This window comes from Corythoichthys intestinalis, chromosome 17 (assembly GCF_030265065.1).
Source record: "Corythoichthys intestinalis isolate RoL2023-P3 chromosome 17, ASM3026506v1, whole genome shotgun sequence".
Taxonomy (NCBI): Eukaryota; Metazoa; Chordata; class Actinopteri; order Syngnathiformes; family Syngnathidae; genus Corythoichthys; species Corythoichthys intestinalis.
The window spans coordinates 28,996,069-29,248,159 of record NC_080411.1 but is presented as its reverse complement, the minus strand read 5'-3'; the positions used below and the strand labels follow the sequence as shown (position 1 = coordinate 29,248,159).

Here is a 252,091-nt window from a genome sequence, read left to right as displayed (position 1 = left end):
AACGGTTGATTCTAGAGCTGAAACGAATACTCGAGCAACTCGAGTAACTCGAGTTTAAAAACTGATCCGAGTAATTTTATTCACCTCGAGGAATCGTTTAATTTTGCCAACTCTAAGCATCACGTTTTGCCCGGACTACTTTTAATGCGGGACAACGCGCTGATGTCACGTGCGTTGAGGAAGAAGCAATAAAGAAAACCTCCTCTGCAGCCGACAGCCGCTACAAATTACGCCGTCGTTGCTAAAAACTAGCCCGCATGATGCGGTGGTAGCAGGTAGCATTTGATGCGTCTCATAGATATCACATGTATGTTGAACTAGATGCGAAATGACAGAGTCAGCGGTGTTAGTAAACAGCCGCCATCTTAAAGCAGTACACTTCTCAGCGCTAATAAATAAGATTAACGTTACTGACACTCGCTCACGTACGTAACGCTAGCCCTGCGGAGGGCCAGGTTTCTATTAAGACCACTGTCGATGCGTGGCTAACGTGTCTTACATACAGGCTTTATTTAATCTGAAAAATAGCGCTGTAGAGTGTCGAGGGTGTAAAATGAAAATATGATAAAGCCAACTGTCAATTTTAGCTCAGTAGTCATTGCTGGATAAAACACCAAGTAGCACCGGCCCCTAATGTGCTCCAATACAGCAGATATCATACTGTAACGTTGACAAAGAGTCACCCGCTTCGTTAGATTGCAATTATTTCTTTTTTGGGAACTTGTGGAACGACAGCAACAACAGGAAGGCATGTCTCTCGCTCTCCCACACCTCCCTCACCCCCGCACGTCATGCGGTGCATTCAGGACGGCATGCAAATATCCCCGCCATGTTATAACCTGATATGTTACATTTATTTTGAACACTGCAAAAACTCAAAATCCTATCAGGACTTACAGTTTAGACTAACTTAAAAATTAACTCGAACTTAAGATTGGCTTGACACAAATGGAAATTCAATTGAAACACGTGGGAAAAACACTTAAATGATATGTGTGTGTTATCAAGCGTAATGGCATTTTTAGGTAATATATATATATATTTTTATAAGATCTAAAAGTTTTTGGAGTGAAAGCAGTGAATTTTATCTTTACTAAAATATTGGATAGCTGCAGCCCTCTTTGATTCACAACATTTGAGGACTTCCAAACATAGCAAAGGTTACTATCTAGTTATCGCAATATCCACAATTCCCGTGTCTAGTTAAGTTTAGCGTAAAGAATTGGGCTAGGGTAAATTGTCCCAAAAACCCTTTGAACTTCACATAGTGTGACCTATGTTTAAAAAAAAACAAAAAAAAAAAACATGAAAAGTAACACCAGTTACTTTGCCAAGTAAAAAATTACTCTTACATTCAGGTAAATGAATTACTAACTCAACTACTTTTTGGGAGAAGTAATTTGTAATTGGAATTAATCACTTTTTAAAAGTAAGATTATCAACACTGTCAGGAATGCGGGCAGGCAGGGGTGTGTGGGCCCAAGCGCAGGAAAAGTGAAGCGAGGCAAAAAAAGGCGGTGCAAAAATGATTTAATTAAGGCCGACAGGAAAAACAAAGTACAAACCAAAACTGAGGTGATCCCAAAAAACACAGTAGCAAACAAAATTCAGGTTACTAACAAAAGGCTGGGTATCAAAAACTTACTGAGGCAGAGAAACACGAGGGCTGTGACATAGGAACGGCCAAGAATTGACACTGGCATGAACGAAGATATTGATGTTGACAGAGACTCTGACATTGACAATGACGCAACAACGAGTGAAAAGAAACTGGTTGCTTATATACACACATGCAGACAAGGGGTAACGAGACAACGAGGAACAGCTGGGTAATACAGGAGGCTGCACTAGGAGCAGGCACAACAGGTGAAATCAATGGGTAATCACAGGGACAAGTCACACTAGGAAAAAAACCAACACAAAACCTAACAGACTGGTGGCCGGTGGACCAATGTTTTGCAGCCTTCTAAATGACGCCAAAGTTAGGTCTTTGATTAAATTTTTTATTTTTTATTTTTATTTTAAAAAAAATATATATATTAAATTTCTTTAATACAAGCTAGCATAGCTCAGGCTCATCATTAATGAAAAAGAAAGAAATGACCATAACTAGAATTAAAAAAACATTTTCATTACCCAAAACCAATCAAAACTACAATTACCATTAAAAAAAAAACAAAAACCACAAGATCTGAAACTATGTTGTGTGTTCACAAACCTAATTCCTTCGTTTCCAATTTTATCCCCCAGATATTTACACATGCCAAAATGTCAAAATTCAAAATGACTGAGTACATTTTTAAAAATTATTTTTTTTTTCTAGGTTTTTTATCCTGCACCTGAAAAATAACCAACCATGAAAAACTAAAACTAATATTAAAACTAGGGTTGTTCCAATCATGTTTTTTTGCTCCCGATCCGATCCTGATCGTTTTAGTTTGAGTATCTGCCGATCCCGATATTTCCCGATCCGATTGCTTTTTTTTTGCTCCCGATTCAATTCCAATCATTCACGATAATTTTTCCCGATCATATACATTTTGGCAATGCATTAAGAAAAAAATGAATAAAACTCGGACGAATATATACATTCAACATACAGTACATAAGTACTGTATTTGTTTATTATGACAATAAATCCTCAAGATGGCATTAACATTATTAACATTCTTTCTGTGAGAGGGATCTACGGATAGAAAGACTTGTAATTCTTAAAGGATAAATGTGACTTTGTATATTGTGACTAAATATTGCCATCTAGTGTATTTGTTGAGCTTTCAGTAAATGATACTGTAGCCATTTAACTGTTCTGCCCAAATGCATGATGGGAAGTGGAACCGTGACTGTGCGTACTGGTACCAATTGATATATCTTCTCTGCGTTGGGAAATAACATAGGGTGTTAAAAAAAAAAAAAAAAAAATTACTACCTTTCTTCCCCACATTGCTTCCCACGGTATTTCTAATCGTAGGGAGAGGGATTGTAAGGCTTTAACCAATTAAAAAAAGGCTCCAAAGGCTGCCAAAATTCACTCTACTATTTTACGCTGCCTTTTAGCTCTATATATAGGTAAAATGGCGCCATTACAGATTGAACGTGACAATGCGTGAGTGGGTCGTGCAGCGCATGCGTTAATTGCGTTAAATATTCTAACGTGATAAATTTTTTTTAAAAATTATTACCGCCCTTAATGGGATAAATTTGATAACCCTACCTTAAGCCTAAACTATAGACTCTGGATGAGGGTAACATATTATGTCTGTATCGTTAAATACAATTATAAAAATGATTTAATCAAAAAATATACTGTATATATATTAAAAAAAGGCATGTCCGATATTTTTTTGCCGATTCCGATACTTTGAAAATGACGTGATCGGACCCGATTGATCGGTTAAAACTAATATGTAAAAACTAAACTAAAGCTAATAATTTCAAGTCAAATCAAAACTACTAAAAACAAGCAAAACTCACCCTCCAGAAATTAATTATAACCAATTGAATTATATCAAAACAATTCAAAACTAAACATGTAACACTGTAATGGAAAATTTAAAACTATTACAACCTTAGGCCAGACTCACCCAGACTCCAGTGTCCTCTGGACACTATAATCTATAATCACATCTATAATTTGCTTACCCTGCTATACAACATAGCTTTGCCTGATGAAATACCCCACTTAGCTTAATGCTAACAAACAATGCAACGCTACTGATATCATCATGATGGACATATTTTCTATAGAGCGTTTAATTTTTTAATTTTTTATTTTTTTTTTAAATGTGTTTATTTTTGCCTGAATCTATCAGGAAAGCACTAACATATCAGCAAAATCTCAACATTATCCCCCCCCCACACACATCCTGCCTCTCCAGTCATCACTTGCACTGCCTCCGGGTGGGGGTTGGTGAGATGCTATAGGAGCAGGTGGTCGCCCTTATTTAGGCACAGTCTCAGTCACGTGAATAGAAAATGGCGGAAACCGCTGCTCGCCTGCAAGCCCAGCATCTCTCGAGGAGGAGGAGGAGGAAGAGGAGGGGCGGGAGACTGGGAACAGGAAGTAGGCGACAGGAGCTTCTTCTTCTTCCCGGTAGCGGTGAGTAAAAGAAAATGAGGGATTAAAAACAGGGATGTAGTAGAGATGGAAGGGATGCTCAAATCTAGAATTATGTCCCTCCACTTGCCACAGCTAGGATTTGATTGCTTGTGTCCTTACAAAGATGTAGATTATTTCCAATGATGTTTCATGATGATTATATTGATGTGCATGTCTGTGATCATGCAGTCCTTTCACTGGAGGCAAGGATTGCTGTGATGTAATAAGCGACGCTCAAATTGTTACATGGTATCTTGTTATAATGCGAATTTCCTTTTTGTTGTGATACCACGTGGTTGTGCCCTGGTGTGTGTGTGTGATTATGGATTGTTATTTTTGTAGGTCCTCCTGGAGACGGACCTGGCATCACAAAATAAAATGAACTCTGAGGGCAGTGATAGTAGACCTGGTAAGTGCGTGGAAACAAAAAATTTGGTATTTACAAATTCATCTTTGTTTTTCTCTGTCTGTCAACCCTATCCCAGATTCTTCCTAAAGGTTTAAATAGTTTCATAACAATACGAAATCGATTTTATGGCCTTTGATCAATTTAAAGGGATCCACGGATAAAAAGAATTGTAGTTCTTCGAAGATAAACTTTGTTATGAGCTAAAATACTTGGACATTGAAACCCCTCTTGATGTTTTCGTTTTTATACAATTTGTAAAATTAGCTTAACTAGTAGGTCGCCATTGTTGTTGATGTTGCAGGGCGGTGACGTCACATGGTTACACTGCAGGGCTTCCAGAGTATGACTCTAGCGACATAAACATGTCATTTCTTCAACCCTTTCAATTTGAACCCGAGAGGACAGCACTGTCGATATTTCACAAAACGAGCAGCAGAAGCAAAATAAACAGGAAAGACGGGATGAGACTAAACGAGAGTAGGAAAAAAATCGGTGTTTTGCCAAAATGAGCTACACCAGCGAAACGTTTACAAGACGCGACTTTGCCACCCAAAGTACTACCGTGCGCTTTCAGCTTGTTTTGTCTAGATCAGACATGTTCAAAGTCCTGCCCAGGGGCCAAATGCGGCCCGTGGTCAAATTTCATTCGGCCCCCAGCCTCTGTCATAAAATCAATAACATCTGGCCCGCACGCAGACTTAATAAATTGGTCAGCAGTACTGCAACCAGCATATGAAGTAGCTTACACACGAAATGCTGCTCCTCATTTACCCTCTAAAAGGCAGCAGCACTTTAACCCTTTACTGCCAAATGTATCACATTTGATACACCTAAAATTTCATGATTTTCAGACTAATTTAGAATTTTGAAATTTCTTTTTGGAAAAAAAAAAGATGGATGCAAGCCAACACATGCATCTGCAGGTTCCATAAGAAAAAAAAACATGATTTAACATGGGTTATAGATATTAAAACGCTTATTACACATATTCATTTTGACTTTTCTTTTCACTAATTTGAAAAAAAGGTTTCATTAGGACCTTATTTTTCATATTTTGGGATTCTCTGATAATTGCTTCATGTTGCAGGTATTTAAGGGCTAAGCAACATTACTCCGTGTGACCCTCTACTTCCAATTTTCTAAAATGGCGGCAATCAACAAAAAAAGTTGACTGTGACGGCCGACGCTTCAAGGATAGGTGGAAATTGGACTATTTCTTCTCTAAAATACGCAACAACTGTGTCTTGCCTCATTTGCAAAGAGACAGTCGCTGTTTTTAAAGATTTCAATGTGAGGCGATACTAACAAACAAGATACGCTGACATGTACGACAAGATTACAGGGAAGATACGCAGCGAGAAATTGAAGCAACTTGAAGCTAGTTTAATTTCACAGCAGCAGTATTTCGCAAGAGCCCGAGAGTCGAAAGAGAACGCCGCAAAGGCTATTTGCGAGATTGTTGAAATTATTCATTAAAAAAAAAATAAAGCAAATGTGACACACTGAATGGCTTGCCAAATTTTGCTTAAATATATTGTTCTACGTAAAGGACGTCAGCCAAGGTCGGCCCCCCACATTTTTACCACACCAAATCTGGCCCCCTTTGCAAAAAGTTTGGACACCCCTGGTCTAGATGCATACAGACAGAACATAATAAAGATGCCTTAAGAAAACACTTAAATGTAGTAAAATCAAATCAGGGTGGTTTAAATATGCTACGTGACTAATGTGGTCAACAGATCAACAATCTGCTTTAAAGCTACCACAACAATACACAATGTTTAAAAGTATGAGAGGGAAACATGCAAAAAAATATTTCGAGGCAATGAAAAGGTAATAAAAGACTAAATAAAAACACAAATAGTAAGTACAGGCCGCTTTTAACCGATAAGCGCATGTGTTTAACGTTTCGCCGCATAGAAGGAACTGAGTAACCTGGTAGTATTCGTCGAGTGACAGTGACAATCAATGTCATGAAGGAGATAGTACCTTTTCTCGTAGCCACCATCTAACTTTTTGCATTACTCTGACACACTTAATATAATCAATCAGGAAATAGTATCGTTTCTCATATGTACTGTTTGACTGTATTACTTTAACACACCCAATAATACACTATAAATAGCACTTATACCACAATGTAAGGAAAACAAGCAGAATATAGGGCATAAGAGATAAACAACGCCTTCTTATCACGGAAGCCCAGCACGTGCGTCTTTCAACTGACTGAGCAAGATTGACGCACCAACTCCCGCAATCAGTTCTTCCGGACAGTCCAGAACAAATGGCGGGACGCTCTTCCTAACTCAAGGAGCACCAGAGAACGCTCGATATCCAACTGATAACACGATTGAAAAGCCTCCACGAGCCTCTTTGATGCTGAAGTGGCAAAATCCACAAACCCTCATTGCCCGAATCAGTAAATCCCGAATCCACCTGTCCAATCCACAAACAGACAATAATCCCAAACACACCATTCTTCCTACCCATGGCCCGCCCCGCGAGAGCCTTCAAAAGACTGAATGTTTAACTAAGCGTTGTCATTTTTTTCTCGCGAACCTCTTGTTGACTTCTGATATGGTGACCTTAGAACGCCTGAGTCGGAGTCTGTTTTGCCTTTCCGTTTGATCGCTGCCGACCCGAATAAATTGTCAACTTGTTTTCGGTGAGCCCTCTTTAAACCTTTCAAAATGGAGTCAGCACAAAGGGTTAAGACTAAGGTGAACGAGCGGAGTTTGGCCTTCTGGCCGGATTGCCGGGTTCCCGCCGGCTCGTTGGATCTACGCCAGCGCGGGTCCTATGGTTCGGCTGATGCGATTCCGGCGGTCTGGCTAGAGGGTCAGATTCCTTCAATCATCACACCGAGCGTCCATTGCAGGTATGACAACATGGCGCCCTCCGTAGGTCAAAACATGTACTAAATATTATAGATTTTTAAATTAATGACAATGTTTTATGTGTTTCTAATGATATATTTTAGTAAAAGAGAACAATTGTGGCTTATTAGAACCTATAAGTATTTAAGTCCGACGTTCCCTTTAATACAATATTATGTACAGATTTAACACAATCAGTTTCATTTCACATGAAGAAATAAAGACAAAAACACAATTTAGGTGTTTTTGAAAATTTTGTTGGTGAACATTTGAATGAAAACCATTCTTTTTAACAAAATTGCATATAAAGCTGACGATGTTCAACAATGTTTTGGTGGATTTTGATTTGATCATGCTTGACCAAATAATACAACAATTAAAGTTGCACCGATACCGATACCAGTATCGGCAGGGGGTGCCGATCCGGCCCGAATTGGTGGTATCGGTATCGACGAGTACCAAAATTTAGGGCGCCGATACCATCTACTGGCGTCACTTGAGCTCTCGTTGAGTCACTCTTCCCCACGTGAGCTAACTTCCCAAATCCCGATGCATGACATCTGTATGTTTTTGTCTCGAATTTACCAAACAAAAATATCATCTTCGTCTTCAATATTCAGGATGTTCACTACAATGCATATCCGCGATGTTACGCTGCTTTTCTAACATGGCATTCACAAACGATTAGCATGCGTATGCTAATGCCCGCTGTTCGACCACCGATGGGATCAGAAAGTTTAAGACCGTGAGAGACTAAGCAAACTCATGGTTTCATGATGAACAATGAGTGGCAAATTAAGAGCGCCGTACTTCAAACTCGTCCTGTTTATGAAAGTCGATTCTCATATGCTGGTGCTGTGCAGTAATGAGCAGAAGTGACTTCTGTGGGCAGAAAACACTCAAGCGGCGAAGCGCACACACTAGATATCATCGGATAGCAACATAGATGTACTATGTTAGATCCCATGCTAACTCTTGCGCGCACACACTAGATATCATCAAATAGCAACCTAGATGTGCTACATTAGATCCCATGCCATTAGCTGCGTGAGCCCAGAGCGACGCCATATTGTCCATTGATGAATTAGAAACCGCTATGACTGAATGGAAGTTAAGCAGGCCAAATCAATCCATACCAGTGACTATAGATAATGCTGCAAATACTGTTAATTCAGCACATGTTACAGATGGACTCGGACCACAAATAGGATGTTATGCTTATATGGTAAATATAGCTGCTAAGAGAGCTGCAGCAATCAACAGTGTGCCCCACTTTACAAACAGTAAGATTGTTCTCAGCACTTATATACAAAATTTCTTCAGATCAGTAAGAAGTGGGCACATAAATATTATGCACTAAAATGCTTGTTTATATGATGGCACTGTTATTTTGGCTTGTTACCAAAAAAAATAAATAAATAATAACAGTTGTATTTTCTGTTTCAGAGCATTAAATGTATTGAATTGTATCGAAAAGCATACCGAACCGTGACTTAACTGTATCGTTGCATCCCTTATACATATATATATTAAGGCTGGGACTTTAACGCATTAATTTCGATTAATTAATTATAAAGCTTTTAACGCGTTAAAAATTTTAACGCAATTAATTGTTTCAGTTCCATTTGTCCGCATGCGGAACCTTCCTACTCATGTGTTTCTGGTACGCCGGTAAATCTGGCGCACACAAACAAACGCTAACAGCAGCAGTGATGGGAGGTGACATTTTATTTGGACAGTTAGGGGCCAGTTTTTTCCGGGAGCTGAGTCCTGGGAGATTGAACGAAAAGTCATAACAATTGGTACGGATTGTTAAGAAACTTAATGTTGAAGTGTTGCACTTTGTTATTTTCTTGCAGTTGAATTATCAGTGTTTACATTTCACTATCTGAAAGAAAATATTTGGCAATATTTTATGCCTCATAGTTTTATCTTGTAACTAATGAAAAGTAGCTAGTTACTGTTTTTTAACTGTTTACATATCTAAAGAAAAATGTTTTCAAAGAACACAAATAATCCGGGTGCCTGAAACACTTGAAACCTGAATAGCTGATTAGCACTTTGACCAATTGTTTACTGATGACATTACATATTAACAGTAATAAATTTGTTGTTAAGCTCAAAAAGGCTTTTTTATTGAGAACATGATTTGTTTTGTCAATATATGGTTTTCAATTAGAATGCGATTAATTTCGATTAATTAATTACAGACCCTGTAATTAACTCGATTAAAATTTTTAATCGCGTCCCACCACTAATATATATATATATATATATATATATATAGAGTATATATATACAGTATATATATATATATATATATATATATATATATATATATATATATATATATATATATTGCAAACAGTGGTATCGGAATGGTATCGGTATCGGCCGATACTGCACAGCCAGGTATCTGTATCGGTATCGGGCCCAAAAAATGGTATCGGTGCAACACTAATAACAATCCATGTCGATGTATCGTTACACCTCTTATTCTTTAATGATCAAATATTTTGTCCTCACCTTGTGCCTAAATTACTGTGTGGTCAATGTAAAAACAGTTCAGTGGTAAAACTTGCTGAATATAGCTCCGTCAGATGAAATTCAACGTGAGCATCATCAAATCTGACGCGTCATCGCTTCTACCTCTGAAGCTAAATTATCTCTGTCATCTTTTCTCTCTTTTGTAACACCGCAGTTTGTAGATCTACAGTGATAAATATTTTTGTTTAAGTGTGAGCTGCTAATCGTCAAGTTTTACTGTGCTCTGCCATTTTTCTTTTTCTTCCTGCCTTACTCTTCTTGAGATTCAGCCTCATCTCATCCAAAAGAGCAACCCTCTACTGGGCACTTTCTCTCGTTCCAGTAGTTTCTCACATCAATAAACATAGCAGAGCTGCCCCAAGACGCACCCCAATTATCTATGGAGAAAAAAAACGCAGTTGACGACAAAAGTGGTCAATTACTAAAACAAACACATAAACATAAATCTAGACCTATATTTTTACCCTTTCATTTTTTATTACTATCTGATTTGGAATTGCCAAATTTGTCCCTCATGCCAAATAATAGACTACTATTATTGTTTCAGTGCCGCCTTCCTCCTTGCCCCTCCAAGGGGGCAGCACCCAGCGAAAGAAGCTGTCAGCCCCCCGCATCAGCCTCTCCCTGGACCAGAGCGAGGATGACTTGGGTGAGACGCCTGACGATCTTGACATCAACGTGGATGACCTTGACACGCCAGAAGAGGGAGATTACCTGGACTACACGGACCATGAGATGGACTGGGATGGTAAGAAAGACAAAATGTCAGCTGTCGTAAAATGTCAAATTTGATAACTTTGGCTACCTAGGCTGTCTTTGCTCTCTACTTACCATGCATGCCACCACACAAATTCTAATAATAATAAGAATTCTCCATTCCAATAGTTCGAATAATGGCTTAAATGCATAAGCGGTTTTTAAGGGGGGGGGGCGGCACCCCCCATGGTGGCCGAAAGTGTCATTGCACAAAATTGACTTTCCTATATATTAGGGCTGTCAACATTATTGCGTTAACAGGCGGTAATTAATTTTTTAGATTAATCATGCTAAAATATTTGACGCATTTAACGCACATGCCCCGCTCAAACAGATTAAAATGACAGCACAGTGTCATGTCCACTTGTTACTTGTGTTTTTTGGTGTTTTGTCGCCCTCTGCTGGCGCTTGGGTGCGACTGATATCATGGGTTTCAGCACCATGAGTATTGTGTAATTATTGACATCAACAATGGCGAGCTACTAGTTTATTTTTTGATTGAAAATTTTACAAATTTTATTAAAACGAAAACATTAAGAGGGGTTTTAATATAAAATTTCAATAACTAACATTTATCTTTTAAGAACTACAAGTCTTTCTATCCATGGATCGCTTTAACAGAATTTTAATAATGTTAATGCCATCTTGTTGATTTATTGTTATAATAAACAAATACAGTACTTATGTAGAATATGTTGACTGTATATATCCGTCTTGTGTCTTATATTTCCATTCCAACAATAATTTACAGAAAAATATGGCATATTTTTATAGATGGTTTGAATTGCGATTAATTAATTTTTAAGCTGTGATTAACTCGGTTAAAAATTGTAATCATTTGACAGCCCTACTATGTATATATATATATATATAAGTTGTAAAGCAATAAAACTGCAACAGAACTGAATTAAATGAACAAAAAAATATATTTTTATAATGGGTCAAAATTATTTTTCGAACAGATCATGTGACTAGCACCTTAGACGGTCATTTACTTTGCATATAATTTTTTTAAAAAAATTAGGGGAGGGCAATTTTATTTTTCAAATGATTTTTTTCTTTGATTTAAATTTTTTTTGTTTTTGTTTGATTGAAGCAGCTTTTTTGGGGATTAAATGATTTAGACACAAATGTCCTACCCATAACATGGCCCAAACACAAAAAGGATTTCTTTAATCAAAGAAAACTTTTAAAATGAAAATTAAGTGTTTAAAATGCAAATTTTTCAATCTCAAATATTTTTTTTCGCATTCAAAAACGTTTTCTCTGATTGAAATTTGTCTTTTTTTGATTGAAGTGATTTTTCTTTTTTAAAATATATATTTTTTGAAGCAGCTTATTTTTTGATTGAATAATAAAGACAAAAACGTCCTAGCCAAAACCAACGTTACTTCAATCAAAAAGTTGCTTCAATAAAAAAAATCTTGACTCCACCCCCCCCCCCAAAAAAAAAAAAGAAAGAAAAGTAGCTTTCACATGCATTTTTTGGAGTTTCAAATATAATTTTGTATTCAAACACATTTTTTTTTTTTATTGAAGCGACTTTTTTTTAAAAAATTGAAAATATATATTTTGATCGAAGCAACGTTTTTTGATTTAATAATAAAGACACAAATCTACCTCCACGTGGTTCCGCCCAGGGGATACAATTTTTAACTGGGGTAACTACATTGGCACGACACTGCCGGGCGTACCATATTCAATGGATGACGATCTTGGCGAAAATTATTGCCTCAGCAGCCTGATTTAGAATTCCCCTATAAAATGATGGAAAACAAAAAACGCTAATTGTCAACTCATTATTATAAATATTCTTGTAAGTTTTATTGCTGACACTGCGTTTCGGGGTCATCAACATGTTGTGCCCCCACTGCCCTAAAAGTCAAACTCCACCTATGCTTAAATGCAAAGGTCTTCACAAATATCATTGGATTGTCTTTCCATGATTTGTTTCAAGATCCCAAAGCAGAGAGACGAGGTCAGACAAGTGAGTCGTACGAAGCCGTTCCGACATATTGTGCCGAGGACGAGCGTCAGGATGTCAAGTTGTGGCGAACGGTGGTCATCGGTGAGCAGGAACATCGCATCAACATGAAGATTATTGAACCATATATGCGAGTCATCTCCCACGGAGGTAAGCTGTTCATAATTATAATGCGAAACAGATTGAAACTTAAATAGAAAATCACATATTATGAGTGTTTGTTTGTTTATAAGTTTGCTATGGTTTCCTCCGAGGAAGGAACAAATGACTTTTTCTACACTTTTATGACGTCGACTCTTCTTTTTTTCTTTTAAAAACTCAATTTAGGGTATTATGGGAACGGCGTAAACGCTATCATCGTGTTTGCTGCTTGTTTCCTGCCAGACAGCGACAGAGAAGACTATCATGACATCATGGAGAACCTTTTCCTGTGAGTGTGCTACTAGCTAATTCCATGCTAGTGTTGTACTACAGTACTACTTCCACCAGCTCCACAGCCAAAACCACTACTGTACATACTGTAATAATAATACTGTGTTTATAATAACTAAGGAAGTGTCAGGCAATTTGAAAATTCCAAACGCTTTGAAAAAGAAAGAAACGGAATGCTAAAGGCTGCAACATGAATGCAAAATTACCAGAACAGAAGTTGTAGACTTACAATGGAAGCAGACTTGCAACTGACATAAGCCCCTTTCACAAACAGCTTAACACCGTTCAACGGGCTGGCCTTGTACGTGAAAGCAATTTCCCGGGTTGACTGACATGGAGGTTACATGGACATTTAACGGGTCACGTCTTAGTATAATGTCCGGGACTTTCCCGGGAAGCAGTGTGCGTGAAAGCGAGCCTTAAATTCCCAGGTCACAGCACGATGGTTGATGACGTAAATATCATGGTGGCCCGATCGTCACTTCCTCTTTTTTCTTAGTAAGACGAAAAACGGAAAACAAACATCGCAATTATAGACATAGCAAGCTAGAAGTAGCTAAATTTAACTGAAAACATAACGAAATTAAATTACTATTGGATCGTAGGGTCCATCGTCCATCTTTGGAAATGTGTGGTTTATCTCGTTGCCGATGTTAAGGTCCACAACTGCAGAAACAATGTTGTACCTCAAAGCAGAAAACAGAAGGATGTCTCCAACGGTTTATTAAATACAAACAAAACTACACGCGATTGCAGAAAAGGGGGAATAACACAATGAGTCTGTGACAGTAGATTGACGGGGATAAATAATACTAACCTAAGCGGTAGGCAGAGAGCTGATAAAACAACAAAACAAATAAACTCGAATACCAGCACAATGTAGGGGAATTCAAAACAATGGCGGCAGACAAGCAAGCTAGCAAATGCACGAAATTCGAGAATACAAGGTGTCGAAAGGCGCCCAGCAAGTTAATATCTCAGCAGCCTTCTCTTGGATCGCCTAGGTTTAAATACAGTCTTGATGAGCTTGAATTGGTTGCAGTTACGACATTGGGAACGCTCCCACAACTGGCTCTGTAACAAAAACTGATTTGACCAACGTTGTGATTGCCGATGCCGAACAAAAATGAGGTAATGTCCGGGTTATATAAAATTGCGCCAGCAGCAATCCCTGCACAGAGTGGGGCAACACAGGACAAGTCTGTGAAAGTGTCCAACCCGCGTCATTCCCGGGATATCTCTACACGCGTGAAAGTAATGACGCGAGTAAATCGCCCGTCACCTTACATGGGAATTTACCATTTGTGAAAGGGGCTAGACTGACATATGATCAGCATACACAGTTAGCTCTGACTGGTTCAAATGCAAATTTTCTGGAGCAACAAAAAAAGAAAAACGAACAAGCTTGTTGAATTAATGCGATAAAAAAGGGCAATGCAACGAAAAATTGATCAGATCTTTAAGAGAAAGGAAAGCGTTGAAGAGGCTTATTTTGTTTGTTTTGATAGGGAGGTTCAGGACATCTTCCATGTTAATGTGTGCTTTGGAATTACTTTTGTTAATTATGTTAGACTACTCTTTTATTTCCTTATACAGTAAATTGAAAACAGTAAATGTTTGCATATTCTTGCAAATAATATTCCATTTCACTGTGCATAATGCGAGTCATTTGTACTTTTTTAAAATGTAAAATGTTTTATTTAAAAAAAAAAAAAAAAAAAAAAATATATATATATATATATATGAAACAACAACAAAAATTCTGGCTCCGTGGCGACCTTTATATCAGGACCCCCCCCCCCCCCCCCCCCCCAATTTTTAAAAACCTTTTATTTGTTTAATTATTTTTTTTATTATTTATTTATTTATTCATTTTTGTGCTCAATGTATTTATTCAGATTTAGCATCAGAATGAGATAAATGTAAAACATGTTTTTTCCCCCTTGCTCCCCAAAGTATAATAATAATTAAAAAAAAAAAGTATATTTTAATACATGGTGTTTAAGCACTTCAAATGTAACAATTATGATAAATTTTAAACATGTTACTGTCGCACCGAATTATTTTTAAACAAGAATAAAGCAGAAAAATGCCTGGCTTTATTAAATGTTTCATTGCGTGAGTCCACTCAAATCCGCTCAAGCTGCTCACCTACACACAATGAGTTGCCACAGCAACTGTTTAACAAGTTAAACGATGATTGACGGTTTGAAGCTCGCTTCTCTGGCAACATTAAACATCAACGTCTGTCAATAATTGTTAACGTTAATAAGCAACTCCAGTGCACTCACTGCCTGACCAACAAAGAGCGGGGAGAGGGAGGGAGGGAGGTAGATAGGAGGGAGCTACGCGATCGGCTCGGGACAGCTCCTCTTTTTTTTTTTTTTTTAAATTGAATTGAAAAAAAAAATTGTGATGAACTGAGGGTGCAAAGTTTGAAGCTCGTAGTAGCGAGGGAGTACTTTAGTTCACTTTGTGGCCATCTGTACTTTAGGCTTATCAAAAGTATTCATCCAGAAGAGATTGTTGTATGGCATCATTAGCCGCTAAAGCAGGGGTAGCCCACTCCGGTCCTCGAGGGCCCTTATCCAGCTTGTTTTCCATGTCTCCCTCCTCCAACACACCTGACTCAAATAATCAGGATCATTATCAGGCTCCTGCAGAGCTTACTGATGAGCTGATCATTTGATTCAGGTGTTTTAAAGGAGGGAGACGTGGAAAACAAGCTGGATAGGGGCCCTCGAGGACTGGAGTTGGCTACCCCTGCGCTAAAGTTTACTTAAAGGACAGGTCAGGTTAGACACACAGCCCCATCATCTAAAATCAAGTAAATCTACCCTCCAGTTTTTCCAAACAGCAGAGAAATGTGCATTCTGCACACATACCCACCCCCATGCCCCATTCAGCATCACTTAAAAGCGGAGGACAGTTAGCCTGACAGGAAGAAATCACAAAATAAATGAATAAAACAGGGAAATAAATGAATAGAGCAAAGTCGCTAATGTCCACGAGCACTGGTTTGGAACTGGAGTGTAGCTTCATAAGTGTTTTTACACTCACTCACTCACTCACTCACTCACTCACTCACTCACTCACTCACTCACTCACTCACTCACTCACTCACTCACTCACTCACTCACTCACTCACTCACTCACTCACTCACTCACTCACTCACTCACTCACTCACTCACTCACATGGACTATTCAGGGTCTGTGTTGAATTTTTTGGAGAAGTCAGAACTAATATAGTCATGATAAATGATAAATAATATGATGATGAGTACAATGGTGTGTTGGTGTTTGTGTGTGGATTTGTGTTGCAGGTACGTGATTAGCACTTTGGAGCTTATGGTAGCAGAGGACTACATGATTGTGTACTTAAACGGGGCCACGCCTCACAGAAGAATGCCGGGCCTGGTTTGGCTAAAGAAGTGCTACCAGATGATTGACAGAAGGTGATCTTAACGAGTCTTTTGAGAGTCAGGCACAAAGAGAACAATAACAAGGCATCCCGACACGTGCTTGTTTGCCACTCAGGCTCAGGAAGAACTTGAAGGCCTTCATCATTCTGCATCCATCTTGGTTTATTAGGACCATCCTGGCAATCACCAAGCCGTTCATCAGGTAGCTAGGGTTGGTGTTGTTTTTTTGTGGCATTAAACTTGAGAAATTTCTTTCATGTTGTCTCTCCATTTTGACGCAGCTTTGTTTTGATGCCGTTTTTCTGCTGTGACATTTAGAAATGTCTCTGATTTTGTTGATTAGTTTATCCAGGCATCATCAGGTGTCAGTAAATATTTATTTTGTTTGTTGGATGCATGATATTTCATAGTCATGTCATTTTTCAACATTTCATATATTGCATTTTTGATAAACAATGTCTATATTACATGAATCATTTTGTTCATTTGAGGTTTTGAACTTAGTGTCATCTGTGATGTTGCCATTTTGTTTGTTGGAGTCATTGAAGTCTAGAGGCATCTTTGTTGCTATCATTTTCTATGTTCTCTATCAGCATGCACCCGAAATGTTGACATCTGTAATAACGACACTCTATTCCAGCACCAAGTTCAGCAGCAAGATCAAGTACGTGAGCAGCTTGGATGAGCTGCAGGAGCTCATCCCCATGGAGGGCGTTCACATCCCAGAGTGCATCATTAGGTGAGACCTTCACAACCACACACGCCAACGCACCCCCACATATACACCATAGACGTTATCTTACATTTATCCTCTCAAATTTCAGACTGGACCAAGAACTCAAGGAAGCAGGAGAGAATTCCAAGTGAGTAACAAACAACCATTCCAGCCATAGCAAATATAATGACTACCACTACAACTATTACGACAACTACCACTGCCAACACAACTATATGGTGCCTTGAGATACGAATAACCCAATGACATGGGTGTAAGTGGGCCAGAATGGTCCGGAACACCGTTCCAGTATAAGATTCGGGGCCGGAACAGGTGGAATGGTGCTTTGATCCCGAAAACCTGATGGCAACTGTCAAAACCCTATGTTTAAAAAAAACTTGCTAGGCTGCCACCAGTGTTGTTAGTAACGGCGTTACAATATAACGGCGTTACTAACGCCGTTATTTTTTTCAGTAGTGGGTAATCTAATTAATTACTTTTCTCATCTTGGCAACGCCGTTACCGTTACTGAGGACGGAAAGGCATGTGTTACTATGCGTTACTATATTGGTCGAAAAGTCTGAGGGAGACGGACTCACCGAGACGACAGAGCAGAGCAGGAGTTGGGAGGAGGCAAGAAAGTTGTGACGCCGAGCAAACGCGATGCTAGGTAGCTCCAATAATACATGTTGTAGCCGATAGCCTATAAACTACGCCCGCATGTTATGGTAGATATGGTAGACATGGTAGATATCACAAGTACTGTGTATAGATATAACTAGATGCAAAATGACAGACATGGCACTAAATGCGTTAGTAGACAGCCGCCATCTTGAAGCAGTAGACTTTTTAGGACGGCTCTGTTGTAGAGAACCTTCCTAGCGAACCTAAGTAACTTTTTATATAAAATATTTCTAAATCGGCAAAATCTTGACTTGAATCTATCTTTAAATTATGAAACAGTTTTAAAACTTTCATATGTCGAAAGTAGAGAGAAGGGAACTAAATGCAATAATGGGAGCAATTCTAACAACTTTTAACAGTTGATTCAGGGTAAATAGTAAATTAGGGTAAAGAATTGGGCTTAGGCCAATTGTACCAAAAAACTTCACATAGTGTGGCCAATGTTTTTTTTTTTTTTTTTTTTTTTTTTGTTTTTTTTGAGGGAAAAAAAAAAAAGTAATTATCACCAATTATTTTGCCAAGTAACTAATTACTCTTACATTCAGGTAATTGAGTTACTAACGCAATTACTTTTTGGGAGAAGTAATTTGTAACTATAATTAATTACTTTTTTTCAGTAAGATTAACAACACTGGCTGCCACACACGCATCTCATCTCCAAGAAGAAAACAATCTACCAACGTCAGATTTACATACACAATTGTTAAGAACGAGCATAATAAAGTGGTTGTGTTGCGTCATCCGTTTCCACCGATATTTATTATTTAATTATTTTACGGATAGCACGGGGCTTTCCCCAGCTTCTGCAGTTATCTGAATCTGACAGGTGACGTCGATGTGCGCATACGCGCAGTCTCAGATATCCGTTCAATTGGCTGACATACTGACATGTAATCAGCATGGATAGTTAGCTCTGATTGGTTCAAATGCACACGTTTTCTGGAACAGCAAAGAAAAAAAAAAAAAAAAAGAGAGAAAAAGATCAAGCTTGTTGAATTGATGTGATGCTATTTGATAGCGGCAGTATAAGACTGTCATAAAACCAAATCAACGGCCATGAAGCTTTGAACCAATGACTACGAAACTTCATTCTTTCAAGAAGCATCATTTGGCCATCACTGCTCCTTTGGGGGAGACAGTCAACCTCTGCTGCCACCTGCTGTCAACACTGTTGTTGTCCAACATGCCTCCTAGCACGCATTGCAGCGCTACAGACAAAAAAAACAACTCAAATTCATGTTCTGTGCTTGTTATATCTTTAGTTACTGTTCCAGTTGTTTCGTTATTTACTAGTTATTAGTATTTGGTAACACTTTATTTGACAGTGGTGAGACTCATAAGACCATTATAATTATGACATGAGACTCCCATAGCTTTAATTAATGCTTATGACACTTGTCATTTTGTGTCATTCGGCAAATTATCTCACTTTTGAATGGATGTAAAAGATCCGAGCTGGACATAGATGGAGCTAGAGACATAATTTGTCATAAGAATTCATTAATGCCCGTGATAGTGTCATGTCATAATTATGACGTCTTATGACGTCGCTGTCAAATGAAATTTTACCTCTTAACCCAAATAAATCAATAACTAAGGCGCACTGCACGAGAAGACTCAGGATTCAAATTGACAGAAAAAAGTAGAGACTTATTGTCCGAAAATTACGGTAATCTGGTGGGGGTGTTCAGAACATCTTCCTTGTCAATGTGCACATTGAACTTATTTTTGTCCATTTATTTTAGGCTAATTATAATTATAATTTTAAAAAAATCAATGTTTGCTTGATCTTCAAAATATATTCAATTTCACTGTGCATAATATAAGTATAATATGCAGATATATTTTTGAATGTATGTTACATATATCTTTATTATTTAAAAAAAAAAAATTACATTAGGTTCAGTTTTAATGTATACAGTGTATCACAAAAGAGTGTACACACCTCACATTTCTGCAGATCTTTAAGTATATCTTTTCATGGGACAACACTGACAAAATGACATTTTGACACAATGAAAAGTAGTCTGTGTGTAGCTTAAATAATACAATTGATTTATTTTCCCCTCAAAATATAACCATTTATATAAACTCCTGGCAACAAAAGAGAGTACATTGCGTGGGAACTACGTACATCCCTAAACGTCCAAATTGAGTACTGCTTGTCATTTTACCTCCAAAATGTCATGTGACTCATTACAGGAGTGCTGTCAGCATTGCTGCAGAGATTGAAGAGGTGGGGGGTCAGCCTGTTAGTTACGCTGTACTCTACATCAAATTGGTGTGCATGGCTGTCACCCCAGGAGGAAGCCTCTTCTGAAAACGGTACACAAGAAAGCCCGCAAACAGTTTGCTAAAGACATGTCAACAAAGCACACGGATTATTGGAACCATGTTCTATGGTCTGATGAGACGAAGATTAATTTGTTTGGTTCCGATGGTCTCAAGCATGTGTGGCGGAGACCAGGTGAGGAGTACAAGGATAAGTGGGTCATGCCTAAAGTCAAGCATGGTGGTGGGAATGACCCCCCCACACCTCTTCAATCTCAGCAGCAATGCTGACAGCACTCTTGTAACGAGTCACATGACATTTTGGAGGGAAAATGACAAGCAGTACTCAATATGGACATTTAGGGATGTACTTAGTTCCCGTGCATTGTACTCACTTTTGATGCCAGGGGTTTAGATATTAATGGTTGTATTTTGAGGGGAAAACAAATTAACTCTATTATATAAGATGCACACAGATTACTTTTCATTGTGTCAAAGTGTCATTTTGTCAGTGTTGTCCAATGAAAAGATATACTTACATATCTGCAGAACTGCGAGGGGTGTACTCACTTTTGTGATACACTGTCGTACATCCAATGTTCTTAAGTTGTTAAAATTGAAGTTTTGTATTTAGATGTGAGGAAATGAGGGAAAATAAAAACGAGGAGATGGAGTTTGGGGTTACTAATGTTTTTTGTTAACTTTTATTTTGCAAATCATTGAAAAAAAAATTTGAATGAAAATGAGTGTTTTTGTTTGGATTGTTATAGGAATAATTGTGCCAAAAGAAGTTTTATCTGCATTTTAGTGAGGTTTTACCCCCCCCCCAAAAAAAGTCATGTCAGGGAATTTTGTCAAGAAATTCTAGCTACTTTTACCCCTGCCCAACGATGAGTATTTTGAGATACAAGCTGTTGTTTGGCTGATTTATGCTTTGACTTAAAAATGCAAGTTTGACATACTGTAATTTTCGGACTATATAGCGCATCTGACTTTAAATTTCACATGAAAACTGCATTTTTTCATAGATAAGCCGCATTGGACTATAAACCTGTCCTCATTGTATTATGAGGTATTTACACCAAAAGATAATACCCCGGGAACACTTTATTTGACAGCGGCATCATAAGACTCTCAAAAGACCACCATGAAGCTTTGAGAAGCTATTGGCTGCAAAGTTTCATTGCTTCAATAAGCTGAATTTGGCCATCAATGCTCCCTTGGGGGAGACAGTCAACCTCTACTGCCACCTGCTGTCAACCCTGTTGTCGTCCAACATGCCTCCAAGCATGCATTGCAGTGCTACCGATGTAAATAACAATCAAAATTCATGTTCTGTGATAATTATTTCCTTAGTTACTCTTCCAGTTGTTTCATTAATTGCTAGCTCTGGTATTTGGTAACACTGTATTTGACATCGGCGCTATAAAACTGTCAAAGGACCATCATAATTATGACATGACACTGCCATGAGCAGTAATGAATGCTTATGACATATCATTTTCTGTCATCTGGCAAATTATCTCACTTTTGAACAGATGTAAAAGATCCGAGCTGGACATAAATCGAGTTAGTGACATAATTTGCCGGATGATACTTGATGACATCTGTCATTAGCATTCATTAATGCCCATGATGGTGTCATGTCACAATTACAATGGTCTTATTGCAGTCTTAAGATGCTGCTGTCAAATAAAATGTTACCTATAAACCAAATAAATCAACAAATAAGCCGCACTGGACTATTAGCCGCAAGAGTCATAATGAGAAAAATGAGGGGGAAAAGTACGCCTTATAGTCCGAAAATTACGATAATTGTATTGAACTCAACAGGCTGTTTGGCAAATAGTAAACATTTCTTTAAAAAAGAGACTTCGAGTTATTTAATACCACTTCCAGTTAAGGTTTACTGCCAAAATAAACATAAACCAAAGAGACTTTTGTGTATGCAAAACAATCAACATCAAAATCAAACTTGCTTGCTTAATGCTAACAAATCAAAATAAAAAATAAAAACGATGATGTGCTAATGAATTTTTTTTTTTTTTTTTTTTCCGGCCTTTAAGCAATGGCTACTTGAACAGAAATGATAGCGGAATGCATACAGACAAATAATACTACAATACTCACATGCTTTTATTACTCTGCAAAACTATCAGCTCAGCTTTTTGAATCACTGAAAGAATTTCTATATGGCTCCCAGTGGCCAAGGCAGGCACAGCAGGAGGAGCAGCACACTCAATTGAATCACAGCATTAAATCATAATGCGAAGACTATTTAATTTAATATATTTGGTTTAATAATGCTATTAATTTCTGCTCACTGTACGTACAAAATCATAGAGTGTGGTCTTCCTTCTGTAGAAACTTTTTTTTGGGGGGTTGGGGGCTGGAACGGATAAATAACATCAGCATTCACATTAATGGGGAATGATGATTTACGATGGAATTTTGAGTTACAAGTGTGGCCGTTGAACAAATTCGACTTGTATCCCAAGGCACGACTATACGAGGACTGCTTCTTCAACAGCAGCTATTATAATTAATCAAAGAACTACTACAACCTCAATGACTACATTTGGAAATCCAATTACCTTGAATTACCTTACTAGTATACGGAGTTGTCCATATACAAAGTACTAGTATGCTCAGTCATGCTACTAGTGGCCCTTTTTTCTAATGATTTAATAAAATCTTACTTGTTAGAATCTAATGATTTACTCGTGCTATTAGTAGTATATTGATGCAGATGACCATTTTCCGTGCTCTAGTCACATGTACAGTGGTATGAAAAAGTATCTGAACCTTTTGGAATTTCTCACATTTCTCCATAAAATTCCCATCAAATGTGATCTGATCTTTGTCAAAATCACACAGATGAACAAACAGTGTCTGCTTTAACTAAAACCACCCAAACATTTATAGGTTTTCATATTTTAATGAGGATAGTATGCAAACAATGACAGAAGGGGGGGGGGGGGGATGAGTAAATGAACCATCACATTTAATATTTGTGTGGCCCCCCATTTGGCAGCAATAACTTCAACCAGACGCTTCCTGTAGCTGCAGATGAGTCTGGCTCCTCGATCAGGCTACTCTTGGCCCATTCTTCTCTACAAAACTGCTGTAGTTCAGTCAGATTCCTGGGATGTCTGGCATGAATCACTGTCTTTAGGTAATGCCACAGCATCTCAATGGGGTTTAAGTCTGGACTTTGACTTGGGCACTCTTGAATGTGTATTTTGTTCTTCTGAAACCATTCTGAAGTTGATTTACTTCTGTGTTTTGGATTTTTGTCTTGTTGCAGCATCCACCCTTTTTTTAGTTTCGACTGTCTGACAGACAGCCTCAGGTTATCCTGCAAAATATCCTGATAAAGTTTTGAATTAATTCTTCCATTAATGATTGCAAGTTGTCCAGGCCCTGGGGCAGAAAACAGCCCCAAATCCTGATGTTTCCCCCACCATGCTTCACGGTGGGGGTGAGGTGTTGATGTTGGTGAGCTGTTCCATTTTTCCTCCACACATGACAATGTGTGTTGCTCCCAAACAATTCAACTTGGGTTTCATCAGCCCACAAAATATTTTGCCAAAACGTCTATGGAGTGTTCGAGTGCCTTTTTGAGAACATTAAATGGGCAACAATGTTTTTTTTTTTTTTTTTTTTTTTAGACAGCAGTGGCTTCCTCCCATGAACACCAGTCTTGGCCATAGTTTTACATATAGTTGATGTGTGCACAGAGATATTGGACTGTCCCACTGATTTCTGTAAGTCTTTAGCAGACACGCTAGGATTCTTTTCTTTTAACTCTCTGAGTATTCTGCGCGGAACTCTGGGCGTCATCTTTGGTAGACGGACACTCCTTGGGAGAGAAGCAAAAGTGCGAAACTCTACATTTTTAGACAACTCCTCTGACTGTCGATAGATGAACATCCAGACTTTTAATGATGGTTTTGTATCCTTCCCCAGTTTTATACAAATCAACAATCCTTGATCGCTTCTCATCAAGACATTTCTTACCAGGTGTATGTTTTCATAGTGGGCAGGACAGCTTTAAACAACTCATCAGTGATTTGACACACACCTGACTTAAAATGTTTGGTAAAAAATGGTTTCAATTTCTCTTTAAGTCTCCTTAGGCAGAGGGTTCATTTAATGATCCCCCCCCCCAACTGTCATTGTTTGCATGCTATCCTTATTAAAATATGAAAACCTATAAATGTTTGGGTGGTTTTCGTTAAAGCAGACACTGTTTTTTCATCTGTGTGATTTTGACAAAGATCAGATCACATTTGATGATTTTATGCAGAAATGTGAGAAATTCCAAAATGTTCATATACTTTTTCATACCTCTGTAGTTAACTAGACAATAAGAGCAAAAGCATTAGTAGTAGGCCAAAGACAATTATTCAACCAGTGGGATGAATTGACTTACTAGTGCGGACAAACAGCGTACTTAGTACTTAGTAGTGAAAAACTTGTGGTGTGCGGCACTGCGAAAGAGTGAATGCGCTGTGGTTAGCGACTGATGTACGACAGAGCTAACAAAGCAAACGATGCGTCTCTGAGCCTCCGTGTAAGATTTATGCTCTCAAATAAAAACGCGAGTCTGATGAATCATGCCGTAGAAAATCCCAGCCATTGTAAATCACGAGTCACAAAAAGAACGACTCCATTACGGTATGTGTCTTTCATTTCAGAGTGAATAGTTTTCTGCTGGGAACAGAGCCAACACGGTCAGTGTGTGTATTTGTGAGCGAGAGAGCGAGTCGGAGAGAATGTGTGTTGGATGTCATTTGGTGGCTAAAATACTGTGTCTTTGTGTGTTTATGTGTAGGTAAGCGAGCGGTACGTGTTAAAGTGAGAAAGTGTGTGTGAGAGACATTTGTCTGTGAGTGAGCAGGTGAGATGAGCGTGTATATGAGGTAGATAGTGAATGTTATATGTGTGTGTCAAAATAAGAGCTAGTGTATGTGTAGGGTTGGATACCGAAACCTGGTATCAATCTGGTACCGGTTCCGAAGCAATAAAAATGAACATTTTGGTGCCTGAGAGTGGCCTGAGGCCATATCTGCTCACACAGCTCTTCCAGGGCTCAAATGTCATTTGAGTGCACATAATATGGCTCCATCCACCAACACACTGACATAAACATTGTACATTTTAGTTTAGTTTTGATATATGGCGGAAAACACAGACAAGACTGCTCTTGCACTCCTCTGAAACTGAAACGGCTGTATTTTAAGCCAAAACAACTGTTGTTTTTGACAGAACAATATGTCTATATGCTGCCATAGCAGATTCACGGCGTATTAAAGAGCATATGACACCAGAAAAAAAGTCTTAAATGGCATTATTATGTGAATTAGAATCATATTTTGAGACGATTCGACTATATACAACAATTTAGCAAAGCGCAGATGACGAGAAATTAGTCTTTTAATCTGCCGGTTAGCCACGCCTACAATTATAGGGCTTTAGCGTCCCCAACAGGTGGATGACGTCAGCGGTAGACTAGGCTCATCGGTTTTACTATTCAGCCCATTGAGGGGGAATTGTTCAGAACGAGGAAAACGCGACGAAGAGAGCTGCAAAATGTCATTGTTTCAGTCTCTCTACTCCCAATATTTTTACAGGACATTCTTTTTATCCAAGTATTTTTCCCCAATAGCTATATAAATGGCTTGAGAAGGACCAGTCAGCCCGTCGAGGGGGAACTATTCACAATGAGGAAAACGAGACGAAGAGAGCGGCAAAATGTCATTGTTTCTGTCTCTTTACTTCAATATTTTTACAGGATATTCTTTTTACCCAAGTACTTTCCCCAATTGCTAAATAAATGGCATGGTCATGACAAATAACAATCTTGTGCTAAATGGAATATAAAATAATAAAAATCCATTTATTCAAGACGACATGGCAAAATTACTCCATAATGGTCAAAACAGTCGACTTCACCTTTACTGTCACACCTCCCGAACGATATTTTATGACACCTAAATCGGACATATGTAATTTCCCTTCCCCGGCTTCGGAGAATGTAAACAGACCAGAAGGAGTGACAGCTAGCCGACATGCTAACCTGAACCGAGGGATGTTTCAAAGTCTTCGAAGTGGAAAATCACACATAACTAGCCTGGATTATTTGACATGACGACCCGGTTGTCGAGTTTCTTTGCGGATCGGCAAACCGCCCGGCGGAGAGCAATTTACAGTTCGTTCCCTGGAGGAGGGTGGCTGGAATTGTTGTGCAGCTAACGTGCTAACAGCTAACTGCTAATGAGCATGAGGATAGCTTTTTACATGCCTATCAATGATCAAACGTAAGTAGTCCTTTATTTAAAGGAATTTTATAGTGTTTACTTTGTAATCACTGTATTCGTATTTGACATAATACAAAACAAGATGTTTACTCAATTCCTTGTAAGTCCAATGGTCCCACAGTAAATATCCACGGTGAATGGGAACCTTTTGAAACTCAAAAAAGGCGCATACGCCTCTCCCGCATACAGAATGATTTTTCTGCAGCCGTTTGGCTGGCGTGATGCAAAAAATAAAAGTATTAATCCGCAAAATCAGCTGAATCCTTCATCCTCATACACAACAGTACACTGTACTGGACTGTCTCAGGAAATTAGAATACACAATATTCTCATTTTTTGAGACAGTCCTGTGTATATATACAGGACTGTCTCAGGAAATTTATTCTAATATTCTAATTTCCTGAGTCAGGAAATTAGAATATTGTGTATTCTAATTTCCTGAGACAGTCCTGTATATATACACAGGACTGTCTCAAAAAATTAGAATATTGTGTATTCTAATTTTCTGAGACAGTCCAGTATAGTGAAGAGAACGTCTTCTACCGTACACGTCACAGCGCCCTCCTCCTCAATGCAAGACCGAAGCCGGAAGTCACTCATTTTCATGGCGCGGGATTCAAAAAACTAAATAAATATAGCGATCGCTTCCACACACATCCAAGCGGTCCATATCATTCAGGGGCATAAAATACCGTGTGTATTATGAAATAAACATGCTTTTTCGTGTCACAGGCACTTTAAGCCCCCGAACTATTTTTAATTTGTCCATTTTACCCTGAAAACCCCAGTTTACAGACGTCCCGCAACCGCTTTTGTTTTAACCCAGTCATAAAACTAAAGTAATTCATTATATTTATCATTCAAAATGTCTGTCATTTTTAGCTTAGAATCATTAATTGGTGTCTAATATTTCGTTTGAAAAAAAAAAAACGACTTTAAAAAAAATCACTTGCATATTTTAAACTTTTAGATAAATGACATCACAATGAAAAAAAATGGTGTCTGTAAAAAAGTCACAGATATCTACCTCATAACTATCGCTTAATTGTATATATTTTTTTGTTACTGTCGCATTATCTCCGATATGTTAGATGATAAATAATTGATCCAAACAAAGAAAAATTGGGAAAAAAAACGTTTTAAGGGGTAAATATATGAAAAAGAAAATCTCGACCACTCCTGGATGTCTGCATCACGACCCTTGTTATTTTGCCATGTTTCACCCATAAAATCCTAGCCTGGTACACCAGACTCAACGCTGTTCCAGCTATTGAGTCTGGCCACCATTCCCACGGAAACAATTTCCAGGGCGGAGCAAGCCACAGCAAACAGACAGCGGAGTGGACCAATCAGCGACGGGCAGACGTGACGTTAGTAAAATGGCGACCGCAGGACGATGGACTTGCGCGCGGAAGTAAACATACGAAGAGAGCGGAGTTTATTCGACATGGCTAGCGCGAGACAGACTGTTGTCAATGACTCGTGTCGATGTGTTTTTGGTCATTTAAAACTGATTTTACCGTGGATTGGAACATATTCTCGGCTCTGCCGTTCACCATCTGTGCTGCTGAAGAGACGACTTTCGACGCGCAAGAGTGACGTTGCTCGTGAAGAACACGTCACGCAAATAAACGAATCTGATTTGTCGATTGATTTTGTATCTGCTCGAAAAGGCCGTTAATGGGATGGTTCCCAGACTATTTCTCTCAGTGTTTGAAAAATACAGGGAGAATAGTCTGGCAGAGCCAGGCTAATAAAATCCCCCAAAAATTCAGCTGTGGGCATTCACAACTGTGTCTTGACACTCAGTGATACGTACCACATGGAGTTTTTGGATCAAAACAAGGTAAGTACACGACAATATCTCGTTAAAGTCATGGCGTCTGTAATTCTGCTCTCGTGTGCTCTCGCCTCCAGATAGAGTTTTGCTGTTTAAAAAACATTAAAAAAAAAAAAAAGCCCTCCTGTTCAAAATTTTTCTTCCCCCAGAAAATAGAGATTTTAAGCTTTCCATGATGTATCACACATGCATATCGGACAATTTTGAAATTTGGCCAAATTTTGGTTCTCAGAGCGGAACTTCAAGTCAAATGAGTGTTTTCCGCCATATGAATACTGTACAGTATGTGTTTTTAATATAGACCAATGGTTTATGATTGTTTCAGACATTTATTTCTGAACTTTGATGAATAAGAAGTCATTTAACATTCAAAATCAGAAAACAACTTCAAGATTTAGTTCATATTAAATTCAGGCCATATAACCCAGTTTTAGAGTGAAAAGCAGAAGTATTTGCACAGCTTGTGATTTTGCAAGTTCACACACTTAGAAAATAGGTAGAGGTCTAAAATTTCAATCATATATGCATTTCCACTCATAGAGACACAATCTAAAAAAATCCAGAATTCACATTGTATGGATTTTTAAATAATTTATTTGTAATTTACTAAGGTTCTTAAGTATTTGTACCCTGAGAAAATCAGTCCTAATATTTAGTGTTGAAGCATTTGTTTAGAATTATAGAGGTCAGACGCTTTATGTAGTTCTTCACCAGGTTTTCACATATGGAAACAGGGATTTTGGCCCATTCCTCCACACAAATCTTCTCCAGATCTGTCAAGTTTATGGGCTGTCATTGAGAAACATCAAGTTTCAGCTCAATCCAAAGATTTTCGATTGAATTGAGGTCTGAAGACTGGCTAGGCCACTCCAGAACCTTGATATGCTTTTTACGTAGCCACTCATCGGTCAGCTTGGCTGGGTGCTTCGGATCATTGTCATGTTGGAAGATCCAGCCACAACTCATCTTTAAGTCTCTGACTGAGGGAAGGATGTTGTGGCTCAAAATCTGACGATACATCTCACCATTCATCCTCTGCTTTCTACAATAGTCGTCCTGTCTCCTTTGCTGAAAAGCAGCCCCAAAGCATGAGGTTTCCCTCCACCATACTTCACAGTGGGGATGGTGTTCTTGAGATTGTACTCACTCGTTTTTCCTCCACACACGATGAGTAAAGTTTGCACCAAAAAGTTCTACTTTGGTGTCATCTGACCACATGACTTTCTCCCATGACTCCTCTGCATGATTCAGATGGTCCCTGGCAAACTTAAGACGAGCCTTCACATGGACCAGCTTCAACAGGGGACCTTCTGAGCAATGCATGATTTTAAACCGTTGCACCGTAGTGTTCTATTGACAGTAGCCTTTGAAACTGTGCATTAAGTCCCATTTAAGTCATTGACCAGCTCCTGCCATGTAGTTCTAGGCTGAGCCCTCACTTTTCTCATCATGAGTGATGCCCCATGAGGAGAGATTTTACATAGAGCCCCAGTCTGAGGTAGTTTATCAGTCATGTTTAGCCTGTTCCATTTTCTAACAATTGCTGCAACTGCTGATTTACTCTCACCACACTGCTTTGCAATTGTCCCATAGCCTTTTCCAGCTTTGTGGAGCTCAACATTTTTTTTTCTGGTGTCTTTCGTAAGCTTTCAGGTCTTGCCCATGGTCAGAGGCGTCGCGTCCCATTAGGCAAACCAGGCGATTTCCTAAGGCCCCTAGCCAGCAGGGGCCCCCAGAAGGCCAACAGATTTAGCACGCGCAGCTTTACTGCACTATCGCTGCGACAAGTATAGGGAGTATTTCTATTCCATGGTATCATTTGGCAGATTATCTATCAATTCTGTTATCAATCCCAATCAGCACTAACCATATCACGTAGATTTTACATGTTTAAGAAAGTCTAATCAGCTATCAATGCCACATGATTATGAAAAGAGTGACTCACCAAGTATTCTCTGGAAAGGCCTTGCCGAGTTGTGTTGAGTTGATTTTCACAGGCCACCTCATTATTCATGTGACTACTTAAAGAAATGGCGATTTTTTTCAAAAAAGTCTATTAACGGGTCTATTGTATTCCTCGTCGAATACTCTATAAGAAAAACATAACATATATGCATCTAAAACAATCCTAAACGATTTTATTAGCAATTTTAATAGTCCTTCTAGCAAGGTTCCTTGGGTATGCGTACGTTCCCATAACAACCAGTCCTGTTATTGTCCTTCGTCACAAGCCCTGCTATTCTGGGAGCGAGAATAGGCGTAAGGTGCGCATTTCGAGCAGAGGACGGCCACCAGTTAAAATGTGTGCGTCAATGAACGAAAGTCCAACTGTCCCCCTTACTTGCACACGCTCAAAGGGCCCCATGTTGCTTGTTGCCTGGGGCCCCCAGGGACCCTTGCTACGCCTCTGCCCATGGTACCAGTTGGATTATGACTGACTGAGGGGTGCATAAGTGATAATAATGAGCTCATACGGGTGGTGGATGGGTGGTTACTCATGGGGTAAAGGTGGACTTTTTTAAGGTAGACTGACAACTCTTTGAGTGTCATAATTATTGCTGATTCTCAGGGGTACAAATACTTATGAACCCCAGTAAATTACAACTAGATTATTAAAAAAAAAAATTTTTTTTTTAAATCATACAATGTGATTTCTGGATTTTTTTTTAGATTATGTCTCTATGAGTGGAAATGCATCTCTGATTGAAATTTCAGACCTCTACCTATTTTTTAAGTGAGTGAACTTGCAAAATCACAAGTGGTGCAAATACTTCTGATGCTCACTGTAGTTTCCTAATAGTTTGTGTGCGTGTGTGGGAGAGTATGTTTCAGTTGGAATTTGTGCACGTGTGCATTCTTTTATGTAACACTTGTTTGTCTTGTCTTCCCTGCAGAGCAAATGAAGAGGGTGCCAGCATTCCTTAAACTTGAAAGACATCCTCCTTTTTTGTATGTATGTTTAAGTGTGTGCATGTGTGCGTGTGTGTGTTGTATGTTGGGTGGGTGGGGGGGCTATTATAAGTCAACATAACTTTGGTTAACAGGACCAGTATATAGCAGGGAGTCACGCACAGCAGCACACTGGCGTGTACGTGTCGTGATGTTGTACAGTCCTGCTAGCAACAGAAAGTGAAGCAATAATAATGTTCACACATAAATCAGTATTTCACATTAAGATGTGGGCTTTCAAAGTAAAAGTATCAGGTGTGCTTCACAATTGTCAGAAATCATCACAAGTCACAATGTGGCAAACACAATGTGAATACACATTGTGATATATTGGACACTTTATTAGGTATGAAAGTGCAACCTAATCATCGAGTTAAGATACATATTATGAAAAAAATGTTTATTGTGGTGGTTTGCAGAAAATATATTTGAGAATTATTAGAGTATATCATCTGAAACATTTCTAATATGTTGTCAAAGTTGTAGTTCATAATTTTTTAAAATTTAAATTGTATTTATTCTGTAATTTTTTTATTTTAAAAACGTGACTAAATATTACATGTTTAAATAATGTTTTAAATATTAGGCACTTTATAATATTTTATTAAAATAAAAGTACTTCATGTAGTTGATTATTTTTCAGATTTTTCACATAATAAGAATGATAAATTCTAACTAGAAAATTTTTCATATAACTTTAGTCAACAAGACATCTAAAACAGGACTATCTAGTTAATTCTAAAAATACTACAATATTGCAAACTAATTAACTATATATTGTAAACGTTTTACATATTTGTACAAGAAAAGCCCAGAGGTTTTTTAAATGTTATTCTAAATATTATTAATAATATTAGTAACTTCCTAAAATACTAACATCTGAAATGTCTTTGTTACATTTCTTCAATATGCAGTATATCACCTCTAAAACTTCTCTCATTCCTCATCTGAAGTAATTCTAACATTTTCATGACACTGTTCTAAAATGGAAAAAAAAGGATACTGTCCAGTATTGTATAATATAATAATAATAATAAAAAAAAAATAAAAAAATAAAAAAACTGTCATTTTTTATATGTAGTTTCACTATTATGTTTGGCTTGATCAGCTATTCAAAAAGGTCCAACATATTAGAAACAACTGTCATTTGTAACAATAATAAGTGAGTAATGAATTAATCATTCAGGTATACCTAATGAAGTGTCTCTACTGTTATAGATGAATTAGCTTCACTGTAAGTCCTAATAATAATTATCTTGTCCTTCTAATGATGAGTTATTAGGAGGAAAAGGAATAATCTTCTTGAAGATGAATAAACAAGGATGTCTTAGAAGCACAATGTCTTGGTATACAGTACGCGTGAGTTTGTGTGCCTTTTGTGCGTAGCAGTGCATGTAGCCTCAATGTCACACAAGCACACTGCTAGTTCAATAAACCATAGACTTGTCTCTCAGAGTTTGCGTCTGATTCATTGTCAACAAACACATCCCTGTTGTTTAACGTTACTTTCTTTCTCAAAATAATTCAAAAGGAATACAATCTTTTCAATATTTGTTTTTTAGATTTTAGAGAAGATGCAACTTTAATGACCCCACTTCATGTGTTAAAGCTCATTTGAGTATAGAATGGGATTCAACTCCATTTTGCCATTTTAAACATTTAGTTTTATGGTTGCTTCCAAATGTTTAATGCAATACTTGTCTAAAGGCCAAATTATACCAGACACGTGAACGGAACGGTTCCGACAAGCTCCGTGTTGACTGTGTGCTCCGCTGTACGTCAATAATAGGAGAAAACATATCTGCTGCGTACAACTACGGTCCGGCAGCTCCGGTCCATCGTGAGCTCTAGCATGATCGCGCACGATAATGTGGCCGTAAAAACTACGACAAACACAGGGAGTCTGTACTCAAAAGAGAAGCAGAGAGAAAGGTGGACTTGATTTGACTGAACACTTTTTCCCGATTTTTTTCCGTTTACCATGGGTTTGTGACAACCCGACCACGTCAACAACCTGCTCTTTACTATTTAATTACTATTTTAAATCACATAAATTGCATAAAAACTCACCATCCATCCTAATAGCTTCTGCTATGGTGTACCATGCAGCTTCCTTTTTAAAGCTGTCCTGATAAAAAGGATCTGCTGTATCATAAATCACTTTGTGACTTTCCACCTCCATAATGAAGCGTTTCATCCAAGGGCGTAGGTTTGCATAGGGACAGTGGGGACACAACCCTACCAACTTTTTAGGATGCTCAAATTGTCCCCACCAACTTTTAAGCAACCGTATTTGCATTATATAATGACCTGTTATATAGGTAATTTAGATTGTCTTCCCATATGTTGTAAGGATAGACTTGACCCAACCGTAATTAAGTGAATTATTTTCATGATTTTCAGACTATTGACTTTTACCCCTGTGCCAGTTCATTTTTTCCTGCAAACGCACGTTTGATTGGCTAATGACTTGTCACTACTCCCCCCAATCCCCACGCATGCACACACACACACACACACACACGCACTCACCGCCCCGACAGAAATACATGTCGACAACATGCCGCCTCCTCCTCCCCCTTCGAAAAGGAGGGACATTATTTTTGGTCCAATAGCAGCAGCAGCCACTGTAAGTAATGTAAAAAGACGTCAATGTTGTGGAGGTGGGGAACACACCACTAATTTTGCGACTGAAAGTCCAACCTGCATCAGACTTAGCAAATTCACACCGTTTAATGTTACGCTAAGTGCAAAATTCGAGTACGAAGCTGCTTAGAGAGAAGTGTCCTCCTGTATGTGTATTCTACTGTTAACGTTAATTAAACTGTGACAAAAATGCAGTGAACCGAGGTTTGCCCCCTTCTCCCCAATGTTCATTTTTATTTTATTTATGTGGTCTGAAAGAAGCCCAAAGGGGCTTTCATTTTTTTGCTGAGTTTGGCTGTCCTTGTGAATAAATGTGGTAGTGTTTTACCTGAAGGAAGGCTCCATTTTTATTTCTTTTTGTCATTCCGTGACCAAGAATTTTTTTCAGTTATATCTAATTTCTTTATTTAGACAATGTTAAGTCCTAAGACAAATGTTTATTTTTTGCAGTCCTGGATAGTTAAGAGATAACAAGTTTGTATTTATTGTGTATGTTGATTTATGTTCAAATTTTGCAAATTAAATTTGCTAATAAAATCCAGACATTTATTCTGGAAATTTTCAAAATGTGTCTTTCGTAGTTTTTGAAAACAAAGGTTTGAATCGAACAGTGCATCATCTGAACCAATAAATACGAAAGTTAATATGTCACATGCAGTTTATGCTGTTATTTCGTCCCTACCAATGTTGAGACCAAACCTACACCCTTGGTTTCATAGTCCATGTTCGCTGGTGTTTAAACCCTGAATAAGCCTGTTGACTCTAGGCCTGACTCCGCCCATTCTGATGGATGAGTGTCCGGCAAAAATATAAAAAATAGCCCAAACCATCCGGCGGGCTCCGACACGTTAGAGATGGTCCGCAGTCAATTCATGGGGCCGGTATAATTTGAACAATATGATCAATTGAAATGGATTGGCACCGCACACGGGTTCAGTATAACTTGGCCTTAAGTAAAAACCTTCACAATTCACAATTCAAGAAAGATCCTTCATTAATTCATTTTCTGAGTTGTTTATCCTTATGAGGGTCGCGGGCATGCTGGAGCATACAGACATATAATTTAAAAAAAGAATAGAAAAATGTACGCAGTGCATACATTGAGTCCCGTCCCTGTATCTCATTTTCAAATCTAGGAAAGTAGTCATCTAAAAAGGAATGTCTTTTTTCTACCTATATCTGCACTTTACTTCAAAAGTCTTACTATTGGAATCAATTGACAATGATTTCTTCTGAGTTCATACACTCAACTAAAAACTGGATTTAGCCCATTCTTGTTCTTTGTAAGTATTGGAACTAGGGCTGTCAAAATTATAGTGTTAACGGGCGGTAATTTTTTTTAATGAATCACGTTAAAATATTTGACGCAATTAACGCACATGCCCCGCTCAAACAGATTAAAATGACAGTACAGTGTAATCTCCGCTTGTTACTTGTTTTTTGGTGTTTGGCGCCCTCTGCTGGCGCTTGGGTCCAATTGATTTTATTGGTTAGTACCATGAGTGAGCATGGTGTAATTATTGACATCAACAATGGTGAGTTACTTATTTTTTAATTGAAAATTTTACAAATTTTAATAAAACGAAAATATTAAGAGGGGTTTTAATACAAAATTTCTATAACTTGTACTAACATTTATCTTTTAAGAACTACAAGTCTTTCTATCCATGGATTGCTTTAACAGAATGTTAATGTTAATGCCATCTTGTGGATTTATTGTTATAATGAACAAATACAGTACTTATGTACAGTATGTTGAATGTATATATCAGTCTTGTGTCTTATCTTTCCATTCCCACAATAATTTACAGAAAAATATGGCATATTTTATAGATGGTTTGAATTGTGAGTAATTACGATTAATTTTTAAGCTGTGATTAACTCGATTAAAAATTTTAATCGTTTGACAGCCCTACTTTAAAGGCTAAAGCAACATTGCATATTCTCTTTTGAAAAGATAAGAGAGCAAATATTACCGTATGTTTTAAAACAAGCAAGCCTGGAGACCGGAGAGGACACCAGTGAGTGTGTGAGTGTTTGGGGGGGGGGGGTGGGGGGGGGGGGGGGGTTTATGTCGCATGAGTTACACAACTAAACACTGCTTTAATGTAGGCATATTTTATAGATGGTTTGAATTGCAATTAATTACAATTTTTAAGCTGTAATTAACTCGATTAAAAATTTTAATCGTTTGACAACTCTAATTTGGAACCAATTTAATTTACAGTACTCAGGAGAAATAAATGCTTTTTTTCTTTTTTTCCCAATCCACATCAATACTTACTTAAGGTCAAACATCTAATCAGCTCACTCTTGTTCTACAGTCATGTGAAAAATAGAGGACACCCCATTAAATATTCAGTTCTTTATTAAGAAATGTCCAAATACCAATATCTGATCTTGTTTTTCTTTATCACTGGAAAAGTTAGTGATTTAATTGCAGGTAAACAACAAAATTAACATTGCTTTACTCATTTAAAATGAACATTCCAGGAAAATAACGTCATACCAACTGTGAAGCATGGAGGTGGAATTGTCATGGTTTGGGGATGCTTTGCTACAGCAGGACCTGGCCAGCTTACCATCATAGAATCCACCATGAATTCTATCGTGTATCAGAAGGTGCTTGAGGAACATGTGAGATAATCTGTGAAAAAATTAAAGCTGAAGCGAGACTGGACCATGCAGCATGACAATGACCCAAAACATACCAGTAAATCCACCAAGGACTGGCTGAAAAGAAACGAGAGTCCTGGAATGGCCAGATCTTAATCCCATTGGGTTACTTGAAACAAGCTGTACATGCAAATATCTCACTGTTGAAAACATTATGCGTTGAGGAGTGGGGCACACTTTCTTCAGACCGATGTCAAAGACTGGTAGATGGCTACAAAAAGCGTGTCACTGAAGTTATTTCAGCCAAAGGGGGTACCACTAGCTATTAGGTGGTAGGGTGTCCTAACTTTTCCCTCAGAATATGCATTTTTGTTGATATATTTGGTTTCATGAGTAAAACAAGGTTAATTATAAAAAATAAGTTAGTCCATTCCAGGTCTGTATGTCAAAATGAAAAACTAAATTGACTCAGGCCATTTTCAACTTAAAACAGCTCAGTGTTATTTATGCAGCAATTCAAGAATATAGCCACAGCTGCAGCAGGTGCTGTATACAAAGACTTGAGTGGGCCTTGGAGTTTGCCCACCTATGTTTTTAGTGACAAATTTTAGTCTTGATAAAAGAATAAATGAAGACAGTTGCACTACACTGTATTGTAATATAGCAAAGAAAACTTCTGATATTCCTGATTATTTAAGTGTAGGTACACTGTCTGCCAAAGGTATTGGCACCCTTGCAATTCTTTCAGATAATGCTCAATTTCTCTCAGAAAATGATTGCAATTAAATATGCATTGGTAGTAATATCTTCATTTATTTTGCTTGCCATGAAAAAACACAAGAGAATGGAAAACAATAAATCATGATCATTTTACGCAAAACTCCAAAAGTGGGCTGGACAAAAGTATTGGCACCCTTTGAAAAATCATGTGATGCTTCTCTAATTTGTGCAATTAACAGCACTGTTCCTTACTTGTGGCAATAACTAAATCACACATGCAACCAGTTAACATGGATTAACACTGACTCAACCCCTGTCCTTGTGTGTAACACATTGAGCATGGAGAAAAGAAAGAAGACCAAAGAACTGTCTAAGGACTTGAGAAGTACAATTGTGAGGAAGCATGGGCAATCTCAAGTCCATCTCTTAAGACCTGAATGTTCCTGTGTCTACCGTGCGCAGTGTCATCAGTAAGTGTAAAGCCCATGGCACTGTGGCTAACCTCCCTTGATGTGGACGGAAAAGAAAAATTGATAAGATATTTCAACAAAAGATTGTGCCGATGGTGGATAAAGAGCCTTGACTAACATCCCAAAAAGTTCAAGCTGTGGTCCAAGGGTACAACAGTGTCAACCCATACTATCCGTCTGTGTCTGAGGCCATGTCCACACGTAGCAGGGTATTTGGCAAAAAGAAGATATTTTTCTACAGTTTGACCTATCATCCACACGCGCACGCAGATTTAAACCAGGGTTCTTAAAACGATGGGGAAGTTGAAGATTTGCGAATTCTGCGTTTGTGGCTCCATCATGTGGACACTGATAACCGAAGATTTATGTCACTGGCTGCGACAAATTTTGTCCTCACGTCACACTTGAGATCAATTTTACATTTGGAGTATATCAAATAGGTGCTGTTTTGCTTCCATTTTTTTTTTTTTTTTTTTTACAAACTCTTGCTGTGCTTCTTATTAAGGGGGTATTTTGGACAATTATTTTATCGTTTTGAAAGTACTTAGAAATGAATGAAAGCAGTTGGCTGTGGAAGTTTTTTTTCCCTACATAAACGTGCTGGTGTGGACGCAATTAATTTTCCCCGACGTATTAGGGCAGAATCCTCGTTTTTAAAAAAAACCCTGCTACGTGTGGACATGGCCTGAATAAAAAGGGACTCAATGGTAGGATACCCAGGAAGACCCCACTTCTGACCCAGAGACATAAAAGAGCCAGGCTGGAGATTGCCAAAACTAACCTGAGAAAGCCAAAAACGTTTTGGAAGAATGTTCTCTGGTCAGATGAGACAAAAGTAGAGCTTTTTTGGGGAAAAGGCATCGACACAGAGTTTACAGGGGAAAAAAACGAGGCCTTCAAAGAAAAGAACACAGTCCCCACTGGCGAGCGTGGCGGAGGTTCCCTGATGTTTTGGGGTTGCTTTGCTACCTCTGGCACTGGACTGCTTGACCGTGTGCATGGCATTATGAAGTCTGAAGACTACCAACAAATTTTACAGAATAATGTAGGGCCCAGTGTGAGAAAGCTAGGTCTCCCTCAGATGTCATGGGTCTTCTAGTAGGACAATGACCCAAAACACACTTCAAAAAGCACTAGAAAATGGTTTGAGAGAAAGCACTGGAGACTTCTAAAGTGGCCAGCAATGAGTCCAGACCTGAATCCCAGAGAACACCTGTGGAGAGATCTGAAAATAGCAGTTTGGAGAAGGCACTCTTCAAATCTCAAAGACTGGAAGAAAGAATGGTCTAAAATTCCAGCAGAGCATTGTAAGAAACTCACTGATGGACACCGGAAGCGGTTGTTCGCAGTTATTTTGTCTAAAGGTTGTGCTACCAGGTATTAGGCTGAGGGTGCCAATACCTTTGTCTGGCCCATTTTTGGAGTTTTGGGTAAAATGATACTGATCTATTTTTTTTTTAAATTCTCCTTGTGTTTTTTAAATGCAAACAAAATAAATGAAGATATTACTACCAAAACATTTGTAATTGCAATCATTTTCTGGGAGAAATTGAGCATTATCTGACGATTGCAAGGGTGCCAATACTTTTGGGCAGCAGTTGTCTATAGGTTTCATCGATATGTATAGCTTTCATCGTCGTATTCCAAATCGTCATCATCTTCCCCCGGTGGTCCGTAGCGGAACTTCCTGTACACGGTCCCGTCTTGACTCATGTACACAATGTCCTCTTCCTCATCCTCATCTTCATGGTCTTTTCCATCGGAGCCACGTTTGCCGAAGTCCACCATCTGCGTGCCTTTGTAGCATGATGAGGAGGAGCTGTAGCCTCGGGAACTGGATGCAGCACCTGAATCCAGCTTCTCGTAGCCACGCGAAGTCCCGTCCGAAGACGTCCTCTTAGAGCGAGAGTGTTGGATGAGGAAGATGGCGGCGATGAGTCCGGCTACGAGAAGGACACAGGCAATGATGAAGACCACCAGGTTGCCCTTTGCCTCCTCCTCATCGTGCCCCTCCTCATTCCTGAACGCCAGGTTGGTGCTGAGGATGCACTCCCCTGGAAGAGAAAAAAATAAGCTGAAATAGTGGAAAAAACCACTATATTTCCTCTTAATTCATTAAGTTTCATTAAATTGAATAACTATATGAGTTCCAGAATTGTGAGACATTTTACATCCCACCCTTCAAACTTTCAATAAAATCCACATTGCTGTCTTGTAACTGTAGGACCATTTGTTTTAATAGACATAATATTTCAAGCAGTAATTATTATTCATTGAAGCCGTGTCCGAGAACTCTGTTACCCTAACCTTTTTATCATGGTTGACGAAGAATAACGCAGTGAATCATGATAGGCTGGATTTGGCATAATCAAAAATGGTTGAGAACATTTATGTCTGTTTTACACATAAAAAAAGCCTTGATTAGGTGTCTCACTCTACCTAATGCAACCCTGTTATGCATATGATCCGAATTAAGAATAATACAATTTTTGAAATGATTAGTTTTACTTATTTACATCAGATTGTTGATACTCTTGATCAGCAGTAACCGCAAGATAAACTCAAATTAGTACATATTCGAAACTCTTAACTGCAACCCTCTTACCGAGATTATGCCTTACACTGATATGAAAAAGTATCTGAACCTTTTAGAATTTCTCACATTTCTGCATAAAACCATCAAATGTGATCTGATCTTTTTCAAAATCCCACAGATGAAAAAACAGTGTCAGCTTCAACTAAAACAACCAAACAATTATAGATTTTCATATTTTAATGAGGATATTATGCAAACAATGACAGAACGGGGAAAATAAGTAAGTGACCCTTTGCCTAAGGAGACTCAAAGAGCATTTGAAACGAATTTGTACCAAACAACCAAGTGCCCGATTACTGATGAGTGGTTTAAAGCTGCCCTGCCTACTATAAAACACAAACCTGGTAAGATTTGCCTTGATGAGAAGCATTATCTGATGTGCATCATGGCACAGTCGAAAGAGTTGTCAGAAGACCTGCGATCAAGAATTGTTGATTTGTATGAAGCTGGGAAGTATACAAAATTATCTCTGAGGTCTGGATGTTCATCAATCGACAGTCAGAGAAGTTGTCTACAAATGGAGAGAGTTTGGCACTGTTGCTTCTCTACAAAGATGACACCAAGAGTTCAGCGCAGAATACTCACAGAGGTAAAAAAGCACCCTAGAGTGTCTGCTAAAGTCTTACAGAAATCACTGGCACAGTCCAATATCTCTGCACACATCAACTATATGTAAAACTATGGCTAAGAATGATGTTCATGGGAGGACTCTACGGAGGAAGCCACTGCTGTCTAAAAAAATATTGTTGCTTGTTTAATGTTTGCTAAAAGGCACTTCGACACTCCACAAAAGTTTTGGCAAAATATTTTGTGGACTGATGAAACCAAAGTGGAATTATTTGGGAGTAACACACAACGTCATGTGTGGAGGAAAAATGGAACAGCTCACCAACATCAACACCTCATCCCCACCGTGAAACATGCTTGAGGGAGCATCATGATTTAGGTCTATTTTGCTGCCTCAGGGCCTGAACAACTTGCAATCATTAATGGAAGAATGAATTCAAAAGTTTATCAGGATGTTTTGCAGGAAAACCTGAGGCTGTCTGTCAGACAGTTGAAGCTATAAAGAGGATGTATGCTGCAACAAGACAATGATCCAAAACACAGACGTAAATCAACTTGAGAATGGTTTCGGAAAAACAAAATGCACGTTCTGGAATGGCCAAGTCAAAGTACAGACTTGAACCCCATTGAGATGCTGTAGCATGATCTAAAGACAGCGATTCATGCCAGAGATCCCAGGAATATGACTGAACTACAGCAGTTTTGGAGACAGGTTTAGTCCTGATTGATGTGCCAGACTGATCGGCAGCTACAGGAAGCATCTGGTTGAAGTCATTGTTGCCAAATGGGGGGCCACAAAATATTAAATGTGATGGTTCACTTACTTATTCGTCCCCCTGCTGTCATTTTTTGCATGCTATCCTTATTAAAATACGAAAACCTATAAACGTGTGGTTGGTTTTAGTTAAAGCAGACACTGTTTTTTCATCTGTGCGATTTTGATAAAGATCAGATCACATTTGATGGTGATTTGATGCAGAAATGTGAGAAATTCCAAAAGGTTGAGATATTTTTTCATACCCCTGTTTAGTGTAAATATATGTAATCAAAAAATTACAATTGATCTGCAAGCTTGCCAGTGGTGATTCATGGATTTTTCAGAAACAGGGGCCAAAAAGGGGCCAAGTGTCGCTGCTATCTTTTTTTCAGTGTTTTTTTTTTTTTTTTGTTCAACAAGGCAATATGCAGATTATCCTGCATGTGCCAGTAACAGCAGCTTTGCTTGACTTTGTCATCAATGAACCAGTAAAGTTTATAATAATTTGGATTTAATCATACTGTGTGCAAGAAGGATACAATACATCAGGGGTGCTCATTGATTTTTGCTCCAAGATCTACGTTTCAAGGAGAAAACTTTTCGCGACCTACTTTAATTACAGAGGTGGTCGGGGGGGTTGCATAACCGCATGTGTTGGTCACACAACATAATTAACTATGTACCTAATTACCGTATTGGCCCGAATATAAGACCGTTTTTTTTGCATTGAAATAAGACTGAAAAAGTGGGGATCGTCTTATATTCGTGGTCTAGATGTTATACCCATTCACGACGCAAGATGGCGCCAGATATCATTGAAGCGATGTTCTGTCATGACAGATCTCAGCTACTCTCAATTTTAACCATTTTGCAATATTTTATTGCAATGTATTTCCTTATTCAGATTTGTTTGAAGAGTACAGTTACAGTTAGACTTCACTTTGATGGTTAATGCAGTTTTTGCAAATTTGTTGTTTTATCACAATAGATTGGTTTATTTACATTTCAAAAACCAGAAGCCAATCATTTACGAATGTTATTGCACTTTAATTTACATATTTAAATGTTCAGATATTATGATTTGAATGAGGCAAAATAACATGCTTTTTCTCTCAAATATATTGTTATAATCATTTGTTTCAGATTTACTGTAATTTTCTGTATGAAAATTAATTTGGTGTTCAAAAAGTCTTTTTTCAAACTTGAGTCTTGAAAAAGAGAGAGTCGTCTTATAATCAGGGCTGTCTTATATTCGGGCCAATACGGTATTTAAAAAAAAAAAAAAATCACGATCTACCAACACTCGTGTTGCGATCGACTGGTAGATCACAATCGATGTAATGAGCACCCCTGCAATTCATGAACAATAGTTTTAATCACTTTTTTGAAAAGCCATTTTATACACAAAAAGCAGCATTAATATTTAACATACTCTAGAAAAAACGTTGTTTCATTCTCTCTCACTTCATAAAAGAAGGATTCGCCGATTTCCATGCTTTGTGCTAAACTGGGAACAGGAGCACTTCAGGGGCCATTTAAATCAGAGTTGGGGACAGTGCCCCTGTGGCCCCACCCCTAAAACCGCCATTGAAGCTTACCTAGTCAAGCCTTTGATAGTTTATTGTCTATTAGTGATGAATATGTAGCAGAAAATCCAAAAAGTGAAGGCTTATTTTTCAGGAATTTTGAAGATGTAAAAGACTGAGTTTGACGATACCTGTTGTTTCAGTACAGTTACAGCAATCGTGGGTGTGGGATGCCGCCGAGTGGCAGCAAAGGAGGCAGCGCCCCCCGGCTTCAAGAATGGCGTTTGGGGGGCAGGCGCTGCAATTGGTTGATCCGGGACCCTCGCAGCGCAGGCAGGAAGGGTGGCAGTCCTCGCAGCTGTGACTGGAACCCTAATAGACATTATTATATTGGTTTATGTCTTTACTCAGAGACAGCACATCTCCTGTATAATACAGAACAGTGCATTCCTCGATGGACAGAGATGTTGTTCCAAGGCAAATGAAATGGCTGATACAACTAACCTTGATTAGCGGGTATTTGGCGGTGTCACATGCAGACAAGCACATGCTGCCTGACAGGAGGTAACCCGGCCCACATGAGTCACAGGAGTGAGAGGTCTTTCCTGCAAAATGCCATCCAATTGTATAACTTGCAGATAGGCGACTGTATGAACGCTAACAGCTCATTTATAATCAATGAGGCCTTTAAATTGAAAGTAGCTTGGACTCGCTTTATTTTCTGCTTACACCTGTCCAATGTTGTTTTTGGTAGCCCTTTTAATTTTCGTCTTAGTCTTTTGGACGATAATACTTATTAGTCTTAGTAATATTTTAGTCATCTCAAAATGTGTCTAGTTTTTGTTGATGCAAACTGAAAAACTCATTTCATCTAGTTTTAGTCGATGTTTATTAAAAAAGTTTTTGTCTGTAAAATTATATAATTTTACTCCAAAAATAAACTTTTTTGATTGACGGATGAGCACATATTGTAGTGTCTACAAGGACAACGCCAATTGATAATACACACTCAGCAGGAGCACAGTACGTTATTTTGAATGAACTATATCCGCCTGGACACCACGAACTGTATGTAAAAAAAAAGTTGTCCGCGAGTTTAAGCGGATACTCGCAGTTAGCATTAACCTAATAAGAACGTGAAGGCTATGCTAATGCTACGAGTTACATTTAGTGTGTGACGATCACTCAGCACAGACCTTAAATGCTAAAGCAACATTGCATATTCTCTCTGGCTAAGATAAAACAAATCTTACAGTGTGTGCAAGTCTGCATGGAGACGACACACTGGAGAATCGGGGAGGGCGGGAGCGCAGCACGTCACATGAGTGACACAACCAGACACTGCTACATGCAGGCTAACTACACAATAAAATGTCACACATTGTGAACAAGTGACAGAAACTATTACCCCTTTTTGTCTCATTCTCGTCAGACGAAAAATGGCTTTCATATCAATACAGTTTTAGTATACCAAAAGGTTTTAGCTTGTTATCGTCTCGTCATTGTCAAAAAAAAAAAAAAAATCGTTGACGAAATATTTTCATTATCTTTATCGTTGGCGAAAACAACACGCCACTTGTCTGAGACGTTGTGGTCAAAAGGTCATTAATTCACTTCTAATGAGAAGTCATTCCATCACTTGCCTACAGACCCTGATGAATGACTACAACCAGTTAATTATTTTCTACTGTGAGCTTTATACTTTAAATGATAACAGAGTGGTGTCTTGTTACACAAGTTAAATTTGCTCTATGATAACGCTCATAATGTAAATCACTCGTAAGCCAAATTATTTTTAGCCATTGAAATGTAATGCACATGCTAAGAATTTGCTCTACTCTTAGCCATAAACCCCTAAAATTATGTGTTTCTAATAAAATCGGGCTGCAATAACCAATTTAAAAAAAAACAAAAAACAATTGTTAAAAGTGTTTGTATTGGGAGTGTATCAAATACTTGTTCCCCCCACTGTATGTATATATATATATATATATATATATATATATATATATATATATATATATATATATATATATATATATATATATATATATATATACATATATATATTTGAATACAGAACTGGACATGAAGTGAATTATTTTTTTTATATATGTCTGCATTTGTAATAGCAAATTTAAATCCAGCTATACTTGACACATAAAATTCAGTAATCTAATGATTACAGTTTCTTTTCAAGCTACTGTCACTGTCCTAAGAAAACAAGTAAATGTGCTACGACAGGCTGAAGGCAGCCCTCTACTGGCTAACTTGGAACCTACAGGACAATCTGCAAAGGACACAATTTTGTCGCGATACAAAAAAAATAAAAATTGGGCTCCGAAATTTATAAACGATCGTCTTATGAATGTCGGAGGAGTAGGCCTTCAAAGTTAGTGTTAGAATAGGAATGACAACAACAACCTGAGTGGTGACTTAATAGGCCTTCAGCCTGTAAAAGTCAGAGGAAAATGGATCAATATGTGCTTGTTTTTACATCAATGTTTCGTCTTCTCCCCAGTTTTTGTTCATGTTGACATGTCATGACATGTCAGGCATGCCAGAGCCATTTTCATTCTATTAGTATATGATGACGTGATAGACAAGTGTAATGTCAACCATTGGTTATTTGACATCAGCATTTAATATATTTTGAAAATTATTGGAAATGTATTACTTTACCAGCTCAGTTATTGGTGCGTATCTGATTTGAGTGCATTAAAAATCCGAATAAAAAAGTACGTAATTTATCGCTTATTGAAAAAATCATTAGTTGCATCCTTCTCTAATATTAATTACACCTCATAAAATTAAAAGCGAGAAAAGGGCAAAAAGTCAATGTAGCACTCGTATCAAGGCACCACTTAATTGTCCATTTCTATGATGTTATCAATACCATCATATCATGCTGCTGACCTGAGCACGTTGCGCAGTTGCCATGGCAACGCTCGCAGGTGGCATGCATGCCGTGGTCATCTTGATGCCGGTAGAATCCCTGAGGGCAGTTGTGGAGGCAGCGGCCTTCCTGCGGCATCAGGACCAGTTCCATCGTGCAGCTCAGGCAGGCCCCGTCCCCTGTACACTCGCCACAATTTGGGTTGCATGGCTCGCATGCTCCAGAATCCTGGTTTCCATAGTGACTTCCAGGAGGAAGGTGCAGAGGTCAGTGTATGGATATAATGTTTCATTCAACAACAAAGCGTGAAGGCATCATCTGCACAGCTGGCGTACAATTCATCGGAATAAACTGGCCAAGATTTAATTGCAATTTAACGCCACATTAATTTAATTTTCTGCACTGCCATCCGCCAATTAAACCTTAGCAACAATTAGCATTTTACAACAGCATGTGGTGAATCTCCCACGTAATTAGCGCTTCACTTCACTCACGCCACAGCTTTAAAGTAATGATGCGACACAAAAAGTGAGTCTCCATTACCGTGCTGGGAATTTCTACAATTCTTGAAAAGTGCTTGAAAATGGAATAAAAGCATTAACTAATGCATCTACGTCACATTCGTTTGAAAAAGTGTTACATAATCGGATAACATCATCACCAATATCATGCCGCAATATCAGATAATGACATCATATAGGAACTTTAGATAATGTATCTGTGGAAGCGATCGATATATTTATTCGCCTTTTTGAAACCCGCGCCATGAAAATGAGTGACTTCCGGCCAGAGTCTAGGATTGAGGAAGAACGCGGCTGTGATGTCAATGAGATCATCCTCACTATACAGCCATACTATTGTTAGCAGAGGGACTGCAGAATTCGGTTAGTTTTGCCAATTAATTTGTTTATTTTTCGCGTCACGCCAGCCCAATGTGCTGCAGGCTTTTGTTGCTACACCAGGGAGAGTAGTGTGAGCCTTTTGAGGTTTCCAAAAGATCCTGTTCACCGCGAAAAATGGGCAAAACAAACTCGATAATCAAGGGACCATTGGACGGATGAGGAAGTAAGATAAGTGTTTTATATTTTGCCAAATATCTGGATCATGGCACATGCTTTAATAAAAGGGTGGCATGCATTTTGTGGGTGACAATGCTTCAGTGCTTGCCTTCGTCGACTGGCGACCATGGCGTGTGTCAAGCCTGATCTCGGCCGATTTGTGCGCCAAAAACTAGCCATTTTTAGTGTTCTTTCCCCTGCTCCGTCATCGACGACGTGAGAGCAAGGCTCCATGCTAACCTGAACCGAGCGGCTCTTCCAAGTCTCTTCCTCGCCTTTCCAACATGAAAAATCACACAAAACTACTCCGACACATTTCACACATGGCCGTGGGAGTGATTGCCTTCACCGATCGGCCAGCCTCCTGTGACGAGCAAGTTTCAGCGAACTATGACTAAGACAGCTCGACATTCCTCTGCTTTTCAGCGGACTATGACTATGGCAGCTAGTCATACTCCTTCTTTCATATCCATATCCATTTAGCAGAAGGCTGTTATTTATCTTGACAATACAATTTATATAGCAATCGAGGAAAAAAAATTTAGATACAAAGAATATCCCGTACAAATATTGGAGATATAAAAACTGATGACTGATTTTTTGTTGCCCATGCAGTCTGTTCTAGTCATCAGCCTCGTGTATGTTGTCTCTGCCGCCTTTTTCTCTTTCTGAATCTGAATCCTCCTCCAAATACGACTCAAACATATTCGGCTGTATATCACATACTTCTGCTGGATTGACAATATTGTTTGAAAAATTCACATTTGAACCAGAATCACTGAAAAACGCTTCCTCCTCTATTGGGCTCAATGCTAAATCCGCTGAAACCGCTCATTCTCTGGTGTCATCAGATGGAGGCGCCAGAGTGCTATAATGACAGGAGAAGTTAAACGTCAGTTTTAAAGATTTTTTTGTCATCTGTGTTTTCGCAAATTGTTGTATATAGCTGACTTGTCTCAAAATATGATTTTAATTCCAATAATAATGATACTTTTTTTTTTTTTTTTTTTAATTAATTTTATTGTCATCATCATCCGTATCATTGACAATCATTGACAATTACAAAATGTGATATGATTTGCCCGAAGGAACCGAAGAAGAAGACAAAGGCGGACGGGAAGAAGCATATGCTTATCAGTTTCCCGTCCCCCATACAACTAAAGACGCACATTCAGACATGGTACATACATCAGATGGCCACAAAACTGTACAATAAACAATCTGGGTTTAGTAACTCAGTGTCCAGTCGAGCAGCTCGATTAATTTCAGGGCGTACAAGGTTATGGCTTTGTCATGTCACTGACATTTTTGCATCTGTTTGCTGTGGGAACATTTTGTTGTGGCTATGTGTGTGGCAAAAGTGAGTGTTATCACAGCTGGTGTGAGTAGCGACTCAAATTTCGGCATTTCGGTGTGTCAAGTTGTCATTCAAAAAAAATCTTCCACCCTTTCAGGTGGCGGCGCTGATTAAGCAGGGCAGTCTTGGTCTTGTGGTCTGCCAGCTTCATGAGCACCGTCGCCGGTCCTCTCCCCCCAGATGGGAGCAGAAAGCAGCGACGGATGTCCAGCGGTTCCATGTTTATTCCATACTCTTTCAGCTTAGCAATTGCCAGTTGCGCCACTGTGTCACCTGGGCTAGGCGTCAGTTGTAATCCAGAAATGATGAGCTCATTTGCGCGTCGGCACTGGTCGAGATCGTCAGCCAGGATTTCCAGCCTCTTGATGCGAACATCTCTCTCCTCGACCGCCTGCTTGAGTTCCTTGTTTTCAGCGCGAATTAACTGGAGCTCTCTGACGATTTCTTGATTCTGGTTTTGAATCAAGCCAGTCAAGGAGACCTCCAACTTCTGTATGGAGGATTTTATTTCATCCAAGTCTCCAGGTTTCAAATTCTTTGTAGTCACTGTGGGAGTCGAGCTTGCTGGCCCTGAGTGCTTATCGGTTAAGATAAGAGAGTGCTTCAGGAGCTCAGAGAGCGCGTCTGTACACGGTGAAGTTCAGCCACGGAATGTCATGTCATATACTACAATACTTTTTGTCATGTCGTATGCACCTTAAAAGCCTGTTTAAAAAGGTGAGTTTTCAGCAATTTTTTAAATAAATGAAGGTCTGAACAGATGCGGATAGGTTTAGGGAGTGAGTTCCAAAGGGAGGGGACAGAAACGGAGAAGGCTCTGTCCCCCCCAAGTTCGGTGCACTATTTGTGGGGGCAGTGTGAGTATGTTTCCGTTAGATGAGCGGAGGTGACGGAAGGGGGTGTGGGGACAGAGAAGATCTGTGAGGAAAGGAGGGGCCAAATTATTGAGTGCTATGTACTGTATGTGAGAAGGATGATTTTAAACTGTATCCTGTGCGTAATGGGAAGGCAGTGCAGTTTAGTGCAGTTTGTGGAGAACGGGGAGGTTATGTGATTCCTATAGGGGTTACGGGTAAGGAGTTTTGGATATATTGTAGTTTATTGAGGAGTTTGGATGGAGAACCGAAAAGAATGCTGTTACAATTATCAAGTCTGGAGGTGATGAACACATGATTAAGGGTTTCTGTTGCAGAGAAGGTGAGGGAGGGGCAAAGATGAGTTATTTTCTTAAGATGGAAGAAGCCAGTTCTGGTGATGTAGTTGATGTGGTCGAATCTTAGTTTATTGTCGAAAAATATTCCTAGGTAGCGGGAGTCTGTTGAGAGTTGTTGTGGTGAAGGAAAATCGACTGTCATTGATGTGAGCTGCAGAGTCAATGATGATTATGCCCGATTTGTCGCTGTTAAGCTGAAGATAGTTTGCTTGTATCCAGGATTTAATTAGACAGTTGGGAAGTGTAAATTCGGTACTGTGTGAGATGGTTTTTGTGGAGATGTAAATTTGGATGTCATCTGCGTAGCAGTGAAATTGCAGTCCATTTTTATGGATGATCTGACCAAGGGGGAGGATGTAAAGAATGAAGAGGCGGGGGCCAAGTACTAATCCTTGGGGAACACCTTGTTATAGGGGAACAGTTGGGGATGTGCACTTGTTAATGCTGATGAATTGTTGTCGGTTGGTGAGAAAGGGGCAGAACTAGGAAAGTGCAGTGCCAGTGATGTGTAGAGATTCAAGTCAGATTGACGTCAGGTGTTAAAGGTTTGAATTAACGTGTGTTTTGAGGTTACCTGTGTTGACATGTCTCCACACACTCCCGTCCTTGGCGAAATAGCTGGTCCTTACAGGTCAGACATTCATAGCTGTGTTTCCCGCCACAGGACCGACAGGTCGGGTGGCACGCTTCGCATTTCTGTCGCAATTCGTCGGCGTAGAAGGCTAATGGGCATTCGTCCACGCAGCTGCCATCTGGTTAGGGGGAGGAGCTCCACTGTTGTTTGTCTTATTTAAAAGAGCTCAGGAAAACATTTTCCGAAATGGCATACTACACTGAAATGCATGATCAGGGGTGCACATAAGTGGTCCGCATGCGCGCATGCGTACTGGACATAGACAAACGCGCTGGCCCTCAACGGCTTCCATACGCTTTTGCGTACCGATGGCTGACCACTGTATTTGCGGCGGACACGAGAAAATAACTTCTCAAAATGTCGAAGAGGCAGGCCACATAGAGTAATTACTTCCGTGTTCCCCCACCCCCGTCAAAACACAGACAGACGACAGAGACGTCACCGGAGCTACCGAAAAAAAGGACTTTTGCTGAAAAGTGGCTACAGGAAGTACCATGGCTAGTAGCAAATGATGCTCGCACGGAAATGCTGTACAAAATGTGCCGTGAGAATCCCAATGTTGCCGATAAGAGCAGCGCATTTTATGTAGGGTCAAAGAATTTCAGCCATCCAAACTTTGAAAAGCACGAAAAAAACAGAGCGTATGTGGCAATTAAGCAAACTATCGATGTCAAACAGGACCCCACTCGCCCTATGGACAAGTGGCGGAATAGGACGGAATACAGGTAATGAACAGCGACATGCACTGACAAACATGTTTTTGCTCACATTTTACATAGCTAAACATGCACGTTCAATGAGGTCTTATGAGGAGGACATCCCACTTTTAAAAAGGCTTGGAGTTAATGTGGGAGCCGCATAATGCCCTTTATTTTGAATTGGTGCTTTTTATTTCTTTACATTTCACATCAAAGTAATGGCAATTTTGTTGTGCCAGTTGATGTTAATCAAGCATTAATTGTTAATATAATTAATTAAAGTTAATTGGTTCTAAGTAAAGCTTGTCATAAATTTATCGCATCAGGTGGGTCGGCTCTCAAACTCAATGAGGACCAAGTCACATCTCCAGGTCCTCCTCTGAGAACTTGGGCAAAAAAATTATGTGCACCCCTGTGCATGATGTATTTAACTGACTACCTTTGTATAATATATGATTTAATTTAAAGAAAGTGGAGAATGATAAACATTCAATTACAGATTTAAACCAGACGAAACCCTGTTTAATGTTGTCTATTTGTGCTGTGAAACATCTGCTAAGTCTCTATAAATAGGGATTGAATTGCTAGCATGACCTTAAAAGACAAAACTCACTGAGAAGAAGATATCTCTGCTTGCAGGCCAAGCAGTGGTTTTTCCCTGGGCCATAGCAGCGGCGGCAGTTCTTGTGACACGGCCGACATTTCCCCCACTCGTCAAAGTACTCATGCTGCGAGCACTCGTCGTCTGATGGAAGACAGCGACCATGACCCTTCTGCCAGTGGCTCTCCAGTCTGAAGCCCTCCTTGCAGCCTGAGCAGGAATCGGCCTGGGGCCCCATGCAGGTTAGGCAAGAGACGTCACACTCTTAAACAAAAAGCAAAACAATATTGGTATTCAGTAACAGAATAAAATAGACTCAGTAACAGAAATACTAAACTTTTCAAGTATTCAACAATCAATTGCCCTGTCAAATCCTAATCTGACCTACCTTCCTCCTTGCTATCCTCTTGGTTACTTGGTGTATGCCCTCCCCACTTGGTGTCCCTTTAATATGCTATTTACAGCTATGGAGTATACGTATACAATATATATTCAGTCATGTTTTAACAATTTACCTCTGTTCACTGTTTCTCTCTGTCCCCTTAAACCAGTACTTCTCAAATAGCAATGCCGGGGGTAGCGCATGTGACCTTGGGGAACATACTTTTTTGCCGTACTAGAATAAAGTGTAATTGTACATCCACTCAGTGGGTTGCAGTGGTGCTCTCATTTTAAGGTGTGCACAGTATTTTTGAACCAAACACGAGCACACAGAAAAGAGCTCCAAAGATACAAAGAGTTAAGACGAGGAAACATGTTGTGTGTAGCGTTGACTTTTGGCTTTGACTTTTAATACTGTGGGGGACAAGGAAAGACAAGTCTGTTTACTGTGTCTAAAAACGTTGGCAGCGCACAGCAGGAAGCCAAATAAATTAAAACGTCACTTAGAGACATTAGACACAATTCACATTGATAAGCCGCTTGACTTGTTTTCAGCAAAAACGTGCCAAATATTCATCCGGAATTGTCTGTGCTACTTCAGTAGACCGGCGAGCACTGTTAGCCTCATATAAGGTAGCATACCAAGTTGCACAGTGCAAAATACTGATACTGTCTACAGCAAAATAAAAACTGTCCCTCTTTCCATTGACAGTGTCATTTTTGTTCTATTAATTTTTGTTTTTTGGGTCAAATTGTTTGGCATGTTGCCCTCATGAGTTGCAAATCCAATTTAAGATAGAAATCATGGGTGTTGAAGGGAATAGTATCTTTTCCCATATTTACTGTTTGACTGTTTGTATTACTCTAACACACCCAATATAAAATAATAAGCATTTAAAATATCGTTAAAGAAAACAAGTAGAATACTGTATATCTGAAGTAAGAGTGGAGTTTGAGTGACTGGAATCTGCAGCGCCAAGACAACGGGCAGATGTGGGCGATAACAACTACAGGATGTCTGCTGACTACGGAAGCCCAACGCACGTGTCATGCAGCTGGCTAAGCGAGATTGACACTGACGGCGCGAGACAAAACGGGGATGTCCAAGGCACCTACAAGCCCACGTCTGGACCACCAAATCCCACCATCAGCTCTTTTGGTAACCAACAAAGGACAGTCCAGAATAATGAAAGGACATTCTCTCCTCACTCAAGGAACATCTGATAACGGAGGAACCCGCGACTAAAAAGTTGACACTCGGCACTAACGTGGCGCTGTGGCTGGCAAAATCCTGAACTCTCGTTCCCCTAACAACAGTATCGCCCGAACTCTCCTTCCCAATCTGCAACAGACAATAATCCAAATCAACGCCCGAAACACACCCTTCTTCCGGACCACTGCCCGCTTCACCACAGCCTTTAAAAGACAATGTTTAACTAATCATTGTCATTTTTCTCAAGAATCTTTTGTTGACCTGTGAAATGGTGACCCTGGATCCAGCCATCCTCTTCGTCTTGGTCTGTTTGCTGTTTTTGCCTTGCTGTCTGATTGGTGTCGACTTGGAATAAATTGTCAACTTGTGTTTCGAAGCCTTTTTCCAGCTTTCAAAATGAAGTCAGTATTTGGAATTAAAACTAAGGGCGAACACACGGAGTTTGGACCTTTGGCCAGGTTGTTGGTTTTGCACCAGCCCGGGTCATTCGAATTGCACTGGTGCAGTTCCGGCGGTTTGGCTGGCTTGATTCCGGCAATCTGGCTAAAAGGTCACATTCCAACAGTGTGAAGTAAAAAGTTTAAAAGTTCAAAAGGCAAACTTATATTCTGCCAGTGTTAAAGTAATTCTGTATAACAATTAAAAAATGTATCAGACAGAATCAAGTCTTTATGTTTCTACAAAAAAGGTATTGTAAAATCATGGAGGAAGTCAGTGATTGCACTGGTGCCACATGCAATGACAAAACAAACAAATTCAGTCTTTTTTTTTTAGAGGCCTTGGGGGGGTAACAAAACCAGCCAAGTATCTATCTGGAGGCGGTGTGACAGCTGCCTAACTTCTGAGGAGTGCCACTGCTATTTCAGTCTGTGCTAAAATCATTCAGTGCGCTCAGAGGGAGAACTTAATGTTGACTAAAAAATGAGATGCAAGTCAACTGAGGAAAGTGATGTGTTCGTGTGTATGTGAGAGACAGAGGGAGGGAGGCGCATGTAAAAAAGATGGAATTTGTGAGTGAAAGTGAGTGCGAGAGAGAATATAAGTGAGTGTGCCGTTGGGTTGCAAGAGTGTGTGTGAGAGAGGAAAATTTGAGATTTACAAAGTGTAGGATTTATCATGTACCAATGTACGAGAGTATATTGCCAACATATTGCATCACACTCATGCATCACAAAGCTTTCATCACAAAGATTGTGTACTCTTTAATATGTCACAAAGAACAACTGAGAACAGTATATAAGGCACGAACACATAGCATTCAGCGTCAGGTCATCAGTGTTCCAGCATACGCTAGCATGTCAACTGTCAATTACCGCGTGACCTGATTGTTTTCTTTGCCTGTCAACATCAATAAAATCCTGTGTCTGAGATACGCAACTGGTTCCTCCGTCCCCTTCGTGACAGGGTTGAGAATGTGCGTGAGAGTGTATGTCATGTGAGAGATAGTCAGAATCTATGAGGGTTATGCATATTGGGACACAGCCTTGTGTGTTAGTAAGATAAAAGGTGTGTGAGAGAGTGAGATTGGTGGTGTGTGAGAGAGTCTGTGTGTGTGTGTGTGTGTGATGGACTGGATTACCTTGACATTCTCCTGTCCTGTCGTCCATGAAGGACCTAGCGGGACACTCAGTCAGGCATTCTCCATTGCGTAGTGCGGCCCGGGGGTTTACACATGCATCGCAGTCGTCACCTCTGGGACCGTCGCACAAACTGCAGGAAGGGTGGCAGGCCAGACACTCCTGTCGCTCATTATCGCCAAAGAAGCGGTCAGGGCAGTCGAGTACGCACGTGCCATCATGTAAGAAGTGATACTCCTCACAGGCTATGAAGAAGAAAACATTTTGTGGAATAAAATAAGCAATGAGAAGAGGGGGGCAGTATATGCTTCTTAATCATGTACACAAAAGACATTTTGAATATTCCTGAAACGTGTTGCATTTATTTAAATCTAGTTAATCAAATGAATGTTTTAATTAAAAAAATCATTTCATTTACCTATTAAGTACAGAACCTTGAAATATGAGTTGAATAAATTTTCAGATCATGCCTTGAATGAACACTTTTCAAATATCTTTTCATGGCATTTTCCTTTGTTTCAATACAAATGAAAATGCCATGAATCCCACCTCCCCCAAAAAATCAACAAAACAACAGCTTTTGTATTGTGTACTTTTATGAGGAAAAATAGCATTCTATAATGGTTTACTTTATTAAAAACGGACAATTCTTGTTAAAAATAAAAAGTCTATTTCATCACAGGATTCTGTATGTCTGTATGTGGGGTAAAACTCTGGAACAGTCTGGATTTAAAATTTAAGCAGTGCCAAAGTATTCAGAGATTCAAATTGTTTTATAAACATCAGGTCTGGTCACAATACACAGGAAGTGGTCCTTAAATGTTTTTGGGTATATACTGTATATATAATTATTACATATGCTGTAGTTACTTATACATAATAGAGATGTCCCGATCCGATATTTGGATTGGATCGGGCGCCGATATGGGCAAAAAAATGCGCATCGGTATCGGATCGGAACACGGGAAAAATTCCGATCCAGTTTTTTTTTTTTCAAAGTCCGGTCCGGGTTTTCCAGGTTCCACCGATTTACATAATCCATTCCAGTTTTTGCTTCGGTTTCCCTAAAATCCGTTCCGCATTTTACGGCACACCTTCAACACACTACATTTACATTACCGTCTCCCAATTTACCGAGAGACTTTATCGGTAAAAATGCCAGCTGTGTGGGATCATTTCACCTTAAAGGACGACAAAGACGAAGAGGCAGAGAGTAACATATGCCACAATAAAGTCAAGCGTAGAGGTAAAGCTGTAAGAAGTTTTATTGCAACCAACCTAATCAAGCATTTAGGGAAATACCACCACAAACAATATGAGGAGTATGTTAAGAAAACCGAAGACAAAAAGAAAGGTCCTACGCAACTAACACTGGCAGAAACTTTTGCTATGCGTGACAAACTGGCACTCGACAGTCCCAAAGCCCAGGGAATAACGAGTCATTGCCGAAGAATTCATTCTGGATGACGAGCCATTATCTCACGTGAGTAAAGACGCACCATTACCACGCGATTTGGACGCTGAATATTCGAGAACGATTCACAAACATCCAAATTCTGATTATTGAAATATGTCAAGTAAAGCGGAACTAATACACAGCGCGGTCTTCAGGACGCAATGCACAAAGTAAACATAACTTGTCTTAGACCCGGGTAATGCCAATGCTCAACTCACAGCTTTAGCTCAACTCATGCCGATGGATAAAAAACACAAGAATACCTGACTTCTGCTGACAGCCGCAACAAACTACGTCAACGTTGTTTTACTGGAGATAATAGATATATGTAAATAGAACCAGATGCTACACGACAGACTCGACTGCGTTAGCAACATTGAAGTATGGAAAACTAAACGGCCGCCATCTTAAAGCAGGAGACTTCCCTAGTAGGCTGTTGTGAACCTTCCAAGCGGACCTAATTAACTTTTTATCTAAAATACTCCTAAATCGGCAAAATCTTGACTTGAATCGATCTTCAAAACAGTTTTAAAACTTTCACATGTCGAAAGTAGACAGAAGGGAAATTATGGAATAACGGGAGCAATTTTAACAACTTTAACAGTTGATTCGCAAAATTAAATGAATAGAATGTAGTTTAAAGGTGCTGATACAGAATGGGGACTTGAGTATTTTATTTACTGTTTTAAAATGTTAACTTGATACTGAAATAGTCGTTTATTTAAACCTGAGAGGCTTTTTATACACTTTTTGTAACTAATGCACGAAACCTTAAAAGCATCTAATAGCTTGGGGGATTTGGGGGATTTTCCACTGAGGTTGTTGATGTGTTTTGCTTTTTTAAGACAGTTTATAATATTATTTGCACGTTTTACTGACTGACTATGCCATTTCTGTTTGTTATTTATAATGTTTTGTGTTTGTCACTGAATAAACAGGTCAGTTTCTTGTTACCAACCGTTGTGTGTTATTCAAACTCACATAATTCAGCTGGCTAGTTGTTATCAAGGGTACTAAAACCTTTTTCAACATGAGCCTGACAACTAAGTAAGGAGGCTAAATAACTTTAAACTTTAACACATGCTCAGATAGGTCGGTATCGGTATTGGATCGGAAGTGCAAAACAATATCGGTATCGGATCTGAAGTGCAAAAACCTGGATCGGGACATCCCTAATACATATTACTACCGATATATTTTGTTATCACTGCAACTATTATTGTTATTATCTGTGTAATCATTATGATTAGTAGAGTTGTCGTTTAAGTGTTTTGTTGTCATCATTGACGTCATCACTGTTATCATGGCTGTTGTTGCCATCGTTGTCATTACTGATGTGGCCATACCTGTCATTTTCATTGTTGATGTTGTCACTATTGCTCTAATCAAATAGACAGTCCAGATTTGATTGTTATGAACAAATCTTTGAGTAAAATAGAATGCAGGTGCCGATGGTGATAGTTAAATGGTTATACATATCTATATAAGTTAACTAGTATGCAAGCTTGTTATATTGCTACACATACAATTAAACTTGGAGTATAGGGCTGGCAAGTTGGAGCTCTGACGCTGGAGGTTAACCCCTTGGCTCAGGTACCCAAATCTTGTCTTTTAATGCACAGCTAGGACACGTAGCAATGAGTGGTCCTGTTGCCTGGGGGTTGTTTCCCTATGGCAGCAGCTCCACAAATAACATTGGATGATGAATAATACACATTTCAATAATTATCACCACTGGCACCAGTAAAGCTGTTATTACATACATTTTGATTTTGAATGTACAATCTATATGGGGACGGCGGTAATGACGACAATGATGGCGGTGGTAGTGATGGTGGTGGTGATAGTGCAACGATGATGACGATGTTGGGAAGTGACTGTATTTACACTGAATTTCTGGGGAGTAAATTGGGGGTGGGACCCAAAAAAAGCTCGGCTTCTTCCCACTCCTTTTCGAGCTACGTATGTATGTATTTGTTATTAATTTTTGTAAAAATCAACATTACTGGTACTATTGTTATTTGTTTTTCCCTATTCTTGCTGTTTTTGTTATTACTGCTCGAAATCAATCAATCAATCAATCAATCAATCAATCAATCAATCAATCAATCAATCGATCGATCAATCAATTGATCAATCAATCAATCAATCAATCAATCAATCACACTGACTTAACTGAATCTTCTTCTGTGTGGGCAAAATGGGGGCAGTCATAAGAGGTACTGCCTGAATGAAGCAGACTCATTTTGATTCCTGCCCTACTCATTGGGTTCATTCAAATGTCTAAACTCCTCTCTCTGTTAACCAGAACGGCAATAATCATCGTTCTACACAAACGATAAAGAATACATGACTGAGTACATATTATGGAAAAATCCATCACTAATAGTATATTCTCATTTACCAACCTGGCTCACGTGTCCCTATAATATTAAAAACAGACTTTGATGTCAAACGTTTGCACTACCTGTGCACTCTCCAATAGGACTGCATTCGTCACAGGCCGAAGGGCAGCGTATGCATTCCCGGATGTGAACCGTATGTGCCGCAGGACACTGCTCCACACACTGGTGATTTAACAGCAGGAGAGGTTCCTCACAGCTCAAGCAGTAGGAGGCGTTCTTCTCACAAGACGCGCAGTTAGACGCACAGTCCCGACACACCTGACCGATGGGATAGCCTCTGTTGAGATCAGCAGAAAAAAAAATTAACAAAAGAACTTTGAGAACTTTTTACCCAAATTGACAAGGTTAAGTGACACAATGTCTCTTCTTAACAGTTGCTGACACCGCCATACTGGATGGACCTTGTGTCTGAACTCCTTATCCAGAGTTGCATTGCATTTTTAACAAGCCAAACTAGCCTCAAATTACTAACAGCCAAACAAAAATCTGTATTTCTTGTTAGCTGAATTGTAAACATGGGTTTCTGGAGTCTATCCTCATGTTTATCATTTTATTAAACACATGTCCAAGGCCGAAATATGCTTTGAAACTTTAGCTTTGTTTATTCAGACATACTTGATAACTACGTAACTTGATAACTAGGTATTTGCACCCCTTGTGATTTTTAAATTCACCCTCTTAGAAAATAGGTATCGGTCAGAAATTCCAATCATTGGTGCATTTACACTTATAATCTTAAAAAAAAAATCCGGAAATCACATTGTATGATTTTTTAATTCTATTTATTTATTTATTTATTTATTGTCATCATCGTCGGTATCATTGACAGTTACAAGATGTGATATGATTAACCCGAAGAAAAAAAACCCGAAGAAAAAAGCCAAGGGCTGACGGGAGAAGCCTATGCTTATCAAGTCCCGTCCCCTTCAACCAAGGACGCACAATCAATCCATGGTAGAGTAGGCATTGTACATTGCGTTACATGAGCAGCATTTTTTTTTTTTGTCTTCACATGAATTTTCTTCCCAAAAGTCATTAATTGGCCATAACACTTGGGTAATGTTGTCGATCAATTGTGAGTTCATCGGTTAGGGTGAATGTCAGATTTGTGTAAAGGTGTTGGCCGGACATGGGCGTTGGTTCGAATGCTGAATGTTGGTTCGGATGCAAGCCACAGCAAACAAACAGCGGAGTGGACCAATCAGCGACGGGCAGACGTGACGTTGTTAAAGCGACAACTAATCAGCGTGAGCGGAGAATGGAGACGTTTATTCAACATGGCTGGCGCGAGCCATGTTGACTGTTGTCAATGACTTGTGTCAATGTGTTTTTGGAAATTTAAAACTGGTTTTACCGCGGATTGGAACATATTCTCGGCTCTCCCGTTCGCCATCTGTGTTGTTGTAGAGACGACTTTCGGCGCGCAAGAGTGACGTTACTCGTTAAGAACACGTCACGCAAATAAACGAATCTGATTGGACGGTTGATTTTGTACTAGTTCGAGAGGCCGTTAATGGGCTGGGTCCCAGACTATTTCTCACAGTGTTTGAAAATTACAGGGAGAATAGTCTGGCGATGCCAGGCAAACCATGGGCAAGATCAGAGAGCTTTCGAAAGACAACAGAGAAAACATTGTTGAGCTCCACAAAGCTGGAAAAGGCTATGGGACAATTGGAAAGCAACTTGGTGAGAATATATCAACAGTTGCAGCAATTGTTAGAAAATGGAAAAGGCTAAACTTGATTGATAAGCAACCTCGGATTGGGGCTCTATGTAAAATCTCTCCTCGTGGGGCATCACTCATGATGAGAAAAGTGTGGGCTCAGCCTAGAACTACACGACAGGAGCTGGTGAATGACCTGAATAGAACTGGACTCACAGTTTCAAAGGCTACTGTCCGTAGAACACTACGGTGCAATGCTTTAAAATCATGCATTGCTTAGATGATTCCCCTTTTGAAGCCAGTACATGTGAAGGCCCGTCTGACGTTTGCCAGGGACCATCTGAATGATGTAGCGGGGTCATGGGAGAAAGTCATGTGGTCAGATGAGACCAAAGTAGAACTTTTTGGTGCAAACTTTACTCGTCGTGTGTGGAGGAAAAAGAAGGATAAGTATAATCCCAAGAACACCATCCCCACTGTGAAGTTTGGGGGTGACAACGTCATGTTTTTCGGCAAAGGGGACAGAACGACTACACTGTACGAAGCAGAGGATGAATGGAGAAATATATCGTCAGATTTTGAGCCACATCCTCCTTCCCTCAGTCATAGACTTGAAAATGAGTTGTGGCTGGATCTTCCAACTTGACAATAATCCGAAGCATGCAGCCAAGCTGACCAAGCAGTGGCTGCGTACAAAGCATATCAAGGTTCTGGAGTGGCCTAGCCAGTCTCCAGACCTCAATCCAATAGAAAATCTTTGGATGGAGCTGAAATATCATGTTTCTCAATGACAGCCTCGAAACCTGACAGATCTCGAGAAGACTTGTGTGGAGGAATGGGCCAAAATCCTTGTTTCTATATGTAAGAACCTGGTGAAGAACTACAGAAAGCGTCGGACCTCTGTAATTGCAAACAAAGGCTTCTGCACTAACTTTAGCACTGATTTTCTCAGGGTACAAATACTCAGTACCCCCAGTAAATTACAAATTAATTATTGAAAAAAAATCATACAATGTGAGTTCTGGATTTTTTTTTTCATATTATGTCTCTGTAAGTGAAAATGCATCTATGATTGAAATTTCAGACCTCTACCTATTTTCTAAGTGGGTGAACTTGCAAAATCACTAGGGTGTAAATACTACTGCTCCTCACTGTATATACCATTTTTTACATAAAATTGGCTGTAGTAAAATAAGGAAATATCAAGTAACCACTCAGGTGTGTTTTTATAGCCTTTTATTATGGCAGACTTCTGCATGTTGTGAAAATGAATACTGTATTTTGTGCATCTATTGCCCTCAAGACCTCAAGCGACATTCGAATGCCTTTTTCCTTGTCGGAGGTCATAATTTTGTGATAGACATGCAGCAAGGACCTCCTTGGTGGAGGTAATAAAGTCAGATTGGGCACCCTCCCATCTTGTGATATGGGCGTTAATGGACACTCAAGGATCTGGCGTGCAAGGACATGATGCAATGCCACTGTGGATTTAATTGCTCATAAATGTCAAGGAAGAAAAGTCAAAATTATGGCCATTGAGTATGTCAAGGATGAAACTTCATTATTTTATTTGTTTTTTTCAGTCAGCAGGTAGTGATGTTTTAATGTGTGTTAATGTTTCAGATATAATAATGAAAACTGACTTGAATTTTTAGAGGGGTACACGGATGACTTACAATAATGGGGATAATTAAAAATGTTAACTATGTTTCAAAGACTTGTTTACAGTTTGTTGTGTGTCTGGAGTGCCTGCCCATCCATCAAGCGTGAAATTAAGACAATTGAGTAACTCATTTTTTATGGTTCTGAAAATGTTTTTAGGCTAATTTTATAACCCCCCCCCCCACAAATCCCTAACACTCCTCTATATGTGCTATCGAAAATAAAGGTATCCATCCAAACCAGACAGGTGCCACACAGATTTTACCACAGCATGCTGTCTTCTCCATTGAAACCAACCACGAGTCCATATGTAACGGCATATGTATTTACGTCATGACATATCTGTCATGTACTTCCTCAAACATGCAAATTGATTGACATATGACCTGACATGACATCTTACCTGACACACTGCTGGACGCATTGGCCATCTTGTAGAAATAATGTTGTGGAACGGCTCAGGCAGCGTGTGCAGCGCTCATGGTCCACGCAATACAAACAGCCAACGGGGCACGCCTCGCACTCGCCACTCAGCCGGTCACCGAATGAACCCGGTGGACATTTTGTCACACACGTTTGCTGAGGGCTCAGGAAGTGCCCTGGAAGTGAACCGCAGAACAAAAATAGAAAATAAACAAATACACGACCTTTCAAAAGTTACCCTTCAGTCAGAAATTTATGATGTTGAAAAGCATTATTTTCTATATAGTATGTGCTGGTGAGAGTGAGGCTTCTAAGGGAAGTCCAAATTTTTTAATACTGTATGTATAGTTAAAGTTTATATAATTATGTCGTTTTATGAAAAACATTTGAACTATAAATACAAAAGAGATTCCAACTGACCTTTCGTACATTTGGTACATTGGTTCTTGTTTTTTCCAGAGCAAGATTTGCATGATGGATGGCACTCCACACATTGACCATCATCTGCAAGACCAAACATTAGGATCAGCCAACAACATGGGATACTGAAAACTCTAAAACCTGGAACAACCGATAACTACAAGTTGCGCAGTGTGGCAATGGTCAAATTCTAGAAAAAAAAAAAACTCCCCAATGGTTTTGCACCAATATTTTTTCCTAGCTTAACCCCCGTTGCTTAATTTTTCACTCTAATCCTAGGAGCAGGGGTCCCCAAACCTTTTTCCGTGGATGCCATATTATGGCTCCTGATTGTAATGATGGGGCTGGGGACATGTTGGGCGTATCAGAAATGCATGACCCAGATCAAAGCATTTTTTGTGTACCAGAAATGACTAACCTGGAACACATATCCACAATACTCTCGTCAACACGTAATTTCTGGTACATATTTGTTTATTGTCACTAGTTGTTTGTACCGTCGGACTATAAGGCGCAATCCACTATAAACCGCAACTGTCCTCAATGAATTATGTGCTATTTACACCAAAGATATTAACCCATAACACTTTATTTGACGGCAGTGCCATAAGACCGTCATAATTATGACATCTCACTGTCATGAGCATTAATGAATGCTTATAACAGATGCCATTTAGTGTCAACCGGCAAATAATCTCACTTTTGTATGGATGCAAAAGATCCGAGCTGGATATAAATGGCGTTAGTGCCAAAATTTGTATCTGTCATAACCATTCATTACTGCCCACAGTGTCATGTCATAATAATACGGTCTCATGACAGTCTTATGACACCGCTGTCACATAAAGTGTTACTTATTAACTCAAATAAATCAACAAATAAGCCACACTGGACTACCGCAGGATTCAAAATGAGGGAAAAAAATAGTGGTTTATAGTCTGAAAAATTACGGTAGTAACTATGGCACATATTGTTTTAATTTGGAATACCATAGATATTTATAATCCTAAAAAACAAATATGAAAGGTAGAAAACATCTGGTGCGTGACACTGGCAAAGCTGAGTTAAATATCACAAATTATAGGTAAGTCTGTTAAAAGCAACGATAATATTAAGAATTTTATCCATAACAATTGTGTTCAACAATTCAGCGAAGTCAGATAAATGGGACTATGGCATAAAAACTTTGCAACGATAATATGAGTGATACGCAGCTTTGATCTACAGTGGGGAGAAAAAGTATTTGATACACTGCCGATTTTGCTGGTTTTCCCACTTGCAAGCCATGTAGAGGTCTTTAATTTGTATCATAAGTTCTCTTCAACCGTGAGGGACGGAATCTAATACAAAAATCCAGAAAATCACATTGTATAATTTTTAAATAATAAATTTGTAGTTAACTGCATGAAATAAGTATTTGATACATTACCAACTAGTAAATATTTCGGCTCTTCTTTTTTAAGAACCCCTCCTGTTCTTCACTCATTACCGGAAGTAACTGCACCTGTTTGATCTTGTTACCTGTATAAAAGACACCTGTTCACATGCTCAAACAAACAAACTCCAACCTCTCCACAATGGCCAAGCTCAAAGAGCTGTGTAAGGACATCAGGGATAAAACAATAGACCTGCACATGGCTGGGATGGCCTACAGGAAAATAAGCAAGCAGCTTGTGAGAAAGTAATAACTGTTGGAGCGATTATTAGAAAATGGAAGAAGTTCAAGTTGACGGTCAATCTGCCTCGTTCTGGGACCCCATGCGAGATCACACCTCGTGGGGCATCACTGATCATGAGGAAGGTGAGGGATCAGCCCAGAACTACACAGCAGGACCTGGGAGATGACCTGAAGAGAGCTGGAACCACAGTCTTGAAGAAAACCATCGGAAACACATTACGCTGTCATGGATTAAAATCCTACAGCGCACGCAAGGTCCCGCTGCTGAAGCCAGTGCATGTCCAGACAGGTCTGAAGTTTGCCACTGACCATCTGAATGATCCAGTGGAGCAATGGGAGAAGGTCATGTGGTCGGATGAGACCAAAATTGAACTTTTTGGTCTCAACCGACCACTTTTGATACAAATTACAGACCTCTACATGCTTTGCAAGTGGGAAAACCAGCAAAATCGGCAGTGTATCAAATACTTGTTCTCCCCACTGTAAATTCAGGAAAGCATTGTTTTGTTCAATGAGAAAATGAAATGACCAGTAAGCTAATAAAAGTTCAAAACCATGGCAGAGCAACAATCATAGGGATTTAAAAATTCAGATGAATAGGTCTATAAAATTAATAACTACACACACACACAGACAAAAAAAACAATTTAAATTATAATAGGCCTGTTCAAAGTTCTACAGTTTGAAGTTCATAAGACTACAACCATTATAGAGTTATTACTAAACATTCTTTGAATACCGTTATTTTTTCTTGTGGTTGTTAGTTGAGATTGTTTATTGTTGCTTGCTTCACACTTTCAGGGAAATTCAATTTTGAACTCCAAGACAAGTGTCAACTCGATAGCTTGATGAGAAATGAATCAGACCCCAACCATGGTTTGCTTGCTTTGAAGACTTTATGAACAAGAGCTCTTGGGTACGGGTGCGGAGCCATGCACAAAGCGCCGCATGTGGACAAAAGAGAAATGCGGGGCATGCATCTATTTATGGGTTGACATCATAGATACTAAACCTAAACTTACTGGTAAAAACATCTCAAGTTACAGAAAAGTAACAGAAAAGTAAGTAAGTCTCGTAGGGGAAAAACACCTCAAGTTATGACCTTGAACACTGGCTCTGGCTAGAACGATGATAAGCTCAGTCTGATAAGCCACAGTCGCCCATTGTATTCATTCAGGGCATATTGTAAAACACAGGAACATAACAGTCAATATTTGGGCATATTGTGATACACTCTACAATAGTCAAGGGTATGGGAAGGCACACTCAAACAGGTTAATATAACAATGATGCTCTATGCTACAATGTTCTTATGCAAGCATAACAAAAGCATACAAAATAAGATGTATAACTGTTGTGTTTTAAACATGAATAAAAATCTCTCACACACACACCTGTTTAATTTGTAAACTAATTATAAAGGTGAAGAAGAGCTAGGTAACTACTCAGCAAATTTAGTAGAATAATGTCTAAAGGTGTGCAATGTGTTAAAACTAGGGGTGTCAAACGATTAAAATTTTTAATCGAGTTAATTACGGCTTAAAAATTAATTAATCGTAATTAATCGCAATTCAAACCATCTATAAAATATGCCATATTTTTCTGTAAATTATTGTTGGAATGGAAAGATAAGACACAAGACTGATATATATACATTCAACATACTGTACAAAAATACTGTATTTGTTTATTATAACAAATCAGATGGCATTACCATTATTAACATTCTGTTAAAGCGATCCATGGATAGAAAGACTTGTAGTTCTTAAAAGATAACTGTTAGTAGAAGTTATAGAACTTTTGTATTAAAACCCCTCTTCATGTTTTTGTTTCAATAAAATTTATAAAATTTTCAATCAAAAAATAAACTAGTAGCCCGCCATTGTTGATGTCAATAATTACTTACACAATGCTCATGGGTGCTGAAGTCTATAAAATCAGTCGCACCTAAGCGCCAGCAGAGGGCGGCAAAACTCCGAAAAATACAACAAGTACACCTTTCACTCTGCTGTCATTTTAATCTGTTTGAGCGGGGCATTTGTGCGTTAATTGCGTCAAATATTTTAACGGGATTAATTTTAAAAATTACCGCTCGTTAACGCGATAATTTTGACAGCCCTAGTTAAAACATAAGAAATTGAATTTTCCATTTTGACTATTTTTATCATTTCTACATGGAAGGTTCTCTTTTAGATGTCAGTTTACTATCACAGTTTTTTTTTAGCCTCCGAGTCATTTAAAGCACAAGATAAGACCTTGATCAAGTGCACTCTATCAGAAAGAAGCTTGTTTAATAAAGTGAAAAGACACTGAATTTCATTTTTCTGATGTGTAACAGTGAAGAAAAACGTCCAATATTTCCCGATGGTAGCCTAAATTGCTGTTGTCAGACATTCATAAAGGCCAGTACTGTTTTGGCCATTTATATGCAAATACAGTGGTATCTCTGCATACAAAGTTAATTCGTTCCAGGTCCTTGTGTGTAAGTCGAAATGGTCGTATGTTGAGCAGGATTTTTCCATAAGATCCCAATCCGTTTGATCTTATAAATGTCCCGTCCCCAGCAAAAAGTGTACATGCAGGTTATGCTGTTATATCGTCCCTACCATTTTTGAGACCAAACCAACGCCCTTGGCTCTTCTAAACTAAGTCTTGTCTTGTCTTTCCCTTTAAGTTTATTTAGTTACTGCAGAAGGCTTGCCGCCCAATAAATAGAAGATGTTAGTTAAAATTCTTAAAATCTTGGAACTACAGTAAATGGTCAGTGAATACAAACAATCGTTAAAAGGCATAGATATGAAAGTGGCGATTGACCACTTAGGCTGAATTCACGGATTGATTTTGGACCAAAACATGCTAAATTGTTATTCTCACCGCTGCGAAAGGTCTTCACGGGACAGATGTCGTTGGTCACGCACTGTCCATCTTCCAGGATTTTGCCATCATTGCATGACATGCAGTCATCATCCTCTCGACCTCTGCATGATGCGCAGTTGGCGTGGCATTCCTCGCAATCGTTCGTGTCTTCGTCACCGTAAAAACCCTCAGGGCACACGGACACACACTGTCCCTCTGTAGAAACAAGATAAATATATTTTGCCGTAATGTGCATGCCAGGCTGCTAGTTGGCAATGTTTTTTTAAACTGTGCATCGAAACAATGGTTGATAAGTGCTCTGTAAGGGCGCTTTCACACTAGACTGAGGACCAGGGTCCGTTTGGAGAGCTACCTCGCAGCAACACTAGCAAATGAGTTGTTGAAAAAGTTCAGCATTCACACTGCGCCAACCGAACTTTCCGAGTAGCATTACGTGGTCAAAAGGCGCACTCATTGATTCGGCAAATAGAAGAGGGAATACATTCACCGTGGGAGGGGAAGGAGTGTGGCGTTTCACAGCGTAGTCCTGTTATGCTGCCCGTAATGTAGCATAGCCTTATTTTTACATGTTATACTGTTCATAGGGTTTTTGTTTATTACTGTCTTTTATTTTGCAATGATAATATAACCGTGCATCTGTATGTGTCAATTTTTTGTCACCTGACTGTTTTGTGAAGCAGAAGTTTGTATGCACGTAAGTTCGAATTAAAAAAATACATATATAAATTAATGTAGCATAGCAAGTCGCTGCTGTGCTCCCTCTTGACGGAATGCCGAGCGAACTGGAGTATATAAAAAATGCATAGGAGAAAATTAAACCACAAAAGGAAATCACATGGTATCCCAAGTCACACAGGTGCGATTGGTCTCACTTTCATGACTTTTTGGAAAATTGTCACCACTATCAGGACAGCGAGACTCACAAAAAGGTTACGCCAGTCACTTTAACACGGTACGTTCTGCAAAAGCATGCAAAACACAATCGCCACATTAGAACCCGATTCTGTGTATCAAATGCAACTGCTTAGCACAGCACGACAACATTTGGCTCTGGCTAATCGTCTGTCATCTTGCCATTGTTGATTTTGGATAGCGTTCGCGCTGTACTTCTGCTTCCAAGGAAGTCCTGCGTGTACCATCACGGCCTAGAGCAGGGGTCCTCAAATACAAATCTTGAAGGTCCACAATTTTTTTTTTTCATACAAGCATGGGTCCATTTATTATTGTCAGTCAAGTACAAGGCAGGTTGAAGGTGGTAAAGGTGTTTTTTTTTTTTTTTTTTTGACCAAACAAAAATACAATGCACATTCTGATTAAATAAAAATAATTTTTTAAAAAAATACATTTTCTTGACTTAAAATATAAATACAAAAAAAACCCCATGCAAGTACAATGTTTACACATTTACACTAAATAATTGACAAGATCTGTCATTTAAGGTGCAAACAAAACAATGACTGACAGTAACTTTAACTGTAAAACACGGCTCAATGAGAGAAATGGCATTGGGGGTCACAATGCTGTTTACTCACATCATCAGCCAGGACCTCAATGCGTCTTGTGGTTGATGAAGTGAGATTTGTTTGATTTTTGTTGTCATTTTCTCCTTTTCTTTTCCTTCGAACATTGTTGCCATCACTTCAGTTATGCACTCTTGTATTATTTCTCTATCAGAGAATGGGTTCTTATGTTTGGCCAACACCCATGACATTCTGAATGAGTACTGTGTTGCAATTTGTTGTTGTGTCATAGATTTAACAATAAACTTGCTTGACTCCTGATATGACTGCCATATCTGCCAACCTGTTAATTTCTTGTCTTCTCAATTCTGATTTAGGAGGAAACTTCTCTTCAAAATAGCTGTGCTCTTTAACATGATAGCGTTTCACATTTTTACTTTTAACAGAGCAATTGTCTTCAAGTATATTAAGCACATAGGCTTGGTATTTGCAGTTGGTAAAATGGACGCATATTTTTCAGTCCATTCCTCATTGAAACGGCGATGTTCGTTGGCCACTTTTCTTCTCTTGGTCAACTTAGAGCATGACATTTTGTTAGATTCGGTCTTCCACTTGTGGCATGTAAACAAACAGATTGCAAAGTGCGTGGTCCTTTCACTCTAGCTAGCAGCATGCAGGCTCTCTCAGCAAATCAGCACATCCATGCACACTCTCTCAGCCAATCAGCGCATCCATGCAGGCTCTCTGAGCCAATCAGCGCTTTGTTGTCGTAGAGATGACAAAAGAAGTAGGAACATGGGAAGATATTTGACTAAAAATGAAATTAGTGATAGAATAGTAGCGCATAGCGATAGAGCAACGATCCATACAAATAATATATGTTAAAAAAAGTTTTGTTTTGTTTTTTAAAAGTGCCATTTGCTCTGGGTCCACAGAGAGGTGTGCTGTGGTCCGGTCGTGGACCGCGGTCCGCTAATTGAGGACCCCTGGCCTAGAGCATCACAGCCCCACAATTTTTGAGCGGACCAGAGTTCAGATGCGCGTTCATATTTACAAAACAATCTGGTCCGTTTAAAACGGACCAAACAGTACAAGTGTGAAAGCGCCCTAAGAAATTGCTCCAAAACAAACACTCGTTGGTAAAGTAAAAAAATGTACATCTGATTTCAATATTTTTCACATAAGAACTTTTTTTTCAATCGCTACGCTTGCTGTCGTTTAAAGTGGCAGAAAGATAGATATTTACTATTCAGTACTTTAGATCTGTTTGAAGCTAATTTTTTCGGGTTTACTTTCACTTTCACCCCTCTCCATTTGATTGACTGGAATGATGAAATTCCTCTGGAATTATCTTCTTCAGGACGATCTTCTGATACATTTTAAACTTCATATTTCGACTCGTCGCACGATAAGCTCAACCAGTTTCGCTTGTAATTTCCAACAAAAAACTCAATGCTTACAACATAACGCTGTCAGATGACAACTTTGCCGAGTTAAGTTGAAATTTTTTTTTTCAATACCTTTTAACAAGATGCAATTGTTTAATCAGTGTGAAAAAATGATGACAGCTGAACATCATGCTAAGATTTAAGTTACTACCTGACAAAAAGAGGTCTGTTTCGCACCAGTAACACTCGTGCTGGTCGCAGCTCACGCAATTGTTGTCGCAAGGGATGCAAGTCATTTCCTCGTCTACGCTGTACGTCTTGGCGGGACAGTTTTTGTAACAGCTGTCCTGGAAACTGAGAACAAAAGCAGCGGTCAATGAACTTTCTTGTCCTCAAGCCTAAATCCATTGCACTCTCAAAGGCCAAAATGTCTGTTGAATGGTAACATATCGGTCAAGTAGAAGGCTTTATGAGAAGAGGACAATTTGAGATCACACAAAGCACACTAGCCTTACTTGTAAAAGCCTTCTTTACAGGACAGGCAATGCCTGGGGTTATCTGTTGGAAACAGACATAAAAAGCTCAGCTCTCCTTTTAGATGGAATAGACTCGGGAAAAAAATAAAGTAAAGGAGACCCTTGGCATTTGATTGCTTTGAAATGGATAAGAAAGCATCCTGGAGAAAACAATATAGTCGGAACTTGAACTTTAAAATTTAAGAACATAACTTTTTCCGACTGTCCATGTTTACAAAAACACCTTGATGTTGTCAAATATTGTCATCGATTTTTTAAAATACAAAAAACATTATTATATTTTTTGCTTAAGAACTTTCAGAAGTGGTGTACACACATACCGATATTGATTTTATTTACATTTATTTACATTATTTTTCATAACCATTTTTGGGGCCCTTTTTTGCTTGCCTTTGCAAACAGCCTAATTTTCATCAGTACGTGGCTGACTGGATTGAAAAACATTTGATATTTAAATATTAACTCTTTGCTCTGATTTGCCGTTGGTTGAGTCAGTATCAGTGGGAAGTCTGCGGGCATTGGCAGTTGATTCACACATGCTCTAATGATTGCAAACTCCGCCTTTTCACAATTACACAACGCTTAGAGATGTTTCCCAAAATACTTGATGCCAACACAATGACACAGCGCTTCAGGGCTGGAGGTCATGAGGCAGACGTCTAGAGGCAAGGGGATATAAGGCAAGGGGATACAGAGGGATAACAAGAGGGAAGATAGGTCAGATATGAATTTGATAGGGTAAGGTGACTGTTAGGATCGAGTTCCGTTCCTACGCTGGCAACGTAACTTGAATTTCTGCGTGAGTCGGAATCAACCTTTTAAGTACCCCTAAATCTCAAAATAACTATCCAAAAAGTCCAAAGTATTGTATCTTGTTTAATGATGGAGGATGCATTGCCCTCTGGTGGCAGCTTTGGGTCTAATTGTGTGTTGCTTTGTATTTGTGGGTTTCATAAATAAGACAACTTGCGAGATGTTGACGTTTTTTACTCACAGACCTTTAGTCGCAAAACAGAAGAGAGGCATCAACATTCACTGTACATTCGTGGGCTTTCCATCAGCTGTCTCGAGCCCACTGCGTAATTCCTGACTTCCATGTGCTGTGAGCAGACATTACTAATCGAGCATGCAGATACGATTTGATCATATCATTACAGGTTGGACTGTCGCCCTGTATGACTGAGGAGTAGACTCAGACGCCTGACATGGATCAAGGATACCTGCACTCTGATTTGGCCTACATCAAGTTGTAAGTTGTTTTAGCTAATATACAGTATGCTCGTGTATGCATTTGTAATAAAAATTTAGAGCTACATTTTGTGGAGTTATGTGTGAGCGATTTGCTATGAGAATTGTAAATACGTTAGCATTCGTAGCATTTAAGCTAGTGGACTTTTTTTTAAGGCAAGCTATACTAATTTAATCTACTAAATTTACATATTGATCAAACTAGATGTATGTTTGAACACCAATTGTTTTGTGCCATTGTTATATTGTTAAAATCTGTGTCGTTTTGAACATAAGTGTTCATATGTGTGTTACAGCTAAAGATGCACCGATACCGATACTAGTATCGGCAGGGGGCGCCGATCCGGCCCGAAATGGTGGTATCCGTATCGGCGAGTACCAACAAAGACGGCGCCGATACCATTTACCGGTCCATTATTATAACATTTGACCAAAGCCTTTTTCTCCTCCTGGCGCTCACTACATTCTGTCTCTGTGTTGTGTGATGACACGTGAACACCAAGCAGCTATCGCTATTGGCCTGCTCCAGACCAATGAGAGCGGGCCAATAGCCACTCCTGACCAATCAAAAGGGGGCTTTTTCATATGGACGAAAAACAAACCAGGAAATATGGCGGCGCCGCGGCGGTCGGGAAATATTTCCAAATAAAAATCCTGTCGATTAAAATCAATGGCTGCATGCAAGATTTGCGGTCTGAAACTTTGGAGATGTGGAGTTAAATCGGCCAGTTTCAATACCTCGAACTTGATAAAACATTTGAAGACGAAACGTGAACGAACACAACGAGTTTGAGCCTGCAAGAGCAGGACTGCTATCCAGAGGAAGAAGGCCGCTGGACCGGAGCCACACTCTCTGGTCAGTTCACTTCGTCTACTTTACTTTTATTGTCTTTTACTGAAAGAAATGCCGCAATAATTTGGGAAGTGTTTCCAAAGTATTGTTGTCACCTTTCAGAAATAGAAATAAGGGACTCCTACCTCCCGAAAAAAAGGAGAGACGGGATGCTGTGGTCAATTATTATTACTTATAATTGTTAGCGTCCGCAAATGCGGAAACAAGGTTGAACCTCGAAGCAGACAACAAGCGGGGGATACATAAAAGGGTTTAATGATTGCAAACAAAAAATAACACGCGATCGCGGGACAGTAGAAATAACAAAAGGAGTCCGTGACAGCAGGTCGACGGACAAACTAAGACGATAGGCTGCGGTTACAAACGAGAGCAGCACACTAACAGAAAAACCCAATGCAGGGGCATAACAAGCAAATGTAGCGAGATTATTGTGCCAGATGTCAAATAGCGATCAGCAAGGCAAATATCTCGGCAGCCTTCTCTGAGATCACCCGTGCTTAAATGCTGCGTTGATCAGCCTGCATTGGATTCAAGTGCCACGCCCAGCAACAAAACACAATCTAACCAGCAGCAGAATGTGACAATAATTTCATGAAAGTTGCACTGTTTGGACTTTGAGAGGTTTAAAAAAGTTTATTCAGAGTTTATTATTATGAATTTATTTTTACTTTCTTACTGTTGGGCTAGTATTATACATGTTTTATTAATTTCACAAATTTAGCACTATTTTGGCCTTTGAGAGCGGAAGGTTTATTCAACTATTGTCTACTAGGGTTTAGTGTACTTTTTCCTATTTTGCAAAGGTAAGCAACAGCCTGACAAAGCCTTGATAGCAATGATTTCACATCCAATTATGTAACTCATTGGAAAAAAAAAAAAAATAGGAAAAAAAAAATATATATATATATATATGTATATATAATCGGGGTGGTATCGGTATGGTATTGGTATCGGCCGATACTGCACAGCCAGGTATCGGTATCGGTATCGGGGCCAAAAAATGGTATCGGTGCAACACTAGTTACAGCTTTACAAAATGTCAAAAGTAAAGGAAGTAGAAAGCTTAAAAAAACACAATTGCCTTGTTTGCTGTCTGTAAAGCTGAACAACTTCACGTTTAGCGAGGACAGACATGTCATATTAATAAAGTAAAGTAAAGATACTGTGAGGTACAAAAAGGTACTGTTTATGCAGCTAAAAAAAAACAAAAACAAAAAAAAACACTGGAGACAAGATGACAGAAGAAGACTCCGGCCTCGTAAAGTCGAAATTGTAAGTCGAGTACGACGAAAACTGGGGGACTGCCTGTAATGTGTAGGGCGAACCCATTATTACGGCAAATCCCCTGTGAGTACCAAGGTATTGACATCCTACTTTTAGCTATGTGATTACTAATACTGGCACCTGACAAAACCGCTTTATTATATTCTTTATGCGTGTTGGTTGGTGCAGTTCAGTCAAAGCTAGAAATGGTGATTGGTAAGATGCCTTGCATGCCTCCTTCAGTGGTTCTGAGATGGGTGAGCATGGAGGAAGAAGGAATCTCTGGAATATCACGCCCCAATTTCAAATTAGCTCGTTTACGGAGCAATTTGACTTACAAAGCTATTGTCATTAAATCAATCGGGACAATCGGATGAGCATACCCTAATTGGGGTTTAAATCACCAATTTTCCTGACGATACGATATTGATTTGTTGGGAAATTCATTCATTCATTCATTCATTTTCCATGCCGCTTATTCCTCACGAGGGTCGCGGAGGTGCTGGAGCCTATCCCAGCTAACTTCGGGCAGTAGGCAGGGGACACCCTGAATTGGTTGCCAGCCAATCGCAGGGCACAAGGAGACACACAACCATTCACGCACACACTCACACCTATGGACAATTTAGAGTGTTCAATCAACCTACCATGCATGTTTTTGGGATGTGGGAGGAAACCGGAGTTCCCGGAGGAAACCCACGCAGGCACGGGGAGAACATGCAAACTCCACACAGGAAGGCCGAAGCCCGGGATTGAACCCTTGATCTCAGAACTGTGAGGCAGACGTGCTAACCACTCAGCCACCGTGCCGCCTGTTGGGAAAATTCATTATTATTATCATTAATGCTGCTGACTTTGTGGAAATAAGGAATCAGCCTGCAATAGAATAGAATAGAATACAATAGAACAGAACGCCTTTATTGTCATTACACACAGTGTCATGAGATTCAAAGCTGCCCCATGGAGTGCACACACACACAAAAAATGGATTAAAAAGTATGTACACAATAAAAACACAATAAATAAAGACTTGTAATGGGAGTAAAGTAGTGTGTGGCTTACATAAAACACACTCCTTGCAGCCCTCTTCACAGGCCATGCAGTTGCTGTAATCTGGATCCTCTACTTCGCCTGAAAGAATGAGAAATTCTCCTTTTGGTGGAGTTGAAGAAAATGCATGGTGCTCACGTGACTTTGCTTGCCTTCGCCGCACTCCAACTTGGCGCAGGTGCCGTCAGTCAAGTAGTAGGACGAGTTGCACCTAAGGCAGTGGGTGGAGCTTGTGCAGAGCGTGCATTGGTGTGAGCAGGCCTTGCAGCTTCTTTCTTCAGTGTGGTAGAAGGCCTCTGGACAGGCGTCCACGCAGTGGCCTTTGTGGAGGTAACGCGCCATACCAAATTTATCTGCAGCATTTAAAAAGGCTTAGTTTACTGTTGATCATCATCAGACTTTTTTTTCTTCTGCTTTCTCACACTCTAGCAACCATTATACTACTTAAAAAGCGAAAGCTGCTTTTCAGGCTGAATTTACTCTCAAAAGGGAAAGTTTGTGTTTGCTGAGAAAAAGGAAAAAGTTAGATGAAGATGAAGAACTGAAGCATGTGAACAAAATAAGATGAAACCTGTCTGTTGGTTAAAGCAAGCCAGAGCAGCCATAATGAGTTAGATAAATTGATTCCTACAATGATTAAAGAGGGTTCAATCAGTCGCTTTAGATGTGAATCAGCATTAAATTCAACCATATAGTCATCGATCAGTTCATCAATTGATCAAATATCGTGTCTGTCCTTGGATAATAAAAGCCATATAAATGCATGTGCAATGATTCATACAGACAGCCCTAACAAATGGTTATAAGAAATAATTTGTTCTCACCGGTGTCACAACTTGTGCAGTTGGCAGGCCCGGCCTCTACACAGGTAGCACAGGTGTGGTCACATAGGTGGCACTGCCCACTCGCCCGGTACTTGCCTCTGGCGCACTCCGTCAGACAGTGGCCCTCGTCCAGAGCACTGCAACCACATCCGATCGAAAAAGAAACAAAAAATTATAACAAATTCTGTATTATTATACCAGATGGAAACAAACTTAATATAGTGTTGAACCTTTTCTGCAATTCCCTACAAATCCTTTGAGATGCTGCAACTTTAAAGAACTGAATTTGGACAGAAACTTACAATGAGTTTTCTTTGCACCGTCATCAGTTTCTAGTGCTCTTCAGCGCTTTGGCTTATTGATCACAATTGTTTAGTATTAGGTGGGAACAATAGTGTGGCTCAGCATTATACTTGTCCTGAGTGAGTCCAACTCACTGTGAGGTGTCACAGCTAATGCAGTCTTGATGTTGGGGTCCTGTGCACTTCAAGCATGTCTGATGACAGGGTTGACATGTTTCATTGCTGTCCTCGTACTCCCCTGTCATAAGGGAAGAACAGTAAATTCAGTGATTGTTTGTTCCAAAATGCAATAAATATAAAGCCTTAGATAGATAAAGACTTAGATATATTGTAAAATATATACATTTGATTTATGGAATGAATTGTGAAAATAATTATAGAGAGTAAGTTTGAACCTGTTTGACGTATCTCATGAGATTATACTTATTTTGCAGTATTACGTTTTTTTTTTTTTTTTTTAAATGTATAACATAATATTTATTTAATTTAATTCAATGTTTTATTTATTGACGAGCATTTTGAAAATATTTAATCGCTGTTTTTAAACTTTATTCCATGATGTGTTGAAAAGTTACATTGAAAATGACATCAAACACAAAACCTGTTGGGGAGAACCAATAATTTCATTCGTTGAATAGGAATGTAGTTAGGCAAAAAGGTTAAGTAAAAAAGGTAAAGAAAGACAGTATAGCTATAAAGCAGGGGTTTAATGAAATTTAGATTCAATTGATCAATATTCCTTAATATATATATTTTTAATGTGATGTATTAAAAATACTTCATGAATAATGAATGGTTAATTAAATAAAAATGTTTTTTACTGCTCTTTTTTCTATATTAATATATATTGCGGAAAACACTCAGGTAACTTGAAGTTCCGCTGTGAGACCCCCAATTTGGCCAAATTTTAAAATTGTCCAATATGCATGTGTGATACATCATTGGAAAGCATAAAATCTCAATTTTCTGGGAAACAAAAAACAGCAAAACCCTAACTGGAGGTGAGAGCACGCGAGAGCAGAATTAAAGACGCCATGATTTTAACGCGATATTATCGCGCACTTACCTTGTTTCGATCCGAAAACTCGATGTAACATGTATCACCGAGTGTCAAGACACAGCTGTGAATGGCCACAGATGCATTTTTTGGGGATTTTACGGGTGGAACATGGTAATATAACAAGGGTCGCGATGCAAAAATCGCAGACATCAAGGAGTGGTCGAGATTTTCATTTACATATATTTACCCTTTTAAATGTTTTTTTTTTCAAAATTTTTTGGTGTTTATTATTTATTATTATTTATTATTATTATTTATCATCTAAAATATTGGGGACAATGCGACAGTGACGAAAAAAATACAATTAAACGATAGTTATGAACTAGATATCCGTGACTTTTTTACAGACGGCATTTTTTTCATTGAGACGTAATTTGTTTAAAAGTTTAAGATATCGGAGTCAATAATTTTTTTGTCGTTTTTTTTTTTTTTTTTTTTTTTTAACTAAATATTAGACATCAATTATTGAGTCTAAGCTAAAAATGACAGACATTTCGAATAATAAATACGATTACTTTCCTTCTTCTTATGGCTGGGTCGAAACAATTAAAAATAGTTTGCGGGCTTATTTCGCCATGAATCTGCTATGGCAGCATATAGACATATTGTTCTATCAAACACAAAAGTTTTTTTTTGGCTTAAAATACAGCAGTTTATTTTAGAGAAGGGTGCAAGAGCAGAAACTGCTTTATCAGTCTTGTCTGTGTTTTCCTCCATATATATTTGTTTACCAATAAATTAGCTAATATTGTAATTGTGAGGTTAATGACATGATGCTTTAGTTTTGCCACCAAGAATCACTGAATTAATAAAAGATCAACTTAAAAGCTTAAAAATGATTAATTTTGGTACAGACAAGACTTCTAAACATCTTCTAAACAAGACAATACAAATTTAATGAATTACAATTTATTTTGATGAATTAAGTTAGATTTTTATTCTGTTTATTTTATACTAGCATAAGATAACTTTTTGAAAATACTAATAAACTAACCATTTAATGAAAGTCCAACTTCATTTTCTTTAATTTTATTAAACTAATCCAAACAAGCAGTAGAGATGAGATGCTATCAAAGTAATGAGAGAGTGTGACTGCAAACAGCAAAATGTGTACTGCTTTCTGTTGTGTTTGTTTGGACTAGAGGACGTGAGCCAGTAAATGCAGGCAGACACTGACCATCTGCGCACGCCGTGTGGAGAACACATTCGCCCTCCTGTAGGCTGTGACCGCTTGAACAGCTGCTGCAGTTACCCCGACTCGGCCCAACACAGGTGAAACAGCTGGCGTCGCACCTGTAGGAGCACAAGAACAGGAAGTCATAGCAGTGGCCTGCACACAGAAGAGGCCTGCTGTCAGAAGATAAACAAGATGCCCACCCCTAAACACACACCAGTGCGCTCACCTCCTACACATCTCGCGCCCGCCGGCTATCTCTGAGTTTGTGGCGAAGAAGCCGCTGCTGCAGGAGGAGACGCACCTCCATTCCTCCATCAGGTAGCTGTTTGCACACTCTGTGCACGCCTCCACGCCAGGACCTGATGAGCCAGAAAATAGGAAGATAAGGGTATGTCACATTTGTACGAAACTTAGGGTGTTACGAGCCGTCACTTTGGGTTTGTAAAGTAATATGCAATAAATGATGTCATATAGTTTAACCTTCAAATACCTTGTGTCAGTTTAGACTTATTAAAAACAATTTAATGTTTAATGGTCAATCTAACAGTCATTATTTAACTGATGACCCTGTGCTACTCTATCCTGTCGGACTTTGGGCAAAAAACAAACTACACCCTTGCTAGTCTGAAACAGCAATCATACAAAGACAGACACCAATTCACACTCACATACCAAAGCCCCTTTCAGAAATGTACCAAGTCAAGTAATGTTCCAGGATTTACCAAGTAAGCGCTCATGTGTGAGTCTGTTGACTTTGACATTAGCTGGATCTTGTCTAGCTAGGGACCAAGTCACATGCCTGGCCCATTACTGGGTTGCGTTATGTCTGAATGCATCAGGTAATGTTCCGCCTCACTGCATAGTGGTTGATGAAGTAGCTATCATGTGACTACACTACATCTCATTTTCTTTACCGTAAGATGAAATAACATTGACAAGCAGTAACAAAGATCTCATTGACGACTGTATACAGATGGCAAACCGAGCGGGACTCTGTGGCTAAGCTAGGGTGACCAAACGTCCTCTTTTGCCCGGATAAGTCCTACTTTCACGTAGTGTCCTCGTGGTCCGGGCGGGTTTTATAAATTCATAAAAATGTCCGGTTTTTAACTTTTTTTTTTGTAAACTTTTATAGCAAAGTTTGACTTTTGCCTCAGCTAGCTATCACTAAGCTAAACCGCGCTAGGCATTATGGGAAACGTAGTTTTGAACTGCTACGTTTGGAAACATGCTGATTGAATAGTTTGTCAGTTTATTTCAGTTTTTGTTTGTGTGCAATCTAGAACATTGAATGAGAACATCAATTGAATGGGAATAACAATTTGTCAAGGACAACTGTCGTGATAGTAATTTATAAAAATGTTTAGTTGGTACATAGCCTACTGTGTGTATGTGTATTGACTGGACTACATTTCTATGGGTCTGCATTATATGTATATATATTTTTTAAAGTCATTATTTTTTTTTCAAACTGCATTTTTCCATCCAGAGTGAGGGGGCACACTTTAAATATATTAAAGTGATATAGGCATCATTGAGTGAACTTCGAGTAAAATTCAAGTATCTTGAGGCCGGGCTGAGGCTGGGCTGAGTGTCCTCTTTTTTAGAAATCAAAATATGGTCACCCTAGGCTAAGCTAATACAAGTACAAGTGTTATTGCATATTTTCTCATTATTATTTATAAAGTGCGTACGACAGGAGAAAAAAAAAGTCTTAAATATGATTATTATGTGGATTAGAATCATATTTTGAGACGATTCGACTATATACAATAATTTAGCAAAGCACAGAAGACGAGAAATTAGTCTTTTAATTTGCCGGTTAGCCACGCCTACCATTATAGGGCTCTGGCGTCCCCAACAGGTGGATGACGTCAGCGGAGTCATGATTTCATCTGATTTAGTATGCAGCCCATTGAGGGGGAATTATTCAAAACGAGGAAAACGCGACGAAGAGAGCCACAAAATGTCACTGTTTCAGTCTCTCTACTCCAATATTTTTACACGATATTCTTTTTATCCAAGTATTTTTCCCCAATAGCTAAATAAATGGTTTGAGAAGGACCAGTCAGCCCGTTAAGGGGGAAATATTCAGGACGAGGAAAACGTGACGAAGAGAGCCGCAAAATGTCATTGTTTCAGTCTCTCTACTCCAATATTTTTACAGGATATTCTTTTTATCCAAGTGTTTTTCCCCAATAGCTAAATAAACGGCATGGTCATGACAAATAACAGTCTTGTGCTAAATGGAATATGAAATAATAAAAAAGCATTTATTCAAGACGACATGGCAAAATTACTCCATAATGGTCAAAACTGTCGACTTCACCTTTACTGTCGCACCTCCCAAACGATATATTATGCCACCTAAATTGGGCTTATGTCATTTCCCTTCCCCGGCTTCGGAGAATCTAAAGAAACCAAGTGGCGTGACAGCTAGCCGACATGCTAACCCGAACCGAGTGATGTTTCAAAGTCTTCGAAGTGGAAAATCACACATAATTAGCGCGGATTATTTGACATGACGACTGCGTTGTCGATTGTTTTCGCCGAGGAGAGCAATTTACAGCTCGTTCCCCTGCTACTACGGACAGGAGAGCTCGCAGGAGAGGAAAGCAGCTGGACAATGACCGCTGAACAAACCGGCCGACGTCGGAGGAGCGTGTAGCTGCCAAATGTTCAACACGAAAATGGAAAAATAATGCTTTACTACACGGCGAAGTCGTAAACAGCAAGAGACTCAGTGGAGGAGGGCGGCTGCAGTTGTTGTGCAGCTAACATGTGCAGCTAATGTGTATGAGGAGAGCTTTTTACATGCCCATCCATGACATAATACAAAACATGATGTTAACTCACTTCCTCGTAAGTCCCATGGTCCCACAGTAGTAGGGCTTGTTTTGGCCAATATCCACCGATGAATAGAAACCTTTTGAAACCCCATAAAGGCGCACACGCCCCTCCCTCATACAGCAAGATTTTTCTGCAGCCGTTTGGCTGGCGTGATGCGAAAAATAAACGTATTAATCCGCAAAATCAGCTGAATGCTTAGTCCTTCTCATTCAACAGTACGGCTGTATAGTGAGGAGGACTCCTTCCTCCGTACACGTCACAGCGCCCTCTTTCTCAACTCGAGACCATTGCCAGAAGTCACTCATTATCATGGCGCGGGATTCAAAAAACGAAATAAATACAGCGATCGCTTCCACACACATCCAAGCTGTCCATTTCATTCAGGAGCATAAAATAAAGCGTGTATTATGAAATAAACATGCATTTTTGTGTCACAGGCACTTTAATTAAACCTTGTGATTGAGAATGCATCGTTGTTCAGTCAAGGTCTCTCAAAAATTAATGGGCCGGATCAGTACAGAAAATTAACTTTTATTTCTTCAGCAGGATCTTAAAATGGTAAACAGGCTTGACGTCATTCCTGGGTTTCAGTTGATACGGGCACGCTGCACATCTGAGAGCGGCGGCTGGGGGGGTTTAAGTTTCAGCTCACCATGTCTGAAAGCCAGGATCCAGGTTGATACAGTGAGGAAAATAAGTATTTGAACACCCTGCACTTTTATAAGTTCTCGCACTTAGAAATGATGGGCAGGTTTGAAATTTTCATGGTAGGTGCTTCTCCACTGTGAGAGATAATCTAAAGAAGAAAAAAACAAGAAATCACAGTGTATGATTTTTTAAAAACAATTTATTTGTATTATATTGCTGCAAATAAGTATTTGAACACATGTCTATTAGCTAGAATTGTGAGCCTCAAAGACCTGTTAGTAACCTTTAAAAAGTACAATGAATACGTGGAATGGAGGCGAACTTTTTGACCTGTTTGAGGCAATTAGCTGCATATTAACACCTGTCCACCCCAAACACCCAGGAAGACTCCACCTCCTAACATGGTCAAAACCAAGAGACAGAATTGTAGACCTCTACAAGGCTGTAAAGAGTTACGGGGCAATTGCCAAGCAGCATAGTGAATCCACCGTTGGAGCAATTATTAGAAAATGGAAGAAGCTAAACATGACTGCCAATCTCCCTTGGACTGGGGCTCCATGCAAGATCTACCTCGTAGGGTCTCAATGAACTTAAGAATGGTGAGGAATCAGCCAAGAACTACACAGGAGGAGCTGGTCAATGACCTGAAAGGAGCTGGGCCCACCATTTTCACGGGTACTGTTGGTAATACACTAAGACATCACGGTTTAAAATCATGCATGGTGCAGAAGGTTCCCCTCCTTAAACCTGCACATGACCTGGCCCGTTTTAAGTTTGACAATGACCATTTGGATGATCCAGAGGAGTCATGGGAGAAAGTCATGTGATCATATGGGATCAAAATGGAACTTTTTAGTCTTAATTCCACTCATATTGTTTGGAGGAAGAAGAATGGTGAGTACCATCCCAAAAACACCATCCCTACTGTGAAGCATGGGGGTGGTGGCCGCATCATGCTTTGGGGGTGTTTTTCTGCACATGGGACTGGATGACTGCATTATTTTAAGGAGAGGATGACCAGGGCCACGTATTGTGAGATTTTGCGGAATAATGTCCTTCCCTCAGGTAGAGCATTGAAAATGGGTCGTGACTGGGTCTTCCAACATGACAATGGCCCAAAGTAGACAGACAGAATAACCAAGGAGTGATTTAGGAAAAAATATAACAAGTTTCTGGAGGGGCCTAGCCAGTCTCCATACCCAAACCCAATAAAAATTTTTAGGGGAAGCTAAAACTCCATGTTTCTTAGTGATAGTCCAGAAATCTGATTGATCTAGAGAACATCTGTGTGGAGCAGTGGTGCAAAATCCCTGCTGCAGTGTGTGTAAACCTGGTGAAAAGTTACAGGAAACGTTTGACCTCAGTAATTGTAAACAAAGGCTACTGTACCAAATACTAACATTGATTTTCTCAGGTGTTCAAATACTTATTTGCGCAGTATAATACAAATATATTGTTAAAAAGAATCATACACTGTGATTTCTGGATTTTTTTAGATTGTCTCTCACAGTGGACAAGTACCTACCATGAAAACTTCAAACCTGCTCATCATTTCTAAGTGGGAGAATTTAATCATCAAAATCACAGGGATTTCAAATACTTATTTTCCTCACTGTAGCAGGTCATGTTATGTTGCAGCACATTATGTCTGAAAATAGCTATGAAGAGACAACCACCCGTTCAAACTCACACTAAAACGGTCACTAAAGTGACTGAAAATGCAAATATTTAACAATGTCCTTCTTTTGTACAGCTGCGGTGGTACACTGATGTGGCTATATGTCAATTTCACTCATATCCATTAAAATTCATTCCATATTTAGCATTGTGTTAATCAATAAAATGATGGTTCTCGTGGAAACATAAAAATGGTTAAACTATGCGCTTTAAATGTACATATTTTCAACAAGACAACAGTAACTGTTCAAGAGAGAGCTTGAAACATGGGGAGACTCAAAACAGTAAAAAGAAGTCTTAAGATTAAGTTGCAGATGCAGTTGTGCCTTTTAATTTACTGTGTGCTTATGCTTATATCTAAAAGAAATGAAAGGTCAGGGAATACTGTGTGACTAGATAAAAAAGTTGCTACTTTGCCAAAAGTCCACTTGCTGCCTTTGTAAAGTAACTTCTCCCCTATTGATGACAAGAGTGCATGTCACCTACCAAAATAGATGAATATCTAATCTAATTTAAGTGAATTTATATTAATTTGGTAATTCCCATGGTAGTTCAGGAGGCGGTCTTTGGAAAAATTCCCCCCAACCCCCAAAGTCTGAGAACCCCAGCTTTAATCGCTCACCGGCACAAACGGCGCACACCCGGTGGCAAGGTTTGCATGCGCCCTCAGCCTCATTGTAATACAATCCTGGCGAGCAATTCCACTGGCACTGGTTCCCACGCAGACTGGATCGAGGGCGGAAAGAGAGAGGAGAGGAAGATGCTATGACTTGGCTTGACACACTCAGCTAATCATGAGATGTCAGGGTGACTCATTCGTTGAGAGTCTCGTACATGGCAAACACTAGGTCAGTTGAGCGAAACACAGATTAGGGATTTCGTCTGGAAACTTCTGTTTGTCGGAGGATGCAGTGCCATAGAACAGGGTCAGAGCGGTAGGGAAGTTTGAATCTGTTTTAAGAACTGACTGCACCTCTATTTGCATTGGTTACTACAGATAAACAATTACAGTGGGGCAAATAAGTATTTAGTCAACCAGTAATTGTGCAAGTTCTCCCACTTGAAAATATTAGAGGCCTGTAATTATCAACATGTGTAAACCTCAACCATGAGAGACAGAATGTGGACCCCCCCCCCCCCCCCCCCGAAAATCATATTGTTTGATTTTTAAAGAATTTATTTGCAAATCATGGTGGAAAATAAGTATTTGGTCAATACCAAAAGTTCATCTCAATACTTTGTTATGTACCCTTTGTTGGCGATAATGGAGGCCAAACATTTTCTGTAACTCATCACAAGCTTTTCACACACTGTTGCTGATATTTTGGCCAATTTCTCCATGCAGATCTCCTCTAGAGCAGTGATGTTTTGGTTGCCCGGTATACCAGACTCACCGCTGTTCCAGCGATTGAGTCTGGTGACCGTCCGGCGGATCAAATTCCGAGGGCGGAGCAAGCCACAGCAAACAGACAGCGGAGTGGACCAATCAGCGACGGGCAGACGTGACGTTGTTAAAGCGACAATTAATTAGCGTGAGCGGAGAATGGAGAAGTTTATTCAACATGGCTAGCGCGAGCCATGTTGACTGTTGTCAATGACGTTTTTCGATGTGTTTTTGGTAATTTAAAACTGGTTTTACCGCAGATTGGAATATATTCTCGGCTCTCCCGTTCGCCATCTGTGTTGTAGAGATGACCTTCGGCGCGCAAAAGTGACGTTACTCGTTAAGAACACGTCACGCAAATAAACGAATCTGATTGGACGATTGATTTTGTACCTTGCTCGAGAGGCCGTTAATGGGCTGGGTCCCGGACTATTTCTTACAGTGTTTGAAAAATACAGGGAGAATAGTCTGGCTGTGCCAGGCAAATGTTTTGGGGCTGTCATTGGGCAACACAGACTTTCAACTCCCTCCACAGATTTTCTATGGGGTTGAGATCTGGAGACCGAATAGGCCACTCCAGGACCTTGAAATGCTTCCTACGAAGCCACTCCTTTGTTGCCCTGGCTGTGTGTTTGGGATTATTGTCATGCTAAAAGACCCAGCCACGTCTCATTTTCAATGCCCTTGCTAGTGGAAGGAGATTTTCACTCAAAATCTCTCGATACATGGCCCCATTCATTCTTTCCTTTACACAGATCAGTCGTCCTGGTCCCTTTGCAGAAAAACAGCCCCAAAGCATGATGTTTCCACCCCAGTGCTTCACAGTGGGTATTGTGTCCTTCAGATGCAGTTGAGTATGCTTTCTCCTCCAAACACGAGAACCTGTGTTTCTACAAAAAAGTTCTATTTTGGTTTCATCTGACCATAACACATTCCCCTGGTCCTCTTCTGGATCATCCAAATGCTCTCTTGCGAACCGCAGACGGGCCTGGACGTGTACTTTCTTCAGCAGGGGGACACGTCTGGCAGTCCAGGATTTGAGTCCCTGGCAGCGCATTGTGTTACTGATAGAAGCCTTTGTTACTGTGGTCCCAGCTCTCTGTAGGTCATTCACTAGGTCCCCGTGTGCTTCTTGGATTTTTGCTCACCGTTCTTGTTTTCATTTTGACGCTACGGGATGAGATCTTGCATGGAGCCCCAGATCGAGGGAGATAATCAGTGGTCTTTTATGTCTTCCATTTTCTAATAATTGCTCCCACAGTAGATTTCTTTACACCAAACGTTTTACCTATTGCAGATTCAGTGGTCCTAGCCTGGTGCAGGTCTACAATTTGTCTCTGGTGTCCTTCGACAGCTCTTTGGTCTTGGCCATAGTGGAGTTTAAAGTGTGACTGACTGATGTTGTGGACAGGTTTCTTTCATACCGATAATGAGTTAAAACAGGTGCCATTAATACAGGTAACGAGTGGGGCCTCGATAGACCTCGTTAGACCTCTTTGACAGCCAGAAATCTTGCTTGTTTGTGGGTGACCAAATACTTAGTTTCCACTCTAATTTGGAAATAAATTATTTAAAAATCAAACAATGTGATTTTCTGTTTTTTTCCACATTCTGTTTCTCATGGTTGAGGTTTACCCATGTTGACAATTACAGGCCTCTAATCTTTTCAAGTGGGAGAACTTGCACAATTGGTAGTTGACTAAATACTTATTTGCCCCACTGTACAATGCTGTATTCTTATTTAAAAGACAGATTTTTGAAATTAGAATCGCTGCTGTGAATAAAATTTAGCCTAAAATACACATTTTGAATGTCAAATACACAAACACGCCATTGTTGTATATATTTGTTTTGTCCTTTCGTGCGTATGTTAGTACGAATTGGAAATAACAAAGATAAGCCTAACTGCAGATGCAGACTTAAAATAATGTGACTAGCTATTCCCCATTGTTATGACTCTGCAATGGGCCTATGGAGGAGTGCGAATTGTTTACTAGGCACTTGTCGGGGGCCTCATCAGATGCTCAGCTCACCTTGAGTCTGCTTTGCATTCTGTGCAGATGCTGGAGGATGTGCACTTCGAGCACATCTCGCTGCACTTTCGGCACATTTTTGCATCTGTGGGATGGATAATCAAACAACACACTTTGGTAATTTTGCCATCTTAACTCGCACGTACACTCTCATGGACTCAAATTCTCTGGTTCCCATAAAAACACAACTACCCTCTCACCCTCCATCAGGCGCGCACACAGCAGGCTTATAATCGTATTGCTGTTTGCATTTTAGATTTAACTTTTGCTTTTGTTTGTCAGAATTTAGTTAATTTTGGATGGATTTGTTGCTTATGATAACATGTTTTTTATTTCATCAAGAGTTTTTTTAGTTGAGGTTTTAGCTTTTTATTTTATTATTTTTTTTAAATTGGGTGACCAAAAATTTTTTGCCGAAAAATATGGTTTCGGTCGCGGTCTGGAATGCCTTTTTCACTGAAATTACAATACTGACACCTACTTCCAATGGGGTGAAAGACAAAATCTAGTACAGTACCTTGTAAGCGGAACAATTGATACTATATTTGGATTTTTTTCTCAGTGGGAAAAACCCAGCGATTTGGTTTCTGAAAATACACTTGTGGAAGCTTGCACAAGAACGCTGACCACGAGTACCTGGACAAAGTGGCCTCTCTGGGACGGGAGTAGCACCAGGAAGGAGGAAACAAAAATGATGAACTCTTTACATACAATGACTAGCTACTCAACTGGTTAGTAACCAAAGGAACGGCAAAAGACGGAAGATGAAATGTTTATTGAAACACGTATGTCTACTAGGGGTGTGACAGTATTTCGAAAAGGTGATGTATCATGATACTTTGTAGAACAAAAGGTTATTGTTATGCTTCCACTGAGAACCGATGTGTCGTTTTAAAAAGGTGTCACTGTTTAAGAAAAGAAAGAAAAGGAACACAAGTGCATTTTATAGTTTTCCATTACAATAGTGTCTACGCTACCTTACTGGCTGCCATTGATGTCGCTAGACATCCAATTCATTTTGACAGTATTGGATTTGTAGTGCTGTCAATAGCACTGAAACGAGCATTCATAGCCAGTCTTGTGGGCATTTAAAGTTCATTGTAGGTGGTTTACAGGTTGGTTTTGAGTGACTTCCTATTAGTTTGGGGCCATTCTTGAATCACTTCATTTTCAGTAAACCCCCCAAAAGGAAAAGGAAGAGACTGAAAATCAACAGGAAATGATGCGAAAGGGAAATTAACTCATTGGAATTGGCTGTCACTGGTATCTACTAGTGATAAACTCAGCTTGTTTTCTGTTTATTAGCTGTTTTTTAAATTTTTTTATAATAGAATATCGTAGAACGATTCCCTGACCAATGTACCGATAATTGTTATATCACCATATAGTGAGATTATCGTTATTGTGAGCCTAATATCGCAAATTGTATCTTATCGTGAGGTATCCAGGGGTTCCCACTCTATTGTCTACAGGACTGTAATCCGATTGCCTTAATTTCTTATTTTGACACAAAAACCTGTAGAGGGGATCCAGGTCTTGAGTTAAGGGCAGTTTACATGGCGACTCTGCGACACAAAGACGCAATGACTGAGTAGTGGACTCGCCTTGTGTGCATATGGTGTCGGCCAAGACAAAAAATTCTGAATCCTGCCTCCAAAGTGGAAGAATCCGATTGCGGGTGTTATGTACTTCCCTGATCTAAGTACATGTAAGGCCGAGACTTGAATGGAACAACACTTCTTTATTCAGTGTGCTTCTCATCATATATGTCACAGAGACATAACAGAGATTCCTTTTTATACTGTAATACCACACCCACAGGAAGTGCACACTATGGCAACAGCAGTGTGAGATAAATATGTCACATCTCCTCCCCCCTTACATAACATGTCCCAGAAATAAACACAAAAATACCTCCTGTTTTCCCCTCATTACTTATTACTTATAAATCCAATCTATCAGGCGGTCGGTCGCCTGTCGCGTGCAGGATAACGACGTTCAACAGTCACTTCCGATTTCCCACTTGTGGAAACAGGTTCCGATACCGTTTCAGGTTCCGTTTGTGCATTGGTTGAATTAGACACAATTACAGCAGGATTGTTTGGGTTTGACACATCCGGTAAGCTAGACATTTCTGGTATTTTTGGCACATCCGGTAAGCTAGACATTTCTGGTATAATTACACTGCTAGCATCATCACAATCAATAGACAGTTCTGGAGTAGTGTCTGATGTTCCCAACAATTGATCCACATGGCGACGCCAAACACCATCAGCTGTCTGAACGGTGTAGGAAACAGGCCCGGTTTGAGCAATGATGGTGGCAGGGGCCCACTTTTCCTTACTCTGGTAACTCCGGGCCATAACAGAATCACCAGATGCAAAAACTCGGTTCTTGGAATGCAGATATCTGTACTTGACTTGCTTCCGTTGATCCATTTGAACAATCTAACTCAGGGTTGGTGGTTTCAGAAGATCCATGCCAGTTCGTATCTCTCGAGAAAACATGAGGCTCGCTGGCGATACTTTGGTAGTTGCATGCACAGATGTTCGGTATTTGAGGAGAAATTCGTGTAGTCTCTGATGGAGTGTACTTTGCCCTTGTGATGCTTTGAGAGCATGTTTGAGGGTCTGCACAAACCTCTCTGCCAGGCCGTTGGTTGCCGGGTGATAGGGAGCCGACTTAATGTGTTCAACCCCATTGGCTTGCAGGAATTCAACTATTTCTTTTGACACAAATTGGGGGCCATTGTCTGAGACGAGTTGTGCAGGGGCTCCGAAACGACTAAACATCTCCCCTAACTTCTCAATTGCCTTTTCCGATGTGGTTGATTTCATGATAGCTACCTCTGGCCACTTACTATGGGCATCGATAGCAACCAGAAACATTCGATTTTCAAAAGGCCCCGCAAAGTCAATATGAATGCGGTGCCAAGGGTCCTGAGGAAAATCCCAAGGATGAAGTGGGGCTGCAGGTGGATTGTTGCGAATCTTCTGGCAAGATGAACAACTTTTTACCGTCTCTTCGATCTGTTTATCTAATCCTGGCCACCAAAAATAACTTCTCGCCATTTCTTTCATTTTAACAATACCACTGTGACCTGCATGCAGTTGCGCAAGCATTTTAGCACGCAATGACTGTGGCACAATCACTCTCCTCCCCCACAGCAAACAACCCGATTGAACAGAAAGTTCCCACCTCCTGTCCAAAAAAGGTTTGAGAGCGGTGTTCTCACACTTGGTTTGTCCTTTAATTACCATGTCCATGACGACTGACAGGTCGGGGTCGTTCCGAGTTGCACGTTTTACTTGCGGCGCTGAAATTGGTGCATGTTCAACATTTCGGAAATAGAATATGTCCACCGAGGTAGGTTCATGTTTTGTGACAGGAAGCGGCAACCTCGAAAGTCCATCAGCATTGCAATGCAAATCAGATTTACGATACTTGATGTCGTATGAGTGAGCTGATAACAACAAAGCCCACCTCTGAAGACGTGCAGCAGCCAGCGAAGGGATTCCTGCATGAGGTCCCAAAATCGTTGTCAGTGGTCTGTGATCCGTTAACAGAGTAAACTTCCATCCATACAAATATTGGTGGAACTTCCTCACACCAAAAATAATGCTCAATGCTTCTCGTTCCAGTTGAGCATAGTTTGACTCTGCTTTGTTAAGTGTTCTCGATGCGAAAGCAATTGGTCTTTCATCTCCGTTCGGGAACACATGGGAGATGACAGCACCCACCCCATAGGGTGAAGCATCACATACCAGCTGTATTGGATATGAAGGGTTGAAATGAGTGAGAACATCTGATGAAATCAGGGCGTTTTTCGCATTTCGAAAAGCTTTGTTACACTCATTCGTCCATTTCCATTTTACATCTTTGCACAACAGCTCATGCAATGGTTTAAGAAGTGATGCCAAATTGGGAAAAACCGTCCATAATAGTTCAATAGACCTAAAAAAGATCCAAGCTGACTCACATTTTCTGGGGCGGGTGCATCCACAATTGCCTTTATCTTTGATGGAGCCTTGTGTAGTCCTTTGTGGTCTATCACATGCCCGAGATACTCCACCGATGGTCCCAAAAATTCACATTTTTCCTTGCGCACTCGAAGACCATACTGCCTTAGCCTTTTTAAGACAGCATCCAGGTTGCGAAGATGCTCCTCGTCGTTGGATCCGGTGTAGAGAATGTCATCCAAGTAACATTGCACTCCTGGCAATCCACTCAAAATTTGATCCATAGCCCGTTGAAACAGAGCAGGAGCAGATGTGATGCCAAAAGGTAATCTGCAATATCTGAAAAGTCCCTTGTGCGTGTTAATTGTCAGCCACTCCCGTGATTCTTCATCCACATGCATCTGCAGATAAGCTTGGTTGAGGTCAATTTTGCTGAATTTTTGACCACCGCTCAGACCTGCAAACAAATCATTGATCAATGGAAGTGGGTACTGCTCCACACAAAGCACCGGATTCAAAGTCACTTTAAAATCGCCACATGTGCGAATTCTGCCATTCTTTTTCGGAACCGGCACAATTGGTGTCGCCCATTCGCTGGTGGTGACTGGTTCCAAAACCCCACTTTTGACCAACGCATCCAGGTCAGCCTCGACTTTGTCACGAATAGCATACGGCACTGTCCTAGTCTTCATAAACACAGGTTTGCTTCCTGGTTTAATGTGCAATTTCACTGTAATGTCCTTCATGCTGCCCAATTCCTCACGGAAAACCTCTTCATTCTTGTCCAGTATGACTTGTAGTTGTTAAGAACCGTCTGACAGCTGCCGAACCTCTAGCCAATTTACACGAAGTGCATTAATCCACAGTCTTCCCATTATGGAAGCAAAATTCCCTTTTGTGACATACACTGGAAGTTTAGCAGTTTGATCCTTGCATTGCACAGTAATGTCAGTCATTCCTTTCATGTGCACTCTGTGTCCAGTGTACGCTTTGAACACAGTGTCTGACGGTCTTAATGGAAGGTGTCTCAAACACTGTTTATAGACTTGGTAAGACACAAGCGATGCCTGTGATCCAGTATCTATTTGCATTTTGACTGGGTGACCCTCTAACTTTGGTGTGACCCAGTAACACCCTGACTTCCCGTCCACGCTCATTACATGCACGGTGTGCACGTCACTTTCATCTTCGGAAGTAGAGGCACTCTCTACCGCTTTGACATATTTCTTTGTTTTCTTCTTGTCATTCATTTCCTTATCTTTGTCTGTGCTTGTTTTTTTCCGACAGGCACGCTCAACATGACCCTTCTTCCCACAATGATGACAGTTCATTTCTTTGCACCAGCAGGTGGAGGAAAGGTGCCCTGTTTTACCGCACCTAAAACAGGGACCAGCATCATTGCTTTGGGTACTTGCCACTTCGTGTATTCTGCTCGTAATGTTCAGTTGTTGAGCCTCCTTTGAAGCCATTTCAATAGCCACGCTTACATCAAAGGCTTTCTTTAATGTCAGTCCACTTTCTGAGAGTAACTTCTTTTGTGTTGCTTCGTTTCTCAGTCCACATACCAATCTGTCTCTTAATGTGTCTTCTAAAACATCACCAAACTCACAATGTTCAGCCAGCTTCCGCAGCGCCACTACGAACATAGTGACAGATTCCCCCTCTTCCTGATTTCTCCTGTGAAATCGGAATCTCTCTGCTATCACAAGGGGCTTGGGTGAAAAATGTCCATTAAGAGTTTCCACGATTTCCCTGTACGTTTTGCTACCAGGTTTACTGGGTTGAAGCAAGTTTCTCAGTAAATTGAAAGTCTTTGGCCCAATAACGCTCAAAAACGTGGGCACCACTTTCTCTTCCGCTATTTCGTTAGCTTCCACGAAATAGCCGAACCGCTCTGTGTACGAGCTCCACTGTTCCACAAGCTCATCAAAAAGACCAACAGAGCCGATAACTCCCGCCATAGCGCCTGGTTATACAGCACCTTCAAGCTCCTTTTGAAAACTCCGCTCGTCCTCCCCACGAAGTCACGACGTGGAAGCTGAGGTCGGCGCCGTCTGTCCCCAGGAGCACCGCGACCCGCAGTAAACTCCAAAAACAGCACGTCCAAGCTGACGCAGGTCCAGACGTCCTCGTCGCCACTTTTGTTATGTACTTCCCTGATCTAAGTACATGTAAGGCCGAGACTTGAATGGAACAACACTTCTTTATTCAGTGTGCTTCTCATCATATATGTCACAGAGACATAACAGAGATTCCTTTTTATACTGTAATACCACACCCACAGGAAGTGCACACTATGGCAACAGCAGTGTGACATAAATATGTCACAGCGGGGGATTGAGGGGGTCTTCCTCGGCATGCATATCAAAGGCTCCCGCGGCGTGAGACCGCGCCGATAACGTCAGCACTCGTACGCGTCACATTGGGCGTGCGCAGCGGTGCTACTAAACATTAAAAACAGCAAATATGGCGGAATGTCGGCTTTAATTTACTGTTTTAATAATATTTTTAAATTAAATATGTTGAATGTTTCCATTTTTGTGCCTTTTTGAACCAAAGAAAAATGCCATTGCTTCGAGTGGGCGGGCATATTTTTTTCCGGGCTGAGGGAGCTTGCTGGGGTCAAAGTGCATCTTTCTCTGTCTCCCTGTAAATCTGCACTGCCCCTTAGGGCCTGGTATGAATACTACATCGTTTTCATGCGGAATTGCGACATTGTTCGAATGGAGACGCAAATGCAAATTTGAAATTTTTCACACTCTCGGAGAGTCACCATGTAAACGGCCCCTTAGTTGACGGTTTCAGAGATTTATGGGCTGTTTACATGGTGACGCTGCGACACACGCCTTTTACATGGTGATGGCAAAAACGAAAGGCAAAGACACAAACTTTTGATTAAGGTTTCCACAGCGGAACGATTAAATTGCAGGGATTGCTCCACAACCATATGAATGGAACGCTCTCACGCCGATGACATCAGCACTCGCACACATCACTTTGGGCATGCGCAGTCGCTGCTGGTAAACATTCAAAACAGCAAACATGATGGAACGGCGAATTTAATTTACTGTTTTTATTATATTTTTAATTTAAATATGTTTTATTTTCATGTTTTCGTGCCTTTTGAAGCAAAACAAAAACGCGTCATTGCTTTGAGGGGGCGAGTATGTTATCTTCCGGGCTGAGTCGGTTGTTGTCAAGGAACTACATCATTGGCTGTCGCCTTGTAATACTGCACTGCCCTCTAGGGCCTGGCATGAATACTACATTGTTTTCACCCGTAATTGCAACCTCATTCGAAGGGAGACGGAACCAAAATGTAACCATGTAAATGCAAATATGAAATTTGTCGTATTCTTGCAGCGTCACCATGTAAACGGCCCCTGAGTTACTCAGTCATTTCTGGCTGTCAAGACATATGACCTGTGTCTGATGCGTGGGTTTTTATTCCGTCATTTCTGCACACCTTGTGTTGTATCCCCAATAGAAGTTTTTACACACGTTTGCATTTCAGTCTATGGCACTCTAAAAAACTAAAACCAGATTAGAGAGGGAAAAAAATCCTAATAAAAAGGTGAAGAGCCATTCTAAAAAACTAATTAAAATTATCTAAATCAGAGAAAGAAAAATGCAAAAGTAACTAAAACGCAACTGTAATGAAAAATCTTAACTATTATAACCTTGAAATGTAACCATTGAAACATCACTCTAAATCTTAAGGTTAGTATTTATACAAGAGATTGGCACATGCTGTTATTATGAGGATCGCAATTTCTCATTTTTTTTTAGTTAAACATGAAATATAAAGAACTGAAACCCAACCGTGGTCCAGAAAGTAGCTCTCCTCGCAGACATCGGTGCAAGTATTGGTGCCCTCGTTTAGATAATACCCGTCTTGACAGGAAGTGCACTGGTCACTGCGACTTCCGGTGCAACTTTCACAAGCGGTGTAACAGCGTTTGCAACGCCGCCTGTCAGCCCAGAATCCTCGCGGACACCTGGACACACACATTCTGTCGGGACAGTAACATGACATGGGAGCCATACAAAAAATACATTTATTAGCAATAGACCTCACGCTAACCTTGTGTTGTTCTTGAACTTAAGGAAAAAGTGGGCACATGTGACACACTGCCATGGGCTAGGACCATCGCAGCCATCATCACTACATTCTGGGTTGCATGGTCCTGCAAGTGTTAAGACACAGAAATGTCACACAATCAAGTAAATATAATAAAGGACAAAGCACAGGCTGTCATCTTTACATAAGAAATTAGTTTGCGAGTGTACTGACATAGAGCATTCGTTCAGTGAAAGAAAGCTCATTAGCTAGTTCTAGGGTGAACAAACTGGTCCTCAAGGGCCGCTGTGGATCCTGGTTTTTGTTCTAACCGATCCAGCACAGATTACCCAATGAGGTTTCTGCGGAAACAAGAAGCACCAGACTGCACTTTTAAGACACCAGATTGGTGAAAAGGTGTCGTCTTGATGCGTTCGAACTAAGCCTGAACGATTTATCGTTTAAACATTGCCATCGCGATGTGCGCATGCGCGACAGTCCCATCGCAAGGACGTGTGATAGTTTGTTTGTTTTTTAATCCACATATGCCTTGCTTTCTGCTCTGCACAGCCTCCCTCCCTCCCTCTCCCAGCTATTTGGTCCTCATAGTCACTGCGGCACTTGCTTATTAAAGCTAACGATGTCTTTGATCTTGCCAAAGAAGCGGACTTCACATGGGTAGGAATGTGTCAATCATTGTTTAACTTGTTAAACAGTTCCTGCAAGGAATATATATAATGTATATGCATTTTTAAAAATCATACTTTAGGGAAAAAAAGTGAGGAAAAAACATACCTTATATGTATCTTTCCAATGCTATATCTGAATAAATACATTGAGCACACACACGCAAAAAATTGGGGGGTGGGGCGAGGCCGGAAGTATGGGGGGCCGGGGTGGGCACGGCCCACCCAGACGTGAGTTGTGCCCATCCAAACAAAATGGTGGAAATATCTATTGTAGCGTCGCACTGGATATAGAGAACACACGGAGAGTTGGTCTCACCTACTTTTTTTATTGCAGGATTAACGATTACTGTTGTCCGCAACCACGCCGAACAAGCAATCACCAAAACAAGCTGTTTTTTCAACCTCGTTAGTTATCCACGCGCTTCCTCTCTCTCCTCTAGACACAGTCGGACATCCGGGCATTAATGACGTCACCAGCCACAACAAAGCGTCGCCATATTGAAATGGGGGCAAAACACGAGTCACAAGCAGTTGCTCTGTCGTGCATTGTAGTACAAATGCGTTGACCTTTTGTCATATTTGCGGTCTTTTTTTCCGTCGGAATGACGGAAAGTTGCCGTGTTGCGGGTTGTAACACATGGAAGATTTCAGAGCCGCATTTGAAGTTCTTCATTATTCCTCGTGAGAAGAAAAAGACAAGCAAATGGCTGAAAGCAATCAATCGAGGAACAGTAAAAGAAGACGGGTCCGTCGACCTCTCACCAGTGGGAACCTAAATCCAGGCACATTTACGTTTGCAGCTCACATTTTATTACTGGTGAGTAAACTTTAATCGATTTTGTTTTTTGCCCCAATTAGCTGCTAGGATTCAATAGACTAGGCAGTGGTTATTATTACTGTAACCGACAACTTGCAAAGCGTTATTTTTCTTTTACCGTGAACTGCTCTGATCAGTCAATCGGTATATTACTGGCCTGGTGGGAATTGGTTATTTTGCCGTGACGTGTTCACGGCTAAATAACGCTTGGAGGCGAATTACCGGTTACGGCAGAAACAATCCCTCCATATATACTACCTGTTTTCTTAGTTCCACACTGCGAGAATAAGTAGACAGATGAACGAAAAAAAAAAAAAAAAAAATAAAAAAAAATAAACCCCCCCAAAAATTAATGCAGCCTCAACGGGACACAAGCCAGAGTCCTACTTGTACTGGTCCCAAGCCCGGAGAAATGCAGAGGGTAAAAAAAAAAGCTTGCATTGAGGGTGCCCCCTCAAGATTTCTTAGTGCCCACTCTGGTGGGTAAACCTAGATCCGGGCCTGGGGTGGGGTGGGGGGTGTGCTACTTTGCAGTTTTTCACTTATTGCTGGCGGGTTCTGGTCCCCGTTAACCGCGAAAAACGAGGGATCACTCTACACTGTGGTCATGGTGAGTCATCCAAAGTCTTTCCAAACAGTTATTCAAGTCATCTAGTGAAAATTTATTTTAAAGAAATATATTAAAAAAAAAATATATATATATATATATTTATATATATATATATTTTTTAATATCCCAATATAATATTGCAATATATTGCAAACCCCCCAAAAATTGCGACAATAGTTTTTTCCAATATCGTTCAGGCCTAGTTCGAACTGATACCCACACTCACTGTGGCTCTTTGTGGAATAGTTTTCCCACCCGTGAACTAGTCCATATGTTGGCTGAACATGAACTGAACCAGGGGCAGAGCTTGGTGTATTGTTGGCGGTGCCCCCCACCCCGAAAAATAATTTTGTACTTAAGGTGGTCCCCAACATTTTTCACCATGGATTTCACAATATACTGTGATTGGCTGGCAACCAGTTCAGGGTGTCCCCTGCCTACTGCCCGTAGTTGGCTGGGATAGGCTCCAGCACCCCCGCCACCCTCGTGAGGAAAAGCGGCATGGAAAATGAATGAATGAATGAATTTCACAATATAAACTTGTGAAGTGAACCTATAATTAGTTTGCATATAAAATGAACTTTTACAACATTGCAAATATATTTCAATATACTGAAATTTAAAAACAATTAGAATCAAATCTGCAAGCAGTGATGAACAGTACAGTAGCACACACACCAATGTATTCTTCAGTGAAATTGGCATTCTTTGGTGTCTCGGCTGATCGTGCTGGTCTGCGTCTAGTGGGATACGTTGGCCACGCGGTGCCATAAATCACTAGTGACCATTCCTGCAGCATCCCTGCACAACAAATACAAGATCAGAACGAGATGAGAGGCCTGCCCAGGAGACTTTTGCTAACCCACGCGGCGGTTTGCTCAGAAGAACAAGCTCACCTATTTGAGAGTTTTCCCTTCTTTCAGAAGGGGAGTCACGGATGTTTAAGGTCCATTCACCAGCCGCCTGCTCACCCCAGCAGTGGGTTGTCATGAATTCCCACTGGTGAAAACCCTCAGTGGAGTTATCGTGAGGCCTAAATGAAAACACACCACCACACAGCTGCAGCTATGCTTATTGTATACATTGTACAACAACATAAAGCATTGCATATTTACTGGCTAGGCTACAGAATATTAGATCATTTGGATACAAAATAGGTTGGTTGATGATTCGTTAGTAGTTATTTAGGTAGATGTCAGTTAGCTAGTTTAATCCCTGATGGTTTACCCAACTGAATTAATAAAGTACATTCCATTCTAATGGGTCCATATTTGTTTTGTTAATCATCTAATTTAAATAGTTAACACATTAGTTTTTTACCTACTAGTAAAGAGATCAAGATGATTTAATAGTCAGTTAGCTAGTTACACGGTTACATACAGTGGTATGAAAAAGTATCTGAACCTTTTGGAATTTCTCACATTTCTGCATAAAATAACCATCAAATGTGATCTGATCTTTGTGAAAATCACACAGATAAAAAAGACAATGTCTGCGTTAACTAAGACCACCCAAAGATTTATAGGTTTTCATATTTTAATGAGGATAGTATGCACACAATGACAGAAGGGGGTAAAATAAGTACGTGAACCATCACATTTAAAATTTTGTGGCCCCTTCCTTTGGCGGCAATAATTTCAACCAGATGCTTCCTGTAGCTGCAGATCAGTCTGGCACACCGATCAGGACTAATCTTGGCCCATTCTTCTCTACAAAACTGCTGTAGTTCAGTCAGATTCCTGGGATGCCTGGCATGAATCGCTGTATTTAGGTCATACCACAGCCTCTCAATGGGGTTCATGTCTGGACTTTGACTTGGCCACTCCAGAATATGTATTTTGTTCTTCTGAAACCATTCTGAAGTTGATTTACTTCTGTGTTTTGGATCATTGTCTTGTTGCAGCATCCATCCTCTTTTTAGCTTCAAATGTCTGACAGAAGGCCTCAGGTTTTCCTGCAAAATATCCTGATAAACTTTTAAATTCATTTGTCCATTAATGATTGCAAGTTGTCCAGGCCCTGAGGTAGCAAAACAGTCCCAAATCATAATGCTCCCTCCACCATGCTTCACGGTGGGGATGGGGTGCTGATGTTGGCGGGTTAGCTGTTCCATTTTTCCTCCACACATGACATTGTGTATTACTCCCAAACAATTCAACTTTGGTTTCATCAGTCCACAAAATATTTTGCCAAAACTTGAGTGGAGTGTCCAAGCGCCTATTTGCGAACATTAAACGAGCAACAATGTTTTTTTAGACAGTAGTGGCTTTCTCCGTAGAGCCCTCCCATGAACACCATTCTTGGCCATAATTTTACATATAGTTGATGTGTGCACAGATTTCTGTAAGTCTTTGGCAGACACTCTAAAGTTCTTTTTTTTACCTCTCTGAGTATTCTGCACTGAACTCTTGCCGTCATCTTTGGTAAACGGCCACTCCTTGGGAAAGAAGCAACAGTGCCAAACTCCATTTGTATACAACTTCTCTGACTGTCGATTGATGAACATCCAGACTTTTAGTGATGGTTTTGTATTCTTTCCCAGCTTTATACAAATCAACAATCCTTGATCGCAGGTCTTCAGACAGCTCTTTTGACTGAGCCATGATGCACATTAGACAATGCTCCTCATCAGACATTTGTTACCAGGTGTGTGTTTTATAGTGGGCAGGGCAGCTTTAAACCAATCTTCAGTGATTGGGCACACACCTGACTTAAAATGTTTGGTAAAAATTGGTTTCAATTGCTCTTTAAGTCTCATTAGACAGAGGGTTCACTTACTTATTTTCCCCTTCTGTAATTGTTTGCATGCTATCCTTATTAAAATATGAAAACCTATAAATGTTTGGGTGGTTTTAGTTAAAGCAGACACTTTTTTCATCTGTGTGATTTTGACAAAGATTAGATCACATTTGATGGTTATTTTATGCAGAAGTGTGAGAAATTCCAAAACGTTCAGAATTTTTTTTACATCACTGTAGATAGTTTACTTAGTTGGTCAAATTATTTAGATACAGTCTCAATCACATGGTAGTTCATGTTTTCAGCTTTATTTATTTATTCATAACAACACACACACTTTTTTTTTTTTTTTAATCTGTTCTGTTCAGCTGATTAGATACAGAGAATGGTAAACCTTAGTGTCTTTAGGATGATAGACTTTTAATGTGCCGCTTGGGAGTTTGTTGTACGTCCATTGTTCTGTCTGATCACTACTGCATTATGTTTAAAATGACCACCCCTGTCCATCCTCTGAAAAGGGAAACAGAGGTGATTAGGAACCGTTACATAAGTGATAACACATGTGCGTTATTCACACAGGCCTATGCCTCATCATTAACCCCTACAATAGCTCCAGTGGAAGAACTTGTAAATAGTTTCAGTTCCAGTGTGATGACTGTAATGGACACTATTGCCCCGATTAAGACAAAAACGTTGTCAAGAAAGAAGAGGTCACCCTGGAGAAATGCCATACTAGCTATAAAACAAAAGCAAGTTTGTAGACGAGCAGAACGCAGATGGCGAAAATACAAACTCCTAGTTTTTTTATGATATCTACAAAGAGAGTCTTCGCAAATACAACCAGGAACTGAAAAATGCTAGACAATCATATTTTTCAGAGATCCTTAGTAGAAACACCAACAATACTCACACACTATTTTCTGTTGTTGACAAACTGACAAACCCACAAGCATCAATACCTCAGGAATTGGCATCTGAGGTGTCCTGTAATAATTTCGCAGCATTCTTTACACACAAAGTACTAACGATTAGACAGACTGTGTGCAACTCCGGATTAACAAATGTTACACTAAATGCCTCCCAAAATGTTCCCCATGTCAATCTTAGACAGTTTAGCCTCTTGGACTATGCCACTTTAACAGAAATTGTGTCGAAATTAAAGCCCACAACATGCTGCCTTGACATCCTTCCTTCAAACTTTTTCAAAACTGTTTTTCATTGCATAGCCCCAGACATACTTCAGATTATAAATACTTCCCTCCAAACAGGAGAGTTTCCTCAGACTTTAAAAACTGCAGTAATAAAACCTCTCCTAAAAAAACCTAATCTGGATGCCTCAACCATTAGTAATTACAGGCCAATATCTAATCTGACATTCCTGGGGAAAATTATCGAAAGGGTTGTGTTTGAACAGATCCAGACTTTTATGATCCAAAACAATCTTTTTAACTCATTTCAGTCTGGATTTCGGCCACAACACAGCACCGAGACCGTGCTTATCAAAGTCCTAAATGATATTCGTCGGAATACCGATGCAGGCAAATCATCTGTTCTGCTACTATTGGATCTCAGCGCCGCATTTGACGCGGTTGATCACAACATACTACTCAGCAGATTGGAACAGTGGGTAGGGCTTACTGACGCTATTCTTCAGTGGTTCACATCCTATTTACATGATAGGGATTTCTTTGTGTCAATTGGAAACTATCAGTCAGAACGAACCAAATTTACGTGTGGAGTCCCTCAAGGGTCAATTCTTGGACCACTCTTATTTAACATTTATATGCTTCCGTTAGCTCAGATAATGGAACAGTATGACATCTCCTATCACGCCTATGCATATGACACACAACTGTACATTTCTGTGTCCCCACATGATTATAGTCCCTTAGTCTCCCTGAGTAAATGCATTCATCAAATCAATGATTGGATGTGCCAGAATTTTCTCCAGTTAAATGTGGAGAAGACAGAGGTGATCATTTTTGGCCCAAAAAAGGAAAGGTCAAAGATAAGCAGCCAACTTAGCACAATGTCACTTACAGGTACAAATCAAGTCAGAAACCTTGGCGTAATTATTGACTCAGACCTAAAATTTGATAGCCATCTAAAGTCCGTCGCTAAATCCGCTTATTACCACCTAAAAAATATAACCAGAATTAAGGGGCTTCTGACTCAACAAGACATGGAAAAACTTATGCATGCATTCATTTTCAGCAGATTGGACTACTGCAACGGTATATTTACAGGTCTTGATAAAAAATCAGTCAGGAAGCTGCAGCTAGTACAGAATGCTGCAGCCAGAGTCCTCACAAATACAAGGAAGCTGGACCACATTACACCGGTTTTGAAATCGCTACACTGGCTTCCAGTGAGTCAAAGGATAGACTATAAAATACTACTGCTCGTCTACAAAACACTTAATAGCCTTGGACCAAAATACATGCTTGATTTGTTAGATTCCTATGAGACATCTAGACCCCTAAGGTCATCTGGAACGGGTCTTCTGCATGTTCCAAGAACAAGAACCAAGCAGGGTGAGGCAGCATTTAGTTATTATGCTCCTCACCTCTGGAACAAGTTACCCGAACGTCTGAAGTATGCTCAAACTGTTAGCTCCTTTAAATCAGGGCTAAAAACTCTTTTGTTTAGCACTGCATATCCATAACTGTCTATATATTTCAATCTACCTGCCTTCTATTCCTCTTGTGCTTATCTCTATTGTTGATTTCAATGATTATTAGTAGTAGTAGTTTTTGCTTTATTTTTATTTTTGTTTTATTTTTATTTATTTATTTTTAATCTGTGATTAAATGCAATCTTTTGTCTTGGTTTTTACGTTGTGTTGATTTAAATGTGATTTTTATGGTCTTCATGTGATGTAAAGCACTTTGAATTGCCTTGTGTTGAATTGTGCTATATAAATAAATTTGCCTTGCCTTGCCTTGTTTATTTTGTGTTGTTTACTCAGATAATGTATCTGAATAGAAAAAGATTTTTTTAGGGGGTGGGGGCAAAGGGAATAGTTATATAAAACCATTTTCTGTATCCATTCATTGTCAACACAGTTTATCCATGTTGGGGTCATAGGGTGCAGGAGCCAATCCCACCTGACTTTGGGGGAAAGGTGAACTACATCCGAAACAGCTTAGCAGTCAGTTGTAAGACGCACCCAGAGACAGGCAACCATTTGCACTCGCAATCACACTGCTATTGAGTGGGAATTGATCCAACGCTACCTGTGCCAAAATCAGGATCATGTACCACTACACCATCAGCGACATTTTATTAAATATTTAATGTAAGTTCCGTTGCTATCACAATACACTTACTAGCTACACATAAGAGTGTGATCGGGTAGGTTGAGCAATGTTAGTAATATATAGTGAGAATCTCATTATTATGAGAAATCACCAGTGTGTATGAATGAGTTGACATCCTATTTTTTTGCTATGAGATGTGTAATCATGGCACCAACAGTGGCCTAGTCATGCGTGTACCTCACTGAAATGTGTGTGTTAGTCAGGCAGGGAATGAAAATGCTTCGCAGGAGCCATCGGACAAGCCTGATGAGGGCGGTCCCTCAGCTCATCCGAAATGATCTACAGTTTTACAAAATTGATATCTAGTTGCCATTTTGCTGCGTTGAATTTCCTGAGTTTGGATGGATTCAGTGGAGGTCAATCAGGATTGCCTTTGCATTTGTTTCACGGCATTGCAATTTGGTTGAACTTTTCTGTGATTCTGACAGAGATCAAAATGTTCTTTAATATCAGTGCCCAAAATAAAACATTCGTAAGATTTCAACATGACTCGATAGAATGATTATTATTATTCTTATTTCTGTGAAGTTTGATTTTAAACTCTCTGATTAGTCTGCTTGGCAGTCAGGAATGTTATGGTAAGTTAAGTTTTTAGTCTTAATAGTCAAATAGATCCACAATTATTGCTGAACAAGTCACTTTGGACTAATTCCTCTCATATACTTTGTAACTAGAAAGTTTAATTAGTTAGAAGCTAAATAGCAAGATAGACTTTTGACATCGTTTTGCACACACATATACAGTATATAACTAAAATATTAGAAACCCTAAAATATTAGAAGCACTGATCTTTTCCCCAAAGTTGAAGGATTTATCACAGCTGGGCTTTGTGCTGCAGGCATTAATGGGTGACAGCATGAGGAGAGAACCAGAGATGCTACCTTTTATCAAGAAGCTGTGACACTGTACCCGAGGGCGACGTGAGCTCAATGGAAAGGTCGCCACGGCGACGGCAAGCCACTGTGACACGCACCACCACGTGCTCTACAAAGGCCACGTTCTGCTGCCATCGGGAAGAGGCAGAGCAGCCAGACGCCTCAAGCATCGATGTCAATACGCCATCCAGGATTCTGGAGAATTATCGGAGGGAGAGAGGAAATTAGGATCGCACACTGAAATAGCTAAATTTCACAATAACATAATACCTGTTTAACGGACTGGGTGCCTTCACAGTGCATGCCTGTTGTGGGGGGACCCTTTGCCATTGTTTGGCCTGCAATACCATCCTCTCTGCATTCAGCAGGCCGAAGCCATACAGGTGGCTCACTAAAACACACAAATTCATTCAACGCCACATGAAATGTCTTATAATAGCCGTGCATCACCATTTTTTCAGCTGTATTCCTAAACCCTCCAAAGCATTAAGCCAAATCTGCGTATTGCGTTCTTCATTATAAAGAGGTCAAATTTTATGTATCATTCGTAATGTGAATGTAATCATTCGGGTTTTTTTCATCGTTGTCTTTAAAGAATAGTCATTGTGATGTTTATAGGCCAACTAAAGTCATCAAGTCCCTTGGACATTGTTAAGTCTATAACTCCACTGATGTAACATGTAATATTAAAACGTGTAATTAAATTTAAGTAATCAAATGAGTTAGGAAGGGCGACACAGAGTTCATTCAATTAGCGCTATAGATAATCACTAGAAAATGGGGCCTGCTGAATGCCAGCATACTATCAAGATGACATGACAAAATGTTACATCGGATGACATAAAAATTAACTATGACAGACGTCATATATTTCATACTGTAGATATTTGTAGTGTCATTGATACGAAATGACAAATGTATAGCAGATAGATGATTAATTGCAGGAAGCACTTATTTCGCCAAAATGTGTTAGGAAAAAAAAAAATCCCAAAACTGATGTTACTTATTGAGTTACTTAACAATTGTTTCAAAATAGGATTAGGGATTCAAAAAGTTTCAATGCAGGATTAGCTCCCAGTTTAGGGTTTGAAGATGTGGTTTCAAGACTTTCAAAGCAGAGAATTCCCTCGTAGAACCCCCTGAATTCCCAAATTTACTGGTTTATATCACCTGTAGGTACTTGAGAAGTAGGCCTACATGGCAACCCAAATACAAGAGTTGCGTTCTTTTAGACCAGTGGTTGCTAAAGGTACCGAACTCCACCAGTTTCACAGATGCATTGACCGAACCCTTCGGAATTTGATAATAAATCCATTTTTTTGACAGATTCAAAACCTAGCAAGCTAACACCTACAGTGGGGAGAACAAGTATTTGATACACTGCTGATTTTGCTGGTTTTCCCACTTGCAAGCCATGTAGAGGTCTGTAATTTGTATCATAAGTCCTCTTCAACTGTGAGGGACGGAATCTAATACAAAAATCCAAAAAATCACATTGTATAATTTTTAAATAATAAATTTGTATTTAACTGCATGAAATAAGTATTTGATACATTGTCAACTAGTAAATATTTCGGCTCTTATATTTCAGCCCAGAACTACACGGCAGGACCTGGTCAATGACCTGACGAGAGCTGGAACCACAGTCTCGAAGAAAACCATCGGAAACACATTACGCCGTCATGGATTAAAATCCTACAGCGCACGCAAGGTCCCGCTGCTGAAGCCAGTGCATGTCCAGACACATCTGAAGTTTGCCACTGACCATCTGGATGATCCAGAGGAGCAATGGGAGAAGGTCATGTTGTCAGATGAGACCAAAATTGAACTTTTTGGTCTAAACTCGACTCGTCGTGTTTGGAGAAAAAAGAAGGATGAGTACAACCCCAAGAACACCATCCCAACCATGAAATATGGAGGAGGAAACATCATGTTTTCGGGCTGCTTCTCTGCCAAGGGTACAGGACGACTGCACTGTATTGAGGGGAGGATGGATGGGGCTATGTATCGCCAGATCTTGGCTGACAACCTCCTTCCTTCAGTGAGAGCCCTAAAGATGGGTCGTGGCTGGGTCTTCCAGAGTGACAACGACCCAAAGCACACAGCCAAGGCAACTAAAGAGTGGCTCCGTAAGAGGCATCTTAAGGTCCTGGAGTGGCCTAGCTAGTCACCAGATCTGAACCCGATAGAAAATCTATGGAGGGAGCTGAAAGTCCATGTTGCCCGGCAGCAGCCCCGAAACCTGAACGCTCTGGAGAAGATCTGCATAGAGGAGTGGGCCAAAATCCCTCCTGCAGTGTGTGCAAACCTTGTCAAGGACTACAGGAAACATTTGGCATCTGTAATAGCGAACAAAGGTTTCTGTACCAAATATTAAGTTCGATTTTTGTGATGTATCAAATACTTATTTCATGTAATTAAATGCAAATTCATTCATTCATTCATTTATTATTTAAAAATCATACAAAGTGATTTTCTGTTTTTTTTTTTGTATTAGATTCCGTCCCTCACAGTTGAAGAGAACTTATGATACAAATTGCAGACCTCTACATGCTTTGCAAGTGGGAAAACCAGCAAAATCGGCAGTGTATCAAATACTTGTTCTCCCCACTGTAAGTGAATTCCTGTTCAAATTTCTACTAGAGTTCTAATTTACTGCAAATAATTTTCCTTTCTGCTGTTGATTTTCACGTTGGTAAATGAAATTAAACTCATTTCAATTCACACTGTTCTTTTTTTGTTTGTTTGTTTGTTTTCATGTCTACGTTCTCATTTTGATGTCGCATCCTTGCATCACATACTATTTTCATGGAGTAAAATGACACAAACCTTTTTATTTATTTATTTTTTATTTATTTATACTTTTTATTTATTTATTTATTTATACTCCCTAAGTGCCTGTCAACCTTCCGTTGAATAAACCGATTTCTCCTCCCAAAAGATAGAGGGCTAGCATTTCAAAGAAATGGAATAAAACCTGTAAATTAAGGGCAAACCAGTCCAAAACCCGGTCTAAAACGGCACTTTGCCTAGATTTAGTCAGCGTACAAAATAGGGCTCTGGGTTGCTTAACCTTCACCAAACCCCTGTGGCTTACTCACTGAACCCCTAGTGTTTGATCGAACCCCAGTAAAGAACAACCGTTTAAATTTTTCTAATGGGGCATTACCTTTGTGTCCGGCACCATTTGTTTGCCAGTCGGTTGCCACAAGTTTATGAGATTCTGATGTCCAAACGATTATGTGCTGGATGTCTCTCCAGGTAAGCAGAGGACTGAGAGGTCAAACAGAATTATCATTGCAATTGATTTCATGTATTATTGGTTATACTGTAGATCGTGGTGAGAGTACTTGGCCTCCAGGGTGAGTGCAATAACGCCCGCTGCTGCTGACGCCGAAAGGGCTGAGCCCCATTTAGCCGTACCACAGTTCTGATGCGAAATCAACACAAACTGTTACGCACAATTCAAATCTCAACACAACTTTCCGTGCACTCCACATGTACACTGTAAAGTTATTTCTGACATTATTTACATCCTCTACTCACAATTCCATGTGCAGTGGAGGCTGTGGCCAGAATGGACGAGCACCTTTCCTGGTGTATGCTGCCGCTGGTGATGGAGATGGTGTAAATGCTGTTGCTATAGCCGTCACATGAGCAGTGGTCACCTCTATGACCGCCGCTTCCTGATGCCCAGACGTAAACAGAGCCTCGTCCGTGTCGGCCCTGTTATTAATTAAAGCAGCAGACCAAGGCCATTCATCAATCTTGATGCCCGTTAACGAGGAGGAAAAAGTCCTTGAAACTTTTTACCAGCCATCCTCAAATAGTAGCCACCATCCCTAATTTAATCTCAGCGTGCTGCAAAGAGAAGACACCAGCGCCAGCCTAAGGTGGACTATATAAAATTCTTGTTCGTCATTGATGATTGCTTTTAACACAAGGAGAGCAGGAACTGAGAGTCTCGTGTTATAAACTTCACATCATCACCGCCACAATTCTCTTATGAACAGAACCTGATTGATGGTAACATTGTAGGTCGAAAATATCTGTCTTGACTTTGCTGCCTCTCAATTTTATTTCAAGGTCCTATATACAGAACTGCGATATGAAAAAGAAAGTGAGAAAATGTTGACTTCATATATATCTCACAGGCTTCTTTCACAATGCCCGTGGCGCCAGCATGCTCTCCATTTATTATTACATATACAATATTATTATTTTTTTTAAAAATCGACCGCTGTATTTCAGTCTTCTTTTCAGACCGCTTGAATGCCAGTAAAATGTTTTGAAGTAATGGTGGATGAATGCATCTCTTATAGCTTCAGGTGGGTAGTAACAGATTACATTTACTCCGTTACATTTACTTGAGTAACTTTTTGAGAAAAATGTACTTTCAAGAGTACTTCAATAGATTTGTGAAGAAAAAAAACGCTACTCTCACTCCGCTACTATGGGCTACACATAAGTCGTTACATTTTTCCTGTTTATTTTACATATTTGATTTTTTTTTTTTTTGCCAGCGATGTCATTGCCAAGAATAGCGCTACTAATTTCACCAATGAGACGTCGCAACATTAATCACATGACTTCATTACACCAATCAGTCGCAAGCTTGCTAGTCTATGATCACGCCAGCCTGTTCAATAACGTGGCGTCTTTAAAGCACCGTAAAAAATGAAGTATTTGACATAGAGCGCTGCCCTCAACATGATTCTAAAGCAGGGGTCGCGTTAACTGAATATTTTCCGTCGTTGACCGTTTTTTTAAAACGCTGACGGAAAAAACTGAAGTCCATCTGTCCTTTTGACAGGTTGCAATTCACACCCCAGGCCACAGGGTGGCGAGTGGGCATATTAGCTATTGGCTCTCTTGATGCATGACGTCGTTGTTTACTCGGAAAAATGTCAAGGCAACCGAGTGTCCGAAGTTTCTTCAAAAAGCCCTAAAACGACGATGGTGTTAATAAAAGAGGTGAAAAAAGAGGGACTGATGCAGTGGAGGATGAAGGACAAACAAGCAATCAGCCCTCGATAACTACTGAGCGAGCAAGCGGCAGCAAGGAGGTCAGGAGGGAGTACAGAGTGTGAGATTGCGTTCAGGCCACAGAAGGTGAACTGTTAATTTCATTGTTCCATATGTAGCCTACCTACTGGGGCCACAGTCAGCTGTTTTTGTCACTGCGGAGAAAAAGTTACATATTCATCTGCTTGATGTGTGATGGCACGGTGTGGATTCTCTGTTAAGCTTGTTCGTACAGAATATTAATAAAAAATGAATGAAAACTAAATACTATTGAATATGTCATTATTATCATTTAAAAAATTTAAGTGACAGGTAAAAATAGATCATGACAGACAACGAAAAAGTCTTAGCGCAACCTCTGTTCTAAAGCATGGATTTAAACCTCTCCTAGTTTTTATTTGGCACCACTGACCACGGAAAAAAGGAGATATGATCCTTTTAATTTCATAATAGTAACCATTAAGGAACTACAGTATTCACTATACAAACTAGGAACTATTTTCTCCACTAAAGGGCAGGGCACTCATGCTCTTTGGACGAATAATGCTTCATTTCTGTCTTTTTTTCTCTCTTGCCGGAATTCATTGATTTTTTTTTTTTTTTTTTTTTGTATTTCTTTGGCTGAGAGTGGTTATATAAGGGGTTATTGTACAGTTTCATTATAACAACAGTTCATATTGATAAGTTTGGACTAAGAGAAAGAAAATACTATTGTTTAAAAAAAAAAAAAAAAAAAAAAAAAAAGCAGTTACTCACAATGTTACTCATTACTTGATTCTTTTCACTGGATACTTTTTTATTTGTACTTGAGTACATTTTTTGGATGGCTACTTTTACTTGTGTACTACTATTTTGAAGTAACACTACTCTTACTTGAGTAAAATATTTGGCCACTCTACCAACCTCTGCTTAGAGCTTTAAAGCAGCAATCCTGTTGGAGCTCCATTTGAAAGAGGCTAGCTATTGTTGGTGAATGGTGGTAATCTCAGATTTTTTTTTTTACCCTATATTGCCAAATGTATCACATTTGATACACCTAAAATGTCATGATTTTGAGACTAATTGAGAATTTTTACATTTCTTTTTGGAAAAAAAAAAAAAAAGATGGATACAAGTCAGCACATGCATCTACAGGTTCCATGAGAAAAACAAACAGGATTTAGCAAGGGTTGTAGATATCTGAGTGCTTATTGCACATATTCATGTTGACTTTTCTACTTACAAATTTGAAAAAAAAAAATGTTTCATTAGGACCTTATTTTTCAAAATTTGGGGTTCTCTGATAATTGCTTCATATTGCTGGCATTAAAGGGTTAAATGAAAGATTTATTTTTTAGCTCCACTCTTAAAAATATAAGCTACTTGTCAAATAAAAGCATCCTTCAAACATAGTGGTGCCTGTGTTAGGTTTTGTGTTGGTTCCCTCCTAGTGTGTCCGTGATTGCCCATTGATTTCACCTGTTGTGCCTGCTCCTTGAGGATCGTCCAACCTGAATCCTCCTGTGTCACCCATCTGTTCCTCGTTGTCTCGTTACCCCTTGTCTCTGTGTGTATATAAACTCCATTTTTCTGTGCACTCCTTGTTGCATCATTGTCAATGTCAAGTCCTGTCCAAGCCCTCGTGTACCAGTCCATCCTCCTGTGTCACCCATCTGTTCCTCGTTGTCTCGTTACCCCTTGTCTCTGTGTGTATATAAACTCCATTTTTCTGTGCACTCCTTGTTGCGTCATTGTCAATGTCAAGTCCTGTCCAAGCCCTCGTGTACCAGTCCCTCGGATTAAGTTTTGTTTGAACATTGTCTTTTTGATCCCCAGTCATTTTGGTTGTACTTTGTGTTTAAAATGTTTTTTTGAGTTCACCGTCAACTGCCTTGCTGCGTTTTTTGTTTCCCTGCATTTGGGTCACCACCTGTCTGCCTGCAATCCGTGACAGACTGAACTTATGTGTACTTCCATGTCCAAGCTCGTAGTTCAGTTCCATCCTATATTGAATATATTGACCCAATTTTAGTGCTATTCATATGTCAGTTATCCATTCCGAGTCAAAATCTTAGCTTCTAACATCCAAAACTCCCAAGTTGTGCCACTTGTAATTCCATCCATCCAGCAACACACCCACCAATTAATCAATCGGAAAGCCCGGACTCTCTGTGGCGGAAACTCATTTTGAACGCTCGTACCCGTGCCCTTATTCTTTCAATCACAACCCACACCTCGTGCCCATAGGTTCGGGTAGGAGTGTATCGACCGGTAAATAGAAAGCCTTGCCTTTTGGCTAAGCTTTTTTTTTTTGCCACAACAGCCTGATACAGAGGGTGCTTTGATGCCTGAGAGTCTTTGGAGTTTGGTATGCAAACCAGCTTGAATGTGAGGAAAAAAGATATATTCTCACTGTTTGAACGCCAGTTCGCAAAGCGAGGCGAGTCAGGGGACCGGGCCCATCCACAGTGGTACCGTCATCTTCTGGCCCCCAGCTGGCCAAGTAAATGTCAATGTGTTGCGGTTGGAAGCTTAGTGCCTGCGCCTCCACCATATCAGTTACTTCTCCGTCCAATCCTTCCAGCATCCGGATGCCTATGGGTAAAACGGCGAGAAGGGTCAGGTTTGAATCCCTTTGAAAACCTCTCGATGAACTCACCTCCAATCCGTGTGCGAAATGCCACTCCCATGCTGCACATGGAGGTGTTCGCTGAAATGGTGGCGGCCACCATTCCTGCACACCGAGTCCCATGGCTGAAGAGAAAAGGTTGAGAACATCAGAACATAAGCTGGGATACATATTGTATGAGGGGGGCTATTTCTGTTACATCAAACCAGCGAGAAGACGGAAATCTTAACGGTGCTGGGAATTTGCATATTCATTTATGCATGCAATTACAGGAGAATGGGGAGAAATTGGAGCATGAATTAAAAGCAAGGGTCAACGCATGGAAAAGGAGAACCAAGTTGGAAGAAGTTCTCACTAGTTGGCAGCCCTCTCGGAATATCTCGGCGGAGGAAGCCGTTCTTGTCCGTTCACATCAAAGCTGGCGAGAGCATCCTGAGCGAGATTGGATTATGAGGAGCAGCACATAACAAGATGCCAGCAGCTATCCATCTTCGTTTCATCAAACCAATCACAAAGAGCATTATTCACCAGTCCACTCCTCACTTAAGTGGATCAGACATCTAATGTCCATTCCAATAGTCCTCTCCAAGCATTTTGGCCCAAAAGTCTCAGCATGGCTGCCATATCAGTCTCTGTTATGCACTCTTACACTAAGAGCTGTGCTAAATCGATCATGATTAATGTACCCTCCCATCCCGGGGGTACTTACGTAATTCAGTTTCAGGTTTGGATGTTCTCCATCGATGCCATAATCTAAAACGGACACCACCACACCCCTGCCGGTGTAACCCCTCCTCCAAGCCCCACCAATATTCATGGGAGGCAGACGGCCTTTGGAGTCCTTGCTGCAGAGCTGCGTAACAAATAGGGAAAATCCCAAATTAGTCTCTGTAGAGTAGAAACAATGTTTGCCTATACATCTGTAATCATTATGGAGAGTGATAGGATAACTGCCAATAAATTGGAAAAAATAAAGGCTGTTAGAACAGGATTAATCAGAGGGAGCAAAAGTACTCTCACTGTACTTCCGCAAAAGTACTCATTCCTACACATAGGTAATGGGAAAAAACACTCAATGTAAAATCTTCCCAATGTAATTCTGGAATACTATATTCATAATCATATTCTTCTTTTTTTCCCCCTTTCTTATAAAACATTAAGATCACAATGAAGGTTTCATCATCTTTTTTCTCATCTTTTCGTGTGTTCTTATCAGCCACACAATTTTGACAGTGGGCAGACGGCAGTGGACCAGTTAGTACATTGGGTTGTCAGATGACTGAAGCATCAATGGTTTGAATATCGGTGTTCCACTGTCAAGGTGTCAAGACATTGAACTGGAAATTCCTCCGCGGTTGGCATTGTAAATGAGAATGTGTTCTCAATGTCCTTACTTGGTTAAATAAAGCATAAAAAATACACAAGAAAAGGACAGCTTTACAATTGACTCACATTGTTCCAGTACTTGTCTTTTAAGTGCTGGAAGTGAGTGTAGTTGTGCTGGTGGTGAGAACCAGCACATTTTGGGTTCGTTTTGCTGAATGAGTACAGAGTTCTTTTCACTCTTTTCTGGATCACTTGCTGTTGGAGCCATTCCACCTAAAAAAAATAAACATACAGTATATGTTTGTAAATATGCTTGAAGGTATGACAAATTAATGATTCCCTTTTTTGTGCTTATCAAAATAGTGTGAGCTGGCCAGATCTGGTCCTTGAGCCTTGAGTTTAACACCTGTGCTCTAAATCATCTGTAGGCCAGATATATGGGGGGGCCGGGGTGGGCACGGCCCACCCAGACGTGAGTCGTGCCCACCCAATCAAAATGTCGGGAATATCTATTGTAGCGTTGCACACGGAGAGTTAGTCTCACCTTCTTTTTTATTGCAGGATTAACGGTTACTGTTGGCCGCAACCACGCCGAACAAGCAATCACCAAAACAAGTTGTTTTTCCAACCTCGTTTGTTATCCGCGCGCTTCCTCTTTCTCCTCCAGACACATTCTTGCAGTCGGAAATCCGGGCATTAATCACGTCACCAGCCACAACAAAGCGTCACCATATTGAAATGGGGGCAAAACACGAGTCACAAGCAGTTGCTCTGTCGTTCATTGTAGTACAAACGCGTTGAACTTTTGTCTTATTTGCGGTCTTTTTTTCCGTCGGAATGATTAAAAGTTGCCGTGTTGCGGGTTGTCACACAAGGAAGAGTTCGGAGCTGCATTTGAATTTCATCAATCTTCCTCGTGAGAAGAAAAGGACAAGCAAATGGCTGAAATCAATCAATCGAGGAACAGTAAAAGAAGATGGTTCCGTGGACCATTCTCGCCAGTGGGAACCTAAATCCAGGCACATTTATGTTTGCAGCCGACATTTTATTACTGGTGAGTAAACTTTAATCGTTTTTTTTGTGTGTATTTTTTGCCCCAATTAGCTGCTAGGATTCAATATATTGGCAGTGGTTATTATTACCGTAAACGACAACTCACAACGCGTTATTTTTCTTTTGCCGTGAACTGCTCTGATCGGTCAATCGGTATATATTATTGGCCTGGTGGGAATTGGTTACGGTATTTTGCCGTAACGTGTTCACGACTAAATAACGCTTGGAGGCGAATTACCGGTTACGGAAGAAATAATCACTCCGTATATAATACCAGTTTTCTTAGTTCCACACAGTACATATTCCACGTAATTGATAAAGGTCAACTTACTGGGTGACTTTATGAGGTAGTTGTAGATGTTTCCGAACTCCACTGCGGGCAATTCCTTGGATTGTTTATCCAGCTATCAGCTGTGACTTTGTATAGGCAGATTTGCATGCCAATACACGCTACTAGATATCGCCTCCTCGCGTCTGTCGGCAGTAACTCGTGATAATAATAAGTCATGTTTAAGACGTTTTTATGAAAAAAAGACGCAAAACACAGCTGAAATATATGAACTTCATACGTTTGTCTACGGATGTTTACCTGTGCGTGCACCCATCTCAAAATGGCGACACGTTGCTATGCGAGATGACGTCATCGTAATATCATGCCGACTGCGAGAATAAGTAGATGAAAAAAAAATAAAAAAAATAAAAATAAACTCTCAAAAAATTAATGCAGCCTCAACGGGACACAAGCCAGTGTCCTACTTGCGACTCTGAGAAATTCAGAGGGTAATAAAAAGCCTGCATTGGGTTTGTGTCACAAGGTGGAAGTGTTTTTTTAATATTTTGATTTGTTTTAATATTGTGTGCTGTGGATTGCTTTTAGATTTGTTTAGTTTTAACTTCCAACCTAATTGACACCAATCAGAACTTAAGCAGGACACCTGTAACACTCTGGTCAAGATAACGAAATGGAGGACTAAGCCAATTGGAGGCTGATGGGGGCGGGACAAAAGCGGTGCCACTGGTCAATAAAAGGCAAGGTGACGTGGACACTCGAGGGGGAGATCACAGGGCCACAAGAGCACAGGTCCACGAGGGCGCAGGGCCACGAGAACACAGAGCCACGAGGGCATGGAGCCAGGAGGACGCCGAGTCACGTCAAGTCTCAAGTCAAGTCAAGTGAAGTCAAAAGTCAAGTCCTGACGAGAGGCGCTGGAACGACCAGGCAGCCCTAGAGACTGGAGACAATCACCGGAAGGCCCTGGTCGACGTGTCACGACAACTGCAGCGGCAGGGTGACAAGCCCTGCCTCGGCTGTAAGTATTGCAAAGACGAGCGTGGCACGGGCGGAGCAGAATTATTATCTCCAGGGGCATTAGAGACTCGGGCACCCGCACTGCTGGTTGCTGTGTTTTGCACCTCGGGTTTGCAGACAGTGGAGAGACAAGAGCGACCGCCCGAAGGACGTTGGACTCCACCTGGCCAAGATCAACTTTGAGTGCCCTCCTCCAATTGTTGGCTTGTGACTTTTATGGTTTTAGCCCTTTTAGCATTTTTAGCCTTTTTAGTTTTTTGAAATTTTAATAAATATTGTGAACTGTGAAGTCTCGCGCATCTCCTTGGTCCCATGGGGTCGCTCTCCACCCGGTTTCTCACATTTCCCCCCCGTGACATTTGCCCCCTCAAGATATCTTAGTGCCCACTCTGGTGGGTAAACCTAGATCCGGGCCTGTCTGTAGGTGTAACTGTGAGTGCAAATCATGCTTGGTTGTACACTTATATGTATGTGCCCTGCCATTGGGTTGCAACCTGTTCAAGGTGCAGGATAATCCATATTTCACAAAAAAAAAAAAAAATATATATATATATATATAATAATAATAATAATAATATAAAAAATATATTTTTTTTACCCAGGAAAATAAAATTGGCATTCATTTTCAAACTCAGTCATCCATTCTGGTGAAATAAGAATCATCCCGAAATTCCTACTTTTCACTTGCAAAATTAGCACGTGCATTTTAGACAATGTTTAGACAATGGTGGCCCAGCAGTCATGTAATATTTTCATTGGTGCTATACGGTTGTATCTTGTTCATTGCAGGGATCATGTTAAAAACTGAAGGAACAACCATGCACTATTTATATACACTTTAACGCATAAAACCAATACGAAATATAAAATACAGGTATTATTATGTCCACTTGGAGTCAACATTTCATGGTTCATACTGTGTCTTTGAGGGCTTGGTTTAAAAAGTAGGGTTTGGCCTTTTGAATGGCATGGGGGTCAGCAAATAAGAGAGGTGTTGTGACTTCATTCCTTGGGCATCAGTTGTGGCTTACTACTACTATTGTACTTGTTATAAATTGTGGTAGGCATGATTTGGCTTACTACTTGTTATAAATAGTCTTTTTAGGTCAACAGATCATGACTAACTAATCATCAAATTTTGTGGCAGTATCTGGTTACTGTACCTCGGTCTCCATGGTGATGCGAGCTGTCAACACGTCGTTGGGCACTGTGGATCGCGCTGCTGTTGCGTGGTGGTGAAAGATGTAATAATTCTTTAGCCTTCGCATCTGGGCGCACAGATACAAAATGTCTTTAAAGCAGACAGTTCTGAAAGCTGAACATTGTAATGGCTTGTATACAGATAGCCTACACTCTGCAATGACTTCACAATGAAAAACTGTATGTATGGCGGAAAACACAGAGAAGACTGAAAAAGCAGTCTCTGCTCTTGCACTCCTCTTTATAAGAAATTGCTGTATTTTAAGCCAAAACAACTGTTGTGTTTGATAGAACAACATGTCTATGTGCTGCCACAGCAGACAGATTCATGGTGCATTAAGTCCCCCGAACTATTTTTAATTTTTCCGTTTTACCCTGGAAATCCCCGTTTACAGACGTCGCTTTTGTTTCAACCCAGCCATAAAACGAAGGTAATTAATTATATTTATTATTCAAAATGTCTGCCATTTTTATCTTTGAATCATTAATTGATGCCTAATATTTTGTTTAAAATTTTTTTTTTTAAATTATTCACTCGCATATTTTAAATTTTAAACAAATTACGTCACAATGAAAAAATTGGTGTCTGTACAAAAGTCATGGATATCTTCCTCATAACTATCGCTTAATTGCATTTCTTTTTGTTACTGTTGCATTTTCTCCGATATGTTAGATGATAATCGATCCAAACAAAGAAAAAAAAAAACAAAAAACCAAAAAAAAAACCTTTAAAAGGGTAAATATATGGAAAAGAAAATCTTGACCACTTCTTGATGTCTGCGATTTCTGCATCGCGACCCTTGTTATATTACCATGTTTCACCCCTAAAATCCCCCCAAAATCCAACTGTGGCCATTCACAGCTGTGCCCTCACCATACACGCTACATGGAGTTTTTAGATCGAAAGAAGTACACGATAATACAGTATCTTGTTAAAGTCATGGCATCTATAATTCTGCTCTCGCGTGCTCTCACCTCCAGATAGGGTTTTGCTGTTTATTTATTTATTATTATTATTTTTTAAATGCCCTCCTGTTCAAAAATTTTCTTCCCCCAGAAAATTGAGATTTTAAGCTTTCCAATGATCTATCACTCATGCATATTGGGCAATTTTGAAATTTGGCCAAATTGGGGGTCTCAGAGCAGAACTTCAACTCACTGAGTTTTTTCCGCTTTACATATATGGCAGAAAACATAGAACAAAAAACACACAGCAGTTTATTTTAAAAAGGGGTGCACTTTTAGGAAGAAATGTATTTATCAGCAAGAAGCAAGAATACTAGTTTGGAAGGTATTCTATGAAGTCGTTCTTCATCATTTGGTCATTTTGAAGAAAGCAAATTAATAAGGCTCCTGGGAAGTATCTTGAATAGTAATTGAAAATGCATAATTTAGTCTCTAGGTGACTCATACAGCACTAAACAGCTGATAAATTATCAATAGTGTCGTAACTGTACACTTGAGGGTCGTTTTTCATGCTGCGAAAACTTAGCCGTTACTCTGCGGCCTCGAGACGTCATCGCATAAGCAGCTTTCATTTCAGGCAGCACGGCAAGGTCATTTAATGAAAACGTACTTAAAGGATGATAATAATGAGGCGGGTGACAAGAATAAATTAGAGCTCTAATTAAAGATGTTGTGAGATTAAATATTTATTCCTGACCTTAAATCCTTCATATCAGAGGCCTATTCTCAAACAAAGGCTTATTCTCTCAATTGTTTTTAAATGACAATACTAACTTCTATATGTTTTACTTGTTAAAATAGAGATTATCTCCATTTCGCCCTCACCTATGAATGCATTTTTTTCCTTCCACCTTTTGAGTATTGCAGTGTACATGGGAAGGGGCAAATTTCTATATGATTAAAGTCTTGGGCCTACTGTGTTGAGGTTAACTGCTCCAATAATTAATATTATATGGCAGAGGCAAATTAAATGGGCGCGAGAGGTGAAAGACGGCGTAAATTAAACTCGACACAACCGTTGCCGTCGACGTAATTAAACTAATATTTTAACAGAATTCCGCTGTGGCTTACAGCGACACTTCATTACCTCCCAATTTATTTATTTATTTTATCATCTACTGGTTTACTGCAGCTGAAGGTGGCAGCTTCGACTGTCACGTTTGATCAATGTTTTAATACTTGATACCCCACACCTCCCGAATAGGATAATAAATATCACTCTGCCTGGACAGATGTTGCACAGCAAATAGTGGAGAGTAAATTTTTATTTACTGCCCCTCTTCCAAAACTACAATTTATGATTGCCGCTTGAATAATAAATGTTGTTTTATATATGGTTTGGCAGTGTTTGCTATATTCAGAAAGTCACTTCTTTGAGAACATTTTCATAGGTTTCAATATAAGAGTTGCATGCATATTGTGGTTTGCATATTGAGTCCTGTTTCTAGTATTTGAGTCAGATAGATTAGGATATTAAAATTTGTTACTTACCTGTCCCAGATTTGTGAATCCATATTTCTCTGCAATCCTGTTGGCAGATTTGGAACCTTGGTTTATCCGTAAGGCCCAGTCATTAGTATAAATAGCCGTTTGGCAATACTGCAACAAGGTTCCGATCCACATTGCAAAAAAAAGCTCCATTTTAGCCCGAGTTTCCCACTTCACGCGCTTATCATTCTAGGTTTGGATGTGTTTATCATTATTTAAAGTTGTAAATTGCTCGTTTTTTTCTTCCTTTAACAGGTTGGATCAAACTTGCTTCACTGCAGGGCAATCAGACTGGACTGGACTTGTCCTTCCTTAGGATAAGGCAGGTGTCAGATGGCTGGTCCAGCATTGATAACAGGTCTCCACAAACGCACGCGCACCCGCACTCGCATACACCACACGATGTAAAATGTGCATTAGTAGCTCTAAAGAAGCTATTTGAAGGTCAAAAACTGTCCTCACTCAATGCTAATAATTTGAGATTTGTCTATTTGTATTTGTATTATCCTGTTAGTACTTGTCTGAGGATTTTTTTATTTTATTTGAGTTATTATAAAGTATGAGATATTTGAGTTAATTGTTTGTATTTAAGTAAAAATCTAAATTGTTTGGGTTATGATTGTTCTATATGAGTATAAATCTGAGGTGGTAGAGCATTTCTGCATGCAGGGTTGAGTCGTTTTGCCTTTTTTGTTTTAAGACTTGAGCAAACATTGTGGACTTTGAATGATGTGGAAGGTGGACTAAAAGTATTTAAGGAATTAAGAGTAAATGTGTCATGATAATCAAGGACATACTGACTATTCTGTCACGATTTAGAGGGAAAAGCTAGTTATTTTCAGGCATTTAGAGTCGTGAGAGCCTTTTCACTGTCATATCCATCAACGTGTGGCCTTCATCTGCTGATATTTCTTTTTTTACATAGCACGACTAACCCCTCTTAAATCATCCGGATGGGCTCTAATCACCATCCGCCGCTCACACTTTGTGAACACTGTAAGCCTCTTTCCATCCCCTAACTGGCAAATGTTTTGAATAATATTGTGCCAAATTTCCAATAGAGTGATCCCCCATTCATCACAGGAGTTATGTTGCAGACCGACCCGAGCAGAGGCGTCGCATCCCATTAGGCAAACCAGGCAATTGCCTAGGGCCCCCAGCCAGTACGGGCCCCCAGAGGACCAATAGATTTATCGCACGCAGCTTTACTGCACTGTCGCAGCGACAAGTGCGACAGTTCCAGTGAAAGCCTTGTGTCTGAGTTCCCTGAAGGGGCCCTTCACTTGCTCTACCCCCCCACGTGACTCAGAGTTAGTGGCGATTTGGCTTTTTTTTAATTGGCGTATATCCAAAATGAAGAGAAGTTCTCCTTCTGGAATCGACAAAAGAAAGAAAAAAAAAGCAGAAGAGGAGAAAAGGAAGCAAGATAGCGGTGATTGTACTATGTTACTGTAGTTTTATGTCCTAATGTAGTAGAAGCCAGGCACTTTCAGTGTCCTAAAAAGTGCTCTATCAGACCGAGGCGTTATTATAATTTTATTAAATATGCTATTGCTCCAAGTCCAACTGTCCCCCTTACTTGCACACGCTCGAAGGGCCCCATGTTGCTCGTTGCCTGGGGCCCCCGGGGACCCTTGCTACGCCTCTGGACCTGAGATACATTTAAAGTCATCGGATTGACCATTGAAAAACTTAAGAGAAAATAAGTCATAATAATGGAGCAAAAATAAAGTTATGAGATTTAAACCCCTTTGAAAAGTAGAGCTGTTTTGGCAAACAGGAGTTATTGATCAGGTAGATCACTTAAGAAACATTCCCATCCCCCCTTTTGTATCACAATGTTAATACAACAATCAAGCCAAAGCAAAAAAGAAATGTGTGTTCTTTTAAGAATTAATGGCTGTCGGAGTATGTGCAAACAGAAGAACAAACGGTGAAACTGTGGGAGATTTTTTCAGTTTTTTTTTTTTTTTTTAACCTGTCCTGTTCCACTGGAAATTTATACGTCTAAATCAGATATTTTTTCTTGAATCTAGTCAAATCATTTTCTCCATCTTGTTTTCAATGGTTAAGACTAGTTAACAAATTAATGCGCCAAATTATTCCTCTCCAGTCAATATTAATATTTGTTTTTATTAAGTCCATTCAAAAGTTGGTCATTTTTTCACCTTAATCAAGAAAAGTTTGCTAACTAATAATGTTTTGAACAGTTCTTGAATTAAGAACATTTCTGACAAACAAGCTTTTTTTTCCCGATCAAACTTTTTGCTTAAAATAAGTCTGTTAACCTTATTTTCAGCTAGCTATTTTTCTTCTTTCAATAAATCTAAGTGAGTGAAATCTACTTGAAGCACTGGCAGATAATTTCACTAATTTGTAGTAGATTTATGTACACTGAAAACAAGGGAATTTAACTCGTTTTAAGGAGGTGTGTTTTTCCCAGTGTAGCTGCTCAGACACGGAGAATAGGAATCTTGAGTGTCCTTAATGGCTGAACAGTTAATGTGGGAGTTTGATATACTGTACTCCCATTGTGGTTGTTCATTGTTTTTTTTTTTAATTTGTTTTTTTTAATATTAACTCACCTGGACTTTGCCCAGGCCGAACGAGGGCTTTTCCTTCGGTTAAAGCAGGACTCCACATATATAAAGCTTACTACACATCTCATGAAAACATTTTTTATTTTTCATTTTAAGTGGGCCAAATCCATTATTTATAAGTAAAATAATGAAAATTGCTGCTGTAATTTCGTTTTTTAACAAGCCATGTAACTTGCTAATTATCCAAGGTTTTGAACAGGTGTGATATTGGTGTGTGGCCGCAGTGTACACATCTGATGTTGCTCACCGTGGTCCGCAGTGTGCTCAGGGAGCTTGTGTGTCAGCTCAGACACATGAAAAATTAGAGGGAACATTAGGTGGAGGGTTGTCCAGCTCCATGGAACTTTAAAACAACATGTGGACCAACCACATTAGCAGGGGTGCTGTAAGTCACTCACAGCAGGGGGTGCTGAGGATCGTATTTTGTTTTCCATATCCAAAAACAGCCGTTTCGGTCCAAATTAGTCATGCTCACCCTTTTTCTCCAAACAGGCGTGAACAATGGCTGTACACACGCATGCCAGATAGTTTATGTACTACTACTACTAGGCTACTACAAAGACAGTTATTTCACCTACAGTGTGTGTTGGAGTGCCCCGCAGCAGGATGGCGTGATGACACATGAACACATTTGAAAATTAAAAGGTTCAATAAGCCTCTGTTTAACACCCACTTTTCACAACGCTCAAATAAATTGCACACCAATATCCAGCAGTGCTCTACACGTTGCAAGCTCAACAACAACAGCGAACAATAATATGGTTTCAAAGCAAGCTATTTGAAGAATGGTCTAAATCTGCAGCTAACTTTTCCTCATTGGGCTATACTATAAACTATCAAAATCATCTTCATTTTTGACCTCGAATTAAATTTAAAAAAATTTTGTTTTTGTAAAGAAAAAAATCGCGAATTTGTTTTTGCGCCATGTTACTGCCTCCTCTGTCAACAGTTAACTTCTCCGTTCCAATAGCGCCTTATTCAATGTGGCCTGGTAGCAAGCAAGATGTTAGGTGGTGACCACGTTATTAACAACAACAAAAAAAACTTTTTCAACAGATATTTCTAACCCCCAAAGATAAATACGCTATTGTTTCAATATGTTTTATTTACTGATTTATTTTTTAACAACAACAATAAAAATCTACTAAAACTTTTTTCCCTCCCCAACACCAGGTGGTGCTGCAGCACCCCACTTCCTGTCACTGCACATTTGTGCACCTTGAATCTATGATTGATGTGCCTTATCGGTAGGGTGACCAAACGTCCTCTTTTCCCCGGACAAGTCCTACTTTCACTTAGTATCCTCGTCGTCCGGGCGGTTTTTGTAAATTCATAAAAATGTCTGGTTTTTATGATTTTTCACGGGACCAATTTGAAGAGAATTTCTACGGCCTCTGGGTGGCAGCAGTTGACATGGCTCCTACTAGAAGGGAGGGAAGGAGTAGTTCTTCTTGTTTTTGTTTTGTATCATGAGGCATTATCGCCATCTACTGGGTTGACGATTTGGCCACAACGCCTGCCCAGTTGTTCAGTTTTTAATGATTAATATGTATATAATGGCAACTGTTGACTTCTGTCGGAGCTTTGACTGTAAAATCCCGTTTGGTGTCGCATCGTTGCGCTGCCGATGATTGTAAACTTTTATAGCAAAGTTTGATTTTTGCCTCAGCTAGCTATCAGTAAGCTAAACCACGCTAGGCATTATGGGAAACGTTTTGAACTGCTACGTTTGGAAACATGCTGGTTGAATAGTTTGTCAGTTAACTTCGGTTATTGTTTGTGTGCAATCTAGAACATTGAATGAGAATATCAATTAAATGGGAATAACAATTTTTCAAGGACAATTGTCATGATAGTAATTTATAAAAATGTTTAGTTGGAACATAGCCCACTGTGTGTATGTGTATTGACTGGACTACATTTCCATGGGTCTGCATTATATATATACAGGGGTGCACATAAGTGGTCCGCATGACGTAGTCAAACGCGCTGGCCCTCAACGGCTTCCATACGCTTTTGCGTACCGATGGCTGACCACTGTATTTGCGGCGGACACGAGAAAATCACTTCTCAAAATGTCAAAGAGGCAGGCCCCACTGAGTAATTATTTCCGTTTTCCCCACCCCCGTCAAAAGACAGACAGACTACAAAGACGTCACCGGAGCTATCGAAAAAAAGGACTTTTGGTGAAAAGTGGCTGCAGGAGGTACCATGGCTAGAAGCAAATGATGCTCGCACGGAAATGTGGTGCTAAATCTGCCGTGAGAATCCCAATGACGCTGATAAGAGCAGCGCATTTTATGTAGGGTCAAATAATTTCAGCCATCCAAACTTTGAAAAGCACGAAAAAAACAGAGCATGTGGCGATGTCAGACAGGACCCCACTCACCCTATGGACAAGTGGCGGAAAAAAGTTAATGATGAACAGCGCCATGCTCTGACAAATGTGTTTTTGGTCGCATTTCACAAAGCTAAACATGCACGTTCAATGAGCTCTTATGAGGAGGACATCCCACTTTTACAAAGGCTTGGAGTAAATGTGTGAGCCGCATAATGCCCTTTATTTTGAATTAGTGCTTTTATGTTTTTTTCTTTACATTTCACTTCAAACTAATGGCAATTTTGTTGTGCCAGTTGATGTTAATCAAGTGTTGATTGTTAATATAATTAATTAAAGGTAATTGGCTCTAAGTAAAGCTTGTCATAATTTTATCGCATCAGGCGGCTCGGCTCTCAAGCTCAGTGAGGACCAAGTCACATCTCCAGGTCCTCCTCTGAGAACCTGGGCAAAAAAAAATATGTGCACCCCTGTGTATATATTATATATATATATATATATATACACACACATACATATACATATACATATCCAGTGCCTTGCAAAAATATTCGGCCCCCTTGAATCTTGCAACCTTTTGCCACATTTCAGGCTTCAAACATAAAGATATGAAATTTAATTTTTTTGTCAAGAATCAACAACAAGTGGGACACAATCGTGAAGTGGAACAACATTTATTGGATAATTTAAACTTTTTTAACAAATAAAAAACTGAAAAGTGGGGCGTGCAATATTATTCGGCCCCTTTACTTTCAGTGCAGCAAACTCACTCCAGAAGTTCAGTGAGGATCTCTGAATGATCCAATGTTGTCCTAAATGACCGATGATGATAAATAGAATTCACCTGTGTGTAATCAAGTCTCCGTATAAATGCACCTGCTCTGTGATAGTCTCAGGGTTCTGTTTAAAGTGCAGAGAGCATTATGAAAACCAAGGAACACACCAGGCAGGTCCGAGATACTGTTGTGGAGAAGTTTAAAGCCTGATTTGGATACAAACAGATTTCCCAAGCTTTAAACATCTCAAGGAGCACTGTGCAAGCCATCATATTGAAATGGAAGGAGCATCAGACCACTGCAAATCTACCAAGACCCGGCCGTCCTTCCAAACTTTCTCAAACAAGGAGAAAACTGATCAGAGATGCAGCCAAGAGGCCCATGATCACTCTGGATGAACTGCAGAGATCTACAGCTGAGGTGGGAGAGTCTGTCCATAGGCAAGGCAAGGCAAGGCAAGGCAAATTTATTTATATAGCACAATTCAACACAAGGCAATTCAAAGTGCTTTACATCACATGAAGACCATAAAAGTCACATTTAAATCAACACAACGTAAAAACCAAGACAAATGATCACATCTAATCACAGAATAAAAATAAATAAATAAAAATAAAACAAAAATAAAAATAAAGCAAAAACTACTACTACTAATAATCATTGAAATCAGCAATGGAGATAAGCACAATAGGAATAGAAGGCAGGACAACAATCAGTCGTACACTGCACAAATCTGGCCTTTATGGAAGAGTGGCAAGAAGAAAGCCATTTCTCAAAGATATCCATACAAAGTCTCGTTTAAAGTTTGCCACAAGCCACCTGGGAGACACACCAAACATGTGGAAGAAGGTGCTCTGGTCAGATGAAACCAAAATTGAACTTTTTGGCCACATTGCAAAACGATATGTTTGGCGTAAAAGCAACACAGCTCATCACCCTGAACACACCATCCCCACTGTCAAACATGGTGGTGGCAGCATCATGGTTTGGGCCTGCTTTTCTTCAGCAGGGACAGGGAAGATGGTTAAAATTGACGGGAAGATGGATGCAGCCAAATACAGGAACATTCTGGAAGAAAACCTGTTGGTATCTGCACAAGACCTAAGACTGGGACGGAGATTTATCTTCCAACAGGACAATGGTCTAAAACATAAAGCCAAATCTACAATGGAATGGTTCGAAAATAAACACATCCAGGTGTTAGAATGGCCAAGTCAAAGTCCAGACCTGAATCCAATCGAGAATCTGTGGAAAGAGCTGAAGACTGCTGTTCACAAACACTCTCCATCCAACCTCACTGAGCTCGAGCTGTTTTGCAAGGAAGAATGGGCAAGAATGTCAGTCTCTCGATGTACAAAACTGATAGAAGCATACCCCAAGCGACTTGCAGCTGTAATTGGAGCAAAAGGTGGCGCTACAAAGTATTAACGCAAGGGGGCCGAATAATATTGCATGCCCCACTTTTCAGTTTTTTATTTGTTAAAAAAGTTTAAATTATCCAATAAATTTTGTTCCACTTCACGATTGTGTCCCACTTGTTGTTGATTCTTGACAAAAAATTAAAATGTTATATCTTTATGTTTGAAGCCTGAAATGTGGCGAAAGGTTGCAAGGTTCAAGGGGGCCGAATACTTTTGCAAGGCACTGTATATTTGTCATTATTATTATTATTATTATTTTTCAAACTGCATTTTTCCATCCAGAGTGCGGGGGCACACTTTAAATATTCTAAAGTGATATAGACATCTTTGAGTGAACTTCGAGTAAAATTCAAGTACCTTGAGGCCGGGCTGAGTGTCCTCTTTTTTGCAAATCAAAATATGTTCACCCTACTTATCGGTGCTGCTGGGAGTATATTGCATCTATGGGTAGCATAGTCTACACACGCCCTGCAATTGCCTGGCAAAGCACTCCAGAGCATAATCCTTCACTCTTTGTGAATATGAAGGTGTTTGTGAGGTTTGATTATCCATCTGAGCTCTGCAATTGTCTGGAACATATCTCCGATATCGCTTCTTGCGAAGCTAGGCCCAAGCTAACCCAATGAACCTAACGAGATTAAGCATTAATTGAAATGCTGCCGATTTTCCTAAGTGGCTGACCCACCCATCAATATTCACTATTTTGCTGAAAGAACAGTAGATGTGGACTGCTGTAATGTTAAGCTCTTCACATAATGGGCCACTAAGAGAGAGGTTTAAAAGGCACCGCAATGAGACTACAAGCCAGAACAAGTCATCGTGTCCTCTCAAAGACTTCCCTGTGATCTGAGCAGGGAATGGAGCGCCTCAAGGAAAAAGGATTCATTTTTAATGAGAATAAACGCGGCAGCCAATCGGTGGAGGGTCATTAAATGAGCACGTTCACAGTAACCTACTGGTTGCTATTGTTTTCTCCTACTCCTTCATCTTCAGTAAGCATCTCCCACGGACACCCGACAGGGGTGCAAGCGATTATATTCAATCTGAACCTTGAGCTGTCAACAACAGCGAGCAGCTTTGTGATGTAACCTGGCTCTCATCCGGTGTCGCAAAAAATAAACGAGAGGAGCAAAGCACAACTTTGAAGTTGTTTAAAGCATCTTCAGAGACATGGGCTCGTTTTGATGTTGAAGAGCGCTCACTTTCAAGCAGTGACATTTTTCCCCTGGAAATAATAGAGACCTGCTGTCAACATGAGCTCCCACAAGGCACATTGTTCAATGTGTCATGCAAGTTATTTATGTTGTCTTGTCTATGTTATCTATATCTACAATATATATCTATATATCAATATATAATCTTAGGGTCGAATTCATCTTTATTTTGTAAAACAATCATCTGTCATCTATCAGGATTTTGTGAGTCTCTCACGATGGGTATTATTTTTTAATGTTGTATTAAACATCATGCGATCAAGTGCGTTCTGTCCACATTTTTCGTTTTTATTTGGTCACTAATGAGTATCCAACCTGAGTTGAAAGATGAGAGGATTCTTTCAAGTGTGTCTTGAGGGTTTGTTTATGAGCGTTGTTACTGATTCATGCACCAGTTTTCTGCTTTAAATTGCTAAAAATGTTTTTTTTTCCCCTCACCATTTTAGATTTTTTTTTCTTCAACAACGTCCTGTCTCAATGACAAGCTGAATTGAATACATTATACAATGTAGGAAGTCACATGCAAAGTAAATGATATTTTTTATAGACTCTCTCACTTTCAGATCAGTAGTTCTCATTTAAGCAGCCGACTAGACATGGTCGGCACAAGCACAAGGTCAATAACCCTCACACTGCACATTCAGTTCAAACAGATTGGGCGTCTATCTCTGTAAGAGGCACGGAAACATTTACGGACAGCCATCCCAGTTCAAATGAATTGGACTTGTATCGCCGTAAATTGCAGCCAGTAAGTTCAAGTCATATTGTCCAATATGTTGTGTATACCCAAATAGCAAAATATAACTGGACCGGACATGGGCCAGATCTACTGCAAATTTCGGCCCAACTTCGCAAAACGGATCCAGCCCAGTGTCTTTTTGAACAATGGACCAAACTCAGTTAGGAGTCACTTGCTGGATCAGCAACCAGTTTTGGGCCAGAAATGTTCCAAAGTAGCAGACAGGACATTAATGTATTGCCCGGTTATGGCACACATGTCACCCAATCTGGTTCAGATTTGTATCAAAACCGTTTTCAGTATTAAATTTGGAGTCAGTTTTGTTCAATGTATCATAGTGTAATGTGTTTATATTGCAAATTAAATTTTTTAAAAGCAATCATGACAACACTTATTTTTCATGCCATTTATTCATGCTAACTTATTACTGCAATGTACAACAACATAACATTGTTTTTTGAAAAAGTTTTTATTTGGAACAAGCAACTCAACATTAAAGATGACCCATTTTTAGACTGTAAACAACATATTGGATTTGTTAAGGTGCTGAGGTAACGGGGGACCTAATTCATTGACGATGAGAGGGAGTGGTAGATAGCGTCCAAAGAATCCGGTGGGCAGTTTGGTGATAGAACAGGTGAATGGGCAGGCAGGCATTAGTACAGTACAGAATTTAGTGGGGAAAACCACAAAAATGAGCTCAGTATCACGACTCCAAGATTCTTTGTTAGCTGAAAGTCACTTACCTGTAGATGAGTTTTTGATCTGGCAATGATGTGAGGCCAAGGACCGGTTTAAGTAAGCTGCTGACGATGATCAGCGGCACCTGGTCCCAGGCTCATCCATCTGTGCAATCAAGGCGACAATTGAGGCAAAACTGTCATAGTGCTGATTCGGGCCGCATCTGACGCACTGATGTTAAGCAAGTGTGATTGCTATGCAGATCTGGTGAGCTGAGGCCCCGATTCAGCACGCAGTCATCTGCTATTGGGGTAGTGTCCAGAAATCGAGGCAAAAATCACACTAGAGAGATCCCTCGCATATTCGAGCTTCGAAATTTGCAGTTTCAGTTATTCAGGGGTTTTAAAAAATGAACAAAAATATGCATCAAAATATACTGTACATCAGTGGTCCCTAACCTTGTTTGCACCACAGACCGGTGTGAAGTGGGCCTTTTTTCATGGACTGGCAGTGTGTGGCAGAAAATTACAGTAAAGATAAAATAACAAAATAAAAATAAAGATCCAAAAACTTATCTGCTCTAGAGTGCCTGCATTTGACTCAGGATTTTCTCTCTCAAGCCCTCATTGGAGTAACATGTGATAGCTCTTCTGTTATGTTAGCGCGTAAAAGCGGATATTATCTGAAATCGAGGCTTGTAAGTCCCACAGCATGGCAAGTGGGCATTCGCGTGTTGTTTTCAGCACCATTTTCTGCGTATGTTCCGGGACCTGTGCCCGTCTCGTCATCCCTTCGCTGTCATATGTACTTTGCGTTCCGGCACCTTATGATTTACAAATTAAGCAACGGGTACCACTGTATATATACGGTCTATCCTGTTAAAATTACATATTCCATTTTGAACATAAAACATATGTGATATACAGAAAGGCCAAATCTTCGTCTTCTGACGACGGCATAAAAAATAATGCCAATGTGGAGGTTCTCTCTCCCCACTGTGTTTCTGAATAGCTGCATTCCTGACAAAATAGTTGACACACACACATATACACCATCCCTCCATGTGCACACGCTCTTTATACGATTCTAAAGCACTTCTTCTCTTGGCTTCCTTTTGTTCGCCACTCCAGGCTGGGCTCAGATACTCGCTGCTCGCTGTAAACCCACTTCACTCCATTGGGAGGATTACAGCCTGCGTGGTAGCAGATTAATGACTGACAAGTCCACGGCGCCACGAATGTGACACAGTGCGGCTAGATGGTGTTACGTGTTCTCCCGACGTGATGACAGAGTTAGAGCCAAATATGTTAAGCTCAAGTGAAAGCGACTGCTTCTGAAGCATGTCCAACAAACCTGTGATGGTGTTGATCCAGGAGAATTGAGGAAATCATGAAAACATAAATCTAGGCTGGGCAATAAATCGATGTTATGAATAAATATGAGTTTTTTTTTAGAGCAGATGACTACAAAAATAATTAATATGAAGTCTTTGTTGTTAGCGGTGGCCAAAAATGGGAATCTAGCAACCATATATTAGATGATTGTTTTTGTTGAGTTTGTTTCTTTGTGAAGTTCTTACTTTGGATTTGGAGGCTGACAGCACAAATTCAGTGGTACCTCTACATCTGATCACTTCGACACACGATCTTTTCGACATCCGACGTAAATTTTGACTCGCTATTTGTTTCTACATCAGACGACATGCTCGATATATGACAATCTATGACAGCGCCACAGTCTCTTTGTTTTCCCGCAAGATGGACGCACGGCAGATTTTCTTGCGAAAGCAGTTAACATGGGTTCCAATAATGTTATAGCAGCAGGTGAAAAAAAGCAAAAAGGTAATGCTTACCCTTGAAATGCAGATGGAAACAATAGAAAAATACGAGCGTTGTGTGCGCATCCGTGAACTGGCTCGACAATACCCCCATAGAATGTCTACTCTCGTCAGTCCTCCTCCGGCCTCAGTTTGCCAGTCTTAAGCTAAGGTGACAGTTATTATTGTGGTAACATTGCCAAAGAAATCTCCAGCTTCGTCAGGTTTCTAATCATTTATTCCATCAACTTATGCAACACAACATGCCTACTGTCCCCCACAGTTGAACAAAGTGAAAGTTAAAAATTCTCATCTCACTCTGTCAAGTCAGCAAAGCAATGCGTTCAGGTACCCCACGCAAACACATTTCCCACATTAGAAACCGTTTCCTTACAATTAGAGCTGAAACGAATACTCGAGCAACTTGAGTAACTCGAGTTTAAAAACTGATCCGAGCAATTTTATTTACCTCGAGGAATCGTTTAATTTTGCCAGCTCTAAGCATCATGTTTTGCCCGGACTACTTTTAATGCGGGACAACGCGCTGACGTCACGTGTGTAGAGGAAGAAGCAATAAAGAAATACCTTACTGCAGCCGACAGCCGTTACAAACTGCGCCGAGGTTGCTAAAAACTACGCCCGCAGGTTGCTACGGCGGTAGCAGCCTAGCAGGTAGCGTCTGATGCATGTCATAAATATCACATGTACGTAGAACTAGATGCAAAATGACCGACTCGGCAGCGTTAATGAAACAGCCACCATCTTAAAGCAGTACACTTCTGAGCGCTCATAAATAAGATTAACGTTACTGTCACTCGCTCACTAACGTTATCCCTGCGGAGGGCTAGGTTTCTATTCATTATGACCACTGTCGATGCGTGGCTAACTCTTACATACAGGCTTTATTTAATCTGTGAAAACAGCACTGTAGAGTGATTAGGGTGTAAAATAAAAACATAATGATGCTAACTGTCAATTTTAGCTCAGTAGTCATTGCTGGATAAAACACCAAGTAGCACTGGTGCCTTATGTGCTCCAATACAGCACAGCATTTATTTCTAACACTGCAAAAACTCGAATCCTATATCCTTACCGTTTAGACTAACTTAAAACTTAACTAGAACTTATAGCTTGACACAAGTGGAAATTCAATTGAAACACGTAGGAAAAACACCTAACTTTTAAGTCATGTGTGTTATCAAGCGTCATGACATTTTTAGGTAAGAAATATATATATTTTTTATAAGATCTAAAAGTTTTTAGAGTGAAAGCAGTGAACTAGTCTTTTTTTAGTCACATTTGAGATGCAATTGTTAGCTGTTTTCAACAATGTACATTGAAAATAAAGACATTGATTGACTGAAAATGGTTCAATATTACATGAAATGTCTTGTTTTCTCATCTATATGTATAATTGCTCTTTACCTAAAAAAAAAAAATGTTTTATCCGATTACTCGATTAATCGATAGATTTTTCAGTCGATTACTCGATTATACAATATTACAGGAATTATTATTATTATTACTATTATTCAGTGTTGTTAATAACGGTGTTAGAATATAATGGCGTTACTAACGGCGTTATTTTTTTTCAGTAGTAAGTAATCTAATTAATTACTTTTCTCATGTTGGCAACGCCATTACCGTTACTGAGGCGGGAAAGGCGTGCGTTACTATGCGTTACTATGTTTGTTGAATGACGCGAGAAAAGCCTGAGAGAGACGGACTCACGGAGACGAGAGCAGAGCGGGAGTGGTGAGGAGGCAAGGGAGTTAGGTGCTAGGTGGCTCCAATAATACCTGACTGTAGCCGATAGCCTTCAATCTACACCCACATGATGCTACGGTAGATATCACACATTATAGAACTAGATGCAAATGGCAGACACGGCGGCATGAGCAACATGTATAAAGAACTAGATGCGTTAGTAAACAGACGCCATCTTAAAGCAATAGACTTCTCAGGAAGGCTCTGCTGTAGAGAACCTTCCTAGCGAACCTAAGTGACTTTTTTATCTAAAATGCTCCTACATCGGCAAAATCTTGACTTAAATCTATCTTTAAATGATGAAACAGTTTTAAAACTTACACATGTCGACAGTAGATAGAAGGGAACTAATGCAATAACGGTAGCAATATGAACAACTTTAACGGTTGATTCTCAACATTAAATGACTTCTACACATAGCAAAGGTTACTATCTAGTTAACGCAATATCCACAATACCCCTGTGTCTGCTTAAGTGTAGGGTAAAGAATTGGGCCAATTGCCCCAACACCCTTTCAACTTCACATTGTGTGATCTGTTTTTTTTTTTTTTTAAAAGAAAAAAAATAAACATGAAAAATATCACCAGTTACTTTGCCAAGTAACTAATTACTCTTACATTCAGGTAACTGAGTTACTACCGCAATTACTTTTTGGGAGAAGTCATTTGTAATTGTAATTAATTACTTTTTTAAAGTAAGATTACCAACACTGCTATTACTATATTATTATTAAAATTTTTATTGACAATTTATTTGTTTTTTATTTTTAATTTATTTATTTTAATTTGATTTGCTCTGTGTAATTGATATTTGCAATAGTACCAGCAGTATTTAATAAGGAATAGTGTAGGTTTTCAGGCTGTGGAACGAATTAATGGAATTATAATGTATTCTTATGGGAAAATCCTGCGTGCCATACGACCATTTCGACATACAAACTAGGTCCTGGAATGAATTACCTTCGTATGTAGAAGTACCACTGTATAAGAATTATTATTATTATTTATTTAAAATTTTTTTTTTTTTTTTTTTTTTTTTTTACTTTTTATCGGGCCAGTGACAATTATAACTTAATAAAGACCTGGCATGAAAAACATGGACATCACATTTTGGGTCAAGTGTGGTGTACATAAGTTAAAAAAGGTATGTTTTATGAATAGATAAAAATATAAATTGTTAAGAATGTTAATATATGAAAATAAAAACAGAAATATATTCTTGTTATAGCCCCCAATAACATGTTATTTTATTTATTTTCTAATATTATTTAACTCATTGCCTGTCCAGTTCTTTTGAAATGGAAGAACTGTCTAGCGCTGCCAACGGCAGCCAATGAGTTCAGTGAGTCGCCTAGAAATGGTTAAACTATTTTGAGCTTTCAATCTTTTTTTTTCTTATTGTCTCCTTAAAAAAATAGTTGGGAGGGGAAAAAAAAAACCTCGGGAACACTCGTAAATCAAGATTTTTGGGCTGAAAAAAGGGGAGATTTCATTTTTAGGCCCTATAACCAAGCCCAGCGAAAAAAAAAAAATAAGAAAAGAAAAATATTTCATGCCAACTTGCAGTGTACTGCTGCTCCTTTTTACCGAGATTCTTTTAATTATCGACCGTCTCTATCAATAGTTTTTTTTTTTTTTTTTTTTTTTTTTTTTTTACATTATTGAAGATTTTCATGTACAGTATGCATGATGTGAATGTATCGGCAATGCTCCATCCAAACAGTCCAAACTTGGCTGTGCTATATAAAGGGCCCAATTACTTAAATTGAGCCAATCATGGAAAGTAGTTGAGAAACTAGCTTGACAAAGTTTTGCTCTCTCTGTAAGTAAAAGAAGGGCAGAAGCTCACTCCACCTCAGAGCCTTGCTAGAAGCAGCTTATGTGTGTCATGAATCACTAAGTAGCAATATTTGGGACTTCTCACACCCGTCAAATAGCTGAGGCTTAATTTCCTCAGTTGTGTCCAGAAAGTGCACTCTTTGAGTGAAAAGCACAAAAAAAATAAATCGTTTTGAGTTCAGGCTGCATCCACATGGACACTTTTTCTTCACATTTGACGATGCACAAACTTTGCAACCATTTTTCGTTTAACTTAATAGTAGGAAATTTTCTTTTAGAGTGGTACCGACAAGATGTGTCAAGATTATGAAGTAGTTTGAATGGTGAACTAAATAATGACACGGGGCCGATTAATAGGGGGCCTATCACCGATAAAATTTGACTAAGTGGAAACAGAGACGAAGAGCTTTTTACGTTGAAAATTCTTGTGAATAAATGCTTAAATCCCTGAATTCTATATAGATATGACGTAAAACAGTCTCAATTCTTGGTTAAAAGCAAATAAAAAAAATTAAAAAAAACGGACAGTTAACATTTATTTTATGTAAATATGTCGAATGTGCTGCTAGTCTTTAAGTAATTGTGGTGCCGCCTTGTCACCACAAAGAGCTTTTTACGTTGAAATTCTTGTGAATAAATGCTTAAATCCCTGAATTCTATATAGATATGGACGTAAAACAGTCTCTATTCTTGATTAAAAGCAAAAAAAAAACAGGCAGTTATCATTTATTTTACGTAAAAATGTCGAATATGCTGCTAGCCTTTAACTAATTGTGGTGCCGCCTTGTCACCACAATGAGCTTTTTACGTTGAAATTCTTGTGAATAAATGCTTAAATCCCTGAATTCTATATAGATATGGACGTAAAACAGTCTCAATTCTTGATTAAAAGCAAAAAAAAAAAAAAAAAAAAAAACAGACAGTTGTCATTTATTTTAGGTAAATATGTCGAATTTGCTGCTAGTCTTTTAAGTCATTGTGGCACCGCCTTGTTACCACAAAGAGCTTTATACGTTGAAATTCTTGTGAATAAATGCTTAAATGCCTTAATTCTTTATAGATATGGACGTAAAACAGTCTCGATTCATGGTTAAAAGTAAAAAAAAAAATGGACAGTTAACATTTATTTTACATAAATATGTCGAATGTGCTGCTAGAGTCAATGTGGTGCTGCCTTGTCACCACAAAGAGCTTTTTACATTGAAATTCTTGTGAATAAAATCTTAAATCCCTGAATTCTTTATAAATATGGACATAAAACAGTCTCGATTATTGGTTAAAAGAAAAAAAAAAAAAAAAAAACGGACAGTTAACTTTTATTTTATGTAAATGTGCCGAATGTGCTGCTAGTCTTTAAGTCATTGTGGCGCCACCTTGTCACCACAAAGAGCTTTTTGTGTTGAAATTCTTGTGAATAAATGCTTAAATGCCTGAATTTATAGATATGGCCGTAAAACAGTCTCGATTCTTGGTTAAAAGCAAAAAACTGGGCAGTTAGCAGTTATTTTACGTAAATATTGGGAATTATAACGCCAATGCTGTAGTGTCTCATTTCTCCCACTGATTTATTCACAAAGTTTCAAAATGCATGCATCGTACGAAAAATATAATGATTACCTGGAATCCTCGAACAAATCACTCCTGAGACAACAATCCTTCCTGTTTGTGTGCAATAGAGGCTTTCATACTTTTTCCAACCTAAATCCGGCGTTTGATCGCTGGGTGCGTGTGTTTGAGAGTAACTCCTCTTGATGTGGGCAGGCCCCCGACTTGAAGGCGTGGCAGTGTTGCCCCGTCAATATCATTATGAAGTCTATGATAATGATAAATCAATTCAAATCTTATCTCATGTCACCTGTTGAAAAGGATATAAAACATAATAAAACCAAAATTCCTAACATAAACCAAAGCGGAATGAGACCACACTCAACGCAAATGTGGTAAAATACTTTTTTTAATAGAGCATTAATCCATATCTGAAATATAACATCATGGCAGAATATGCACAGAAGTCTCTTGTATACTTTTTCATGTACATGTACTTTTCTCACATCTGTGTGGGAGTGTGTGCGTGTTTAGCTGTTTTTGTGTGTGGGGGGTGGGGGGATGCATGTGAGAATGCGTAGTGGTTTCTCCCACAACTACAACAGTAAAAGACGTATTTATTTTTTAAATATTGTAAATACAAGTCTTAAATTGTTTCTTTAAATGTTTCTGAATATAAAAGCTGGTGTTCTGACCCTCATTAGTCCATTAGTGACAATGACTTCACATTCTCTGTATAATGTCAAACAACTCCTTTTGATATTACTGTATACTCCAAATATAGAGTTGAAACCACAAGTTTACATACGCGATATAAAAAAACACATATTTTTTCTCCCTCAAACTCTGTCATATCAGACTAAATTGTAAAGTTAAATCAGGATTCCCAAATCATTTAATAATAATTATCTCTCTATATATTCAAGATAATCAGAGACACACATCTGTGGATGTATTTGAAGTCCCCGCTGAAACACACTCCTTGTGAGAGCGTCACCTACATTTCAGAAAGAAAATTGTGCAAATTCCAAATGTCAGAGGTGCCGCGATCATCTGTTCAAACAATTATACATCAGTCTAAACACCATGGAAATGTCACGGGTAAGCTATTGTACCGCCCAGGAAGAGACGGGATCTGCCTTGCAGAGATGAATGAGCTTTGGTTTGAAATGTGCATATCAACCCAAGAAATGAATACTGTCCTTACTTGGGCTGAAAGGTCACTCTAGCAGGAAGGAGCCATTACTTTAAACAAAAGTGTGAAGAAAAACCCAGATTACATATTGCAAGTGCACACAGGTCAAATACCTTCACTTTGGAGCCTTTTCCAGTCGTCTGATGAAATCGAAATTGAACTGTTTGGCTGTAATGAGGATTGTTACATTTGGAGGAAAGAGACGCAACCCTGAGAACACCATCCTAACTGTGAAATACAGGGATAGCAGTAGCTTGTTGTGGAGTTGTGTTGCTACAGGAGGGTTTGGTGGACTTGACAATACAATATATTGCATCACAATGAAAGAACATTATGTGGAAAAACTGAAACAACAACTCATGACATCAGCCAGGAAGTTAAAGCTTCAATGGATCTTTAAATTAGAAAATGGCTCAAAGCATACTGCAAAAACGGTCATTAAGTGGCTCCAGGAGAACAAAGTCGATGTTTTGTATCGGCCGTTGCAGAGCCCTGATCTTAATACTATTTGAATTAAAGGGCAAGACCTGAAAAGACAGGTGGCCAACAAACTTGGCTCAGTTCCACCGGTTCTGTCAGGAGGAATAGTTCAAAACCCCTGTCAATTGATTGAAGCTTATGGTAGGATAAAGAAAACATTGACCCAATTCATTCAAGAGAAAGGCAATATGAAATACTAATTTGTAATGTATGTAAACCTCTGTCTTTGAGAAAAAAACATGATGGAAAAACGTTAGTTTGGCATATAAAAAAAAAGAATCATTCAGTAATTCTAATTCACTTAAAACAGAAAAGGTTCAGTCTGATTTTATGTCAGAAGAGAAAAAATCATGTGTGTCTTTTTTTTCTTTTTAAAGTCATGTATGTAAAATTATGGTTTCAACTCTGATTGTATGTGTGTGTGTATAAGAAAGTTAGGGATGTTGGGCTCTTTTTCCTGAAAATAATTCTTAAAATGCACGAAAATCGTTGAAAGTCAACTAATTTTGACCTCCAAACTTGCAAATTCACATGTCCAATTGTTGACAGTACTTGTCGGTGAAATGGCAAAATTCATAATTGGTTTGAATCTGTGAATGGACTAAGACATCTGCTCAATTTAGTAAATAAACTGTTCCCTTTATTGGTTAGTAGATGCTTGTTTAAAATTCTTTGGCTTTCAACTCTGCTTAAAGTGCCTGTGACACCAGAAAGCATGTTTATTTTATATTACACGCGGTATTTTATGCTCCTGAATGTTTGGATGTGTGTGGAAGCGATCGATATATTTATTCAATTTTTTTAATCCCGCGCCATGAAAATGAGTGACTTCCGGCTCCAGTCTCGGGTTGAGGAAGAAGGCGAATGTGACGCGAGCGGTAGAGATTATCTTAATAAGGCAGCCATTGCAATATAGCATGCAGAAGGACTGCGGATTCATCTGATATTGCGGATTAATTTGTTTATTTTTTGCGTCATGCCAGCCCAATGCAATGCAGGCTTTTGTTGCTACACCAGGTAGAGTGGTGTTAGGCTTTTTGGATTTCCAAAAGATCCTTGTTCACCGTGATGGTCAAAACAGGTCCGACAACCGAGGAACCATTGGACGGGCAAGGAAGTGAATAAGCTTCGTGTTTTATATTATGTCAAATACTGGGATCATGGCAAACATTTTAATAAGGAGGTAGCTTGCATTTTTGTGGGTGATAATACTACTCCTTTTTTGTTTACATTTTAGGCGTTTCCCCTTCTCTCCCCGGCGACGAGCACTGCCTGCCCGCCGGGGCAGCAGAACGATGAGCCGTAACTTGCTTGCCTGCGTGGGCTGGCCGATCAGTGAAGACAATCATCCCCACCACCGTGTGTGACATAGGTTGGGGTAGTTTTGTGTGAGTTCTCATTTTCGGCATTTCCCCTTCTCTCTCAGCGAGGAGCACTGCCTGCCTGCTGGGGCGCAGTAACTTGGTCGCTGCCGTAGGCTGGCTGATCGGTGAAGACAATCAACCCCGCCGGCATGTGTGACATGAGTTGGGGTAGTTTTGTGTGATTTTACGTTGTCGAAAGGCGGGAAAAAGACTTGGAAACGCCGCTTGGTTCGGGTTAGTAAGTCGGCTAGCTGTCACGCCTCCTGTTTTGTTTACACTCTTTCCTCCATCTCCAAAGCCGGGGCAGGGAAATGACAAAAGCCTGACTAACTCCGGTGGCATAAAATACCATTCGGGATTTGCAAGAAGTCAACAATTTTGACCATTATGCAGTAATTTTGCCATGTTGTACTGAATAAATGCATTTTTAATATTTCATATTCCATTTAGCACAAGACTGTGATTTGTCATGATCATACCATTTATTTAGCAAATGGGGAAAATACATAGATATAGAGAATATCCTTTAAAAATATTGGAGTAGAGAGATTGAAACGATGACATTTTGCTGCTCTCTGTTGCAATTTTTCTCGTTCTGAATCTTCCCCCTCAATGGGCTGAATTCTAAATCAGCTGAAATCTTGACCCTGCCGTCGTCATCATCCAGCTGGGGTCGCTAGAGCGCTATAATGACAGGGGGGGCTAAACTGCAGATTAAACAATGTTGTATATAGTCGAATCGTCTCAAAATATGGTTTTAATTTACATAATAATGCTATTTAAGACTTTTTTTTTATCCTGTCACAGGCACTTTAAGGCTAAGCATCTGTTGTAGTTTTCAATTTAAAAAAAAAAAAAAAACTTTTCTGTTGTTTTAAACTGTTTATTGTAAACGATTTTGTTTGCTCAAGTTTTTTTTCCCTGTATAAAGCATTGTTTTCATTTGTGTTTTTTATAAGTGGTTTATTAATGAATTTGCATTAATTTGAGATAATGTTACTTACTGTTGCTGGATATCCTAAGAATAAGGCTACATCTAACAATTTATAAACACTACCTTGTACCAAGACGTCATCAAAGGTCACTGGGCCACTAGGTTGTACAGGTATGTTACAGGGTGTCATTGCCAGTTTGCTACAAAGACTCAATGAAAGGCTTAAAGTGGATGCTCTTGAAAATATACCTGCAAACTCATGGATTAAAACCTCTTTTGAATTTTGCCCTTCAGCTCCTTATGAGAGGACAAGTTGTGCAAAAAGTACAGAAACATTAAACAGGTGGATGAGAATGTTAGAAAATGCATTTGAAATTTCACAAAGCCAATTATCCCCAACTTTTTGTGAGTAGTGTATATTATCTGTATTTATTCTGTTCACATCTCATCATTGCTTAGTCATATTGCACTTGAAGTGACCGTCCCGCGCCATAAAAAAAAAGCTGAAGAGGCCTTTTTGGAGAGCTCTAAAAGCACATCAAGGCATTGTCATCACCTCCAACAAAAAGGCGCTCAAATTTCGACCTTTGTGTCTTGTCCTCCCACAGTTTTTCTTTTGTATATTTGCATGTTTTAATCCTCCAGGTCGATCAGCCCCCATCTGCGGGGGTATTGCAATTCCAAAAGTCTTTTGTTTCAGAGGAACCAGAAGCATTTCTTTCTGTTCTTCTTGGCGGTCGCAGTGGGACGAACCGCTTGGGGGGAGTCCTGTTGGCTAGGCGTGCTGGACGGAGGGGTGGAGGTCTGGGGTGAGCCCTCAGGAGGGTCGCCCACCTTCCATGTGCGCACCACCTGCCCTTCCTGAAGACGAAAGTCATGCTCTACGCTAGATTGGAAGGGATAGAGAAGAAAAAACATTGGAAATAAGATACAATAAATATCATGTATTATTATTTTACATTATATTTGAACAATTAGTGCAAATTGAAAAGGTTAAAATATTTTACTGTAGATAACAGGTAGTATAAGTGCAAGTCACTCACTATTTGCCAAATGACACAAACAAACAAGTGGATTTTAATGTCACCTAACATCCAAACTTGTGTTTTTGTTCTCTGGCCAGTAGTGCTATCAAACAAAAACCGGAAGTTGAAAACTTGGATAATACAAATTGTAACCCCACTATTAAACTTAATACACAACTGCCACTACTCACTATTAATTAGCTTATGGGAGCATCCAGCTAGCATTAGATGCTAACAATACATTTCTGACAGCATAAAAAAATGAACTCAAATGGCATGCAAAAATTCACCTACTAACGATTCAATTTAACTTTACTGGATGAAAAGGTTAAATAAAAATGTGTCTAAATGTTTAAATAAAGAAAATGTTTTCATTCGAAATTGAATGTCAACATAACTACATCTCCGTGGTAAATGATATTGGAAAAAAATTACTTTGCGACTTTTTGAGGGTTTGCGATATACTGTACTAGTATATTGCAATATTACTAGAAACATTTTTCCAGATGACTTGAATAGCTCTGTTTGGGAAGACTTTGGTTGACTCACTGTATTTTTTGTAATAGTGTGTTGCGTGGGGGCTTCAGGTCATCAGTCAACCAAACGTTCGTTTTGGGGTGGAAAAATGGACCGGCACATTCAGCAAGTGAAAAGGGATAAATGTAAGTCTGAGCATAATGAAAATAATTCACTTAATAATGGTAGGTTATATTCTATCCTTACAACATATGGTAAGGCAATCTAAATTACCTATACTGGACTGTCTCAGAAAATTAGAATACACAATATTCTAATTTTCTAAGACAGTCCTGTATATTGTTCTATGTAAAGGACGTCAGCCAAGGTCGGCCCCCCACATTTTTACCACGCCAAATCTGGTCCCCTTTGCAAAAAGTTTGGACACCCCTGCTTTAAATGGTGGATTAATGTACAGGACTGTCTCAGAAAATTAGAATATTGTGTATTCTAATTTCCTGAGACAGTCCAGTATATCTGAACTCTTTATATGTTGAAATAAGGTTGCTTAAAAGTTGGTGGGGACAATTTAAGCATTCTGAAAAGTTGCTAGTGTTATGTCCCTACTGTCCCTATGCAAACCTACGCCCTTGTCTGTGAATGATTTAGATTGCTGTATATAAAAGGGATATAGGCAGAGGTAGGTAGTAACACGTTACATGCACTCCGTTACATTTACTTGAGTAACTCCTTGAGAAAAATGTACTTCTAAGAGTAGTTTTACTAAGCTATACTTTTTACTTTTACTTGAGTAGATTTGTGAAGAAAAAATGCTACTCTTACTTCGCTACTTTGGGCTACACAAGAGTCGTTACATTTTTCCTCTTTATTCTACATATTAGAATTTTATTTGGTTGTTTTTTTGTCAGCGATGCCAATTGTAGGGACATGCCTGGAGTATTACCGGGGTAGCTCAACTGATTTCACCAATGAGATGTCGCAACAATAATCACATGACTACATTACACCAATCAGACGCAAGCTTGCCATTCTATCCTCACGGCAGCCAGTTCAATCATGTGGTGTCTTTAAAGCACCATAAAAAATGAAGATGGAGCACTTCCCTCAACTTGACGCAAAAGCACAGATTTTAACCTCCCTTCCAGTTTTTATTTGGCAACGATTGACCACGGAAAACCATTTAATTTCAAAATAGTAATTATAATGAAAATCTTCACTGTTGAAACTCAGAACTATTTTCTCCACCAGAGGGTAATCATGCTCTTTGGACGAATAATGCTTTATGTATTTTTTTTTTCTCTCGTCGGAATTCAATTATTTATTTTATTTTATTTTTTTAATTTCTTTGGCTTAATGTGGTTATGTAATGGGTTATTGTACAGTTTCATTATAACAACAGTCCATATGGATAACTTTGTGCTCAGATAAAAAATATCATTGTTTAAAAAAAATATATTTAAAAAAAAAATATATATATACTGGACTGTCTCAGGAAATTAGAATACACAATATTCTAATTTTCTGAGACAGTCCTGTACATTAATCCACCATTTAAAGCAGGGGTGTCCAAACTTTTTGCAAAGGGGACCAGATTTGGCGTGGTAAAAATGTGGGGGGCCGACCTTGGCTGACGTCCTTTACATAGAACAATATACAGGACTGTCTCAGAAAATTAGAATATTGTGTATTCTAATTTTCTGAGACAGTCCAGTATATTTGGAGTATACAGTAATATCAAAAGGAGTTGTTTGACATTATACAGAGAATGTGAAGTCATTGTCACTAATGGACTAATGAGGGTCAGAACACCAGCTTTTATATTCAGAGACATTTAAAGAAACAATTTAAAAAATTAGAATATTGTGTATTCTAATTTTCTGAGACAGTCCAGTATACACACACACACACACAAATAAAAGCATGTCTGGGATGTTTTTAGCATTTGGGAGCATACCAGAGTGCGTATGTATATATAGGGTATGTATAGGGTATGTGTATATATATATATATTTATATAAACAGTTACTCACAATGTTACTCATTACATGAGTATTCTTTTCACCAAATACTTTTTTACTTGTACTTGAGTTTATTTTTTGGATGACCAATTTTACTTGAGTAATATTATTTATAAGTAACGCTACGCTTACTTGAATTTTTGGCAACTCTACCTACCTCTGGATATAGGATGCCATATCTCGGCACACTTGCTGCTTTTATGAAGCAAACTAAACGTTTACGTGTTCAAAAAAAACAATGATAATCGCACATCCTGCGAGGACTATTGCGCATGTGCACATCGCGACGGCGATATTCGAACGCTACATTGTGCAGGCCTACTACATATGCAGTGATCTCTTTGCATACCATTGCAGTAAGCCCATGCAACACTCGTGTTCAAATCACACTTCAAGCAAATAATGGCTCTAGAGAGTCCACATAAAGTCGAATAATTTAGACTTTGCACTTCCTCAGCACTATCAAAAGATTTCGAGACAATTTTTCCAATAACGATGATCTTGATGCTAATGTTGGAACTAAAAAGCTGAGCATCTCTTAAATGACAAGGAAATATGTCACCACTGGGTAATGCTCAGTCACGTGTCTAAGCTTCCTTGCTGTGAAAACACTCTCGCTCTTCTTTTTGTGTTGCCTTTCCTTTGCTGATTCTCGCTTATTATTATGCAGTGGCCTATTTAGCGGGTGTTTCTCATCACACAGCAGCAGCAGATGCTGGGAATAAACACAAGGACTATCACCAATGAGGCGATCCAAGGCCTGTCGGAGGACTCTCAGGTTAATTCCCACATGGCTGAAAGAAAACAATGCTTCTTTCGAGATGAACACTGAAGCCCCCGTGCTTACACAAGCAAAATTACTAAAAAACAGGGAATCTCTCACTCTTTGGTTCAAGGGACACCTTACGGAGGAGAAATCTTGCGAATTAACGCCAACTAACAGGGATTTCCTGAATAGTTTTTGCTAGGGTTGTTCCGATCATGTTTTTTTGCTCCCGATCCGATCCCGATCGTTTTAGTTTGAGTATCTGCCGATCCCGATATTTCCCGATCCGATTGCTTTTTTTTTTGCTCCCGATTCAATTCCAATCATTCCCGATAATTTTTCCCGATCATATACATTTTGGCAATGCATTAAGAAAAAAATGAATAAAACTTGGACGAATATATACATTCAACATCCAGTACATACTGGACTGTCTCAGAAAATTAGAATACACAATATTCTAATTTTCTGAGACAGTCCTGTATATTGTTCTATGTAAAGGACGTCAGCCAAGGTCGGCCCCCCACATTTTTACCACGCCAAATCTGGTCCCCTTTGCAAAAAGTTTGGACACCCCTGCTTTAAATGGTGGATTAATGTACAGGACTGTCTCAGAAAATTAGAATATTGTGTATTCTAATTTCCTGAGACAGTCCAGTAAGTACTGTATTTGTTTATTATGACAATAAATCCTCAAGATGGCATTTACATTATTAACATTCTTTCCGTGAGAGGGATCCACGGATAGAAAGACTTGTAATTCTTAAAGGATAAATGTGACTTTGTATATTGTGACCAAATATTGCCATCTAGTGTATTTGTTGAGCTTTCAGTAAATGATACTATAGCCATTTAACTTCTGCCCAAATGCATGATGGGAAGTGCAACCATGACTGTGCGCAGTGGTACCAATTGATATAACTTCTCTGCGTTGGGAAATAATATAGGGTGTTAAGACAAAGATCAATTACTACCTTTCTTCCCCACATTGCTTCCCACGATATTTCTAATTGTAGGGAGAGGGATTGTAAGGCTTTAGCCAATTAAAAAAAGGCCCAAAGGCTGCCAAAATTCAGTCTACTCATTTTACGCTGCCTTTTAGCTCTATATATAGGTAAAACGGCTCCATTACAGATTAAACGCGACAATGTGTGAGTGGGTCATGCAGAGCATCCGTTAATTGCGTTAAATATTTTAACGTGATAATTTTTTTAAAAATTAGTTACCGCCGTTAACGGGATAAATTTAATAACCCTACCTCAAGCCTAAACTAAATACTCTGGATGAGTGTAACATATTATGTCTGTAACGTTAAATACAATAAAAAAAAATAAAATAAAAAAAGGCATGTCCGATATTTTTTTGTCGATTCCGATACTTTGAAAATGACGTGATCGGACCCGATCGATCTAGTTTTTGCACCCAATCGATATCCGTTACCTGATTTTGAGCAACTGCCTATACTTAGTCCTGATGCAGTTACACGGTAATACATTCAAGAGTCACTAAAGTTTAAAAAAAAAAATTTTTTTTTAAGCATTCATTACCTTGAATGCCATTTTACCAGGTTTGCGTGAAAATTAGTGTTGAATGTGCTCAGAATATCATTCTAGTTGGTCCTAGTCAGAAGGCAAGCTTTCAATAGGACTTCTAGGTTGCAAAATAGTCCTTATTTAAACTTAAATAAAACATTCACTCACTAGACGCCAGCAAACTTACACGATGCGTCAAGACTGTAGGTCACATTGAAGACGTCTGGAGGGGGCACACAGGAAATAGAAAAAACGTTGATTGCGAACCAGGCGAGGAGGCCAGTTCCTGCCAGCGGCTAGCCGAGCAAAGTGCCTCTCGCCCTGCTAGACGTCTTACAATCACGGTGGCGTGTGTTGGAGGACGTTTGAGTGACAAAAACAGGAACTGGCTGTGCGATAGAAGTACAGTACTGTACTAAAAACAGCAAATGCACATGTATTGTATGCTTGCTGTGACTCGGCTGAGAACCAGGAAGTGGCAACCTCCAGACGACTTTTCTCAGTGTTCAGCGCTCCCGATATCACTGAGTGTGGCGTGTGGCGTGAGAACGAAAAGGGCAGGTACTTGCAGAATAAGGCACGGTTAGTTATGACAAAGGGTGTAACTGTGAATATTCACATAATTTACATTGTGAGGCTTTAAATTTTCTACTTGCACCACTAAAATGTCACTGTGCTCTTGATGAAATATGTTAGTATATAACTCTGCATCAACTTCCATCCTCGTGAGGGATGCTCGAGTGTTGAAGCCCGTCTATGAGCAGGACGCAGGGTAGAAGGTACACCCTGACCTAGTTGCCAGTCAATTAGAGTGTGCCCTGTCTACTGTATATACTGGACTGTCTCAGGAAATTAGAATACACAATATTCTAATTTTCTGAGACAGTCCTGTACATTAATCCACCATTTAAAGCAGGGGTGTCCAAACTTTTTGCAAAGGGGACCAGATTTGGCGTGGTAAAAATGTGGGGGGCCGACCTTGGCTGACGTCCTTTACATAGAACAATATACAGGACTGTCTCAGAAAATTAGAATATTGTGTATTCTAATTTTCTGAGACAGTCCAGTACAGTATAATGCTTGAAATTTAAAGGGAACATTTAAACACTTCAGTGTGCCATTATTTTTTGTGGGCAGTATAAGATTGAAGTGTTGATGTTATTGTTTTAGCAGTGTACATAGATTATTTCCTTATACCAATAACTACTTTTCTATTTAAAAAAAAAAAACCCTGCAAATAGGGGAGTTTCTCAACTAATAGATTGTTTTTTTTTTTTTTAATGTGAATCGGTTCATTTTGAACAGCTGAGCCTCCTTGGTATGTAGTATATATCTGCATATTTGTGAAGCGCGTTGTCGCAACCCAATAATATTCCTGCCGCATTAAGTGGGCCATATAATTCTGCTTTGAACACTGAAGTGCCATCATTTTCTTTCACAGAAAACCATCAATGTTGCATCGAGCCACTGATGAAGTCCTTGGAGGATTGTAGCAAATTGAGGATGATGAACAAAACTCCAAACAACAATGACAAAGAGGAGGAGCATGAGGCAACTGAACAAGGAAAGGCCTCAACCTGAATAAATGATCCTTCAGGGATCCATCATATAGCCATCTAAGGTAAGAGTGTAATTTACCAAATTATTCCAGCTAACTGGTGGGCACTAAAAGCAGTGTGAACATATTACACTACAATACAATTTAAGATTGTGAGGCGTTACTGTTGTTGAGAATATGTATCTGAAGGCATTCATGGAGCACCAAAGGTCCTGGCAGTGTGTTGTCAAAGTAAATAATCAAATTAATTGGCTGAAGGAGGTTATGAAATACAAACAGATATGGGCAAAAAAATGCGCATCGGTATCGGACCGGCCGACACGGAAAAATTCCGATCCAGACTTCCGATCCAGTTTTTAATTTTTTTTTTAGTCCGGTCCGGGTTTTACAGCGCACTGACTTACATAATCCATTCCAGTTTTTGCTTCGGTTTCCCTAAAAGCACACCTTCAACACACCACATTACCGTCTCCCAATTTACCGAGGCCTTATCGGTAAAAATGTCAGCTGTGTGGGATCATTTCACCTTAAAGGACGACAAAGACGAAGAGGCAGAGTGCAACATATGCCACAATAAAGTCAAGCGTGGTGGTAAAGCTGTTAGAAGTTTTAATACAACAAACCTAATCAAGCATTTAGCGAAATACCACCACAAACAATATAAGGCGTACAATATGTTGAGAAAACCGAAGACAAAAAGAAAGGTCCTACGCAACTAACACTGGCAGAAACTTTTGCTATGCGTGACAAACTGGCACCCGACAGTCCCAAAGCCCAGGGAATAACAACAGTCATTGCCGAAGAATTCATTCTGGATGACGAGCCATTATCTCTCGTGAGTAAAGACGCACCATCCAACACTTAGAACCACGGTACAACATGCCCAGCCGTCATTACATCCTTGAGTGATTCGGCCGTGGAAGATTCGAGAACGATTCACAAATATCCAAATTCCGATTATTGAAATATGTCAAGTATAGCGGAACTAATACACAGCGCGGTCTTTGGGACGCAATGAGAAACGGACCGAATTACGTCCCGAGAGTAAACATCATTCTTGTCATAGATGCGGGTAATGCCAATGCTCAACTCACGGCTTTAGCTCAACTCATGCCGCTGGATAAAAAACACAAGAATACCTGACTGCTGCTGACAGCCGCTACAAACTACGTCAACATCGTTTTACTGTAGATAATAGATATCATATGTATATAGAACTAGATGCAAGATGACAGACTCGAAGGCGTTAGCAACATTGAAGTATGGAAAACTAAACGGCCGCCATCTTAAAGCAGGAGACTTCCCTAGTAGGCTGTTGTGAACCTTCCAAGCGAACCTAATTAACTTTTTATCTAAAATACTCCTAAATCGGCAAAATCTTGACTTGAATCTATCTTCAAAACAGTATAAATATGCATATTACAGTAGGTATCCAATGTGTGATGAGCAATCCGAAATACTCGCATTTGATAGGCTAAAACAGTACTGGCATTTAGAGATATGTGACAATGGCTGTTTTGCCTACATCCTGGAGACGTTGGCTTTTATTGAACTTTTTCTCCTTTATTACCCTTTATAAAAATAAAATTCAGTTTTTTGGAAACTCTTCAAATTCAATTCGCTGGGACTCACTTAATTTATTAATAATACACGCTGAATGTGCTGTCTTGTGCTCATCTGAAAACCTCTAAAAACAATGAATTCCACAGTTTTTCTGGGAGATTGTTGGAAAAGATTAGTTCATTTCAATGGGTAAGCTCATTCGAGACAAAAGTTTTTTTGTTTCACAAATGTCTGCAAAACACCATAATTCAAGGCAACACTGTTTTTAGCTGTGTGGGTACTTAGAGTCATGTGATAAAATTAGGACATCCCATTCAATATTCAGTTCTTTATGAAGAAATTTTCACATATCAATGTCTGATCTTGTTTTTCTTCATCACTGGAAAAGACAGTGATTTAATTGCAAGTAAAAAACAAAAAGTAACATTGATTTACTCATTGAACCAAATATACAGTATCAACAATGATGCAAATTCTAACTGAGGAAAAAGTTAAGACACTCTACCACCTTATAGCTAGTGTTACCCCCTTTGGCTGACATAACTTTAGTGAGATGCTTTTGTAGCCATCTTTGACATCGGTCTGAAGAAAGTTTGCCCCACTCCTCAACGCAGAATACTTTCAACAGTGAGATCTTTGAGGGGTTTCTTGCATGTACAGCCCGTTTCAAGTCACCCCACAGCATCTCAATAGGATTAACATCTGGGCTTTGACTCGGCTATTCCAGGACTCTCCATTTTTCAGCCAGTCCTTAGTGGATTTACTGGTATGTTTTGCGTCATTGTCATATTGCAGGGTCCAGTTTTGCTTCAGCTTTAATTTTTTCACAGATGAGCTCACGTGTTCCTCAAGCACCCTCTGATACACAATAGAATTCATGGTGGATTCTATGATGGTGAGCTGGCCAGGTCCTGCTGCAGCAAAGCATCGCCATGCTTACAGTTGGTATGAGGTTCTTTTCCTGGAATGCTGTATTGGATTTACGCCAAAGATGTCCTCTGTTCTAGTGCCCAAATAATTCAATTTTAGATTCATCTGTCTAAAGAACAGTATTCCAGAAGTCCTGGTCTTTGTCTGCATTCACTCTGGCAAACTTCAGTCTGGCCTTCATGTTTTTCTTGGAGAGCAAAGGTTTCGTCCTTGCACACCTCCCATTAATGTTAAATTTGTGTAGTCTCTTTCTGATTGCAGAGGCATGTACTTTCATATCAACAGTAGCAAGAGCCTGTTATAGGTCCCGTGATGCCATTTTAGGGTTTTTGGAGACATCTTTTAGCATCCTGCGGACTGCTCTCGGGGTGAACTTGCTTGGACGGCCAGACCTGTTGCACGTTGGCAGTTGTCTTGAATGTCCTCCACTTTTAGACTATTTTCCGGACAGTGGAATGGCGGATTTTATATTATTTTGAGATCTTTTGAAATCCCTTACCAGACTCAGAAGCGTCTACAATCTTCCTTCTGAATTACTCAGACAGCTCCATTGAGCTCACCATGCTGTTTTCTCTCACTTCAACAGTCATTCACTGTTGAAAGCATTCTGTATTGAGGAGTGGGGCAAACTTTCATCAGACTGGTGTGTGAAAGACTGGTAGATGGCTACAAAAAGGGCGCACTGAAGTTATTTCAGCCAAAGGGGGTAACACTGGCTATTAGGTGGTAGCGTGTCCTAACTTTTTCCTCAGTTAGAATAGGCATTTTTGTTGATATATTTGGTTTAATGAGTAAAACAGTGTTAATATTTGTTGTTTACCTGTAATTAAATCACTCTCTTTTCCAGTGATAAAGAAAAACAAGATCAGACAAGATCATATGTGAACATTTCTTAATAAAGAACTGAATATTTCATGGGGTGTCCTAATTTTTTCACATGACTGTACTGTATGTCAACTCCTGGGATTCAGCCGAGCATTTCCATGTTTACATTGCATAAGACTTTATTAGCAACCGTTGGCCTTTTTTCCGTAGGGTTTTCACAGCAACCAAAGACAGGCTGGGATGTTGATGAATAAATCAGACAAAGTGTTGTTTACTGACAGCGGATGAAGAATGCTCAGGGTTAAAGATCAGCTTTGCAAAGAGCGTGTCAAAGGATGATTGATTGGCGGGGAAACACAAGGGAGTAAATGCATTCAGGGGTTCCAGTTTAAAGGGACAGACAACACCTTTATCATGTGCATCCCTGCCAAAATATTTCTAGGAAGTGGACCCCTTAGTGCCATCAGACATTTTATTGATACTGGGACTGTTTTTAGTCAATCATATGCAAATATCCCAGATTGCCCATTCTGCCTTTTGTTGTCATTAATACTCATTATCACATGCACTTTCTTTCGAGTCTGTCAGTGTGTCTATGCTTGGGTATAACTGATGCCACAAAATGACTTATAATAAACATTGTCTGTCCCTTTAAGACCCGCTGTTGTCGTCCTGTTGTCGATTACTCCATGGAGTCAATTTGGGAGAGGGCAGGGAGTGCTGTGCAAAGTGTATAAATGATGAAGTTCAAATATATGACAACGTTGGCCAAAAGCGAGGCTGGCAGCTGCGATCTGTCTGCTCCGTGGGGAAAAAATCTGTTCCTAGCAAATTCCCGCTCATCGCTTTGGTTTACTTTGGGAGGCGTCCCAGCTGACACGTGAGGCATCTGTCGCTCGTTGCTTGGAGCGGCCTGTTTAGTAAATGTGTCGCACAGGAACAAACGGTGACGAAGATCACCAACCGAGCTTGAGGTTGGACAAACAACTAACAGGATGTTAAAATATGAGCGTGCTTTGAGACATCTACCATGGACTAACATTTGAGCAATCTGAAATAGTCCGATATTTACAATGGCACCTTGTGGTACGACTTTCATTTTATGCTTTGACCGACATGCGCAATGAGTGCACCCACACTAGCCAATTCACATTAAGGGCCCAAATACACCAGATGCATGATCATTGCGGTTCCGGTCCGACTCCGGTAAAAAATAGCGGCGGAGCCAATCCGTTCCCATTATATCCTATTGTTCAACGTATACCGGCCGCGTCAGTGCTCCGGATTGACTGCAGACCATCTCTGGCATGCCGCAGCCCGCCGGATGGTATAGACCCTACTCACCTACGTCACAAAATGACGTGTTGCTGTATCCGGCCACCATATTGTCCGTATTTTTTAGACCTATTCTCATTGTTTTCAATTAGTCGTGCAAGTTATAGAGCAATTCACTGAAGCCCCAGTGTTATCTGATGCTGTAAACTCATTGGATGCGTTGCATAAAAGGCGTTATGTGGAAAAGCTTCAGTTTATCCATGCGCCAGATTCATATTTGATGCCTAAATCGATGTTTTTCGACCCGCTGTCTTCGCCGTCTTTGCCTGACATCTGCTACCCTGATATTTACAACTATCTTGTCCACACAAAATCAGCCTATTCTCACGAAAGTTTGAAAACTTTAAGAGCTTGGAGGCTTATAAATACTTCGTTGCTGGTTGGGTGAAACAGGTCCTCGTCCACGTGAATTCGGCAGGAATCTATCTTGTGCTCGGGAAGGTGAGTTACGAAATTTTCAATTCAAAATCTTTTGTTCTTGCTAACATCCACTGTCAAGTCTAATGTATTTCATGTCATTTGTCAATGGAGCTAGGGCTTTTAATGTTTATATGGTTTAGCGATAGCACTCTCACTACATACATATATAATGTGTAATAAATATGAAGTGCGATAGCACTAATCCAGATTGTCCCTAGTTGAATTTATTTTTTGGCTTTTGACCTCAATAGTGAAATTGTAAATTAATTGTATGACAACTGTCTTATTATCCCCTTATAATTATATATTTTCAGGTAGTTCATCCACAACGTCTGAGTGTATGTTGTCGGTAAATAGCCTAGCAATGATCTTAATTGTGGTTGTCAGCCTAAAACCCTCTAAATATTTATTAAATGCATCTTACCAGATATAAAATGACTTGCAGCAGTCCATCTCGCTCTCCTCTCCGGGTCTCTCGGAATACGGTAAAACTTCAAGTCTCTCCGTCTATCTTCTCTGTTTTTGCAACCGACCGCCACACACGACTTCACCATTTTGATTATTAATGTTAACGAGCAGAAAAACACGCCATAATAGGAGGAATTTACGTAGCGGTAATGCGTCAAAACGACGAGTAGACGGACAATATGGCGCGGGGGCGTGGCTGTGACGTCACGTGAGTAGGGTCTATAGGCTATTTTCTAGTTTTGCCGGACACGCATCCGGCAAAATGGGCGGAACTGGGCCTGGACGTGACAGCCCAGTTGCTTATTCCCGGTTTAAACACCAGCGAACATGGACGAAGAACGTTTCATCATGGAGGTGGAAAGTCACAAAGTGATATACGATACAGCAGATCGTTATTATCAGAATAGCATTAAAAGCGAAGCTGCAAGGTGTCCTATTATGAGTGTTTTTCTGGCAATGATATCAAACACACGACGTGCTGACAACTTTGAGCGAAAAAAAAAACAAAAAAGCAGCGTATGTGGAAGTGGTTCCACTGCAGAAATTCTCGTGCCCGGCGCACACACAATGTCGGTTTGTATACAGAGTCGAGGGGGAAAAGTACGAAAAAGAATAAAGAGACCCACAAGTTTCGACCTGGTGGTCTATTAAAGACTTTTCTCTTTCTTTCCTTCATTTTACTTTTTTCATTGAAAAAACAACAGTTCGCACTGGGCACAGGAATCTGCAGTGTTGAGACACCAATTCCAAGTACACTGTTTTTTAGTTCGTGTAGTATATAATTCGCTATCCATTTTATAAATATTACAGAATATTTAACAGTTGTTTATAACAGCTCTATGAGATGTTATGTGCCATAAATTTTAAATGTGCACAAAGATATAAACCCACCGACACAACCAAGGGCATAATAGGGCCCCGTCCCCCTACCCCCTGCACACGGAGCCCTGCTCTCAACATGATGCAGTCAATCTGGAATTAATAGACAGACATAACTAAAATATCAATATGCAAAGAAAAAATATGTTCTCTCTCTGCTTCACTGATGAGTATAGACTCCGTGTGCTTTTCGTTTTTTTAAATGGCACATTATAGCGCGCGATCACGCGAGCGCTCACGAGGGAACGAAGTTGGCGGACCGCAGCCGTGCGCAGCCGGTATGATTTGCCTGGTTTTGACGTACTGCATGGCACGCACTCAACACTGAGCCAGTGCGGAACCGGAACGATCATGCATCTGGTGTATTTGGGCCCTTAGCCGCACTTTGGCAGATAATTAGTATTTCTAGGTAAAAACCAAAAAACTCGGGGGGAAAAAAGCCGTTTCACGCCATTCCTAAACATAAAACAAAGAGAATAACAATGTGTGTATTTACAACAACAAAACTGCCCAAAGAAATACCCAACAACTTACAAGGTTAAAATGCAAGTTAGCAGTTAACAGCTAGCATCTACATTTGTGACTTCAAAAAGACTAATATCAAAGCAGATGGGTTCACTGAGACTCACAAAAAATGTTTATACTGTAATTGGAATGACTGTTTTAAAGATGAACTTCTGCCATTATGGTCATCCATATATCTTTGATAAAGTAAACACTAAGAACATATTGCTTTTGGACCTGAACCTGATGGAAATGTAACATCATTTTGCATGTCTATTTAAAGTGCCTGCAACAGCATGAAAAAAATCTTAAATAGCATCATTATGTGAATTACAATCATATATTAAGACTACTCGACTATATACAACAATTTGGCAAAGCGCATATGATGAGAAATTAGTTTTTTAATCTGTCATTTAGTCATGCCTGTCATTATAGCGCGCTCGCGTCCCCAGCTGGAGGATGACGTCGACAGGGTCACAATTAAGGCCGATTTAGAATTCAGCCCATTGACAGGGAAGATTTAGAATGAGGAAAATACGACACAGAGCAGCAAAATGTCATCATTGTTTCAATCTCTCTACTCCAATAATTTTTAAGGATATTCTTTATATCCAAGTATTTTTCCCCAATTACTAAATAAATAGTATGGTCATTACAAATAACAGTCTAGTGCTAAATGGAATATGAAATATTAAAAATGCATTTATTCAGTACGACAGGGCAAAATTACCACATAATAGTCAAAACTGTGGATTACTTACACCTCCCAAATGGTATTTTATGCCACTGGAGTTAGTCCGGCTTTTGTCATTTCTCTGCCCCCGCTTCGGAGATGGAGGAAAGAGCGTAAACAAAGCAGGAGGTGTGGCGGCTAGCCGACATGGTAACCCGAACCGAGTGGCGTTTCCAAGTCTTATTCACGCCTCGAAAACGGAAAAGCACACAAAACTACACCGGATCATATCACACGCCGGCGGGGTTGACTGTCTTCACGGACAACTTGTGGCGAGCAAGTTACAGCTCGTCGTTCTCCTGCTGCGTGCAGGAGAGCTCGTTGAGGGGGAAGCAGCTGGAGAATGACCGCCGGACAAACTGGCTGAAGTCGGAGTAGCGTGTGGCTGCCCGAGCCCAACCCAACAATAGTGGTCTATTGCCAGGCACACGAAGAGGGCAGAGGGCGCTGGAAGTCTGGATGATATGTCGAACCAAAGATGAGAGCGGGGGGCTTCATGAGCATAAGCCGAGTATAGCGTTCTCTCGGCGGGCACACGAAGAGGACCGGGGGGTGTGTGTGACAAGCCGCGGGTCGTCGGTCGAGTGGCCCTCTCAACGGACAATCAGCCACAAAATGCAAGTCACCTCCTTATTAAAACGTGATGATCATGATCCCATAATTTGACATGATACAAAACACGTTGTTACTCACTTCCTCGTAAATGGACTTGTTTTGGGCAATCTCTGGGGTGAACGGGAACTTTTAGAAACCCAAAAAGGCTCGCAAGCCTCTTCCTGTGCAGCAACAAAAACCTGCGGCACATTTGGCTGGCGTGATGCGAAAAATAAACGAATTAATCCGCAAAATCAGCTGAATCCGCAGTCAATCTGCATGCTATAAAGCAATGCTGTATTGTGAGATGCTGACCCGGCTGATGTCACATTCGCATTCGTCCTCAACCCGAGACCGTCACTCATTTTCAATGCGCAGGATTTTAAAAATTGAATAAATAAAATGATCGCTTCTACACACATCCAACCGGTCCATTTCATTCAGGAGCATAAAATACCGCGTGAAATATGAAATAAACATGCTTTTTGCTGTCATAGGCACTTTAAACCACACGGGCTACGTTCATACTACAGGTCTTAATGAACGAATCCAATTTTTTCGTGTTTTTCCGACTCGAGTGAGGCATTAACTTGACGGTCTGAATGTGACAAGTCGTATAGAACTGGACCATTTCAAATCCGATCTGGGTCACTTTCGTTTGTGGTTCAAATCCGATCTGGGCCACATTTTTCCAGACTGTCGCGGCGGTCTGAACTGTCCAGTCTCTGAAATCGGAATTCATGCAGCAATTACATCATCAAAAAGCGAGAGGGACGCTACGGTGCCGGTGCAGCTGTGCGTCATTAGCGCCTAGCTTGCCTTGAACACGCCTTTTTAGGAAGGGTCGGAGTGGACAACAGTCATAAAAAAATAAAAATGGGTTGAGGATAAGCCTGAGAATGATCGGTTTTCTGTCTGCTCCATACAGTATAAGCAATATTTCAACATTGCTTACACAGCCGAGAGTCGGGCAAACTGCCCCTATGTGTGTGTGACATGCACGGACAGTGCGTGCATGCTATCGATCCATATACTTTGAATATAAGCCTAAACTGGGATTATTTATGTCTGTTATTTGTGTCCTCTTTTTAAAAAGCAAAATATGATATCCCTGGAATGACTGATGACAGCCAGCATGTGTGGTCATTTGATTTGATGCTTCTGCGCATGCGGGTCGTCTTGCTCAGGGCGTGTCGGACTGCGAATTAGTGCGCATGCGTAGTACTTGAAAGGTCTCAATGGACAAAGGCAGTCCGAACGGGCACGCAAAAAAAAGAACAGATATGACAAAAAATCAGATTTGTGCATTAAGACCTGTAGTATGAACCTAGCCATGTTCTCGTGAGGCAAAGCTGTAGTACGGATAATGAATGAATTAATATAACCAAGGCATTTGCACTAATATGGTGAGTCTCCTATTAATATTACCAATTATTTGGGGTCTATTTCCTTTGTTTGCAATTTCAGGTAAAATGTCTTCCTCTTCATCCCCCAAAGTGCACAATTAGCCCAGCGTTTGCCACGTTTTTGTAGAACCTCTTCAGTGCGGGACGTTTCTGGCATCGCAATGCAATTATCTGGAATTCATGGTGTAGCTTGCTGGCGTGACTTGTACTTAAATGTAGGTTGAATACTGCTGGGAGAGATGTTAATTATTTTGTGAGTGATTTGGAAAACAGCGGGTTTCTGCATCCTTGTGACCATTCTGTTGGTTTTCAATCATACGAAGGCTATGCTGTCGGCAGTATACCTGCATTTTCAAGTGCAGGTAATACGCTGCAAGTGGATAGAACCTTACATAGAAAGTAGCTTTAACAAATCTGGCAGGGAGAGAATGTGGGAATGTTAGATTGTGTGTGCTTTTGTGTGTGTGGTGTCTGCACTCAAGTGTCGCTCCGCCAGGATTGCTGCTTTTGAGGAAATTGGAGCGAAATCTACTGTTTCAGCTTTTGTTGTGGGACAAATTTAGTGCAACATATGCGCTGAGGTGTGCTGACACAGTCTGTCCTAACAAGTCAAGCCAGGGGCCGCCCACAGAAGTGATTTATCCCTGAGTTGCAGTGATGGGGTTGCTACTCCTCCTCTACCGGGGTATATTTATTTTTGCTTCTCATGGGTATGAAGATGATAAAATAGCTGCTAAATGATGCGCCGTGTGCATTATTCAGGTATTGACTGGTTGCAGCTTTAGTGGGAAAGATTTGACAGCTCAAGGATCTGCTGCTTCGCACAGCAGAGGTCGAACAGGCAGGAAATTAGATGGGCAGTTAGGCTGTACAGAAATGATTTCAACAAACTCATCACATCATCTGTAAAACATTTGACAAACCTAATGCATAAATCGGCATAAATACACCTAGGGGAAACAAAATACAAACTCAGCATGGTCTTACAGCCATAAGTGCAAATTTGAATAGGCCTTTCAATCAGCCTTTAAATCTTATGCAAAAGAGGAGCTGTTAACCCCCCCTACACACACACACACACACACACACATATCATAATTTAGCTATTCAAAATTTCCAAGCATATGAACCTTTTTCCCCAACCCCCCACCCCCCCAAAAAAACACAACGCATCCATTCCACAAAGTAATGCATTGAAGTGCTTTCAATGTGGCTTGCTGCTCTATTCAGTCTGTTTCAGTCTTTTGAGGAGAGACGGAACCGAAGTGTCAGATGTCTACCATAATTGCAATCTGTACAATCTTTTTGAGGCAAGCAGACCTTCACCCTTTTCTTTATGAAGAAGACACAATGCGGCAATGTATAACATGAATATACCCTCTGTGCAGCGAAAGATGTCTTTACCATCTGCACCCACACTGATGGATCCGATGCCATTATACTCACACTGATACTGTATATACAGTGAGGAACAGAAGTATTTGCACCCTTTGTGATTTTACAAGTTTATTTCAATCATAGATGCATTTCCACTCAGAGACGTAATCCATCTTCTATATCTTCTATCTATCTATATCTTTGGCCCATTCCTCCACACAAATCGTCTCTAGATCTGTCAGGTTTCGGGGCTATCGTTGAGAAACACGAAGTTTCAGCTCCATCTAAAGATTTTCTAATGGATTGAGGTCTGGAGAATGGCTAAGCCACTCCAGAACCTTGATATGCTTTTTACGCAGCCACTCCTTAGTCAGCTTGGCTGTGTGCTTTGGATCATTGTCATGTTGGAAGATCCAGCCACAACCCCAAAAAGCTCTACTTTGGTCTCATCTGACCACATGACTTTCTCCCATGACTCCTCTGCATCATTCAGATGGTCCCCGGCAAACATCAGACGGGCCTTCACATGTACTGGCTTTAACGGGTGAACCTTTTGAGCAATGCATGATTTTTAACCATTGCAACGTTGTGTTCTACTGACAGTAGCCTTTAAAACTGTGCATCCAGCTCTCTTCAGGTTATTGACCAGCTCCTGCTAGTAGTTCTAGGCTGAGCCCACACTTTTCTCATCATGAGTGATACCCCACGAGGAGAGATTATACATGGTACCCCAGTCCGAGGTCGATTATCGGTCATGTTTAGCCTTTTCTATTTTCTAACAATTGCTGCAACTGTTCATTTTTATGTCACCAAACTGCTTTCCGATTGTCCCATAACCTTTTCCAGCTTTGTGTTGCTCAGCAATTTTTTCTCTGGTGTCTTTCAAAAGCTCTCTGTCTTTCCCATGGTGGCAGTTAGATTATGACTGACTGTGGGGTGCACAGGAGACAATAAAGAGCACAAATGGGTGGTGAGTGGGTTGTTACTCATTGAGTAAATATGGACTTTTTTTAAGGTAGTCTGACAGCTTTTTGAGTGTCATAATTATTGCTGATTCTCAGGGGTGCAAATACTTATGAACACCAGTAACTTGAAATAAAATATTGAAAAATCATGCAGTGTGAGTTCCAGATTTTTTTAAAGATTCTGTCTCAATAAGTGAAAATGCATCCATGATTGAAATTTCAGACCTCTACCTATTTTCTAAGTGGGTGAACTTGCAAAATCACAAGGGGTGCAAATACGGTCTGTGTCTCTTTTGAAGAAAAACGGCTGGTTATTTGGTTTTCGTTTTAAAACGGAAAAATCTAAATTAAAATACAGCTTGATTTTCTTGTTGCTTATCTGGAATGAGTAAGGAAAAGTCCCGAAACCAAAATAGAATTTAGCACGAGACAAAAATCGAAAAATGGTCCATATGTTTGTTTTTAGTTACCGGAAGTTGTCACCGGTAAGAATATGTTCTCATACTGACCGGGAGCTGGCGACAGCTTGACGCCTACACATATGCCTGCCATCCAAAAACACGGTAGAGACGAAGAGTGTGCAATTAATAGGCATAGGTACGCCTCTCTGACAAGGAGAGGCTCTGCGCGGCTCCTGTTCGCAATTCCCATCCAATGCCTTCTCTTTTTCATCCAAATTATTTATTTGAGAGAAAAGCGCGGCCGGACCCGAACGTAATAATTGACATTTTAGGCCTGACCTGCCTGAAATTCGGGTCAGGTCAGGTTCGGGCTTCAGATCTTACCTCTAACGCTATTTTATTTATGTGGTCTTAAAGCAGCCCGAAGAAGCTTTCATTTTTTGTTAGGTTTGGCTATGCTTGTGGACACAACCAGTAGTGTTTTACATGAAGGAAGGCTCCATTTTTATTAACTTTTGTTCTACACTAAGAAGTTTTTTTTCATTCATTTCATGCCACTATTCAATTCATTTATTTAGACAGACAATGTTGAGTGGTTTTAAGACAGATGTTTACGTTTGGCATTCCTGGATAGTTAAGAGATTATTAACAGGTTTGTATTTATTGTGTCTGCTAATATAATTTATGCTGCAATTTAAATTTGCTAATAAAATCCAGACATTTATTCTGGAAGCTTTAAAAATGTTTCTTTAGTAGTTTTTTTTTTTTTTTTGTTTAAAACAAAGCTTTGAACCAAACAGTTTATCGTCTGAACCAACACATATGCGCTGCAAAAACACCCCCCCTCCTTAAAACTAATTTAATTTCCTTGTAAATTGCAGTGTAAATCTATTAGAAATAAGTGAAATAAACTGCCAGTGCTTCAAGTAAATTTTACCCAGATTTCTTGAAAAAAAGAAAAATAGCTAGTTGGACATAAGCTTAACAGATTTATTTTAAGCAATAAATTTGTATATTTAACCTTTTAAAAAAGCTTTGAAATGTTACAGGGATATTGTTCAAAACATTATTTGAAAGCATATTTTTTTCTGGATTTAGGTGAGAAATGACTTTTAGATGTATGAGCTAAATAAGAACAAATCGTAATAATAATCTGATGTATTAATCTGTTAACTAGTCTTTAACACTAAAAACAAGATGGAGAAAATTATTCAACTAGATTTAAGAAAAATTATCAGATTAAGACGCTATAGATTTGCAGTGTGAAAGTTATGAGTCAATACATATTTATTTTGCATTGATCATTTATTTTAGCCTCTCAATCAGGGGCCCACCCACGGACACGCTCTGCCCACCCAAAGAAAACTGGATGTAGTACTAACGGCAGTCTGGGCACCGTGTATGGTATCCCATTCATATAGTAGTGATGTGTTCTAAGTTTTAACCTTTGCGTTGTTACCGCCTCTTTCACCTTAAAAAGAAAAAAAAAAAAACATGAAATGAAATGTTGGTTTTGTTCCTATGGGGCGCTACACACATTTACGCATATTTTGATTTTTTTTTTTTCCTTTTCTTTTCTACATTTTATCAGAGTTTTCACCAGTGTTCACCTGGCTGTTGAGTTTGGTGAGTTTTGAAGCATTCTGAGGGAGTCAAAGTAGGGCTCAAAGCGTCAGCGGGACAAAGAATGACTGCTAGGGGGCGCTACGTAGTGTATTTGGAATTTGTCTTTACACGGTGTCAAAGATTGGACCTGTCTTGACCTGCCTGCCGATTTTGGTGCATTTTGAAGCATTCTAAGGGGGTCAAATTGAGCTGAAAGAGGCTGCGGAACAAAGAACAACTTTAATAATAATAATAATAAAACCGAGGAACCACAATAGGTTACCTAAAAAAACATTGTCACCTGCACGTCCATACTGTTCACTTATGGATGTGTTCTAAGTCAAATAAAATCAAATAAACTTTTATTTGGTTAGACCAAATCACAACAACAGTTTCTCAAGGAGAAAACAAAACATGTTTTAAGGTGTAGTAGCCCTACGCTGGATTTCGACTTACTTGAGCATTGTAGACTTTCTTTTTTTTTTTGCCCCCCCCCAACCACCACTACCACACCACTGCTATCAATTAATTAGATTCATATTCGTGAGAAATTTAGCCCTGACACCTGTCCACCCATTCTGTTTGCTCTTATTAATGCAATAAGTGTACATGCAGGTTATGCTGTTATATCGTCTCTACCAATATTATGACCAAACCTACGCCCTTTATTCTCCAAGACTTTTTGGGCAAGGGTTACATGTGTTGTCCCTTGTCAGATATTGTACACTGGGGCTATTCAAAAACCATAACATTACAATCAATGGAGTGTGTTCTTTGAAATAGCTATATATAGATTGCTCAATTTAAAACTGAACTTCAAATTACCTGGTTTACCATAACTGTCATAGATGCAGTAATTTTACAGCAAATTTGAGAATATTTAAAACATTTTCTCAAAATCCTGCAAGAATCTTAGCGACGTTGCTTGTTAAAGGAAAATGTCAGCAGGAAAAGAAATATATCAAGTGATTTAGACAGACTTTGTCAGTGAGATTTGCATCAAGATGTAATTATGATGCAATGGCAATTGCATTTACCTGAAAAATCTTCTCAACAAGTACAATAATAAAATATTAGTATTTTATTTCTCTCCAATAGTGAGCAGCTAAGAGGGGGTGGGTACGAGTGAATGAGCTTTAGGGGTCTCATTTAGCTGTGGGTGGGTTTCAAGCGTGATTAGTATTTATATGACATATCATCCACATGAGGCAGTGTCGCGCTCATCTCCCTCCCTCCGTATTCCACCTCCTCGTGTTGATGGGCACCATCTGGCTCCCGGCATCGCCGCCGGTTGGGAGCTCTGTAATTACGGCAAAACAAGCGCATCCCTTTTTTACTTGCACCTCTTGGCCGCTCCGTTTTTCACACCCGGAAGTTTATCCGTCACATAAAACCAACACTGGTTTTACTGATGGCTGCAGCATTTTGTGAAAGATTAATGTAACCCCATCGGGCAACATTGTATTTATAGTTGTTTATTTGACCGAACAGAGGTATTTCATGTGATTGCAACTTGATCGCTACTTTATTTGTTGTTCTCATCGACAACAAGGGTTGAATGGTTATGTCAGAATAAAATAACCAGCAAATACAACTCTAGCTCCTGGTGTCACTCACCAGTCCATTCTGACGAAAGTGCAGGTCTAGCACCCTATCTGACAGTACTTAGAGTGATTATACTTTAAAAAAAAAAAAACAACAACATTTGTATCTACTTTTATTTCTATGTTTTTATACAATACAGTGCTACACTATTTTTCTTTAAATAAAGTACAATCCAAAAATGTGTAATTTCTTCTTCAAGGGAGGTCAGGACAGATTAATGGTGATTGTGGTGCAGTAGGTATACTTGTCGTTCAGATTACTGAATTACCTCTAAATTATTTTAGCATTGTAAATTATAAACAATTCTCAACTGAAAACAATTGTTAATAAAGGGTTGTTAAACAAAGATACAGTGGTATGAAAAAGTATCCGAACCTTTTGGAATTTCTCACATTTCTGCATAAAATCACCATCCAATGTAATCTGATCTTTGTTAAAATCACACAGATGTAAAAACAGTGTGTGCTTTAACTAAAACCACCCAAACATTTATAAGTTTTCATACTTTAATGAGGTTAGCATGCAAACAATAACAGAAGGGGGAAATGAGTACGTGAACTCTTTACCTAAAGAGACTTAAAGAGCAACTGAAACTAATTTTTACCAAACAATTTAAGTCAGGTGTGTGCCCAATCACTGATGAGTTAAAGCTGCCCTGCCCACTATAAAACACACCTAGTAAGAATTCTCTTGATGAGAAGCATTGTCTGATGTACTACTACTGTATGACAAACTGTCAGAAGATGTGCAATCAAGGATTGTTGATTTGTATAAAGTTGGGAATGGATACAAAACCATCTCTAAAAGTCTGGATGTTCATGAATCGGCAGTCAGAGAAGTTGTCTACAAATGGAGAGAGTTTGCCACTGTTGCTTCTCTCACAAGGAGTGGCCGTCTACCAAAGATGACGCCAAGAGTTCAGCGCAGAATACTAAGAGAGGTAAAAAAGAACCCTAGAGTGTTTGCTAAAGACTTACAGTAATCACTGGCACAGCCCAATATCTATGTGCACACATCAACTATATTTAAAACTATGGCCAAGAATAGTGTTCACGGGAGGACTCCACGGAGGAAGCCACTGCTGTCTAAAAAAAGTTGCTCGTTTAATGTTCGCGAAAAGGCACTTGGACACTCCACAGAAGTTTTGGCAAAAGATTTTGTGGACTCATGAAACCAAAGTTGAATTGTTTGGAAGTAACATACACCGTCATGTGTTGAGGAAAAATGGAACTGCTCACCAACATCAAGACCTCATCCCCACCGTGAAGCATGGTGGAGGGAGCATCATAATTTGGGCCTGTTTTGCTTCCTCAGGGCCTGGACAACTTGCAACCATTAATGGAAGAATTAATTCAAAAGTTTATCAGGATGTTTTGCAGGAAAACCTGAGGCTGACTGTCAGGCAGTTGAAGCTAAAAAGAGGATGATGGATGCAATAAGACAATGATCCAAAGCACAAAAATAAATCAACTTCAGAATGGTTTCAGAAGAAAAAAAATACACGTTCTGGATGGGCCAAGTCAAAATCTAGACTTGAGATGCTGTGGCATGACCTAAAAACAGCGATTCATACCAGACATCCCAGGAATCTGACTGAACTATAGCAGTTTTGTGAGAAGAATGGGCCAAGATTAGTCCTGATCCATGTGCCAGACTGATCGGCACCTACAGGAAGCGTCTGGTTGAAGCCCCTTCTGTCATTGTTTGAATACTATCCTCATTAAAATATGAAAACCTATAAATGTTTAGGTGGTTTTAGTTTAGCAGACACTGCTTTTTCAAATCTGTGATTTTGACAAAGATCAGATCACATTTGATGGTGATTTCATGCAAAAATGTAAGAAATTCCAAAAGGTTCAGATACTTTTTCATACCACTGTAATAATAATAAATGGTATACGTTGGTAAATTGGGTTAGGAGCTTTGTCATGGAATGAATTCAACACATTTGCCAAGGAATCACTGTAATTCAAACCAAATTCTTAGCCCATCATGTTTAAAAGTTTTTAGTGTCCAATGTTCTGTTTTAGTATTTGATGTGAAAGAACACGATACATAATACAAATAATTCCCCCTCCCTCCAGCTGCCAAATCCCCGAAGGCTGCTGGTTGAACATTTCATCCGCGCAGTTCAGAATGAGGCCGACGCCTTCGGTGTATATCTCTGTCCCCTGCGAGGCGCCTGTTGCACGGCGGCTCAGCCCTGAAGTGAAGATGGATTACTGCAGAAGAACTGCCTGGCCTGCCCTTTCACACACACCAACTTCTCCATTATCCGCCTCATCCATGATATAGTGCACACACACCGGCACGTGCACCCTACACACACTTCACTTCTGAAAGCTCTGACAGAATTGTTAGCGAAAGGTCAAAGTCAAGAATCTGACAAATCTTTCTTCAAAGAGTGAAAATACATACCTCACATTCATTTATACTAAAACTAAAGCATATTTTATGTGTCTGGTTTCTTTCCATTGATAATTCTCTCTCCTTCTTCCAGCCACCTCCGTGTGCTGTTGGTCGGAGGAGGCCATGCGTAGTTGTCAGTGGATCAATGACTCGTCAGATATGAACAGACAGGGTGTTTGAAAGAGCATAACACATCCCGAAGATTGCCTCCGTGTCTATTGGCTCGCGGTACTTAACCTTGCTAATCAATACACTGGTTATCCATGCATTGCTCAACTAAAGAACCTTTCATTGACTTTGTGCATATTATAGCAACAAACATGTATGGAAATGAATACTTTATATTATGTCTCTCTCTGTTGTTCCACCACTTTCATTTATATAGGGTCCAAAGCCAAGATTAGAATTATTCATCGTTAACCTGCAAACTGCTCATTTTGATTACAAATGGACGAAAATTATGTGGATGTTAATTCTGGTTTAAATTGAAATCCTATTTTCAATGGCATGCTGTACATTCCAGACCTATTTGCAATTGGTGAAAATCTATAGAGGGAACATATAAATCCTATCATGCTCATCAAGTTCAACGACAACCAGTTTCACTGACGCACTGGACAACCAATTAGGCCTGGAAACAATTTTGCACAGAGCAAACTTGTTGTGCTTCTTGTCAACAACATAGCCAAACAACCAATGACAGCCTCAGTGATTTGTGACTAATAACTGATCTTACACACCGCTGTTCTGAAAGTTTAGTCAACAACACTGGAAAAATGGACAAGTACAAGGTCAGTATTACCATACCGATACAAATACTATTCAATATTTAATATAGATGGCTGATCGAATCGCTACATTTACTTTTCATGGCCTTCACGTGTTCCTGTTATGATTAATTTAAAAGTTGTAACACGTAATCAGGAAAAAAATCAATGATACTAGTGTGTATTGCAATAGTTTATGGGGAAAATATACAGTCCTTGAAAAACTGTTATTGTGACAAGCCTATTGTCATCATGAACAACTAATCTTATCTCTTGAGTCCCTTTCACACACATATTCCGGTAAATTCCCGTGTAAGGTGGCGCAGGATTTACTCCTGTCATTCCTTTCACACAGGTAGACATATCCCGGGAATGACGGGGGTTGGATACTTTCAGAGACTTGTCCCGTGTTGCCCACTCAGTGCTCTCTGTGTAGGGAAGGCTGCTGGCGCAATTTTAGAACCCGGACATTACGTCATTTTTGGTCAGCATTGGCTGTCACATTCTGTTAGTCATATCGTGTTTTGTTACAGAGTCGGTTGTGGGAGTGTTCCCGACATCGTACCTGTAGCCAATTCAAGCACATCAAGACTGTATTTAAGCACAGGCGATCCAAGAGAAGGGTGCTGAGATATTAACTTGCTGGGTGCTATTCGATACCTTGTACTCTCGAATTTCGTGTATTTGCTAGCTTGTTTGTCTGCCACCCTTGTTTTGAAATCCCCTACATTGTTGTCCCCGTTTTGTTGTCTTATTGACTCTCTGCCTACCGCTTCGGTTTGTATTATTGATCATTGTCGACCTACTGTCACGGACCCAATGTGTTATTCCCACTTTTCTGCAATCGAGTGTATTTTTTGTTTGTATTTAATAAACCCTTGAACGCTTCCCTCCATTGTTTTCTGCTTAGAGGCACAACCTTGTTTCCGCAGTAAGTAAAAGTAAAAATAAGTAAATAAATCAACCACACATTTCCAAAGATGGATGATGGACTCTTTTCTCGGCTCTACGATCCAGTAGCAATTTAATTTTGTTATGTTTTCAGTAGGGCTGTCAAACGATTAAAATTTAGATAAGATAAAGATAGTGATTGAAATACACCACAAGGTGTCAATTGTGAGTTTTCAAATTATTTACAGCTCTAGCCAAGGCAAAGTCTGATTAAGTTTTATGTGTATTTTGCATAGCTATTTTGATTAGGAATGCCAGTTCTTTTTGCATTGAGCGCTTTTCTTTTTGTGAACATTATTTTTTTGAGAGATAGGAATATTATTTTTGTTGTGCTTTCACTAAATGATACTGTAGTGACTTAACTGTTCCGCCCAAATGCATGATGGGAAGTTGGGCAACCATGATTGTCAATTGTGGCTGCAAATGGTATACAGTATGTTCTGCGTTGTGTTCAATTAAGCGTGTTAAGAAAAAGATCGTTTCCTGTGGGAGACAGGAATATTATTTTTGTTGTGCTTTCACTAAATGATACTGTAGCGACTTAACTGTTCCACCCAAATGCATGATGGGAAGCTGGGCAACCATGACTGCCAGTGGTGGCCGCAAATGGTATACAGTCTGTTCTTCGTTTTGCTCAATTGAGAGTGTTAAGAAAACGATCGTCTCCTGTCCTTCTTCCCCACGTCGTTCGCCACAATACTTATAATTGTTGTGAAAGAGTTGCCAAAGCTTAAGCCAATAAAAGGCACGGTCCAATGAACGCCTGTGTCCGCTCGCATTTCTCTGGCTTTTCGCTCTTAATGTGCTAAAACGGCGCACATGTTTGAGGCAACGCATGAACAGGTCATTCCGTGCATGCGTTAATTGCGTCAAATATTTTAACGTGATTAATTTAAAAAAATAATTACCGCCCGTTAACGCGATAATTTTGACAGGACTAGTTTTCAGTTTAAATTTGCCATTTCCAGTTTGCCATGATGATAATTCTGATGTATGTTTTCCGCTTCTCAACCTATTGCGAAGAAAGAGGAAATGACGATCGACCCGCCATGATATTTACGTTATCAGCCATCGTGCTGTGACCCGGGAATCAAACAGGTACTTTCACACACGCCTCGTCCCGGACATAGGCTAATAGTAAGACAGGACCCGTTAATTGTCCGCCTAATCTCAGTCAACCCGGGAAATTGCTTTCACACACAAGGGCTATCTGTTTAAATCCCGGGATTTTAACGGTGTTAAGCTATATGTGAAAGGGGCTTTGTTGACAATGTTGCACCAAGCAAATGATCACATTCCTCTGTCAAGATGTATTCTGAAGAACCAATCCCACAGCCTCTTCGACAATTTCAGGATGCAACTGCAACACACCTGCCCACAGATTGTCAACATTGCTGAACAGCTAACTGATTGGGCCCCCTAAATTCTCCGCCACCAATCAATTGATCATGTTCGAACAACCAATTTTACCCACGCTGTCTTTTTGACATTGCAGGAAAGTGCCAGATAGATTGCAGGCGATAAGAAACAAGCATTCCCATTTATCAACTCCGAATTTCTACACTGACTCTGCATGTTTGTGTTGGACATAATCGAGATTTACATAATATTCCAATATAGATGTAATTCTTCTGAAACTGAGAGACTTGCCTCTTAAAATTCATATCAGTTCAATTTGCTTCACTTCATTGCTTCTTCAAATACAGAAACACGTCTCCCCTCTCCTCCTTCCTTTTAACCTCGCTACTTTCCTGGGAATTCATCTTATCTCTCTGGAAGTAGGCTCTTTTCACTGGCGGTTATGGTAATGTCAGAGGATTGTCAATGTTTAATGATGGGCCCGAGGCAGGATTGTGCTTCAGAAATATCCCGATGACCGTGAACATGAGGAGGGGTTCATCTGTAATTTGCTCGTACTTGTCTATGCACGTACACTGACGTGCAGATCTCATTTGGATGGGCTCCCGCTCATTTGCATGCTGTTATTTATAGCACACGTGTGGGTTTCCCGGAATAAAGCTGCTTCGTGTTCCGCTTCATTTGGCTTTGATGGAAGGTGGCAAGCTGCAGGTAGCTGCCTTCTCCTCTCCCATACTCACTCAGTCACTGTTCCCATTCCAGCAGTGTGTCTTTGGATCCTTTCCTCACCTTCCCACACCCATTGGATGTGAAACAGACTTATATTAAAGGTATACTGTAGCAGGAGCAGGTGGATTCTGTGTGTGTGTAGGATGCAAAACCAAGCTATCTGTTGGAGGGGAGGACCACTCTTTCTGTATGTGAAATCCAACAATCCCAGACAATGAGGAGCTGTCAGCAGTGAAGCAGTCAGCCAAGCACATTGAAGAAACTATCGACCTATTCAACCTTTCGTTCACCCATCATCCATTCATTTATCCAACGACCATCCATCAATCTATTCATGAGTATTTCTATGTATCCAAACTTAATGAGTTTTTCCATTCATTCGCCCTGTCTTTTGGGGGTCCACAGTTCACAATGATCTGATCTTTGAAGGTTAGAAATAGCCACCAATTTCTGTGCCAAATTAATTTTTTTCCTATTTATCTAATTGCTGTGTATATGTATGAATCACTGGCCTGTAATGTTCTGCAGTTTGCACTGTCCTTGAGATCTTCTGATTTTATTTCACTGTTTCTTGCCCAATGACATTAAAATTATTCTGATTAGGATTCTGAAATATTTATTTTCTGCCTCCTAATACATCGGTGATGTCATATTAGTGTGACGTCTGGATAAAGCATGCCTTTTTAAACCCTTTGACAAACTCCTAACTGGGATTCTTAAAAAAACATTCCCCTAGTGATGATGAATGCACAATGTTAACCAGTGTTTGTGGTTAGATGAAGAAAATCGCAAATGGTACGGTATTGATATACAAATGTTTGAGGTTGTGAACAGTGAACAATAATCTGCCTACTCTACTCAAACTGGTGCCTATCTGAATTTCACTCATGAATTGAATTTTGTTTCCATCCAACTTGGAGCTAGGTATCTCCCCTACTTTATTTTGACTTTTAAAGCTTAAAAGCACTGTGATTAAGTTTTAATGGTAATGAATATTTGACTGTGCGAGTTTCTGAGAGATGTACAGATCCACTGCAATGAATGAAAGAATGCGTGTTGAGAGGGAAAAGTTGAGCTATTGAGAGTTAATCCAGTTTCTTTCTAACACATCCTCAACTCTTTTTCTGGTCTACGGCAATCGAAGGCCAGCGTGCGAGGACGGAATGCCATGTCAGTACGGATGTGCGTCAGGAAGCGCTGATTCATGACGGGTGTGCAATGAGAGTGGCTCGGGATGAGTTGCTACTGTAGGCGCTGTCACAAAATGTTCATCGACATCACTCCCCGTAGATTTCGTGTGAGTTGATAAGCTGTGATCCTACGTGGGTTGGAGGCCCGGTGAAGGCTTCCTCTGGTGCACTTCCGCTGCGCCTGGCACGCATACGCATATGCTATCAGGGCTGTCTTTGACAAATGAGACAAACTCCCATCATCGATTCAGAGTATACGTGAGAGACTGAGAAGACGTGTCAACTTAAAGTTTCCCCTACAGACAAGAGATTGTGGCACACCGGCATGCCAAAATAAAAGCCGCCAGGCCTTGCAAATGAGTTGTTTAAAAAAATTTTATTTTTTTTTTTTTCCCTTAAGTCCATTTCAAACAGGCGGCAGCCGAGTGTGAAGAGTTCATCGCCAACCTATTCACTGTGTATTGTAATCTGTAGTCTATTCAAAATCTGAGGCCGTCAGTCAGACAGTTGAAGCTAAAAAGAGGATGGATGCTGAAAGAAGACAATGATCCAAAATAAAGAAGTAAATCAACTTCAGAATGGTTTCAGAACCCAGATTAGTCCTAATCGATGTGCCAGACTGATCTGCAGCCATAGAGCGTCTGGTTGAAGTTATTGCTGCCAAAGGGGGGGGCCACAAAATATTAAATGTGATGGTTCACTTCCTTATTTTTCACCCTTCTGTCATTGTTTGCATGCTATCCTCATTAAAATATGAAAACCTATAAATGTTTGGTGGTTTTAGTTAAAGCAGACACTGCTTTTTTCATATGTGTGATTTTGACAAAGATCAGATCACATTTGATGGGGATTTTATGCAGAAATGTAAAAAAGTTCTCCCACTTGAAAATATTAGAGATGTCTGTAATTGTCAACATGGGTAAACCTCAACCATGAGAGACAGAATGTGGAAAAAAAAAAAAACAGAAAATCACATTGTTTGATTTTTAAAGAATATATTTGCAAATCATGGTGAAAATAAGTATTTGGTCAATACCAAAAGTTCATCTCAATACTTTGTTATGGACCCTTTGTTGCCAATAACGGAGGCTAAATGTTTTCTGTAACTCTTCACAAGCTTTTCACACACTGTTGCTGGTAATTTTGACCCAGTCCTCCATGCAGATCTGCTCTAGAGCAGTGATGTTTTGGGGCTGTCGTTGGGCAACACGGACTTTCAACTCCCTCCACAGATTTTCTATGGGTTGAGATCTGGAGACTGGCAAGGTCACTCCTGGACCTTTAAATGCTTCTTACGAAGCCACTCCTTTGTTGCCCTGGCTGTGTGTTTGGGATCATTGTCATGCTGAAAGACCCAGCCACGTTTCATCTTCAATGCCCTTGCTGATGGAAGGAGATTTTCACTCAAAATCTCTCGATACATGGCCCCATTCATTCTTTCCTTTACACAGATCAGTCATCCTGGTCCCTTTGCAGAAAAACAGCCCCAAAGCATGATGTTTCCACCTCCATGCTTCACAGTGGGTATGGTGTTCTTCGGATGCAATTCAGTATTCTTTCTCCTCCAAACACGAGAACCTGTGTTTCTACCAAAAATTTCTATTTTGGTTTCATCTGACCATAACACATTCTCCCAGTCCTCTTCTGGATCATCCAAATGCTCTCTAGCAAACCGCAGACGGGCCTGGACGTGTACTGGCTTCAGCAGGGGGACACGTCTGGCAGTGCAGGATTTGAGTCCCTGGCGGCGCATTGTGTTACTGATAGTAGCCTTTGCCTACATCGAGGGAGATTATCAGTGGTCTTGTACGTCTTCCATTTTCTAATAATTTCTCCCACAATTGATTTCTTTACACCAAGCGAAGAGTGAAGAGTTACAGAAAACGTTTGGCCTCCGTTATTGCCAACAAAGGGTACATAACAAAGTATTGAGATGAACTTTTGGTATTGACCAAATACTTATTTTCCACCATGATTTGCAAATAAATTCTTTGAAAAGCAAACAATGAAATTTTCTGATTTTTTTTTTCCACATTCTGTCTCTAATGGTTGAGGTTTACCCATGTTGACAATTACAGGCCTCTCTAATCTTTTCAAGTAGGAGAACTTGCACAATTGGTGGTTGACTTAATACTTATTTGCCCCACTGTATATTATATATAAAATAATAATTAACTACTTTGCACAACAGCTTAGCAGTATGTGTTTGCATGGCCCGAGAAGGGGCACTCTGTTACATCCGTACATTTCATATACTGCCCCAAATTTTTGTATTACTGAATATGGCAGTTTTAAATCCATTTTTGGTGAATTTTTTTTAGCTCGCTTATGTCCAGTGACAGGGATAGATGTCAAAATCTTGGAGGGCTGCCAATGAACGATCACTGCCACCCATGTCAGTTAAAATGGATTGTACATCTATTGCTGTCAATGGCAGGCAGTGAGTTAATGAAACCAGTCTTGTCAGTCATTACCCGTGGTCGGGCGCCAATTGCAAAGTATAACCTACCTTTCAGTTCACTGCCTCTACAAAGTAAAGACATTGAGACATTGCTGTACAATATGTTACCGGTCAGACTGAAATGTTTATTACAGACACTGACAAGACTTAAACGTAATACTGTAGTACCGACCTTTAATATCCGCTATACAGTGCGAGCAGTCAAGTCGTTAGCTTTGACTTAACGTCGTGGGCGGTTTATTTGTGCGGTGTGAGTTGCGATTTCAAAAACAACATTTCTGGAATCGCCCCCGCTGAGTCTTTACTCAATTATCTACCACTCAGCGCAGGCGATGACGGATTGCCTGTAAAAAATAGAAAAAGAAAACACACTGGGTGGACTGTTACTTTGGCCGCAAACGTCGGGCCTGAGAGTCATTAATCTACGTGGAAGCAGCTCGCTCGTGGATCTCCTCCAGCCAAATGCATGATAGAACAACCGAGTGAGTAGGAGCAGAGATAAAGCAGCAGAGTGCAGATCTGATTAGGCTGCACTCCACAGGGATTAAGCACAACAGCTCCTTGTTAGACTGTACTTTGCTCTTACGTTGGCCATTAGCAACAAGAATGATGACACAAGAGGGCGGAGCTGGCTTCGCTAATTAACTCTCCTGTATGATCACACATTTGGATTCTACATATTAATACGCGATCAATGCGCCACCGGTGCCCGATAAATAGTCTAGGACAGTCATGCATTATTCTCTTCATAATAACAGGCTCTTTTTATTTATTCCCCCCCACCCCCTTTTTATACTGAACAAATGAAGCGCTCAATTAGAGGGATTCTTTCCTGGGTACAAAGTGTTCAAAATGTAATGTTCTGTCGCCATCTGCATTTACATGCAAAGTGGTATTAGCATTTTTACATAAGTTCTGCCCTGGAAAGAAGACCAGAGAACAAAGTCACACACTTAAACACTCTGCATCATACAGAGAGATGTAGTGTTCCCATTTCCACGCTTTCATTATTCAGTTGAGAAGCTAGTGGTACACCGCATAATAAAGCTCCACAAATAAACACCGTGAAGTTAACATCTCAGACAAAAATGAGAAATATCTTTTACCGGATCTATTATGTTATACACAGGGAGTGTATTATTCCGGTACATAATACGATATTTCAAGTTTGTGATTTAATAATCTGACATTGTGCAATGAGTGTTAAAAGTTCTTTTTTCCCCTTTTTTTAAATTGACAGTAATGTAACAAAATAGTACATTATTTTTTACAGTAATGCAAAAAAACCTTTGAAATAATCACTTGAGGATGGAATGCATTGGCATCATTCTAAAAATGTAAGGTAATTACTGTCTACCCTTCCATAATACTACTACAGTTTCTAGTCAATTTACAGCGGTATGAAAAACTATCTGAACCTTTTGGAATTTCACACATTTCTGCATAAAATCCCCATCAAATGTGATCTGATCTTTATCAAAACCACACAGATGAAAAAACGGTGATTTAAGTAAAAAAAAAAAAAAAAAAAAAAAAAAAAAACATTTATAGGTTTTCACATTTTAATGAGGATAGTATGCAAACAATGACAGAAAGGGGAAAAATAAGTAATTGAACCATCATATTTTTATTTTGCCCCCCACCCCTTTGGCAACCAGACACTTCCTGTAGCTGCAGATCAGTCTGGAACATCGATCAGGACTAATCTTGGACATTTCTTCTCTACAAAACTGCTGTAGTTCAGTCAGACTACTTGGATGTCTGACAGGAATCGCTGTCTTTAGATCATGCCACAGCATCTCAATGGGGTTCAAGTCTTGACTTGGCCACTCCAGAATGTTTATTTTGTTCCTCTGAAACCATTCTGAAGTTAATTTACTTCGGTGTTTTGGATCATTGTCTTGTTGCAGCATCCATCGTCTTTTTAGCTTTAACTGTCTGACAGACGGCCTCAGGTTTTCCTGCAAAACATCCTGATAAACTTTTAAATTTATTCTTCCATTAATGATAGCAAGTTGTCCAGGCCCTGAGGTAGCAAAACAGCTCCAAATCAAGATGCTCCCTCCACCATGCTTCACGGTGGGGATGAGGTGTTGATGTTGGTGAGCTGTTCCATTTTTCCCCCACACATGATGTTGTGTGTTAGTCCCAAAAAATTCAACTATTGTTTCATCAGTCCACAAAATATTTTGCCAAAACTTCTGTGGAGTGTCCAAGTGCCTTTTCGCGAACATTAAACGAGCAGCAATGTTTTTAGACAGCAGTGGCTTCCTCTGTGGAGTCCTCCCATGACCACCATTCTTGGCCATAGTTTTACATATACCTGAAGTGTGCACAGAGATATTGGAATGTGCCAGTGATTTCTGTAAGTCTTTAGCAGACACTCTAGGGTTCTTCTTTTTCCTCTCTGAGTATTCTGCGCTGAACTCTTGGCGTCTTCTTTGGTGGACGGCCACTTATTGGGAGAGAAGCAACAGTGACAAACTCTCTCCATTTGTAGACAAGTTCTCTGTCTCTGACTGTCGATTGATGAACATCCACACTTTTAGAGATGGTTTTGTATCCTTTCCCAAATCACACACAAATCAACAATCATTGATCGCAGGTCTTCAGACAGCTCTTTTGACTGAGCCATGATGCACATCAGCCAATGCTTCTCATCAAGAGAATTCTTACTAGGTGTGTTTTATAGTGGGCAGGCCAGCTTTAAACCACTCATCAGTGATTGGGCACACACCTGACTTAAATTGTTTGGTAAAAATTGGCTTCAATTGGTCTTTAACTCTCCTAAGGGGACGGTTCACTTACTTATTATGCCATTCTTTCATTGTTTGCATGCAATCCTCATTAAAATATGAAAACCTATAAATGTTTGGTTGATTTCAGTTAAAGCAGGCACTGTTTTTAAATCTGTGTGATTTTGACCTGATCAGAGCTAACATTTGATGGTGATTTTATGCAGAAATGTGAGAAATTCCAAAAGGTTCAGATATTTTTTCATACCACGTCACTGTTTTTCCCCCTATCATTTCCTTATTAATTTCAATGTAAGTGTCACCTTTTTCCTTTTTTTTCACCACCTGCACTAACCTTCTTGGGCCCCATGTTGATTTCTCTCACAAGATAATCCGCCGTGCTGCCGCCTTGCAGGAAAACAATGAAATTGCAACGCTATCGTAAATCACCATATTTCGAGCATGCGGTAATATGTCGAGACAAATGACAAGTCAAATTTAACGTCGGATATCGAAAGGATTGGATGATGGTGCATTCATTTGCAGAGGTACCATTGTATTGCTTTGTACAACTCAGCTAAACAGCGAAAGCTGTTGGTGTTCTCGTCAAGCCACAGCAGTGACATCTGGTGAGAATGTGTGCTGTTTACAAATTATCACCTTTTTTCCTTTCAATTTGAGATTGTGAGTTGGAGAGTAGTTCAAAATCCTATGTGTGCCTGACCTTTTTTTGGTCCCTCTGTTAGCAAAGAAACCGATACAAATTAATTAAAGACTAATTTTAATTTAATTTAATCATTTGTTGCTGCAAGCCGTTCGGCCTCCTCTTCAAGCAAAAACGTAATTAGCAACCAGTCAACAATGCGCTCCAAGCATCATTGTGGTGTAGAAAGGTCAACAATTTTAGTAGATTTCACAACCTCAAATATATGCACTGCCATGAAAAGAAGAATACCACTGTACAGTTTCTTTTGTCATTCTGTCAAGTAAAAATTGATGCTTTTGTATGAATAAGAAAGGCAAGGCCTGCCCAGAATGCAAAATAATACTGAAAATTGTTTGCAATGCTCAGGAAGGATGAGACATAAAATAGCACACGGATTGATGTTTTTCAGGCGCTTTCAAAAAGTTGTGTTGCATTTGATGTGCCGGCTGGGTCAAACTGGGGTGAAGGCAACATTCTGGTCTAAAATCGCTCGCATTCCTCCAAACTCTTCTCCCTCCCTAGTGGGAGCGTTTCATCTCTACTGATGTAATGGGCTCAGCTTCACTTCTGCTTTTCTTTTTTTCTTAATTGATGGAATCTGTCCTATAGGATGTTACGGCTTCTCCATCACACTGCTCGTTTTTTTCCCCCCTCTCGCTCTTTTTCTTTTCCTATCACCTTGGCCAAGCAGACATTCTGCCCCATCGCACATTAGCAGGAGGCTTAACCGACGACCCAGTTGAATCATTTCATCTGATCCGTGAAAGCGCTGTGTGATGATGATGACCAATGTCTTATTAAGGGAACAGTAGAAATGCTCCAAACCGTTTCAATCCACAAACGTTTATCATCACTTCCTCAAAAGTGATGTTCCTGCTCTGTCATGATCCTGTCTGCTGGGATGAATGTCGACTTAGTTTCAAGGTGGAGCTCTCTACATCTCTACCCCCGCCACTGCTACTTCTATTGCTTCTCTTTCTAAGACATCCATCAAATCCATTTAAAAAACAAAGGTCAGCGAACCGTTAACAAAATGGAGCAATATTTGATTTAAATGCAGTAACTATCTCTTGTATCTCAACAAATGCATTCAGAAACATTTTATTGTAATGAAATCATTTTTCAATCGTAAGTAAAATCCTGCAGTGACGCTGCCTCAGATATTTATAGAGCTTAATGAAATAAAAAGTCACACTCATGCCGGCTCCACTCTACTAAGGAAGATCTTTACCAATAAAGATGCAACAAAATGATGGATAAATAATAAGGTGTAAAGCGTGCGGCTGAGTCTAATCCAGGGGTCGGCAACCCAAAATGTTGAAAGAAATATATTGGACCACAAAAAAAAAAACAACAACAAAAAAACTAAATATGTCTGGAGCTGCAAAAAAATTAAAAAGCCTTATATACGCCTTATAATGAAGGCAAAAGATGCTGTATGTATTAGGGCTGTCAAACGATTAAAATTTTTAATCGAGTTAATTACAGCTTAAAAATTAACTAATCGTAATTAATCGCAATTCAAACCATCTCTAAAATATCCATATTTTTCTGTAAATTATTGTTGGAATGGAAAGATAAAACACAAGACGGATATATACATTCAACATACGGTACATAAGTACTGTATTAGTTTATTATAACAATAAATCAACAAGATGACATTAACATTATTAACATTCTCTTAAAGCGATCTATGGATAGAAAGACTTGTAGTCCTTAAAAGATAAATGTTAGTACAAGTTATTGAAATTTTATATTAAAAAATGTTGTTGTTTTATTAAAATTTGTAAAATTTTCATTAAAAAAAAAAAAAACCAATAGCCCACCATTGTTCTATACTATTTCATTTAATCACCTGCTGTCTTACACACACAAATAAATGCAGTTTGATTTGCATTGTTTTTAATTTATCCCAACATTTACATGACTTTCAACTTGAACATAAACTACTTTGCGTTGTGTTGCATCACTGAACATTTAGGTAGCTTTACCAGTAAGGCTGGCCTTTGAGATGTGTTAAAATAACTAAGGCTGGGCAAGAAGACTGACATGTATATCACGATATAGCCTGTCATTTTGGTCAATATCGATAACAATGGCCAACATTTTTTTTCGGTCACTGATTTCAAATGTGCATCAGTTTTTTTCTGTATGCTATAGATGTCATGCAATCGGTGTATTTGATATTCTTATATTAGTTATAAAAGTTATCTGCAACCTTTAAAAAGGTAAATAAATTATGAGTAACCTCTTCACATGAAGCATGCAAATAGATAAAAACCTGTGCAAAGTACATGAGAGTGTACGAACATCTGCAACATGTGATAGAAACATTAAAAAACAGAATGTAAATGAAATGATTGTAGTTGATTGAAGTTTTTTTTTTTTGTTCTTCTTCTTTCGACTATGGCCTCAGTGTAGAATTTGGGTATTAAGGCTTCTATTGCACTGAGTTCTATAAATCATTTCAATTGCACAGGTATATGTCGATTCTTGTGGCTTGGTACTGCAATGAAATGGACAAGATTGGAATGGTTGAATAAATTACTAATATTGCTGGAATTTGTAGGGACCATAAAACCCTGCATACTTTACAGGCAGCATCAACCATTAAATCCGTGCCTGACTTAAAATATCCAAAATGCTACCTAACACAGGCGATGTGATTTTTACCTCTCTTCTCAACAATTTACTCTTTCACTGTCAGCCTCAATTTGTTGCACATTGTTCTTGCTTAACTTCATTCTTTTATGAGAACTCTGGAAAAACATTGCTTTTAATACTCAACAGGTCATTATTGGTACACAAACGACAAAGTGAGTTTGATGACATAACCAAAAATTGATGTCTTAGCTTAGCTTAGGTTGCGAGAGACTACCGACATGACCGTGAATGTTTTATGGTGTAGGGACACGTTTTCTTCAGGATTATTTTCTGTTGAACATTTAAATGACGGCATTTTACATTGATACTGTGCATGTACATACTGACATATATTGATAATGAATTATTGCTCATTATCATAACTTACAATTTAGTCTGTTTTTAGGTGGCCTCGATATTAGAATAATAGAACTTGAAAACTTGGGAGGGGGCTAATCATTTTATTAAAAGACAAAAAAAAAAAAACATTCAATAATGATTTCTTATCGCAATATTTTGAATTGATGAAACCGTTTTCATAACTTAACAATACTGGTTCATCTGTTATTTCTCCTCACTGTATGTTTTACCTCCATCAACAAATTATCTATCGGGTTTAGATCAGGGCTCATAGATGGTCAGTACCAGGGGTGAAAGTGACTAGAATTTTTTGCCGGAACTAGATGCCATGAAGGTCGCCACGAAGCCCGCTTTTTTTTTTTCTTTTCGGTCAAACCACATACAGTATAACCTAAGGGTGTAACGGTACATGTATTTGTATTGAACCATTTTGATACGGGTTGCTCGGTTCGGAACAGAGGCGTACCGAACGAGTTTCTGACGTAATGTAACCCGAGGCTGTGAGTCGATCGGGTTACAGTTTCTTTATATAGATTATATTTACTCTGTCTTCTCTACTATAATGAGGACCAACACGGCAGGACAGTATATAACCCAGAAACGTCAATGGTGCGACAACGTGGCTGCCGCGAGAACGCAGTGAAACGCGGGCGTTAAAGTCAATCAGCCAATGCACACCAGTCGCAGTGCGGCCGCATGTTAGACGCTTCCCAGAAGCAGCTCAATGCGATGCACGCGAAAAGAACGGCAGAGTTTGTTATGCGACGCGAGACGCGGCCCTCCTGCATCAATACTACTAGCTAGGATCGGACAAACTGGAAGTCACTCGTGTAAAAATACGGTGGATCCGGTCAATTTTCAAACGAATATGCAATCGTAACCCACTTTTTGAGTCCATCAGATCTCTTGAGTGGTAGATCGGGGCACAGCTGACTTGTCTTTGTTGATTTACTGCTGTCTTTTCTGCTATTATAATAACCAACACGGCCCCGTGTTCAATACAAAACCGTCCCACCACAACAAAACAAGTAGGAACTAATATTCACATAGGAACTAAAGTTATACAACATAAAATATACAATATAAATGAATAGTACATCACATTTGTAAAATATAAACACATAATAAAATAAATAATAGCCCATTTAAATAAAATAAATTGAAATGAGCTAAAACACCTGTAATTAAATAATAACACACATATCCTGCTTACACAATTAAATTTATTAATTTCTGTGTGGCGCTTTAACTTGAGAAAATCCACCAATAAAGCTTTTGAAAACCGTTCCAAAGAAAAAAAAAAAAGATTCATTGAGGCATTTCATTTGTAAAATACATGTTAAAATCTTTGTCATTGGGATTGCTTTTCTCTTTAGCACAGGACTTCTTTTTTCTTCTTTCTTTCAGAAAGAAAGCTGACCAATACGCGAGGTCTGAAAGGCAAATTGTTGTTGGATTATTATCTTTAAACACCCGCTACTTTTTGAGCAGAATTCTAACTTTGTATAGGCTAATGTTCCTATTGTTGAAAGCACAAAAGTGTGTAATAAACAACTAGCACATTTATATTTTGCATTTTGTTTTCTTACTGTACCGAAAATGAACTGAACCGTGACCTCAAAACCGAGGTACGTACCGAACTGAGATTTTTGTGTACCGTTACACCCCTAGTATAACCACTAAAATGCTTCTTTTGGCACAGTTATTTCTATAAAACATACAAAAAAAGACAGTGATTTTCATTCAAAATTGTATTTTTTCAATGATTTGCAAAATAAAAGTTAACAAAAACATTAGAAACCCCAACCTCCATCTCATTTTTATTTTCATGTCCATATTATATTATACTTATATTATATAAAGTGAAATAGAATATATTTTAAAGATCACGCAAAAATTGATTTTTTTTTTTTTTAAATATAAGGAAATAAATAAGTAGTCAAACATAAAAGAACAAAAATAAGTCCAAAGTGTACATTGACAGGGAAGATGTTCGGAACATCCCCATCAGAGTATATAAAATAATATCCTCTTCAACTGTTTTCTGTTTCAATGCCCTTTTTTATTGCATCAATTCAACAAGCTTGTTCTTTTTATCTTTTTATTATTACTTTTTTTTTTTTTTGCTGTTCAAGAAATTGTGTGCATTTGAACCAATCAGAGCTAACTATCACTGCTGATCACATATCAGTATGTCAGCCAATTGAACCGACATCTGAGTCCCGCTGTGTGCATGTCGTCCGTGGAGTAAATAAATAATAAATATCGGTGGAAATGGATGACGCCACACAAGCACGTCATTATGCTTGTTCTTAACACTTATGTATGTAAATCTGATTTTGGTAGATAGTTTTCTTCTTGGAGATGAGATGCATGTATGGCAGCCTGGCAGTTTTTTTTTTTTTTTTTTTTTAACATAGGGTTTTGCCAGTTGCCATCTTATTTTTGGGGATCAGAGAACTCTTCCACCCTGTTTCGGCCCTGAATCTTATACTGGAACGGTGTTCCGGACCGTTCCGATCCACTTTCACCCCTGATCACTACAGAGTAACTTTTGTTGTTGTTGTTTTACACATTATGTTTTGTTCTAAATGCTGTTTGAGGGTATGAGACGTAACTCTCTGCCACTGCTTAACACATTTCGCTCCAGAAAGCCTTAAGAATCCTGAGATTTCATTGAACCCTGCAAAGGTTCAGGACACAATCTGCCAGACTTGGCAAAGCGATCTCAAAACATAACAGAGCCTTTCCATTGTTTATTTAAATGCTCTCATCTGTCCAAAGTACTTCATCCCAGAAGCAGCTCGTCAACAATTTTGCCTACATGTTTATCAGAAAATCCTTAGCTGCCATTTCTCTTATATTTCCGCACAAACTTTTCCTTGCATGGCAGGTTCCATCATCGATAAGCAAGCACGCTGTCACGCGGAGGAACGATTCAGCGGCCGTGGCGGCAATGAAGCCATAAGACCGAATTCCCCAAATGTGATGTGATGCGCGATGACAGCACGATGCACAATAACTGCGCACCGAGACACGCAATGTGCTCTCGTTGCCTTAACATGTAACGTGAGAGATGCAGCAAATAGCCACACTTACTTTTTTTTTTTCACTGCAGGTCCTAATGCGCAGTTCCGTTTGTACGTGTAGTTCCATTTTTATCAAAAATGCCCCATTCCATGCCCTTGACACATATTTCTTATGACATTAAACCAACCCATATTCACAGATGTACAATTTGGACGTAAGTAATGCCATGTGCGTCAACACAGAAGTAATCTATGATACATAAAAAAAAAATACTTGAAGTTCAATTCTTTGTGTGAACAAGCTTGTAACACTTTACGCATAATTTTCATCAACTACGACCCCAGTTTAAATTGAGCAAAATGCCATTCATCAGTTCCAGCACCAAAAAGAAATTAAAATAAATAAATTGGGGGGGTTACATAGCACACATGCAGTGAAGAAAATAAGCATTTTGAACACCCAGTTCTCCCACTTAGAAATGATGGGCGGGTTTAAAAATTTCATTGTAGGTGGTTGTCCACTGGGGGAGACAGTCTAAAAAATAAAATCCTGAAATCACAGTTGACATTTTTTATTTATTTTTAATATGATGTATTTGTACTATACTGCTGCAAACAAGTATATGAACACCTAAGAAATCAATGTTAATATTTGGTAAAGTAGCCTTTGATTACATTTACAGAGGTCAAGGGTTTTCTGTAAAGGCCGAGTTATGCTTCTGCGGCAGACCTACGCCACAAAGGCAGACCCAATTTACGACCCTTCGCCGTAGCCTGACGTGCACCTCCTGTTCTCCTCAAATTCCTGGCTTCGCGTTGCGTCAACGCGTGGAGACATGACGCAAATGGACTGTGATTGTGACTGTTGTTTACGTTTCAGGCGCAATCACCGCCATTTTCAAACATTCAAACACTACACTCTTCTACGAGAGTATCATCGAAGAGGTCCGCAAGTACGACAGCCTTAACAATGTCTCATCAAGACATTATAAAGATTGCCAAATGGATAGCAATTCGTGGAAGGAGATTGCTGAAAACATGGGGCTGGAGGACAGCGATTGCATAAAAAAATGGAAGAACCTCCGAGACAAGAATGTGTGTGTTCGGAAGCGAATGGCCACACGAAGCAGTGACACAAACTGCTTTTTATCCTTTATGTCTTATTTTTGGTTGGTGCACTTTATCATTTATTTTGTACATATGTTTGCTGTGAGTCTGTGACTTGTTTACATTTTACCCTTCAAGTATATGAAGAATTAGGCTCGAGCGTATGACGTGGCACTCGCGAGGTTTCCGCCGCTATCGCCATTGTGGAAGTGAGAAACATAAACAGTGAGGCATTTCAACACAGGTCGCTCTTTAAAAATGGTTGGAAATTATTGTGCGGTAAAGAATTGCAACAACCGATCGAATAGAATGGAGAATGTACAGCTCGACGGAACACCATTGAGTTTCTTCCGGATCCCTACATGGAGAAAAGGCGAGGGAAAGGTCATATCTGAACTTACCAAACGTCGAAGAATGGCATGGGTGGCCTCGATCAGAAGGAAGGGCATAACGTTTGATTCTCCAGTTACACACAGAGTTTGCTCTATGCACTTCCACTCCGGTAAGTTAATTTCGTTTGTTTACGCAAATTTCAGTAACTTTATGCCCTAAGTCGGCCTGTTGTTAGCTATAGCTACAGCTAAACAACTAGCATGCATATATGTGCATTGTCTTCATAGGACATAATTCCTGTCGTTGCTAAATGAAAAAGCTGTAATATTTTGACGTGAGAGAGTGGCAAAGAATTTGTACACAGGCTACATTTTCTGCAACAAAAAAATTTGTACATCCGTGGTCACAGACTAATGCAAACACACATTGCCTACCTTTGCTAGAAAGATGGTGTTGCCCTTTGCTCTGGCCATAATGTGCAGATCCTGCACCCATCCGCAGCAAAACTGTTCGTAGCTTTGTAGCGATTTGTGGTTTCGGAATTGCTGATGAGTGTAGTAACATACACCAAACACAAAATACAGCATGATGTCCATTTCGCGTAGTGGTGGAAGCTTGTCGACATCTTTATTCCATTTGTGTTCGGCTTGCTCGTGAGGGTCAACATTGTTCACATCCTTAAAATTGCTCACATATCTGTCCTTCGCCGTGGTAACAGGTTTGTCTCTGTATCGAACTGGCAAGTTTTCCCTACATTTTTCCATCTTTGGCACTCGTAGTTGAATTGTATTTGCCGTTAAGTTTAAATGTCCCGTGATGCAGATGTGCTTCCGAAATGGCTGCGTTGTCGCAAATCTCGCACGATCCCGTGCTGCTGTGACGTAAACGCTCGAGCCTAATATAGCACAGGTTTGCTGTCAAAAGAGTTGTTTTGATGTTTAATTTTCAAATACAGACAGGTCACACACTTGATACTAGAGGTGTGCAAAATTTCCGATTCTTAGGTTATTCGCGATTCGGCCGTGGAAGATTCGAGAACAATTCACAAACATGCAAATTCCGATTATTGAAATATGCCAAGTAAAGCGGAAGTACAACACGCTCAGCGCGCCGCGCGGTCAATGAGGAACGGAGCGAGAGTAGCTAAACATCATGCGTCTCACTACCCGACCCCTCGGGTAATGCCAATGCTCAACTCACGGCTCTAGCTCAACTCATGTACCGAGATAAAAAAAACACAACAACATACCTGACTGCTGCCGAAAAGCTGCTACAAAGTACATCCACATAATGTTACGGTAGATATCATTCATATAGGACTAGATGCATTATATATTCGGTAGCGTTAGCAGCACACCTAGAAAAAGCTAGATGCGGGCGTTAGTAAGCGGCCGCCATCTTAAAGCAGTACACTTCCCTGCAAGGCTGTTGTAGCGAAACTTCCAAGCAAAGCTAATTAACTTTTTATCGAAAAATACTCCTAAATCGGTAAAATATTGACTTGAATCTATCTTTAAAATTGTTTTAAAACCTTCACATGTCGGACGTAGACAAAAGGGAAATTATGGAATAACGGGAGCAATTTTAACAACTTTAACGGTTGATTCACAACATTAAATTAATTGAATGTAGTTTAAAGCTGTTGATACAGAATGGGGACTGGAGTTTTTTATTTACTGTTATTTTTGTATATTTGTTTACTGCAATATGTAAACTTGATACTGAAATAGTAGTTTGGTTTAGCCTGAGAGTATTTTTGAACAAAACAAAAAAAAAAAAAAAAAAAAAAAAAGGAGGGGGGTGCATCAATAATCGTTTTATAATCGAATCGGAGCCTCTGAATCGTAATCATAATCGAATCGTTAGGGGCCCAAAGATTCCCAGCTCTACTTGATACTGTACATCATCACTGATTGAGAGTGCCTCGGTGTGTTCACCATCAAGGCTTCCAACGCAATTTGGGAAGTCCCATAGCCACCAGAAATCTGCTATGGCTTCCCACTGGCTGGTTGTAGGACAGGGCAAAGAAATCGGACAAAACGCTGTACAACGCAGCTTGCTGGCTTCTACTCGATGGTAGAAGAAGGACAGGAGTTGATGATGGCTTTCCCCACTTTATTATATAAACAATAAAATAAATAACAAAATAATAGCAGGCTGCCGCAACATGCGACCGCGAGCTTTCGCTTTCTCCTGTTCTTTCCATTCGCGTCCCGCTACGTCATCGCTCCCCAGTCTTAAAAGACCTGCGGCTAGTTACGGACATTACAGTATGATCAACATTTGTTGTTCAAAGTTGACGAGGTGAAGATCCGCATCCGAGCCTTCCATCTCCATCGGCATTATTGTGTAACCGGAAGAAAACTAAAACGCCACACCCCGCTAGTGGCTTGGCGGTGAATTACAGAGCAACGCGTTCCCTTGCCGCAGAACTATCGAATGCTCATTGACGCCGTGGTCGCTTCACCGTCACCGTAACGCAGAAGCATAACTCAGGCTTAACTTTTCACCAGGTTTGCACAGACGACAGCAGGGATTTTGCACCACTGCTCCACACAGATCCTCTCTTTATCAATCAGGTTTCATGGCTGTCACTAAGAAACACAGAGTTTGAGCTTCCTCCAAAGATTTTCTATTGGGTTTGGGTCTGGAGACTGGCTAGGTCCCTCCAGAACCTTGATATTTTACAAAGCCACTCCTTGGTCATTCTGGCTGTCTGCTTTAGGCCATTGTGATGTTGGAAGACCCAGTCGCAACCCATTTTCAATGCTCTAACTGAGGGAAGAACGTTATTCCCCAAAATATCACAATACATGGCCTTGGTTGTCCTCTCCTTAATACAGTGCAGTTGTCCAGTCCCATGTGCAGAAAAACACCCCCAAACCGTGATGCTATCGCCCCCATACTTCACAGTAGGGATAATGTTCTTAAGATGGTACTCATCATTCTGCTTCCTCCAAACACTATGAATGGAATTAAGACCAAAAAGTTCCATTTTGATCTCATATGACCACATGACTTTCTCCCATGACTCCTCTACTGTAGATCATCCAAATGGTAATTGGCTAACTTAAAACGGGCCAGGACATGTGTTGGTTTAAGCAGGGGAACCTTCTGTGCCATGCATGATTTTAAACCATGATGTTTTAGTGTATTACCAATAGTAACCTTCAAAATGGTGGTCCCAGCTCCTTTCTGGTCATTGACCAGCTCTTCCTGTGTAGTTCTTGGCTGATTCCTCATCATTCTTAGGTTCATTGAAACCCTACGAGGTGATCTTCCATGGAGCCCCAGTCCGAGGAGGATTGAAAGTCATGTTTGGCTTCTTCCATTTTCTAATTATTGCTCCAACGGTGGATGTTGTATCACCAAGCTCTTGGCAATTGCCCTGCAACCATTTCCAGTCTTGTAGAGGTCTACAATTCTGTCTCTGGTGTCTTTGGACAGTTTCTTGTTCTTGACCATGATAGTAATCCGAGTCTTCCTGATTGTATGAGGTGGACAGGTGTTTATATGCAGCTAACTGCCTCAAACAGGTCAAAAAGTCTACCTCCACTCCACTTACTGGTTGGAATTTTTAAAGGTGACTAACAGGTCTTTGAGACTCACAATTCTAGCTATTAGACAGGTGTTCAAATACTTATTTGCAGCAGTATAATACAAATAAATTGTTGAAATATAATACCCTAGAGGTGGGAATCTAAGGGCACCTAACGATTCGAGTACGATTCAGAGGCTATTAGCTGCTTTTAATTTTTCGTACATTAGTTACAAAAAATGTTCAAAAATCCTCTCAGGCTTAAATAAACTTCTATTTCAATATCAAGTTAACAGTTCAAAACAGTAAATAAAATACTCAAGTTCCCATTTTGTATCAGCAGCTTTAAAACTATATTCAATTAATTTAATGTTGTGAATCAATCGTTTAAGTTAAAATTCCTCCCATTATTCCACAATTTCCCTTCTGTCTATGTTCAACATATGAAATGTAGATTCAAGTCAAGATTTTGCCGATTTAGGAGTATTTTAGGTAAAAAAGTTAATCACGTTAGCTTGGAAGGTTTGCTACAACAGCCTTCTAGAGAAGTCTCGTGCTCTAAGATGGTGGCTGTTTACTAACGCCGGCGAGTCTGTCATTTTGCACCTAGTTTTCTACACATGTACTAACGCTGCCAAGTCTGTCAATTCGCATCTACTTCAATATACATGTGATATCTACCGTAGCATTATGTGGGCGTAGTTTGAAGCAGCTGTCCTCCGCAGTCAGGCATTATTGGTTCTTTATCTAGCAAGCATGAGTTGAGTATGATGTTTACTCTCGATCCGTTCCTCATTGCGTCCCGAAGATCGCTGTTACCAATTTGAACTTTTTTGCAATTGCGGTGCTCTCAACTACGAATGGTGGTAGGCAGTGGACCGGCGATTTCCGTGGCTTGTTCATCGCTCCTACGTCTGGCTCTTACTTCAGGTAGATGGCGTGTATAAAAATCTGGACGCTTTTGCAGTGGAGACTTTATTAACAAACACAACAAACTAGCGGGGGACACAGCCTCTCTCTCCCCCTCGGCCCTTGTTCGTCCACTTCTTTGCTAAATTGGCAATGCCGGTCATATTGAAAAGGACAGTGGTCCCTTGGGGATGCCGGTAACACAGCGCTGACTGTGTTTTAGTTCTGCTTTACTTGGCATATTTCAATTATCGGAATTTGGATGTTTGTGAATCGTTCTCGAATCTCCCACGGCCGAATCGCGAATAATGTAAGAATCGGAAATTTCGCACACCTCTATAATACACTGTGGTTTCTGATTTTTTTCCTTTAGATTGTCTTTCACAGTGGACAAGCACCTACCGTGAAAATTTCAAACCCGCCCATCATTTCTTAGTGGGAGAACTTGCAAAATTGCAGGGTGTTCAATACTTATTTTCCTCACCACATTCTAGGCCTGAACGATATTGGAAAAAACTATTGCTGCGATTTTTTGGGGGTTTGCGATGTATTGCGATATTATATTGCGATATTTAAAAAAAATTTTTTTTTTTTTTTTGGGAAAGAATTTTTTACTAGATGACTTGAATAGCTGTTTGGAAAGACTTTGGATGACTCATCATGACCACAGTGTACAGTATTCCATCGTTTTTCGCGGTTAATTGGGACCAGAACCCGCCGCGATAAGTGAAAAACCTCGAAGTAGCGCACCCCATTTTTTGTGTGTGTGTGTGGGGTGTGTGTTTGTGTGTGTGTGTGTGTGCTCAATGTATTTATTCAGATCTAGCACTGGAAAGAGATACATATAAGACATGTTTCTTCTCACTTTTCCCCCCAAAGAATGATTTAAAAAATATATATATATATATATTATATATATTTTTTTTTTTAATAAATGCTTTTTAAGCACTTCAAATGTAATAATTATGATCAGTTTTAAACATAACTGTCCCACTGAATCATTTTTAAACAAGAATAAAGTCCTGTAGTAGAAAAATGCTTGGCTTTATTAAATGCTTCCTTTTACCTAACATGGCTGTGATTCTTGGAGTGACATGTAGAAATTACAAACTCCTCATAATCACTTCTGGCGTCTATTTTATATGTCTCGAACGTCTCCACATTCTCCCCCCCACAGACACACACATTCATTCCAGCCCGATCTTCCTTGCAGAAACTGTTTAACAAGTTAAACGATGATTGACAGATTGCTGCCCGGCTTCTTTGGCCAGATCAAAGCAATCGTTAACTTTAATAAGCAAGTGCCGCAGTGACTGAGAGCTGGGAAAGGGTGTGAGAGAGGCTGTGCGAGCGAATGAAGCAGAAGAAAGGTTTGTGGATTGGAATTTTTTTTTTTTTAAAACTATCGCACGTCCTTGCGATGAGACTATCGCGCATGCGCAAATCGCGATGGCGATGTTTAAACGATATATCATTCAGGCTTACCGTATTCCAAAAATCTAATGAAACAACACAACCTCCCTATCACTTCACTGGTAGAAATGATTTTTGCTTGCGTAATGATAAGCACACGTCTACTGTAAATTACAGGTTGCATAAATGCACTTGTGGTATAATCCTAACAGTGCTCCACGTCCATTGCTCAGGTTTACAGTGCTGTTGTTTATATTTTTATTTGTGTGTATGTGTGTCTGTGTTTTCTCGGCAGATGTCGATTCGTACATGTCAGCAACCGGTGTAAGAATTATGCATTGCCTTGTACATACAACAGGGCATCCACATACCTATAGATGATGCAAGCACAGTCCCTGCAGGTCCCACAGTTCTCAATGTCCTGACCGGTTCGGTATGAATGTCTTCTGTGGAAAAGCATTTAGATGACATATCAGGGGTAAAAGGAAAAGTTTGTGTATGCATGTGCATGGGGTTCTATGTGTAAGTATGAATAAGGGGGAGCAGAGACAAGCATTTGTCTGAGAGAGCCTGAATGAAAGTGAATGAATTAGAGACTGAGAGAGTGGCTCTGCATGTGTGTATATGCATGTTCTTTTCACTCTTGAGCTAACGAAAAAAAAATCAATGCCCTGATGATTTTTTAATGAACGCTACTCACCCTACAACCAAACGTCCCCTTCATCCTCCAACCGGCTGTTACGTAACCCATGAGTCACTACATCACTCCGGGCATAAAATAATGCTTATGAGGTAAAAGTCAAGTCTGCATGCATTAGATTGAGCCTCCTCACTACATTTCTACGCCAGCACACTCCAAAAGATGGGGAGAAGCCGCTGAACGCGGCGCGATTGGGATTACACGCCTCCGACGTCATGCGTCTATCGCTCATCATGTCGCAGTGATAAGGCATCAGAGATGACTAAGACGTTTAAAGTAGATTAATTAAATCATGATGAAAGTTAAGTGACATCCTAACTCCCAACGTGAGGTGGAGAGAAGTCGTCACGGCGTGTTGTCCCTCAAAAGGCCGACGTCTGATGCGTCATGAATTCTTCTGTGGCATGACTGACATGAGAGCTCATAAAAATAACTACAGATGCTCCCTCCAACCCAACCTTCCGTGCTGCCTGCCTGGCAATATTTCATGGTCTCCTCTTCTTGACGCTCAATCTGCTTCACCGCTGCGGTTACCCACGGGGGCTCGCCATGCTTACATTGTGTTCGGTAAAAGTTAGCTGAGATATAAATAGTTTAGCAGTCTCATCATAGCTTAGACACAACAAATGTGTTTGCAAAGTGGTTTTAGCTTGTATTCGATTCTAGTATGCTCTTTTTCTAGTTAGATAGTTTGACAAATTTGTCAAAGAGTGTGGTAGTACACAGACCTTGAGCAGCATATTGAGCATATTGACCAAATGATTGAACTGCTTCATTCAGAGATGCTTGGGCACTTATATCCCGCGCATAGTCTATTTGTATACATACCTGTCAACTCGAGGCCGTTGGCAATCTTACAAATAGTGACGTATGCCCTTACAAATTGGTGACTAATCTTACAACGTTGTATATAGTGTGCAATATGAAACAAAAATAAAACTTAATTTTTGAAATAATATGAATTTATTGGTAATATTGTCACATATAACCTGGTGCAATCAAAAAAACAACAACAATATCTTCAGCTACATCATGATTACTAAAGTTTAACAGTGACTTTTGTCATAATTGTATGTAGCACTTTTGGCAATTTCTATCATGTCTTGATGGCTGCACTTCAGTTCGCAATTCAGTATGACTTGAAGGTAGTTCGTTAGTGTGTCCAATTAAAAATTAAAAAGGTCAATTGATAAAATTAACTTCCCGATGCAATCTTTAAGTCAGGGAACATTTCTTTTGCTAATTCTGAGAAGTGATCAGCAATAGTTGCAGGCAAATTGTGTTCGGCAACAAATTGGCAGAATGAAATCTCCCTTTTCATTCTTCAGACTTCATCTTTATGACCAGTGTTGTTAATCATACTTTTAAAAAGTAATTAATTAGTTACAAATTAATTCTCCCAAAAAGTAATTGAGTTAGTAACTCAGTTACCTGAGGGTAAGAATAATTAGTTACTTGGTACTTTTTGTTTTTTGATTATTCATTTAAATAAATAAATAAAACATAATAACCTTTGCTATGTTTGGAAATCGTTTAATCTTGTGAATCAACTGTTAAAGTTGTTGAAATTACTACCGTTTTTGCATTAGTTCCCTTCTGTCTACTTTCGCCATGTTAACGTTTTAAAACTGTTTCATCATTTAAAGATAGATTCAAGTCAAGATTTTGTCGATTTAGGAGTATTTTAGATAAAAAGTTACTTAACTTCACTAGGAAGGTTCATTACAACAGAGCCTTTCTGAGAAGTCTACTGCTTCAAAATGGCGGCTGATTATTAACGCCGCTGTCTGTCATTTCACATGATGCCCTAATTGACAGTGACATCATTGATATGAAGTGCTATAAGCATTTCATATCAAGGCATAGATTGTAGGCTGTCGGCTAAAGTCAGGAAATATTGGCGCCACCTAGCCTAGCATCGCATTTGCTACAGCATCACAACACTCTTCTCTCTCAGTGTCTCTGACTTTTCTTGCGTCATTCAACCAATGTAGTAATGCACACTGTCTCGTTGCCGAAACGGTGACAAAATCCGAACGGAGAAAAAAACACTAATGCACGAAAAACGCACAGATCTTGAACGTACGGCGTACACATTTAAAAATCAGTGCTCACTTGTACAAATTACGCCGAAACCGTACAACTTGACAGGTATGTGTATATGACGTAGGGAAAATAATTTCATTTGCAAGATTCAAGTCAGTTTTATTTTTAAAATCTTAAATTTAAGAGAATAAAATCAAAATATTTGTCAAATATTTTACAGTGAGATGTTGATGATGAACAGGATATTTACAGTATATACCAGTATATTGTATTACATATGTATGTACTTGTTTTTGCAGAAAAAGTGAGACTGTGAGAAATGAGTTGTCATGGAATAACGCAACAGGTATTCTGGTGTCACTCGGGTGTTGCACCCCATCATAATTTACGTATTTCTACCGAGGCATCCTTATGTTCGGCTGCAAATGACCCGATGGCCCCCTGCTAGGTTGGCTTTACAGCTCCATTAGCCGATGAACCCTTGATTTAACCCCTCGCTAAGGATGCATTTGCAATATCGCTGCTGTTACATTCAATGTTTTTTTTTAGAATTTCTGAGAACAATGCTTGGTCATTTACCCAGGCAATCATAAAGAAAACGTGTTTATATTAAATTAAAACTAAGAATATAATATTTATAATATTCAGGTAGATGTCAATGTTTTATCATTCACACTTAAACGCTCCCACTGTTTTAAAAAGAGATAATGCTGCATTCATGCTGTTTAGTTTCAAGAACATATTTGCAGCGAATGATGTAATTTGTAGTTTTTCCTTTCTGTTATCCTTAATTCAGGTATATGAACCATTAATCCATGCATTTTCTTTAGCACCTTGCCCTTTTTTTGGGCCATAGATGAACTGGACTCTTTCCAAGATGACTTTAGGTTGTTTCTAACTATCTGTATGGAACCCTCAACCCCACACCCTGGATTGGTTTTAGTCAAATGCAAGACAAATACAAAACAAAAAAATGAAACAAACACCATATTTGAAAGCCAGAGCCGAGATCTGGACCTTGAACCTCTGACCTGTGTATGTTGGCCAGATGTTGATATGAAGCATTCGTACTGAAATAAAGATTTGCCTCACCCATCTCGTTCAGCCTCCTTCTTCTCCAAATCTTGTATTACATCCAGTAGGATCTTGATGGTATTCTGGCTAGTCTCTAAGACCCCCTCCAGGCTGTGGAGATGACTCTGAAGGCTTCGAATGTCTCGTAATGGCCCGTTGGGACCCAGGAGCTTCTCTGTCACTCGGGCTGGGTCCAACTTACACCTAGCTCCAGACACCAACCCTCCCAGAATCTCCTGCACCTGTCTCAGCGTGTCAGCTTGGGTAGGAGTCAGAGGCATTTCCTCGGAAACTGCACAACCCTTGGCCCCGGAATAACCCTGCTGGTTTGGAGGGATTGCGTGTTGGCTGTTGGGAGCATTGGCTCCTGCACAGAGGATTTTGTGTAGTACCCCAAGCTGAGCCTGAGCTGAGCTGAGACAGCTAGACTTAAAACAGGCCTTGGCGGGAGAAGACGGTTTTTCTCCCTTCACCACACAAACTGGTGGAGTTTTAGCCCTCTGCTTAAGAGAGCTGGCTCTCTCACAGAGCTTTTCTTTGTCTCTAGATTTTACATCTCCTTTCTTCTCTTTCTCCTCATCTTTATCCATCTCGTTGGCCTTGCTCTCTGCCCTGAGCGCAGGTGTACGGACTGCAGCCGTCGGCGGGTCATTTCCCTTTTTACGTGGCGTGTAGGGTGGTGGTGGTGGTGCAGGAGGTGGGAGTCTAATGCCCCTCTTTTCCTGAGTGTTCAAGGGGGCCTGAGAGGGAGGTGTGTATGGTGGTGCTGCTCGAAACGAGTACAGAGGAACGGCCTTTGTTGGCGTTGCGCAATGGTGCACATTCGGAATATTGACCAGTGGCGGTGGAGATTTGCACGTTGTTAGTTTTGGGACTGGAGAGGTGTAGATTGCCATGCCCATGCTGACCGAGGAGGCATTTTGCAATGGTTGACATGGAATGTTGCAGTGCGCTAGGGTTTGTATGAGGGTTGCACACGAAGGAGTTGAGGAATTGTGGAGAGGGCCTGCTGCATGGGTTGTAGTGTAATAGGAGATGGAGGTGCAAGACAAAGCAGTTTGCGTTACAATTGTGCATGGAGTTTGATTTGTAGCCGGATACACGTTTCGTGGCTGTGGTTGAGAAGCAGTTTGGTGTCTGGGGTCACAGGGAGCCACACCTGGGTTATTTACAGGAGCTGGAGTGAGACATGTGAGGGTAACTGGTGATGCCATATTTGGGGCAAGAGAAGTGCTGTTTCCAGTAGAGCATGCTGATGCTGCTGGCAATGGAGTGGAACAGACAGGTAGTACACTGTTGGATCCTGTCGGTGTCATATGAGTATAGTATGGGATGGAGTTTTGGATTACAGTGGTTTCAGAGCAAGAAAAAGGAAGGGCTGTGGAGGGAGGCGAGGAGACACTTGCTGGCTCAATTGACGAGAAGCAAGATGGCTCAGTGCATGCTTCAGGTTTCTGTGACGGTGCACTTGGAGGAGGCGGAGATGAACAGTAAGGCACAGTAGTTATTTGCGTGGGGAAAGGATCCTGTGTCACATTTGCCGCTATAGGACTCTCAAATTCAATTTGATCTGAGTTTGGTGATTCCAGCGGAGGTGGAGAAGCACAGGGGCTGGAAGTTTGCATCTGGGATGGTTGATGGTCTGTAGCTGAAGGCAAGAGAGAATCTGTTTGTATCTGTGTGGTGCACTGTGTAACATTTAAAGGGGGGGTCGAATTGGAGCTGCTGTTTTGAATCTTGACTTCGGTTTGAATTTGTGTAGTGCAATATTTTGAATGGGTAGACATGCACTCGGTTTGGACTCGTGAAAGTCTGATATTTGAATGCGGCAGAGTTGAATGAGGGGTCTCAGTCTGAGTAGGAGTGGTGCAATAGTGAACTTCTTTTCCAGGATCGCTTGTTGTCCTGTTCAGACGCTTTCTCCTCCGGACCAGCGAGGGCGTGACACTTCCCTGACGCTTAGGGCCATCTCGGCTTGACGTGTTCGGACAGTGGAATAGCTCGGTGTTGTGAAGGACTGATGGAGGACAACTATACCTAGAGATTTTTGTGACCTCAACAGTTGATTTCATGTCCGCCCTGGATGATTTTGGTCTCCGTTCAATTATAGTTCGATCTGCAGGCGCTTGAGGACCATTAAGATCCCTTGAGCTCGAGGATTCCTTATGGTTGTTTGTAAGGTATTCATCTTGGGAGTCGTGTTCATCATCACCATCTATGCCCAAAGAATCTCCTAGGCTGTGGGTACGAGTGTGCGTGGAAGAGAGCGACTTTTTCAGGCATGGTGAGGTTTGAATGGCTGTGCTGGTGCTTGGTTTTCGTGTCATTGGCAAGGTCAGGGAGTTAATTTGTGGTGGTGCCCAGCATCGACGAGTAGGACCAGGTGTCAGTGGATGGGGAGGGGCCCTGGCCAAAAAAGCAGCCACAACCTCGATTGTACTAGCCATGTCTCCACGCACTGCTCCTACCACAGAGGTCTGACCGGGTAGGCTGTCAGTATGTGGTCCATCCTTTCCCCCCCATGGTCCTTTAGGGGGCCTGCTGCTGTTTTTGCGCAGAGGATGAGGACTATCGCAGTCTGTCGTCGACCTCTGGTGGTTGCTGTTCTCTCCCGTGCCACTATTGCCGCTGCTGCTGCTGCCGTCTTCCAGGTCTTTAAAGCGAACCTGGTGAGTGCGGTTGCGGCGCCGCCTCAGTCGACTCTCAATGTCCGGAGAGTCACGATTGAGCAGCACCGAACGCACAGTCATTGTTCCAGACTTTTCCGCCAGGGCACTCTTCCCGTTGGTTTGGCCTGACAGCAAGTGGTTGGGCTCTTTGCTCACCATTGCGCTTTCCTCCTGCTCTCCCCCAACATCAAACAACACTGCGGGTAGTCCAATGTATCACAAAAGGCCCAGTTGTATCAGTGCATCACCAAGCAAAGTGATTAATCATTATTAATAAAGAAAGAGATCCGGCGTTTCAGTAAAGTTACTTATGGCATAACAGTTTTGGGTCGCATTTTGGGTCGTGCACAGGTTATCCCTTGTCTTTAACCAAAGGAAAATTCATATTCACAGGTCAAGATGGTGAACCGTCAAAAGGATGACAATAAAGTCCGTTATCTTCTACGTGTAGCAAGTTAAATAAATGCAGCATCAATTTTCTTCAAGCTGCTGCGTGTCTTTTGTTGCTCGTTTCTTCCATGAAAAAGATTCAGAGCAAATAAGCAGGGAGGAGGCAACCTGTCCTTCAGTTTTGTTTCCATCACATTGCCGGTTCAACCTCTCCAACTGCTTTGTCCTCCAGGCCAACAAGAGGAAGGGCAGCCAAGTTATAGACCGAACCTGCTTGGCTCTCCATCACACCCAGCGTCATTCGGCTTTTGTGGCTCTCACTTCCTTGGTTTTATTGCCCCTCCTTTCAAGCTCTTTTCTTCTCTTGGCCCTTGTTTTACTAAGTCATTTCCTCACGGCTCAATACAGTAGAAACTCCTATAAAAAGAGACAGAGAGGGAGGTGTGAGAAATTGTAATTGTTCCTGTATTATTAGCGTTTCTATTGAAACGCAGCACACTTCTTCCTTAGCATAATGAAGAAGTGATAAGGTAGGCAGCTATTTTAAAAATGCATGAGCTGGGTCAACACAGAATGGAAAAAAGAGATCAATCAACCCAGTGTAATGACAGGGTGGATGTGGCCAAAGAAAAGGCTCTACTAAACACAATAGGTAGGAAAGGAGATTGTAATTAAGGTCTATTCACACAGACTGCAGGCAATACTGTTTATGTATGTATGTGTACTAATGTCATTGTAGCAGCACTGACATGACTTAGTGCAGCATGTTGTGACTCTTGTCATATCCCTCACATGCGTGTATCATACGCAATTTCTCCTTTCCGCCATGTTTGAGAGTCAACAGCGGCGCTTCCAGGCTCCTTGATGATGCGCCATGCTGACACCATCTCTGATTCATCTGCTCGCCGTGTGACATTCTGTCCGCCACGCTCGGCTGTGCTCTCGTCACTCCCGATTCGACGCTGCTTCCTCGTCTATGCAACACTTGCATTTACTAGCCATCCCACTGACATTTAGGTTCACATTGTGCCACCTCCGTCACCCTGGTTAAAAGTGGTTTAAATTACAAACTTAAGTCTGGTGCAACATCTTACGCATCTGTACTTCACTTGAGTATTTTTTCTGGCACTCATTGTCCCTCAAAAATTTGAAAACATATATTTTAATTTTCCCTTTTCCAGAACATTTAAAAAGTAGGAAAAGGAAAAGTAAATGATGTAATGATGATTGTTTGAGATCTTCTGTTTTATACAGCAGAAAAGAACAGGGACAAAAGCAACATAATAATAAAAAAGAAAATTGTATTAACTATGCTCAATCAATCAACCAATCAATCAATCAATCAACTTTATTTGAATAGCTTATTTAAAAAATCCGCAAAGGAGTCCTATGTGCTTTACATACCATAAAACAGCAAAATACTTTAACATTCAAAAATAAAAGACAAGGTCATAAACAGTCATTGCACATTAAAAGCTGAAGAATAACAAAATGTTTTAAGGCGTGATTTAAAATCCTTAAGTGAAGGGGCCTGTCTAATAGTAAGTGGTAATTGGTTCCACAGCCTGGGCGGCATCATCACAAATGCACGGTCACCCCTAAGCTTCAGCCTTGATCTTGGGACTTCTAGAAGCAGGTGGTCAGCTGATCTGAGGGTTCTGGTTGGACTTTAAGGCTGAAGAAGTTTTGACAGATATGGCGGCGCAAGATTATTCAAACATTTAAGAACAAATAATATCTTAAAATGTATCTGGTAATGTACTGGGAGCCAGTGAAGAGATGCTAAAATCGGGGTGATATGTTTGCGCCTGCGGGTTCTAGTTAGGAGTCGAGCAGCAGAGTTTTGTACAAGTTGCAGACGGGCTAGTGCAGCCTGACCGACGCCTGCATACAGAAAATTTTGATAATCCACCTGAGTTATGACAAAAGCGTGAATCAATTTCTCCAAATCAGAGCGTGAAACAATAGATTTCACCTTAGCAATCTGGCGAAGCTGATAAAAACAGTCCCGTACAACACAAGAAATCTGCTTCTCAAATTTAAAATCAGAATCAAATTTGACCCCCAGATTTTTGACATAGTCCTTAAGAAACGGAGACAATGAACCGAGGTCAACATTCAGGAAGGCCTGGCTACATGGTCCGAAAACCATGACTTCAGTCTTGCTTTCATTCAAACTTAAAAAAATAAGTGAAAGCCACGACTTTATATCGTTGAGGCATTCAATGAGTTGACAGAAAGTGCCATTTTGCACCACTGGAAAATAAATCTGACAGTTATCAGCATACAAATGAAATAAAACACCATGTTTCCTAAAAAAAAGAACCAAGAGGCAATAAATAAAGAGAAAATAAAAGAGGGCCGAGAACAGATCCCTGGGGAACTCCGTGTGGAAGCGATGCCTTTTTGGACATAAAATTGGCCATTTTTACACAAAAAGTCAGTTCATTTAGGTACTACTTGAACCATTCAAGAGCCACACCGTGAATGCCCACACTGTGCTCAAGACGAGAAATTTACATCTCATGGTCTACGGTATCAAATGCTGCAAGTCAACTCAATATAATCAAAGCTCCTTGCACCTATTGACACATTTTTATGGCACACAATCCGAAGCCAATGAAATTTTTTGTCATCAATACTGGTATTGTATTTAAAAATTTATTTCATTGTATTATTTTCACTTATGTACTGTACCAAGTGCATTCAGTCAATTTTCTTAGAACAGAGCTTCTCTATATAGCATGTGATTACTTTGCCACCTTTGCTGGCCAATAACGTCTGATAACTGACAGGCTAATTCTCCGTACTCTCCCCCTCTGTTGTCTGTGGGTGAGGTAATTAGTGACGCCTTCGCAGCTTCCAGGTCATCTTGAGAGCGAGAGAGGAAGCGACACCCGAGGGCTGACATTTTTATTTACGCTTCTCTCTTTCTCTCTGCACTTTGCGCGGAAAGTATCTTTGTCATATTTGCGAAAAAGCACACTTATCGGGATTAACAATGATTAAATACGTAGCCTCGAGGCCAAATATCAAGCGCGTACACATGCGGATACGCTAATGGATTTAGTAAGGAATGATGGGGATTCCTGTTTATGTTCTTATCACCGCTGAGCCGCTTATGATGATTCACCTAGACTACTAAATCATTCCTGGGTACAAGGGCGAAAGTAGAAAGAGCGCATATTTAGCAAGGTTAACCTGCTTTGGAGCAACAACAGCAATTTAATGGCAATTGCAGTCATTTGTCCTCAGAATAGCATCATTGCCATATCATGTTGATGGCATCATCCAGGATTACCGTCTTTGTCATTGCCATGACGACCCCACATCACCCACTTTAATGGGCTGTAATATTGTCGGGGCGGCAGGAAATGACTCTCATGTTGCGTTGGTGTCACTGCAACGTTACAGCTGTGGCCAGTGTTTATGCAAACTTGTTTTCTGAAATTTAATTGTCTGGCTTCTGTGAATTATACCTCATAACAAGGATGTGCTTTACAAACGTTACACACATCTGTCCCCTTAACCATCTGTCCAGAGACAATCTTGTCCACCAAACCAGACGTTTATCGTCGAAAAATACGTGACTTGACATAGTAAGAAGGCAATGCCAGGAATTCAACGAAAAAGAAAGCCCAGTTTTATGTTGCTAACGTACTGGATGTCAATTCGTGAGTAGACCGTCTGTGGACCATTTGATAACAGGCTAACTGAAACTAGTGCTAGGCAGGTGTGTGCCAGTGGAGCAGCACTCATATTAAGTTGTATGGACTGCATAAGATGACAATAAAGGCTTTTAATTGATTGATTTATTGAACATTTACTTTGACTTAAAACTATTAACCATAACTTTATTACTTTAACTTTTTGCTTGCTTTTAAGAGTAATAGATTACACATTTTTTTGTCACATTCATCAGATACCAAAAAACAGAACTGCATCCGAATCGAAATGCATTTTTATCAGTAATATATGAGTATAGTTTTAATCAGAGATGGGTAGTAACATGTTATATGTACTCCGCTACATTTACTTGAGTAACTTTTTGAAAAAAAATGTACTTTTAAGAGTAGTTTTACTAGGGCATGCTTTTTACTTTTACTTGAGTAGATTTGTGAGGAAGAATACTCTTACTCCGCTACTTTTGGAGGAGTCGTGACATTTTTCGTCTTTATTCTTCATGTTAGATTTTTATTCATTTTTTTGCCAGTGATGCCAAGAGTAGCTCTACCAATTTCACCAATGAGACGTCGCAACAATTATCACGTCTCCATTACACCAATCTGACACAAGCTTGCAGTTCTATGATCACGCCAGCCTGTTCAATCACGTGGTGTCTTTAAAGCACTGTAAAAAAACAAGTATTCGAAAAAGAGCGCTGCGCTCAACATGACTCGAAAGCGCTGATTTAAACCCCTCTCCCAGTTTTTATTTGGCACCGATTGACCACGGAAAACCGGAGATATGATCCTTTTAACTTCATAATAGTAACTAGGAAGGAACTATTCACTATTCAAACTAGGAACTATTTTCTCCACTAGAGGGCACTCATGGTCTTTGGACGAATAATGCTTCATTTCTGTCTTTTTTTTTTTTCTCTCGTCGGAATTCAATTATTATTATTGTTTTTTTGTGAGTGTGTGTGTTTCTTTGGATTAATGTGGTTATGGAATAGGTTATTGCACAGTATCATTATAACAACAGTTCGTATAGATAAGTTTGTACTGAGAGAAAAAAAATACCATATTAAAAAAAAAAAGAAGTTACGATGTTACTCATTACTTGAGTATTCTTTTCACTGGATACTTTTTTACTTGTACTTGAGTACATTTTTTTGGATGACTACTTTTATTTGAGTAATATTATTTTAAAGTAACGCTACTCCTACTTGAGTAAAATTTGTGGCTACTCTACCCACCTCGAGTTTTAAGTACAAATTAAAAAGAAAACTACAGGCAGGCTATTGGGACTTCACATATATCAATAAAAGGTTTTAAATCATGGTAAATTGTCCACGAAAATCAGGAGATAATGCGTCTATCTCACTATTTTTGGAAAAAAATTCCATACCTGCGTATGTGCAAAATTATTTCAAGAACAGTTTGGCAAACTGTCCTATAAAAGTTTTGCTCTAGGCTTGCTAAATTTCATCCTTTCCATAGTTAGTTATTCTCTGCCATGAAGTGGTTACAGCTACAGTTTTGTCAATACGTGTACTGTACAACCTCAGCTCAGATTGTAATGTTTTACCAAATCATTACTAGATTGCTCAGTACTGTAGTTAGCATGTCTTCTCTTTTAATTGGTCCTTTTCGTGACATTGAGCGACAATACTTTTGAAAGGTGTTGTTTATGTGCCATGAAGGCGAGAATAAGAAAGTATCCCAGTGCAAACCCCTGGTACCTCGGCTGGTTCCCCCCCTTACAATGTGCACGCTGCTTCAGCTGTCCCCCTTGCTACATGTACACACTAATGGTTAACAACTCTTTATCCTAAGGCAGCAACACCTCAGTGAACTAGAAGTCTCTCGGATGTATGTCCAGCAGTTTGATCATGCAGAAAGGAGAATATTGACGACATACTTTAAGACATAGGTATCAGGCTCATCTAGCCCGCCAATTTGTTTGTGTGCTTCAAGAAACCAATTCGTCACAGACTTCATAATGTGTTGACATGACACATTCCCCATTCACTGCGTCACACCTTCCCGAGGGGGGCCGTCCCACACTCCGCTTCATTTATTAGCAGTCGGTCACATGCAGCGATCTAACGGCGGCTTTAGGTTTAAAAAGTACAAAAGCTGTACTGAATACAAACAGGAAGGATTGTCTCAGGAGTGATTTGTTCGAGGATTCAAGGTAATTAATATAGTTTTCATACCATGCATGCATTTCGAAACGTTGTGGAAAAAAATCAATGGGAGAAATCAGCTGCTACAGCATTGGCATTATATTTCGCAATATTTACGAAAAATAACTGTTAACTGCCCGGTTTTTTGCTTTTAACCAAGAATCGAGACTGTTTTACGTCCATATCGATAAAGAATTTAGGGATTTAAGCATTCATTCACAAGAATTTAACAAAAAAAGCTCTTTGTTTACATATGGCGGCCGCTAATTTGCTTAACGACAAGCATTATAGTTTGCAATATTTATGTTAAATCAATGCTAACTGCACGTTTTTTTTTACTTTTAACCAAGAATCGAGGCTGTTTTAAATCCATATCTATAAAGAATTCATGGATTTAAGCCTTTACTCACAAGTATTGTCAACGGAAAAAGCTCTTTGTCTGTGATATGGCAGCTGCTAATTTGCTTACTGTTTAGCAGCATTGTTGGCAATATTTGCGTAAAATAAATGCTACCTGCACGTTTTGTTTTTTGCTTTTAACCAAGAATCGAGACTGTTTTACGTCCATATCTATAAAGAATTCAGGGATTTAAAGGGTATGTCAACCCCTGGGGAAATGTTAATATTCCATCATTTATCCATAAACGCATGCCTTTTGTATTCATATCATGCCATTTCGTGTAATTATACACAAGAAAATGAGAGAAATTTGGATTGATTGTCAAGCTAAAACGACTGGCGCCCGAGATCTGGCAGATTGTGGGCGTGATGTCATTACAAGTGAAGAGAGTGCCACCGGCCACTAGGGGGGCAGCGCCTGCCTGCATCAATATAATTCCTTCTAGTGCGGGGAGAATTAGGGGTGTTTTGAGCTGTTTATGCTGTTGCATTGTGTTCGTCCTGCACATATTCCAGGTTCCCTCATGAAGAAACACCCCTCGTTGTCAATAAAAGAGAATTCAGAATTGAGAGTAAGGGGTGTTTCTTCAGGCTCAGTGCTTTAATACTGAATGGCGGCGATGATGGCAGACAATTTCCTTTCTAGTTTCAGCGACGAATCCGACATAGAAGGACGTAACGAATGTTCATCTAATGGTGACGAGGAGAGTTATGAAGCTTTAATTGGTGTTTTAGGTTACCAGTTTGAGCCCAAACGAACGCCAATGCAGCGTAATGAAACGGTCATTGAGGGGAGCAATGACACTGATGAAACATCGGCAACAGATCGTGTGGGAAACACCGAATGATTTGTTTTGCATTTCTTTTTGTGAAGCTGATACACTGTGACCGCAAAATAATGTATAGAATAATTATCATCTATTGCGCTATCATAGCTTTTCGCTCTGCCAACAGACACAAATATGAATGGGATCAGAGGATTTGTTCTATATATTTTACGAGCGATAATTTATACATGTGTCCAGTCCTGTATCCAATGCGTGATATTTTTTAATTATAAAAGAGTACTCACTCTGGCCATTTCGAGTTTGGCTGCTCCCCTCCTTTGCTTAGCCTTAGCATCCTTTGCCAGTCATCGTCCTCTTTCTTGATATCTCGGGACATTTAGGTGGCTGCGTGTGTATGGTGGGCACCGCATCTGCTTTGAGCAGCAATCTTTTAGCAAAACCCGATTTCACTTGTCCATAGTTCAAGAAGCTTTCAGGTGGAAAATGCGCACCACAGAAAACCGTGCCGGAGGCTGGGTCTAGAAAATTAGCCCTCTTTGCACGGATGAACTTTACCCATTGTCTGCGTAGTCCAGCTTTTTTTTTTCACGTTCGGGAACTCATGGATACTATATTCCGATAAATAGCTATTTGTACACCACATAGCACAGCAGTTTTGAACCATTTTAGTGATGTTTTGGTCAAACAAACCCGAACGCTACTCTCTCGTCGATAAAAAACAATGGCACCTGGCTCCGCCTCGACTTTCATTCACTTGTAGTGACGTCCCCGCCCCATTCGGCTGTTTCCGGAACACTTTAGGAAATGTTCGTCATTTTTCGATTTACTGCTCATTAATGTGATTGATTTTTTTTGGTTAACCTTATCAATATTTGTTATCTTGGCACATAACGGTTCTATTGATGTCTCACACCCCCTTTGCGTTTTCATACCCTTTAAGCATTTATTCACAAGGATTTTCAACAGAAAAAGCTCTTTGTCTGTGTTTCCACTCAGTCAGCTTTGACGGAGATAGGGCCCCTATGAATCGGCTTCACACCCCCTTTAATACATTATGGAGTCAATGCAATTCCTGTACAATGACTACATGTTTAATATTCAAATGCCAAAACCAGGGTTCCTAAAGGTTTCATCAAGTGAAATTTAAGACTTATTTTGTCTGGATATATAAACATTTTACATTTTTTCCATATCTTTGATCATTTTACCGTCCTTCTGGTTTTTCATTAACATCCCATTTCTCTCAAGTAATGTTGCAAAATTAAGAAAAATCAGTTTTAACTTTCACCCTGACAGATTTCCTTTGAGCCTCCATCCCGCCAGTCACACGGCCATTACCCTTACTCTTCCCAACTATGTCATCTTCATCCACTCCTCTTTCTATCTTCTTCCATCTTCTTATCAGCCATGCCACTTGTATCACCCTTGCTCCCGCTGAAGCAACAATGCAATTTCACATGAATCTACCCCCCAACACCATTACAACCTCCTGCACCCACCTCTGCGCACTTCCTCCCTCACAGTCTGCAAAGCACCCTCCAGTTCAAAAAATTTACGCTGACAATTTAATGAATGCGGACCCCGTTAATGGCGCCAGGGCTCGCTCCCGCGGCCGAGGCCAGCCCGTCCCCACGTGTGACATTTTCATGTTGAAGTTTATTGGCAGACTGGAGATAAATCACCGGATGGGAGGAAGAAGGTGTGCGAGCGCATAATACCACAGTAGTGCTCATAACTCTCTGAGGTTATTATTTAAGCTTCACCACAGCCTGCTCGCCTGCTGTTTACCACTCGCAGGAGGCTTTTTGTCACTGTTCCTACTACCACTGCTATGAGGTCATGTCTCTCAGAGTGTCTCTCAGAGGGAGGGAAGGAGGAGGAGAGACAGAGATAAAATGTGATAGCAGAATGACAATTTTAAATTTCAGAAACTCTTTGAATACACAAAATTATAGCATGAAATAATTAAGCCTATATTGGGAAAGTGACTATTTTTGGTAATTGAAAAAGACCTGGCATACACATATATATGTAGAAATCACATTTTGGGTTAGGTAGGCCACAATATAAATTAAAATGTTCATTAAAAACTTCTTTTTTTTTTTAATACTAAATTAAAAGATTAATTTTATATTTTTAACTAGCTCATTAGCTGTAGTTGAAGGTGCTAGGTATCCTATCCATTTTAAATGGTATTTAAAATTTTTGAATTTTTTCCCCAATTTTGGAATTCAACATAATGTCTCAATAACCGAAAGACATGTAAAACGTCTCTACTGCAGTACTTCTCAAATAGCGGTGCGCGCCACCCCAGGGGGGTGCAGAGCGATGCTGTGGGTGGCGCATGTGACCTTGGGGAACATACTTTTTTGTCGTACTAGAATAAAGTGTAATTGCACATGGCAGTGACGCGCCCATTTTCAGTAGTATTTTGTGCAGTATTTTGAACCAAACAAGAGCACACAGCAAAGAGCACTGGACCTAAAGACATACTGCCAACAATCGTCCCGCTTTGTCAGTGTTACTCAGTCAACCAGCGAGCACTGTTAACATCATATAAGGTGACATTCCAAGTTGCTTAGTGCAAAATAACCCCACACCATAGCAAAGGAGCTGACACTGCCTGCAGCAAAAATAAAAACTGTCCCTTTGTCCAATGACATGATCATTTTTGTTCTATGTTTTGTTTTTTTCGGTCAAATGAGTTAATGTGGCTAATCAGTTTGGAATGTATTATTATTTATTGATTTTATTAAATTTTATTGTTCAGTATCAAATGGTCAAAAAATGTACCTTGAGTGTATTTTTACAATTTGGATGGGACTTTTTTTTTAATTCAGGCAAATTGATGTGCTTTAAGTTTTTTCTCTTACAAACAAAACAATGTTAGTAAAGTTATACTTTATTGTAAGTTGATCTATATATATCTTTTTATATTTAATATAAAAACAGATGATGTTATGAAGGGGTGTACATAGGGGTGTAAATAATCATTTTATAGACAAATCATACTATTTACAGAGGCAGCAGAGAGTATGGGGGCGGGGGCAAAATATTTACATCTTCCGGGTGGGGGTGTAACAGAAAATAATTGAGATGCACTGCTCTACTGTCTAACTTAGAACCTACAGACAACAATAAATCCGCAGTTAATTAAAAAGTAATTGAATTTAGCACATGCGTAGATAATTGTAGTTTGTGTTTCACTGAATTTTGATAGCGTGAGCACTCTCAGGTGTCCGGCTATCAATTGTCAACTTTGCCATAACCAAAATAAAGCGTGTCTAATCATCCAACAGCTGTGCCCTCAATGTTTGGTTTCATAACTGCGATAAGCTGTAAAATGCTTTTTTGAATTACATGTCAAGCAGGCTGATTCTTTGAGTAGTGACGGGCTGCAAAGAACCATTGTGCACATTTTCCAACAACGCTAAGCAGTTTGGGAAATTTAGTTTTTGTATTCAGTCATATCTAATCAGAGTGACTGCTTTCTTTCCCTTTAAACTTAGAACATGAGTCACGTGCTAGTGTGCCAACATGGTGAACGCACGTCTGCACTGTGAGTGGGCACTTAAAGACTATCATACACAAGGACGCTAGAAGTCACTCACAGCAGGGGGTGCTGATGATCTTTTTTAGTATTTCCCATCCCAAAACAGCTGTTTCGGTCCAAATTTGTCATGCTCGTGCGTTTTATCCATGCTAGGTGTGCACAATGGCAGTAGACATGCATGCTGGATAGTTTACGTACTACTACTAGGCTACTACAAAGACAGCGTTCCATGTCACTAACAGTGTGTGTTGGAGTTTTTGTATTGGAATAAAAGCACCCGTGTATTATAATGCAAATACCTGCAGCTACACGGACGGCACGGTGACACACAGACTCATTTGAAAACTAAAAGCGTTAATAAGCCTCAGTTTAACACCCCCTTTTCACAGCACTACAATAAATTTCTCACGAATATCCAACAGCACTCTGCAGGGCGGCAGTTCAACAGCAACAACAAACAATAATATGGCTACAATGCAAGCATGTCTTACCTATTTGAAGACACCAAGGGACAATCATCTTCATTTTCAACTTTGATTTGAATTTTAGAAAATTTCGCTGTTTTTGTAGAAGAAAGTAGACAAAAATCGCTAATTTGTTTTTATGCCATGTTAACTCCTCCTCTGTCAACAGTTTACTTTTACGTTACAATTGCGTGTAATTCAACATGACCCAGTAGCAAGCAAGGTGTCAGGTTATTAACAAAAAAAAACAAAAAAACATATATATATTTAATTCCCCTAGATAAATATACTATTGTTTCCATTTTTTTTATTTTTTTATTTTTATTTTATTTATTTATTTTTTAACAAAAAAAAAAAAATCAACCAAAATCCTTTTTTTTTTATCCCCAATACTAGAGGGTGCTGCAGCACCCTCAGCACCTCAACGCCACTGATCATACACAAGAACGATAAAACTCCACAGAAGAAAGCCAAAGATCGGAGACCTCAGAAATACACGATTAATGTGTGAAAAAAATTATTGTATTGTCTAAGTATCTGTCATGAAAAGAATTTAACTCTTATATCAAGTAGGGTTGTCCCGATCGCATGTTTTTGCGCCTGAGTCACCTTGTTTTGATAATTTGCCAATACAGTGTCTCGATCCGCTTCTGGAAAAAAATATTTGTGTATTGTTTTTTTTTTTTTTTTAAAGTTCCAAACATGTTACAATACTGTACTTTTTACACTACTTCCTCTTCCGATTTTTCCAGGAGTGTTGCGAAGTATAAAACGTATATATTTTTGTATCTTTTGAACATGTCATTATATTTCTTATTTTGTTACTTTGTAGCCCATAAAAAGTAAAAAGATATATAAATTAGGCCTGAATGATATTGGAAAAAATTTACATTGCGATAAATATTGCCAAGGCTCCACATTTACTTTTTGCATTGGCTGCACTGGTGCGCCTAACTTTTTTCTTAAGGTGCACCAGCACAAGATGTAGGTGCAGCCACATCTTTCATTGCATCACCTTTAACGCCGTACTTTTAATCACTCTCCATATCATTCATATAATTTATATGAGTGAGTCCACTCAAATTCGCTCATGCTTTGCCGAGAACAGGCTCCAGACAATGAAGATTGACTAAACGATGATTTACACATTTGTGCCTTTGATCGCAGAGCTAGAGAGCCTTCACCCGCCAGATCAAAGTTTCAAACCTCCAGATGCACTACTGACCAAGACAAGCAGCAAGGGGGAATGTGAGAGGCTGTAGAAGAATGAAGCAGAAAAGCATTTTTTAAATTAAAAAAAAAAAAAACGATCCTTTTCACCCAATTCTGATCCTCTGAAAAATTCCGCTATCTTGATCTGATCGGGATATCCCTAATGTCAATGCTCCCCGGACACAATAATTACAGTAGGTATTTATTGTGAACTATTTTGTGGAGCTTCAATTGAGTGTTTCTGGACCCTTAGTTCGAGAACAAATGCTCTAAATAACTAGTTAAACATACATTTGTGCTATGTTTTGTGTATCTTAGAATGTGTATGTTCATTTGCTACATTAACCTATTATGAGGCACTCATAATGCTCCGGTGCTAGATGTCAGTGGTACTGAAACATGAGCATTCACAGCCATTCCTCTCAGTTTAGATTGATTGGATGTCTATAGGTGTCAACAGCAGGCAATGAGTTAAAAAACTATGAATTTAAAAAATAAATAAAACTCGGGCTGTCAAAATTATCGCGTTAACGGGCTGTAATTACTTTTTTAAATTAATCACGTTGAAATATTTGACACATTTAACGCACATGCCCCGCTCAAACAGATTAAAATGACAGCACAGTGTCATGTCCACTTGTTACTTGTGTTTTTTGATGTTTTGTTGCCCTCTGCTGGCGCTTGGGTGCGACTGATTTTATGGATTTCAGCACCATGAGCATTGTGTAATTATTGACATCAACAATGGCAAGCTACTACTTTATTTTTTGATTGAAAATTTTACAAATTTTATTAAAATGAAAACATTAAGAGGGGTTTTAATATAAATTTCTATAACTTGTACTAAAATTTATCTTTTAAGAACTACAAGTCTTTCTATCCATGAATCGCTTTAACAGAATGGTAATAATGTTAATGCCATCTTGTTGATTTATTGTTATAATAAACAAATACAGTACTTATATACAGTATGTTGAATGTATATATCCGTCTTGTGGCTTATCTTTCCATTCCAACAATAATTTACAGAAAAATATGGCATATTTTATAGATGGTTTGAATTGCGATTAATTACGATTAATTAATCTTTAAGCTGTGATTAACTCGATAAAATTTTTTAACCGTTTGACAGCCCTAAAAAAACACTTCAAATGTTAAGAATTTTGTTTGAAGTAACATTGAATACGAATGTATTATTTTATATATTACAAAAATAAAACTAGAAAAATACAATAACGAATACTAATAAAATGAGTATCAGACCAGAGACATTTAAAGCACCACCAAAGAGCACACATGTCCTCTACTGGCTTCCTTTGAACCTAAAGGCAACAATAATTCCGCACTTAATTAATGTAATTAACTAGCCACACAAAAATAAATATGTAAATCGGGCTCTGAGGATCGATGCATATAGTGTGCATCCCAAGAACATACATACCCAAATTTCATTCTGATATGTTGACGATTTATTTTTAGTCAGACAAGTACGAAGCAAGCGAATTTATGAGACCTCCCCCCGTGCAGTCTAAAAATGAAATAGTGAGACCTGGCATTCACATATGTTGGCATCACATTTTGGATCATGTTTGTCACAAAATGTTAATATTGTATTGCATACAAAACGTTAATATTGTGGCCTACATGACCCAAAATATGATGTCCACAGATGTGGATGCCTGGTCTTTTATGACGTTACATTTTTTTAAATTACCAAAAATAGACATATTCCTTATAAAGGGTTAAAGAACAGAAAATGTCTTATCACATTGTTTGGGCATGCTTCGATTTGTCAGACAGTGTCGAGATTTGGAGGAGGCGGCAGCTAGCGGAAGAGGAAGAAGAGGGGGTAGACACATTTGGTTATATTTAGTGACGTTGCGAGACCAACTGAGAGAAGTCCGACCAAGTGTGATGGAGGAGGCGGTAAAAGACAAGGCAAAGAGAGGAGGACGAGGGGGTGCAGAAAAGAGGAAATGTCACGGCTCGGGTTCAGTGGAGTGGTAAATCAGGAGCATCAGCATGTCAGGGTGTTTAAGGAGGAACTGGAGAGGAACTAAGAAAAGCTATATGATCAGCAGTGGGCTAGGGAAACACACTGCCATCATAGGAATTTACAACCAAGGCGCACACCAAGCTTCGTGTTGTTGGAGATGTGCTTGCAGATTGTTATTTTGTCAGCTCAGCATTGCAAAGCCTCGCAGGGGAAGGACGTGGGCTTGTTTTATTTGACATGCTACAACTGGATAAGATGTTGAAATGCAAAACCTGCAAGAATGACATGGATACAGTGTTCCAAATGCTATCGCAGAGATCATAACAAGAAAAAGTGAGAGACTTCATTGAATCTAAAGGGAGGGGGACTTCAGTGAGGAGCACGTACTGACGAGGAGTCAAAATATATTGTATTTTAACCATAATACAGTATAGTGGTGCCTTGAGAGTTACAGGTTTAATTCAATATGTGACCAGAAAAATACCACAAATCTTCTGTTCCCATTGAAATGAATGGAAGTGCTTTTAGCCCATTCCGGTCCAAACTCCCAAAAAAAGTAATATATCTTTAATATAACAAATATCACTCTGTCTTACTATACTACTTATAAATCCATAATATATATTTCTTTTTTTTATTAAAGGTGACCTTGCATGGAATTTCTCCATTTTTCCCCATGGTTTGATGCATAAGATAGATAAATATGAGTGCATGACCTGGTAGAAATCATCTAAGCGGTTTGTGATTTGATTGCAATTGCTTTTGTAAGTAAGAGAGCTCTGTAAATGAGCGTATTCTAAATCAGTGATGGTTTGAAAATTTTAAAAAATGATTATAAAACAATAATCGTAATAATGTAAGATCCCCTTTAATGAATTAAATCAATTTCATAACCATACAGTCATGGACGAAATTATTGACACACCTGGGATTTTTTTTTTTGGTGTTCTTTTCTTTGTAGGCCTCATTCATTTTTTCTGGCACTGGTTACCTTGACAATGTGCAAGGAGTCATGAAATATGGAGACTATCAAAATGTTATGGGCCGGAATGTAGGGTGTAGTGTCAGAAAACTGGGTCTGCATCAGAGGTCATGGGTGTTCCAACAGGACAATGACCCAAAACATACCTCAAATAGCACCAAGAAATGGTTGGAGACCAGTACCCAGTCCCAGAAAAAAGAATGAAGCCTACAAAGAAAAAAAACAGTGCCTATAGTCACACATGGTGGAAGTCCAATGATGTTTTTGGGGTTGTTTTGCTACCTCTGGCACTGGGTGCCTTGACAGTGTGCAAGGAGTCATGAAATATGGAGACTATCAAAATGTTTTGGTCCGGAATGTAGGGTGTATTTTCAGAAAACTGGGTCTGTATCAGAGGTCATGGGTGTTCCAACAGGACAATGACCCAAAACATACCTCAAATAGAACCAAGAAATGGTTGGAGACCAGTACCCGGTGGAAGTCCAATGATGTTTTTGGGGTTGTTTTGCTACCTCTGGCACTGGGTGCCTTGACAGTGTGCAAGGAGTCATGAAATCTGGAAAATATCAAAACGTTTCGGGCTGCAGTGTAGCATGTAGTGTCAAAAAAATGGGTCTGCGTAAGAGGTCATGGGTGATCCAACAGAACAATGACCCAAAACATACTGCACCTCAAATAGCACCAAGAAATGGTTGGAGACAAAGCTCTGGAGAATTCTGAGGTGCCCATCAATGAGTCCGGATCTAAATCATGTTTAGCACTATTGACGGATCTTAAAATTGCTGTTGCAAGAAGGCATCCTTCAATTCTGAGAGAGCTGTACCAGTTCGCAAAAGAAGAGTGTTACACAATTCCATCAGGAAGGTGCACGAAACTTGCTGATGGTTATAGGAAGCCATTGCTTTCTGTTATTTCTTCCAAATGATGTACAACCAAATATTAAGGTGAGGGTGCCAACAATTTTGTCCAGCCTATTTTCTGAGTTTTGTCTAAAATTGTGTCAATTTTGACTGTTTTCCTCAGCTGTTTTTTGTTTTTCCAATGCACATCCAAGAAATGAACACATTTACTCAGAAAACATTTGTAATTGCATTCATTTCTGTGAGAAATTCTGTATTTTCTGGAAAAATTCCACTGGTGCCAATAATGTCGTCCATGACTGTATATTAAGTGTTCTTCTAAAATATATGCCTCTGGGCATTGTTATATTATCAAACCAAATGTCTTGCTCCCCTACATGTTATCATATACACATTGCTTCAGGGAATTTAAGACAATAACACCAATACTCTTTGTTTGCATGTTTATGCCGTTTTACATTGTTTGCAACTAACAAGATAAACAGAGCATTGTAAGGCAAAATTGACTGTTTGTTTCAATGACACACCAAAAAACAGGTACCGCATTTTTGGACCCAAGTTTAAGTCGCAGCAGCCAAAAATTCAAAACACAGTGAAAAAAAAACATGTGAGACGCACTGGAGTATATCGTATTGGCTCGAATATAAGACGGCCCTGATTATAGGACGACCCCCTCTTTCTCAAGACCCAAGTTTGAAAAAACACTTTTTGAATACCAAATTAATTTTTATACAGAAAATAATTACAGTACATCCGAAACAAATGATTATAACTATATATTTGAGAGAAAAAGCATGTTATTTTGCCTCATTCAAATCCTAATATCTGAACATTTAAATATGTAAACTAAAGTGCAATCACATTCGTAAATGAATGGCTTCTGGTTTTTGAAATATATATAAACCTTGTGGGTATATAAAATAATAAAAATAAAATATATATATATTTTTTAAAATCTCAATAAATATTGTGATAAAACAACAAAATTGCAATAACTGCATTAACCATCAAAGAAAGTGAAGTCTAACTGTAACTGTAGTCTCGAAACAAATCTGAATAAGGAAAAAAATTGCAATAAAATAATGCAAACTAGTTAAACTAAAAAGAGTAGCTGAGATCTGTCATGACAGAACATCGTTTCAATGATATCTGGCGCCATATAGCGTGGTGAATGGGGAGAGTGGCTGAGATCTGTCATGACAGAACATTGTTTCAATGATATTTGGCGCCATCTAGTGTCGTGAATTGGTACAATGTCTAGACCGCGAATATAGGAAGACCCCCTCTTTTTCAGTGTTATTTCAATGCAAAAAAACCCCGTCTTATATTCGGGCCGATACGGTAAATTGAATTTTGGCGAGGTCATTTTATTTAATCAGAGACCAAACACAACAATCATGCCTTCTGTATTCTGGTGCAGTATGTGTAAACATATTAGCAGTTATTCAGATAACGATAAGCAAAACAAACTCCTGATCTCACTCCAAATCACGATCAAAACCATTCAAGTCTTCATCCACAGTATCACTTGTGAACAACTGGACCAACTTGAAGTAGAGGGCATGCTTTGAGTATAAGTATCAATATATGTCTCATGTGAGTATAAGTGGCAGGTCCAGCAAAACTCTGAAAAGTGCGACTTATAGTCCAGAAAATATCGTACATTCCCTTGTTTTATGTTTAGTTTAGCAGTAAACTAAACTAACAACTAAAAGTGAATAGAAAAAGAGCCCACTACCTGCAAAACGAGTGTTGTGGTGGCATGGCAAATGACTAGTTAGCAAGGGCGTAGGTTTGGTTACATTATTGGTAGGGACGATACAATTACATAACTTGCTTGTAAAGTTTTTGCTGGGAACAGGACATTAATAAGACCAAACAGATTGGGTGAACGGGGGTCTAGGCTACATTTCTCACGAATATAAACCTAATTAATTGGTAGCCTAAATGATCAATGCAAAATAAATATGTATTGACTTATACTAACTTTCATATGTATTGGTTCTGGTGATACACCGTTAGATTCAAACCTTTGTTTTCAAAAACTACCCAAAAAAACATTTAGAAAACTTCCAGAAGAAATGTCTGGATTTTATTAGCAAATTTAAATTACAATATTTAATTTAGAACATAATTTATATTTACATACACAATGAATACAAACTTGTGAATAATCTCTTAACAACCCAGGCATGCAAAAAAAAAACACATTTGTCGTAAGACAACTCAGCATTGTCTGTCTAAATAAAGAAATAAAATATAACAGAAAAAAATTTTAGTCAGAGAATAACAAAAATAAGAAAATAAAAATGGAGCCTTCCTCTAGGCAAAAGACTACCGTACTCCTGTTGTGCACAAGCACAGCCAAACTCAAAAAAAAAAAATGAAAGCATATTTAGGCTGTTTTAAGACCTCATAAACAAAATAAAAAAGTTAATTGGGTAGAAGGGGGGAAACCTCGGTGCACTACATTTCTCACAGTTTAATTAATGTTAACAGTAGAAAACACATACAGGAGGACATTCTGTCTAAGCAGCTTGCTACTCGAGTTTTGCAAGTTAGCAAATTCACACAGTTTAATGTTAAGCTAACTCTGATGAAGGTCAGACTTTCAGTACCAAAATTAGTGGTGTTCTCCCCACGTCCACAACATTTACCTCTTTTTACATCACTTACAGTGGCTGTGGTGGCCCCAAAAAAACCTTCTAATATTCCTCCTCTTTGAAGTGGGTGGAGAAGGTTGCGTATTGTCGACATTTTGTTTTTCTGTTGAGGCTGTGAGTGCGTATGTGTGTGTGTGGTGGGGTGGGGGTTCAAGTCATCAGCTAATCAAACGTGTGTTTAAAGCAAAAAATGGACTGGCACATTCAGCAAGGGGAAAGAGGTCAATGCAAGTCTGAACATAAGGAAAATAATTCACTTAATAATGGTAGGGTCAGTTCTATCTTTACAAAATATGGGAAGACAAGGTAAATTACCTATATAAGTGAAGTCATTTTATAATGCAAATTAGGTTTATTAAAAGTTGGTGGGGACAGTTCGAGCATCCTGAAAAGTTGGTAGCGTTATGTCCATACCGTCACATCAGTTCAACAATATGGTCAGTTAATTAAAAACTTTACATTCTCCATATTTGTGAATGTGTTTGTAAATGTTCATTTGTCTATACATGCCCTGTGATTGGCTGACTATCAGTTCAGAGTGAACAAGGATAGGCTCCAGTACCCTGCAACCCCAGTACAGAGAATGGATGGATGGATGGATGGATGGATGGATGGATGGATGGATGGATGGATGGATGGATGGATGGATGGATGGATGGATGGATGGATGGATGGATGGATGGATGGATGGATGGATGGATGGATGGATGGATGGATGGATGGATGGATGGATGGATGATAGTTTGCGTCTACGAACAACACGGCTGACAACAGAGATGAGCTTGTTTGCAAAAGCCTGTATGGTCAGTGTAAAAAACTTGGTTGCTATCACCGCTAGGAAACTGACAACATACGCAGATTCAGTTTGACTTTCGATGCTTTTTTGCACAAAAATCCGAGAGGAAGTGGATTGAGAAGTAGTGACTCATGAATAGGCAGGTGAACACTGTACCTTTTTTTTTTTTTTTTTTTTTAACATTTGATTAGTTAATTCATAGAAAGGTGTGGTTTATGACAATAGGCACCTGATGTGTGTTGTTCCCCTCAACAGTGCCATGCCTAGGGAAAGTTAGCAAAACTGGATGAAAACATAGTGGAGTATTTAGCTGCTGAAAAAGCCAAATGTTTCCCTCAGGGCTCTCACGGAGAGAAAAACAGAAGCGTAAGGAGAGTGATAATTGGAGCACTCCGGGTGAATGCTAATTACGCTTGTGTCTGCCGTGCGTCTGCATGGGCAAATGTTTGGAAGCTCAACTTTGGCTTTGAACATAAGGAAGGATAAAAATCATTAGATGTTTTGCGTGCACGTTGTTTTGAAGCCAAGGAGTTCAAATAGCATTTTAATTTGGAATCCTGCAAATAATGGATATCTGGAAGGCACAACAGCAATTTGGCTGGAGCGAGTGTTACGCTTTTGTAGCATTTCCACACTCTGGTTGTTTATTTTGCCTTGCTGACACATAACTTATCTTTACATTTTAAGATAAGCATTGGTGTTTGTCTCTCAATGTGAAGTAACAAGAGGTTGCTTGAATGGCATTTCTTATCACTCTTCCTTTCCCTAAGGAAGTCAAGGTTGCTTCCAACTTTTCCGTGGATGTGAGTGCCAGCATAGATTTGTACCATCTGTCTGCTATGGACCAACAATGGCACGTTTGATATGAAAATCCCGTCGTAAGTGGGCTAATAGATTGTGACGAGCACACTATGACAGCACAAGGCAATTTTGTGCCAAGTAAATTCAAAGTCAGCATAAATGTTTGATGTTTTCTAGACAAGAGACTAATTGTTCTTGTGCTTGTTTTTCTAGGAGAGTGTTGCCCTGCTGTAAAACAACGCCTGTATATTTAGCCCCTGTTCCACTGTGTATCTTGTGTCGAGTGAGAGCCCTTGTTTAAGGTGCCCCAATAAATAACCTTTGTACTTCTATACACGCCATGTTAAATGAAATTAATTTTAAAAATAGTTGAATTAAAAAATTAGACTACATAAGTTTGAAAATAAATTTGTGATCTAATACACTGAAAGGACAGACAACACCTCGTGTAAATAATCATGCAAAAGACGGCTGCTCAGACTATTTCAGTATGCAAATTGTAAATTTTTTAGACCTCTGATATTAGAAAAAAATAATGTTTAAACAGAAAAAATGACACTGCTCATGAGCGCAGCCATTTTGTAACATCAATAATACCCATGTACATACACACTATTAAACTGCACAGGGGTTTGTGATAATGAGTATTAATGACATCATGAGGAAGGAAGGGCAATTTGGGGTACTCACATTTAATTGGCTAAAATAGCGCTAACATTGATGAAAGTGGTCAATTCCTAGAAATGCTGGCCTTTATTTACGTTTTCTCCACTATTCGGGGATGTTGCCGTTTGCCCCAACCCCCCACCCCCACCCCACCGCCCCCGCTGAGATGCACATGATAAAGATGTCTGTCTCTATAAATAAGTGCAAATAGGTAAGCATATCGATTTTATATAAATAATTTATGTATCAAATGAAAAAGCAACAACTTGCGAACCAGCTGAGAAATTGTAAGAGTACAGGGATTTTTTTTTTTTTTTTTTTTTAATTTAAAAACTGGTGTTATGTACAGTACTGTGACAAGTTATGTGTTACATTGATTACTGAGGGACTGAAAATACCAAAATGTCAATAAGTTTGGGCTCATTTGATTATGAAATTGCAAAGTAAAAAGGAAAATCTTTTTCATTGTACACAGAAATGAAAAACAATCAAATATAACAGTAACCACTTTTTTTTTTTTTTTTTTTTAAATGGGTGTAAAATTAGATATGATGCAACCTAAAATTAATTCAAATAAATAACAAAATGTAATGAATAAAACCCACAAATCACATCATAAATAATCCCATTTCAAATATGTATTTTAAATGAAAAATTACTTTGCAATAAGACACAGAAACCAGGATATTAAAATCTAGAGAAACGGTTTGATTTGTCATTGTCATGTTATGTATACTGTAAATATTTTTAATTTATTCATACGTTGAAATATTTTCCCCTATTTTTTTTGTGTGTGTATGTTCCATGACACGGGGGAATTAAACCTGTTTCTTTGTTTTCTTATCATATCAATTATTTTTTTTTAAATTTGAAGGAGTTCCTAAAATAGTTTCTTATAAAATCATGTAATGTGGTTCCCAGGGGGGCTTGAGAAGCTGGTGGCTAATGCTGGCCCACGTCACATATACATTTTGTACATATACTAGTATATGTACATTGCTTTCCATGAATTCTTTTTTTTTTTTTTTTTAAATCAAATTTACAATCTGTAGTAGTAACTGAAACTATTTCAGTGGCATTACTTTGTAGTACCTTGTACAAGGCACATACAAACACATATTCATTCTATAGCAACTGTATACTAATGGGATTCCCTCAGTCAATGTTTCCTCCCCGATGTGAAACTTTGTGGATCCCCCCCTTTCGGAACACACACACGCAGTGACATATATGCAAGGGAAGCACTGTGCTGGAATCTGCAAAGCTCGCACCAATGGAAGCATCCCGCTCATCGGAGCATCCCGTAAAGATGCACAGCCTAAGAAAATAACACCCACATCTGCAATAAAGTCCATCCGCGGTTATCTCGACACACACACAAACACACACACATCCACAAACACAAGGCAGTGAAGCAACCAGGATATGAGCACATGACCCCTCTAGTGGGAACCCAAAAAAAATCGTTGACGCATGTCTGGAATGCCTTTGAATAGAAACATGTTGGGGAAAAAGATACACGCACAACAACGGAGCCATAGATGATAATTGTCCAAACAAGAGGCTACTTAGTGTAGCTCGTCTTATCGCCACGGCGATGCCAAACTGAGTCACACGTACCACGTCTCTCTCCTCCTCCGGTCCTCGCATCCCTCCGGCGTTGCTCGTTATTCCCACCGCCGACTTCTTCCTCCGGATGTCTCCCGTCGCTCTCTTGCTCTTTGTCCCCCACCCCCCTCCCCGCCTTGGTCTCCCCTTCACGTGGGGACCTTGCTGGGCATCCCTGGGAGCTGGCTGCCCGGCAGTCGGAGCGCTGCGAGTGGAAGTGAACGGACAGGAGGGGGAGCAAGACGACAAGAGTGAGCAAACAGGCAGTGTTCTCATGTGCTCAGCCGCCCTCCCCTCCCCCTCCATCACTGATGCTGTGGTTTGCCCCCCACAAACACACACGCACTTTGCTTCGCTCTGACCATTGTGACCTCCTCTCGGTTGTGGCCATGCATGCTCTCTCTCTGTCCTTATGAAGTGGGAGGGTTGGTGGAGTCGAATGAAACAGCAGATTATATACAGTTGTGGAAAAAGAGCAAGAAAGTGGGGAAATGAGGAGCTGGACATTTGGTTTTGGAATGGATACCAAGGTCAACCAGAGAGGAAAAACATGCATATTAGATTTATTGAACATTTCAAATTATCCATTGTGTTAAACGGTTGTTTGTCAACTTGGTCCTGCGACAGCTTCAGGGTGTTCTTCACCTCTTAGCCATAAAGAGCTATAGAGGAAGATCCAACAATCTAGAAAACTTCAGAGGATAAACAGTGCAGATAATGCAGAGAATAGATAGATTAATTGATGGACATACTGAGATACGAGTGACCTGGCGAACATCTCTCTAACTCTTTGGAGACACAATCTTCCCTTTTTTGTTGTTGTTGTTGTTGTTGTAGGACATTTTGTAAGTATATTCTAGGCATGTAAGCACATCAGTCCTCATCAGAGGCAATTTAAAAAAAAATGTATTTGGGCCGATTAATTACATGAATTAGTTGCAGAATTAAAATGGCTAGTCTGTTATTCGTTGATGAATCAAAATTAAATTTTGTAGGTATATTCTTGAACTAGATTTTTCATATTTTTGTCTCAACGCTAATTAATTACATTAATAAACCGTGCAATTACAATTGCTAGTCCTCTGTTATTCGTGGATGGATGAGAATTAAATTTGGTCGGTACATTTTAGGGATTTATAGGCATGGATCATAGGAACACATTTTAAAATATTGCAGAGACATTGAAGTATTTTTTTATCGCAGGTCAGATTAATTACCGTATTTTCGGACTATAAGTCGCCGTTTTTTTTCATAGTTTGGCTGGGGGTGCAACTTATACTCAATAGCGACTTATGTGTGGAATCATTAACACATTATGATATCATTTCACATTTTATTTTGGTATTTTGGAGTGACACTGATGGTTTGGTAAACTTGTTAGCATGTTCTTTATGCTATAGTTATCTGAATAAATCTTAATAGCTGTGGCCACGTTCGTGTTCTGCCTTTGGCTATGTGTGTTCAATTGTATTATTGACTTTTTTATTTTGAAATGCATGCTTTTAGTTTGTGGCGCTTTCACGCCCATATGGGGGCGCACTCGCACTAGTTTACATGAAGAAGAGCGCTCACACGCTAGAAGAAGATGGACATTTACGCAGCTGTGAGTGAGTGGGCGAGTTAGCAAGAGAGAAACACAGCTGCGAACCTACGTTCATTGTTTATGCTTGAAAAATACTGTATCTCTGCAGAAGCAACGCCTGTGTGTATCATCTTTTCTGTTGCTGTTGTGTGTTTTCCACCCGCGATCGGACACTTAGAGCCAGTTGTGTGGTTGTTTGAACGATGTGCTAATGCTAGCGAACGCATGCTAACCGTTTGTCATTGCTGTAATGGCGCCTAATTATTATTTATTTACGTTGATGCGAACCTGTTTGGTATCGAGGACGAAATTGATTCAGCAAGTTATACGGACGTCAAGCATCGTCACTTGGGAGTTTAGCTCGCTGTATAGCCAGGACCGAGCCGTAGCGTCCTGGTGAGGACAGTATATTCGCATTTCGTTGTTCATGCACTGTACACTGTACACTTATTCAGCATTTTGTTCTCGATTGTATTTTTATATTTAATTGCCTTTCAAGATGACATATCTGTTCTATGTGTTGGATTTTATCAAGTAAATTTCACCCAAAAATGCGACTTATACTCCGGTGCGACATATATACGTTTTTTTTTCTCTTCGTTGGGCATTTTATGGCTGGTGCGACTTATACTTAGATGTGACTTGTAATCCGAAAAATACAGTACATTATTTAATTACGGAGTTTAAAATTCTACTTCGTAAGTTATTCATGGACAGATCAAAATTTAATTTGGTTGGTTTGGTATTCTACGAATGTATACACATTGATTCTTGGAGCCCCATTTCAAATGTTTTGTCTCAGAGCTGATTAATTAAATTCATAATTTGCAGACTTATTCTTGCCTGTAGGTTTCGAGTTAGCCAGTAGAGGGAGCTCAGCTGTTTTAGTTCATTTTGAACTGGTACCCTTTTTCCCTTAAAAATGTTATTGTTGTACCTGTTCAATGACAATAAAGGCATTCTATTCTATTTTGATACTTTATATGTTTTTATGTAAAAAAATAAATAAAATAAAAAAACATTTAAATTTAATGTATTTATTTTTATATTTTATTTATTCTTCCTCGCTGGCAGCCAGTAAGTTTTAAAAATAATAACAAATGAGTACCTAATAAAGGTTTGATTGTTTCATTGTTTATATATAATTTTTATTTCTAAATTTTATTATTGATTTTCATTATTTTATTTATTTTGTCATTGAATCCCATTTTGCCATTGAAATTAGATCTCATTTTGGACAGGGCATGAAGCAAGATTTGAGGGGACAGAGTGAGACACAGAAGAGAGATGGGAACAGACAGGTTGGATTATTTTACAGATAGCTCTTATATGAGTGGGAGCAGCACCGCGGTGGGTAGCGTGACCGGGAGGATAATAGAGACGTTTGGAGATGCCTGCAGTGGCCAACTGCATGAAAACATCACTTCTATAGTTCAGCTCTCCGATGAGTTGTTTTCATATACTACGTGCCAAAGGATGTGGAATGAAAGGGTGCATTGTAAATGTGAGAAAGTTTTGATTAGGGGATGGACTAAGTTTGCTTGTCAGGAGTGACTCAGCATGGCTAGTCTGATTTTCACGCTACACCTCATTTCATTCAAATCAATCCTCACTTATTTTTTTGTTGTTTTCATTTTTGTTGTTGCTTCAATAGCAAGTGTTTGATAGTATATGAAACTCTTTGCATATGGTTTTATTTCAGCAAATGACCGTACCCTATAGTTGTCTCACCAATGCCGCACCATATTCTTTTTAAGCGAATCACGAGCACAAAAGTATTCACATATTCATGCACGTTCCCAAACTTGTCTGCACTCGTGATTTCTCATAGACTGTTTATATCCGTAGTTTTGTCAGTTATTACTGTTTAAATGGATTAGACGTTTATCGTCGTCAGTGGTCCTCAATGAGAACAGTTTAATTGCATGATTCTCTGAAGAAGCCTCCTACTATTGGTTGCCATCAAGTAGGTCATGCTGAAATACAGTAGTTGAAACAGCGACGACTATGTTTACGAAATTGTCTTTTATTTTGAAGGTTTAGCATTGGACGGAACGTTTTTGTAAAATAACCTAAATACAATTTCTTTCAGTGGCATGTACAGTATGTATGCCTCACAGTTCTGAGATCATGTGTTCGATCCCGGGCTCTGGCCTTACTGTGTGGCGTTTGCATGTTATTCCCATGCCTGCGTGGCTTTTCTCCGGGTACGACGGTTTCCTCCCATACCCCAAAAACATGCATGGTAGGCTGATTGACCAATTCAAATTGGCCCTGTGTGTGCGTGAGTGGTTGTCTTTCTTGTTGTGCCCTGCAATGGCTGGGAACCAATCCAGGTGTACCCGCATATTGCCCATAGTTTGGTGAGAAAAAGCCCCCTGCAGTTCGGAATATGAATGAATGAATGAATGAATGAATGAATGAATGAATAATAAAGGGAACACTAACGTAGCATGTTACAGAGCTGAATGAATGAAATAATTCATCAATATGAAAATCAAATGTATCAACAAATGAAGGTCTGGATTTTGAGTTACACTCAAAATTAAAGTGGGAAAAACACTACAGACTGATCCAACTTTGATGTAATGTCCTTTAAATAAGTCAAAATGAGGCTCAGTAGTGTATATGACCTCCGTGTCCCTGTATGACCTCCCTGCAATGCCTGGGCATGCTCCTGATGAGGCGGCGGATGTTCTCTTGCGGGATCTTCTCTTAGATCTGGACCAGGGCATGACTGAGCTCCTGGACCGTCTAAGGAGCAACCTGGCAGCCTGTAGGAGATTCTCGGAGACAGGTAGTTACTCCAGGAGAGATGGACAGGGCCTTAGAAGGTCCTTAAACCCTCAGCAGGATCAGTATCCCCTCCTTTGTTCAAGGATGAACAGGATGAGCACTGCCAGAGCCCTACAAAATGACCTCCAGAAGGCCACTGGTGTGAATGTTTCTGACCAAACAATCAGAAACAGGCTCAATTTGGATGGCCTGATTTGACATAGACCACCAGATTTTGCAACTACGCCACTGGCTCTGTGGTCTTCACCGAAGTAAGCAAGTTTTAACCTGAGAACATGTGACAGACGTGAAAGGATCCGCAGATGCCGAGGAGAACGCTATGCTGCCTGCAACATCATTCAGCATGACCGGTGTGGCGGTAGGTCCTTGATGGTCAGGGGAGGCATATCCCTGAAAGCACACACAGACTTCTACAGGTTAGATAATGGCACCCTGACTGCTATTAGGTATCGGGATGAAATCCTTGGACCATTGTCATAAGCTAAGCTGGTGCAGTGGGACCTGGGTTGCTCCTGGTCCACGACATTGCCCAACCTCATGTGGCTGGAGTATGAAAGCAGTTCCTGAAGAAAGAAGGAATTGATAACATCGACTGCCCCCCCCCCCCCCCCCCCATTATATCCAAGTTGGATCAGCCGGTAGTGTGTTTTTCCACTTTAATTTTGTTGTCAGCACATTCAACTATGGAAAGAAAAAAAGTATTTTATACAAATATTTCGTTCTATCATACTTAAGATGTATTACTTTAGTGTTCCCTTGATTTTTTTTTTAGCAGTGTTGTGTCAATTCTACTAAAAGGCTGGACAGATTTCCACTCTCAAGTTTTGAAAGGAGTGATTTGCACCTTTCCTTTATAGTTTGCACACAGTCTACCTTTTTGTGATCACGTCGCCACCTGTGGAGTACAACAACAATGTTCACATAGCATCTCCTCAACACCTCCAGGAGTGAGACATCCTATCCCATTTTTATCAGCTGCGATCACTTCATCGCCCCCATCCGCCTCCACCTTCTCCCACTTTCCCCCTCGCTCCACCACCACCAGAATCACATTAGCATTCTTGTGTAGATTGTGTTTTCGTATCTCTTGGGCATTCAGCATTTACACTTCACATGCTCTCGTTTTTGATAATAATCAATTGAGGGAATTTGAGATGCGAAGAAAAAAATGGGGGCACAAGTGCTCCATGCATAAACGGCAACCCATTAGGGGTTTAATGTGTATCATTACAAAGAATCACAATCATCAGAATGGGCCTTATTGCAAAGACATTTGTGCAGATACAAACAAGTAATTTATTCAATATGACAGTGACTACGCAAGAAAACAATCATCATTAAAAAAAAACCTAGAAATAAAATCCCCCAATAATAAAATGCATTCAGATACTATTGTGAAGGAGAAATTCATGAATCATAGCCATTAGCTGATAACTGATATCGTCATCTCAGGAGGCATAACATTTGCTGTCATTTACATTGAGTAAATTGTCCCTCTAGAATCAATTTAATGAAACATTTTTTTTTTTTTTTTTAAGAAAATCATGAAAGTATAGTTTATGTATATATAGGGCATCAAATCACATGTAAGTCGATTAAAAATTGTGTCTCTTATGCGAAATGTTTAGATGACAACTTGAAGCAAAATGGAGTGCACTACTTGGCTGTAACCAGCACGGGTGCAGTGCTGGCTTATTAACAACAAAACCATTAAAAAATAATAATAATAATCATTTTGGACAATACAGTTGGAGTACATTTAGAAAACTCCAAAGATTATTTTCCCCAAAAAATTTTTAAAGTTTGGAAAAAAAATGTACTTATTTACATATTTTTGTGCTGTGTCATCATTAAACTTACTATACAGTATTTATTCACTACAGCATAGCAAAATACTCCATTTTCTAATGACAAACATCTTTTTTTGATGTATTCCCAAATTTCTCTGGAGCATCCATCACAGGAGATACAAAGCTAGATATGTGATGAGCTGATTTTAGTCATAACTAGCAGTATGGCCCGGCGTTGTTTGGGTTTGTACAACCGAATGGCAGATAAAACAGACTTTTTTCAGAGAAGCACCTGTAATGTAGTAATAGTAAAAAGACACGATAAAGGGGTTAATGGCAAATGGCTTTTCCATCAATGTATACTGTATTGTGGCAAACAACATGGAGAAGAATGAGAGAGACCGTTTTTATGTTTCACGCTTGCTGCTCTTGTGCCCCATCCACCGCACGACCCCCAGAAACAGCACCTTTATTGAACAGAAAACCCCAGAGCATAACAACGGCAACCACCACTCTCAGTCAGGTTACCACAATTACCCATGAACCATTGCGGGCGTAACACACAATAAATGACAGCTGCTACAGTACAAATACCCAGCCAAAATGAATCCCTTAATAATATTCTGGAAAATTATACTTATTTTTTAAAAAATCCAGCATCTTGTTGTGGAGTACTTAAAGCCACAACATATCATAACAGCACATTTAAATTTGTACATGAAACCGTAACGTTTTAAAGCCAACTGTGACAATGCATTCGGAAGAGAAGCATCTTTTGCCCAAAAGACAGCCATGTCGCCTTCACAATCAGGGATTTGCTATGCTAATTTTTGGAGTTTCGAATTAATTTTCAGCTCTAAATGAAGGCCTACAGAAATCAAACCAATCTAAGAACACTGCCAGAAACAAAGTACAATTGTGTAAAATTTTGTCAAAATCCGCCCAGCCGTTTTGGATTACATAGGGAACGAACACACACAGAGACACCCACACACAAAGTTCCATTTATATATGAGTATACTGTAGATATACAGTGGGGCAAATAAGTATTTAGTCAACCACTAACTGTGCAAGTTCTCCCACTTGAAAAGATTAGAGAGGCCTGTAATTGTCAACATGGGTAAACCTCAACCATGAGAGACAGAATGTGGAAAAAAAATCACATTGTTTGATTTTTAAAGAATTTATTTGCAAATCATGGTGAAAAATAAGCATTTGGTCAATACCAAAAGTTCATTTCAATACTTTGTTATGTACCCTTTGTTGGCAATACCGGAGGCCAAGCATTTCCTGTAACTCTTCACAAGTTTTTCACACACTGTTGCTGGTATTTTGGCCCATTCTTCCATGCAGATCCCCTCGAGAGCAGTGATGTTTTGGGGCTGTCGTTGAGCAACACGGACTTTCAACTCCCTCCACAGATTTTCTATGGGGTTGAGATCTGGAGACTGGCTAGGCCACTCCAGGACCTTGAAATGCTTCTTACGAAGCCACTCCTTTGTCCCCCTGGCTGTGTGTTTGGGATCACTGTCATGCTGAAAGACCCAGCCACGTCTCATCTTCAATGCCCTTGCTGATGGAAGGAGATTTTCACTCAAAATCTCTCAATACATGGCCCCATTAATTCTTTCCTTTACACAGATCAGTCGTCCTGGTCCCTTTGCAGAAAAACAGCCCCAAAGCATGATGTTTCCACCCCCATGCTTCACAGTGGGTATGGTGTTCTTCGGATGCAATTCAGTATTCTTTCTCCTCCAAACACGAGAACCTGTGTTTCTACCAAAAAGTTCTATTTTGGTTTCATCTGACCATGACACATTCTCCCAGTCCTCTTCTAGATCATCCAAATGCTCTCTAGCGAACCTCAGACGGGCCTGGACATGTACTTTCTTCAGCAGGGGGACACGTCTGGCAGTGCAGGATTGGAGTCCCTAGCGGCGCATTGTATTACTGATAGTAGCCTTTGTTACTGTGGTCCCAGCTCTCTGTAGGTCATTCACTAGGTCCCCCCGTGTGGTTCTGGGATTTTTGCTCACCGTTCTTGTTATGATTTTGACGCCACGGGGTGAGATCTTGCATGGAGCCCAAGATCGAGGGAGAATATCAGTGGTCTTGTATGTCTTCCATTTTCTAATAATTGCTCCCACAGTAGATTTCTTTACACCAAACGTATTACCTATTGCAGATTCCGTCTTCCCAGCCTGGTGCAGGTCTACAATTTTGTCTCTCGTGTCCTTTGACAGCTCTTTGGTCTTGGCCATAGTGGAGTTTGGAGTAGGGATGGGAATCGCAATACGATTCCAATTCCGAACCGGTTCCTAGTGTTTCGAGGCCTCGACATCACAATGAAAAAGCCTTAACGATCCCTTTAATGATTCCTAAAGACGCACATTGCGTCGTGACGTGTCTTGTTGTCTAGACGCATCAAACTAGCATGGCGCCAAGAACCACTCGCTCCAAAGTTTGGCTACACTTCACCAGGAAAGAGGGTGGATATGAAAGGTTACGATGGTTTAGCACGAGCATTGCCGCCGTAAACATAACAATGACAGCACGTAGGTTCAAACGCTCGAAAGTGTGTCTTCACTTCACGAGGAAACATTACAACAAAGCGACTTGCAGTCATTGCAGGGTGGAGATAACTGCATCGGGAGGGAATGAATACGACTGCACAGAGACGCTAAGGCTCAGCCTAAACGAAAGCCAATGCAGCCTAACGAAAGGATCATTGAGGGGAGCATTCACACTGATGAAACACCGGCGGCAACAGAATCACCGAATGGTTTGTTTTGCATTTCTTTTTGTGAAGCTGATACACCGTGACCGCAAAATAAAGTAATGTATAGAATAATTATCATTTAATATGCTATCATCGGTTTCGCTCTGCCAACCGACACAAATATGAATGGGATTAGAGGATTTGTTCTATATATTATACGAGCGATAATTTATACATGTGTCCAGTCCTATATCCAATGCGTGATATGTTTTTTATTATAAAAGAGTACTCACTCTGGCCATTTCCGTCCTTTGCTTTGCCTGGGGTGGTGAGGTGGTCTCATCAGAGCCAGTCATCGTCCTCTTTCACCGGGCACCGCATCTGCTTTCAGCAGCCATTTCTTAGCAAAACCTGATTTCATTTGCCCATAGTTCGTATAGCTTTCAGGTGTAAAATGCGCACCACACAAAACCGTGCTGGAGGCTGGGTCTGCAAAATTAGCCCTCTTAGCACTGACGAACTTTACTCATTGTCTGCGTAGTCCAGCTCTTTTTCTCGCGTTCGGGAACTCATGGGTACTACATTGCGACAAATGGCTATTTGTAAACCACATAGCATGACAGGTTTGAACCATTTTAGCGATTTTTTTGATAAAACACGAATGCAACTCTCTCGTCGATAAACAACGATGGCACCTGCCTCGACCTTTTGTTTCCTTGTTATGACGTCTCCGCCCCATTCGGCTGTTTCCGGAACACTTTCGGAAATGTTCGTCATTTTCGATCTATTTTCGATAATTGCTCATTAATGTGATTATTTTTTTTGTTAACTTTATCAATATTTGTTATCTTGGCACATAACGGTTCTATTGATGTCTCACACCCCCTTTGCGTTTTCATACCCCTTAAGGGATGAAAAGTCCCTCTGTTACTTCTCACGAGCGCAACAGTAGGGTAAAATTGCCAGTTAGGCCCATGTTCTGCACTTCTGTCCCCACTCACCCAGAATATTAACAATATCACAATGAATATTTAAAATTAACAGTAACATTGTAAGAGGTATGAATAGTTTAACTTGCTTAACTTGTTCAAGTAGTATATTACATCTTACTTAAATCATTTATGCATTTTTCATTTAACGACATAACTTAAAAGTGACTTAAAGCAGTTGTGTGTAACCACTTGAAATAAGCTTCTTGCATAAATACTATTTCATTGTTTTGAGTGTGGTTGCACATTTTGCATTAATAAGGTTTGATTAGTAATTGCCTAACTTGTTCAAGTAGTTTATTAAGTCTTACTTAAATCATTTAGGCATTTTTCATATAAATACAGAACTTTATAGTTACTTCAAGCAGTTGTGTGAAACCACTTGATATAAGGTCCTTGCATGCATTCCATGTTTCATTTTTTTGAGTGTTAACCGGCCTGTTCCTTTAAAACACTCCTCAGTGGTGCTGTCTGTCACAGTTGAGAAGCAACAAAGAGGAGTCCATAGTGAGAAGCAAGGGAATAGGTGCAAACTTATTTTAAAAAATACTACATTAAACTCGGTAGAAGTACAAACAAAAAACTTTCAGGATAGGAACGAAAACAACAGGTCAACCTAACAGCATCGGTCGGCTTTCAGTCTGCTATATTAATGGTAATGTTAACATATAATGGGAGATGGGCAGGCAACTGATATTTAAACAAAAACATACAGTAGCACTTCAGACATTTAATATAACAGACTCAACTAAAAAATAAACCAGTAAACCCCTTTCCTCTTTGACTTTTGAATGTAAATAAAAGATGAGGCTTATCTAACGCTCGTGTTGATCTGTCTCCAAATAAATTATATAACTCATCAGCAGCAAAACTGGTGTTGCACAACTTGTGCTCATTCATAGATTCAAAAGACATTTTAAATTGCAAGTGTCATCTAACTTCAAATTTGTATTAATTTTTTTCTTAAGGCAGCTGGTCTGTTAAATGTTTTTTGTTTACATCGTCCTGCCTGACACGTGGCCAGAGGGAGGGAGGGAAGGAGGAGTGTGCAGCGTGGATTAGCCCAGCCTTAAGGGACCTTTTTATATTTCGGTATTTTTAGGCTGCACCGGGCGGGCGCAAAGCTGCCCCAGGGGAATCACTTGTTACTCGGCATCTCTCGTAGTCCTCCTCCAGGAAGCCCCCCAGCGTCCCAGGAAGACCAAAGCATGTCTGGCCAGCAGACACCAGAGGATGGCCTCTACGGTGAGTGATGCTCCCTCTCCACGGCATTGGGCCTATTTCTTTGTTACAGCTCTTTTTGATTACATCAAACAGACCTACTTTTTAACCTCTAAACTAGAAATGATCATTCTAAAAGAATCACGCGGCATTTGGTGCTGGTTTTCGCTCATAAATTTTGTAATAATAACTAGAAAAAATATATCTTACTTTGTATTAACAAATGTGTTTATTTACTTTTTAAACTCATATTTCTTAATTAATCTTGTAAAGTAAACAAAACCAACCATATAACTTTCATTTGAAGTTGTAATATACGCAAAAGAAAATCCGTGAGTTAAAATATTTTTTCTGTAAATTACCATTTAAATTTTTGAAATAATATATATATATATATAAAAAATGTTTCTCATACTGTTAGTTAAAATATTTTCACTCAAATATTTCACTCAACATTTAATGACACATCTATATTTTAAGTTTGAGCTGTTTTGTTCATATTACCCCAATAAAAATTCAGCTCTAATTTTTTTGTTTGAAAACTATATATACACAGTATATATATATATGTATATACTGTATACTGTACATACTGTGTATATATATATATATACATATATATACACGTGTGTGAGTACAGATATATATATACAGTATATGTAAGTATATACTGTATATATATATATATATATATATATATATATATATATATATATATATATATATATTCGTATGTATGTCAGTTTTTTTGTTTGTTTTTACAAGAAAGAAAATTATTTTTTAATTGAGAAGGAAATACAGTACAATAACTATTGAAAATATTACAAAAATAAATTTGTACTAAAAATGAAAATTTGCAAGACTGAATGAGTAATTTTACAAAATTTACTATCAATAAAATGAGAAAATCAGATTTGTTGTGTTTGTATAAGAGGGGACACAAAAAACAATTGTCAAAATATAAATAAAGCTGCTATTTCACAAATATATATTTGTGGAGGAAAAATATTTCACTTGTATTTAACTCCTACAAATTAAATATTTTGAATACAGATATATTTTAGGCTATGAAAATGGATTTTAACAAAAGTAAACATTTGTAACATTATGGGAAAATTTTGTGTAATTTCATGACAATACAGTATTATCAAAAATATCACATGTAAGAGATCCAATGGCAGAAATATCCTGTCATATGATCATTGTTGTTTTCATCAACGATGACGATAACGAAAATATTTCGTCGACGAGCAATTTTTTCATGACGATGATGTGACGACGAACAATTTGACGATCACGTGACGATGACGAGCTAAAAATGTGTCTTGGGAGACTGCCAACGTGGAAACAAGGTTGGAACTCGAAGCAGACAACCATCGAGTGATGCGTTCAAGGGTTTATTAAATATAACCAAAAATACACACGATCACGGAGAAGGGGGAAATAACAAAATGGGTCCATGACAATAGGTCGGCGGGGTTCAATAACACTAAACCTAAGCTGTGGACAGAGAGTCAATAAGACAACCAAAATGAACACTCAAAGACCTACACAAGGTACAGGATATCAAAAAACAAGGGCGGTAGGCGAACAAGCAAGCAAATGCACGAGACTCGAGAGTAACAGGAATGAAATGGTGACTAGCAAGTGAATATCTCGGCACTCTTCTCTTGGATCACCTGCGTTTATTCACGAATGTTGATGAGCTGGAATTGGCTGCAGGCGCTACGTCGGGAACGCTCCAACAGCCGGCTCTGTAACAAAACACAATCTGAGCAGCAGCAGAATGTGACAGACTAAGGGGCAGTTTACATGGCGACTCTGCGACACAAAGACGCAATAACTGAGTAGCGGAATGGCCTCCCGTGTATATGGTGTTGGCGAAGACGAAAAATTCTGAATCCTGCCTCCAAAGTGGAAGAATTGGATTGCGGGGGATTGAGGGGGGCTTGCTCCGCATGCATATCAAAGGATCCCGCGTCAGCACTCGTACACGTCACATTGGTCGTGCGCAGCGGGGCTTCTAAATATTTAAAACAGCAAATACGACAGAATGTTGGCTTTAATTTAGTGTTTTAATAATATTTTTAAATTAAATATGTTGAACGTTTCCATTTTAGTGCCTTTTTGAACAAAAGAAAAATTCGAAATTATTGGAAGCCTTTATTTTGTAGACGAAAAAATTTGGAGTATTCCTCCACTAAAACTAGACTATTTTTTCTACGTTTTCATTGACAAAAACTAGACTAAGAGACACGCATATTGAAATGACTAAAATATGACTAAGACTAATATGTATTTTTGTCCAAAAGACTAAGACAAACATTGAAAGAGCTGCCAGAAACAACACTGATGATATGGTCTGAGACAAACACACAATTTTAGAAAATGTTGAAAGATTGACTTTTTGGGAATGTTAGTTTACATCAAATCGGTAATGGGTTTGAAAATAAAATTGTAAATTATACCATTAATAAATACTTTTAAATTTTACAAACATACGCTGATGCTCCACTTTTGACATTAGCGAGTAGAATATACAGTGTTAGGTTTTCAAGAGCTGGAAGTAAAAACTAAAATGCCATCAGAAAAATAACTACTCGTAACCTGAATACTCAATACCTGAAAAAATACTTAGGTACACTAATCAAATATTATCAAATATCAAATTCTTGCTTGGTTACTGACATTCTACTAGTGAATGACTTTTCCACACTGGTTATTGTTGATCTTGCTGTTACCGTGGAAACGGATTCGCTGACTCACCTGCGTGTATCTCACTAAGCCAATTAAATGGGAAAGATTTCTCACTGCTTTATAGTATGTTTGCAGGCAAGCAACCAAATCTACCCACCAATACTATTGAAAGACCTCATAGAGGTGCTATAATTGTGATGAATAATCTAACCACTGAATACAGTTGTATATATAACATGGGTTAATGATTGTGTACATGCAATTTGAAACATGATTTTGATGCTTTGGGATCCTTTTTCTCTGTAGTACTTTTCTTATATCTTGTGGTATTTAGATGCAGTAAAATTTTGTTATTTGCGTACAGAAGACAAGTGTTTAACAGTGCAGATAAGAACAAACCATTTTTTCTGCACGAGGCATGTGCCGGTATGAGATTCTGACGGTATAATAACCTTAAGCAAAAATATCACTGTTTCACAGTATCACGGTATTGCTATTGCAGCTCTCAAACGTGTTGCTTAGGGAAATCTGGGGTAAAAAAAATTTTTTAAAAATAGATTGAACAGGATTTTTATTTTTCAAAACATATTAGCAAATTGGAACCTAAGTATAAAGTCACATTGAAATAAAATATATTAAAAAAAATATATTCTCAATTATTATTATTATTTTTTTTTTATTGCAGTCCTCAAAGTGAGCCTAAACCCACAGATCAAAATTATTACCATCAAAACAAAATTATTTGCATTATTCTCCTTAAAAAGCACGTGTGTATGCCTCGTCTCATGTTTACATTATACACACACTCTCGATCTCAACACAGACAGTTGCCAGAGAGAAAAAGAACATGTTTTACCACTGCTAGACACACTAAACACGCTGGAGTTAACTCTGGTAGCTGGTGGGATATGTTCATGATAGTGTTTATTAACCTTTAATTGTGTTTAAATGCAAAATCACATTAAAGGTATTGCCTACTCAGCATGTTTTACAAGCATGCATGTTTTACATGTCGGGTGGCCCTCCTCCTCTAAACCGCGGCAGTCTAACTTTTCTTTAGCCGAAGTATTTCCATACCAGCGATTTTGTTTTCTTCGATGGAGGGAAAAAGTTCATGAGTTTCACCTTCTCCAGCCATCGTGTAGCACAGCTGACTCACTGACACCGAGCAACAACCGGTGGTGGAAGGTTGAGCCTTGCAGCTCCAAGTAAGGGATTTCTCCCTGCATTTATGGTACGTAAAAAAATAGCTAATACCTTATGGAAGGAATGACGGATAATTTTGCAGTTTTGAAACCGTAATGTTATCATACCACGGTATACCTTGAAACCGGTTATTGGCACATGCCTATTCTGTACAATACAGAATTTGAATTTTTCTTCAAAAAAGTTTTATTTGGAATCATTTCCTGCAAATGCTCACTTGTTAGATTTGTTAATGATAATTAAACATGCTAATTAATTGTGATAATATGTTTTAAATGTTAGCTTACCTATCACCAGGGGTGGTTTGCAGTGAATTTAAATTAGTTTGTCACTTGTAGACGTCCATTCCATTTGAACCGGTAGGTTTCACCGTCAATTGTAGCCTATGTGTTCACAATAATGATTCATAAATTTTTATGATTTTAGATTTTTAATTTTAGATTTTATAGATGAGAGGGTTTTTTTTTTTTTTTTTTTTTTTTTATCAATATAGGCTGGGGAAAAATCCTGCAAAACTCAGAATGTACCTTTTGATTTTTTCAAACGTTGATAAAAACAGGCAAGATGAATAAAATAAAAATAAATAATAAACTAACAAAGAAAAATGTATATGTACTGATATGTTTTTGTTTAGTGAGTAAGTTACATAAGGTCTTTGAAGCCCCACAACAACAAACATCGCAGCACAAGAATTGCAGATAGATCAGCAAAGTGGTTATGTCATAAATCTCTTCTGTAGGGACCAACACACACAACAACACACAAAAAGCCAAACTAGGGCAATGGCACAGATTCCTCCCTCCATTCCCATCGATGCTCTTCTGTGCTCAGTCATGTCACACGCGCACACACACAACATCACGTAAATGGAGGAAGGCTCTGATTGGCTGTAAATGTTGTGCACAAACAACAAGGAGGAGGGTGTAAGAGGGTGAATGGCTAATCTCTCACAGAAATAAGATCTTACATAAGCGAGCATGCTGTCAGACCTGCTTACTGTTGAGCAGTATGTGCAATAACGGCACCGTTCATGTGTGTGTTGTGTTTCTATACTCTGCGTGTGTGTGTAAACCCGATGAACCTTTTGTGTTCATTCAGTCATTTATTCATCATGTGTGTTCATCTGATTTTCTTTGATAGCCCTCAATGGCCCCGCATGCATTCAAATCTTTTAAGTGACCGAATGCTCTCATAGCCACTCTCACGAGAAACAAGGAATGGAACTTTATTGTTTTTTGCTAATAATCATTAACTTTGAATGTTATGGCTGCAACATGTTCCAAAAGAGCTGGGACGGGCTCATGTTTACCACTGTGTTACATTATTGTTTCTTTTAACAACATTGAATACATGTTTGGGAATTGAGACAATTTGACAATTAAATTCATTGTCGAAGCTTTGGAGGTGGAATTCTTTCCCATTCTTGCTTGATGGTCTTTGTTGCTGTATTTTACGCTCCATAATGCACCACACATTTTCAGTGGGAGACAGATGCAGTCTAGTACACACACTCTTACTTTGAAGCCTGTTGTAAATCGTGGAGAACAAGGTTTGGCATTGTCTTGCTGAAAAAAGCACAGGCGTCCATGAAAACAACATTTCTTCAATGGCAGCCTATGTTTCTCCAAAACCTATATATAGCTTTCTGCTCCTTTGGTGGCTTTCCAGATGTGTGAGCTGCCCATGCCACAGGCACTCATGCAACTCCATGATAAATGAATATTCCCTGCCAACCCTCCCTGTTCAAATGGACTGGCCAATACTAGTAAAAAACTACCGTAATTTTTGGACTATAAACCGCTACTTTTATCCTTCATTTTGAATCATGTGGATTATAGTCCAGTGCGGCTTATTTGTTGATTAATTTGGGTTAATAGTTAACACTTTATTTGACAGCGGCGTCATAAGACCATCATAATTATGACACAACACTATCATGGGCATTACTGAATGCTTATGTCATTAAGTGACATCCGTCAAAATTACGTCACCAACTCCATTTATGTCCAGCTTGGATCTTTTACATCCATTCAAAAGTGAAATAATTTGCCAGATAACACTAAATGACATCTGTTATAAGCCCTTATTAATGCTCATGACCGTATCCTGTCAAAATCAAAATGGTCTGAAGACAGTCTTATAGCACAGTGTCAAAAAAAGTGTTACCAATTACCATGATTAGCAATTAAGGAAACAACTGGAACAGTAACTGAAGAAATAATTAGCACAGAACATGAATTTTGATTGTTATTTACATCTGTAGTGCTGCAACGCATGCTAGTAGGCATGTTGGACAACAACATGGTTGACAGCAGGTGGCAGCGGAGGTTGACTGTCTCACCCAAAGGAGCAGTGATGACCAAATGAAGCTTCTTGAAGCAATACAGCTTTGCAGCCAATTTGGTTCAAAGCTTTATGGTGGTTGACTTGGTCATATGACAGTCTTATGATGCCGCTGTCAAATAAAGTGTCACCGCTAAATATCTTTTGGTGTAAATATCCCATAACACAGTGAGGACAGCTGCGGCTTTTAGTCCAGTGCCACTTATTTATGAACAAATGCTGTTTTCGTGATAGATTTGGTAGGTAGCGGCTCATAGTCAGGTGCGCCTTATAGTGCGAAAATTACAGTAATTTAAATTCACAGTAGAAAGCTGAAAAGAGCCACATGATTGGATGTCTTTAATCGTCAATGGCACTGAAAGAGTTAAAATACTCTAAATATTTAACATACTAAGGTTAAAATACTAAATATTTTACACGTTAAAGGTCAAACATTTGTGGGAGTTATTAATATAATTTTAAAAGAATAAAATCTAAATATTGCAAAAATTGGGAGAAAAGAAGGTACATTGTACATTGTACATTGTAAAAATGCTGTAAGGCATGATTAACGTTTGCTCCCAAAAACGTATAAATTAGGGCTGTCAAACGATTAAAATTTGTAATCGAGTTAATTACAGCTTAAAAATTAATTAATCGTAATTAATCGCAATTAATCGCAATTCAAACCATCTATAAAATATGCCATATTTTTCTGTAAATTATTGTTGGAATGGAAAGATAAGACAAGATGGATATATATACATTCAACATACGGTACATAAGGACTGTATTTGTTTTTTATAACAATAAATCAACAAGATTGCATTAACATTATTAACATTCTGTTAAAGTGATCCATGGATAGAAAGACTTGTAGTTCTTAAAAGATGAATATTAGTACAAGTTATAGAAATGTTATATTAAAATGCCTCTTAATGCTTTCGTTTTAATAAAATTTGTAAAATTTTCAATAAAAAAATAAACTAGTAGCCCTATTCTGTCCTCAATGTGTGTGAGTACACAAATTGACAGATAGCAAACATAAGTTCCAAAAAGAAATCAGACGGTGTGGCAAAGTAGCATGGGCTTTACTGAAGTCATCTCTTTTTGACAGGAGCACGTTTCTTGTATTTTTGTAAAACTGAAAATAACAAGGCAATGTGTCAATAACTTGCATAAATCACAAAATAACATAAAATGTACACACACGTGTCCATTTGAGCAGTAGCACTAGCCAATTAGCTCACAAGCATCTAACAATGTAACTGTATTTCACCATATACGTGAACAAATTCAAATACACATCATCAATAACTATCTAATGCTCATGAATATAAACAAAGGAGGAATATAACTCACAAGCGATGCATGTATTAGACACAAACAGTGTGATGGGGCTATGAGAACTGGCACTGAATACTGGATGCGGACGTTAGCTGGTCTGAATAGCACTGTCTATTAGTGTGAGTTCGCGTCGACATATAATCACGTCAGAAAAGCGCGCCGAAACCCAAATAATCAGCTGCACTGAATCGCCAGCAGACGGCGACATTACGCCACATAACATATGCAAGTCACACCCAAGCGCCAGCAGAGGGCGGAAAAACTCCATAAAACACAATTAACAAGTTGGCCTTTCACTGTACTGACATTTAAATCTGTCTGAGCGGGCCTAGTGCGTTAATTGCGTCAAATATTTTAACGTGATTAATTCAAAAAATTAATTAACGCCCGTCAACGCGATAATTTTGACAGCCCTACTATAAATACGTTCTATTTTAATTTTTTCAGTGTCCCAAAGACGTATTTATACGTCTTTTACGTTTTTTTTTCCTTTTCCATAAAAGACATCTCTGGGTCCTGATTCAACTGAGCTCCAAAGCACAAAGCTGAAAATCCATTTTAAAGCAATAAAACTGGCCACTGGAGGGCAATCGCGCATTTAGTAAGAGCCGCAACCCAATTCAACGGCCGGGCCGCACGGTCGGAGCGCTGGCGTAATGACACCAGGCAGAACAACCGAGAGGACGCCCAGGATGCCAGGCGCTGGACGACCGAGCAGAACCGGTGCAGTGGGCTTGCCGAGCAGACTCTGCAGAGACTCAAAAAAATCTATCTTTATGAGACAGGCAACTATGACGGAAAAGTTTACCCGGCTGTCGCGGCGACAACAGCGTCATATTCGGCGACAACAGCATCATCTCTCAGTTAGTTATGTGTAAATAAATTGTTACTTTGCTATCAAAAGCTCTATTTGTCTTGTTCTTTATGATATTTTGTAAAAGGAAAACATTTTTCAGATGTTTGGGATGTAACTAAAGCAAAAAATAGCTGTGTTAAAGTCAAATTTATGTTTGAAAAGTATGCTTTCACAAAAAGCTCAATTTCTCAGTTTTTTCATCAGAAATTGGAAAATTGCTCAAACTAAGCTATTTTGTAATGCTGATTTCTAAAGAATGGAAAAAGATATGAACTTACTTTTTTCCTGCGGAAAGCAGAGAGTCTAATCTTTCTTTTGGTGGTTCCATGTTTATATAGCAATAGAACAGAATTTTCTGTGGGCCTTGCAAAATCAGTCAAAATCCAGTAAAACGGCCGGGAGCTAATGGCCTTGCTCTGGTGAAAATGGCTGGGAGTGAATGAGTTAAGAAAACAACATTGTATTATTATGAGATTAGAGATTTGGTTCAAATTTTGACTTTTCAGGAATTTATTAAAGAGAGAAAAAAAAAACAATTTTTTTTTTCAACAAAAGTCAAATAATAAATCGTTTTTTCAGGAGTAATGTCAATCATAAATTTTAAGCATTAGGGTAATAGGGAGAACTTTAGCTAAATTTATCTGTGTTGTACAGATCCCTGAAAAATGTTCTGAAGTACAGAAATGAAGTGTTTGTATTTTGTTAGCTAACACCGCTGTGTAATATCTGTGCTGTATTTTACCCTCGCGCAGGCTCCTGGGTGGAACTGGAGGAGTTGATCGCAGCCGTCAGCCGCAGGGAGAGTCCGACGGGACCAGAAGACAGCATCTCTTCTGCTCTGCAGGGGGAGCTGGAGAGAATCCTGCTCGAGGCGCAGCTGGAGTGCGAGAGAAACCGAGACAGGTGAAGGCCCAGTTCAGTGTCATGTGACCATCGAATGTAAAAAAATATTAATGAATAAAAAAAGCCACGGTGACATCACCCATACAGTCTCCATAGTGGTCTCTCCCCACTTTTCACTCTTCAGGGAGCCACGATTTATTGCGTTTGCCGTAGTGACGTGGGGTATTTGAGCAGGGACATCTTGGTCACGTTTGTCATTGCCTCATAACAATACTACACTTGTATGTTCAAGTTTATGATAAACAAGTGCAACGTGACAGCCCGTTTGCTACTTCTGACCAAATGCAAGAAGGCTTGAACACTAGGGGTGAAACAATCCACTAAAATTTCGGTTCAGTTCTTTTTTTTGTGTGTGCTGTTTATCCATTTTCCGTACAAAAAAGGCTAGAAAAAATACTGACAATGCTTTTATTTTCAAAATTTTACATTTAAATTTAAAAACTAGAGAACTTGTGTAAATAAATAATAGTGACCCTTTTTGGGTCATACTTCAAATTCTTTACATTTTGACTTCTTAAACGAATACACAAATAGAACATTTGTAACAACTATAAAATATCAATAAACAAGAAAAGCTGTGAGCTTTGAATCTTTCGCAGCAAGAACCTAATAATGACAAATTTAATCATCTAAGTTTTTTTTTTTTGCAGGAAAAGATTAACATATACACATTTTCTGCAGAAAACACAAATTTAGTTGTGAAAATATTTAGCTCATTTTCTTAGGATGAGGTTCAACATTCATTGTTGCATTGTCGTATTACGGTGGTTTAAATATCCGTGTAGCAGTATTAATATAACTGTGGATTCATACATTTGCCTTTGTTTATTGGAGGAGCCAAAAAGTTCACCGTGCTGCCACCGGTTGTAGCCATAGGCGGAGTTTTGACTTTTGTGGGGGGAAAGCAAAAATGTTGATTACCCCAAAATGCAGTGTCAGTAATAAAAATTAACTTACAAGATATGTGCTCGGATAGTAGCTTAGACCATGGTCGTACATACAGGCATCCCAGCTGTGTGGGTGTGCCTGCGTGTGTGAGCCCGTCTTTTTCTGTCTTACCTAATGGTGAAGTAGACGCTGCATCCTTTTTTGACTGAATATTGCAGCTAGGAATGTTGGAAATGGTTTTGTTGTTGTACGATCAACATCTTCAGTGGGGCAAACTGAAACTCCTCTCACAATTATAGCAGTGCTCCCCTGCGTTTCACGGTTCACATCTTCAGTCCTTGGTTCTCACTCAGTAGTTGTCGCTTTTGAAAGCTTAGGTTAGAATAAAGTATTTATATCCATCTTGCCTCTTCTGGTGTTTTTTTTTTTTTTTTTTGGGGGGGGGGGGGGGGGGTAAGCAAAGCAAATGACCATCTCAAGGGTGCTATTCACATGATTGGTTTGAAAAATAATTTTGACCCATAGTAAAATTATATTTTATGTTCATTTTATTCGTTTTTGTTGTTTTTTGATTGTTTTACAACTTTTGTAGACAACAATTTTCCGGCAAAGTCTTAATTTTAAATTCATATATTGGAAAGTCTATTAAATGCAATGTCATTTTAGGCCACAAGGGGGGGGGTGAATAGTGTGTATGGCTTCACCTTGCTGGCGTTAAACTGGTCTTATGGACGTCCGAGCAAGTTGTTCCATTCTTCACATTTTTTCCTCCGAGTTTTTTGTTTGGGAAAACGTATGAAGAAAACATCCTTCACATGTCGTAATGTCTAGAGTCGTTTCTACAAGTTCCATAGCAGCAGTGTTTGATCGGCATGTTCTTTTTTGAAAGATTACCGGAGAAAAATAGCAGAAATAACATGGATTGCATGCAAGGGCGTGTCTATAATGTCCCACTACGATGGCGACGTCATGGTCTAAAAGTAGCATTCGCGCGGTACGCTACTGAAATGCAAAGCTATCAATAATGACATGAATATTGTAATGAACTTCATTATGTGCTTGGTACTTGTAGTCACAGTCTATATTTGATTGCTTTGTTTTTTTTGCTCATTCATATCAAAAAAGTAAACACTGACTAGTTGACATGAGATGAAGGATTCAGAAATGTATTTTCAATGGTTTTAAGATAGGATAGTATACTTGAATACAGTATATGCCAGTAAAGCTCTGTAGTCTGTCTTAATTGGGGGGCATTCTTAATGTAGTAATAATATCTGCGCACTGTCTGCAGTCCACCGCAGGTTGGGACCCCGCTTTCGACCAGTTCCCCAAGACCCTCTAGTGATCACGACAGTGACTGTATCACCATACAGGTATTCAAGTTGTTCGTCTTTGTTAAACTATCTGTATAAACCATTTGCATCATTAATTGATTGTCTTGAGGTTGGATGGCTTTGCCCCTTTCTTGTTTTTAATGAATTGATTGATTGATTGATTGATTGATTGATTGATTGATTGATTGATTGATTGATTGATTGATTGATTGATTGATTGATTGATTGATTGATTGATTGATTGATTGATTGATTGATTGATTTTGAGCCGTGATAAAGAAATACAACAACAAGAGGGGAAAAAAACAATAATAAAATCAATCATGATTACAACAAAATAATAACAAATACATACATATGTAGCTCGAAACAGAATGTGAAGAGGCTGACCTTTTTTGGGTCTCACCCCTAATTCACTCCTTAAAATTTCCATAGAATACAGTCACTTCCAATTATTGTCATCATCATCCCATTATCACCATTACTACTGCCATCACTACCACCGCCATCATCGTTATCCTCACCGCTGTCCTTATATATTGATCGTACATTAAAGAGTCAAAATATATATGATAGCAGATTTTCAAGTATATTCTGGTATTATTTGGGCTCGCTAGCCAGCCAAATATACAGACAGATAAAAATAACAAAATGTAAATGCAAATGCTGTCATAATACAGTCATGTATTCTTTCGTCACATTTGAACCAAGGGCGTAAGTTTGCATAGGCCTAGGGACATAACACTAGCAACTACCTTTTCAGGATGCTCAAATTGTCCCCACCAACTTTTTTATGGAATTTGGCCCCATAACTTTTAAGCAACCTTATTTGCATTATATAATGAGTTCACTTATATGGGTCATTTAGATTGTCTTCCCATATGTTGTTAGGATAGACTTGACCCTACCATTATTAAGTGAATTATTTTCATATTTTCAGACCTTACATTTACTCTTTTTCATTTCCTGAACTTACCGGTCCATTTTTCCCCCTACAACGCACCTTTGATTTTATACCTTCCCTATGCAGACTTTTTTTTCTCAGACAATCATACATTAAGCAAAGTCGAGGTAAAAAGTTTTCATTTTTCGTTGCGTTTAGCTGTGCTTGTGGACAAAGGCAGTCGTGTTTTGCCTGACGGAAGGCTCCATTTTTATTTTTAAAAATTTTTTTATAATGTTTTGTTTTTGGTTTTTTTCAGTTTTATTGATTTATTTAGACAGACAATGTTAAGTGGTCTTAAGACAAGTATATTTTTTTGCATTCCTGGATAGTTAACAGATTATTACCAAGTGTGTATATATTGTGTGTGTTAATATAATATTTGTTCAAATACTGTAGTAATTTAAATTTGCTAATTTAAATCCAGACTTTTATTCTGAAAGTGTTCTAAATTTTTCTTTAGTCGTTTTTGAAAACAAAGGTTTTAATCAAAGGGTGTACCACCTGGAGCAATACACATGGAATAAAAGTCAATACAGATTTATTTTGCGTTGATCATTAAGCCTATAAATTAATTAGGTTCGTATTCGTGTGAGAAGTAGCACTGACCCCCATTCACCCAATCTGTTTGATCTTATTAATGTTCCGGCCCCAGCAAAAAATCTACATGCAGGTTATGCTGTTATATCGTCCCTACCATTGTTGAGACCAGTGGCGGACTTGGCAATTTTGGGGCCTAAGGCGAACATATCCAGGGGCCCTCTTCATGGGTCAGGGGTTAAAAAGGTGAGAAGGGTGTGGAGGAAATATGTTCCAGTACACTAGGGCTGTTCTAAACGACAAATTTTCTCCTGGTTAGTCAGCCGACTAGTTTTACTTTTAGTCAACTTATCTAATAATTTTCTTTTTTTTTTTACTAATTTAGCAATGAAATTTTAGTTGACGCTTATTAATTCACAAAACCATTTTGGAACACTTAAATTCTTTATTAAAGTACAAATAATCATGTAAATAATAATTAATCACAAATAAACAATGAGGTTAAATGCTGATAGCATTTACTAGTGCAAAAGAATGGAAAGTAAAGAAATTCAGAACACTGACTTTGCCTTTCCAACATTACTCAAAACAATTCTTAAAAGAAAAATCTAGCATTATTATAATAGTATACTACTATATATAATAGTAGTATAATAATTATAATAATTATTCATTGCCAATCATATTTGTCATAAAGAGTGTCATTTGAAATCTATTCTGTATTCTGAAGTATTTACTCAACATATTATAATATTAATTTTAAAGTATGTGGGATTAACTCCAGAAATCCTTATTTATATGACGAACATGACGTGCTTTTATTTTGAAATGTTCACCGGAGGTACGTTCGCTAAACCGCTAACCGAAAGCTTTACACTCCGTAAAAAAAAAAATCATTGATTGTGGTGTCACTAATAGATTTGTTTTTTTTTTCGTTAGCAAATGCTGTTAACCAGCTGTTGAGTAATTATTGTATGACTGATTGGAAATGTACTGCATTGTTTCGCCACATGGTGTGCTGTCATGTATTTTATGTTCGGTGTGAAGAAGAAGAAGAAAGTTAAAAGAGGCATTAGCGGCCTTTTCTCAACTTCTCCCTCACTGCTCTCAACTTCTCCCTCACTGCACTTTGGCTCTCATGGAGAGCACGTTCGCTCATGTGATGGAAATAAACGATAGCCGACGTGCAAAATAGCAAGTGAACTGTAAAAATAGCGAGGTTCGTGGCGTGAAAAACGTGGGAGAGCTAAGTGAAGCTAACGAACAGCTAAGCGGAGCTAAGTGATGCTAAACGGAGCTAAGCGACCGATACTCAATCCGTCGCCGTGGAACAGTCCATTGTAGTGCGTGTGTGTGGGGGAGAGATGATATAAATGCAGCATTCAAATGGCTTTCTTTTTTGTTTTGTTATTTGTTTGTTTGGTATGCTGACATTATTATACATGACGAATAGTTGGGGGTGCTGCTGGCCCAAGCTCTTGCTCGTTGGGGTAAGGGCAGCTGGTTGGGGGCCCCCTACTGGTTGCGGGCCTAAGGCGATCGTCTATTTCGCCTGAATAGTAGATCCGCCTATGTTTGAGACCAAAACTACGCCCTTAATTTGAACAATGAGTGGGAATTGAAAGATAAACTTAATGATCACTATACACAGTATCATGAAAATATTTTGTCACATGGATATGCCCAAGCTTTTTCATCCAATTAAACAGTACACTGTGGTTTTATTATAGCTGTTATGTTATAATTCTCATATGATCTCTTTGCGGTGATGTAAACAGGAGGAAAATGACAGAAGATTGGACACTGACTGGGTGTGGGACTGGTCCAGCAGGCCTGAAAACATGCCGCCCAAGTAAGGACAAGCATTGTTATTATTTTTTTTTTTTTTTAAATATATGTATATATTTGTGAGTTGCGGCTGCGGCTGAAAAATAGCCCCTCCCCGGGAGGGGGGAAAGGGAACACTGGGTGACTAGTGATGAAAAAACTTGTCGACTAGTTATTAATTAGTTTCTTTACCTCTTAATCTATGTTCATGTTTAGTAAATCTTTGTTTTTATTTTGTATTTCATCGAATATTTTTTTAATTATCATATTATTTATTTATTAACTTATGTTTTTTTTTTTTTTTAATTGATTTTTGTTTGTTTGTTTTATTTTTATTATTCAATGCCAGTTTCAACTGTTGGCCGTCTGTGCAGGAGAAATGTGGAAAAGCAGTAATTTGAGTAAGTTGGGAGCAGGATGCGACATAGAGCCAAATTGGAGATTGTAAATGCCAAGAAAAAGAGATATTCTACATATACTGTATGCCTGGTTAGACCCCCTCAGAAGAAGGGAAAGAAAAAAAAATCCCTGTAGGTTTGCATTCAATGCAATTATAATTGGCATCAATTATACGCCGATTTTTACTATTTGCATTCAGGATCTGATCTGTATATGCTTTTCATCAGGCTCTCTTTGGTTGTTGACTTGATGGTCTTCTTTTGTAGAGAGTTTGTCTTTCAGCACCCAAAGTCTAGTTCGCTCAGCATCCGTAAGACAGAAGTGATGAAAAAGAGAGGAATCTTCTCGTCTGACGTGCTCCTTGTCCTCGTGCCCTCGTTGCTGGCCTCGCATCTCCTCACGCTGGGTATCGGGTAAGGCCTTGACACACATGCCCCCAATCTAAGGCTACGTTCATATTACAGGTCTTAATGCACAAATCAGATTTTTTGTCATATCTGTTTTTTTAGCGTGCCCATTCAGACTGCCTTTGTCCATTGAGACCATTCAAGTATTATGCATGCGCACTGATTTGCAGTCCAACACGCGCTGAGCAAGACGACCCAAATGCGCAGAAGCATCAAAACAAATGACCACACACGCTGGCTGTCATCCGTCATTCCAGGGATATCATATTTTGCTTTTTTTCATACGCGCAGTTTGCCCCGACTCTCGGCCGTGTAAGCAATGTTGAAATATTGCTTCTATGGCAGAAAACCGATCATTTTCAGGCTCATCCTCAACCCATTTTTATTTTTTAATGACTGTTGTCAAAGTCCGACCCTTCCTAAAAAGCCGTGTTCATGGCAAGCTAGGCGCTAATGACGCACAGCTGCACCGCTACCGTGGCGTCTCTCTCGCTTTTTGACGACGTAATTGCTGCATGAATTCCGATTTGAGAGACTGGACAGTATAGATCGCCTCGACAGTCTGGAAAAATGTGGCCCAGATCGGATTTGAACCACGTACAAAAGTGACCCAGATCGGATTTTAAATGGTCCAGTTCTATGCGACTTGTCACGTTCAGACCGTCAAGTTAATACCTCACTCGAGTCGGAAAAACACGAAAAAATCAGATTCGTGCATTAAGACCTGTAGTATGAACATAGCCTAAGAAGTGCTAACTTCCTTAGCTCATGTTGCTGTGTATGTGACAGTTGCACTTGAATGCGTGGCCTGGTGCTGACAAATTTTTGTCTTTCATTCAGGAATTAGAATTATTTAAAAAAAAAAATTCAAATGAAAAAAGTGCATCCATAATAACATACTTTTTTAGTTACAACGAAGAAATAATTTTTTTTTTTTTCTTTTTTTAACCGCAGTGGAAATCAACAATGTTACAGTACATTATTTGATTGGGTCAAAGAAAACAGTGGTTCCAAATCCAAATTTGAATTTATAAAAAAAAAATAATTGTAGCTATATTTAATGAGACTACAATATAGGGGAAAAATGAGGCTGGGCCATAACGTCTCACATGGTGTAGGCATGTCCGCTAACTTTGCTTAAACCACGCTCTGCTCAAATGTCAAATTTCTACTTGTTGCTATAGCTTGACGTGAACACATTACAGAAAAATGTAGCATTTTCGTCTCGTTGTCGTCTCGTCAGACGAAAACTGGCATTCGTCTCATAATGTTCTAGTCTCCCAAGCCACGTTTTTAACTCATCATCGTCTCATAATCGTCATGCAAAAATTGTTCTTCGACAAAATATTTTTGTTATGGTCATTGTTGACGAAAACAACACTGCTCCAGAGTACAAGTCGCATCCCAGGCCAAATTATGAAAAAAAAACGGTGTTTTTTGGAGGTTTTTACCGTCACGTGAATCTTGATGTGTTTCCACCTAGATGTAAACATTCCTCCATCTTGGACCTGCTGGTGGCATCGTTTGTATATTACAGTATATACTGTATCGAATTACCTGATAACGAGTTCTTACATCCACCAAACTTTAAAAGCCTACAAATTCTTTGAGGGCTAGAAATACTTGAAAGCAGGAGTCGTAAAGGAGCTTTTATTGGCGAAAAATACATCAGATGTTTACATAGTCGTCAGTAAGGGGAGTAAATTTTTCATGTATATTGCCCACACGTAGATTAATTTCAAGCAGACCTGTCGCCAGACGGGAAACAAGAAATGCATGTGGACAGGGAATATGAAATGCACGGGACGGCACTATAAATACTCCCCTCGGTCTCGTCTATTCAGTATATTGAATTGGTCCACTTTACACCAATGGAAACTATCATAAAAATTAAATTTTAAAGTGGTATGAAAATGTAGCTGACCCTTTTGGAATTTCTTACATTTCTTAACAAACAAAACTATCAAATGTGATCTGATCTTTCTTAAAATCACACAGATGTAAAAACATTGTCAAATGCACCAGCACCTTCTGGGTCAACGTGTAGCCGGCCTTGACAGGGTTGGCGTTCTCCCACCTGGCCAGCACCTTCAGGCTCGAGAATCGGGCCGTCCTCATCCTCTCAGGCTCCTAAAAAACATGTTTGTTTTTCAAGGATAGGTGTTTTGATTCATCTTTTTTATAAAGTGAATAATGCTGGCCACTTTCTCATGTGCTGCTAGCTAAGTCACTGCAGCGGCCCCCATAGTACAACAAAGAGCTTTTTCCGCTGAAAATTCTTGTGAATAAACGCTTAAAAGTCTGAATTCTTTATATATATGGATGTAAAACAGTCTCGATTCTTCGTTAAAAGTAAAAAAAAAAAAAAAAAAAAAAAAACGGGCAGTTAGTATTTATTTCACGTAAATATGTAGAATGTGCTGCTAGTTAAGTCACTGTGGCACCCCCCCCCTTCCAAAGTTTCAAAATGCATGCATGGTACAAAAAAATATAATAATTACCTTGACTCCTCGATCAAATCACTCCTGAGACAATCCTTCCTGTTTTTATGCAGTACAGCTTTCGTACTTTTTCAACAAAAATCCGGTATTACATCGCTGCATGTGACCGACTGCTAATAATTGAAGCGGAGTGTGCTGCGGCCCCTTTCAGGAAGGCGTGACAAAGTGAATGCAAGGGCGTAGGTTTACATAGGGACGGTAGGGACATAACACCACCAACTTTTAGGGATGCTCAAATTGTCCCCACCAAACATTAAGCAACCTTATTTGCATTATATGATGAGTTCAGTTATATTGGTAATTTAAGATTGTCTTCCCATAAGTTGTAAGGATAGAATTGACCTTACATTATGTTCAGACTTACATTTACCCGCTTTCACTTGCTGAATGTGCTGGTCCATTTTTTCCCCCTTCAAACGCACGTATGATTGGCTGATGACTAGAACCCCCACATTCACACAATCCCAACAGAAATACATGTCGACATGCCGCCTCCTCGGCCCCCTTTGAAGAGGAGGGATATTAGAAGGTTTTTTTCGGCCAGCAGCTGCCACTTTAAGTAATGTAAAAAGATGTCAATGTTGTGAAGGTGGGGAACACACCACTAATTTTGCAACTGAAAGTCCAACATGCATCAGAGTTAGCATAACATTAAACCGTGTGAACTTGCTAACCTGTAAAACTCGAGTAGAAAGCTGTTTAGTGACGTGTCTTCCTGTACTTTTTCTACTGTTAACGTTAATCCAACTGAGATATTGGGTATTTATTCCCTAATTAAAATGTTAAAATGTATGTATTTTCTATCTTATCATTAAAAAAATATATTTTTATTTGCAGCCGATGCACATTTTTTTACCCCCCCCCCCAAAAAAAAAACAACCACTGTAAATTTCCTTTATATGAAGCAAGCATTTTGAAAAATGACTTTCTCCCACAAAAATAAATTTATTGTAACCTTTTTTCATTTTTACGAAGGAACCAGCTATATTTGAGCTATTTTTGAGAAATGTAGCCAATCTGTTAGGTCTTATTAATGTCCCGTCCCCAGCAAAAAGTGTATATGCAAGTTATGCTGTTATAGCATCCCTACCAATGTTGAGACCAAACCTACACCCTTGAGTAAATGGCAAATGTGTCATGTCAATAAATCATGGAATCTATGGATAATAATAAATTTGAATAACTCCTATGAAAAGGACGCTATGAAGCCTCGAACCGTCAGTTGGGAAGAATTTTACCCGTTTCTTAGCAGCCAGCCACTCTTGCCCTTTCTCCTTCTCTTTTGGGATTCGGTGAAAGTGCAGATTCTTCGAATACCCCTGCACGTTTGTGCAGCCAAATGCTATCCAGTACTTTAACATTTCATATTTTGTCACGGCGTATCTAATTTGAAAGCAGATCCCTGCTTAAAAGTTTAAAGGTAGCCTTGTATCCGTGCAAAGCTACGGAGTGTGTACAAGTGAAAAGCATCGCGTCATGTCTACGATGGTTGTTGCCATTTTAGTGGAAGTTCGGTGCTTCACAGGAAAAACCTCTATTGTCCAAAAAATACAGTATTTTTAAAAAAATAAATCCATCACTAAAAAAATCACAGTTTAGAACATGGGTGTCCAAACTTTTTGCAAAGCGGGCCAGATTTGGTGTGGTAAAAATGTGGGGGGCCGACCTTGGCTGACGTCCTTCACGTAGAACAATATATCTAAGCAAATTTTAGCAAGCCATTCTGTGTGTCACATTTGCTTTATTATTTTTTTAATGAATCATTTCAACAATCTCGCAACTGGCCTTTGTGGCGTTCTCTTTCGACTCTTGGGCTCTTGCAAAATACTGCTGCTGTGAAATTAAACTACCTTCAAGTTACTTCAATTTCTCGCTGCGGATCTTCCCTGTAATATTGTGGTACATGTCAGCGTGTCTTGTTTCGTAATATCACCTCACACTGAACTCTTTAAAAACAGCGACTGTCTATTTGCAAATGAGGCAAACACAGTTGTTGCGTATTTTAGTGAAGAAATAGCCCAATTTCCACCTATCCTTGAAACGTCGGCCGTTGCAGTCAACTTTTTTTTTTCTTTTTTTTTTGTTCATTGGCTCCATTTTAGAAAATTGGGAGTAAAGGATCACACAGGATAATGTTGCTTAGAGTGCTGCTGCCTTTTAGTGGGTAAATGAGGAGCAGCATTTAGTGTGTAAGCTACTTCATATACTGATAGCAGTACTGCTGACCAATTTATTAAGTCTGTGTGTGGGCCAGACGTTATTGATTTTATGACAGAGGCTGGGGCCGGATGAAATTTGACCATGGGCCGCATTTGGCCCCCGGGCCGGACTTTGGACATGTCTGGTTTAGAAAATGTGAAGAAAATAGTTTTCATGTTTAAGGGGGCTACACGCTTTAACTTCTTTTACAAATATTTAAAAGATAAAATAGATAAAATCCAAGTTTTGAGTTACGAGCATGGTCATTCAATAAATTTAATTCAAATGTAGGCCTATTTGTCTCTCATGTCTCACGGTACACTATGAGGTTGGGAATTACTGCTGTATTAAAAAGGAATCATATCTGTATTTTCCTTTCTCTCTCTTTCTTTTTTTTTTTAGAATCTACATCGGAAAACGTTTGGCTGCTTCCACCACTAGTACGCTGTGACATTAGCTCCAGGCTAACCTAGCCCGGCCCCCAGTGAGGTCGCAACTGTAGTACCTCGCCTGTTTGCTTTTATGTCTCTGCGCGTGTGTTTGTGAATGTGTGCGTGTGTGTAGCTATGTGGTTAGCGTCCTCAAGGGACTGGGGGGGGGGGGGGGGGGGGGGCGATGGATGGATGCTGGCCAATGAGTCATGCTGAGGTCACTTTCGCCTCTAAAGACTAATCAGAGAATAGACCGGATGATAAAAGGGAAAATAAAGAACACAAAAAAGAAGAGGACGCCATGTCCGTCTAATATATGCCAGCCCTCCATGTAACCTTGGTGGTTGTGGTGGGGGGCTGTCATTTGTCACAAGTAATGCCCCTCTGTACAACTAAAATCGACTTTTTCCCCCTATCCCTGTCGTATATTTAAAGCAGGCATGTAGTTTTCAGGAGTCACTGTAAGAGCGCTTGTACTTTTTTTTGTCCCTTAATCCAATTAAATGTTTAACCTCCCCCAAAGACAATCATGATCCCATTAAACGTCACTTCCTACAAAGCCCTAGAGTGTGTGTTGGCTCTTTTATTCAGTCCCTGTCGTTGTGCCAGTAGGGGTGACAAATTCAAAAGATTTTCAAAACTGAAAGCGTTTTGTGGGAATTAACAGAAATTTGTGTGAATAAACCAGCAAGTAACAAATTTGTTGGCTGGCTTTTGAATCATTCTCTGCCACTGAAGAAGATAGGTGTCCAATCCATTAGAACTGGGAGGGCTGTCAGTACTTCAATTTTAAACGAAGTGGACGTCTATCAATGTCAGTGGAACTGAAACAGGATCATTCATTACCAGCCTCTCTGCGTTCAAATAGATTGGACATTGATCACTGTCAATGGCAGTCAGTCGTAGCCAGTGTTGTTAATAATGGCGTTGGAGTATAACGGCATTACTAATAGGGGTGTGCCGTCTTAGGCACCCCACAATTCGATTCGATTACGATTCAGGGTGCAACGATTCGATTATTAAACGATGATCACGGTACTGACTATGATCACGGTTTTCACGATTATCGATGCATCGTACATTACTAATTAATAAAGTAGCCAGATGAATTTATGTCCA

General features: G+C 39.4%; 4 protein-coding genes across 7 annotated transcripts; 2 read left to right on the top strand and 2 right to left on the bottom strand.

Moving 5' to 3' along the window:
- The first annotated feature begins 4,105 nt into the window (after positions 1–4,105).
- prune2 (prune homolog 2 with BCH domain) lies at positions 4,106–31,363 on the top strand. 2 transcript variants are annotated; one of them, XM_057819896.1, is made up of 11 exons: positions 4,106–4,348; positions 4,442–4,508; positions 10,479–10,679; positions 12,645–12,821; positions 12,999–13,101; positions 16,428–16,559; positions 16,642–16,728; positions 17,167–17,265; positions 17,351–17,389; positions 24,897–24,932; positions 31,254–31,363. In XM_057819896.1, exons 1-11 carry the CDS (start codon positions 4,346–4,348, stop codon positions 31,282–31,284), a joined length of 975 nt encoding a protein of 324 aa, XP_057675879.1. In that variant the 5' UTR covers positions 4,106–4,345; the 3' UTR covers positions 31,285–31,363. The 2 variants fall into 2 exon arrangements, with proteins under 2 accessions (XP_057675879.1, XP_057675880.1); XM_057819897.1 differs by lacking the exon at positions 24,897–24,932 and having other exon boundaries at positions 31,254–31,349.
- A 6,021-nt stretch (positions 31,364–37,384) lies between these two features.
- LOC130906027 (proprotein convertase subtilisin/kexin type 5-like) lies at positions 37,385–119,584 on the bottom strand. The gene is made up of 37 exons (XM_057819899.1): positions 119,219–119,584; positions 116,725–116,829; positions 113,326–113,472; positions 112,583–112,726; positions 112,229–112,305; positions 111,904–111,998; positions 111,658–111,839; positions 107,787–107,966; positions 107,591–107,670; positions 107,410–107,513; positions 104,511–104,631; positions 104,247–104,435; positions 98,203–98,339; positions 97,985–98,107; positions 95,215–95,317; positions 94,953–95,143; positions 87,172–87,256; positions 84,377–84,480; positions 78,806–78,938; positions 78,580–78,695; positions 76,478–76,580; positions 76,041–76,177; positions 75,369–75,569; positions 75,229–75,297; positions 70,782–70,824; positions 70,478–70,620; positions 67,416–67,613; positions 62,864–62,947; positions 62,424–62,619; positions 58,758–58,972; positions 54,837–55,079; positions 51,676–51,927; positions 50,305–50,482; positions 46,123–46,346; positions 43,711–43,811; positions 43,398–43,578; positions 37,385–39,814 (listed from the first exon to the last, which is right to left on the bottom strand). The coding sequence occupies exons 1-37, from the start codon at positions 119,366–119,368 to the stop codon at positions 39,372–39,374; spliced, it is 5,577 nt and encodes a 1,858-aa protein (XP_057675882.1). The 5' UTR covers positions 119,369–119,584; the 3' UTR covers positions 37,385–39,371.
- Positions 119,585–128,843: 9,259 nt separating this feature from the next.
- On the bottom strand, positions 128,844–219,290 carry LOC130906019 (mucin-2). Of its 3 annotated transcripts, XM_057819885.1 has the most exons (5): positions 219,088–219,290; positions 193,393–196,850; positions 189,926–190,000; positions 129,050–129,149; positions 128,844–128,866 (listed from the first exon to the last, which is right to left on the bottom strand). In XM_057819885.1, the coding sequence occupies exons 2-4, from the start codon at positions 196,200–196,202 to the stop codon at positions 129,098–129,100; spliced, it is 2,937 nt and encodes a 978-aa protein (XP_057675868.1). In that variant the 5' UTR covers positions 196,203–196,850; positions 219,088–219,290; the 3' UTR covers positions 128,844–128,866; positions 129,050–129,097. The 3 variants fall into 3 exon arrangements, with proteins under 3 accessions (XP_057675868.1, XP_057675866.1, XP_057675867.1); XM_057819883.1 differs by lacking the exons at positions 128,844–128,866; positions 129,050–129,149 and adding an exon at positions 136,352–140,809 and having other exon boundaries at positions 219,088–219,289; XM_057819884.1 differs by lacking the exons at positions 128,844–128,866; positions 129,050–129,149 and adding an exon at positions 136,352–140,809 and having other exon boundaries at positions 189,926–189,997; positions 219,088–219,289.
- A 10,747-nt stretch (positions 219,291–230,037) lies between these two features.
- Positions 230,038–251,141, top strand: zgc:73226 (uncharacterized protein LOC402792 homolog). Its single transcript, XM_057819898.1, has 6 exons — positions 230,038–230,196; positions 239,353–239,503; positions 241,683–241,764; positions 244,987–245,060; positions 245,701–245,847; positions 250,944–251,141. Exons 1-6 carry the CDS (start codon positions 230,160–230,162, stop codon positions 250,990–250,992), a joined length of 540 nt encoding a protein of 179 aa, XP_057675881.1. The 5' UTR covers positions 230,038–230,159; the 3' UTR covers positions 250,993–251,141.
- The last annotated feature ends 950 nt before the right edge of the window (positions 251,142–252,091 follow it).

What these genes read in the sequence shown, in the direction of transcription:
- prune2 (XM_057819896.1), top strand. An exon ending in GGGCAGTGATAGTAGACCTG is followed by an intron (nt 4,509 to 10,478) that starts GTAAGTGCGTGG and finishes TTATTGTTTCAG; the next exon opens with TGCCGCCTTCCTCCTTGCCC. An exon ending in ATCACCAAGCCGTTCATCAG is followed by an intron (nt 16,729 to 17,166) that starts GTAGCTAGGGTT and finishes ACTCTATTCCAG; the next exon opens with CACCAAGTTCAGCAGCAAGA.
- LOC130906027 (XM_057819899.1), bottom strand. Translation starts at nt 119,368, where the DNA reads ATGGAGCTTTTTTTTGCAATGTGGATCGGAACCTTGTTGCAGTATTGC. An exon ending in GAGCTACTTTCTGGACCACG is followed by an intron (nt 87,257 to 94,952) that starts GTTGGGTTTCAG and finishes TCCATCCCACAG; the next exon opens with ATGCAAAAATGTGCCGAAAG. An exon ending in GAATGCAAAGCAGACTCAAG is followed by an intron (nt 84,481 to 87,171) that starts GTGAGCTGAGCA and finishes CCCTCGATCCAG; the next exon opens with TCTGCGTGGGAACCAGTGCC.
- LOC130906019 (XM_057819883.1), bottom strand. Translation starts at nt 196,202, where the DNA reads ATGGTGAGCAAAGAGCCCAACCACTTGCTGTCAGGCCAAACCAACGGG. An exon ending in AAGGAGGCTGAACGAGATGG is followed by an intron (nt 190,001 to 193,392) that starts GTGAGGCAAATC and finishes GCTTTTCCACAG; the next exon opens with AAGACATTCATACCGAACCG. An exon ending in TGTGCTTGCATCATCTATAG is followed by an intron (nt 140,810 to 189,925) that starts GTATGTGGATGC and finishes CTTCCAATCTAG; the next exon opens with CGTAGAGCATGACTTTCGTC.
- zgc:73226 (XM_057819898.1), top strand. Translation starts at nt 230,160, where the DNA reads ATGTCTGGCCAGCAGACACCAGAGGATGGCCTCTACG. An exon ending in ACCAGAGGATGGCCTCTACG is followed by an intron (nt 230,197 to 239,352) that starts GTGAGTGATGCT and finishes ACCCTCGCGCAG; the next exon opens with GCTCCTGGGTGGAACTGGAG. An exon ending in CTCCTCACGCTGGGTATCGG is followed by an intron (nt 245,848 to 250,943) that starts GTAAGGCCTTGA and finishes TTTTTTTTTTAG; the next exon opens with AATCTACATCGGAAAACGTT.